This window comes from Pelodiscus sinensis, chromosome 3 (assembly GCF_049634645.1).
Source record: "Pelodiscus sinensis isolate JC-2024 chromosome 3, ASM4963464v1, whole genome shotgun sequence".
Taxonomy (NCBI): Eukaryota; Metazoa; Chordata; order Testudines; family Trionychidae; genus Pelodiscus; species Pelodiscus sinensis.
Window position 1 is genome coordinate 75,411,833 of NC_134713.1, and position 270,309 is coordinate 75,682,141.

At 41.9% G+C, this 270,309-nt stretch overlaps 1 protein-coding gene across 6 annotated transcripts; it reads left to right on the forward strand.

The window, feature by feature from the left end:
* Nucleotides 1-82,617: 82,617 nt before the first annotated feature.
* PRDM1 (PR/SET domain 1) lies at nt 82,618-223,918 on the forward strand. Of its 6 annotated transcripts, none has more exons than XM_075923947.1 (9): nt 82,618-83,095; nt 83,545-83,637; nt 84,311-84,352; nt 193,939-194,187; nt 201,453-201,572; nt 207,048-207,297; nt 217,234-218,339; nt 218,991-219,119; nt 219,357-223,917. In XM_075923947.1, the coding sequence occupies exons 4-9, from the start codon at nt 194,005-194,007 to the stop codon at nt 219,930-219,932; spliced, it is 2,364 nt and encodes a 787-aa protein (XP_075780062.1). In that variant the 5' UTR covers nt 82,618-83,095; nt 83,545-83,637; nt 84,311-84,352; nt 193,939-194,004; the 3' UTR covers nt 219,933-223,917. The 6 variants fall into 6 exon arrangements, with proteins under 6 accessions (XP_075780062.1, XP_006118532.1, XP_006118522.1 ...); XM_006118460.4 differs by lacking the exon at nt 82,618-83,095 and adding an exon at nt 83,149-83,443; XM_006118470.4 differs by lacking the exons at nt 82,618-83,095; nt 201,453-201,572 and adding an exon at nt 83,148-83,443 and having other exon boundaries at nt 219,357-223,918.
* Nucleotides 223,919-270,309: the final 46,391 nt, after the last annotated feature.

The following is a 270,309-nucleotide window of genomic DNA, read 5'->3' on the forward strand; positions in this document are numbered from 1 at the left end:
CCTTTCTCTCACATAAATTGTGGAGCACACAACATGCTGCCACCACGGGTCATGCCAGGTCCAGACGGGTGAGGAGGCATCGAAAGCAGGCTTTCAGTCGCCCGAAGGCCCCCTCCACTATGATGCAGGCCCTGGTCAGCCTGGCATTGAAGGCCTGGCGGGAGGGATTGAGGTGCCCCGTGTAGGGCTTCATCAGCCACGGCTGCAGTGGGTAGGCAGCATCCCCCAACAGGCACACGGGCATGACCACGTCCCCGACCCTGATGTGGCGGTCGGGGAAGAAGGTCCCGTCCTGCAGCCGCTGGCACACAGAGGAGTTGTGGTACACCCGGGCGTCATGTGCTTTGCCGGACCAGCCCACATTAATGTCCGTGGACTGTCCCCGGTGGTCACACATGGCCTGCAGGAGGATGGAGAAGTACCCCTTGCGGTTCACGTAATGGGACGCCTGGTGTTCCGGGGCACGGATGGGGATGTGCGTCCCGTCGATGGCCCCCCCCGCAGTTGGGGAAGCCGAGGGCGCCGAATCCCCGGATGACGGCGTCCGGGTCGGCGAGGCGGACCACCCTGCGGAGCAGTACCCGGTTGATGGCCTTGACCACTTGCGGAGAGAGACACAGCAAAGCGCAAATCAGTGGGGTGCCCGGGTGGCTGGGAGCATTCGTGCCCTGGCAGTGCCCCGCGCCCCACTCCCGGAAGCAACCCCCCTGGCAGCATGTAGTACGGCCGGGACAGACCGACCCCTCTGGTGCGGGGCGCTTTCGCCTCCTCCCACCCCCCCTTTGTCTCTGGGGCAGCCCATCCCCTCCTTGCAGCCCCCCTACCCCCCGGTGCAGTGGCCAATGAGTGCCATACCTGCATGAGCACCGCTCCGACGGTGGATCTCCCCACGCCGAACTGGTTCCCGACGGATCGGTAGCTGTCCGGCGTGGAGAGCTTCCAGAGGGCGATGGCCACCCACTTCTGGAGGGGGGTGGCAGGCCTCATGCGAGTGTCCCTTCTGTGCAGAGCAGGGGCAAGCCACTCGCAGAGCTCCAGGAAGGTGTCCCTCCTCATCCTGAAGTTCTGGGTCCACTGTCGGTCTTCCCAGCACTCCAGGACGATGCGGTCCTACCAGTCGCTGCTGGTGTCCAGACGCCAGATGCGGCGGGGTACGCCGGTGCCGGGGCACTGCCGCGGCTCCTCCACAGCCCCCAGGGTGGCCAGGCGGAGAGGCAGGGGGCTGACGTGCACCAGGTGGTGCCAGGCAGCCTCGAGCCATTGCTGGCAGGCTTGCAGCAGCAAGTCCAGAAAGTGCACCAGAATGTGCAGGGCGAGCTCTGGCTCCATGTTGCCACCTGCGGCGGCCCCCCCGAAGGGAAGCACCGACACAGACGGGCACAGAGACCAACGCTTTGCTGTCCCTCAGCGAGGTTGGCAAGCAAGCAGGAAAAGCTGAGAACCGGCTGTCTGGGGGGGGTCCCTTTAAGCACGAGCCTCAGATAGCCTCAGACAGCAGCCACACAACGTAACTACTGACCTGATGCCCTGCCAGAACTGGTTTCAGCCACCCTTAAATGCGCCCCTGCGTCCAATCAGTGTGGACGCGCTAGTTCGAATTAGCAAAACGCTAATTCGAACTAGTTTTTAGTTCTAGATGCGTTAATTCGAATTAGCTTAGTTCGAATTAACTAATTCGAACTAAGTTAGTTCGAATTAGCGCTGTAGTGTAGACATACCCTGAGAGAGATGAGTACATATAAGAGGGAGTATATTGTGCAAACCAGAAGTTTGCAAGTATTTAGTTTACAAGTATTTTCCTCACAAACCGATTCTTCTCCCCAATCCCTTTGCCCCGTAACCTAACCATCAAACTCTCTTTCCCATCTTATTCCCAGTACCACCCTCCTTTTCCTTTCTTCCTTAAAGCTCTCAAACAGTTTCAGTCTCTTTCTACTTCCTTATCATTCACTCATTTCTTTCCTCTACTCTTATTCCACTAACTTTCTACCACTTCCCCATCCCCACAGCCTTCCTTCACTTACTTATTCATTCTCCCCATAGTTCCTCACTTCTCCTTTCCTATCCCAGTCACTCATTCCTCCTGCCTCATTATTTGCTCACCATTCCCTGTCTTCCAGACACTTGAATCTTTAAAGCCTGATCAAGACCAGGCCCTATCAAAGCTGTCCTACCTTAAGCCAAATAATGTTAGCTCTCAAATAGGGCTATGTCTACACTGCAGAGTTTTTGTACAAAAACACCTGTTTTTGCGCAAAAACTCACAGTGTCCACACTACAAGCACATTTTTGCACAAGTAAATTTACAGTAAATCAGAAGAGAGGGTTTTTTGCGCAAGAGGAATAAGCCTTTTACACAAGAGCTCTCGTACCACAAGGTGTGTGTGGGTGACAAACAGGGGTTTCTTGCGCAAAAACAGCCTGCAGTGCTGCTCTGGTAGCCATTCTGTTAATGGCAATCAGAGCTTTTGTGCACAAGAGCATCCATGCAATGTGGACGCTCTCTTGTGCAAAAGCACATTGCTTTTGTGATGCATTTTTGTAATGTGGACACACTCTTGTGCAAGAAGTTTTTGCAGAAGATCTCTTACATACATAAATCCTTCCGCAAAAAGCTTCTTGTGCAAGAAGCCTGCAGCGTAGACATAGCCAAGGTGTTTTGCAGGCCAGGATCACTGAGGCACATACCAATTTCACTCTGCCTCCTCCTGCCTCCATCCCACTCAGGCATATCCTTTATACTAGTAAGGGATATGATGCATAGGAATCTTCAGTTGCTGCTTTAAGAGAGCTGTGTGAAAGAGGACTTGCCTGGGGCTGGGAATTTGGCCCATCATTTGCCGGGTGGGTAGAGAAATCGTGTTTTCCAACTCAAGGAGAAACCATTGATGGTGTCATTCATGGGAGGGATGCCTTGCAAAAAACTTCTCCTGCCCCACTCATTGAATGTGTGGTGAACAATGACATGAGTTGATAGAAAGTAAATGACTCTGGAAACTCCAGGAAGAGACCCCCATTGTTCTTAGAACCAGCATTGTCTTGTGGAACAGGAGATGTGCCATTCCATAAAAGGCAAGCGACAACAGCAGCTAGTGGGGGAAGTGGAGAAAGCAGTAACATTTACATACATAGAAACACATCCTGGGTCTAATATAGCACTGATTCCTGGCACTTCTTAGGGCACCAAGGATTCAAACTGTTACTTTATAGGCCCTTGTAAATGGACAATATTCAAGAGTCTATGCTTCCATATAGTTACTTGTATGTAAGAAAAAGCTTCAAGGAAATAGATAGTAATTTCATGGAAAGATAAAACAAAAGTACTTGCTTTCTTAAAATAAACAGAAAAAAAATTCCTTCTTCATAAATCACCAGATTTTCCCATCTACAGAAAGAATTAGTTGGAAGTTGACCACATTGCAAAAGAACTTGTAGAAGTCAAATGTCAATGAGTTAGTCTTTTATATATTCCTAAGCACATCAAGTAAATCACTGATGGGTGCACGCACGCTTGTATGTGCATATGTATTTCCTCTTGTAAACACTCTTCCCGAAGAAACTGGTGTCTTGTGCATATAGAGGTGTGTGCTGACTCATCTTCAGTTTCTGAGATACTGAAAATAGTTTCTCTGTGGTAGATTAGGAAAGTGTCTAAATCCCTTATCCCAGTTTTCCCATTCTGACCGGTAACTGAAACACATATCACATATCATTTGGTAAACAAGTAAATTTCAAATATATCAGTGAAGTGTAGTATTGCACTGCCAAGAGGTAAGGTTGAAGGCCAGGGGAATCTTCACTAAAAAGCTCAGCCTGAGTGTGCTATAGACTTTTTCCATTATGATTTCCCATGAGCTCAGCTCTTCTGGTAATAATGTAACCCACTGATCAGTGTATAGTAGGTATCCCCCTATGGGCCTGATCCACACAGCATGTGACACAGCTATTTCAGCTCTTAGGTATGGAGTATGATTTTTTTTAATTTGAGCTTTTCATTCTGGAGATCTTTGGTTCAACCCCTGATGTCAGCCAAGATTGCAGCTGTTATAGGAGTCCTTGTAAGTGTCAGGAACAGAAAAGCCAGGCAGCAGAGAAAAGGAGAGGGTTTGAAAGCTGAGGTGATGTCTAGACTGCAGCGTAATATTGGGAAAAGATACACAAATTGTGAACCGCAATTTGCATATCTTTTTCTGGGGTTTCTTTCTTTTTTCTTTTTTTTTTTTTTTTTTTTGGAAGAGACTTTTCTGAAATTTGGCCTGTCTGCACAGGGCCAAATTTTGGAAAAGCCTCCTCTTTTGGAACATTCCTTATTCCTCACACAATGAGGAATACAGGGATACCAAAAGAATACATCCGCTTTTTCGGAAACTGTTCCAAAAAAGTGGACACATTCCTTGGACACGGCAGAGCTTTTCTGGGATAACTCTGGTATCCTGGAAAAGCTCTGCAGTGTAGACATAGCCTGAGTGACGGGAAAATCTTAACAATAAAAAGACCTCTAGAAGCAGAAAGTGGATCCATGAAAAATGTAGCATTCTGGTTAAGGCCCTGATTCAGTGAAAGCACTTAAGCATGTGTTATCTTTTCCCTACTCAGGAAAGCACTTAATCATCTGCTGAAAGTTAAGCATGTGCTTAAGTATCTGCTGAATTGGGGGTTACGTGTGTCATATCTCCCTCTCATGACAAGTCTCCAGAGAGGATAAATGCAAACTAGCTTTAGCTCTCATGGTCGAGGACTCTAATCCTGGAAAGGAAGATCTAAGGGTCTTTTCCTGTAATTAACCCATGTTAGTTTGTTACACAAGCTGGGAAAATTAAAGACTTTTGAAGGGGTTTTTTGTTTTTTGGTTTTTTGTTTTGCTTTGTTTCCGTTTTTCATGCCATAACACAATTTAATCTACAAACTTATCTTCAAATATGTTTGGAATAATTGGATGTTTGCCAAATAACTCTACACTTCATTAGCAAAAAAAATTATTTCTTTAGGTGCTACCCCTTCTACAGCTAAGTCACTGTTTTACAATAGGTTTAAAACTATGAGAAACATTCTGTATTGACTTCAGAGATATAATTTATAAGAAACATAATGAGTCACTGTCACAGGCTGCACGTCTTTGTTCTCTTCTACTTCCCTCTTTTCTAAAGGGAATTTTCTTAGAAAAAAATGTTCATTTTTATTGATAATTTTGTGACTGTTTCTGGAAAACGATATGAGTCAAAGGACAGTTATAGTAAAGAATAAGAGTTTAATTGCATATGGCCCTGTTGTTAATGTACTAACTAAGATTGTTATAAAAGGGAACTATTCGTTTTTAAAAATCACAGCCCTCCGCCCACATCTACACAAATACCCATTGCCTAACAATAGCTTGTTTATTCCAGCAGTGAAAGTAACAAAATACTACAGCTCACAGAAACCTTTGTACTTTGCAATCCTTGGAGTTTGGCTATTAAATTCATTTTGAAGAATAATTCAGTTAATGATTTCATCTGTTTAAAAAGGATTGTTTTTCTCTAATGCATTTCTAACTTTGCTTCCAAACATACAAATCATTGAGGGAAAACTGGATAGTTAGATTTGTTTTGGATCCCTTTGAAAAAATAAAGCAAGGCAACATATAGGCAACCAGCTCCAATGGCAGTAACCTAGTAATTATTTGGATCATTTACAGCCCCTACAGTGATATGCGAACCCATAGCCATGCAAGAAATATGCTATTTTTCTTTCTAATTTCACCAGGTGACAAATATTTGTACTTCTTTCTTTTCTGTCCTTTCCCTCAGGTGCTTTATGAGAGAAACCAAAGTAATAAGTTGGGGTATGAACCTGGAAACCCTTCTTAATGCAAGTCTTACTCATACTAGCAGTGGGACTACTCAAATGCTGGCCGGTGGGACCATAGGCCAACACTGCAATTCACATGTTGTTCTGGTGCTTAGCCCCCTTGAAGTCAACTGCAATGAAACTACGTCTGTGCTTCAGGTTAGGAACACGTGGAGAAACATTTCTGAGTAAGGAGTTGGGACTGAACCAATGCCCACTGATGTCAGGGGGAAACTTTCCACTGAATTCTATAGATCACACCATTACGCCTGAATGCAGAAAAGCACACAATAACATTTCATTGCTCTAGCAAGATTTAAGAAAATACTTAGTTAACACAAGTTAAGTATTTTCCTGAATCACAACCTTTCAAAATAACTTGTGTCTGTGCACAAAACCTCCCACATTGTTCCCTAATTCCCAGGACTGATTTTATATATGTGTGTGTGTGTGTGTGTGTGTGTGCGCGCGCGTGTATATTTTTAATATGATCATGGGTTTACAGTTAGCTGTTGCTGACTATGAGACTAAAGATGACAGAAGAGTGAATCACTACCAGAGCATAAGCTGCTCAAGGTCAGACTTGTTTTCTGTTGTAATTATATTTTTGTCCAAAGTTACCCACTGAAAATAGGAAGAAGCACAAATAGTTTGGAAAATCACACAAGTGCTTAATTAGCATAAATGGAAAAGAAAACTTTTTTGGCTAAGAAGAATTAATCTATATTTTTTATTTGGAGGCAATTTTATCTCTTCTTGTTTCATTCTATTCTTAAGATACACAACTTGCTCATATGATACAAAAAATTCTACAACAGACACCACTTTTAAATTGTCAACTTTCTTATTTAAGATAAATGACATGTCAGAGCCACACTATATGATTTACATGTCATACTAACTAGAAACCTGAACTAAACAGCATGCTAGAGATGGCAGAATAAATCACTATAATAGTGATTATTATCTCATTTTGCTGGCATAAATCAGAAAGGGTATGTCTACACTACAGTGTTATTTCAAAATAGTTTATTTCGAAATAACGCGTCTACACACAAAATGCATTTCAAAATATCATTTTGCTATTTTGAAATAGTGTGTCCACACTGAGTGGACTCTGAATCGTATTTAAGGCTGGCCGGAACCACTTCCGGCAGAGCACCAGGTCAGGACTTACTGTGTGGGACTGCTGCCTGAGGCTATCTGAGGTCTGTGCTTAAAGGGATCCTCCCCCCCCCCCCCCCAGACAGCCAGTTCTCAGGTTTCCCTGCTTGCTTGTCTACTGATGAGGAACAGCAAAGCATTTTGTCTCTGTGTGCTCTGGTTGCCCTTACTCGGGACACCACAGCACTCTGCAACATGGAGCCAGAGCTGCCCCTGGGCACTCTGGTGCTTCTCTTGGACTCGTTGCTGCGAGCCTGGCTGCACTTTCTGCAGGCTGCCATCCAGGAGGTCCATCCCTCCCTGGTCTGCCCCACTGGGGGCTTGTGCCTCATTCCTCCCTCACATCCTTCCACTTACCCCTCCCCCTCTTCCTGATGTCAAATAAAATACATGTATTTTCATGAACACAAACTCTCTTTATTTAACAAAACTGGGGGGAAGGGCATGAAACTGAGACTGGGGAAAGGAGATGGGAGAGGGGAGAGGGAAACCTGGGAGATGGGTACTGGAAGGGGGGAGCAAGGGGAAGAAGGGGGAGGGGAAGCTCAGGGCTCAGGGTTGGGGGTCTTGCCGGACTAACTTGATGTTCATGCAAACCTGCTCCTGGGTTCACATGTGGCCTTTGGTGGCCAGGCTGGCAGCTATCCTGCCATAGATGGCCGCATTCCTCTGTGTAGTGCGGAGATCATGGATGTTCGGGGCATCCCCCAAACCTGAATAAGGTCCATGATCTCTACCCTGGACCAGGAAGGCACCCACCTTCTTTGGACTGGCAGGCTCCTAGGAGCTGGCAGACTGCTCCTGGGAAGTGGTGGAGGACTGGCTGCCAGTGGCTTGCTGGCTCATGTTTTGGAGCCACTGAGTCAGGGGCAGTGACTGCTGGCTTTGGTTTGACAGGCTTGGAGCTGGCACAGGCACTATGGCCAGAGTCTACCCCTTTAAAGGCTCCAGGGACGGGGGGGGGGGGAGAGGAGTGTTCTTGGTTGAGGCTGGAGTGGCCACCAGTGCACCCTGGGAAGGCTGGAGGCCCCCTATTTAGAAATAAGTGTCTACATAGCACTTATTTCGAAATAGCTATTTCGAATTTGGTGTTATTCCTCATAGAATGAGGTTTACCAAATTTGAAATAAGTGCTCCGCTATTTTGAATTTATTCCAAAATAGCGGTTTGGCTGTGTAGATGCTAGGAAAGTTATTTCAAAATAAGGGCTGTTATTTCGAAATAACTTTGCTGTGTAGACATACCCAAAGAGCTCTGTAGAAGTCAATTTGAACTGGCATATAAATGCTATGTAGGTAAAACCAGAATCAGGCTTCATATGTTCAATAGCAATTATTTTCTGAAGTACTTCAGACGTAATGTGTGGGGGTACTGATTTTTTTAAAACTGCAAGCATAAATACAATCTTCACCACTAAGATAGGGCAAGAGAGGTTGTTTAAAGGCGGAACATCCACAGAAGCCAAGAGTTACATCAGTACCTCAGAAACCCAGAGAATATGGTCTTACAAGAACACCATGTAGATGTTCTGCAGATAGCTGATACGTTTACAAATATATCTCCAATGGTTTCCTTAAAGAAATTACATCCATAATCACTCACATAAAAGCACTTAATGCCTAGAAGTTAGACTAGACCTACATCTCCAGCTGAAACTGGTGAGGCTATTTGAAAAAACAAAACAAAACAAAACAGAATGTTTGGCTTACCAAATTAAAAGGGCCTAATTGTGACATTTAGTCACTTGCTTCACTGAAGATTGTGCACTCTCTTCAGACATCTTGATGTTAGTATAGGGCTTTTCTACACAGGGAAATTAATTCTGATTAAAGTAGTATTTGAATTGAAAGTGAAATAGCTATTCTTGGTACTCTCCCTATATGGATGCTCTTATTTTGGAATAAGAATACCTAATTCTGAATTAGTTTAAACCACAGTCCTGGTCTACTCTAGAACAGGAGGATCCGATTAAGGTACACCATTCAGCTATGCAAAATGAGTAGCTGGATTAAATTTACTTTAAGCCAGTAGTTCCCAACCTGAGGTCCATTGACCATAATATACGGGGTCTGTGGAAAGTTTAAAAGTAAGGATCGGGGCCACCGTGGGACTGGGACTTTCTGCCAGGTGATTTTCTGATTAAAGAAAATTACATGGGGCTCACCATTCGCGATCATTTGTCCTCCAGCTGCCAGCCATGCTGCCCTTTACACTCCAGCCCTCTCCCTCCTCCTTTTTCTTACTTTTCTTTTCCTTTTCTTTTTTCTCCCCCAGGACCCCGTGCCCACCCAAGGAGCTGCCTTTGGCCATGAGAGCTCCCCCCCCCCGCCCCCGTACCGTATCCTCCGTGGATAGGCAGGGGACAGGGAAGCAGCATGGGCAAAGGGATATGCTGGTCACCGCTTCCCGCTACTCCCCTTGACCCTGAACAGCAAAAGGCAGGGACTGGAAGCTGACAACTTTTGAGCCTGCAGCTGCTCCACATGGATAAAATGTCCCAGCGCGCCAGCGGCTTGCCCCACTGGGCTGGAAAGTAAGCCTGGGAAGTGCTGCGGACTCTGCTGTATTCTGCTGGGACATTTGTTCGCTTGCAGAGTCTGAGTTTGTTTGCTTGAAGACACAAAGTCTCTCCGCTCCCATTGGCTGTGAACAGTGAACAGCAACCAATGGGAGCTGAGAAGCATGATAAGCTATGACTGTACTCTGGAGTTGGCTTATAAATGGGTCAGTCACTTTTTACCATTTTTTTCTCTTTTTTGAAATGATCGTGTTACATGAATATGTCATCCCACTATAACCATTCAAAAGTTATTAGAGTGGCGAGAAGGGTTGAGTTGGGCCGCTAACAAAAATGGATCAATGGATCCAATACAAATTTTTTCAATAAAAATATATGGCACCTCAAAATTGTTACATTTCAATGTGGACACCCCTTATTATCTCTCAATAGTACTATATTTGTTTAGATAACATGAACTATTACACATTTCAAATGATTATCAAGTAATGGAATGTTTGAAAATAGCTATATTGTTTGGAGGTCCGTAAAATTTTAATAGATTGAAAAGGGGCCCATTTGCTTGAAAAGGTTGGGAACCACTGCCTTAAGCCAAGCTATCATGGCATCTATATTGTGGGACACAGACGGGAGCACATGCTCCCATCAGCGTCCAATACTCCTCATAGAAGAAGTACACAACACGCTAGACCCTCTAAATCAAACACTAGGGCTACGTCTAAACTGGAATGATTTTCCGGAAATGCTTTTAATGGAAAAGTTTTCCGTTGAAAGCATTTTCGGAAAAGAGCGTCTAGATTGGCACGGATGCTTTTCCACAAAATCACTTTTTGCGGAAAAGCATCCGTGGCCAATCTAGATGCACTTTTGCGCAAAACAAATCTCAGCTGTCTACACTGGCCCTTTTGCGCACAAGTTTTGCGCAAAAGGGACTTTTGTTTGAACGGGAGCAGCATAGTATTTCCGCAAAAAGCACTGATTTCTTACAGTAGGAAGTCAGTGTTCTTGCGGAAATCAAAGCGGCCAGCGTAGACAGCTGGCAAGTTTTTCCAGAAAAGCGGCTGATTTTCTGGAAAAACTGGCCAGTCTAGACACAGCCTAGAAGATTGACCTCTGGAAGTTTGATCTTCTATGTAGTATAGACAAGCCCACAATGAGTTAAGCTAATTCAAAATAAGGCCCTCATTTCTGAACAGGAGTGTCCACATATGGTGTTAAACAGAAATAATTAATCAGGAATGGGTATTCTGAAATAATTCCCTATGTAGACAACCCCAAGAAGCAGATACAAGTTAAACCTATAGGATCTGAGTGCAATAGCCCACTAATAGTATAACTGGTATATTGCTGTTGTGACAACAAGTCTGATTCTCATCTCAGTTAATGATGGTTTTACATTGGTGTAACTACATTTACTTCAGCTGAACTCTTCATTTAAACCTGTTCAAGTGAAATCAGAGGCAAAGTACATCTAGACAAGATAAAAATAAGCAATAAGGCCCTATCTAGGTTCAGTTGTCTAAAACTATTTATAACTGTCACTGTGACAGAGCTGAAAGGGAAATGTGGGAGAAGAGGGCTGACCAACGCTGTGTAGGTGCAAGGCCTTTTCAAACCTATTGTGCAACCAGCAAAAGGAAGTGAATGTCACAAATTTTCACATGGGGCTGAAGAACAAACCCCCCCATGGGGAGCAGCCTGGCTCCCCACTCCAGGTGCTGTGGCATGGCACACTGGCCTGCATGACACTAGAACCCTAAGCACCATGCTGCAATGCCACTAACTCAGAATTGGCCCAGCCAACCGCCTCCATCATAATGGAGGGGCATCTGGACCTAACCTGAATGGCACTGAGATCCTATGCACCAGGTCATAGCACTTGGGGCAGGGAATCAAGCCCAGTCCCATGAGATGGGAGCAGCAGCTAAACAGTGGGTGGTAAAGGAGGCAGTTGCACCAGGGCCCAGTGATTTAAAAGGGTCTGAGGTTCTGGGCCTTTTAAATCACCATCAGAGCCCTGCACAGCACAGTCCAGATGGCACTAAGGGCTGTCTGATCCTAGCCCTGCCCCTTTTGCCCGAGGCTCTGCCCCTTCCAGGTAGTTCAGCACATTGCCCATGGCCCAGCAAAGTCTGTTGCCAGCCCTGCAGGTGAGTGCAGTCCAGGCTGTCTCTCCAGCCTCTCACCAATAAACTATAGACCCTCCGAGTCGCAAAAGTTGTTTCCACCACCAATCACTGCTCAAACAGCCTCCTCTTAATATTTTCACTGGGTTTGATTTAAATGGGTTAGTTATACCTACAGAAGCTATTTTTAATCTGGTTACAGAATCCATCCTGCAAGGTGCCTCCAATCCAACAAAACCTAAAGCATGTACTTAAACTTTAAGGCTACGTCTACACTGGCCCCTTTTCCGGAAGGGGCATGTAAATTTCAGCAGTCGTCGTAGGGAAATCCGCGGGGGATTTAAATATCCCCCGCGGCATTTAAATAAAAATGTCCAAAGTAAGAATAAGAGCCTCCGGAAAAGGGCACTTTTTCCGGAGGATCGGGGCCAGTCTAGACGCTCTTTTCCGGCTTTTTTAAAAGCCGGAAAAAAGCGGCGGACATTTTTATTTAAATGCCGCGGGGGATATTTAAATCCCCCGCGGATTTCCCTACGACGACTGCTGAAATTTACATGCCCCTTCTGGAAAAGGGGCCAGTGTAGACGTAGCCTAACAGAAATATTCATGCACTTGAGCTTGTGCTTCAGTGCTTTGTTGAATTTGGCTTAAAGTGCTCAGAACCATGCCAATTCAAGCTATATTGTTATCTTTCCTCATGGTATTATATACATTTATAGCTTTTAAAGGGCAGAGCTGCAACAGTTTGCCATAAATTGAATTGTTCAATCCAAATGACAGTAGCTGTACCCTGGATCTAAAGAGAAGAATTGCTTTCAGACAAATTTCAACTCAAATGCTCCTGTCTTTGTTGAATTTTCTCTAAGTTCTTTAATGCAATATGACAAACCTATCAACAGAATAAAATAGTTAAACAAACCATAACTTTTGATGTCAAAGGGAATTAACTAAAAACGTACAGGCACTTTTGGTGTTCTGTCTCCAAAAAAACAAAAAAAAAGATCTTTCCATTCCAATTTTTAATTAAAATTGTTATGACCACAAGAAACCAAACAGTCATTGTTGACAGATTTGTTAAAACTGCTTTCGTTCCAACATTTCATTTAAATCAAGTGAATCTGTTAAGAATTGTATTCTATTAAAGACTCAGGAGACCAATCAAAACCCACTCACACATATGATGGAGAAGTTAAAAATGAGATGTTTAATTCAGATTAAAATAAACATGAATTTTATCAGTTATATTTATAATATACTTATATGTCTTGCAAAAACTTATGCAGATGAGTAACTTTACACAGATGAGTAGTCCCATTGAAATTATTTTATCACCTATACCTTGTGATACAATCCAATAGTACTAACTCAGTACCACCTCCCTGGCCTCTGGAGCAACAGAGGGGGGAGGATGCATGGCTTCAGCCTGCCCGGCCCCCAGAGCACTAGGGAGGGAGGAGAGCACACTAGAGAGGGAGGAGAGCATGTTGAAAAGCTTAATATAAGCATCAGAACCCACCCAAACAAGGTCAGGATATGGCAGGAATCTTTCTCTGTGAAACAAGAGAAAGCTACTTTCTCCATAGATGTTTCTTTTTGAGAAATGGGTTCGGTCTGTTTTTAATTCGGAATGACTTTAAATCACTTAATTGCTGTTTGGGACCTACATTTGAATTTTAAAATTTGATCTAATTTATTCTGCCTTGGATAAATGTTATTTTAAATTATATTGATTAAAATAAGGGAAATATTAATAGAACTGGCTTAATTTAAGAATAATTCCAGTAGGAATTTAAGCCCTGATACTGCAGAGACTGATGCCAGTGGGAGTTTTGCCAGAACTGGTATAAGATCGAGCCTTTAGTAAGCTTTCAGTAACTATTCTGCTAGTGCTTCTAACTTGCAATACCATTGCAATTCCAGTCCTAGATTTAATCACACACAACACATAATATGACAAACACATGACATGGAAAAATGAAACTATTAAAAGATATTTTCTTGTTCTGCATATGAACCAAGAACTCAACACATTGCACCATAACCAAAGCCACAAATGATAGCGTTATACTTCTGGTGATGGCTTACATGGGATCAGGGGTCCTCCTATGAGCAGTGTTATTCCATATCTAGCATGTTCTACAATCACTGGTCACATTTTAATCCTTAGTCTTTTTCTGACGAGTCTGAATCTTACAATTTTTCAGTGAGCTTTGGTGAATGTATGTGACACAACATTATGCAATGGTGAACGAACAACAGTTCACAATACCTAGAACGCAAAATCAAACCACTAGAGCGACCATGTGGGACAGATGGCACAAAAAAAAGCATTACAAAGAAACCAGAAAAGCACATTCCACTAAGACACTTTCTTGTTCCTCCAGACCTGCTCATGAAGATTGTATCTCCCAAGAACAATAAAGTGAAATTGAAAGAGAGAGAACAAAGTCAGCTGTCAAATGTTTTTTTAAATCCTTTCCCACCAACATACATATACAGGCAGTCCCCGGGTTACGTACAAGATAGGGACTGTAGGTTTGTTCTTAAGTTGAATCTGTATGTAAGTCGGAACTGGCGTCCAGATTCAACCGCTGCTGAAACTGACCACCAGTTCTGACTTACATACAGAATCAACTTAAGAACCCCAAGCGTCCCCAAGTCAGCTGCTGCTGAAACTGATCAGCAGCTGATTCCAGGAAGCCCGGAGAAGAGCAACTCTGCCTCGGGCTTCCTGTAGTCAGCGCTGGTCAGTTTCAGCAGCGTCTAAATCAGGACGCCTGGGGCAGAGCAGCTGGGGTGCTGCTGGGTTGCTCCAGTAGCGCCGCTCCTCGGCACTACTGGACCAACCCAGCAGCACCCCATCTGCTCTGCCCCAGGCGTCCTGATTCAGCCGCTGCTGAAACTGACCAGCAGCGGCTGAATCAGGACCAGAGCAGCTGGGGTGCTGCTGGGTTGGACCAGTAGCGCCCAGAGCGGCGCTGCGGGACCAACCGGCAGCACCCCAGCTGCTCTGCCACAGGCGTCTGGAGAAAAGCCTAGTCTGCTGGGGGGGGGAGCGTACTAGCTGCGCCCCCCCCCACCCCAGCAGACCAGGAAGACACGGGTGGCGGACCGAGACGCACCGCGGTCCCACCGCCTGGGTCCTCCGCGGCTTTGCTCCCCGTCTCCCTGGTCTGCTGGAGACCAGCAGACCAGGGAGACGGGGAGCAAAGCCTCTGAGGACGCCGGCAGTGGGACAGCCGCGGGGCGTCTGGGCTGTCCCACTGCCGGCTTCCCCCGCGGCTTTGCAAAGCCTCGGGGAAGCTGGCAGCGGAGCAGCCCAGGCGCGCCTGGGGTGCCCCGCTGCCCGAGCCCCCCCCCCCCTCGGCTTTGCAAAGCCTCGAGGAAGCCGGCAGCAGAGCAGTCCAGGCGCGCCTGGGCTGCCTCGCTGCCTGAGCCCCCCCGCAGCTTTGCAAAGCCGCGGGGAAGCCGGCAGCGGAGCAGTCCAGGCGCGCCTGGGCTGCCTCGCTGCCCGAGCCCCCCCGCGGCTTTGCAAAGCCGCGGGGGGGCTCGGGCAGCGAGGCAGCCCAGGCGCGCCTGGACTGCTCTGCTGCCGGCTTCCCCGCAGCTTTGCAAAGCCGCGGGGGGGGGGGGGGGGGCTCGGGCAGCGGGGGGGTGGCGCGCCTGGGCTGCTCCGCTGCCGGCTTCCCCGCGGCTTTGTAAAGCCGCGCGGGGGGGGGGGGGGGGGCTCGGGCAGCCCCTCCGCGGCTTTGCTCTGCGTCTTCCTGGTCTTCAGACCAAGGAGACGCAGAGAAAGCCCCAGAGTACACAGGCGGCAGGACCGCGAGGTCCCGCAGTCCGTGTACTCCGGGGCAGCCTCGTTCGTAACTGCGGATCCGACCTAAGTCAGATCCGCGTAAGTCGGGGACTGCCTGTACTTAATTTGTGCATGTGTCAACTCTTTGCCACCATTGATTCAATTAGAAAATCTACTTTGCACAAAGATACCGAAATCCAAAACAGTTATTTTCACACTCACCTTTTATTTAGCAAATTTTAACTTTTACAAATCCTAATTCCTCACATTTCTAAGGAGCATCATCTCAACCATTAAACTAGCACCCAAGTATGGGTGGGATTGAGTGAAGTTATTTATTCTTCGTTGGGTGGCATTCAAGTATTGGGTGGCGAGTATTGAGCGTGCAATTTCTCTTTGCATATATAAATGCAAATTTTTGCCGATATGAAATAAGTGCTTGTGCTAAACAACAGATGGAAATTTAGAGAAGGCTCGGAATATGGATTTAAACAGTTGTAAGATGGTAGTCCAGAGTGTGCAAGATATGCAATATGGGATATTGCATTCATTTTATTCAGATCCAATAGAGCACCGATTGCTCAGTACTGTAGTTTAAATCTAGAATAAGATCCAAACTTCTTCAAAGTCTGATCAAGTCTGATACACGGCCTGATGCTTCCCTCATTTATGCCAGCTCTATATTGGTGCAACCCCACTGAAATCAATCAAGTAATTCCTGATTTATACTGGAGAGAGGGAAGGATTAAGTCCACAGAATTCCAAACAGACTCAGAAAAGAAAAGTTTTAAATAAATACAATTATAATCTAAATTATAAATACAATTATAATACAATTATAAACTAAAACCTAGAATCAATCAGCCAAATATGGCTATGACATTTAAGAAAGATTTTGAAGGTATGCAAGCTGGAAATAAGGCCATGCTCCTTCTTTCACCAAGTTTATGAAAAGTGACCATTTCCAGCTTCCTGATTTTCTGCCCAGCCCTCAGAGCACTTTAAGCAGCCTTGGGACTATTTTAACCTGGGCCAACTGGCAGCAGCCTCTTTTGTAGGCTTTCCACCAGCAGAGCATAGCTGGAGTACACTGCACTGGTCCACTCATCCTCCATCCCCTAAAGACACGCCTCCCTGTGGCAACGTGCCTTCTGCAGCAGGGCTTCTGCCCCTATATTTTTAAGTTTAAATAATATCACACTATATGAGAACCCTTTCACTGGAGTGTGTTAGTATGAACATCGTTAGTATTTGATTAATATGCATGGTTTATTCATAAATAAGCCCCAAACACACAGCATACAGAAAGGGCATTCCAATATATGCAGATGAGTTCTATATAAGGAATGTGCGGCTGGAAACAATACATGACTAAAAATGAATGCAAATAACCTTTGGAAATCAAAGTATAGACTTAGTGCAAAATGAATTTACAATCACAAACAAAACAAATCTGCAAATGGTTGCCATTTTCTTCAAAATTAATTGCATGACGATGGCTTACAAAACAGAGCAATTTTTCCCATGCACTAATAGGCATGCATATCACAAACACAACCTGGAAAAAAATGAATTGTGCACCAACCTTTTTTAAATGTGTTTTTTTTTTTTACATTAATCGGTTTCAGATGTGTGTTATCCATTCTCTGCATGAGGAAAATGTGCCTGAACTAAGATCCAAAAATATACTTTCAAGTTCCCTTTAGTACTTCTGCATTTTTCAGATGCTGTGCTTTACTATTACTACCAAATGGAAAACTTCCTTGAAGAAAAACATTTTTGGTCTCCTAATACTGATTTACTATTATAATGTCTTAATTTGTATTGTTCTTAGATAGAAACTCAACTTAGAAACTTAGATGTAGTCTTATATATGAAGCAGATACAAGATCCTTCTTTAGGAGAGCATCTCACATTTCCTTCTTCAGGTTTAAATAAAATTAAATTATTAGTACTAAAAGGGAACTTTTAATCAGGTTAAAATTCCTATAATTATAATAAATACATTTCTTTATCTGTGTTACTAGCGTAAGTTATTTTTAATCTAAATTTAATTTTCACCCTTTATGTTACTTGTTTACTATTTGCCATTCAATCAACTTAGATAATTATTATTAATAATTATTCTCCATAATTCCTACTCTGTGCTCTCCTAATATTAAAAAATAATGATCTTTATCTTAAGAAGCTCACTAGTTTTTCCATACCTCATTCAGTAAATGGGCACTTATTCACTATTTCCTTTTATCCTTCTCATTTATTGTGTGGTCCCAAGCCTTACTTACCACACACCACTCATATCCTGTACTGATACAAAATTATTAATCTCCTCCTTAGGATTTCTGTGATTTCTCTAGCATACATGGGTGTTTTACAAACTTTAATACATTCATCTTCAAAACACCTCTGTAACATATGAGAGTGATATTATCCCCATTTTATAGATGGAGATCTCAGTTACAGAGAAATTAAAACTAAAATAGTCTTAAGTGTCCACTAATTTTGGGTGCCCAACTTGAGAGACATGGGATAAGAGGGAAGGTCCTTTCGTGGATTGATAACTGGTTAAAAGAAGGAAGCAAAGGGTTGGAATAAATGGTCAGTTTTCAGAATGGAAAAGTAATGCTCACTGGAAAAATAATAAGAACATAAGAGCATAAGAATGATCATACTGAGTCAGACCAAAGGTCCATCTAATTGTTCAAGATTGTTAAGACCAAAGCAGATTGTGAAGAGTTTCAAAAAGATGTCACCAAACTTAGTGATTGGGCAACAAAATGGCAAATGAAATGTAATGTTTATAAATGTAAAGTAATGCACATTGGAAAACATTGTCTCTGTATAAAACCATGGTCTGCCAACATCTTGAATACTACATCTCAAAGAAGATATATTGGCATTGGAAAAGGTTCAGAAAAGGGCAACAAAAATGATTAGGGGTTTGAAATGGGTCCCATATGAAGGGAGATTAAAAAAGACTTGGACTTTTCAGCTTAGAAAAGAGAAGACTAAGGGGGGATATAATAGAGGTCATAATATAAAATAATATAATAGAGGTCATAATATAAAATCATGACTGGTATGGAAAAAGTGAATAAGGAAATGTTATTTCACATAACATAAGAACTAGGGGTCACCAAATGAAATTAAAAGGTAGCAGGTTTAAAACAAAAAAAGAAAGTTTTTCTTCACATAGCGCACAGTCGACCTGTGGAACTCCTTGCTAGAGGAGGTTGTGAAGACCAGGACTTTAACAGGGTTCAAGAAAGAACTAGATAAATTCATGGATGGGTAGGAATGGATAGCAAGGATGGGTAGGAATTGTTTCCCTAGCCTCTGTCAGAGGCTGGGAATGGGTGATGGGAGAGGGATTGCTTGAATATTCCCTGTTCTGTTTACTCCCTCTGGGGAATCTGGCATTGGCCACTGTCGGAAGACAGAATACTGAGCTAGATGGACCTTTGGTCTCACCCAGTATGGCCATTCTTATGTTTTTATGACATAGGCCCTGATTTTTCAAAGTAATTAGCATTGTGTGTTCAAAGCACAACTTCCATCAACTTCAGTTGCACTGAAGAATGCTCAACACTTCTGTTAATCTGGCACCAGGTGTCTCAAGTTAGGCATCCAGAAAATGAGGAACACACAATTGGAGGCAATCTATAAACATTTTGATGTAAGTCACTTGTTCAGCATTACATAGGAACTCTGAAGCAGAGATAGTCTGATAGCAGCACTGAGGTGGGCCTTTCTTTTCCTTCTGTGCCTCATTCATTACCACCTCCATTGCTATCACTGCACCTTCCAACTTCTGCAACAGGCAAGGGAGGAGTTGTACAGACTCCTATATAACCCTGCTGATCTGAGGAAGTGAATTTTGCCCATGAAAGCTCAGAAAAAATAGTATGAGCCTCAGATCATGTAATTCAAGACTATATAATAATACAGATATATAAGGGTGGATGAATTAATGTTATATAAACAACCCGAGTGCATTGTTTGGCAACTTTAACATTATTTTAATGTACTGTCCTAATTTTTAAAACAAATTAACTAACTAAATAAATATTCCATCACAAGGAACTTAATTGACCTGCCCTCCCATCTTGGGTCAACAGAATGGTTTGGACCTGTAGATCCAGAACACAACCCAGCATGACTTGAGCTAATGCAGTTAATGTTATCAGTAGGATGCTGAATATGCAGATCAGGCACCAGAGAGGAGAGAGTCGCATTCTTTGCCAGTGGGTCTCACAAATGTTTGCTGGCAGCAGAGGAATACAGAGATTCTGGACTCCAGGGCTGTGTCCAGACTGAGGGGTTTTTTCAGGAAAAGTAGCCTTTTCCCGAAAAAACTTCCCCTGTGTCCAGACTCAAGCCGCGTTCTTTTGAAATTATTTCGAAAGAACGCGGCTTTTCTTTCGATGGTGGTAAACCTCAATTTACGAGGAAGAACGCCTTCTTTCGAAAGTTCCTCTTTCAAAAGAAGGCGTTCTTCAATGTAAAGAGGCCGTCTTCATAGAATCATAGAATCATAGAATCATAGAATAATAGGACTGGAAGGGACCTCGAGAGGTCATCGAGTCCAGCCCCCCGCCCTCAAGGCAGGATCAAGCTCCGTCTACACCATCCCTGACAGATGTCTATCTAACCTGTTCTTAAATATCTCCAGAGAGGGAGATTCCACCACCTCCCTTGGCAATTTATTCCAATATTTGACCACCCTGACAGTTAGGAATTTTTTCCTAATGTCCAATCTAAACCTCCCCTGCTGCACTTTAAGCCCATTACTCCTTGTCCTGTCCTCGCTGGGTGCTCTCTTTCGAAAAAGCGGATTTCTCTTTCGAAAGATCCGCCTGCAGTCTAGACGCGATCTTTTGAAAGAGGCTCTTTCGAAAGATGCTTTCGAAAGAGCCTCTTTCGAAAGAAGCCTGCAGTCTAGACATAGCCCAGGGTTTTATCCTAGTTCTGGAAAATACTGTGTTCAATTGATTATAGGCCATTCTGCCCCTTGACTCCACTCTGCCCCCACCGCAGCCTATATTTGTCCCACTCTCTTCCTATTCTCCTTGCACTCCTCTCTCATATACAATTTCCTGATCCTGCCCTATCCCATTCTGCTCTTATCCTTCCCCCTTCTGCACCCATAAACCACTAGAATTCCTTTTCTGTTTCATCCAACCTCCATCTCCCCCTTTATTCCCGCCCCCTTCTGCTGCCCCCATAGCAGCTCCTGTATCTGAGGACTTTTCTGCCACTTCTACTGTCCCCTTTCATCCTCTGGCTCTCCAAGTACTCTGGTTCCTTTAACCCCGCATTCCATTTTCACATCCACATTTCTCAACCTTCTACATTTTATGTCAAGCTTCTTTCTCCTTCTTTCTGCCTGGGTGCCTGCAGCAGGAGCACAGAGAGAACAGGAATGACAGTCTCCATGCCACCATTTGGCATGGAGCAACAATTACAGGGAAAGCCCTGCTCAGTTCCTGTAGCCCAGGCATATTCAGTTCTTCTGTGTAGATGTCACACCTGGTCTCAGTAGGAGCTGTGAGGGATTGGAATGTGCTTCTTGCAGACAGAATCTCTAGAGAACTCAGCCACCAAATTCTGAGGAATCTCAACCAAACTAGTGCAAACAGAAATTTTTCAGAGGCTCATGATCTGGCCAAACTTCAGTAACTTTTTACAAAAAAAAAAAACCACATTCCTAACACAAGAGTGACACACACACATCTCCACACACACACCACACTCAAATTTTAAGACCCTTCTCCAAAGCCTGGAAGCCTTAACTCTTCTAAAAGAATTTATAGCCAGTTTATTTTTCCCTAATTTCATTCTTGGAAAGGACTGAACAATTTTTTTTGGAACTTTCAAATCTTAGAGAAAAACTTAAATGTGGCCACTATAATCCAAGGTCCATACAAGTGCTGGAGGGACAGAAGCTGTATGCCCGACCTGGATAGTAAACCACAGTCAGAGTCAGAAGGCATAGCCAAGAGCCAGCTACTCCATACATGCACCATGGAAATAGAGATCAGATTTTGTCTCTCCCAGGGGAAGCCGCAAATAACCCATTAATATTATTAATGCTTAGGAGTGTGGTAGCTTTATAATAGCTTACAGCTTTAGTCTTGCTGAGAAGCTGGATACATTCCAGAGTGCAAAGGCAGACTATTAGAAGAGATAAGTGAAATGAACCTAATAAAATGAAAGGTGGTTTGATCCTTATTTATTCCCGAGGTTCAAAAAGATTTGTTATATGCTTTTATCCCCCTAGTTTTGCCCAGCTCTTATAGTGAAAATACAAAAACCCTGAGAGAAGCAATTTTCTCATTGAATCTCCAGTCAAACACAAAACATATTAGAAACCTTCTAAGAGACTTTGATCTCAAGAGATTTCCACACCAATGAGATATAGGTAGATTCAGATAAACTTCAGAAAAGCATCTCAGCTTTTTCATAGACTAATTCTTATAGATTGGTGAAGCACAAATTTCCTTGATAGGAGATGTCCTGCCTTTCCCCTATCATGCATAGCATGATAATGTAGGTGTCATATAACTCTACTTTTAATTACTGATTCAACCAATGTGACATGCTGCAGGGTAGGGGTGAAATTCACCCTTGGCAGAGGCCAGAGCTAGAGACCTACATACCACTTTAGCCCACTAAAGCCCTCAAGATAAGGCTTAACTGGTGCAAAAGATTTCTACAAGGCTTAGATTTCATTCTAAAAAACAAAGTATTTGCTCAAGGGTGGTTATTTGTTGCATTAAGATGTGTTCAGTCATGGGCTAATATTGGGATATTAGTGGCAAAACACTGGACTAGAGGAAATAGCATCATCCCATGAACAATAAATGGAGTACTTCTAAGATATTTAAGCAGGCAGAAGCAATAATGATTTGAAAATACTTATAACAACCTGTCTGCCAATTTGACAGGTTTTTGTTTGTTTGTTTTTGCAATTATGGTACAGTTATTTCAATCCACTTTTGTTTTACAAAATATCGAGTTGTTGCTCGGCTGAAAACCTGTGTATTTATAAATAAGGGATCAAAGATAAAAGTTCAAAAATCACATTATGTAACTAAGGCTGCTGTCTGAAAACAAAACCAAATCATGTTGCAACACTGGAAGGTCAGCACTAGCTGAAGGTGAGTAATGGGCAACAGGCACTGACGTTGACACAAATGTCTGACCATCGGGGGGGGGGGGGGGGAGAGACTCTCTGCTGGTAATTAATAATTTTGATGCAGCTTTGGTAAAATGTGGAGCTGGTGAAAGAAAAAGGAATTGAAAGCAGTACTAAATCAAATGAAAGGGGTCACAAGTCTATGGCCAAAAGTGTGACAATAACCATGTAAACCCTTGGGCAATCAGCCACAGTGTTTCATTTTCCCCCCACTCCCACCCCCACCCACCTCCTCTTGACTGCTTTCCGCTTGGTGACAGTTGCTGGACTGTGGGAACAGATTGTTTCTGGAATCCCAGTTGTGTTTCTGAGCACTGAGACATTGTCAGTCTGCAAGCTAGGCAAAGTCATTGTCCCTCTGACACATATTTATTGTTTATTATACAGAAACGCTGCTCTGACGTGCTTATCCTACACTTATGCAAAAAGAAAAGTTGTCAGGACCAGACCAGCTAAGATCAGCTGCTGGCCTGATCCCTTGATTAACTTTGCTGCTAGGGAACCACTAAGCCCAGCAGTACTTCTTTGGAGCTAACAGAGCAGCTACAGCACCTGACTGGATCAGCAGTTCTGTTGATAAGCCTGGCACTACACCAAAAGAGAGGCTGCCCAAAGTGTACCACACTCATCCTGCTCCTAGTTCCAGCCTGCTTCCAGTCCTGCCCCTGCTACTAGGCCAGCCTGTACCTGTTCATGTCCCAGCTCCCAGCTCTGTCTCAGCTTTGGACTAGGATAATCAGATCGCAACAGTGAAGAATTAGAATGGTGGTGGTAGGTAATAGGTGCCTATATAAGACAAAGCTCTGAATATCTAAACTGTACCTATGAAATCAGGACATCTGGTCACCCTTTTGGATTCTAATCCTCAGCTTTATCTTCTGACTGTGACTTCAGTTAACCCTTTGGCTTCTGTCTCCTGGATCCTGACTGCAGCTCTTGACTGCGCCTTCTTACTCTGACTCTGGTTTACCCACCAGTTCTGGCATTCAGCGTCTGTCCCTCCCGCACTGATCTCCTGTTTGTTCCTGGACTCTCCCCTGCTAAATCCAGCTCATCACAAAAAGCCAAACTCTTGTTTTAAGCACGAGGCATGATTACCCATGGCCTAGCAGTCCCTTATCATTTGAGCAGATGTGGTACCAGCCCCTGAGAACTGATGATCCCAATCTCAACCAAGTTTAACAGTCACTGAGGTTAGTTCCGAGGCTTCCTAAACCAATGCCAGCTCTTATTCTTGCCATACCTCTGATTGTCCCCCACAGACCAGGTCTAAGTAGGGGTCACCATTAGTCCCACTCTTAGAAGAGTTCAGGTCCTCCTGGGCCAGTTGGAGCAATTCATTCAGGCCATGTTGGTTTTTTTCAATGATGCCATACACACACCTTGAAACCTCTGGAGTTGCCCTACTAATTCTATGCGAGCAATGTCAATCAGATGCTCAATACACCACCAACTTCCATCATCTCTTCACTGACACCAGGTGGAATGCAGCCATGCAGAGCCATCGGTTCTAACTTGGGCTGAATAATTATTTAAAAGATGAACTGGCATGGTTCAAACCGCACCACTTCGAAGATCCAATCAACCTATGTATTAGAATTGACAGCTACCTTACTAACGAGCACCATGGAGTGGCCCGGTCCTGAGAGCTTTGAGGAGGACCCAATCTCTGACCCTTAAACTGCACACCCACTCCAGGCCCTCTCATGCTTGTCTGAGGCTGACAAATACCAATACTGAATTTCATGGCTGTTTCTATGTGTGGGGATGTAAAGAGGGACACTCTGATTCTAAACCAGTCTACACAGCAATTCCGTTATTTCAAAATCAATTTGAAATAACAGACAACTTATTTCAAAATCTGTAAACCTCATTGCATGAGGAATAATGCCTCTTTCGAAATAGCTATTTTGGAATAGCGGTAGTATGGACGCACCAGTGCTGCTATTTCAAATAGCTCCTCCCCAGGGCCATTGAAAGTAATTACTCCCCAGTGCCTCCTGGGGCTCTAAATCGAGATAGTGCATCCACATTAGGGGAGCCTGCCTCTAACTAATTTTGATACTTCCTTATAGTGTGGACATGTTAGTTTGAAATGAACGATTTCGAAAAAAAATCAAAATAGCTTATTTCTAAATCAGCGTGCTGTGTAGACATTATAGAGAGGAGGCTAATGAGTTCTTTTGGACTCAGCCAGTACCAACCAGGTACACTTCTAAGGCTTGCTATGCCTAGAACAGGGGAACTTAAAATGGAGACACCTGACAGGGGAAGGGGCAGTGAACAGGAACAAGACAGATTAGCCTAGAGGGAGACAGTTGCAGACCTCTTTGCCCCTGAGACAGCATAGCTCAGGTACCACATGGAACACCCCAAGAAGAGGGGCAAGAGGCAGACCCTACCTGAAGGTACTCTATGCTACGCCGCATAGGAATAACCCCAAAAGATTGCTTACTCATAGAATCACAGCACACTAGAACTGGAAGGGACTTCATGAGGTCATTTAGTCCAGTCCCTTGCCCTTAAGGGGAAGACTATCTTTCCTTTCTTTTTGTTTACTCCAATTTGCCTCTCTCGCAAAGAAAAGTGAGAAAAGGGCCTTTCTTTGTTTGGCTTGGTGAACTCCTTGTGTGCTACAAACAAGGACTTTGTAAATAATTTAAATTGTGCTCTGTTAGGGAATCAGGGGAACACTTAACCCACCCACCCACTTCCACTAGGGTGATGGATATGCCAACGTCAGGCTAGTTTTGGGATGGGAAATGCTAAGTGTATACCCAATTCACCTACAACAACCTACAAGGCCCTGTTCTTCACAAATTCCTCCCTTGGTATCATCTGAAAATCCCCATCACCATGGCTGACATTGCTGCACACATCCACTAACTACAAACAAAAATGACAGTTATGTGAAGCTAAAACAGCATGCAAGCTCCAGGCTGGCCAATGCCATCAGTCATCTGCCAACTTCATGGTAGGGGAAAGTCTGTCTGTCCATCCAAAACTTGTGATTTATTTTTCCATCCACAAATTAGACCACAATTACTTAGTGTCATTTTCAATCATGGAACAAATTACCTGAATGACTTCTTCATTGTAGCTGCCACATTCCCTTAAAATCCATCTAATGTTCCACATCTCCCATTAAAATCTTTTGATAAGAACCCTTTTCCACACTATACTCCTCCTCCTCCTCTCCTGATAACCAGGCAGAGCCAACATGAATACATGGTCCAGCAGATTCTGGAGTCTAGCCTAGTCCAAGGAAGACGCCAATATCTGATTGATTGGGAGGGATGCTGTCCAGGGGAGCAGTGGGAACCTGTGGAACATATTCATGCCCCAATCCTCCTGAGCCTGCATCAGGTCTATCCTGAGAAACACAACCCAAGGGCTCTGAGAAGGGGACATCAAAAAACAAACAAGCAACCAAACAAAAAAGGGGGTGTTTTCAGGGGATCAGTGAGTTAGGACTTGTTGCTGGCCTGCTCTTCTGATTAATTTTCCTGCTAAGCAATCAACAAGCCCAGCTGCATGGTTTAGAACTGACAAAGTAGCCACAGCACCTGATTGGCTGTTGGATTAGCAGTCCTTTTTATATGCTTGGCTCTTACAGCAGAATAGCAGTTGCCCAATACGTACTATACAAACAACTGCACTTTTCTGCTCCTGGTTTGACTGCAACTTCTGACTTCCTGTTTCAACTCTTGGCTATGTCTTCTGATTGCTATTCCAATTTACTTTTCAACTCTGGCATTTGGCTTGTGCTGACCCCCATCTTGTCCCTGGACTCTGCCCTCCTGGACACAGCTCTAGCCAGTAGGTCAACCTGTTGTCTAAAACCACTAGGCCTGACAACCTACTGCCCAGTATCTTACAAAAAGGGTTAAAATCTGCAATAGACAAAAAGCAGCCACTGAAACCAAACTCTGGCCTAAGTGTTGTAAAAGGCATACAGGGTTTTTCTAGAGTGCTGATCATATTAGTATGGTTATGGTCCTGATATGTTTCCACTTCACTTTTCTTCTAAAAGCTATGGACCTGGCTTTCAGAGTGACTGAGTAGACAAAACTCTAATTAAATTCAGCGGGAGCCCCAGGTACTATGTCTGAAAAAGATGCTTTTAATCATTCCCTCTGCACCAATGAAACACTGTGGACTAGCAACACAGTCCATTTGTTAGAATTTTGTTAAAAATCTGTGAAAACTGACTTTTTGCTTTCTCTTACTCATTCAGATGAATGCTGCTACGAACTATATGCAAATATCTATTCCCACAGGAGTGGGGAAAGCCATCCTCAAATCAACTGGAAAACATACAAACTGAAAATAAGACATTTCAAATGTATGATGAAATGGGGTCTTAATTTTAAATCACCCATTAGGGTTTAAATGAGGAATATTATCAACTGAGGGACCAAATCCTAGAACATGTGCAACCAAGTTCTACGTTACACATAATCCTCAGTGGAGTTACTCGGGTGAGTGAAACCTAGGTAAGAGCAAAGCAAGAAATTGCTTTAAGAAATCAGTGGTCAGCAGGTTAACGAAAGGTGAAATTGGAAAGATATTTCTAACTGATCAGGAAAAGACCAGAAAACTGAGACTGTTCTAATAGCAGATGTTTTAAAAGACACACTTTCACTAGTAAAAGGTACAGTAACCCCTCTGTTGAGGCTGAAGCTCCTGCCATATTACCATTGTAATTATTTGTATTGTGGGAAAATCTAGAGGCTGCAGTCAAGGGTAAGATCCCTATTGTACTAGGCAGTATGCACACATGTAACAAAGAAGCAGTTCTATTCCCAATTCCAAAGTCCTTGCAGGGTGAGACTCCATCTATGCTCCAATGAGAAGTGTGACTGCAGCTCATGCACATGTACTTTCGTTACTATTAATCTAGGTTGCTCAGTTAAATGTACCTGTGAAGATGCAGCAGTATGTGCACCATTGCGGACAGAAAAAACCTATGTGGAGTGAATCCTGAGTACCTATTTGCATTGTTAGCCCATGCCGGTATCTATGCCAGGCCTTCTTTCCTGCTATTTTTAATTATTCTAGCTAGATTAAAGCTATCGTGGGTATGCCCTCCTGAGCTGCTGTCCCACCTCTGATTGCAGCATAGATGTGCCTTTAATAGAAAATGATACAACGGTTGAATATAACTAATAATTGAAAGGAATCACTGAAATCATAAATATTAACATAATAAACAAAAATGTCAGAAAACCAGCTGTCTAGCCAATGTCAAGTGTTTTCAGAGTATCACATCATAGGTAAATTGTAAGAAGAGCTCTTTGAAGCCAGAGAGCCTACTCAGAAGTGCAAAGTTAAGCATGTGTCTTTGTTGTTTGGGGCCTCCTTAAGTTATGTTTTACCATTGATCCTTTTGATTAGTGTGGCTATTAGTGAGGATTCTAGCTGTTTTAATTATTAATGTATTTAATAATTATTAATACTACTATTAGAGAATTCATTATACGTATGAAAGGAAACAAATTTTCTTTTAAAGATGTTCTTGGTTTTTTTCTTTAGTCCCAAGCCAAATCTTAATCACTTCATTTTTACTACAGCTAATGATGCATCAGGCAAAAAGTAAGCAATCACAGAGTCCATTCTTTAAATGGAGAATAAAAATCCACATTTTTGCAACTGATTGCTTGTCAGTTGAAAAAATGGTTTCATATTGTGGATTGTTTTAAAAGGAAAATAAGATTGTGCTCAACTGTAAAATGAGGAACTTTCACAAACAGTGAAAACCAAAAGTGCTGACACAAGAGAGGAAGAATGTCACCACAGTGAGATACAAGGAAAAGAATAAAACAAAAAACAACAAAAAATACACTTTCAACCCTATACACACACGCAAACCCTACTCTCTCTGTCTCGCTCTCTTTCTCTTTCTGATGTGACTCAGATTTTGCAAGAACAAACAAGACATCTCTTCCTGCCCAGTTGGAATGAACTGTTTCACACAGTCCTTATTTTATATGTGCAAACATGCAAAAATCCACTCTCTGGCTCATACTATTTCTGATCTGCATATTTGTTTCCATTAACAAATCATACACCAATCCTGTACCTACAAACTATGCACACAGTGTTTGCAGAAACATTCTTATTACTTCAGAGGGGTAGTCAAGTTAGTCTGTACAGATAAACTTAAAAAATAACAAATAGTCTGGTACCACTTTAAAGACTAACAAAACATGTAGATGGTATCTTGAGCTTTCATGGGCACAGCCCATTATTATTGTTATTACTGTCTCCCTTTTTTTCCTTCCTACTTCCTTTGTTTCACTCACCATTTGTATTTTTCTAAAACTGAGGATGGACACTCTTTGGGGGCAGGTATTGTATTTTCCTATGTCTGTATAGCACCTAGAAACTGACTTGCTTGGGGACTTTAAGTGATCCAGTAATTCAAATGAATAATCATAAAAAAAATATTTATAATGACAAGAGGAAAAGACTTTTTCCAAAAATTCAATCCCCTCACCTACTTAAAGGAAGTAACCTTTCAAAAAAAAGATGGACATTTAAAATAACTCCATGATATTCTTGAATAGGTCCTGTGTAGAAAAGAAATATTCCGGCATGGTTCTGAAAATCCTCAGAAAAGAAGCCAATGCACATGGTCCAAATGAAGATTTTGTGCAAGGTGAAAACATTCCTCATTACTCGAGGTAATGGGTGAAAATGAAACAGTATGAAATGGATTCTGTAATGTGAGACTTTTTTATTTACCAATTTAAAGATGACCAGCTGTATTCTCTGCTTTCCTGTTCACTAGAATGTTTTTGTAGGATGTCTTTAAACACAGTCAGGGTATGTCTACACTACCCCGCTAGTTCGCACTAGCGGGGTAATGTATGCATACCGAACGTGCAAATGAAGCCCGGGATTTGAATTTTCCAGGCTTCATTTGCATAAGCCGGCCGGCGCCATTTTGAAATGCCGGCTTGTTCGAACCTCGTGCCGCGCGGCTACACATGGCACGGGCTAGATAGTTCGAACTAGCAAGCCATTCCGAACTATCTGTACACCTCGTGGAACGCCTTGTTCGTGGAACGAGGTGTACAGATAGTTCGGAATGGCTTGCTAGTTTGAACTATCTAGCCCGTGCCGCGTGTAGCCGCGCGGCACGGGGTTCGAACAAGCCGGCATTTAAAAATGGCGCCGGCCAGCTTATGCAAATGAAGCCCGGCTTCATTTGCACGTTCGGTATGCATACATTACCCCGCTAGTGCAAACTAGCGGGGTAGTGTAGACATACCCTCACTGATTTGCCTGGCTCTTTTTTCAATATACTGACACTTTCTTTGTTCTTCTTGCCTTCCTTTCTCAGAATGGTGTTCTGTTAAATTTGGCTTTATTTCTGCATTTATGGCCCAATTGTGCTCCCACTGAAGTCAATGAGAGTTTTTCAATTAACTTCAACAGAAGCAAGATGACCCATCAATGCCTTGTGGTGACTTCCTCTGTAAAATTTCAGTTCTGTTTGCATGTCTCCTTCCAGCAAAAAGAACAGACATTCATATTATCATGCCATCCATTGTACTGGGAATGTCCCAATCACAAGTAGGATGTCTGACCACGGATGGTTAGATCATACTAATAATCTGTCTCAGAGTAAACAATAGCAATCACCCTAAAATTTGCAAAAACCCTTGAAAGAAATCTCAAACATTTTCACTCAAAAAATGTCCCTGTTTTTGCATAGCTGTGCTTATCACACTTCATATGTGTTACGTTGCCATATTAGGTGCTCTATCCATAGTAGAGGCCTGAGGAAATGTCAGTGCTGCAAAATTTGGGTCATGGGTCTAAAGCTGTGGCACTTGGCACACAGTATCTGGGCACCTGGCAAAGAGGAGATTAATGTAGGCCTCTTTATATAGTTAACTGTGGTAAATGAATGAAACAACATTGTTCATTTGTGTATATGAGATACATCTGTTTGGTCATCAGTAAGGCTGGCTAGAAAACAAGAATTCTTTTTCGCGGGGAGGGAACAATAAGATTTAGCATTTGGCTTTGTTCTGCATCATGACAAAGCCAAGACCTGTTGCAATTTTTGAGGAGGAAAAAAAGAAACTCTTCCCAGAATAGTCTATAGCCATGGTCACCAACCAGTAGATCGCGAGCTACCGGTAGATCTCAGGGGCTCTAAGGCTATGTCTAGACTGCAAGCCTCTTTCGAAAGAAGCTCTTTCGAAAGATACTTTCGAAAGAGCCTCTTTCGAAAGAGAGCATCTAGACGGCATGCGGAACTTTTGAAAGAGCAAGCCGCTTTTTCGAAAGAAAGCACCCAGTGAGTCTGGATGCTCTCTTTCGAAGAAGCCCTATTTACATTCAAGAACGCCTTCTTTCGAAAGAAGCACTTTCGAAAGAAGGCGTTCTTCCTCGTGAAATGAGGTTTACCGCCATCGAAAGAAAAGCCGCGTTCTTTCTATTTAATTTCGAAAGAATGCGGCTGCAGTCTAGACGCAGGTGAAGTTTTTTCGGAAAAAGGCTACTTTTCCCGAAAAAACCCCTGAGTCTGGACACAGCCTAAGAGTAGTTCTTGAGCCCTCTCTGAACTGCGCACCTGCGCAGTACAGGCAGTCCCCGAGTTACGCGGATCCGACTTACGTCGGATCCGCAGTTACGAACGGGGCACTTCCTCTCCCTGGTCTCGAGCAGACCAGGGAGAGGAAGCAAAGCGGCGGCGGAACGCGCGGCCAGCTGACAGCCCAGACGCGTCTGGGCTGTCAGCTGGCCGCGCGCTCCGCTCTGCTCCCCCCCCCCTGCAGACCAGGGGGAGGGGGAGCAGAGCGGAGCAGAGCAGAGCGGCGGAACGCGCGGCCAGCTGACAGCCCAGACGCGTCTGGGCTGTCAGCTGGCCGCGCGTTCTGCCGCTCTGCTCTGCTCCGCTCTGCTCCCCCTCCCCCTGGTCTGCAAACCATGGGGGGGGGAGGGGGGAAGCAGAGCGGATCACGCGGCCAGCTGACAGCCCAGACGCGTCTGGGCTGTCAGCTGGCCGCGCGTTCCGCCGCTCTGCTCTACTCTGCTCCCCCTCCCCCTGGTCTGCAGACCTGGGGGACGGGGAGCAGAGCAGAGCAAAGCCGCGGAGCCCGAGGGCAGCAGGATAGCCACGGCGCGTCTGGGCTGTCCCGCTGCCCGCGTGTTCCGCCGCTTTGCTCCGGACGCCTGTGGTACAGCAGCTGGGGCGCTGCCGGTTGGTCCCGTAGCGCCGCTCTGGGTGCCACTGGACCAACCCAGCAGCACCCCAGCTGCTCTGCCCCAGGTGTCCCCTAGTCAGCAGCTGCTGAAAATGACCAGTGGCTGACTACAGGAAGCCCCTGCCCCGGGCTTCCTGGAATCAGCCGCTGATCAGTTTCAGCAGCAGCTGACTTGGGGATGCCTGGCGTTCTTAAGTTGAATCTGTATGTAAGTCAGAACTGGCGTCCAGATTCAGCCACTGTTGAAACTGATCAGTTTCAGCAGCGGCTGAATCTGGACGCCAGTTCCGACTTACATACAGATTCAACTTAAGAACAAACCTACAGTCCCTATCTTGTACGTAACCCGGGGACTGCCTGTACATTTACATTAGATTTCCTCAGGTAATGTAGGCGGGGCTTCAAGGAAGGGGCGGGGCAGTAGATCTTCGCCTGTTCTGAGACTTAAAAAGTGATCTTGGGTGTAAAAAGGTTGACCACTGGTCTATAGTGTGGTACCGTAAGATCTCTCCTGTTGAAGCTGTTCCACTTTGTATTACTAACTTAAATATTCATTAGGCCAAAGAGATATTCACTGTCTCTCATTCTGAATCAATCAGACCCTTGAGATTTGAACCTGGGTTCACCACAGCTTAACCACCAGGTTATTGGCTGTTCTCACATGTCATTTGGGGTATGTCTACACTACCCTCCTAGTTCGAACTAGGAGGGTAATGTATGCATACCGCACTTGCTAATGAAGCCCGGGATTTGAATTTCCCGGGCTTCATTAGCATAAGCGGGGAGCCGCCATTTTTAAATCCCCGCTGCTTCGAACCCCGTGTAGCGCGGCTACACGGGGCTCGAACTAGGTAGTTCGGACTAGGGTGCCTATTCCGAACTACCGGTACACCTCGTTTCACGAGGAGTACCGGTAGTTCGGAATAGGACCCTAGTCCGAACTACCTAGTTCGAGCCCCGTGTAGCCGCGCTACACGGGGTTCGAAGCAGCGGGGATTTAAAAATGGCGGCTCCCCGCTTATGCTAATGAAGCCCGGGAAATTCAAATCCCGGGCTTCATTAGCAAGTGCGGTATGCATACATTACCCCGCTAGTTCGAACTAGCGGGGTAGTGTAGACATACCCTTGGAGATTTTGACCAGAATTTCCTGGATCTGAGAAACCTTCTCAGTAAAAAGTATTGTCTGACTGGCAACCTTCTACAAAAGGTTTTGGTTTTAACTAACTGGCTTTTTCTGAAATTTCAATGATAGTAAGAATGGGAATCTGACCACTGACTTCTTTAGGTGTTATTTCAAGCTTTTATATAAACATCACATAGAGACATTGGACAAACTCATCCTACAACTATGTTTAAAGAGTAGCATCAATAATTATTTATATGATGGTACCACCCGAAGGAGGCATTGGTTTCAGTGGGAGTTAGGCTCCTACATTTCTTTGAGGATCTGGCCTTTGGGTGCCTAACATTAGGTATTTAATGTATTGCATGGTTCCTTAGTGAAATCTGCATTGAATATGAGAATAAGGTTAACAATATCAAATATTTTCTATCTCCTTCTTAAGACATTCTTGTTTGCCTCTTTGTTTTGAATATCAAAAAAATGGGAGCACATGCAGAGAAGAGACATAAAACTGATTTGAGGGTGGAGAAAATGCCTTTGAGTGACAGACTTAGAGTGACAGACCAATTCATGTAGTTTATGCAAAGGAAGATTGAAAGTTGCATTTATTATAGCAGAGCTACTCAACACGTGACCCACAGGCCACATGCGGCCCGCAACCCATTTGTTTGCAGCTCACGTTGCAGTTTGGGTTTACGCGGGGCTCAACATGCAGCCCATAGGTGGGACCCAAAACAAAATGTAGTCAATAGAATGGTCCTCTGTCAATATGCATTTTAGTAGTTAAATTCCTGGACTGTCCTTGCTCATTAAAAGTGATGTCATATGGGTGGAAATCAGGTAAATATTGCATTTTATTAATATCAGCAGAACTGACTTAAATAAGGTCTGCATGTTGTGTAGTCTTGCCTTAATTTTTGTATTCATGCCTGTCAGTGTGAAAGAAGCTATTTGCATATATATTTGCATTTATATGCAACCACACTTAAGTTGCGGCCCTCAGCATGTGCTGTGAGTATCATTGTGGCCCCCAGAGCTTCCAAAGTTGAGTAGTCCTGGATTATATTGTATAAATACCTTCATAGGGAGAAAATATTAGGTACTAGCAGGACATGGCATCTCATGGAAAGAGGCACCACTAGACCCAATGGCTAAATATAAGACAAATAAGTTCAAATTAGAAAGAAGATTTTAAAAATGTAATTGTGAAGGCTATTAACCACTGGAGTAAATTACTGAGGAAAGCGGTGGAGTCTTCATTGCTTGATGACTGCAAAGCACGCTTGAATGTCTTTCTGGAAGATATGCTTTAGTCACACACATGTTATTGGGCTCAATACAAGAGTAGCTGAGAGAAAATTTATGACCCGGGTTAAACAGGTCAGACTAGATGATCTTTCTAAATTTAAAATCTATTAATCTGTGACTGATCTCTCTCTGCTCATCTTGTGTGACTTAACTGGCCAATGTCCCTTCTACAAACCATACAACCATAAAAGCAGAGTCAGAGGTGGTCTCTTAGGGTATGTCTACACCGCAGGACTAAAGTCGAATTAAGCGATGCAACTTCATCTACATCAATTGGGTATCTTAAGTTGAAATAGCTTAATTCAGCTTCTGGCACTGTGTACACAGCAGGAAGTCGAAGGAAGAACACTCTTCTTATGACTTCCCTTAGGGTATGTCTATACTTGCTCCCTAGTCTGAACTAGGAATGCAAATGTAGCATATCGAAGTTGCTAATGAAGTGTGGGATTTAAAAATCCCGCACTTGATTAGCATATTCGCGTGCAGTCACCGTTTTAAAAATCCACTAGTCCGAATTAACTCACCGTGTGTAGACGCAGTATTCCAAAAGAAACCCCTTCCCTCGGATTAACTGTTACTCCTCATGCAACATGAGGAGTAATGGTTAATCCGAGGGAAGGGGTTTCTTTTGGAATACCGCGTCTACACGCGGCGAGTTAATTCAGACTATGGATTTTTAAAATGGTGACCGGACGCGAATACACTAAAATGGCTTGCAGCCCCAGAAGCTAAATCACTAGTGTCCCCAAGAGGAACACCCAAAATAGAAGATGATTAGTAGTAGCAATGGCAGTAATTTCAGAAGCTTAAGGGGTCTGCAAATAGTCATGAGTGAGATTATTCTTTTGCAAGACTGTGTGTTATTAGACATTACACATTTTCTCCTCTCTATCCATGTGAATATGCAGTCTCCTTAATTTGAAATTACCATATGACTGTACAAAACATTCACATCCCAGTGAAGAATGATAGGCTTATGGCAATTTCAGCCTATTTTGAGGGGATAAGTGGAACTCAAGTAATACATATTTCTTGTATATAGAAGTGAACTTCACCCGTGTGAATGCAATGTAAGTGCGCTTGCAGATGACAACATCGCAAAGCTATTATACTCATCTACAAGCATTAAAAAACTACAAGGAGAATTAATTATAGTTACATACATTTAAAATGTTAGAAAACCAATCTAAATGGCTACACCTGTCTTGCAAAACAAATCATAACCGCAGACAAGAATTACATTGGAACAGAGGCTTGGATGAATAGAACATATTACAAAAATAATTAAGCTTCCCGAAAACTTACATAATTCGTAACAGATTTTACTTTGACAGGAAACCACTTCTAAAATACACCAGATTGCAATATTTTCCATGTCAGCTATTTAAAGTGTTCCCAAGAGAGCATACCCTTTGCCAAGCCTCCAACCTTTCTTCTTTCCATTGAGCGTGAAATGCCATGATAACTAAGCAAATCCAATTTTTGCTTAAACAACGTTCACCACCAGCAGTCGATCTCCAGTGATGAAGCCTCACATGAAATGATTTTGCAAAGCTGACCAAAATGGAATTTGATCTCCCAAGAAGGTCCATACTTTCCTAACACATTCTGGTAAAGCATAAAGGAGGTTGCATTATATTTAAAGCCTGAAGCCAATTCAAATAACGTTTTTCATCTCTACATTAGATTTTGTGAGGAAGCATACAGTAAGTTCATACACTGTACTGACCAATGTGACTCCAACAGTCCTGTTTCTTTTATCATCACAGGGTGGAATTAAAATCACTTGACCAAATGAGGCCGATAGACAGCTGCTTGCAATTAGATGAAGCATTACATCCATTCTCTTAACTAACTTCCCAACTGAATAACTATAGTATGAGAAACATACCATCACAACATGCCAGCATGTTTAACTTATCTCCACTTCTAGTGGTTTCTGTATCTTCTCTGTCTGCCCAACATCAACTGACTCTCAGCGTTCCCTTCCTGTTACAATATAGCTACGATTAATCCTACTTTGAGCCAAGTTGTTGCCACTCTTTACACAGGGGTGCAACTCTGGCATATGGCTGTTTGCAAATATGATGCAGTTAATCACTGCAAAAATAGCAGGACCCTCTTAACAGTGGTATTTTTAAACACTGCAATTCCATTTCCATTAAACTGAAGCCAAATCCTACTAGTCTTCTTCACACAAATAGTCTACTTGACAAGGCCTTTGGCTGAAAATGAGAAACCATATTCTCATGGTTTATTCCCAATTCAGAAAAGGTGGAAGGAAGGAGGGAGTAATATCATTTAAAGGGGCAGTAGAGGTAATACTAAATAGTTATGAAAGATTTCACCAAGTAAAATAGCATTTACTAACACATTTGATCCACATTAAAACTAAGGCAATGGAAAATGTACCAGAGTTTATAAAAGTATGTGTGTTTTTTATTCATGTTAAGTAGTCCCTCACTACAGGAGAGAAAATCAGACTTCAAAACAGAGTTTATAGAATACCAAATCTATATAGTTTCATTCTTATTTGCCTTTCTTGTTCTTACTGGGGTATGGAAAAAAAGATGCACTCCACATCCTGAAGATTTTATAATAAAAAAATATGTAGGCAAGTGGTCAAGATGAAGGTTGGCCCATCTATTATTCATTCCATGCATCTGGGTGAAGCATTTTGGTCCTGGTGTATCATGGAACATGTTACCCAACAATGAAGTAGAGAGAGCCCAGCTTATACAGGGGAATGAGGCACAACAGAAGCATTTCAAATATTTTAGTTTGGGGACACCCCCAAAGCAAATCCGTTGAGTGGAAAGTTTTGTTTTACTGGAAACTTACATTTCTATTGAAAAAGAAGCTTTGTAGTCACTTTTGATACAATATTCTCTGTACCAGGCATCAGTGTTTTACCACAAAATGTGTGATGTCTGCCAGTGACAAGAAAGCTTTAATCTTCTCATGTGGTGTGACATAAGTGTAGGCCTCAGATTCCAAATATATCACGTCAACACTTTCACCTTCCACTTTCTAAAATATTGCTGATGAGACCAAGTTTCATTTCACTGCAGAAGCCACTTTCCTTGAGAGTGGGGTTGAACAGAGAACAACTCAAGAGGATCTAACTTTGAAATGTCAGTATAGGCTGAGGTTGCATCTTTGGCACATTTGAGCTGAAAACTTCCCTAAATCAAACAAGCCACAAGATAACATGTAAAGCAACAATGCAGACAACTCTCCACTTCAAAACTTGCCCTTGATGTTCAGATATCAGTTGTACTGCCATGATTAAATACTTTTTACCCTCTCATTTTCCTAGTTTAGACCCATTTTATCAAAAAAAAAGTACTCGTGAAAGGATTTTTAATCCTTTTGATGAAATAAACACTGAATTTCAATATGCAACGTTCATATTTCATGAATGTTTACATGAATAATATCCTGCAAACACATTTTTGGCCAATATTGAAAACTGATTTCTGTCATGCTGGTTGGCAGTGCTAGACCCTCTTTTAGTCTGTCTGTTTGCCAAATACCAGCTCCTAAGTACTGTCCTTACTATCGTATCAAAAGTATTTATATGGCCGCCATCATCATAATTCAGACAGTCTCATTCTCTCCGCACACATAAATACCCTGTCCACTTATCAGCTAAGTGAAGTCAAAAAGTCTCCAGGACAAACCATCTCTGCTCCTCCGTGTTCTATTTTTTCTTGTTTTGATTCTTATGTGCCTCCTTCTCTTTCTTCAGGGTTCCTTGACACTGTACTAGCATTGTCTTATTTTTTCTCTCTCAGAAGAAAATCCATCTATCCATTCATGATCATTTCTGCTCACACAGAAACATCACGCCAAATCTTTCACGAGTGTATATAGACACGACTCCATTCACTTCACCTGCAACTACACCATCCTCTAACTCAGAGCTGGGCAGGATGCGGCCCAGGGGCCAGATCCGGCCCACATAACACTTTGATCCTGCCTGCAGATGGCATCTGGCCACTTTCTATTTATATCCTGCTGCCCCAGCCACTGAATTTCCAGGTGGTAGCTCAAGCAACAGGATCCTATTTAAATGGCTCTGGATCACAGTGCTACCCCAGCAGGGGCTAGAGCCATGAACCTTTTATGCAGCTGCAGCAATCCCCAGGCAGCTGCCAGGCAACATGGTAGCAGAGGAGTCGTGAGCCCATTGATGAATTTTTAATTCAAAGCCTCCAGCCCTGGACAACTCTAGGGGGGTAAGCTAGTCCCCAGCACTGCCCCTTCCTCCCCAAGCCTCACGCCTCCAAGGGGGTGGAGCCAACCTGTGACCACATAGCAAAATACATTAAGTGGCCCCCCTGAGAAAATTATTGTCCACCCCTGCTCTAACTAAACATCATCCTGCACCTTATTCTACCTGCTCTCTCCCATTTCTTGACTACAGGTAGTCCCCGAGTTACGCGGATCCGACTTATGTCGGATCCGCAGTTATGAACGGGGCCCGTCTCCCTGGTCTCCAGCAGACCAGGGAGAGGAAGCAAAGCGGCGGAGCACGCGTCTGGGCTGTCCGCTGCCCGCATGCTCCTTGGCTTTGCTCTGCTTTGCTCCCCGTCCCCCTGGTCTGTAGACCAGGGGGACGGGGAGCAAAGCCGCGGAACATGCGGGCAGCGGACAGCCCAGACGCGTCCCAGCAGCACCCCAGCAGCACCCCAATCCAGCAGCACCCCAGCTGCTCTGCCCCAGGCGTCCCCAAGTCAGCCGCTGCTGAAACTGACCAGTGGCTGACTACAGGAAGCCCCTGCCCCAGGCTTCCTGGAATCAGCCGCTGATCAGTTTCAGCAGCAGCTGACTTGGGGATGCCTGGGGTTCTTAAGTTGAATCTGTATGTAAGTCAGAACTGGCGTCCAGATTCAGCAGCTGTTGAAACTGATCAGTTTCAGCAGCGGCTGAATCTGGACGCCAGTTCCGACTTACATACAGATTCAATTTAAGAACAAACCTACAGTCCCTATCTTGTACATAACCCGGGGACTGCCTGTACTGTTTTTTCTAGTCAGAGTGTGCAAAATAAACACAGGTATTTCTGCCTGGCTCAACACTGCGAGTTGCTGTTGGCAGAAGAGGTAAGCTGCTAACAACGACTACACTGGGCTATCTGTCATTAGTATAGGTACACTGGTGCAAACCCATAGTGAAAGTACCATTTATAGTTGTGTACACTGACTTGCCTTAGTGAGATCTGAGTAAGCTGTATCAGTAAGCATGCTGCACTGGTATGAATCATGTCTACACTGATGGTGTGCACCAGTACAGATGTACTACTGCCAGTGTAGTTAAGGCCTAAAATATGATGGTGTAGCCCATGAAAGGACTGTCCCTAGTACCTGCAATGGGCCACAGGAGAGGACATAGAAGCAGAGCCATCCCATCCATAGGACAGTTCAGGGTAGCCATCTCAGGCCCTACAATTTGGCGGCCCTGGCAGTGGCCACCACAAGTCCTATGGATGGAGCCCAGGACATCCCAAGAAGTAAACGGGATCCTGGCATGGGGCGGCAGCAAAGGTCCCGTCCTCCCCGTCCTCCCCCCGTCACTCATGGCAATGGTGGCAGCTGGAGCAATCCAGCAATCTGCTCTGCTCCACCCCACTGCCTTCTTCCTCTTTATCAAGGGAGCAGAACACTCTGGCCTAGGGTTGCCAGATGGTCTCCCAAAAAATACTGGACACGCAGTATTTTTTGGTTGAGCAAAACAAAAAACGAAAAAAAGGAACACGGGATAAGCGGTGATCGCAACCCCACCTCTCAGCTGGGACTCACAGGGTGGGAGGCTGGGCCATGATCAGCTGGGAGCCTGTGATTGCGCAGGAGCCTTGCAGAGGTGGACTCCCAGCCACAAGCCCCCATCAGGCTTCTGTGCAATCACAGGCTCCCAGTGCCGATAGGGGCCCCGCCTGCCAGCCTAGGAGTCCCCAGCTGGTAGGCGGGGCCGCGATCACTGCTCTGGGCGCTTCAGAAGCCTAGCCGGGGTGTGAGGAGTGCTGGGACTTCTGAAGTGCCCAGAGCGGTGATCGCAGCCCTGCCTCCCAGCTGGGACTCCCAGGCTGGGTGGCGGGGCCGCCATTGTTGCTAGGAGACTATGACTGTGCAGAAGCCTGGCAGGGGTGGGGGGGAGTGGCTGGGAGTCCACCCCCACAAAGCTTCTGTGCAATCACAGGGGCTCCAAGCGCCGATTGTGGCCCCGCCTTCCAGCCGCTCCCCCTGCCCACGCCAGGCTTCCATCCGGTGCGCAACCGGAAAAAGCAGAGAATACCGGACATTGCACATGTCCAGTACTCTCTGATTTTTTTTACCAAACAAAAAGTGCAAATTCCAGACTGTTTGGTAGAATACCGGACACCTGGCAACCCTACTCTGGCCCCAGAATGCTCTGTTTCTCAATGCCCCAGTGAAGCTAAGCTAGAAGAGGGCATAAGAGTGGAGGGGAACAGGCTGCTGAGTCACTCCAGCTCCCACCCCTGTGGTGAGTGTGGGACAAGGCAACGACCCCCGCGGCTGCCCTGTGCCCAGGCCCCCAGGAAACACGCCATGGTACACAGCAGGAAGGAGGTGGAGCAGGGGCTGGGTGGGGCCTGGGGAAGTGGGGTACTCTAGGGCCAATGGCTGGGAAACTAGGGGGGTTACCCCAGGGCCTGTGCCCCCATAGGGAAAGCCTTGCAAATGAGAATGGAAGTTGTTCTCTGCTCATGGTCACAGGCTCAATGTCTTTTCTATGAGATTTAAAGTTCCAGAGGGGTAGCCATATTAGTCTGGAACTGAAAAAACTTAGTTGGCACCCTGGGCAGCTGCCCGGCTAGCCCTCCCCTTAATCCAGCCCTGGTGCTAACACTGGCATAAAGGTTACCCCAAAGCACTGAATATTCCTCTCCAAAAATGTGGCCAAGTAGGCCTTTTCTAAGCAAAAACCTAACCATACAATCTTCCCTAAGGACAGGGGAGGGAAGGTTTTCTTTGAAAAGGGGCAGCGAGGTGAAACTTAGAGTGAACAGAAAATAAAACTAACTCTAATTAAGGTCTAATGGCACCTTGCTGGCCCTCGGAGAATTGTTTCAATTATAGTGTGACCAGTGTCCCTGCATATCAATGGCTGGAGCCTCTAATGACTCCAATAAACCATTTTCTTTGTTTCCTTTGTTAAATTGTTTGGTTTGAAGATATAAACCAACACCAGGATTGGCACCATCAGTTGGCATCCTCACTTTCTGAGACCATTATCAGAGAAACATAGTTTAGGGTTTTCAAAGTCCATTTCCACTACCACATTTTTAATTCCTTTTAATTCTACTGTTTTTTTCTGTTGTTTCAAAGGTTCACACTCTAAGAATTAAAAGATCAACAACTTCACATTTAAGTTGAACACAACCCTCAGTCATGTGAGTGGTTCTGACTTTAAATCCAGAGTCTAAACATTAAACAGACATTTTCTGTTGACTTAATTTTTTCAGTGACTAATTTTTGAAAAATGTCGCTGATCACAAATATTGAAACTTTAAATCACTTGGGTTATCCAGTGGCACTGGAACAAATTTTAGTATGGAAGTGCTGAGCTGCGCACCACTGTTCTCCCTCCCATACCCTTGTCCATGCCTCTCGCTGTCCCTCTGTGATTGTATGGTTAGCATTTTGCCTTTAGCTGCAGGCAGCAGAGCAGGAACAGAGGTCCAGGACCTATAGCCTCAATCCTGGGTAGCAGTGGGGACTCCAGGTGGCAGCAGAGATCCCTAGCAGGTGGCCAATGATGGAGATATTTGGTGCAAAAGCTGGGGGTGCTGCAGCCCCCTGCACTCCTACTGCCCATGCAGACGGGGTTTACTAAAAATATACTGATACTCTTTTCCAAAGGGGAAAAAATGCTGATCGCTTATTCAGAAAGCTTAACCTCCAAAGCCAGTCTAGCTAGTTAGGGCTTTAGGACCTAATCCTTGCAAACTCTATCTGGAGAATATCCCAATTCTATTGCTACCTTTTCATGCATATCCCTCTGTCTCTCTTTTCCCCTTGTGTCCATTTACTGCTCTCGTTTGCTTTCTCAGGACTTTCTAAAGCGAAATCAGCTTGATTTCTCTCGCAGTTGAGCTTTCCTGCATTATATCAACATTAACTACTATATGCCATAGGCACAAAGAGGGTCACCACAAGAAAAGTTTGGTCATAGTAAGTACACCCTCAACCCTGGGAGAAGTAAGATAGATTTAGGGGGTTTCAGGGAGTTTTTTTAATTATTATTTTAGTTTTGTAATGAGTCACTTCTCTTCTCACCTATAAAAGGGAAATTATTTGAAAAGTTATGGCCCTGGTGCTATCTGCTAATGGTTTTTGTATGGAGTTTTTCATTTGTTTTTGTATTAATGCAACTTCCTATAACGTTTGTCAGTTGTCTGAACCTTGTTCTTAGTAAGTCATGGGCTACTAATACATCATCTGTGGGCTAATCAAACATTTCTGGACCAAGTGACACACCTCAGCAGGATGGTTTTAAATGCTTCTCATTAGCAATGTTGATTTACAAATAATTAAAGTCTTGTGAAACACTTTTTCTTTCCATAGTAATTATTGGTCAACTACCAGAATGAATAAGGACTTACATACACTAGTAGTGCAGAGTTCACTTGGGTCTGACAATAACAATCTTTTCTGGTATTAGTTGAATTGTTACACAAACAATAAGGGTAAAGGAATTAGCACCTGTAGGTAGCATGGAAACAATATAATTTTACCTATATCAGGATCTAATTTAAGCCTGCAGGGGAATGAAAATATTGCATCACTACAAACATTTTAGTATTAAATGTATATGAAACTGAAGCAAATGAGCCAAATTTTGCTACACGAGAGCTTTACAGAAGAGCCTCTTGTTAGATCTTCTCTGTTTTCAAGAGTGAAATCATTTAGTCAGTCATTAGCTATTACAGCCTGTTGAAGAAGCCTTGTACTTATATTTATTCTCTTATGTCATGGCACATTGCCCTGAGATTCTAAATGCTCTTTATATTATCAAGGTTGTTGCTAATACAGGTTGAACCTACCTGATTCAGCACCCTTGGGACCAGACTGGTCCTGAATGAGGAAATTTGCTAGACCAGGGGAGGTAAATTCCAGCCCCCTGACTGGCTCGGCTCCTGGCCCCAGCTGACCACCTCCTCTCCCCACAGCTGCCGGCCTCCCAGACTGGCTGCTGCCACCCACCCCACTCAGAGCTCCCAGCCATCAGCCCTGCTGGGGCTGTCATCCCTGGCCAGGCTGCTGTCTCCAGACAGATTCCTGGTCCTGGTGCCACCACCACAGCATGGCTACTGCTCCTGGCTGGACTGCTGCTGCTTGCAGCCGGAATCCAGCCCCACTATAGGTGCCATCCTCACCCAGACTCACAACCCTGATGGGGCTGCCATCAGTTCCACTGGGGTTGTCACCCCCCTCCGGATTCCCAGCTCTGCTGGGATTACTGCCAGCCCGCTGGGGCTATTATCCCTGACTAGCTAGACTCCTGGCCTTGCTGCCACCACCCACAGGGCTCCTGGCCACAGGCCTCCCCATGCCCTGCTCTTGGCCACCAGCGCTCTCTGGTCCAGGAACATCTAAGCTACATCTACGCTGTGGAGCTATTTCGGGATACCTCTGGAAATAGCTATTCTTCATCTTAAGAGCAAGCCCATTATATGAAAATACAACAGGCTTGCTAGTCCAACATCCCTGTAAACCTCATTGCACCAGGGTTAAGAGATGTTTTGGAATAACGCTTTACTTAGAAATGTAAGGGTGATGTGTAGATGTACCCCCATAGTTCTGCTGGACCACAGAAGTTGCCAGATCAGAGAGTGATCAGAAAATGGCATAGATTGAATGTTTATAATCAGGGTTGGTGACAGACTTTGCCAGGTCCTTGGATAGAAGGGGTGGAGCTATAGGCAGCCAGTCCTCAGTATGGCCCAGACCACACCACACTTCCCGCAGTGAGCCCTTAGCACTTCAGGGGGCTCCAGTAGTAATTTAAAGGACCTGAGGCCCATTTTATAACTGTACCATTATTTAAGAACATATTTGCACTTCTAATGTTCCTTACTACGAACATTATTTCATTAATTAATCTTCACAACATGCTTGTGAGGTACCATTATATCCATTTTACAGAAGTGTAAACTGAGATTCCCCTTGACCAAGTAACTTTTTTTTAAAAAAAAAGATGTATGTGCATCCTTACTTTGCCCTTGGCTGTGTCAAGATTCCCTACCACTGCCAGAGCCTGTTATGAGGTGTGGCCTCCTATGGCAATTTGCCAGGTCACTGGACAAGAGAGGGGCAAGAGAACAACTGTTTTTCATGGGATGTATACTCCCCTTCACCCTACTAATTTATTATTGAAAATTTGATCAGGCATGAAGCTACAGTGCAGTAATGGGGTTGTTAGCCAAAGGTAGCCTGACACATGCTGCTGACTGAGGAGTTGTCAGCTATGGAGAGGCACCGGGTCTTCCAAGGAGATCTTTTTGCCTATTCAGGTTACACAGGTGCCTTAGAAATACCACAATCAGTTTGGGAGGGACTGAACTGCTGCCCTATGCAATTGGTGGGTAAACTCTCTATCCCCTCAATGAACAGATAAGCAGAAATCTTTATTACTAGGAGGGACAAATCCCTGCTTCAAGGTTAAAGTCCCAAAGTTAAGAAACATATAAGACTACTGCAGAGTAAAGTATTAGTCAGTGTGAGTAAAGATGGCAGAGACAGGCTCATATTTCTATCAGTTCTATATTTCTGACCCCTTTGTATGGAAATGTAAATCACTGCAACATTACATTATCCATTACTCCGTATACTAGACTAGCAACAGCACTACACAATCTGTTTGAATGGAGTATCTTGACTACAAAGATGTCATAAAATGTCTTCCAGTTTACTACAGACCATAAGTGCATTTTACAAGTCCTAGGAACAAGCAGAACATGTGTGCAGTGTCTTAATTTGGAAATGCCTGCCCTCCCCCAAAACTTCACCCCTTGTGTGCACCCTAGATCCAAGGAGAGGTTTTGATCTGATCTGGAGAAGTCAAGGACATAGTATCACGGAAGTGCTGGTCCCCCTCTTCATTTCTGGAAGAAAAATGGAAATTCAACCGGTGAAAGATGCCATCTGTAAACATGCCTCTGGTAAAGACCATCTGGATCATTAGCACTAATTGTGAGGTTCATTCAAGTCAAATAGAACCTGGTTCAGTTGAATTAGTGTGGTCAATGACTGACTTCACAGGAGTGAGTGTAGCACTGAGTCCCCTGTCCAAGAGTTGTTTCTGATCTGAATCATTCAAACAAGATGTTTTTAGAATGGATTGTGCAAACAAGCATTCACTTCCTCCACAAAGATTCTCAACAGTTAAAATTCAGTTGAAGAAGGAGTTATTAAAATATTAAAAGTGACTTCATTTTGCCAAAAAAACTTTGAACCAAGGTTGGAAATTTTTCATGTTCTTTACAGAAACTAAAGCCACGTATGCACTTGGATTGGGAGGCCATCAAATTTGAAATTACATGTCCCTGTATATAAATGTAATTTAAATAATGAGAACTAAAGATCTGCTCCAAGACATGTTTATAATTACACAAAGTCATGTAAAACTGTTAGTAGGTCTCCCAAATTTTCTCTTATCCTATCAATGTGAGAAGTTTCTTCCCTGAAATTACAAACATAGTTCCCATTATTATTAAGGTTAATAGGAAGTTGTGTATGTGTATTGAGCAGAGACTCCAAGTATATCTTCATAAAAACAAATATAAAGCACTCACATTCCATTTTGGGTTCCCTTCTCCTTTCTTTCTCAGTCTCACAGGTGATTTGAAGAGGGAAAAAATCACTCATGGTCTGTATCTAGACTGCAGGGTTTTTTCAAAAAAAGTAGCCTTTTTTCGTAAAAATTTCACCTGCGTCTAGAATACAGCCGCGTTCTTTCGAAATTAAATCGAAAGAACGCAGCTTTTCTTTCGATGGTGGTAATCCTCATTTCACGAGGAATAAGGCCTTTTTTTGAAAGTGTTCTTTCGAAAAAAGGCGTTCTTAAATGCAAACAGGGCTTTTTCGAAACAGAGCATCCAGACTGCCTGGGTGCTCTCTTTCGAAAAAGTGGCTCACTTTTTTGAAAGAAGAGGTTGCAGTCTAGATGCTCTCTTTCGAAAGAGGCTTATAGTCTAGACATACCCAAGAAAGAAAGAAAGAAAGAACTCATGCCATTGAGGCGCAAAGTAGTGCACTAAAAATAGCAGTGGTCCTGTGACAGCGTAGAGACTAACAAAAAACATACAGGCAGTCCCCAGGTTACGTACAAGATAGGGATTGTAGGTTTGTTCTTAAGTTGAATCTGTATGTAAGTCGGAACTGGCGTCAGCCGCTGCTGAAACTGATCAGTTTCAACCGCGGCTGAATCTGGACACCAGTTCTGACTTACATACAGATTCAACTTAAGAAACCCAGGCGTCCCCAAGTCAGCTGCTGCTGAAACTGATCAGCGGCTGATTCTAGGAAGCCTGGGGCAGAGCATCTCTGCCTCGGGCTTCCTGTAGTCAGCCACTGGTCAGTTTCAGCAGCGGCTGACTTGGGGATGCCTGGGGCAGAGCAGCTGGGGTGCTGCTGGGTTGCTCCAGTAGCGCGGCTCCTCGGCGCTACTGGAGCAACCCAGCAGCACCCCAGCTGCTCTGCCCCAGGTGTCCTGATTCAGCCGCTGCTGAAACTGACCAGCAGCGGCTGACTTGGGGACGCCTGGGGCAGAGCAGCTGGGGTGCTGCCGGGTTGGTCCGGAGCGGCGCTGCGGGACCAACCTGGCAGCCCCCAGCTGCTCTACCCCAGTGGTAGGCAAGAAAAGCCTGGTCTGCTGGGGGGGGGCACTAGCTGCACCCCCCCCCCCAGCAGACCAGGGAGACGGGGGTGGCAGGACCGCCCAAGTCCTCCACGGCTTTGCTCCGTCTCCCTGGTCTGCTGACCTGGGAGACATGGAGCAAAGCCGCAGAGCACGCGGGCAGCGGGACAGTCCAGGCGCACCGCGGCTGTCCCACTGCTGGCGTGCTCCGAGGCTTTGCTCCCCATCTCCCTGGTCTGCTGGTCGGGAGATGGGAAGCAAAGCCGCGGAGCACGCCCGCAGGGGGACAGCTCAAGTGCGCCCGGGCTGTCCCGCCGTGGGCATGCTCCAAGGCTTTGCTCCCGTTCTCCCTGCAGATCAGGGAGACGGGGAGCAGCTTTTCTCGCCCCGGAGGACGGGGGTGGCGGACCACGGCGCATCTGGGCGTCCCGCCGCTCCCGTCCTCCGGGGCGAGAAAAGCCCTGTTCGTAACTGCGGATCCGACATAAGTCGGATCCGCGTAACTCCGGGACTGCCTGTACATGTTTCATGAGCTTTCATGGGCACAACCCATTTCACAAAAGCTCATGATACCATACATACATATATTTTGTTAGTCTTTAAGGTGCTAGAGGATCACTAATTTTTTTAATTTTTTTAAAGTTACAGATTAAGGGTATGTCTACATTACCCTCCTAGTTCGAACTAGGAGGGTAATGTAGGCATACCGCACTTGCAAATGAAGCCCGGGATTTGAATTTCCCGGGCTTCATTTGCATAAGCGGGGAGCCGCCATTTTTAAAACCCCGCTGGTTCGAACCCCGTGCAGCGCGGCTACACGGGGCACGAACTAGGTAGTTCGAACTAGGAAGCCTAGTTCGAACTACCTAGTTCGTGCCCCGTGTAGCCGCGCTGCACGGGGTTCGAACCAGCGGGGTTTTAAAAATGGCGGCTCCCCGCTTATGCAAATGAAGCCCGGGAAATTCAAATCCCGGGCTTCATTTGCAAGTGCGGTATGCCTACATTACCCCGCTAGTTCGAACTAGCGGGGTAGTGTAGACATACCCTAACATGGCTCAGAGACTTTTAAACATGTCAGAATGAATGTTGAGGCTTGGGCTTCCACCCACAGGGGGATGGATGTGCTTGAATCTGAGCCATAGTGATCACAATAATATTTTTAACGTGCTACTTCAAACTTTTTTAGAGCGAGTCTGTTTACCTCGGCTGCTCCTAGCTGCCATATAGACATACCCCAGGGTTCTATATAGTCACCTTTGTATCTGAGGGTATGTCTACACTACAAAGTTAATTCGAACTAACAGACATTAGTTCGAATTAACTTTGATAGGCGCTACACTAGCAAACCGCTAGTTCGAACTTAATTCGAACTAGGGGAGCGCTTAATTCGAAATAGGTAAACCTCATTCTACGAGGACTAACGCCTAGTTCGAATTAAGTAGTTTGAATTAAGAGCTGTGTAGCCACTTAATTCGAACTAGTGGGAGGCTAGCCCTTCCCAGCTTTCCCTGGTGGCCACTCTGGGCACAACCAGGGAAACTCGTCTGCCCCCCTCCCGGCCCCGGAGCCCTTAAAGGGGCACGGTCTGGCTACGGTGCCCGTGCCAGGTGCAAGCCTGCCAGCACCCAGCCATCAGACCCTGCACCTGGCACAGCACAAACCAGCCACCCACTGCCATCCAGCCCTCCGCTTCTTCCCGGGACCAGGCTGGCAGCTCCCGGGAGCCTGCCCTGGTCCGCAAGAGGCGGGCGCCCACCTGGTCTAGTATGGAGATTGAGGACCTCATCCACGACCTCCACACTAGGCACAGGAAAGTGGCCATCTAGGGCAGGATAGCTGCCCGCCTGGCCACCCAGAAGCAGGTTTGCATGAAAATCAGGGTGGTGTCCTCTAGTCCTTCTATTATGGGAACTAATGAAGAACTTTTCTTTATGCACCCTCGCCACACCACTCGTGCTTTTAGAGACCTCTAACATATCCCCCCTCAGTCTCCTCTTTTCTAAGCTGAGAAGTCCCAGTCTCTTTAGCCTCTCTTCATATGGGACCTGTTCCAAACCCCTGATCATTTGAGTTGCCCTCCCCTCTCCCACCCTCCCTCTTCCCCTCTCCCACCTCCTTTTCCCAGTCTCCCCCAGTTTTGTTCAATAAAGAGAGTTTCTATTTTTGAACACACGTGTCCTTTATTTTGTACATCAGGAAGGGGGGGCTAGGGAGGGATAAGTGGAAGGAGGTGAGGGAGGAATGGGGTACGAGCCCCGGATGGGGAGGACTGGGCTGGCTCTGCGGGCTCCTCAGGGTGGAAGCTCTCCTGCAGCCCCCCGATTGACCCCCCCCCCCAGATGGCAGCCTGCGGCAAGTGCAGCCGGGCTGATGGCCGAGTGCTGTGATGTGCCCAGTGTGGGCACTCAGGGCACTCCAAGCCAGGACTGCTTTGCAAGCGGGGAACCCCTGAGAACTGTCTGTCCAGGGTGGGGGTCGGGTCCCTTTAAACACAGCCCTCGGCTAGCCTGAGGCAGCAGCTCCACGCTCTAAGTCCTAACCTGATGCCCTGCCGGCACTGCTTCTGGCCATCCTTAACCTCGGTTCAGGGTCCACTCAATGTGGACATGCTAGTTCGAATTAGCAAAATGCTAATTCAAACTAGTTTTTAGGTCTAGATGCGTTAGTTCGAATTAGCTTAGTTCGAATTAACTAATTCGAACTAAGTTAGTTCGAATTAGTGCTGTAGTGTAGACATACCCTGAGTGCTTTCAACTTAAAACTATCCATAATACTGAAGTCACCAATGGACTCCATCGAGCCTTTGGCACATCTCCATTTTCAGAGTCAAAACTCTGCTTGAGAGGAGACTTTTTTTCTTTTTTTTTTCTTGCTTAACTGAGGTGAAGGGAGTCAACAAGGTGTCATATTGGGAGTCAGCACAGGTGGGTTAATATCTTTTATTGGAATAACTTCTGTTGGAGTGTTGTGTAGAAGCCATATGCTAGATCTGGTGGTGCTATGGTTTCTCTTGGAGATAATGCTTCGTGGGTTGTGAAGTTGTAGTTGGCTCCACTTTTTGTTTCTGTGCTGTGTGACTGTTATCAGAAGAAGGAGAGTGGTAATTGTTTGAGGTTTCTTTTCATGATTTCTCGGTATATTTCCTAATATTTTTTTCCAACATGTGGGAGGACATGGTGATTTCTTGTTTGAGATAGTCCTCACTGGAGCACGTGAGTTGCAGGAAGTAGTTCTTCATTTTTTCTGGCCTTCTGCAAAAAAGTTAGCATACTTAGAATTCCATGTAGTGGTCAGAGAGGGTTGTAGATGGTGAGACCTCCGCACTGCTTAGGAAGCAGATATCTCTGTTAAGTTTTGTTTTCGTTTTCTTCAAATTATGGAGTTTTCATCTCACATAGCATAATGCAATGTCTTCCATTGCTGTATACACTGTTGTTGCAGTCATGTTGGTCCCAGGGTATAAAAAAGACAAGATGGGTGAGGTAACATCATTTATTCAACCAACTTCTGCATAGCATTGTGAGCGACATTCTGATGGTGGGAACCCTTTTTTAAAGAGTAGGGTTTTGCAGCATTTTCCAACAATTACTCAAACTCTGGATTCTCCTGCTCTCCCCTACAAGTTTTCTGCTCATCTCTCCTTTGAGGGGATAAGGAATTTAATACACCAGGGGCATAGGCAGCTGTTCAGTCCCGCCCAAACTGATTGTGGTATTTCTAAGGCACCTATAACCAGAGTATACAGAAACTCTCTCCACGGATGAGTTCTCCTCCCTCTGAAACACATACTCTTCAGGAGCTAGACTACTTCTGTGGCTGAAAACCCTATGGCTCCACAGTAGCTTCATGCCTGATCAGATTTCCAAAAATATATCAGTAGAGTTAGGCGGATAATAACATCTCATGGAAAGTAGCTGTTCCACTGTCCCTCTCTTACACAAACTGACCCACCAAATTGTCATACTGGCCAAACCTCCTAATAAGTTCTTGCAGCCAGAGGGAAGCATGCAGCTGAGCCAGAGCTTCTCCCCAGACATGAGGGCCAGGGGACCTATTTTCAAACCAATCAACTAACATATGTAAATACTCATATAAGAACATAAGAACATAAGAACGTCCGTACTGGGTCAGAGCAAAGGTTCATCTAGCCCAGTAACCCATCTGTCGACAGTGGCCAGCGCCAGGTACCCCAGAGGGGGTGGACCGAAGACAATGATCAAGTGATTTGTATCAAGCCATCCATCTCCAGCCTCTGACAAACAGAGGCCAAATATAAATATAAAAGACAAAGTACATTAAAAATAAAGAAGTGTGTGGGTGTCCTTACTGCCAGTCTCTGACTCAGCAATAACACACGCACATTTCTCACTGCACAGGATTCTTTCCAGGAACTTGGTGTTCAGAATGAGCTTATCTTTATACATTCACTTGAGGGAAAAAAATTAAATTTGCTAGTCTCTGCACTTGTTCAGTTCCCAGCTCAAGCACTGTTCATTACAATGACCACTCATTCCACTGAACTATTTATTGCCTGGTAACCATGGAGAAAATTGTGTTCAGACAGGCAATATCTCTTGAACAAACATTGTGAACTTATGAAAACCTAAATGCTACGATGGAGTGAATTAAAAGCTACGACTTTGCAAGGGTCCCAAAACAGAAGTTCCTGGGACATCATATGGAAAACATGACATACGAAGAAAAATCCAGGCCCTACTGAAGACAGTGGAAGCTATATCCTCATATTACCTTCCTCCTCCCCCCCACCCACTTCACACACATCTGGGTTTGACTTTTTTGTGTCTCCTCCACTGAAGTAAGAGAGGAAAGACTATTGTCCTTTGGCTACACTGTTTCTGTTGGAAGATGAAGTACTGTTGTGAACTGCACCAGAAATGCAGGTGCTTTCCCAGCTCATCCCTTACAGCAAGAGTCTCCAACCTTTTTAAGTACGAGATCACTTTTTGAATTTAAGTTCAATCCAAGATCTACCGCAAACCCAAATCCCCTTGCCCTGCTTCCTTTGCACCCCTTCTCTGAGGCCCTGCGCCTGCTCATTCCATCCTCCCTCCCTCCCCAATTCTCTCTCACTTTCCCCAGGCTGGGGCAACAGGTTGGGGTGCAGGTTCTGGTCTTGGATTAAGGGATTTGGCATGTGAAAAGGGCTCTGAGCTGAGTTTGGGGCAGGCAGCTGGGGTGTCGCAGGGGTTCTAGGTGCAGATTCTGGGAGGGTGTTTGGATGCAGGGGTGCAGGAGGGGGTTCATGACTGGGGTAGGATTTCAGGATGGGCACTGCTTACCTCAGGTGGTTCCTGGGTAGTGGTGCAGTGGGGCTAAGGCAGGCTCACCCCTGTCCTGGCCCTGCATCACTCCCAAAAGCAGCCAGCAAACTCCATCCCAAGTCCTGCTCTGTGGAAGGGTGGGAAAGGGGAGCATCTTGACATCAACACCCTCCTCTCCCTCCCGTGCACAGCAAGCAGGAGGTTCCTGAGAGGACAGCTCCAAGGCAAAGGGCAGGAGATGTGCCACTGCCGGAGGAGGGGCAGCTAAAGATCCAGCACTTGATAGTCTCTTGGCCAAACCAGTCAGGATCACCTGTCAGAGGCTCCAAGATCTACCAGTCGATCCTGATCAACTGGTTGGTAACCACTGCCTTACAGTGATGCAAATCTTCTCTGAATGCAACGCTGCAGAAGATTAGGGCCATGAGCCCTGGTCTACACTGGGACCTTATTTTGAACTAACCACCCCCCACCTCAGGTCAAATTTATAAGCAGAGCATCCACACTACCAAGCTTGTTATTTCATAATAATGGGCTACGGAATTCAAACTTTGTACTCCTGCTTTTCATTAGAAGTAATGCTAATTCTGAAATAGTTATTTTGAAATAATGGTAGTATGGATGCTTCATTGCTGCTATTTCAAAAAAATTACTCCCCAGTGCTTCTTGGGCTTCTATGTCTAAGGTAGTGAGTTCACATTAACAGAGCCTACCTTGGACTAATTATGAGGCTGTAGTGTGGACACACTAGTTCAAATTTGTTAAATCAGGAGTTATTAAGTCAAATTTACTAATTTTGAAATAGTTTCCTAGTGTAGACATGGATTAACAGTCCTACCAAGTGAGCTGCATCATTGGCAGCCTCTAAGTTTTCAAGGCTTTCTGGGTTACCTTGACTATGCCTATAATACTATGAATCCATCCCTTAGTCCTAAAAGCTAGTAGATAATCACTTTTTTTAATAATGATTAAAAATCTCTTCTCTTCTCATATATATTTAAGGGTATAAAGATTTGCATCAAGTATTTCATAACTTGTCTACATAATGATAGTCCTGATTTGGTGTTCATATACCATTTGGTGTTCTAAAGTATAATTTTGAGAAACACATTTTTGAGGAAGGTGGTTACTTTCATCTGCATTTTACTTGCCCCACTGTGAGTGTTTTAATCACCCTGATCTGTAAGTTTGAACTGACTGATATATAAAGTAACCACCTACCTCAAAAATAGTTCCTCAAAATTATACTTGTTTAATAATGCATTTTGGATTATATGATACAATCACTCCAGAGTAGATCAATGTGTAAGAGGGCTATGTATGGCAAACCTTATACTGAATTATCAAAACCTGCTTCAGAGGCTCATAAAAAGAGAATAGTACATATCATTGAGAAAGCACTGGGCCTGGTTTTGTAAAGCAATGGAGGTACCCCTCAAAGCAGAATAAAGGTTATCAGGAACACAGACTGTCCGTAAACTAGCAGTCAGTTCCTGCCAATTTCCTTGCATGCTCATATTTCTTGTTACCTCATGACTCAGGATTGGGTTTTCTTCTGGTGAGTAAATGAAAAATGAAAGAGAATGAGTGAGCAGCAATGAAGTCTGGTAAGATCCAACAGAAATGAAGGCATCTCGGGTAAAATGAGGACCTTATTGAAGTCAGTAGGAGTTTAACAATTCACTTCTAATGGCCAGGATTTCATCCTTTATCGGTACAAGCTGGTAAAGAATATGACGCTTGTATTAATCTATGAAATTTTCTACTGTTTGTTGTTCATAAATTTTTCAGTTAATTTTAAGTACAACAAAAAGTTGGTGGGTTTAAACCACAGAAAACCCTATATAGCAATGGACACTCAAAAACCCTGTAATAATGTCATGAATCTACAATTTCCCTATGTAATTATGCGATTCAAAGTCTACATAACCATCAAGGTACAGCTGCAATGAATGAATTGTGTGAAGCAGCCACTGGGATTTGCGAAGCAATCAAGAGACAAAGGAAGCACAGACCAGTCATAAGCAAGATTTACTGGTCAAGCAACCAATTTGTCATTGCACTACCCCTCATCACATACACTCCTATCATATCATATCAAAAGACAGGATTGCTTGCTGCAGCATCAATTTGCATTTTCTCCTCTGTTTTAACATGGATTTAGGAGGTAGTTCAACTATTTTCCACCTCACTATGACCACCTTTCATTCTTTCTTTCTTTCTTTCTTTCTTTCTTTCTTTCTTGCTATGCTATTTATACTGCACCATTTCCATAGTACATATTAGAGACACTGTTTTTAAGGAGACTTAGAGATGTGATATGCTGTTACCTTACTGCATCATAAATATTTATGGCAGCATTGTCACTTGGACATATTTCCCATGCAGCCTCTTTGGGCAGTAATTTATAATGTCTTTCTTCATTCTTGTCTGTGTAGGTAACATTTCTTTCTGTGTAAGAGTTTAAAGAATTAAATCAGGTATTTCCCAACATGTAGAACATTGTCTACATAATGATAGCCCTGATATGGGGATCTAATTCTTCAAGCATTCCACTCCTGCCGTTCCCATTGTCTTGCCTACTCTGAGTTCTGTAGATAGAACACTTGGAAGAGAAGACCCATACCATTGTTTAGCCTACTTTAAATACAGTTCCTCCCTCTCCTATCTCTACATAGGTGCCGAAATCACCCCATCCTACTTCCATTCAGCTCAATGGCAAAGATCCTATTGACTTCAATGGCAGCAATAGCAGTCCCAAAACCAGAACTTCCAAAATAGCTCCCTCTCCAAAAAAAATCATTTAGAAGATTTTTTTTTAAGTATTCCTTATGTGCCAATGTTTTTGGTGAGTGCCTCTATATTTGTTAAATTACCAAAAACAACTAACAAAAATATTTATAAATTGAAATATAAAGAAACTAAAGTGGGAATGTCAGAGATTGATGTGCAATTCCAGGCAACCAGGGAATCCACGTATTAATTTTGTCAACTTGGAAACAACAGGTTAACCCTTTTCAAAATAGCTGAACAATATAAACAAACATTTGCTTTGACTGAGCTGAGACCCTCCATTGATTGCCCTGAGATCAGCTTCAGGATATTTTCAGAAAGGCTTTCTTTATCTTCTGCCAGTGTGAAAAACTTTACCTGCAAATTGACTTGTGTGTGTAAAAGGAAGCCATCATTCATGCTAATGGACCCCATCAGCTTGCTTTCACTGTACCATGATACCCTGGAGCAGAAATGTGAAGCCTGTTAAGCCCATGGCTTAGCGAAAGGATTTAACAACTCTAAAATGCCTACCTTTCCCTGCTCACGTGTTCTCCTACACATTTCTGTCTATTTCTGTCACAGCTGGTCAGTGTAAACCAGCTCTTAAAGGATTTCGTGTTGATTTTTATGCCTTGTGAGTTGTTTGTATAAAATAATTCTTAAAACCAAAAAGCAAAAGCACAAGAAAGCAATAAAGAGTGTGAGAGGAGAATTGTCCTACAGGTATTTCTGCCTAGTAGCTCTTTTCTTGATGAAAGTTACTCCTAATCAGAGCAAAAAACAAAATGTGACTCTGTAAACCATTTTCTAGTCTCTTCATTATGCAATAACTCCTGGGTAATTACATTCTGAAAGAATTAGAGATAGTCCTCTGAGGAAATGTATAGAATTTAGGGAATTTGAAGGCAGGGAAAGGGTTACACTAAGCCCAAGAACAGACAACAAGTGGAGAAGCAGGACCAACTGCAGCTAGTAGAAGGACTTTGCTAAGACCACTCAGATGAATAAAGTCACAGTGCACAAAAGAGGGTGGTGAGATGTGATTGTATTAAAGATAACTTACCAGCTGGGACTGCCAGTTTCCCAGTGCCAGCAAACGGCAAGGCAGACACTACTCAGCCATGTCTCCTGAAGTCTGGATCTAAGATCTCACACACCCCACCTCATACAAAAGAATGAGGGTGAAGACTAGGGCTCCTTGATATGCACTGAATCCCCATCCACCCACAAGCACTGACTAAAAACCTCTGGGTCCCCTACTCAGATTTAGCCCGGAGCTGGCTCCCTTGTCATCTCTCTAACCCTCAGCGGACACAGAACAAAGCTAGGACAGTACTAGCTTTCCCCAGCTGAGTCAAGTTTGCACAGATCTCCAAGCACTCTCCCGTCAGTGCTGGTACTCCACCAGGATGAGAAGAGTAGCTGGATTTGAAAGGAGAGCAGCCCCTACCAACCTTATCATTCATAAGACACCATGGTAAGAATGTTGACTTCATCTCTACACTATTTTCATAGCTAAAGTCACATAGATTAGATCATGGGGAGGGGTTAGTGGAGACAAGGCAAGGCCTCAGTTCAGCTGATGCCCCAAAGTCTTCGGCACCAGTATGCAGTTCCTCATAAACATTCACTCCTTCTTCTATTCTCCACAATGCAGTCTTGCTCCAGGCCTCACTTCTTGCTCCATGTGTTTTTTGATGCATACGGCACCAGAGGACCATGACATTCGATCAGCATTTAAAGGGGGGAATATAAGTGTTTGATGAGAGATACAAAGTTCTTACCAAGAAAGAAAAATAAGCCTTTTAAAAATGCAATTCTTTGCATTCTATTGTACCATACAATTACACTGCAGACTATAGATTGTCTGGACTTACAAATGATTTCCCAATGTTTAATCCCTCTGAATTTCTTTCTTGTGGTTTCTTACATCATTGGAACCCTTCACTAAACATTTTTCAGCCATTAGCTCACGACTGTATATTTTTCATGATTAAACTGCCTCTGTGTTTCCATTATATCTGCCTGTCACGTTTTACCTAGTGATATATCAGTAGGATCAACTCTCTCGCATTACCGCATTTGAATTCTTCTTCAAAGAAAAATACAGATATTTTAAATGAAATAAAATGGCACCTTAAAGCAAAACTATCATTTGGGGGCACATTCTGTTATCTCTCGTGACTTAAATGAAAAGCATCACAGGTTCATTTGGCTCCAATGCTATGGCTGTCCAGAGAGTGCACTGGCAAATATTCAATTATTTTCTTTTAGTATTAATCTTTATACACTGTATTATTAATTATGATTATGATTTACTGTATTGCAGTAATGCCGAGGGGCCCCAACCAATATGTCCCCTTAGCAGTAGATGCTATACATACCTATAGGAATAGAGAGTTCCTACACAGAAGAGGTGCAATTTCGAAAGATAAAGCAAACAAAAGCTGGAAGAAAGCAGAAAGGAAATGTTATTGCCCCACCTTACAGATGGCAGCATGTAGAGTACAGATGCTACATGCCCAAGGAGCAGGGTATAAATAGCAGCATAGATAGTGTGGTTTAGCTTACATGAGTATCCTGAACCCCAAAGGGTGGCCTAAATCCCAGAGAAATCACATATTTTTTGAAGGTTTGTCATGGCACAAATAGCAAATTTCACAGATGTGTTCAGTATATAGAAAAGTATTGTCCTGTACTACCGCTATGTCTGTAAGCAGCCCTGGATATATTTCAGGCAGAAGCCAGGATGGCATCATAGAGGAGGGTCGTCACTTTTGGGGGGAGTCATCACAGTCTGAAATATTTTCAAAGGGGGTCTCAGAAAAAAATGGGAACCCCGGAGTTTAGGATACTCTTCCCTACTTGCCGAAGCAGAGCTTCGCTCTCTATGCTGCTGCTTATACCCATGCTGGTTGAGTGTGTAGTGTCTGTACTCTACATACCAATGTGATTGTCGATGTACAGACAGATGCTATGTCTACACTCGAGGCTTCTTGCACGAGTGATATGCAAATGATGCTAAGGGTGGAATATCACCGTGCTTCATTTGCATACCTAATGAGACACTATTTTTTTCAGAAGAGGCTCTTGCCCAAGAAGGAGCGTCCACACTGCCCCTTCTTGAGCAAGAAAAACCCTCTTGCGCAACGCCGTTCTTCCTGAAAAGTAATAGGTGTAACGGCGTTGCGCAAGAGGGTTTTTCTTGCGCAAGAAGGGGCAGCGTAGATGCTCCTTCTTGCGCAAGAGCCTCTTCTGAAGAAAATGGTGGTTCGTTAGGTATGCAAATGAAGCTCGGCGATAGTCCACGCTTAGCCTCATTTGCATATTACTCGTGCAAAAAGCCATGAGTGTAGACATAACCAGAGTGATTAAGTGACTTTCCCATGGTAGCACAATAAATGTGTGTCAGGGCTGAGAATTAAACTCAGATTTCCTTGATTTATCATGCGGTGCTTTAACCACAAAGTCCCTCTTCTTGTCTTTTCCAGTGCTGAGCTTCTGCAGGTCATCAACTTACATCCTAAAGCATGATACTTGATTTCTGTTACCATGATGTCACCCTTGTTTTTTACTCCTTTCATTGCAAGCGTATACATCTTTAATTTACAAGGCAATATCTCCTCCCTTTTTTCCCCTGCCCGTCCTTTTCGAGCAAGCTGTATCCTTCTGTACCAGAGGTGGGCAATAATTTTCAATGTGGGGCCAGTCCAAGATTTTGGCAAGTGATCAAGGGCCACACTTCTGTGGAGGGGCTGCAGGGCCTGGTATGGAGATTGGGTGCAGAAGGGAGCTTGGGGTAGGGGTCTGTGATAGGAGGGGCTGTGGGGTATGAGATAAAGTTTGAATGAAGTTGGGGGTTGTGACCTGGGGCAGGGACTAGGGGTGTGGGTGCAGGAGAGGATTCTGATCTGGGGAGGGGCTTTAGGAGCGGGTGTAGGGTCCAGGAGGGAGTTGTAACCTGGGAGAAGGGGGAAAAGGAGTATAGAGGTTTGTGAGGTGGCTTGGGGCAGGTAGTTAGAGAGGAGAGAAGTGGTGGGGTGCCAGAGGTAGGTTCTGGCTGGGAGGCACTTACCTAGGTGGCTCCCAACCAGCAGCCCTGCAGGAAACTGAGACAGGCTGCCTGCTGCAATCCAAGATTGGGGGCTGGCTGTACCATATCACTCTGCTCTGGGCATGCAGGAGGAAGGAGTGGGAGGCTTCATATGCTGACCCTGACCCCAGAAAAATTTCTCAGCTCCTATTGGCTGGAAACTGGCCAATGAGAGCTGAGAGATTTTGCTGGGGGGCAAGGCAGCATATAAAGCCTCCCTCCTTCCTCTCCAATGTCCAGAGCAGAGCATGAGCTGCTCTCTGCGTCAGGCTTCCAGGAAGGAGGCCATGGGCTGGATCTGGTGGCTTGGCGAGCCAGATCTGGCCTGCTGGCTGCCTCTTGCCCACCGCTGTTCTAGATCAATATTTCAGTCATGTGTATTATCCCACTAAGTTTCTGTGATGCCAACTGTGTAATAGTTGTGATTATTCATTGGTATTTCCATTTCTTCCTGCTTTGTCCCCATACTTCTTGCATTAGTATGAAGACATCTAAGATAATTATTTGACCTCCTCTCTATGTTCTCTCTTGCACCCTCTGATTTTGACCCTTTGCCCAACTCTCTGGCTGACTGCATCCCTTTTCCGTAAAAGGGATGCAAATTAGACATATCGCAATTGCAAATGAAGCGGGGATTTAAATCCCCCCCGCTTCATTAGCATAAAAATGATTGCCGCTTTTTTCCGGCTCAGAGCTTTGCCGGAAAAAAGCGCCAGTCTAGACGTGGATCTTTCAGAAAATAAAGCCTTTTCTGAAAGATCCCTTTTTCCTGCGGGCCATAGGGACATGCTGGTTGCCACTTTCCACAGCCCCCATTGGCCAGGAACAGTGAACTGCAGCCACTGAGAGCTGCAGGGGCCATGCCTGTGGATGGTTAATGTCACCAAAATGTCTCGCTTCCCCCCAGAGGATTACCACAGGTTGCCCACCATTAGGTTAGACCAGTGTTTACCAATTTTATTTGGCCACGGAACCCTTTTAAATTTGAAAGAATTTTTGTGGAACCCCTAATAACAGTCTCATATGTGGGATATATATGTGATCGCACCACTGACTGGCTACACGTGCAGCGCTGAGTAGTGACATCATCGTTCCCACTCTCTGGCTAAGCTGGCATTACACAGGGACACTTATCATGGCAAACACAAATGAAAATTGTTTTCAATAAAATTCTTAAATTCTTAAATATTAATTATGTTTTAAAATCATAAAATGTTATTGTAATGGAATTTTCTCGCAGAACCCTTATTTTCCCTTCGCAGAACCCCAGGGTTCCATGGAATATCATTTGGGAAACACTAGGTTAGACAAACACATGTCAGGAATGGTCTAATTATTACCTAGTCCTGCCCTGAGTTCAGGTGAATGGACTAGATGACCTATTGAGATCTCTTCCATTCCTCTGACTCTATTATTCAATGATTATATTAAATTTGGCAGCCATAAAGCTTGAGAGCCTGCATTTCCTTTCTCTCTTTAGCTCAGAGTTCACCAAACTGTGGGGCAATCCCTCACAGGGAGCATTGAGGAACATTTGGGAGGGCGCAGCTGAGGCCGAACCAGTCCACATAAGATGGCAAGGAGAGAATGACATTCATCTCCACTCTTGGCCTCAGCCTCCACTGCTGATCTTGTCCCTGGCTCTGGTTGATGGCGGGGGGAGAGGGGGCAGTGGTGTGGACAGGAGTAAGGGAAGAAGGGTGCAAGGTAAAAAGTTTGGAGATCACTGCTTAAACCCATAATTCTACTCTTAGTTTAATTCTTCTCCCATCCAGTTTGCTCCTTGTTTTCCATCATGGTTATTTCTCCTTATGTAGAGCTCCTCTTGGCTTTTTTTACTGCTGCTGTTTCATGCAGTCTGCCTCACATCTCTGAGTTCAAATTCCTGAATTTGTGCTGCAGCTGCTTTCTTTATTAGTAGTGGTATGAATATTTGTGTCTACATAAGGAGAAATCAAAGACTTCGGAGCCTCACCAACATGAAATGGAGGGAACAGGTTATAAGCAGGAAGCAACTAAGGAGAAGAGGAGCCATAAAGAGTCTGAATAGGACCCCTCCTTACCATCTTGCTTTTTGATAGGCACCTGAAAAACTTTAGGGCTGGCCCTATAATACATACTGGAAATCTAGGAGGCACCAGATTTAGGGTGTGTCTAGACTACAGGGTTTTGTCAACAAAAGTTGGCTTTTGTCGACAAAACTATACCTGCGTCCACCCTACCGCCGTGTTCTGTCTACAGTAAGTCGACAGAACGCGGCAGTTTTGTCGACAGCGGTAAACCTCATTTTATGAGGAATAACGTCTTTTTTCAAAAGTACTCTTTCGAAATAAGGCGCTATTGCATGGAAACTGTGCATTTTCGAAAGAGAGCGTCTAGACTCTCTTTTGAAAAAGTGGCTTGCTTTTTCGACAATACTGATCGTAGTCTAGACACTCTTTTTCAGCAGAGGCTTTGTCGACAGTATCTGTCGACAAAGCCTCTGTCAAGAAAGGTGTGCAATCTAGATATAGCCTTAGAGAGAGAGAGAGAGAGAGAGAGAGAGAGAGAAGTGAGCATAGAGTAGGTGAGAGCCAGGAATGTCTTTGTTTTTTCACTAATAGGGGAGGAAAAGACAGAAAAGACAGTTTTTTCCTGATGAAGGGGTGCCAACTATAAAGACATCAACCAACAGGGGGACCAGGGCTTGGATCTGTAACTAGATAAACAGCAACTCCTCTGAAGACTATGTTTTTAGAAGTCAGGACATAAGGCAAAATTAATAAGATATGCTATGTAAGTGAAAGCAGACACTATTTACGTGATTGCAAGAGACAAAGCAACCAGAAACCACCACAAATATATATTTAGAAAGCACAATAATTATCTGCTCTTGCAGACCTCCATAATTTGCTGAAGAAGAACAGTCAGAACCACCAATAAGAAAGAATATAGCTCCTTACTTAAAGGTCTGTACAGAGATCTAAGGCCGCTTTTTCAACTGAGAAAATGTATGTAGATTAATAAAGATCAGATTTTGATGGACAGCTTTTCCTATAGAAGAGGCTGCAAACTCATTTTCAAATTTAAAAAAAAACAGGGACATATGGTTGGCTGGTAATGCTGGGCTGAACCTTATTTAATATCAGCTTTAACACTATAGAAGCTGTTGCTATTGTAGTGACATCTGGAAGAAACCTTCACATAGATTATTCTATAACCTGGGTGAAGGCTTTTGCCAGCATATTGACAAAGAAAGCCTTCAGCATAAAACAACAAAGATGTTGTTACTTGAATTTAGGAGTTTGTGTCTAACAGACAAGGTAACATTAGAAATACATAATTAGAAAAGAAGAAAAGAGAGAGGGAAACCAGGAGTTGTAAATAACCAACAAACAGGATGACACTGACGAATCTAGAAGCACAAGGAGAAACTCAGACTTTCGCTGAACTAGTTCAGTAACATCACACCTTAGGCCTAACAGTTCCCTCTCTTTTCATGGGTTGCAGTCAGAAAGCAATTGCAGTGCCAATAGATAGTATTATAACTAAAGATGATATCTGTGTGCACACTATACTGCCAATTTCCAGGGTACCATTGGAAGTGATGTCCCACCTTTGCTTAATGTTGGTTTCAATATTTGTTTATCTTTGTCAGAGTCAGAAGATTTCTCTTGCCTAACTAAAAATAGCCTACTAAGTAGAGTCAGTCACCCAATTCTTGCTTGTGCCTAGGATCGCTGTCTGACTAAAATGTTTTGTTGCCAATTTCACTAGAAAGAAAGTTGTTAAACTGTACCTGCAATGATAACTTATTTGTGAACATAGTTTTTTAACTGTCCCCGTCAATAGGAACCTGAGCCCTTGTCACTACATAGACAGTTTGTTAGCCAAACCCACTTTGGACTTGAATTTTCCTCACTTACATTGATGTAAACCAAAAGTAGATCCACTCAAGCAGATGGGTCTGTTGCTCACCATTTGTTATCAGCAAATACCAATGATAACCAGCTGTCATGAAGTCTGTTTGTTTGTTTTTTGGTGAGCAAAGCTAAGCAAAGTTTACTGTATACATATTAACAAAGATTGACTTCAGCTCTCATTGAAGACTGCAGGGGTGGGAATTTTACCATTGACTTTGAGAGACCACACCCAAGTAGAGTTTCTCAAATGTTTCAAACACTCCATTTGAAGATGTTTCAACAAAAAATAAGCATTATATTTTTAACAATTTCTGGCCGGTTTGCAGACACAGCTCTTTTGGGGCACATATATGAGTTGGATACTCTCTTCATATCCATCACATCTAATACCAATTCTGCATTGACTTGAATATCAGGTTAATCTGAATGTCCAACAACTCTCAAGCAAGATGCAACTCTTGTTCTTATCTTATTATTCATCAAGAAGAGAAGAAAAAAGCCTGGCAAAAATGTACCAAAGACAAAAATAAAGACAATCCCTGCTCTAAGAATGTGTGGTCTTTTAGCTTGTATATCTGTTTGATGTAACTATGGATAATTAGAGAAATATGTACAAGGAAGGTAGTGTTTGTTTCTGAGAAACTCATATAATCTGTTAGTGCACAGGTCATAAAGATGGAGTACAGAGTAGATAGAGTAAGAAAAAAAATTGGGGAGTCTATTTCCAGTTCAGAGAGAGGCTAAGAATCCCAGCCATGCTTACTCCTGAAGTCCTTGCTCTGGCAAAACTCCCATTGACTTTAATTGGAGTTCATACTGCAGGACTGGACTCTTAATCAACTAAGCACTTTTCATTTCAAGGTAATAAGTAGGTGTGCTGAAAATGCCATCATATCGCGAGTCATCTTCAAAGCATAGGATGCCTTCACACCGTTTCATGGGTTTCCCCTTTCCAGTACTAAAAAAGGATGCTATAAAAGTCATGATTTAAATGATATATTGCAATTTTATGGACTTGGGAGCTAATTTTGCTTAGAAGCATTTTTATGGACTTTGGAAGCCAAGAGTGGGGGGAAGCCAGGCTCATAAGATCAAATACTTTCCTTTTGTGGAGAGAGGGTTAAGAAGTTTTTCCCGCCATCTCTTCATCAGCCTCTTGAGTCCTCAACAATGAAAGGCATTAGCTGAAATATACATGTAATGAAGGAAGTCATTTTACCAGTCTCCCAAATGAAAGAGATTATTTTCAGTTTCTGTTTACAAGGGAAGCATGTGAGGAGTTCTTTCCCTTGCAAAGCAGTAAGATGTTTTACCTAATTAGTTTCATTACAAAATGTACTAAGACTATTAGGTGAACATTAGGCTGCTTCCAGCTTTGAAATAGATGTTAGCAGGATTAAATCACAATACTTTACCCTTTTTTATACTCAAGGAATTCAACACTTTTTTTTTACTTTCTTTTTAAGATTACATAGTACATAATATAATTATGACTTCTTTTTCTTTCCTTTTTAGGTACAAGTGCTGCTCACCTTAACATTGCTAATAGACTCCACTACTCTAATTATTAAAGCCAGAAAAATTTTATTTCTGGAGTCTGATTATTTCTTTTTATTCAGTCATTCCTCCTGCTAAATTATTATCAGATTCTAATCATAGCCAAATTATGGCTATTGGCTAAATACTGGAGTGGCGTATTTGATGAATTTTAGGGAGGGAAAGCAGAAAACCAGGAATCATATAAAATAACGAGGGCTTGTTTCAATATTTTTTGAGAGAGGTGAAAATGACAATGATGGCGCGGGGGGGCGGGGGGGGGGAAGGGGAAGGAAGAATCCTAGAAACCGAACAGATGAAAGTAGAGGTTATCAACTGCAGGGTTTAAGATAAATTTGTGTTTCTGTGGCAGGTTTTTAAGTTCTTTGTGACTCCATCTATTACAATATTTATACCTTACCAATACTTTCTAACCATAATAATTACCTTAGTACAGCTTCCCCAAATATTTACACTGCAAATCTCATCACTTATATTATGATGCATCAAAAGAGTGTGTAATGGCAGAAACAGGATTGTAAAAGATTCAAATCCCCCAAATAAAATAAATAGAAGCTAATGGTCAATAAAATACTAGATACAAAATACATTATGCATTCTGGAGTATTGATAGCTATAGGCAATATTATTGTAAATCTATCCCTGCATAAAAAGTAAATGTGTATTGAGATCTGAAAGCAATTAAGCAAGTGTGATGGGAAAGAACAAAGAGCTAACCAAGTATTTATTTTCTGTATGCATATTCACAATACTTTATTTAAGCCACTGAAAAAACACCAATGACCATTACCCTTTTCAGGCACAAGAACGCACATTATCACTGTACCATTGTGTTGTCTCAGTCAAAATTGAGTGTCTAGACACAAATCCATTTAAGAGCATTAAATGTCATCAACACAGAATTAAAATAGTAGTCTAAAAAATAACAAAAAAGCAATGAACTTTTTTTTCTCAGAAAAAGAGGCAACTTGTATTGCAATTTGTAGCAGCCTATATATTTACCATGCACTTTTTAATCTCTAAAATCTACTTCTAAGAACCACACCAAAGATTGCCTCCCACATACCCCTCCAAGACACACACACAAAGTCAGATGAAAGGCTGCAAAACATTCTTGCATACTAATAGAAGTCATTTTCCAAAGTTCTTCAGAACTGTGTATTTTACTGAATTACCCCCTGCCTACCCCCAATAAGCTGAAAGTGCAGATGGTTTTCTGAAAATTTGGTTTTCAAAAGAAGTTTTGGTCCTGTGGTTCCATTGGCAGCTTCTTGCCTTCAGGCCTGTTCTAAGAGTGTAAGTGTAATTACGCACCAGTTCAAATTATTTTCTCTCAACCTACCTCCATGAACATCTGCTGAGTAAACAATAACAACAAAACCCAATACACAGACTGATTAAGAATTCTGAAAATCATGAGCAAAAACCATCTATGCTATGGAAAAGCAGCAAAGTTGTCATCATTTTACAGTGTATTAGTCTAATACATTTAATACTGGAAAAAATATGTTTTATATGTACATTTCATGTGTGTGCAGACAAATGATCCAACACCCACTTTCAAGCTTTCTTAAGGAAATATTGGATAAAAGAATATCCTTGAAAGACATTCCTCCTATGGGCAAAAATTGTTCTGCTCTTGTTACTTTTGCTGAAACTTTACAGCTAAAAAATAACTAAAGAAACTGAATGCTAGATAAAACTGCTCTAGAAATTATTCTGGTGAAGTTCTCTGTCCTGTGTTATACAGAAAATCAGACTAGACCAGTGGTTTGCAAGCAAGCGTATGCAAAGGTCTTCCTAGGAGTACATCAACTCATTTAGATATTTGTCTCATTATAAAGCACTAGCAAAGTCAGTACAAACTAAAATTTTATACAGACAATGAAGTCAATTTGTTTTATAATTGTATAATACAATAAGAAAGTAAGCAATTTTTCAGTACTAGTGTGCTTTGACTTTTGCACTTTTATGCCCAATTTTGTAAGCAAGTAGTTTTTAAGTCAGGTGAAACTTGGGGATACACAAGCCAAAACAGACTCCTGAAAGGGGTACAGAAACCTGGAACAGTTGAGAACTACTAGACTAGATGATCACAATAGTCGCTTCTGGCCTTGAATCTATGAATCTATTGCCTAGTTTACAGTATAATGCAATGACCATCAGATTCTGTTAAATGATTAAATCTATTAAATGATTAAATCTTTGGGAGTACCAATTCATGCCAAGTGTAAACATACAGTGAAACACTTTTAAATCAATTACCTGATGATAAAGGAATAATCTTCTTACTTAAATGAAAGCTGTTACTGCATGTCAAGGCTATTCATTTAAGAGGTTTCTAGGATCAGAAACATCTCTTTTGTGGTGTCTGAGCTCACACTTTCAGTAGAGAGTAAGTATTATTTGTGTAGGTATTAGGGCAAGTTTTATGCAGTGCCTGAACACCGGGAAGTGGAAAATTGCAAAATAATAATAAAATCGTTATTTTTATGTATTAATTTTCAACATCACATTTAATCCCATAGGATCCTGTAGCCCTCTAAGCATTGCATACTTATTGCAGCCACCTTCCTACAGCCTGCTTTTCTTGGTATTAACAATGTGGGTGACACAAGCAGAGCGGGAATGTGATTTAAGAGCAGAAGTGGTGCTTCTGGATCTTTTGGCGGTGGAGGTACAGAGACATGCTTAAATTTGACACTTTACGCCTAGGTCTAAACAAAGACATGAATTACCTTACCCATTACAAAGATAACTTCCCCAATTATCACATCTAATATCATTAGCTCACATACATTAACCTTCCCCTCTCATCCCCCTTCTGTTCTGAGATTTGATTTGTCCTTTTCATACGTGTTCATTTTTTTATTGTATCCTTTGGTATATATGGTTGTGCCAATTTTCTTCCACTATTTGATCTGAGGAAGTGGGTCTGGCCCATGAAAGCTCATCACCTAATAAACCATCTTGTTAGTATTTTAAGTGCTACATAGTCCTGTTTTTTGTTCAGGCATTACCAGTGGTGGGTGACTAGTATGACAAGTAGAAGGAAGAGGAGTGAGTGTGTCAGAGAGCATGCCACCACTCCCCTCTTCACCCACCCACGGAGGTGACAATAAAATGGAACTGGGAGAGTGCTAGACTGGCTATCTAATCTGTGTGCTTTGAAGCTCATTGTCCTTAATAAATGTGAGGATTTGCAGTGGCCATACTCCACACAGAGCTGTCAAGTGATACACAGTATGTTCCTAGCAAAACCAAGAGACTGTGTACACAGAGACCTGGCCTAGTATTAACACTCAGTTCTTAGTATTTGCCACTCCCCTGTTCCTCAATTCTAGGAGTGACTAGCTGCTATTGCTGATTTTTGTTTGCATTCCCTGACCTGCTCTCAGTATAAGGTTTACTGAACAACAGCTGGAATTACCTTCCTGATTCATTTTCCTTGCAAAGGAAAACATCAGTATTTTATGGAAGCTGACAGTCCACATACTCTACATACTCTTTTCTTTTAGCCTTCTCATTCCCCTTCCTATAGTATAGACAACATTGTTTTCCCTCAGCCCAGGTTTCCTGCAATATTGTAGCATTTCACAGAATGCACTAGTGATGAGACATGGGTCATTATCCCTTCAGACCTCCATATTTGCCCCTTCCATTTTTATCTTCTGCTCATGGGAATAAATAATAGCAGGAATGCCAGTGGCATGAGGAGAGAGTGGGTGATGGTAGAAGCACTGGTTCTTAAGTGTTACTAACGGGAAGAGTGGTATTAGCTCGTGATGCCAGTACTCTTAAAAAATTAAAGATTATTCTAAGGTAAAGCACTCTAATTGTCTCCTCAGCCATCCTGAATATATGCTGCTGTCCTGCAACTTCTGTATTGAAGAGAGAGCTGAGGAAACTGAAGACTAAGACTTCCTTATGGATTCTGTGGACAGAAATTTACCCCCAGGAGAGCTACCGTTACCCTCACAACCTCCTCCTCCCACCCTCCCACTAGTACCATGCCAATTCTCTTCCTGGGATGCTAGGGGTACGGCTAGACTACATGCCTCTGGCGACAGAGGCATGTAGATTAGGCTACCGGACATAGTAAAATGAAGCGGCGATCAGCTGATCAGCTGTTTGTCGGCTCAGCGCGATAGTCTGGACGCTCCCCTGCCGACATCAAAGGTATTTGTCGACCACCCAGGTATGCCTCCTGGGATGAGGTTTACCTGGGTGGTCGACAAATACCTTTGATGTCAGCAGGGGAGCGTCCAGTCTATCGCGCTGAGCCGACAAACAGCTGATCAGCTGTTTGACGGCTCAGCGCGGCAGCCATGTAAATTTAAATGAAGCGGCGATTATTTAAATCGCCGCTTCATTTTACTATGTCCGGTAGCCTAATCTACATGCCTCTGGCAACAGAGGCATGTAGTCTAGACGTACCCTAGATCTTCTATGGACTTGGGGAAAGGAGAAATTCCAGGATCAAGGGCATCCCAACTCAGAAACTTAAAGCTGTCAGGAGCAGCTATAGAAGCAGTTACAAAACCCACTTCCAAATGGAGACAATGTTATTAGACTATGCCATCTTCAGTACTTTACTGTCTGTGGACATTCTTTCCCCTTTGCTGAGTGGCTGGGGACTTCAGAGCCCTCCCACAAGCTCTTTCATTGTCTCTTCACCTCAGTCCTGTTCTATCTGCTGCCCATTTAAATAATGGAGATATACCTATCTCCTAGAACTGGAAGGGACCTTGAAAGGTCATCAAGTCCAGTCCCCTGCCTTCACAGCCAGGACAAGTACCATCCCTGACACATTTGCCCCAGATCCCTAAATGGCCCCCCTCGAGGATTGAGCTCACAATCCTGGGCAAGCAGGCCAGTGCTTAAACCACCGAGCTGTCCCTCCCTGCCATGTGCATGTGCCCACGTGTGCTCTCGCTCTCGATGTCCCTTCTCAACACCCCTATTCTATATTTCTGCTAATGCCTTCCTGCATGCCCTCCTCCATGTAATGTTTATATCTATATCTATAAGAAATTAAATAATGTCTGTCCATTTGTCTGTCTGTCTATCTGTTTGTGCAAGAACTCCTAAACGGTAAAGCAAGGATCACCAAATTTGGCATGCGGCTTCCTCTTACCCTAACTTAAATCAAGGTCATGATTTGGTTGTGCTAGGAACATGGGAAGTGGTAGGAATGGGGCTTTTCCCCAGCCCCCAACATGGAAAGAAGGGGCAGAGAGAGGAGGGATGTGATCCTCACATTCGCCTGGCAGCAGTGAGTGAGTACAGGATACTGCAGAGTGAATACCAGGGACAACATGAGACTGACTGGCTAGGAACAGGGCTTTGCATGTTTCCAGTCAGGCCACCTTAGAATCATAGAATACTAGGACTGGAAGGAACCTCGAGAGGTCATCGAGTCCAGTCCTTTGCCCTCATGGCAGGATCAAATACTGTCTAGACCATCCCTGATAGACATTTATCTAACCTATTCTTAAATATCTCCAAAGACGGAGATTCCACAACCTCCCTGAGCAATTTATTCCAGAATCTTCTACTGGCAAGGTTCCCTCCTCCTTCCCTCTCCCTCCCCCCCCCCCCCCCCAGCTACAGGGCCTGGGTATTACCCCTTCCCACTATGTTACCGGGCTTGGCAATCCCTCCCCTCCCCACCTATGAGAGTCTGCATATTCTCCCTCCCCTGCCATTCCACATAGGTGTGTGGAGATTCCCCACTGTGTGGTAAGGCTCCTACAGGGCCTAGCAACTTTCCCATCCTCCCCCACTTTACCCAGAGTGTAGAGATTCCCTTCACTCCCCCACCCATACCTCCTCATGAGGCCTGGGGAAACTCCCTCCCTCTGCATGCTCCTCACAGGGCCGCACACTCAAGCAACACCAGGTAAATCTACTATATAATAAAGCAAGAGGGAAACACACAACATTACTTTTTTTTACAAGCAAATGAAAAATAATCATGGCACTAATTCACTCTGTCTTTGTGATACATCCCTCTCTCCAACCCCATATCAGTGCTGACTATTTATATCCAGAACAGCAACCATGCAGAGCCTGTTGTAGGATCAGGGCCTGACACTGTAAACTCCTTGGAGTATGAGATTGTTTCTTATTCTAGGGCCTTTAGCACACTTTTAAAAGCATTCTCAGTACAGATGTGAAGGGTCCTTAAGTCTGTATAATGACTATACAAATAGGGCCCTCATCTTGGCTGGGGCCTATAACACAACTGAAATAATACAGAATAACAAAATTCGTTTCCTACCCCCAAACTATTATATAACATTGTTGTATACTATTGGTTACACTATCCTCCAAGGAGGAAGGATTCCAAGGTATACAGGTAAAAGCATTTTGGGTCCTTATGTAATAAACATTATGTAATATGTAACTTGTTAGAGCTTTGGTCCTCATATAAAATTCTCAGTCTTTCTGTCTTTTTGCCCACAAACTCACATTGGTTTCAGATAAAATCACAAATATGGCTTATTCACAATATATGGCCTGCACAGAAAAGTGAAGTTCTGTGTCAGTTCCCCTAGAATGTAATGGTTCAGGACCAGGCCCTATAATATTTTCCTGTGCAGTTACTCATCTGTGAAACCAAATAATCAAGGGGTTGGAGCTTTTTAATATCTTAAAGTGGAACATTTTAAAGTTTTTATGGCAGGAAAATATATATTAAAACAAACTTCTTCTGTTTCCTTTAAGCTCTTACAAATCCAAATAATTGGCTGAATTATTTAATTTTGAAATCTTTCTGGGGGAAGAGTGTCCTAGCTGAGACTTTGCCTGCCAAGTTTAAGCCACAAATATATTTTTACTATCATATAAAATGGTAAAATCTGTGGTGTATAATGGAAATAATGATGAATCTTAATACTGGAAGCACAGTTATACAGTTTGGAAAAAGGTGAGTATCTAATGATGAACACAGTTTTGATGTTTATATTTATTACCTTTTACTGACATATTCTTCAAAGTCATAACACTCAACAAGCCAGAATAATTTTTATTGTAGAATCAGAGTTTATGATTTACATTTCTACCAAAAGATTAAATACTAGTAAAACTGGGTATATGTGTCTTTTGATATATATAATCCACAAACACATCCACCTGTCTGTCTAGTTTTAGTTATCTTTTTGGTAGAAATAAAACTTGGAAGCACTAATTCTGAAATAAAAACTATTCTGGCTTAGTAAGTGCTATGACTTTGTGAAATATGGCAGTAAAAGTTGACAAAAATGTTCAATGTGTTTTCCTGTTATTATTTATATAGGGCTTAGAGGCCCCAAACAGGGTTTAATTTTCAAACTGAATATGCCAAACCCCATATCAAACAATGCTTTCTGTATTTCATGTGTTTCTGATCTTCAGTTATTTCTTGGTTAAGTCACAAATTTTCCTATGGAAAACCATCCTGGGGAATCAGAACTGTTTAAAAGCCAATACGAAATCGGGGGCATCAGTTTAATAGATGAGTCTCTCTGTTTGGAATTCTGTTTATTAATAGATCAGTTCTCTTCAATAAAGCTGGAACAGAAAACTCCTTTTTTTAAAGCGATGAAATGAAGAGATTCGCAAGTGCTGAAACCCCCTGATCTGCCCCGTTCTCTCATCACCTGATCCAGGCTTAAAGTTTCGCGGTTTGTAAAATTCAATGGGAATTTTTCCAGCGCCAATTACACGCAGCCCGGGCCGATTTAATAAATACCTGCAAAAAGAAGCGGCTGGTCAAGGGGCCAGTAACCTTTCACCTGCACGGCCTCTCTGGCCTGTCCAGCGAGCAAGGTGAGCGCCCCTCGCTGATCTGGGGAGGGGAGGGGGACACAGGACCACATTGTATTCGTCGCACAGCTGGGTCTGCAGCGCGGAGGCCGCTCAGCTGAGCAATGTCGCTGCACTTCCCTAGCTCTGACAGTAAATCAGAGTGGAGCCTGGAAGGAGGTGGCGAACCTCGCAGCCACCAAACGTGGGGGAGAAGTTCCAGCGCCAGTTACTGGAAGCGGATTTCTCCTTGTGACACTTTCTGGCGGGGAAAGCCTGGGATAAGAGTCTCGGGGCTTAGGGGGGGAAATCCAGCCAGGAGCTGGGCTACTTCTGCGTTAAACTCACCCCTCACAGGGCTCTGCCTGGTGACCTAAAAGCCTTCGCCTGCCTTCCCCCCGCCCCTTCAGGTCCCGTGTTCAAGCCTGTGGGCACGTCGATCCCGTTGCCTCTGGACCGGGAGGCGCTCTGCCAGCGAGCCCTGGCAAGAGAGCGCCGGTTGGGCTCTGATTGTCTGGGGGGACGCTCTTCCCCGGCCAGCTCTCCGCACCAATCGGGACTTCTGCGCCTGCAACCTCCCCCAGGTGAAGCCCCCTCCCCACACATTCAGGGCTTCAGACCAGTCCACAGGCAGCAGCTTCCCCCCCCCCCCCCCCCAAAAAAAACAGCTGCCAGCCCGCGCTGAGCACAATGACTCTTGCACACAGCTGGCTTAACTCCCCTCCTTTCCTCCCCACGGCCACTCCCAGCCCGAACTTTTTCCAAGGGGTCTGTGCGCAGAGAAGGGGCCAGGGGAGGGGCTGGCCCGGCTACCCCTTTACAGGTCCTCGGGCTCCCACTATAACAAGAACATTGTAACCCCCGCCACCTAATATGATTCGGATTGATCTTCCCCGGGGGGGTTCCCTTCCGAGACACAAATGCTGCCTCTGGGTCAGATGTTCCCGCGGGAGCGATTTTAATTCAGTCCATTTCTTTTTAACCGGCTTGGGCTGTCAGCGGAGCAGGGCTGGAAGGGGATCGCCAGATGTGTAGTAATAACACCCCGGTGTACGTGCCTTCGCTCCCCCCACTCTCTCACTCCCGGCGCTCGGGGGCCAGGGAGAAGGTGGGGAAAGGGGAAATTTATCTTCTCCCTCTTCAGTTTCTCCCGATCTTCAGCAATACGTGGTCAGAGCTCAGCCGTACATAAAAAAGCTTAGTCAGCGTCTCGTTAAAATAAAAACAGATTCAACGTGCTGTTGCTTAAATTTCGGCCAGGGGACATCAGTCTATAGGAAAACCCTAGGGTGCAAAACCTGCCCTTAGCAAAAAGGCTCGGTCGCTTCACCCCACCGCTCCCATATTAGCGGCCGCATTTTGTCTTGTCACTTTGTGAGGCTGAACTGCGCTTGTCCCCTTGTGTCGCCGCCGGATCCAGTGAACATTTTCGCCTCCTGCTTCATCTTTGCGGAATTAGTTCTCCTGGATGAAGAAATTCTGAGCTATTGGTGATCGGATGTTTCGATTTGCTTCGATAGTCATTAAAATGTTTATTACACGCTGGCGTTCGTTGCTTTTAATTAGCAACGCTGTGGTTTGTTTCTAAAGATGCAGGAAATCCAATCCCACTATCCATCAGAGGCAAAAAATACCCCTATTTTACAATAAAGAATCGCATCCTCCTTATTGTATTGATATGGCACGGGGGAGAGGAAATCCTGGGCGATAACATTATTTATCCCCCCCCCCTCCTCCCCGAGAATATATTTATTTCATTATCAAGCCTGTGGACTGGTTTCCTTCTTTCCTGACAACCATATAATGAAATATTGAGGCAGACAGTAACAAAGGAGCCAAGAACGACTACTTTTTTCACGTTAAAAGGAATGTGGTTGAAATATAGCGCTAGAACCATTACAGGGTTTACATCTGAATCATACTATTAGTATTAGTGCTCTGTGTGTGTATGCAAAAAGGTGAGGGAAAGTCGTACAGTGAGATTACACACGGTTTGCAATACACCACTCTGAATTGCTGCGAATGCACGAAAGCCTGCAGCTCGTTTTTCACGCTGTGTTGTTCGTAGCATCGGTCCCTGTGGCTTCCCCAGGTAGCATTCCGGTACCTGACTTTTCGCACATACATCCTGTGAACGCTTGTGTGTGCTTGAGGGCAGGTACGGCTCAAACTTCCAGCTGCAGGATGGATCAGAGCGGCACCGCTGTTAATCTTTTCATAGAAATCAAAGGCAAAACGTCACCTTCGAATTGCTGCTGCCTGGTCCCCTCGGAGGGTTGTGAAAGGGTTAGTTCTGAAAGTTAGTCGGGGAGAGTGGGGAGAAGGAAGGAGACTGGGAAGGAGGTAGAGGAGCAGGTGTGTAGGGAGCCCACGAAGGGAAATAAGGCCAGGAGACAGCAAAGGTGGAAAACAAATAAACATACAAGATCGCAGTATGTACTGTTAACCACGTATCATGTCAGCGTCTGCATACAACTACTCGTGAATAATTAAGGATCTTTCCTATGAGTCGGACCCGGGAAAGATGAATTATGCAAAAGCAGGAGTTCTCTGCGCGTTGTTTATTCTTTCATCTGGCTGCCTCCCAGCCCCACCATCTTCTGTCTGACCCTGAGAGGAACAGTCCTCTGCAAATGACACCAGGTCAGCACCGCAACTTCACCAGCCAACAGATGGGGAAGCCTGATGGCAGGGGCATGAGATACAAACTGTTATTAAACATCCGTAGTAGCCTAGAAAAGAAAAACCTCCTGGGGGCAAATGTAAAATAGGCAAGGATGATATGAGGGGGCTAGGCACGGATGATATGAGGGGAGGGGATAGGGTGAGAGATTTATCCTGCAGGGAGGTGCATTGTTCCATGGAGGGCTTCGCCACCTGACTCCCTTGATGGAAGTGAGAGCCTTGCTCTGTACAGAGGAGGGCTCCCGCGTTTCTCTAGCTAACGATGTGCGAGGTGGTTAGATCCCTACACAGATGAAGGCAAGGATCTTACTTTCCCCAGACATTAGGGTCCTTTCCGCTGGAGAGACTAGCTGGGAAAGCGTCGCTTCTATAGCCTCTGAATCGGCTGCCGCTCCAGTGAAAAACGTTCACAGTGGTTGTAAAAGATAAACTTAAACTGGCGCCGATTCCCCATCATAAAGCCTGCCATGGGCTCCTCCTTCGCCCCCCCCCCCAAATTACTGGTGGAATAACGCAGCTAACCAGGAAAGTTTTATGCTTTTATGGCTCTGAAAAGGCATACTACAAAGGCACTTCTTCGTGGCTTTTCTCCTGGTTGGTGAATCAGTCGCGATACCGGGCAACTTCTATAGCTAATGAAATACATCACGGCCGGTTTCGGGAAGAAAAGTATGGTAGGGATTTCCCTCCCCCCCTCCCCCCCCCACCCAGTTGTGCATGAAAAAAAACCTTTTAAAGTTCTTGTTCGGATTTGAACATGTGTCTGTTCTGTATTTTAGAACAGAAAGCCCCTCCGTAAACGAGTGAGGGTCAGTTGTCCGAGATTTGTCGCCTTAGCCCGCTTCGGTTTTGCGGGAGGCAGACGGGACAGCAGTGGAATCGAGCGAAATGGGAGTAAGGAGAAGTGCCCGGCATTTGGAATCATCCCCACAAGTTGCTTGCAATGCTTTGCTTCCTAAATGGTTCTCAAAAACCATCCCCGACTCCGGCTAATGATTACAACCCCACGGGAATATTGCTGCGGGTTCAGCGGAGAAGCCGCCCCTCCACTCTCGCACCCCGGGAGTTTTGGAGTGCGAATTCTCTTCCGCAGAATGCTCCAACGACTTCCCTTCCCTTCTACAGACTTTAAAAAAAACCCTTTCACAAATTGGTGGGGTGGGGGAGGGCTTGCTAGCCAAGCCTAAAACAAGAAAGAAATCTCTACCACCCACTCACATGGCTAAGGCAGCTTCCCGCAGCCTACCCAGTTTAAAAAGTGAATGTTTTTACTTCGAGAACAATAGAAAAGACCTAATTCATTCAATCCTCCAGACACAAACCGGTAACAGGTAAAGCCAGCACACACCACTTCATAACCTATTGTCTTCTTTCCAGGTTATACTACGGCCTGACTTTTCTCTATTGAGGGGAAAGCTATAGGTGCTCAGTAGCACTGTAAATCAGGACATTCATGTGCCTTTCCCTTGGATTATATAGATCAAGGCCTCCTTGTCACTCCTGTAAATACAGTCATCATGGCAATAAATCCGAAGGGAAGTGTGAAAAAAGCGAGTGTTTTCTCCTAAAGTTCAAGCCCGGGCCTTTCAGTTACAGACATAAAAAATGCTAGTATGTTAAAGCTTTGTTTGTAATTAGCTGGTCAATAGATACATGTCAATAGATACATAGCCACCTCCTCAGAGAAGGGAAGAGTGAATTAGCAAAGGTTCATTCCTCAGAGCTAATGCAGTGAGCTTAAGGGAGGGGTACATGTTTACTTGCCATTCGTTTAAAGGAAGGCAACCAACCCTTTTTTTCTAACAAGTTAGTCAATACAACAGTGTCCTTATATCTAGCCGATTTTGTCAGATTCACATTGCTTTCCAGGCTATCACAATGTAGCTGTTGGGATCTTCCAAAGCAGAGTTCCTCTGGAAATTACCAAGGCTCCCTAAAGATAGGCGCTGGTCTTGGGAGAGTCAGGTTAGGAGGGAAGGTAAAATGTCTGTCTTCTTTTATGCCACCAGATGGGAAACCTGCAGCAGAGATTTTGAGAGAAACATTTCCTGTTTTCTTTACAAAATATATACATATATATATTACGACCCTTTTGTTGCGCAGACTCTCCCTCTCTGGACATTGAGCGTGGTAACGCAGAACCTTCAAGCTGTGGAGCAGATATCTCCATTAGCTTTGGTTTCTTTATCGCAAACTATTTCTCAACTCTCCTTGCTGTTTCAGCGAGACCTTGCCTTTTACAAGCTGCCAAACATAACACTAATAGCTGAGCATTCCGCGAGGGGGAAAACATCTTTACTTAAAAATCACTTAGCATTTATGCCTCGTTGATTTTTTATTAGCCTTTTAACAATGTCTCTCACTTTAACACTAATCCAGAGGGAAGACGGACTCTTATGTCTGTATCAGAAATCCAAATGGGGGAAAGGAAGATAATTTCGCCAGCTAAAATTCCCAATATGACATCCCCCCGCCCCTTCCAAAGTCGTGTAGACTAAATAAATAACCCACCACGACGTGCCCCCAGCTAACACTGCGGGGCGGGGTGACAATTAAATTTAGTTACCGAACAGCATGTACTATCCAGTAATAAACAGGATTAAAACAATGGAAGAGTGAGCATAAAAACAGGCTGAGAATTCGCAGGTACCAGCGCAGATGGGGTTTTCCACTGTGGAAATTCCACAGCCGCGGAACTCCAGTTTCCTCACCGGGGACTACAAACACTGGGGAAAGATGGGATTGTGGGGAAGACTGCTCGGATGGCTGACCAGACCCGGTGCAGCGACCGAAACACTAACTTCTCAAAAACTGAGAGGTTTCACTTTTTGCCTATACACCGGCAATAGACTTCTCTGCACCTCGACTTTTCCCTCCTGCCCCAAAACTCTCCTTTGCCAAACCCAGAGTCCCAGCAGGTCCCTTCACCATGCAGCTGCAGAAAGCAATGTTACAAAGTAGCATCATTTATAAGTGGCACTTTATTTATGTAAGATTAGGGAGGCTCGGAGAAACTTTCAGAGAAGTGTAATTAAGCAAGGCGAATGGGGCAACGGGATGGCAAATGCAAAACGCTGCACACAGGAAGGAATCATTTGAACGGCACATTCAACCATCTGGGTTCTCAAGTGTTAGTGACGGGGGGAAACACGGGCATGATCGCGGCCAGCTCAGTGGAAAACTCTGCTCAGTGTGCAGAAACAGAGAAGCCAACTAAAAGTCAGAATGCATAAGGAATGGGATGGAGACAAATTCTGGAGGTATGATAATGTCATTACACAAATCAATGATAATACCCTCACCTGCATGTTCTGCCCCATTCTGGTCATTCTACAATGGAAATCTTAGAAATGGGGGGGGGGGGGAAGGAGGCAGAGATAAGGAACGTGAATAATCAGAGGCCTGGAAATACTCTTATATGAAGAGAGATTGAAAAGTCTATGCCTTTGAGTAGGCAACTGTTCCTGCTCTTATTGAAGTCAATGGCAACACTGCCTTTGATATCAGCTGGGTAGCAAGATGAACAAGAGTGGGTACAAGAAAGACTTTAAAAACAAACCAATGGTAGAGAAAAGGTTTACAAAAAATAACAAGAGGACATTGGATGAAACTAAATCTAAATGGTGGCAAATTGGAAACTGATGAAAGGAATTTTTCACACAATGAGCAGCTAACCTGTGGAACTCATTGAGGTAAAATAACATCGAGGCCAAGATCTTTGTAAATACAAAACAGTGTATATTTATTTGAATAACAAGAATGAATACCTGGAGATATAACAAGAAGAATTTAAAATATAATTAATAGCTTTAGAATAATTTAAAATATCATTAATAACGTTAGCAGGAATACAAACAAACCACTTCTTTATAACTGCTTATTCAGGGGCGTTCTTGCACCTTCCTCTGAAGCAGCACATATTGGACACAGTTTGAGACAGGCTACTGGACCAGATAGGTCTCTGGTGTGAACCATTAGGACAATTCCTAAGTTCCCAATTCCTGGAGGTATTTTAGTCTGTCTTTATGGCTTTGGAGCCTGGAATTGGACCCATAATAACTAAGAGTCAAGTATTACCCTGAAATATAAATGGAGAAAAACCCTACTCCCTTCTAGTAACAGCACCAAAGTGCTTTAGCAGCCTAAGTCCCATTTTGAAAGGTGACTTTGGTATTATAAATACAAGTTCCATTGTCTGTCAGTGAGTCTTAGTTTTCTAAAGTGCTTAGGCCATTTTTGAAAATGAGTCAGATGCTTTTGAAAATTTTACTCATTACCCCAAAAGTAGCACATATTAACACAAACCTGTATAAACACAAACTACCCACCTCATCAAACTGTTCTAAGTAGGCAATCTCACTGAGTCTTCACTGATGGGGGGGGGGTCATTTTAACCTTCTCTTCCGACTCACATAAGGGCTACAGTAATATAATTGCTACAGTCTTAGAATCTTCTAATGATTAGGGGTTTAATAATTTTAAATGAAAGTACAAAGATTACAACCATGAAGCATCAGGTAAAATTGCCTTGAAATTTCAGTCATACATATACTGAAAGGGGAAAGAAATCAATGCTTTTCTTGATTTTATTCAAGAAATCAATGCTTTTCTTCATTTAATAATGATTCATTGGATTTGTCTATTTTTATGTGGATGTTTACAAACTGTAAAAGAATAACTATTCAGTACTCTGAGTGCCCTTCACAAACTTTAAAAAATATCCTAAATACATAAATGGACACTCAGTTCAATGTCCCCTGACTGAGAAATTTTGGTGTGTCTAGATTATAGGGTTTTTTAGAAAAAAGTGGCCTTTTTTCAAAAAAAACTTCCCCTGTATCTAGACTGCTGCCACATTCTTTTGAAGGTAAATCGAAAGAACGTGGCATTTTTTTCGACTGCGGAAAACCTCGTTTTACGAGGAATAACGCCTTTTTCAAAAGTGTTCCTTCGAAAAAAGGCGCTATGTAATGTAAACTGTGCTTTTTTGAAAGAGAGCATCGAGACTGCCTACGTGCTCTCTTTCAATAAAGCGGCTTTCTTTTTTGAAAGTACTGGTTGTAGTCTAGACACTCTTTTTCGAAAGAGGCTTTTTTTAAAGTATCTTTCGAAAAAGCCTCTTTCGAAATAGGCTTGCAGTCTAGACGTAGTAGGCATAACATTGATATAATACACATTAATAATCTCACACACAATCTCCAGAGTCCCACACCTTTACTACCTAGCTCTATCCAAGACCCACATGTTCATGGGCAAGGGAGAAAGGAGCTTGCAGCATGCCCTCAAGGCTTATAAACTCAAGCTGTTATGGACCTAGGAGGATGAGGATTAAAAATGCCCAAGATTCTAACACAGAGCAACCTTCCAGTCAGTTCCCCACTTATAGGAATAGTGCTTCAGCTGACTGCAACTGTATCACTATGTCACAGGGAGAGAAGTAAATGTTAGATGCAGTGAAACAAGAAATACATATTTATGAACAAGTTTCATTTTCAGTTACAGTAATTAAGACATAAATGATAAAATGTATCATATGTTATGGCTCCTTCCAGGAATAAAGTAGGTCAGAGAAAAAATCTTCTTTAATAAATGTGAGATTCTACACAGTTTTTGCATGCTGGTGTCATTGGCTACTGTTGCAAACAGGAATCTGTTGTATAGCCTTTTATTTTTTCACTGGTATTAGTGTACTCAAAACGATGATCCCATTTTGCCTATTCATGGAACCTACAACTTGTCAGAAATTGATCTTTTTCTATTCATCTTATGCAAAATGGAGCAAAATTGTAGTGTACCTGAGTGTTTTACAGCATACATGTGGCACTTCCCATAAACTTTACATCTATGTGACCCTTGCCAGGGGAAATGAGGCTGAGGGCTACTTTATTAAAAGCCATGAAAGTGGGATGTTCCATGTTTGGCAACCACTGATAGAATGCCAGAAAGCAAGAACTTACATTAATTAATAAGCTGATATCAATTGACTCAAAGGAGGCATCACGTTCTCTCTGAATGTTGCATGTGAGATAATAATTAACAAAATAATTGCTACCACATCTTTGTGTAATTGTTGAGAATTATTCACTTTGTTAAATGGTTACTGGCCTGCCCACCTTCCCTTATCAATGTAAGTGTAGAGCAGGAAATCATAATTTCAGATAAAATGCAAGAACTGTTGAATGGAAGAGAGATACTATGCTCTCCAATATATCTCCCCTCCCAGTTGGCTCCTACCACTTGAATTGTGCCATAATCCCTCCTCCCCCTTAATAGTTGATAAATTCAACCAGAAAGTGAGGTTGCTTGCAGTGAAAAGAGGGGGAATCTAATCATTCCTTTTCTCGTTTAAACAAAGTCACTATACTGGAAATGTTTACACATAACTCTCAAAATGTGTACTGGGCCAGGTTATCCCTAGTATAAACATGGATCACAGGAGTGTCAGAGTAGCACCTTGTTGGATCTGAGCAATCTTGGGTGTGCAGAGCGTTTCAAATGGAGAGGGGGAGGGGGAAGGGGAAGCGAAGGGGAGGTGGGAAAGACCTTGAAAGGGAACCTACGTTACTCTTGTAGGGGAAACTTTTTGGGAATGCCTGGTGCGATTTGCTATTCAGAAGGCGCAGAGCACTTGCTCTGGAGCTGGATTGTTATCAGCCCGTAAAATAAACTCTCGCCGGCGAGGTGATTAAGTGATTTTCAGAGTGCGGGCGAGTTCCCTCCGAAAGCAAGGAAATCATTTCAACCCAACCTTCAATTTGGTCCTGGAATATTAACGAAGCTTTCCTCCCCCGCGGCCTCAAATCCCCTCCAGGGTATCACTGGGAAGCGTCCCACCAGCAGGCTCCTATAAATCTCTCCGCCCCGTCCACCCATCTTCCCTTTTTTCCACGATGTAATGTGCTTTGCTGCAAGAGCGCTCAGCCTCAGGGCTGGAACCTCTGCGGGGGCAGCGCAACTCAGTCAGGGCCACTGGCAAAAGCTGCCCTTTGGCCTGTCCTGGCAGCGGGGAGCGGGTCTCAAGGGCGCGCGCCCTGCGCTGTCCGGACAGTGGGGAGCCTGCTGGGGAGTGCGGGGAGTTTGCAGGGCTCATGCTCCCCTGCACCCCTAGGATCTTTGGGGGGGGGGAAATCACCCCTCCCCCCTCACCCGTCCTCTTGCCCCTCTTCGGGACACGTTGTCACTCTCTCAGACACCGCCCCACCCCCCACAAAAGCTGTCACGCACCCCCTCCTCTTTCCAACCCCCCTCCCCCGGGATCCCTGGCTGGCCGTGGGACCGAAGTGAAAGTGAAGCAGCTCGGGAGAGAGAGAGAGGAGAGGAGGGAGGGGGGCAAGTGTCACGTGACAGATGGGAAGCTGCCCAATCACAGGGTGCGGGGCAGGCTGGAGGGGGAGATTTGGGGAACTGGCTACCCCCTTCCCCCCCCACACACCGCCCCCCAGGCCCAGGAGGGAGCCGGGGCAGGAGCGCGGCGTGTGACTGAGGCGGCGGCTGCTGCTGGGTGCAGCCAGGGCTACTCCCGCGTACTGCCCCATCCCTCCCCGCTCCCCCCGCGGCAGGGCAGCCCCCTCCGCCTGCGCGTCTCCCCCCTGGAGGCCAGGCGGGGTCCGGCCGCCAGGAGAGCATGAGAGCGCGCGGCCCCCCGGGCAGCAGCCCCCTGCTGTGAGGCGGTGGCGGAGCAGGGGCGGGGCGGAGCGCGGGGCTTGATAGGTTTTCTGGGGGCCGGGCCGGGTCCCTTCTGGGGTGGCGCCTGCTCCCCCCCCCCCCGGCTTCCTTTCGCCATGAGGCAAGGGGCTCCCTGCTCCCGGCAGCCGCAGCCTCCGCCTGCCCCCGGCGCCCGGCAGGTAAGTTCGACTGGCAGTGGCCAAGCAAGAGGGCGGGTGGGGCTGGGTGGCCCCGGAGCCCTGCCCCCAATCACAGCCCCCTCCCCCTCGCTGGGGGAAAGTCTCTCTCTCTCTCTCTCCCTCACGAGCTCTTTAAAACTTTCTGGAGCATCCCGGCTTGTTCCTATTGTTTTAATTATTGTTTGAATACCTCCTCCCCCCTGCTCCTCCTAGTCCCAGCATTAAAGCTGTCTGGGGCATGCTACCCTGGGGGTGTCTTTGCCCTCTCCAGAGTCCTGCCCCCCAAACAGCGCCAGCCTTTGCACTGATTTCTGCTTTCGAAGGGATTTCTCTCCAACCTGTCTGTAGGTATGTTTGTGTAACCAGACACGGAGAGTAGCTGTCTGCTGGAGAATTAACTCAGTCCCCCAAAGCTTCGTTTGCATTCAATAGACGTGTTTGTTTTTCAGGTTTGAACCTCCAGACGGGTTGAAGCAATCGCCCGAAAGGAACCACTTGGAAGATTTTGTTTCCTCCTGTGAAATTCCACTAGTTTTGAGCAGGTGGGGGATCTGTGGGGTGTGTTTTTGTGGGGAGGGGGGTTGTGGGGGGGCGGCAGGGGAAAGGATCTGAAAGTGAACAGATTCTGGGATAGTTTTCCTCCTCGCTTCTGCACGTAGGGAAGAAAGACCTTACGGTTGTTGTAAAAAAATAAAATAATACAGATCCTGGCAGATCTGTTAGTTTTAGAGAAGCGGATTATCTCCAGGATTAACGTAAAATGTTGATGTTTGAGGAACTGTTGTTGCTCAACCCGTAAATAAAGTGGAGATGTTGACAGATTGTCTAGCCTCTGGTAAAAGAGAACAAAAACATTTCATTTCTTAAAGGACATGAACACTTGGGAGGGTGGAGAGGAGAGGAAAGGAGTTTAACTATTAACTTTTATCTGGATTTATAAAGTAGCTGAAACTCTTGTCACTGAAGCTTTTTATGTATTTGTCTTTCCATTTCCCCCCTCACACAAAATGGTGAAAGGCACATGAAAACGCTGATGCCCACATTAATTGGACAACGGGGTGATTTTATTGCTCACTAGTAAAAAAATAAATGTCACGGGAAAGTTGCTGTTTGTAGTTCAAACGGTGAGAAACTAGTCTGGACAAAAACTAGAAAGTGGATGGTTGGCTTCAAACTCTGCGCTGTTACATTTGGAATTTGTTTTTATTTTTCTAGATCATTCACTTGAAGACACTGGAGGACGATTTGTAAAAAAAGGTAAGACATTTTCACTAAAATTAAAGGCCATAACATGTATTTAAAACTTAAATTTAAAGGCCATAACGTGTATTTGTCATGCAGCTGAGGCCCATTGTCTCAGGAAAACTCATATATTTTTTCAACTGAACTGATGAATGAGATAATACTGACCCATTACTAGACGCTATTTGAACAAATGGGGTAATATAAAGTATTTGGCAAACATGTTTGTGTTATACATATGCCCAGGATGTTAGAGCTCAGGAATTCTTTCTGTCTGAAGATAATACAGGGACTCAAGAAGATGATGAAAACAGTTTCCATTGTTTTCACATACTCTATGAAGAGGAGGTCTCAAATATAAACTTAATCTGAGTTTTGGTATAAATTGAAAGGAAATGGTTGTGCATAAAATAATTTCATACCAGCTTTACTTTACAATAGGTCAAGAAAACACTTTCTATAACTTGTACATTGGGTGGTAACATCAGTCTTGCCTTGATTTAACATTTTTTTAAAAAGTATTTTATTTCTTTTGGGGCAGTTTAATATACATTTAATGATTTAAAGTAATAAACTGAAACAAAATCATTGTATTTATAAGTTCTGCTTTTCATAGTGAAAATCAAGTGAAAGCAAGAAGGTTTTTTTTCTTTTGGGGAGAAGGGAGGGTCTGGTCAATTAGACAAAGTAACTGTTTGTTTATAATTGCAACATTAACATAAGCAAAAATTAGGACTACTATGTATACATAAATTCCACAAAGAGAGACCTAACATCTTTATGCTTTCCTATTTTTGACTATTTAGGAAGATAGTGTCTTTTATATGACTGTGGTCTTTCTCCTCTAAATCAAAAGGGAAACATAAGGAGTGAGCGGGACAGTTCATCCTAATCATTTATTTAGAAAGAGAAGTTTGTATGGTATTTTCAGATCTGAGGGAGTTCCTCTCTTTCTTTGCCAGCAACAAGTGTGTTGCTATACTGAGCTGTAGAACTTGGGCACAAAGCCAACTCAAGCAATTTAAACGGCATGGTTATTACTAGTATCTATCCTGTCCTTATCGCACAGTAGTTGTCTTCAATAAACCGAATGTTCTTCCAAGTGATAATCATGGCTGACAAATTAGTTCAAGCCTTAACTCTCTTTTCCAAGTTAATTCTATTTTGCCTTCAGTTGATAAATACTAAATCTTTATTCCACCTGAGCTATAAAACTTTGCAAAATACAGAGAGGATTTCAAGGTGATTTTCCTTACAAATAAGATCAAATTGCGTTGATTGTAAACTTTCTTTTTTAATTATACCATATTTACAGTACAATGCTTTTGCCTATAAACAATGCATATTGTTGCATTTGCAAGAGATAGTTGTTGTTGAATCCCACAAATTAATACTTAATACAAAGAAAAAATTAAAAGAGCAAATAATTTTGTTCGGAAAAAATATTTAAGCAAGTGTGATACCCAAAATCACGTAACAAATTCTATAACTTTTGTAAAATGTTTAGCTGGAAGTGATGGTGAATATAATCTATCATAATGGCTTCACTTTGAAAAGCTACTTATACAATCCATATTTAAAATAAATAAACGGGATTTATTTTCCTAATCAATCAGCTAGAAATGTCTTGTTTAAGAAAGTATTACATTTTCCAAGTGAAATAATAGCAAATTTATTTCTTGAAAACAACAACATTTCAGATAAATATATATTTTTTCTTTGTATGAGCCTAACCAATAATAAGCATTTCTAAAAAAAAAAAAAAAAAAAAAACTTTATGTAGGCTGTAATTTGTCATTACTCTTCATGTTCACATGTAATTTTTCCTTGTAGAATTATTAGGTAACTTTACAATCCAATGTAAAAGTATGTGGAAGCAGCTTTATTAATAAAATTAACTGTACAATACAGAAATAGTAACTCAGCATATCCTTAGGATATGAACATTTATGGAGAGATTGATTAAAAAAAAAAAAGACTCTCTCTCAATTTGCTGATTCATGAACCTACTAAATCTTGCCAAACACTTCAAGATCACTCATATTTTTCAGCAAACTCTTTATAGCAGAGTTTTGTAGAGAGGTCTCATGTTTCTAAGTCTTCCTTACTTTATAAATAGAAAGCCAATATTAATGAAGAAAACTACATTTCTGTAATGTTGTATATTTTATTTCATATTTTATTAATTTGCAAAATTCACTCCAATGGCTAGAAGAAAAATGCAATTTAAGATTCGATGCTATGTCTGAAAAGCAGTAGTGATCAATTTAAAGATTCATTGATTACTTCTCTACAAACTCTGCATTGAAAAACGATTTACTATATCTTTACATTTTATATTAAGCTGATCAATCATACATAGTCACAACAAATGGGTGCCATTCTAAATATTAACATTTCAAACGTTTTTAAAGGCAAAACAATAAATAATTGGTTTTGAAATACTACACCTGAAAATCAGGAGCCCAGGATATAGCACAGAAAAAAAAGAGTTAACTGGCATGTAAAACTGATATATTTATTTGTTTCTGTCATTAATGCTACTGATTAAGTTGACCCATATGATTTTTAGGAATAAAATGGAAAATATTTAGACACTGCATTTCCAGCTACAACTTTGGATATAATAAGTTGCTACTATTTTTTTCAGTAGAAGTATTAATATTATGCCAATTTTTTTCTAGTCTTTTGGGGCTTAGTAAATATTTCAGTAAATAACTGTTACTGATACTTGGCTTATTTTTTTGTAAACCTCTTATGTGCTGGCAGGAGCTAATTTAGTTTCATAGTTGGCATCCTTTTCCATTCTCTTTTCAGTGCATGGGAAGTAAGCATGAAACCATGTGGGAGCTGCTATTTATAATTTTGGCCACTATTCTTAATTACTTCACTTTATTCACTCTTCACATCTTCACTAAATGTGTTGTATTAGAATCAATATTCCATTCATGTTTACAGTAATCTAGAATCTAACAAGATAAAAATGTGCAAAAACAAGGTTTTAAAGATCTTATTCTGCAACATCGTGTGTGAAAGTAATCATATTACCATATCTCCATACTTTTTTCTGTTTTGGTCTCCTCCCTTGTTTGCCAAATCCATCACTTGCTATAGCTTACGCTGGGCCTAATTCTTGCTACTGTGAGAACTCCACTCTTGCACTCCACTGAAGTCACTGGGATTATTTTTAGTAATAAACAATATACTTAGTAGGGTTATAGAGTGATAGTTCTTATACTGGAAGAGCAGAAAACTGTTTTGATTGTATTTTCTGTAAAGCACCTGGCGCTCTTGAAGAAGCTAAGAAATAATAAACATTGACAATGGGCTTAGGTTTGTATCTTGTATTAAGGCATTTGCCCACAAAGCTATTTAAAGAAAAAAGAAAAATACTGTGGCAAAGTGGCTTTTAGCTGGGGCAAGACGAGCTTTAATTGCTATGGAAGCCTTGATTCTAAATGAATCACAGCATTAATGGACAGTATCTTCTGTAAAGCCAATGGGCCAGATCTTCAGATGGTGTAAGATACATTGAAGTCATAGATACATGGAATTCAATATAACTATGCCAGCTAACTCCAGATCATGTTAGTGTCCTCCTTGGCTTTAACAGGTTTCCATTAATCTTCTTGCCACCTACAATTTTGTGATGATCTTCCCACATTCCAGAAACGTGGAAGAATAAAGACAGGGCAATATTTTCTTTATTTCCCTCCTCCATTCAGGCTTTGGTGGCTTTTTTCTTATAATAGGCTTTATGTTTTGTTAATCATGTATTTTGTAATCCATTTCAGACTCCTTAAAAGTACTTGTCCTTAAAAGCAGACATTTTTAATCACACTTGAATGGAAGTGTCATTATATTTCAAAATGTTCCAATCTTGTCTGATGACAAGATGTAGGTGTGTTATATATAGCTTCCTGTTGATACGGCGTTTGTGATTAAAGGTTCCTAAACGCTGTTGTTGCCAGCCCTCTTATTAACAGCTTGTTTGATGTAAAAGATTTTAGAAAGGGTGCCCCACACCCACTTCCCCCGAAGAAGGACTTTACTGTGTTTACCAAATTCTCGACAGTTCCCTTAAACAGGTTGCAGCATCAATAGTAATAAATTACAGATTTGTATCCATACATCTTATGCATTAAGAATAACAAGCACTACTTGGTCAGTAGAGTGGAGAAATAATTTATTCTGTTTATCCATCAGCTGGCTACTGAGCATTTGTGAGGGCCCTGTTAATAAAATAGTTTATTTGCAACAAATCAGGTTACAGTTTTCTTTACCATTGAAAGTAAAATATAATTTGGCAGATTACCACCTACATTCTTTTAACAGTTCTGTAAATAAAATGTTATTTTTTTTAGCAAAATGAAGAATTACAAATGAAATGGGTATTGTCTTTTATATGACTGTCAGAATTCATGGGTTTAGAAAACAAGAGTGGGTTTTAAGATTTTTTTTAATGTGTGTGTGTTCAAACTTTAAAAAGGGATGGGAATCTTAAAAAAAAAACCCTTTCCCTTTTGAACATTTTTCCACCTACAGCAGTCAAAGAAGGGGCACTTATAAATATCTATTTTTAATCAGCCTCCAGTTATTCCTGGGTCTATAAACAATAATAACTTCACTGAAAAAAGTTTAACAAGATTAAGATACAGTGGCCCAGATACTATGGTGATGAAGGGTTATATAAGTATTGTATAGCTAGATAAAGAATATGCATAAAAACCCTGTAAGATAAGAAGCTCCAAGTAGATATGAGGGTACTCAGTAAGTTTCATTTTGTAATTGATTAGCAATTTATTTTACCCTTTCTGGCTTTCATGTTCCTTCTGAATTATATAATATTATAGTAAATAGTTTTAATTAATTAGTTTTAGCAAAACAATTTAATAATTTTGCCACTAATATTTATTAAACCAGGAAATGTATGGCACTACAAAATATCAAGGGTTGCATAAGGACACAGAGATAACCAGTAGTGTGTGCAATATTTTTTTTCTCACTCAAGTGTGACATGATACAGGCACAAGTACAGATTTCTCTTCATTCGTTAGTAAATAAAACTCTGTGGGTAGCTAGGAACTGTGCTGCAAAAGGCCACACTTTGATGCTTTTAATTTTTTTAAAACTTTTCAATGCAAGTCTAGATTCAATTTTTCTTCTAGTGATGTGGTTTGCTAGTGAGATAAAATGCTCTGACTAAGTTATAAATGTAAGGCTGTTTCTGTCAAATTGAGCATGAGTGGGACAGGCTCAGAAATCTCTGTCTTTTCAATTCAGTTTACTTAATATCTGCTTGTGGGGATGAGGTGAATAGAAGCTTTCAATCTTGCATTTTTTTACTGTCAAAAACATTTTGGGTTTCTTTTTAATCTGCTTACTCATAAGAGGGAGTTGGCTTCAATAAAACTATGACAATTAACACCAACTGAGGATCTCCCCCAAAATGTGGTGCTTGATGCCTAGGGGCCCAATGCAACTAGTGTTCATTTCCAATGAAATGATGCATGGGTGAGGAACATTTTATTGTAGGCAGAATTGGGCCCTTAGATTTTAGTCCAACAAAATTTCCAGAAATCACAAAGGCATAGGAAATTTGATATCCAAGTGAAAGTCTTATTTCATTATGTTCATGATTCTCTTAAACTTCTGTATGTCATTTGGCATCCTCTAGCTAAAGGAGACCATGCTTATTAGATTATAAATTAGGGAAGATTAACTTGCATCACAAGTTTCTGTTCTGACAATGTGTCTTTTGGCTGAAAAAGGTTGCCTTGAGATTTAATTTGTAAACTGATAAGTTAAACCACTTCTCTGTTCAGTCCTTTAAGAACATAACTGTAAAAAAACAGTAGTTGATGTAATGGAGAATAATTTCTATAATAATGTTATTTTGAATGCAACTTTTTTTTCTTTTTTGTAGTTTATGAAACTGCATGAATCTAGAGAGATAAAGACAATTTGTGATTAATAGTGATTTTTTGAAGCTACAAAAAAGAAATTTCAAAACCAAAACAGAATTTTGTCAGAAAAATATAATTTATTAAAATTAAAAATAATTAGGCATTTATGTGAATTTTGCTGACAGTTAAGCAGAATACTTTATAAAGGGCTTTTAAGAAGACAGAAGAAATTAAACACATAATCTTAGATTGCTCTTTTCTGAAATTATTTATTTATGGATTGATCTTGTAGGTCTATATCAATTTACAAGGTAAAGGTATGGTTCTTACATAGTGAATCTGTGCTATGCCCACTTACTTGCCTTAGTCTTGTAAATACTCAGAATGAAATCCTGGCCCCATTGTAAGTTAATAGCAAAGCACTCATTAACATCGGTGAGGTCAGAATTTCACTTTTAGTGCTTCATTCTGTAATCAGAGCTGCATAAGGGCAATGGTACAGTCACATGGATCCATCCATGTCTATACTACCAGTTACGTTGGCATAACATATGTCATTCAGGGGTGTGAATACCCCCCAGTTTCCCCGAATACATAACTTACATCAAGATCAGTGCTGGTGTGGACAGTGCTATGACAGTAAGAGAGCTTTTCCCGCTGACATAGTGTGTCCTTGGGGGTGGATTAATTATGTTGATGGGACCATTAGCATTGAGCAGCTATACTAGAGTGTTTACAGTGCTGCCGTTGCATGGGTACAGCTACACTGCTGTAAGCTCACAGGTGTAGACATAGCCAAAGCATTCTCTTCTCAGAAAACAGCTCTCTCCCTGGCTTGTCTTTGCTGCATCCTCATTTCAGCCAATGTCTGAGAAGCTTTTTCAGTCTGATTATACAGTTCTATCAGTGTGTTATTTAGCTGTGACTCTTCTTCTGCCTTGACCTCCTGCACTGGACTGGTGGTGCATGGCTTGTGGCTGGCTAGGCAAAAACAGCAGATGAACTTGATGTTTTCCTGGCAATAGAACTCTAGGAGCTTGTTGTGCTCCTGACTTTTCCCCTTGTGAAGGTCCATCATGGTCAGATGCAGCTGGTGATCCCCTGAAATCCAGGCTCTCTTAGTGAAGCTTCAGGTACTTTAGACAGAATGAGGCCGTGCAGGTGAGCTTGGTCTTGGCAGCCGCTGTCTCTGAATAGCTATCATAGGCTCAAGTCTCAGCCTTTCTTCTCCTCCATCTGATGGCCTACTCCACCACTTGGTCAGAGTGGATCCAGTTGTAGGACAAGGGCCTACCTTTTGTGATTTGAACCTAGGGACTATGCATTAACATAAAACTATTTGGGTGTGTGTTTGCAGGATCAGAGCCTTACCTTTTAGTCCTTTTCACAATTTCCAAGTTTAAGCATGTCAGCTTCTGAAAATCAGTTTTTTAAAGGTACCGTTAGATTAATCTGCCATGTTTTTGGCAGAATCTTAAAACATGCATCTTGCGTGTTTCTCTGCAGTTACTTGCATGTTTTAATATGGCTCCTATGGAATTTATTAATGCAATAAAAGGAATGACTAGGATATTTCACCAGTTGCTAAAAATAACATTGTTTTATAAGATCACATAATTTAAAAAAATGAATTGGTATTTTACTGAGGTAAAAAAACAGGTAATAGCTTTCTTCTCCCCTTTTATTATTCAAGGTGGGAAAAAAGAACAATAGGTGCCATTTAGAATCAGGAGCTGCCCTTCTAACCTCTGCAGCTCTTAAAATGTCTGCAGGGTTTTAGATGATGGCTTCTATACTTTTAATTCACCTTTTTTTTTTTTTTTTAAAGACAAGAGTAATAGCAAAAGTATAATACAAAACTACTGATACACATGGAATAGAATTGTTGGAGAGGAAAGTTGGCTATTGACTCCTCTTAGCGGTTTCTCTCTTTCCTCTCTTTTCCTGAATTGACATGTATTATTTATGAGGTTTTTAAAAGAGAGGGAAAGTACTGCCTCTACTATAAAGTACTCAAACAAATGATTGACCTTTAAAAGGTAGGCACACTCTCTACGGTTTTGTTTTGTTTTTAAACATCCACCACTCAAAAGAGCAGTAGTTTCTACATGAGTCTTGGAAAATATGTTGCATGCTGTTTCTAAATGGCTCTTTAAAAAAAAAAAAAGGACTGTGGAAGTAATATTTTCTTCCCATGTCATTTTTTAGAGAAGGGAATCTGAGTATACATTTCCAAAATCCTTTCCAGTCAAAGGAGATGGGGACATCATTTGTACAGCTGGGCTAGCTTGAGGTAGTTGCTTTTTAATTACTCTTTGAAATATTCCTTTCAAATATATTGTGACTGAGTATAAGAAATGGAGGCATTTCAGAAGGAAGTATAGAGCACTTTTTGACATAGCACAAATAACAATTTTCTTCTCTGTGTGTTATACTCCTGATACTTATAGGCTACGTCTACACTGGCCCCTTCTCCGGAAGAGGCATGCTAATTTCGAACTTTGGAATAGGGAAATTCGCGGGGGATTTAAATATCCCCCGCGGGATTTAAATAAACATGGCCGCCGCTTTTTTTCCGGCTTGGGGAAAAGCCGGAAAAGAGCGTCTAGACTGGCGCGATCCTCTGGAATAAAGCCCTTTTCTGGAGGATCTCTTATTCCTCCTTGAAAGTAGGAATGGATATGAATATCCATAACACTCACACAGTATATTCAGATATTTTTAAAAGGTTGGGGAGGAAAATAATTTTTTTTATCCTACTGTCTACACTGTTGTTGGAAACTAGGAACTGTGGTGTCTAAAAGATATTTTCACATATGTTTAAGACCTCATCTTACATTTCTGAAGACTAACAATGCTATTTCCAACTCTTCCTGAACAGACACAGGCATGTTAAGCTAGGCTTGAGTGCACATCTCCTCAACCCATACAATACAGGAGCAGATGCTTTTATCATGCTTTTTAGTATCTTACTCTGTGAGTGGATTAGCTGGAAAGTAAGCTACTACTCAATGTGATTAAAAGTAGCAAAACAGACTGGTCCTATCCTTCTTCATACAGTTTTCATGTCAGGCTGGTTGTGTCTACTTAGAATACCATACATATACCTTTGTATAACCTGAGGAGAGAAGGGATAGCTTTTTTTAAAGTACTGATTTTCAGTGCAGATGAAGGTAGTGGAATGTAACAGTTTTAGGAATGTACACCTGTGAGTATAATAGGAAAGTATCTGTTTGTGTATTTTACCACTGACATTTAGATCAAAGGTCTTCAAGGTGTTGCTGTAGTGGGAAAAGGGAAAGGGGCCATGCAGCTTACCCACCCTGACCTTTCAACTTGCTCATTGTTAGCAAGTTTTCACTAGAAAACCAGTCACAGTTCTTCTTGGTTTGGGATGACTTTCTTTCAGAGATTTGCTTATTATATATGTGTATTCAATTCAGGATGTAGCAGATTGAGGGCTGGTAAGTAATTAAAAGGAAAAAAAACCTAGCAACAAAAACATCTAGTCAAATATTGAAACTGATGCCTAATCTTTCAGTAGAGAGCATTGACCTATTGTCAGAAGAACTTAAAACCATTTTGTTCAAAGGCAATGAACATTACCTCAGGACTAATGATAGTACAAAGGCTGGTGAGTAACTTTTCATAAATATGTGCAAGTTAAAACAAAATAGATAAGGAAGAAACTAGCTTCTTGTATTCCAGTTTACTGACAACTAAAAAGAACCTATTCCAAAAAGGAGGGTGATTTCTTAGTTCCTTGCAGTTGTTTAATTAATCACACATTTCAAAACTGGTCATTGCATAGCTTCCTATTTTATTTTAATTTAATTTAATTTAATTTAATTTAATTTAATTTTATTTTATTTTTCTTGGATTGTGGACAAAGATGACCATGTAAAAACTTCTTTCCATTCTGCGTGTCATTGTACAGTACAGTAAAAAAAATCAAAATAGATTAGGAACAATATTATTATAATCCTTTTTAGTTTTGTTTGTTTTTATATCTAAGGTATATTGGATTTGTGCTATTTAAATCTTTAATTGTTTAAACAGTACTTCTCTGTCCTATTCTAATTTACTCATTTAAAGCAGAGGCTTTACATATATGTATTATTAATTATTATTATTATTATTATTTAGACAGAGCTAACCTTTTACACTTCATTGTCAAATGTTTGCTAACTGTGATGGTATGTCTGAGGACATGAGAATTGAGGTTGCTCTTGTCACAGTCATGAGTGATTTTCTATTGGCATTACATCACAGTCATTTGGCCATTTTGATCATGATGGACTTCTTGAGAGCTTTCAATATAGTTGATCAGTGTTTGTTGCGTCAGCACAAGGGTCTTGTCAACATTATGACATTTTAGGAAAAAATTCCCACCAAGTTCAACTGAACTAGTGGCAACATTGTAAATCTTAGAAAATAAATTCTAGGTAGACATGGCCTAGAGCAAGGGTCAGCAACCGGCCTGCGAGCTGATTTTCATTGGCATGAGGAGTCCACGGCGGGAACTCAGGCCCTCCCTCCTCTGGAGCCCATACAGCTGTGAGGCTTGGAACATCAGCTCTGGCTTCCAGGCTTACAGGAGTGGGGGAGGTGAAGAAAGTCCTGACTCGCATACACCTCCAGTGTCTCTGGCTCCTCACCCACCTCCACCAGGCAGCACAGGGACCCCACGCAGAGCCAGGAAGGCCCTCCCCACTTGGGATTGAAGTCCTGCCCCCGCATGCACAGGGAGGCTGGGTAAGAAGGAAATAATGAGGTGGGGGAGTCCGCCCCGGTCTTGCCTTCCACTGGGCAGCACAGGGACCCTGCACAGAACCGGGACTCTCTCTCCCCTCCCTCCCTCCCGCCCATCCCATGAGAGGAGTAAGGGAGTAGGGGCCAGAGGCAGGGAAAGCAGGGGCCAGGATGAAGAAGTAATGGAGGAATTGGACTGGAGTGTGATGGGGTCAGACTCAGAGGGTTGGGGGTTTTTGGAGTAGTTTTTTTGCTTCTCACTTGTGTGGTCTCCCAACTTGATAGTTCCCCACCTCTGCCATATATAAGGAAAACATTGAAAACTTTTGTGTTGGACATAAATGAATATTTTACTTTAATTAAAATGAAATGTGATAAACTAACATGAGAAAGTTAAAACAACCTGTTTAATAATTTAAATTAAACCATTTCCCCTAGCGGCAGCACTAGCAAAATGGCTCAGGTTTAATTATTTAATTAACAGTGAGTTTGCATTAGCAACTGGTGTTCTGCGGAAAGGTTTGCATTGAGCCAGGTGGTCCATGGACCAGAAAGTTAGAGAACCACTGCACGAGAGGGTTCTGCTGCCCAGGCTGTGGCTCCAGGGCTGGGCAGCTAAGGAGAGAGGAAAATGTGTGGGGGGAGGGGAGTGCCTTTGCCCCAAAGCTGTGTTGGCCCCTGGGCACCTGGGTCCCTGTCAGGAAGGAGAGGGCGCCTTGGACCAGACCCCCACAGGATCCCACCCCCAGGAGAGCTGGATACCTGTGTTCACCCATCCACCCTACCCCCACCTTGCCCACTTTCCTGAAACTTCCACCCCTCTTCGAGCCATCCTGATCCCAGTCCATATTGGTCATCCAGCATTGTGCCCCCCAGAAGACTGGAGCCAGCACCAGCTTTCTAGGGGGAGAGGGGAAGCCACGTCACATCCAACTTCTGCGCACAGCTCCTCCCCTCCCCACAGGGAAAGCTGGAGCCCAGGGCAGGAGACCAAGTGGGGCATGCAGTGGAGAGAGCCCCTTCCCTCCTCCCGGAAGAACAATGCAGCCCAGGGCAGGAAGGTTAAATCTCGGCACTCCACTTCAGAAAGGTTGCCAATCCCTGGCCTAGAGGAAGCAGCTTGTGTGGGTGTCTGGAATTGTCCTCAAATGGTTCAAGAAACACCTGGAAAGAAGGAGTCAAATAGTGGTGCTAGCCAGCTATGTCTGTCATCACTCAGGCATGTGAATTGCTGTTCTTATCAATTATCTTTTCTACTTTCCATATTCAATATATCTGAGATCTTTTAACAACTTTTCTAAACTTTTCCATAGACTGAGGATACACAACTGTGTCTTTCTTTCCCTGTGGACTCTGTAAATTTGGTCTCTGCTTTGATGTATTCCTGGACAATATTGCCCGCTAGATGCATTAAAACCCAGGAAATCTGGAGTTTTGCTGGTGGATAGGGGCCACTGCTAGGATGCTTTTATTGAAGAGACTTTTTCAGAGATTGTGAACCAGATTAATCTCATTTTTGCTCACAGCCTTACCATGAAAAAAACTTGTGTTGTACATGATTAGCAACTGTTGTTGCAGCTACTCAGTGTGCATAGTGTATGCTCCTAGCTCATGACCACCTTGAAACAGCAACACGTGCTGGTATGATCACGACGCTGGATTATTGTAAGCTTAGTAGAGCTTTCAGCAGGGTTTCTCCATTGCTTGCCACTTGTTCAGAAAACAACAGCAGATATGGTCTCTGGCCTGAGCTACTATAATCTTATTATGCCAACACTGGCTGCCTATGAAGTGGTGGGTCAACTATAGGCTAGCAGTTCTGGAGTGGGTGGTGGTGGTGGTGTTGATTCATTTTTGTTTGGTTGTTTGAAGCCCTGGCTACAGTATATTCAACAGCAGCTTCGTGAGACTGGCTCTGATGTCTGTGTGTGTGTCAGATACCACCTTGTTTAGTGTATCCAATGAGGATAGGTGATCGACCTTTGCTGTGCTGGGCTCTAAGGTGCACATTACATGTTTTTTCCCATTACTCAGAACCTTACTCTGAAGTTGAATTCTACTTTAATCACTTCTGGCGCTAATATTCCTTTTCCTCTCCCATTTGACCTTTACTTTTAGAACTTCTCTCCCACCTTTACTGTTTCTACCTACATTTTTAGAGGGTGGTGTTTTAATGTTTTATTATGTGTCTGTAATAAAACACGCACTTTGTAAATTACTCTCAAGCAAACAAAGTCCTTTGAAAACTCTTCTGTAAAAACAAGACAACTCTTGGCTTTTCAAATGTTTTCCTAAAATACCTTATGGTTGCTGGTGACTCAGGCCTTTTATCACTAAAATTGTGTTGTTTAGGGGGGAGATTTTTTTAACCAGAATGGTTATACTAGAACATTCCTGTTTGTTGACACAGTTACACGAGTATAAAGGTGTCTCACATACCTTATGCTTCTTTCCTTACAGACTAACTTGATACGGGTATAATTGCATCCACATTAGGTGGCTTTTGCCACTATGGTTAATAGAGTTTAATTTTGTGTTAGGGAAGTCCAAAGAACAGGCTTTTAGTTAGCTATTCCCAGTTACTATGAAAGACTTGGCAATACCAGGGACTGACGTTGTGGCAGCAACGCTACTATACCAGAGCAGGCATTTTAGATAAAGCAAGACGTCTATATGCACAGTGACATTTTTCTTCCAGAAGAGTTTGACACTTACGATATTTCATTCTTAAGTTAATCAGCAAAAGGAAAAAAAAAACTTGTGGCTGTCCCTTACAGCTGGTTTCTGAGTAAAGAAGATCTAAAGGTTTCTGCTTGTGTTTTCCTTTTAAATAAAAAAACTCATCAAGTTTTGTCTTCCCCGATGTTGCTGAAGTGTCAGTAGAGGACCAGAGAATTAGCATTCTTAGTCTGTAACTGCAGGGTGGGAATTTTGAATCTTCAATAATGAGATTTTATTATTTTGATCAGGTGTTTGAGTTAAATGAGTGACAAAAAACCAGACAAATAAAAAACAGAGTTTGAAACAGTTTGATTATAAGTCTCATTCTCTCTCCATTGCTCAGGTTTCACTTCCTTAGTACCTGTGATGTCTAAAAGAACAAAATAACCATTTATTCAGAGAGTCTTTGAAGGAGAAAAAAAAAGATAAGGCAATCCTGAATTTTTAATATAAAAATAAACAGAAGAAAATACTTTTAAAAAGTTTTGTATCATCTTTATAAAAGATAATTATGCTAAAAAGTTCACAAATCCATTGTATCCCTTTAATGGACTATACTCTAAAGGAGTGAACAATAAAAGCAATTTTTAGACTTAAATATAGTTTGGTTTCTCTCATTATACAACCAGAGTAGAGTGACACACATTCAAGAAATCTCTGTCTCATTTAAACACCCTACCTTATCAAAACTCCATTTCCATGAATGATGGATCCTGGCTCTTGATGGGAGAGTGAAGTTTTCAATTACCTTATTTTCATGTGCTAATGAAGCAGAATGTGGCTTTAGGGGGTTTCTTTTCAGTGAGGTAGCCTGTTTGGTTATGCACATGTCACCTTCTTATGTTTCCTTCCATGTCTCTGTCTACACTCAAATGGTGGTCTTAATGGGTAACAGTGGCTAATCAGTCTGCTTGATAACAAGCCTTGGCCCTCTTCAGCTCAGCAGGAGCAGCACTGGCCTGTAATTAGTGGAGTCATCAAACCAACTGCTTGTCTCCAAGTGATTTCTTCTGGCACCTCTTAGCTTAGAGCAACTTTATATGCAGAAAATCAGGAAGGTTTTGCTTAATTTTTTTTTACGTGCCATAAAGGTAATGTAGACTGATACAACCTTAGCATAAGTGGCAGGATTAATATACAGTACATCTGAAGAGCTGCAGTATATGATGTGAAAATATAACACTTAAGTGCTGGCAACCATTGCCCACTGAGATTGAAAGTGCATGTGTATTTATGACTGATTCTCAAATGATAAAGTCAATAATTTAAAAATCATGTAACAATGATGTCAATCCAGATCAGGTATGTACTATGTTCCTGGTCAGTAATAAGACTTGGATCCTGCAAAAACTTAAGGCACCTATCTAATTTTACTCCTATAAGTAATTACTCATTTTTTGAGGAGTAAAAGTTTGAACCAAGGGGTTTGATTCGAACTAACGCGTCCCAGAACACACTTCCTGGTTCGAATCAGCTGTTGAGCAGAATAATGCGTGGATGAGATTATGCTAATGAAGCACGGGATATTTAAATCCCCGCTTCATTAGCAATTTCGGTCGGCTACATTTGCATCCCTAGCTCAAACTAGGGAGCAAGTGTAGACATACCCCAAGTGAAGACATCCCCTGAGTGCAGCACTTTACAGGACTATGTCCTAAACACAGAACAAGTTCTGGTAATAATCTGTAATGAAGGTTAACGTAGTTACTGAAGGAAACAGTGGGGCTTTTTTAGCATCTGAATGACAGGAACTATAATATCATTCTTTACCACAATGGATGATGGAAAATAACTACTCTGGAATTACTCATTGTCAGTTATGAGGGTGAAGAATTGGCAGAAAGTGATGAATTTCCCTTTCTTCCCTCACAAGAAAAAAGAAATAAAAGGAACAGGGAAAACTTTAGAAAGTACATGGTAACCAATATCCAAGTCTGGATTTTACTCATTTGAGTTCTAAAGAAAGTAAGGAACTAGATAGCTGAGCTACTGACAAAATAGGTAACATAATTAATAACAGATCTCAGAGGGGTAGCTTTGTTAGGATACGTCTGCACTACAGGACAAAGTCAAATTAAGATACGCAACTTCAACTACGTTAATTGCGTAGCTCAAGTCAAAAGTAGCTTAGCTCGGCTTTTGGCACTGTCTACACTGTAAGAAGTCGAAGGGAGAACACTCTCCCTTTAACTTCCCTTAATCCTTGTGAAAGGACTACTAGCATCAACCGGAGTGCCCTTTTCAGTTCAAATTAGCTATCTTAACTTGACTCACTAATTTGAACAGCGGAAGATCGACAGCGACAGCTTCAATCTTCTCTGTAGTGCAGACTTACCCTTAGACTGTAACTTAACTTTAAAAGCAATGAGCTTCGAGACTAACAAATATACCATAAGATTTCATGGGTAAAACCCACTTTTCATGATGAAGTGGATTTACCCATGAAAGCTCGTGATATAATACATATGTTAGTCTCAAAGGTGCCATAGGACTGCTCATTATAATTAGTAACAGAGGACCAAAGGTTTGATAGCATGGTATACAGAAGAATCTCAGAGTTATGAAGACTTTAGGAAGGGAGGTTGTTTGTAACTCTGAAATGTTCATAACCCTGAATTAAGCATTATGGTTCTTTAAAAAGTTTACAACTGAAGACTGATTTAATACAGCTTTGAAACTTTACTATACAGAATAAAAATGCTGCTTTTAGCCACCTTAATTTAAATGAAACAATCACAGAAACAGTTTCCTTGTCAAATCTTTTTTAAACTTTCTCTCTTTATTTTTTTAGTAGTTTACATTTAACACAGTAACACAGTAAGGGTATGTCTACACTACAAAGTTAATTCGAACTAACAGACGTTAGTTCGAATTAACTTTGATAGGCGCTACACATGCAAACCGCTAGTTCGAACTTAATTCGAACTAGCGGAGCGCTTAATTTGAACTAGGTAAACCTCATTCCATGAGGACTGACGCCTAGTTCGAATTAACTAGTTCGAATTAAGGGCTGTGTAGCCACTTAATTCAAACTAGTGGGAGGCTAGCCCTCCCCAGCTTTCCCTGGTGGCCACTCGGGGCACCACCAGAGAAACTCTTCTGCCTCCCTCCCAGCCCCGGAGCCCTTAAAGGGGCACGGGCTGGCTACGGTGCCCGTGCCAGGTGCAAGCCTGCCAGCACCCAGCCAGCAGACCCTGCACCTGGCACGGCTCGAGCCAGCCACCTGCTGCCACCCAGCCCTCCGCCTCTTCCCGAGACCAAGCTGGTGGCTCCCGGGAGCCTACACAGGTCTGCAAGAGGTGGGCGCCCGCCTGATCTAGTGCAGACATCGTGGACCTCATCCACGACCTCCGCACTAGGCACAGGAAAGTGGCCGTCTACGGCAGGATAGCTGCCAGCCTGGCCACCCAGGAGCATGAAAATCATGGTGGTCCAGTGAGACCCCCCGACCCAGAGCCCTGAGCTTAGAATGGCCGTACTGGATCAGACCAAAGGTTCATCTAGCCCAATAGCCTGTCTGCCGACAGTGGCCAACACTAGGGACCCTGGAGGGGATGGACTGAATCAATGACCAAGCCATTTGTCTCGTGCCATCTGTCTCCAGCCTTCCACAAACAGAGGCCAGGGACACCATTTCTACCCCCTGGCTAATACCACTCCATGGACCCAACCTCCGTGACTTGATCTCACTTCCCTTTAAACTCTGTTCTAGTTCTAGCCTTCACAGCCTCCTGCAGCAAGGAGTTCCACAGGTTGACTATTTGCTTTGTGAAGAAGAACTTTCTGTTGTTATTTTGAAGCCTGCTACCCATTCATTTCATTTGGTGTCCTCTAGTCCTTCTATTATGGGAACTAATGAAGAACTTTTCTTTATGCACCCTCTCCACATCACTTTTATAGACCTCTATCCTATCCCCCCTCAGTCTCCTCTTTTCTAAGCTGAAAAGTCCCAGTCTCTTTAGCCTCTCTTCATATGGGACCTGTTCCAAACCCCTGATCATTTGAGTTGCCCTCCCCTCTCCCACCCTCTCTCTTCCCCTCTCCCACCTCCTTTTCCCAGTCTCCCCGAGTTTTGTTCAATAAAGAGAGTTTCTATTTTTGAACACACGTGTCCTTTATTTTGTACATCAGGAAGGGGGGGTTAGGGAGGGATAAGTGGAAGGAGGTGAGGGAGGAATGGGGTACGAGCCCCCGATGGGGAGGACTGGGCTGGCTCTGCGGGCTCCTCAGGGTGGAAGCTCTCCTGCAGCCCCCCCATTGACCTCCCCACCCTGGATGGCAGCCTGCGGCAAGTGCATCCGGGCTGATGGCCAAGTGCTGTGATGTGCCGAGTGTGAGCACTCAGGGCACTCCAAGCCAGGACTGCTTTGCAAGCGGGGAACCCCTGAGAACTGTCTGTCTGGGGTGGGAGTCGGGTACCTTTAAGCACAGCCCTCGGCTAGCCTGAGACAGCAGCTCCATGCTCTAAGTCGTACCCTGATGCCCTGCCGGCACTGATTCCGGCCATCCTTAACCTCGGTTCAGGGTCCACTCGGTGTGGACATGCTAGTTCGAATTAGCAAAACGCTAATTCGAACTAGTTTTTAAGTCTGGATGCGCTAATTCGAATTAGCTTAGTTTGAATTAACTTATTCGAACTAAGTTAGTTCGAATCAGTGCTGTAGTGTAGACATACCCTAACGTATTTGCTTTTTTGTTATGTTATGTTTTGTTTTGTTTTTGTTTTTGTTTTTGTTTTGTCTCTGCTGCTGTATGATTGCATACTTCTGGTTCCTAATGAGTGGTTTGTTTCACTGGTCAGTTCATAACATTGGTGTTCATAATTCTGGGTTCTACTGTACACCTTCTGAAGATTTGCTAAGGATTATACTGTAACTGGGTGGGTCTCCAGTAGCAATCATTAAAGATTGGGATGAGGTAGAAAGCATGTAATAGTATGAGACACATAAGAGTTTATTTAAGAGCAAATCATTCTCCTAATTTCTTAGGATTCTTTTAAAAAGACAAAAAGAAAAAGAGATCAAATTAATATAATTTGAAGCTTTCAGTCTGACAGTCCTTCATAACAGACTATTAAGTAAGTATAGTAACCATAGAATTAGAGGTAAAGTCCTGTAATAGGTTAAAAAGAGGTTAAGAGATAGGAAGCTATGCTAATAGTTATCCTATTCTCAGCATTGAAGGAAATGAATGTAGGTACTGTGTGGATCTGACTAAAAATGGTGATCAGTATGTAGAAGCAGATGTGATCAGTGAGGCGCACCTGATAACTGCATGCTCTAGGGAACCATTTACATTGTTTCTTACCCTTTAAACAAACAGAACAAATTTTGTGTTACACTGTGGCTCCTTTCTAACACTTTCAAGTGCAAAAGGCCACAAAACCAGGAGAGTAGCCCTCAGTAAAAATTCCTCTGGTGTAGGGGAGATTCCCGCCTTCCTCACATTCTCCTCTACAGGGGGATTTCCCCAGTGGTATCTGTGTATCAGCTCTGTGCTAATCCAGTCCCAGTATAAGAGCGCTGCTAGTAAAATGGGATGTGTAGAGGATTGCTGAACTCTGGCTGTCAGAATGGCCTAGTTGGGTCAGAAGCAGCTGGGCACACTAGCTGGAGTAAACCCTACCATTGCCTGCATTGCTCCTTTTGCCCATTCTTTCCTTCATGGAGCGGAACTCAGCCAGAGAAGGGGTATGTCTACACTACAAAGTTAATTCGAACTAGCAGACGTTAGTTCGAATTAACTTTGATAGGCGCTACACTAGCGCTCCGCTAGTTCGAACTTAATTCGAACTAGCGGAGCGCTTAGTTCGAACTAGCTAAACCTCATTCCATGAGGACTAAGCCTAGTTCGAACTTACTAGTTCGAATTAAGGTGTGTGTAGCCCTTTAATTCGAATTAGTGGGAGGCTAGCCCTCCCCAGCTTTCCCTGGTGGCCATTCTGGCCAACACCAGGGAAACTTTATTGCCCCCCTCCCGGCCACAGACCCCTTAAAGGGGCACAGGCTGGCTACGGTGCCCGTGCCAGGTGCAAGCCTGCCAGCACCCAGCCAGCAGACCCTGCACCTGGCACGGCTCGAGCCAGCCACCCGCTGCCACCCAGCCCTCCCCCTCTTCCCGGGACCAGGCTGGCGGCTCCCGGGAGCTTGCCCAGGACCGCAAGAGGCGGGCACCCGCCTGGTCCAGTGCAGACATCGTGGACCTTGTCCACGACCTCCGCACTAGGCACAGGAAAGTGGCCGTCTAGGGCAGGCGAGCTGCCAGCCTGGCCACCCAGGAGCAGGTCTGCATGAAAATCAAGGTGGTCCACTGAGACCCCCCGACCCTGAGTCCTGAGCTTAGAATAGCCGTACTGGGTCAGACCAAAGGTCCATCGAACCCAGTAGTCTGTCTGCCAACAGCAGCCAACCCTAGGGACCCTGGAGGGGATGGACTGATGACAATGACCAAGCCATTTGTCTCGTGCCATCCCTCTCCAGCCTTCCACAAACTTTGGGCAGGGACACCACTCCTACCCCCTGGCTAATACCACTCCATGGACCCAACCTCCATGACTTTATCTCACTTCTCTTTAAACTCTGTTCTGGTTCTAGCCTTCACAGCCTCCTGCAGCAAGGAGTTCCACAGGTTGACTCTTTGCTTTGTGAAGAACAACTTTCTGTTACTAGTTTGAAGCCTGCTACCCATTCCTTTCCTTTGGTGTCCTCTAGTCCTTCTATTATGGGAACTAATGAAGAACTTTTCTTGATGCACTCTCTCCACCCCACTCATGCTTTTATAGACCTCTATCCTATCCCCCCTCAATCTCCTCTTTTCTAAACTGAAAAGTCCCAGTCTCTTTAGCCTCCCTTCATATGGGACCTGTTCCAAACCTCTGATCATTTTAGTTGCCCTCCCCTCTCCTACCCTCTCTCTTGCCCTCTCCCACCTCCTTTTCCCAGTGTCCCCGAGTTTTGTTCAATAAAGAGAGATTCTATTTTTGACCACACGTTTTCTTTATTTTGTACATCAGGAAGGGGGGCTAGGGAAGGGTAAGTGGAAGGAGGTGAGGGAGGATTGGGGTACGAGCCTCCGATGGGGAGGACTGGGCTTCTGGGGGTGGAAGCTCTCCTGCAGCCCCCCCAATTGCCCCCTCTCCCCAGATGGCAGCCTGCGGCAAGTGCAGCCGGTCTGATGGCTGAGTGCTGTGATGTGCCCAGTGTGGGCACTCAGGGCACTCCAAGCCAGGACTGCTTTGCAAGTGGGGCACCCCTGAGAACTGTCTGTCCGGGGTGGGGGTCGGGTCCCTTTAAGCACAGCCCTCGGCTAGCCTGAGGCAGCAGCTCCACACTCTAAGTCCTCATCTGATGCCCTGCCGGCACTGCTTCCGGCCATCCTTAACCCCGGTTCAGGGTCCACTTAATGTGGACATGCTAGTTCGAATTAGCAAAACGCTAATTCAAACTAGTTTTTAGTTCTAGATGCGTTAGTTCAAATTAGCTTAGTTCGAATTAACTAATTCGAACTAAGTTAGTTCGAATTAGCGCTGTAGTGTAGACATACCCAAGGGTATCTGATCTAATATCCTAGCATAGACTTAGACTGTTTCATATCAAACTGCTTGAGAAAACTTGTGATACACTCAGGGGAGAGTGAGCAGAACAAATGTCTTAGTGGAATATCTCCTGACTTGGAGAAAACTATTCCTGGACAGTGGTTGGTTCTGATTAATTATAATGACTCAAGAGAGAGATTTATCACTAAGAACAGCTTACTGAAACCATATGCAACAAGATCTTGAATTAGATTAAAAGGATACTGGGGATTATAAAATCCATATCCTTAACTTTTATGCACTTACCTGTTTTTCAAATAACACCCTATTTTACAAAAACTGATATTTAAAAAATTGAATTTACTGCTGATGCTCAGGATGTTAATTTACTTTTTGCATTCCTCTCAATTTGAATAATGTAGCTGAAGTATACATTTTCATTCCTGTCAGTTTCACTTTCTGTCCTCAGACATTTGGCACAATGCTTCAATATTTGGGTTGCAAACACTTCATGTTTACTTTACAAATGGTTCTGATGGAAAGTACAAAAACATTTGAATCCATTTCTTGTTTTGTAAAAGTTTTAACACAAAATCTAAATTTTCCACCAGTTATCACTGCAACATTCCTTTTAAAAGGGGAGTTAGGCCCATATTCACAAAGATACTTAGGTGCCTAACCCCGGGTATGTCTACACTACTATCCTAGTTCGAACTAGGAGGGTAATGTAGGCATACTGCACTTGCAAATGAAGCCCGGGATTTGAATTTCCCGGGCTTCATTTGCATAAGCGGGGAGCCGCCATTTTTAAAACCCCGCTGGTTCGAACCCCGTGCAGCGTGGCTACATGGGGCACGAACTAGGTAGGTCGAACTAGGCTTCCTAGTTCGAACTACCGTTACTCCTCATTTCACGAGGAGTAACGGTAGTTTGAACTAGGAAGCGTAGTTCGAACTACCTAGTTCGTGCCCCGTGTAGCCGCGCTGCACGGGGTTCGAACCAGTGGGGTTTTAAAAATGGCGGCTCCCCGCTTATGCAAATGAAGCCCGGGAAATTCAAATCCCGGGCTTCATTTGCAAGTGCGGTATGCCTACATTACCCTCCTAGTTCGAACTAGCGGGGTAGTGTAGACATACCCCCTCAGACTTATGTATCTTTGTAGATCTGGGCCTATCTTCCTTTTTTTAAACAAGTCCCAGTTTTGGCTTCACTGTGATCTATAGAACTGCTGAACCCTATAGATGCCTAGACTCACCAGTTTTCAAAAGTCTCAGAAGGGTAGCTGTAAGTAGAAGGTCTCTAGGAGTGTGTCTAGATTACATGGCTCCATCGACAGAGCCAAGTAAAGTAGTTTACTCAACATAGTCAATGAAGCGGGGATTTAAATAATCCCCGCTTCATTAAAATAAAAATGGCCACCGCACTGTGCCGACAATCAGCTGATCCGGCACAGCACGGTGGCCATTTTTATTTTAATGAAGCGGGGATTATTTAAATCCCCGCTTCATTGACTATGTTGAATAAACTATTTTACATGGCTCCGTCAATGGAGCCATGTAGTCTAGACACACCCTTGGACTACGTCTAGATTGCATCCCTTTTTCGTAAAAGGGATGCAAATTAGATGTATTGCAATTGCTAACGAAGCGGGGATTTAAATCTCCCCCGCTTCATTAGCATAAAAATGGCTGCCGCTTTTTTTCAGCATGGAGCTTTGCCGGAAAAAAGCGCCAGTTTAGACGTGGATCTTTCGGAAAATAAAGCCTTTTCCGAAAGATCCCTTATCCCTCTTAAAATGTACTATGTATCTGCCTCTGAGCATGCACACTGTTGCCTTCCTCTAGGCCAGGGTGGGGCAAAAGGCAAGTGGGCTGATATGGCCTGCTGAGGCCCTGCTGCTCCCCAGTCCCCAATCCAATTAGGGCCTGTGGATGGGGGTAAGAGCACAAATTTTCTTCCACCCTGCCAGGAGCACGTGGAGCTTAAAAGCGCCATGGGTTCCTGGCAGGGTGGGAGGAGACTTTGTCCGCTCCCCCACCTCTAAGCCCTGATTGGCCTGCGGATGGGGGGAGCATGCAAAGTTTCCTCCATTCTGCCCCCACCCTACGAGGAGCACGTGGGCAGGGTGGGAGGAGACTTCACGTGCTCGCCCAGGCCTGATTGGCCTAGGGGTAGGGGAGTTCAGGAAGTCTCCCGCCACCAGGGGCATGGACACTAAGGGTCACCTGGGGGGGGGGAGGCACTGCCCCACTCCCAGACCAATCATGGTCTGTGGGTGGGGAAGCCTGGAAGTATCCTGGCCCCGCCCCTTTCATTTGAGTCCCTGCTCCTTCCAGTGCGCCCTGGGGCCACTTAAAAAATTTCTGACGTGGCCCTTGGCAAACAATTATTGCCCACCCTTGCTCTAAGCATCCAGACACCTCTGTCTTGCCTGAGCCTCAGAGTGATTTACAAACTGGGAAAGATAGGCAATCAGTCATGTAAGGGACCTGATAGCAGGTGTGCTCAGAAGCCACCTAAGTGGTTAGACCCCATTCAAAATCTGACCAGAGGTGGCAGTGGTGCCCATTCATTTTTCAGTGAAGTAGTTGTTAGAGTATTTCCTGAGATGTGGGAGATTCAGGTTCAATTTCCTGTTCTCTGCCAGAGTGGGAGAAAAGATATATGAAGATATATGCTCTAATTAGTGGGCTAAACATTACACAGTGGGCACTTCTTCTCCAGACATTTAGTGTGAAGCCAGACAGGTGCCTAAGCTGTCTGACTGTAGGCAGCAGGTGCCCATTTGTGAATGATTATGGGAGCTAAGCCACATCCCTACAGCATGGACTGAGGTTCCTATCATGAGAGGGGGAGGGGCTAAACACACACCCATCAGGCTGGCCTTTCCCATTGGCTAGCTTAGGGTACATCTACACTGCAGGGCTTAAGTTGAAATAAGCTATGCAAAATGAGCTACGGCAATTGTGTAGCTTATTTTGAAACTGGAAGCATCTACACAACACTTATTTTGAAATAGAGCACTCTCCTTCTGACTTCCCTTACTCTTTGTACAATGAGGGTTTCAGGAGTTCGAGTAAGAAGTCTTCCCACTTGACAGTATTTCGACATTATTTCGAAATAACTTAGTCTGCGTCTACACAGCAGGATGTTATTTCGAAATACAGCCACTCGCCGAGTTACGACCACCTCCACTTATGACCATCCGCACTTACGACCAAAGCGGTCGTAAATGCAGATCCGAGTTATGAACGGCGATCCGCGCTTACGAACAGCGCGGTCGCCATGTAACTCTGTGGGATCCAGGTTACGAACACTTTGAGTTATGGACCAAGTGTTGGTCCAGAACTTGTTTGTAACTCAGGGTATGTCTACACTACCCCGCTAGTTCGAACTAGCGGGGTAATGTATGCATACCGAACTTGCTAATGAAGCCCGGGATTTGAATTTCCCGGGCTTCATTAGCATAAAGCCGGCTCCGCCATTTTTAAAAGCCGGCTAGTGCGAACCCCGTGCCGCGCGGCTACACGCGGCACGGGCTAGATAGTTCGAACTACGTAGTTGTTCCGAACTATCTGTACACCTCATTCATTAGCACGTTCGGTATGCATACATTACCCCGCTAGTTCGAACTAGCGGGGTAGTGTAGACATACCCTCAGAGAGCAGCTGTAACACCAGTTATTTCAAAATAATGTTGCTGTGTAGACATACCCTTAAAAAGCTCCCCCCACAATTTGTTGGCTTTTGTGGGTCACATGCTTAAGCACCTGTCTCTTCTGATCAGAGCCATCCTGTACCCCAGGCATGTCAAACTGGCATTTGGAGGGCCACATGCGGCAATCAAAATTTTTTGCGGCCCGTCAGTCCATTTTAATAAAAGAATGAAGAGCAGCCTGCTGGCCACTCAGAGCATGTGGCTGAGTGCCTGCTCATGGCTGGCTGGCTGCTCTGCATCACAGCAACTGCTCACAGTGGGTTGGGCTGCTCTGCGCACGTGCTCACAGCCAGCTAGGCGCTCTGCACTGGGCTCTGTAGTAGCCACTCATAGCCAACTGGGCCACTCTACGAATGTGCTCATGCCCGGCTGGGCACCCGCAGCTGACCGCTGTGCTCTCTCCACCCCAGTGGTAACGTCGACTCCGGGACCCGGTATTAGGTTGGAGCTGGGGGGAGTACCTGGCTCTGGGCCATGGGAGAGGCATTAAGTTAGGGGGGCTGGGAGAGACTGGCTCTGGGGCAGGGGAGAGGCATTAGGTTGGGGGGGCCTGGCTCTGGGGGAGCAGAGGGGGATTAGGTTAGAACAGGGATATGGTAGTACCTGGCTCTGGGGGAGTGGAAGGGTTTATTTTGTTAATATTTTGCTTTTTATTTATTTATTTCCAAATAAAATCACAAAATGTATATTAATTTTTTATCAATAAATATGTCAATTTTTTCCATTTTCATGAATAATTATATTTTTATGCAAAATCTCAAACTTACAAGGTATCTGACATTTTCACAGAAGCTCGTTCTATTTGATTAACCATGGTCTATACTTGGTTTTATTTCAACAAAACAAGTTATGTATCATATACAACATTTAAAAGTACTTTCAATTTATATTTAAATTAAAAATTATGTAAAATTAATTTTAAAATTGTTTAATATGAGCAAATAACAGTTTTACACATCAAATTATTGTAATATTATAAAATATACCTAAAGAATAATCTATAATAATAAATAACTATGACTTAATGACAAAGAACATTTTCTTTGGTGGCCCTAGGGTTGCCAGGTGTCCGGTACTGGTACCTTCAGCCTAAAATGCTTTTATTTTTGTTTTGTTTTGCCTGACAAATGTTTTTGTTTTTGGTCAAACCATCTGGAAACCCTAGGTGGCCCTGTGGCCCTGAAAGCTATCAGTTTTCATTTGTGCCGCCCTCAGTAGTCTTCAAGTTTGACATGCCTGCTGTACATAACCATCCTATGGGAAATGACTGGGGGGAGGAGGGAGGGTTGGTGCTGACAGCAGGAGATGGAGCTACCTCCTGCCCCATATTCACAGGTAGTAGTGGGAGCCGTGGGAAGCAGAGCAGCCCAAACCAGGCTGGTTAGCTTTGCTTCACCATGGTAGCAGAAAGTGGAACCAACAAGTAATGCAGCTGGGAGCAGGGCTCGAGGGAGCAGAGCAGGCTGGGTCTGGGTTGCTCCGGTTTCTGCCACCACAGTGAGTGCAGAGGGGGAGGTGACCTTTGCTGCTGGTGCAAGCCTCCCCTCCCCCACTCCGCCTCCCGATAATCTCCTGAGCCGCATTGGTTAGGGAAGGGAGATTGGGGGAAAGGATGCAATGGTGATAGGTGGGACGGAGCAGCAATGGGGAGAGGCAGGATGGAGGCAGGGCCTGGGGTCGAGTGGGATGGTACTTCTCCCCATTCTTAGGTGCCTAACTTGGCTTTGTGGATCACATTGGTATTCCTATGATTTTTCTAGGCACCTAAAAATTAAGAGCTGTGATGCTCAGCATTGTAACATTTAAGTCCCTGTGTGGATCTCATCTATAAAACATAAGGTGAAAAATTCTATTCACCTTGATTCCTGAGTTAAGTACTCTATTGCATTAACTTATTTGAAGGAATGGAGTTACGTTCATTTTACAGTGGAGTGTACGATTTTTGCTAAGACTTATCCTTGTATATTTGAATTAACTACATATATTAGTGGACTTTCCGTTTGGAAGCCGTTGTTGCTGCATCTACAGAAAACTAGTAAAATACAAATTGTATCTTTCTACAATACTTACCATTTTATATGTATTTGCTTGCAAAGTTCAGCATCTGTTCTTTAACTTTTTATTCATGCCTTGTGTGTATTTTTACTTCTTTGTTAAATAGATAAGCAGGCAGCTTGTCATCTGCCTGGGTATGTTTCCAGTAAAACTATTCCCTGTTAAAACATTAAAAATACAAAACAGATATTTCTCACAGCCAAACCAGAAATAGAAACAATACAGAGAAAAGCATTAAAAATAATTAGAGGAATATTGAGATAGAAGAGCTTCCCCAGGTGACATGATTATCAAGATATGGTTAAGGTCCTGATCACTCCATATTTACATATATAAATAACTTTATGCAGATGTGTAGTACCATTGAATTATTTCTGGCAATATGACACTGAGAAATAGTCTCCCGTACCCCAGACAGTGTGAAACTTTACAGATCAATATCACTTCCTTGATTTCTACTTGGAAGCACTTAGACAATGTAAGCATAGAGCTCCATATAATAAGAAGGCTATCACATTTTAGATTTTGCTTCAATTTCTGAATGGTCTTAAGGTGTACTGTAGCCCAAGTGAATCACATGCAGCGTTCTAATCCTGAGGTGTCAACAGTATGGATAAGTGTATGAAATCCACATTGCAAAACAAGGTCACACTCACTTTACCAAGCACAGAGAGAAAAAAACTATTTCTTTGAAGCAGCTACTATCTGGGTATTGAGTAGTTTCAGGCCTAACAAGAATCCTACAGTTGAATCTGAATTTGTATATAATGGTTGCATCATCAGCCAATAGTGCTGATATAATACTAGCCTAACCTTGCTTTTGTCCAAAGCAGTAGTATGGTCTCTATCCTGAGTGGCTGAAGTCTCAGACAGCTAGCCATCACTCAAGCCCCCGTCACCATAGGACACTGGAAAATACCATTATAGTGACCTAGCCACAAAAGCCGCAGCAGCAGCAGGGTGATAAACAGCTGGGTAGCATCCATATTTTTTGTTAAATCTCCTAATGGCCTCACATACACTTTGAACAAGAGTGGAGATGCAGCAGAACAATGCACTATGACACATGAAAGCTCTTTGGGTGAATAAACAATAGTTGACAATCACCCTGGTTCCAGTGTGCTTTAAAATTAAAAGCAAAGCCACTTCAAAGTAGTTCCTTTTATTCCTTCTCCCTCAAGCTTCACCCCCATACAAACATCAACACTTTCCCCTCCTATAACAGAAGGGAGCACTTTCCTTACTGCTCAGAATGAGCTCCCACAATCAGCACCTCCTCAATAGGGATGTAAAAACCTCCCAGAATAGTTAATTGGTTAAATAATTGGTTTAACAAGTTAACCCCAGCTGGGGGGAGTAGGGGCTGCTCCCTCCCTGCTGTGACTATAGGTGGTGAGGCCTGCTCCTGTTGGCTGGACTGCTGTGGGGCAGGGAGGGGCCTCCAGTTAACTGGTTAGTCGGTAAGTGTGCCAATAAGGCTTATGCTTACCAGTTAGCCGGTTAACCTTTACCATCCCTACTTCTCACCTTTGCAGAAAATTCTGCCCTTACATAGCCACAGAGCTGTCCCCTAGCAGTTTCCGTTCTTCCTGCACTGTCTGCATACTAGGATCTGAGAGTCCCTCTTTATACCTTTCCCAATATAGAACACTGCTTTCCCCAAAGTCCTCTCCTATTCTCTACTCCTCAAAAACTTTCTCTGAGGGAAATGACTGTTTTTCGGCCTATGTCACTTCACAACATATGACTTCACCATTTTTATTGTAAAACTTTTTCAATAAATTGTTGTAATTAAAGAGTTTTAATATACATTACAATAAAGCTTGGCATGAAAGCTTAAGTGCAATTTTTTTATAGGCAGTTTGTTATATGGTGAAAGTGATGAGGAGATTCACTTAGAGGCTTTAGCATGGGCAACTCCCTTCAAAACAAGATCTGTGGCCTGTCTGCAGTTTTCTGTCTCCTTTTCATTACTCTTTAACTTTTGCCCTACACTTCTTCCACACTCTTCTCCAGGTAGTTGTGTCACTTAGGACCTGTATTTTCAACTTTTTTCTTTCTGATCCTCTTCCCCCCTTCCACTCATGTACTATAAACACTCCATGGCCCAGCTGTGCCACAACAACTGTTTTCTGCATATACAAGCTAGAACCGGTATTAGCAGGTAGCAAGGAGGGTACCATGCCACAGGGGTTATTGCAAAGCTAAGTTGCTCAGCCTTTGGCTTTAATCCCAGATAGTGGAGTTTTGAGACCCCAAGCTGCAGTGCTGCATGGAGGGCTTTTGCTTTCAGCTCTGGGTCCTAGCAAGTTTGACACCAGCCATGCTTGCAGCCACCCAAGGGGCTCCAGATTCCTGGTTGAGAACCATTGACTTAGGAAACTAGTTCGCTTGCCTCTAAAAGCAGGTGAGCTATTTATATGACTAACAACTATCCTTGCAGTTTTGCTAACTAGATTAAACAGTTACATAGGCTTATCAGTCCTTACAGTTCGGGCAAGAAGCAGAGTACCAGCCGGTGTTGAAATGGAGCAAGCCATTCATAGACATCACTGTGCAACTTGCCAAGGGCAGTCTGAGCTTCCCATTTGCCTCTAAATGAAGGGCTCAACCACACTGTAGAGACAAATTTGGTTTTGTACACAAAAACATGGTCACCTTAACTAATTACAAATAGCATGGTCCTCTGTGGTCCATACAGCAGCTTTCTGCCATGTTTGCCATACTTTGCCATTGTGTTTTATCAGTAACAACTGGAAAGCTATCCCATAGTACCTCAGCTGAAGACAGAGTACCCACACTGAGCATGGAAGAAACACATGGGGCAGTGTATTCTGAGATGGCCTAATGGGCAGAGAGCTGAAAAGAAGGACAGTGAGTCAGAGTGGTTATACTCTTTCTTTAGAAATCAATTGTAAGAAATTATTCAACATAACAGACTTCTAGCCTGTAACACAGTGACACTTCAGAAGACAAAGTCATCTGACTCTATTAAGGTATCAAACTGTAACATTTGGGCCTCAAAAGTGGAAGTAAACTTATAACTGCTAGCTCTTGCACCCTGTGGGGAGTGACATGCTGAAAGAGGAACAGCGAAGAGGAGTGTTTTTGGCCCTCTCCTCCCTCATCCCCAGGCAGAGCAATATGCAGATGCTGTACTGAGGTCTCATGATATTAATATTATTTTATTTTTCAAAATGTACCATATATTATGTATGAGAATATAAAATACAGTCTAAAGAATTATAAATAATTACAACCACAGTTTTCACAATGAATAAAGCCTGATTTATGAGGCTTTTAGCAAGGTATATTCCTTTTTTATTCTATAATCATTGACTTCTAATTCACAAAACTCAATAATTTTCAATGGGTCTCCCACTCATTAGTATGAATTAGGGATGTTAAGAAGTGGGTGATTTGCTAATTGTGTAGTAGACAGAATTTTAATACCCCCTTTTTTATTTGTAGATCCCCTGCTGCGGCTCTGCGTTTAAAAGAGTATGGTCGATAGCATTAACCAATAAGCTTTTGCTTATCAGTTAATGGGCTAATCGACTATACTATTGCATCCCTAGTGTGAATTAGTGAAGCTTTTCTTGTGTTTTTGTTTGTCTTTATTAAGTGTGAATTTAAAGATGTTGATGCTACCTAGTACCAAAGAGCTCTGTTTCAACTTCTCTCTCCCTCTAGACCTGTTCTTGACAGTGAGAGCAAAATAACTGTCAAATGGTAACATGCCTGACTTCTGATCTTGGCTGGTATGTTGTCAACAGGTGTGCTTTGACTTTTAGTCACTTTTCACAGCTGAGGCTGTAAACTATATAACAACCCAAATAGGAAAAAAGTTCAAGGAGTCCAAAAGACAGCCTTTTGATCTATGTGCAGTGGATTCCTCCTATCCCGTAATGAGGTCTGCATTAAGCAAATCAGAACTCTGTTATAGTCTTATATGTCACTTGTCTATCAGTTGTTTTCCCAAGTCTTCCTCTCACTGCAACAGATAACCCAAGTGGAAGGAGGTGTAATTTTTTTTCTTTCTTTTACAAGGTTAATCATTGTGTAGCTGCTGATGGAAAAGAGATTCACATATTGTTGCACTAATCCATAAACTTGTCATCTTTTCTTTTTGGTGGTTTTTAAACATTTTTGTGTATACAGTGGAATGTTAGTCCTGTAGTATATTCATTAAAATCCCATCTAGCTAAAACAATTTAATTCCTTCTAGATTAGCTGCACAGACACCTCAGTTTATAGTTCATATTAAAGATACACACACACACACACACACACAAACACACACACAATCACACACATGGAGTCTATACACAAACACACACACACAATCACACACATGGAGTCTATATCCACAACAGTCTAAAACTGATGTGAAGTAGTGATGAGTGGATCTGGGTTTTGTCTCTTATCTCTTTAAAGGACATATGAGAAGCTGAGGAACTGGTTCAGCTCTGTCAGCTTTGAAGCAACACTGACCTTGTTTGTTTATAACTAGTTTTCAGATTAAGAAAGTATCAACATTTCTTTCCTCTCTTTTTAGATTGATGGGTCTGTGTTGTTCCTGGGATTTGGCTATTTTCAAAACAAAATATCTGAGCTGAAAGGCTATATTTATGGCTGCCAGTTAATAGAAAACACTCCTGCCCTCTCAGTGTGTGTGTGTGTGTGCATGTGTGTGTGCACACATCCAAGCGCCTATGTATATTTGAGCACACACTAGCTCCCTTCTGGGTTTGACCTGTAATCATTGTGACTTCACCGACTTCACCTTTTATCCTTTCTCCACCAAAATGAATCATTTCAAGAAAGCAGTTAAGTTTAGCAGAAGGGGAAGCTGAGTGCAAGGAAGTTCATGGCAGGCCCTTACCATTTTGACCCTGGGCAAATGTCCTCATTCCACTGTGATGGATGATGCAGCCGTTCAGCTCATGTCAATTTGAACTCTGAAGGTCACCCACTGAAACTTATTCTGTCTTTAGAGAGAGATCCCAAAGGGAATGTTGATTTAGTGACATCTAGCAAGCACTGACCCTGTCAATCAGTGTGATAATGTAGCAAGGGATAACATTAGCATTGGGTCACCAGAGCTAAAGCAGGAGAAAACAGTGGTCAGGCTCCAGAAAAACCACTTCTCCTGGGGATGCTGATTGGGCCTAGCAGGTGGGAAGGGGTTATTTTGGATCAGACATATGGTAGAAGAAAGCAACTGCAATCTCCTTCACACCTCCATGTGTTGCAGTAGCAAGTGAGGCAGCTAAGTCAGAGTGTCCAAATTTGGTTCCAAATGGGTTCACTGACTTTTTTCTTGGGAATAAGTATTGGTGTCCCTAGAAATGCCTAACATGGCTAGCCAGTTAGCTAGAAATAGTTTGCATGCATCTTCAGAACTTGACCTTCAAAGGGGTTCAGGTTTGAACACATCCTATTTTTCAGTGTTTGAATTTCATTATAAATCTATAGATGTGGGTTGGTTTATACATTTTCAGGACTCAGAAGTGAGACTGGTGAACTTATTGGATTTTAGGGTGGAGACAGAAGCAGTGTTTTAGAGAAGAACGCTTTATAAAGACATTCTCATACTATTAAAAATAAATGAGGAAAGAGCAGGAGAATTGTAGATGACGCAGAATGAAATCCACGACAGCAGTTGCTTCTGGAGGGAGGTGAACAATACAGGCTAAAACAAAGACAATTCTGATTTCTTTCTACATTCTTCAAAATTGGGATGAGAGGTCTTGCATGAAATAGTCCTCACCTGAGAAAACAGGTGCTGTGGTTTCTGGTAGCCATAGATTTAGGCTCCTTAAATATGGAAGTGTCTGACATTTTCCCAGACAAAATTGTAAATGTATCAAGGAACAGAGGCCTCAAAATGATCAGATACCCCAACACAGAAACAAATAGCATTTTACAAACATTTCATGGTGTTAATGAAGGTCAGGTGAACCATCACTACTACCTCACAGATGCAAGTCAAAGGCAATGTCTACACTGGGAAGGTTTGGTGACAAAAGTGCTGTTGACATGCAGACGTTGTCAAAAATGAAAACCGGTGAAACCAGTTTTTCTGCCTCTCGTTGTTGACATTTCATGGCCGCATTGATAGCACCCTGTTGACAGAGCAAAATAATGTGTGTAAGCATCCCACAATGCAGTGTTGTGGGAAGGCAGAGCTGATCTCTGCACTTCTTGGGATTCCCTCATAGTATCTCTGTGAGCTCTCTGTGCTGAGGAATGTCAAAGCAGCACGGCAGTCTTCCCAGCCCTTCCCCTGCAGCAGCAGTCTGCTTGCTGCTGTGTTCCTAGCAGGGCAAAACAGGAACATTCCAATGTTTTGTTCTTTGTTCCCCAAAGGGGGCAGCTCACTCAGTCACCAGATACTTCCTGGAGATTTGAAAGAGGAGGGGGGCATGCCTGCAGGATAGCAGAGATCACAAAACACTGAGCACAGCCATTTGGTTAGGCATTGTGAGATACTGGTGGAAGCCAGTTCTCTCCAAAAAACAAACAGCAAAGTCTACCCTGCCTCTTTGTCAACAATAAAGGAGGGGGGGGGGGGGGGGACAAAAGTCTATTGCAGTTGTGGACATTTTTGTTTCCAAAACTTTGTTTTTCCTGTAAAAGTCACATTGCAGTGGTGTAAATGCTCACACTGTTTTGTTGCCAAAAGGAAGTTTTTGGCAACAAAACATGCCAGTGTAGACAAGAAAGTCTACAGAAAGTTAAGTTTAAATTGAATGAGCACTAAAGCTCTATTTAGACTGGCAGTGATTGTCCTTTATTGCAGAAACTGCAGACTTGTTTATCAGAAGGTTATTTTCATTAAATATGAACTCTCTTGGAATAGTGAGGACAATTATAAACAGAAATTTCATTTATTGGCTTTTCTGACAAATTTATGGATTCATAGTAATATTTTAAGAAATCTGCTGAAGAAATCAAGAGTTTCTGCATACTTAAGAATCAATCTTTTGTGTTTGTTGTGTTTTTTAATTCAGTATCAAAACTGAAATAAATGCTACTCCTTTATCTGTTCCTGTCAAGGATATAATTGACATGAAGATTTATTCTCTCCTTTATCTCTTCACCAGTGGATTGTTATAATCTCTGCTCTTCCTTGTTACTCTCCTTTTCTGCAAAGAATGTACAATAAAACATAGACATTTGACTTACTAACTAAATGTACTGACATGAACTTTGTCTTAATTGAATTGAATTTTTTTCACTTCTTCCTTTACCTCCTTCCATCTCAATTTTTCTTTCTCATTTCCTTTTCCTTCTTACTATCTAAAGTCTGCTCTTATCTGTCTCCTGTTCCTCTTGAAAATTATTCTCAGTTTTTTCTTTTCTCATTCTCTATGTGCTGTTTCAACACCTTGTTCTTTCTTTTGTGTTTCCTCCATGTTCTAACATGTGTCTTTCCTTCCTCTGCTCTACTTTCCAACTTTTCTCTGACCATATCCTGTTCTTCCCCCTTAATTCCTTACCTATTTAGTCTTCATGTTTTCTCAGCCTTCTCTCTTCATCTTAAAAGTATTTTGGTGTATAGTCAAGCTACCTCTAATAGATCCAGGGCTATTGGAGTGCTGTCTTTAGGCTGCCAAAACAACTTCACTCTCTCATCCTTTTCTTGGGACCAAGCCAAGCACTAATTCATTGCTTTCCTCTTCCTTTTTCAATTTGACTTGCATGTTGTTATGTTCATTATTGGACATCCCAGACTAACTCCCATGGAACAGCAGGGGAAGAATCAGGGGATTTCGCTAAGAAATAGGAGATGGAAGGAGTGGACAGAAACAGTTTCACTGTCTTTATGCAAATACCTGGATTGTCCTGCACGGTGAAAGAACAGGCTTCCAAAGAAGTGCACGCCATGTGACTAGGAGATGGGAGGAATAAATCACAGAATGCTTTACTGATACATAGTGAATCAGTTTGAGCCCTTATGCAATTGTGCCTAAAACTTTCCAAGTTTGTAGTAGGAATGTTAAAAAGTGTTTAATATAGTAACCATGTTGCCCCTAAAAATCTTTGCGGTTACACATTTAAACATGCTGTGGGCACTGCAGTATAAGCTTTATAGTACAAAGCCCACAGTGGATATGTCTAGACCAGTAGTCTCCAACCTTTTTAAGCATGAGATCACTTTTTGAATTTAAGTGCAATCCAAGATCTACCTCAAATATAGGTCCACCCTTTCTCCAAAGCTCCGTCCCTGCTCACTCCATCCTCCCTCTTTTGCCCATCTGCATTCACTTTCATCAGGCTGGGGCAGCGGGTTGAGGTGCAGGCTCTGGTCTTGGATTAAGGGATCTGGCGTGCGAGAGGGGCTCTGAGCTACTCTTAGGGCAGGTGGTTGGGATGTAGGAGGAGGTTCTGGGTGCAGGCTCTAGGATGGTGTTTTGATGCTGGGGTGCTTGGAGCTTGGGCAGGGGCTTAAGGTGCAGGAGAGGGATCATAACTGGGTAGGGTTTCGAGATGTGGACTCCAGCTGGGCACTGCTTATCGCAGGTGGCTCCTGGGTGGTGGTGCAGTGGGTTTAAGGCAGGCTCACCCCTGCCCTGGCCCTGGACCACTCCAAAAAAGCAGCCAGGGTATGTCTACACTACCCCGCTAGTTCGAACTAGCGGGGTAATGTATGCATACCGCACTTGCTAATGAAGCCCGGGATTTGAATTTCCCGGGCTTCATTAGCATAAGCGGGGAGCCGCCATTTTTAAATCCCCGCTGCTTCGAACCCCGTGTAGCGCGGCTACACGGGGCTCGAACTAGGTAGTTCGGACTAGGGTGCCTATTCCGAACTACCGGTACTCCTCGTGAAACGAGGAGTACCGGTAGTTCGGAATAGGCACCCTAGTCCGAACTACCTAGTTCGAGCCCCGTGTAGCCGCGCTACACGGGGTTCGAAGCAGCGGGGATTTAAAAATGGCGGCTCCCCGCTTATGCTAATGAAGCCCGGGAAATTCAAATCCCGGGCTTCATTAGCAAGTGCGGTATGCATACATTAACCTCCTAGTTCGAACTAGGAGGGTAGTGTAGACATACCCCCAGCAAACTCCATTCCAAGTCCTGTTATGTCCCCTTCTCTGCTCTGTGGAGAAAGGATACAGAATGGGAGAGGGGGCACCCTGACGCCCTCCTTTCCCTCCCCTGCCCAGAAAGTAGGAGGCTCCCCAGGGGGAGGGGCAGATCCAAAACAAAGGGCAGGAGATGAGCAACAATGGGGGGAGGAGCAGCTGAAGTGCCGGCACTTGATAGTCTCTTGGCCAAGCAGTCAGGATCACCTGTCAGGTTCCAAGATCAACCAGTAGATCCCGATCTACTAGTTGGTGATGACTGATCTAGACTGCAAGGCTATTTTAGCTATCCTGCGTCCAAGGAATGCATCGGCTATTTCGAAATAATTTTCGAAATAACGAATGCGCTACTTCAGCATCCCTATAAACCTCATTCCACAAGGAATATGAGATGTCTGAAAATAGTGCTTTATTTTGAAATTTGGTGCCATGTAGATGTGCCAAATTTCAAAATAACCTATTGCAAAATAAAATTGAAATAAGATACACAGTTTGCATAGGACAAATTGCATATCTTTTTCGATTTTAGAGTGCAGTCTAGATGTAGCCAGTGAAGCCTTCCCAGGAACGGGGCTACTAAGCCCCCCTGCCAGCTGGTTCTTGGGGAGGAGGATTTGCTGTGACAACTAAGCCATTTCCCCATGATCTGAGCAGGGAGCTCTTGCCCATCTAGCTCTCAGGAGGAGTCTTTGTTGTCCTACCACACGAAACCATCTCTCCAGGAGCGGGCTGAGTTTAACCAAAACTATTAACCAATAAGCATAAGCTTATCAGTTAAATGGTTAGTTGGTTGAACTCTGACATCCCTAGTTTGCAGATGGTGAATGAGGGATCTGTGCTGTGGTGAAGGGCTATGTACATTTAAGGATATTAGTGGTGCTGGTTGTGTGGTGAAATACATGTTTATTTGTGGAAGCTGAAACTGGGTGCAGTCTCGCTCATATAACTAATAAAATTTACATGCAGTTTAGGTGTAAAGAGTGGTTGATATCACAGTGGCCTAGGACTTTTGGCATGGCTTAGATAGATGCCTTATTGTAGCTGTGCATTATTCAGGTATAATTCATAGAGGTAAAATGTCTGATAATGTACATATTGGATAGTATAGACTGTGAAATTTAGCAAAAATTTTGCCACAGCAAATGCAAGTGCCAGTTTGTCAGCAGGAACATTCTCTTGCCCACAAAGCAAAAGTTGCTTGTGGCATGTAGATGTATTTTCAGGGCTCAACAAATGGCTGATTCTACTCGCCTATGGCAAGTAGATTTCAGCCGGTCGCTCTGTGCACCCCATTCACTGGAGCTGTGTGCATGTGCAGTGCCATTGTGGCACATGTGCAGTGTGGGGCTGGTGAGTAGCTCTCACCACGGTTTGTCAAGCCCTGTGTATTTTGTCAGCAAAATTTCAAACAAACAGCATTCACCTCTGCTGACTTTTAGCATGAGGACTGAGTAGACCCAGCCTTGTTGTTAAAAGTTGCAAAGTGTAGACATAGCTTTAGGAACAGATAGATGAAAGTCCCACTTCACACTGCAGATATAGTGGAGAGTGGCACTCCTTGATATAAGTAAAATTAGGAGGGGTCCTGCTCTATATTATTGTGGGATTTGCTCAGACTTCTAGATACACTGGCTGGTATTCACCCCAAGCCTTTAAAGGTTCTGGATCCACATTGTTTATTGAAAGAAATGTGAGTAGGTATTAGGGATGTGAAAGAAATTTGAGTGGGTATTAGGGACGTGACTGCTTAACTTGATACAATTATTGAATATTATGCAAAATGAAGCTGTTTCTTTCCCTTAGTTGTAACAGCCAGGGCACAAGGAGCCAATCAACTACCATATGCTGGGCTCCATCGAAGGCAAGAGTCAGAACTAGTTATCAAGTCAAGTCAGGCTGGCCAGAGTCAAAGGTAGGAGTCAGGAGTGGAACAGGTGAAGTCTAGCAATAGCAATCTAGAACCTGCGTTGTTGCTCATGTAGCTCCGCAGATGAAATTTCTGGTTTTAAATAATTGGTGTGGACTATGCAAGTGTTTTCAGGATTCTGTTGTTCTGGCCTCTTTGGGTACTTCCTGAGGTTCTGTAATTGTTGGGTGCTACTCTATGAGGAAGCAATAACCATTGGATTACTTCTCCACCTTGGATTCTAGATTGACAGCTCCTTACATCAGTGAGGGTAATAACAGTATTTGTATGAACAATGCTGTATGGTTAATTCATTGAATAGGTGGGTGTATATTAGAGCAACACAGTGTTCTTTTATCCAGACTAAAATGTTGTTTTTTTCTAGACATAAGCTAGGCCCCAATCCTGCAAACAGTTAATGCAGTTATTTTTGGTAGCAAAGTTAAGAATGTTCTATTTGCAGGACTGGGGCACTACAGTATTAGGTGGCATCATTCATAACTTTTTATTTTTTGCTCCCCAAAAGGGTGTATTTTTTACTTTCTGGCTCTGTGTTGGACAGACATGGATGCCACTAACCTATGAAATCAGAACAGTTTGGTTACACTTGGGAAACATGGCCTGGATTATGTTTTTGGCTTGAAATTATTAATTGGCCAAATGATATTTGGTATTTGGTCTAACTTGTTTTGGTATTTACATTGTGATCAATAATGTATTAATTTCAGCAAGCACATAGGTGTTTGTCTTTGACTTGGTTATTAAATTTGGGATGATTTCCTTTTTTGTATGTAAATATCCATAAAAACTCATGTTAACATCATCTAATTATTCGCTTTTGTTGCAGTTTTTGCTATATTTATGACACTCATCCTGAAAACACATACACACATGCTTAGCTTCACTACCAATTTTGGCCTTGATCAAATCAATGGAGTGCTCACAGTAGCAAAGTTAAGAAAGTATACAGTAAAACTCTAGTGGTCTGTCATCCAATGGTCCGGCACTCCTGATGGTCTGGCACCATCTGGAACCCGGAAGTGCTCCGGGCAGCCGGACAATTGGAACTGCTCTGCCCCCGGCTTCCCCGATTCAGCTGCTGCTGAAACTGACCAGCGGCTGACTTGGGGAAGTCTGGGGAAGAGCAGCTGGGGTGCTCTTCCCCGGGTTTCCCGGAGTCAGACACTGATCAGTTTCAGCAGCGGCTGACTTGGGGAAGTCTGAGGCAGAGCAGCTGGGGTTCTAAAGGTGCCGGATTATCGGAAGTTTACAGTATAAGTATCACCATGATTGAGGCCTAACATGAGAAACCTTTATTCTAGAGTTTGTTGTTTGGTTACTCTTGCAGTAGTTTAGAATGCCTCAACGTTCTGCTTGTCAGCACGCATTTTACAAATAAAGTACTTTCCATGTTTCCTCTTATTTTAATATTCCTGTCAGAGAACTATAGAAATTAGGGATGGAAAAAAGCTATAAGATCATTTAGTATGTCCCTTCCTTGTGCAAATTGTTTTCTTTATTCCTGATTTTCCCTGATACAATTATTCTATTAGTTACATTTGAATATGTTATGGTATTTGATAGTGTATATTTTATAGTTTTATAGTTTATCAGTTATCTGCCATCAAATAGATAATTAGAAATATGAGTTTATTTGGGAAGAATAGAGTCACAAAAATTCTTCAGTTCCTTTAATCTCAAGCTGTTAGCAATGTGACTACAGTTCACAAGTTCTTTTTTTCCTATAGAAAGGGACTGTTAGCTATGCTGTTTTATAAACTACCAAGAAGGCGTAAAACCCCATACAGTTCTGACTGTTCCTCCGTACATGGAAAGTACAAAATAATTTAAGAACTGCATTTCTCTTTTTTACTCAGTTGATCTTCCAAATATGATTTCAGCTTTACTCTTGTGACACATCAAAAATTAACTGAGGACTCTGCTTTTTTTCTTCTTCACACAAGCATTGGAGTTACTAAATTAGCCTCTGTAAATTCTACATTTTTTTAAAGATGTTTGTCTGAGTAGTAGCTCACAGGGAAAGTAGTGAGCTTTCTGGACATACAGTGCAAATTAGATCTTTAAAAAATAAAGTGTCTGTGGCCGTACCTTTGACAAAAGAAGGAAAACACAAGTGTGCCTACTAAATCAAGTAGTTGAATGTGTGTAATCTGATGCCAAGTGTAAACATGTTTGGACTTTACAGACTTGCTGACATTAGATACTCTGATTTCTTTATTTTAAAAATGTGCTTTGACTTCACAGAAGTGGTTACAAGGTGTAGTCAGAATCCAGAAATGAAGGAGAGAAGATTTATACAATCTGCTCCTCTTGAACCTAGGTAATTGTTCTTAAAGTGCTCACTAGCTTAAACTTGATGGTGGGACAAATCAAGCTTGAGTCTGATGTGTTTTTTCCCCTTTGACTTCTTAGAAAAGAGTTGCTTAGATAAACGTAGTAGTGTAAAAAGTTACTAAAAAGCAAAACTATATTAAATTAATAGAATGAAAGGCATATTTCTTGTTCGCTACATAAAAACTAGACTGTAGAAGTTAAAAATGTAACAAATATAGCTATCTTGTCTTCACTGGTATAGTAGTAGATTACTATACCAAATCATAGAATTAATGCATCTGGGCAAAAGTACTTCTGAAAAACTATATATTCTCAGACTGTGTAACATTTGGACTAACTTGGTTGAACTATATAGACTATGTATCTGTAATAGCCATGAATTGAATTTTGATAGATCACAGAGGTTTATAAAGGAATTCTTGACACACCTGGGCTGTGTCTATACTGGCATCCCTTCCGGAAAAGGGATTCTAATGTAGCACTTTGGAATAGGCAAAAAAAAGAGGTAGGAATAAGAGATCCTCCGGAAAAGGCTTTATTTTCCAGAGAATCACGTCTAGACTGGCGCTTTTCTCCGGCTTATCTCCAAGCCGGAAAAAAGCGGCAGCCATGTTAATGCAAATTCCGCGGGGGATATTTAAATCCCCCGTGGATTTGCCTATTCCAAAGTGCTACATTAGCATCCCTTTTCCGGAAGGGATGCCAATGTAGACACAGCCCTGTAGTATCATCTCTGTATCTAGAAACTTACTTTACCCACGTCACTGTGGTAACTAAGTGCTGAGGGTATGTCTACACTAGCTCGTTAGTTTGAGCTAGGTAGGGTAATTAGGGCAAGCAGAGCTGCAAATGAAGCCCAGGATTTAAATATCCCAGGCTTCATTTGAATGTTCCCAGGCACTGCCATTTTTAAATTCCCCTTAGTCTGAACTCTGTACTTACAGCTACATGAGGCATGGAGTAGGTAGTTCGAATTAAAGATCCTAATTCGAACTACCGTTACTCTTCATTCCACGAATTCCAGGAACATGCAAATGAAGCCCGGGATATTTAAATCCCAGGCTTAATTTGCAACTCCACTTGCCCTAATTACCCTACCTAGCTTGAACTAACGAGCTAGTGTATACATACCCTAAAAGAATTATGCTCAAAGTTCAGGGAGAGGGACTTATTCTTCAATCCTCCCTCTAATTATGCCACATGAATGTAAAAGGACAGATGTTTCAATTTTGCTTTCTCTCTTTAGAAGAGAATTACCAGATCATTCTGATATTATTATTTTATGGAGACAAGTACACTGAGATTAACATAAACTTTATACAGCAGCTTATAGTACTTGATGCACCTTTCCAGAGATCAATCTGGGTGGCACTTAGTTTGCAAGGAGACCTTTAGTATTGCCATGATCATGATAAAATGCAATGAGATGTCTTAAATTTTCCCTGAAGGTGATGAGACATGGGATTGTCTTTCTTTCCAGGTCAATGGTATATAACCAAAATGCAACAACATAGTACTAGTTTTTCCATGCAAGTATACAAAATGTTTCACAACGGATCCTCTGGTGCTCCTGAGCTCCTACGGATGCCCTAGACAAAGATAGGATTGCCAGGTGTCCGGTATTCACCTGGACAGTCTGGTATTTTCGGATCCTGCCTGGTAAAAAAATTCAGAGAATACCGAACACCTAAAATATCCGGTATTTTCTGAATTTTTCCCCAGCCAGGAGGTGAAAATGCTGGGCACCTGGCAACCCTACAAACACTCAGCGCCCAGGTTACCCCCCTCCGGCTCCCAACACCCCCAGCCCTCCAACTCCAGCCCCCATGCTTACCTGGTTCCCCAATGCTGCTGGTACAAAACAGCTGCCGGCCAAAAGACCTAGGGGAAGCAATGCTTTCCCCCGGGTCTTAGTGCTCAACTGTTCCCCTGTTCCTATCCCTGCACTCACTCTTAAAAGAGACTTACTGTTTTAATGCTGTTTTATTTTAATCTTTTTTTTTTTTTGGCTTGGAGTTCTTTTTTTGCTCAACAACTTTGGTCTCCCCCCACCCCTTTTCTTTTCCCTTCAACAGAATGTTTTCCTGTTTTTTTGGGGGAGGTGGGGTGGGGAGTGTTTGGTATTTTTGTTTCAACCATCTGGCAAACCTAGAGGTAGAGGAAGGCAGAAGTGATATTACCCAGAGTACAGCTAGACTGCAGGGGTTCCAGGATACCAGAGGTATCCTGGAAAAACTCCGCCACATCCAGCAAACATGTTTGCTCTTCTGCTTTTTTTTGCAGAAGACCAAACGTGCTCTTTTGGAAGCCCTTGTATTAATTCCATGAGGAAGAATGGGGCTTTTGAAAGAGGGTTTTTTTCTGAAATTTGGCTCAGTCTAGACAGGCCAAATTTTGAAAAAGCCTCTTCCGACAAATGTATTGGAAAAAGATACACAAAATACAGAGTGCATTTTGCATATCTTTTTCAAATAGATCCTCGCAGTCTAGCCATACCCAGTCTTTACAGTTGTCAGGCTGAGAACTAGGTAAGCCCTCTGTGCAAGTTAGAGCAGCTACAGGATTGTTCAAAAGTATACCAATTGGAACAGCCCTTTTAAATTTAATTTTCAGAAATGCTGAGTATCCACAACTTCAAAGGACATCAATAGGAGCTGCAGGCATGCATCAGCTATGAAAATCAGGTCCCTGTGGGACAGTTCCCATGGTATAGGATTTTCAGAATGCAGCCTGCTCTGGCTACACTCCTGAAATACCCGTTAGGTGGGAGCAAGTAGAAAAGGAAGTTTCTACTTTTGTGCCATGAAGGAAATTTTGTGCCATGAAGGAAATTTCTCTAGGGCACAGGAATTCCCACTGTCACTTTGGGGTAACTGTGCCACCAGAGTGGTGCAAAATAGGCTTAAATCTGGGCTGCAGTTCTGGGCCTCTGTGTGACTGAGGATAGGAAGATCTATTAGTATCTTCTGACTCAAAGTTTGTGTGTATGTACACACACATACAAAGTCATGCACAATGGGTTAGTAGGTCAGTAGGCTTTCTCAAGAAAATGACAACCAACTGAGAGGAGCTCGGACTTATTCATAAGAGGGGTTGTTGGCTGTTATGTTGCTGACTCTTCTTGCTTATTTCCTCTGAGTTGGGGAGGGAAAAGGTCATGCCAAAATCTGAAAGATCAGAAAAAATTCCTTGGAGAATCTCAGGGAATTTCCTCTTCCCTCCTTTAGCTCTTTCCATGTGAAAAGGGAAGAGCTAGCTACTAAAGGTCACATGCACACCTGACAGGGTCACTTATCCCCAGGAATCCCATTTTATTTGGAAAACCATTCCTTGAAAAAAGTACAAACATTTTGCCTGATACAGAGTGTCACGTTACTGGATTTTGAGGGGAGCAGCCAGATCACTGCTGCACCCATGGGGGGCTGCTGGCCCCAAAAATGGTATAAAAGGGGGCCATGTAAGGTGTTGAATAGAAGCTTACTGTCTGCTAATCCTATGTACACTGTTCATGTGATTGTATAATGCCTGTGTGTGAAATTATAAGCATGTACTTTGTATGGATACTGAATATTTCCCTGCATGTGGTTGAGCATTGGGCAGAGCCCTGTCTATGGACATACTAATTAGCGAGGCGCTGTGGGACAATGGCACTCAATGGGCCAAGGACACACCTAAAGAATGAGGGCTGACACCTGAGGGCTGTCAGCAGGGAACACAGGGATAGGCCGCTGGCCAGGTGACCTGCTGCAGCCAAGAAGAGACCAGGAAGGATGTATAAAGAGTTCATGTGGTCGACTCCATCTTGGTACTCAGCTCAGCACTTCATCCCAGAGGCAGCAGTACAGGGATCGAAGAGCCAGAAAGAACTGTGGACCCATCCTGATCCAAGGATGCACAACAAGGACTTTTAAGCCAGCAGCTATAACATCTCTGCTAGAGCCTGCATCGAGAACTGGGAGATTCGATGCATGTAATGTACTATCCTTTAGCAACCTTACTCTCATGCTTTTCTTTATTGTAGTAATAAACCTTTAGATGTTAGATGCATAAGGATTGGCTCAGTGTGATTTGTGGGTAAGATCCAGAGGGTAAATTGACTGGGGATCTGTGGCTGGTTTCTTGAAACTGGACAGAACTTGTTCAGGGTAGGTGGGATTGGGTTCTAAGACCCCGCACCTGTGGCCTGGGGCCATCTGGGGCACGGATATTGCTGGGATGTCGGAGGGGCTTTGCTCATGAGGCTGGCTGCTGAAGTGCTCTGTGGGACTGGTTTGTGGCCTCTTTGGGAAGGTCACCAGTCTGGGGGCTGTAAGGAGCCCCGAATTTGAGCAATTCGCCCTGAGCGGACGCCCTCAGCTGTGCCCAGACCAACTCGGTCTGTCACAAGAGGCAGTTGAGAGAATTTCCTTGACTTTTGTGAGCGTTGAACCACGCCCACTAATGCTGCATAACAAAATGCTGGTGCTGGCACAACAAACTTTTTTCTGTCACAAATATTGTAGATATTTTTCAACACATAGAATGAGAGGAGAGAGGGGCTATGCCAAAGATTTCTGATGCTTTTTATTTTCTTCTTTGATTATCTCAGGGTACGTCTAGACTACATGCCTCTGGCGACAGAGACATGTAGATTAGGCTACCTGGCATAGGAAAATGAAGCGGCGATTTAAATAAACACCGCTTCATTTAAATTTAAATGGCTGCCGCGCCGAACCGATCAGCTGTTTGTCGGCTCAGCACGGTAGTCTAGACGCTCCGCGGTCGACATCAAAGACATTTGTCAACCTCGCAGGTATGTCTCCTGGGATGAGGTTTACCTGGGAGGTCGACAAATGCCTTTGATCTTGACCGTGGAGTGTCCAAACAGCTGATCGGCTCAGTGCAGCAGCCATTTAAATTTAAATGAAGCGGCTATTATTTAAATTGCCGCTTCATTTTCCTATGCTGTCGCCAGAGGCATGTAGTCTAGACGTACCCTCAGTTAGTCCAGCAAATATGATCCTCTTAAGGTCTTCACAGGCAGTGTAAAAACTTATTGAATTCAAGGAAAGCAAGGAGAGAATGTATATGAAGCGTGAAGCTTGCCTAATGGCATTGTTAATGAACTCATGCCCAGTCCCAGATGCTGCACTTCTGCTTTTAAAATACATTAAAAGCCTGCCGGTTATTAATACATTTGAAAGACAGACCCACAGGCTCCCAGGGCTGGGCACTAACCCCACTGCGGCTCCCCCGCTTATCAACTAATTGATTAAAATGGCCATCGGAGCTTTCTTGCACAAGAGAGCATCTACACTGGCACGGATGCTCTTGCGGCAAAAGCATATCTCTTGTGCAAAGGCACATGATGGTGTAGTTGCTCTCTTGCGCAAATACTTTAACACAAGAACTCTTGCGTTAAAGAGTATTTGCGCAAGATCATGCCAATGTAGACGTAGCCTCTGTGTCCTAGTGGCGCTTCCCCCTCGCCACAGTCTGGCACCCGAGGCAGCCGCCTCAGTTCGCCTCATGGTAAGGCCAGCTCTGCTCACACCCCATCTTCCTGGAGATTCTGCTGCTCTAGAAGGGTATATCTACACTACATGAAATATCTTATTTCAAAATAGTTATTTCGAAATAGCTTATTTCAAAATAACACGTCTACACACAAAATGCATTTCAAAATAGCATTTTGCTATTTTGAAATAGTGCACCCACACTGAGTGGACTCTGAATTGTATTTAAGGCTGGCCAGAACCAGCTCCAGCAGGGCACCAGGTCAGGACTTACTGTGTGGGGCTGCTGCCTGAGACTGAGTTCTGTGCTTAAAGGGACCCCCCTGGACAGCCAGTTCTCAGGTTTCCCTGCTTGCTTGGCTACTTTGATCAAGGACAGTAAAGCATTTTGTCTCTGCGTGCTCTGGTTGCCCTCACTCGGGACACCAAAGCACTCTGCAACATGGAGTCAGAGCTGCCCCTGGGCACTCTGGTGCTTCTTGTGGATGAGTTGCTGCGAACCTGGCTGCACTTGCTGCAGGCTGCCATCTGGGAGGTCCATTGGGGATGGATGTTGGAGACATCCCCCCCAAACCTGAATAAGGTCCATGATTTCCACCCTGGACCAGGAAGGCACCTGCCTTCTCCTGGCCCTGGCCGGCTCCTGGCAGCTGGCAGACTGCTCCTGGGGAGAGGTGGAGGGCTGGCTGCCAGTGGCTTGCTGGCTCATATTTTGGGGCCACTGGGCCAGGGGCAGTGACTGCTGGCTCTCGGCTGGCAGGCTTGGAGCTGGCACAGGCACTGTGGCCAGAGTCAACCCCTTTAAGGGCTCCGGGGATGGGGGAGGGAAAGGAGCATTCTTGGTTGAGGCTGGAGTGGCCACCAGGGCGCCCTGGGAAGGCTGGAGGCCCCCTATTTCGATATATGTGTCTACACAGCACTTATTTCGATATAGCTATTTCAAATTTGGCATTATTCCTCGTGGAATGAGGTTTACCAAATTCAAAATAAGCCCTCCGCTATTTTGAATTAATTTCAAAATAGCGGTTTGGCTATGCAGACGCTAGGAAAGTTATTTCAAAATAAGGGCTGTTATTTTGAAATAACTTTACTGTGTAGACATACCCAAAGAGAAATGGGTCACTGTCTAGTGGCCCATTCTGACCCTAACTCTGAAAAGAGTGTCTGAGTCTGATTGGGAATGAGGGGAATGAAGGGGAGAGAATTACAATGTGGGGGTGGAACCATATGCATGAAGCTGTTATTAAGGTTGTACCTCAAGCACCAGATTGTCTTAATGCAACCCTAGGAATTGTTCTTTGGGAGCTCCTTGTAAATATGCTTCCCGATCTAAAGGAATGTGTGTGTGTGTGTACACATATATAAAATTTTACTGTGCTCTTATCACCATGGCCAACTAAGCATGACATCATCTGGGATGATTTCCCTGTCTTTTGCAATGATTGTGAATACATTCCTGATTAATGGCAAATGTGTTTTTAAAAGAGTTTTTTTCTTCTAGATGTCTAATAATAGCTTGTTATATTATAGTAATATTAATATCAACTCCTTAAAACTTCAGTTTCCTCCAGAGGATTATCCCCTGCCCCCATTGTTTCAATAAATCAAGAGTTTGTATTTATGTGTAGTTATTAATAATAAATGTAGTACCAGTGGAAGCCTAAGAAGGATAAATGAAGATCAAGATAATCATGTAAGAGATAAGTGGGTAAGAAGGGGTAAATAGAACACTCTCCACTTTTGTGGGAAAATATGGGAGACCAAACCCACAAACAGGAAAGAAAATGGTGAATCTAAACAATGACACCGCAGCAGTGAGTTGCAGTGCATGTGATTAGAACAGTGAAAGAACAGTGTTCACAGCAGACATGCATCACAGCTGAACATCAAATACACTAACATTGATTCTCCATTTCCCCACACCTCATCTCTTCTTCCAAAGCTCAACTTCTGTTCTCCAGTATATTTGTTCAGCCGTGGACTCCATGCAATTGATTCAGTTCTCATTAAACTGATTTACTGGGCTCGCTGGCTCTGCTCAGCTTCAGTTTATTCCTACTTTGTTTAAAATTTGGGAAGTGCTGGGGGAGGGGACAGGACACTAATGGCTGCACTTGTGCAAACCGAGTGGCAGCTGATTTATTGCAAAGGTTATAAAGGAAAAGTATTAAGTGTGTTCCATTCTGCTTGGCAAAGTCATTCTGCACAATGTCCAACAAAACCCTGAGAGCACTGTTTTGCAAAAAAGGGGGGGGGGAATAGAAAGCTCCACCAAAGATGTGCTCTTCTTCTTTTGAGCATTAATTAAGACTGTAAATCACAGGCAACATGAAACAACTGTATCCGACAGAACATGGACAGTTGTGGAGTTCTGCTGGGTTTGTGTGATCAGCTTGAATACCTACAGTGAAGCACTAATGGGAGGGCAAACTTCAAAGAGAAATTTTGGCATGAGGAAGATGTCTGCAGGATCATTACATGGATAAAGTTGTAAAATAGACTGCTCCATGCAAATTGGCAGGGAGAGGGAAAAGGAAAGGTTTATAGGAACTTGGACTTTTTTTTCTTTAAAGCACAAAATAAAAGTCCTATTTTGATGTATCATTATACAATCTTTAAATAGATGTATTTATAATGTTTTGATTATACAGTTGGAAAAAAGATAATTAGATATGGTAATTAGACACTGTATTAATAGTTTCTAAAAATAAGATGCTTTTCCACTTACATAATTACATCTGTGATTTTGATTGTTTTGGCACATTGTGGGCACAGTGATTCAAAGCCTTTTTTCTTTCATAGATTTATAGAATTTAAGGCCAGAAGGAATCATTAGGCTCATCTAGTATGATCTCCTACATAACCCAGGCTATATAATTTCCTCCATAATTCCTGCAACAAGATTATGTCTATGTCTACACTACAGAGAGGGGTTTTTTTTCCCAGAAAAAGGTCTGTTTTTCCAAAAAAAATTCTCTTATGTCCACACTGCAATCGCGTTCTTTCGGAAAAAAATTGAAAGAACAGAGGGGTTTTTCCGACATTGATAAACCTCTTTCTATGAGGAAAAAGCCTTTTTCTGAAAGAGCACTATTGGAAAAAGGCGTGTGTGGATGGGGAAAAGGGAGTTCTTTTGAAAGAAGAGGAAAGAGGAAAAACACACAGGTGCCCTGGTGGCCACTCCATCCATAGTAATCACAGCTGAAATACGAGATAGCATCCACACTGAATGGATGCTATCTGTCGAAAAAGCACATTGTTTTTTCGATGCACTTTGGCAGTGTGAACACTCTCTTTTGGAAGAAGTCATAGCCCATATCTTGTGATCGAGCCAGAGCTTATCTTTTAGAAAAACATCCAGTCTTGGTTTAAAGTCTTCAAGGAATACAGAACTCACATACCCTTTAGCAAGGTGTTCCCATGGCTAATTACCAATTTGATTAAAAAATTTGTCCCTTATTTCTAGTCTGAGTTTATCTGCCTTCAGTCTTCTAGTCTAGTCTTCAGCAGAATTTTCCAGCGGAACAGTGGGCCATCCCATCATTTACTATTCATTTTACTATAAAGTATAGTAGTTTGTTATATGTAGTGTGTTGATGATTAATAGCAATCCTTAATAGTTAAGTCACAAGTAACATATTTACCAGCACAACATATTTTCATCATTATAAGTAAACTGTTGTCCAACTTCCTGGTGTCCTTAATTCCCCAGAGCATACTTGGTTCGCTAAATGTGGTTTTCTAGACATAATTAGCAATGCTGGGGATTCCAGATTAGCTGGTGAGGTTAAGTTTTCCATGGTAACAGAGATGGTCTCTTTAATTATCAGGATAGATATTAAAAATTGTAAAAACAACTAACCGTGGAGGGGAAAAATGGGAATGAGTGATGGTTAGTGTATGGCATTCAGGAGATTCTTATTGATTGTCCATTTGTTGGCAGTGTAGCTGTCGCTCTCATTGAGTTTGTAGTTTTATACCACTCATGGGACAAAAATCTGTCATCACAGCAATACTCCAGGAATATACATTTGAAAATGTATAATTTTTACAATGGTTTATGTGTAATGAAGAAGAACAAAGATGTTTTCCTAATGTAGGAATGTCTGTGCTAGAGGGTTTAAGGAGTGGGAATGAAAATAAGACAGCCTCAGATCAAAAGTAAAAAGTTCATAGTAATTGGATTTGTTGTAATTTGCTGAAAAAAAGGCCAATCTACTAGTGTACTACTTGTGTTGTTACAAAAAGTATTCCTTGAGACAGAAAGTACCACATGTCCTTTCCTTCAGCACTCTGGTGGTACTGCACAGCAAAATCCTCATGGTGTATCTCAGTCCTTAATGGTAAAAAGGACACTACTTACCGTTTTACATTTTAAGCAGCATCCTCATTATTTGGGAACCAGAACATTAGTATTATGCCTTCATAGGAGGTATCTGAATATTAATGGTCCAGTTTCCAGACAAGAGCAATAATATTCTTCTGTGTGTTAAAGAGCAGAATCTTCTTCTACTAATGAGTTCAAAAAGGCTTGTGCTTTGATGGCCAGCGTAAATATTTTAAAGGGCACTCATGTTTTGTATTTCACCCAGACTGGAGAAAACTTGGTCTAGCAGACTAGAACAATTTATGAGTTTTGCTCTTTTCCTTCTTTCTTGCCTCAAAGTTTTCAGAAAAGTGGCATACCATATCCTCAACTGTGTTTAATTTGTGCTGTATTCAGAAAAAAAGTGTTAACACCCATGTGAAATTTATGCAACAATAATATCCCAATAGATCTGAAAACACTTCACAAGTGAGCTCAATATCAATCTCTCTATTTTATAGAGTATCAGAGGGGTAGCCGTGTTAGTCTGAATCTGCAAAAGTGGCGAGGAGTCCTGTGGCACCTTATAGACTAACTGAAGTGTTGGAGCATAAGCTTTCATCGGCAAAGACCCACTTTGTCAGATGCAAGCTCTGAGCATGTCACATACATCTGACGAAGTGGGTCTTTGCCCACGAAAGCTTATGCTCCCAACACTTCAGTTAGTCTATAAAGTGCCACAGGACTCCTCGCTGTCTATTTTATAGAGAGGTGCACTTACATATGAAGAAGCAAAGTGACTTGCTACAGGGTCACCTAGTTGCAGAACTAGGTATAGAAAGTCAGGTTTTCTGCATCCCCATTTAAATGCTCTAGCCATTAGACCATCCTACAGAGGGCCTGAAACCAGTGTAAGATTGCAAGGTGTCTGGTTTTCACTAGAATGTCTAGTTGAAGAAAGAACTTGACAGTGTGTGCTGCCTGGACACTAAGGGTATGACTGGACTACAAGTTTTTGTTGGAAGAAGGTATGCAAAATGCACTCCGCATTTTGCATACCTATTTCCGATTCTTTTTATAGAGTATAGAAGAGGCTTTTCCGACATTTGGCCTTTCTAGACTGGGCTAAATGTCGGGAAAAAAACCCTCCTTTGGAAGCCCCCTTTTTCCTCATAGAACAAGGTATATAGGGGTTTCCGAAAGAGCGCATTTGCTGTTCCACAAAAAAAAGTGGAAGAGCAAACACGTTCCCTGGTATCCCGAAAAAAACTCGCAGTCTAGCCATACCCTTAAAGTCTGGATAACTCGTATAACAATGATTGACTTCCTTGCCAAGAGGGTATGAAGACCAACAGGAACTACAGGAGACCTCTTGCAGCCCAGAAAGGGGGCTCTAGCTAAGGAGGGGCCAGCCTGGAGCTGGGAAAGGGGAGTACCACAAGTTCAAACCAGAGTTGTGAGCAGACCAGACAAAGAGAGGGCAAGCTCTGAGCATGTCAGAGAGGCTACGGGAAGGAAGGGAGCACCTTGCTATATGTGGGGCGCAGGTGTCAGAAGAGGAGCTTTTTGGGCTCCAGGTGCTGCCTGGCCACTACCCTTGGAAGGCAAGACTGGGCTGGGAAGCCCTGTCAAACCATATGTCAATATGCTCCCAAATACTGATGTTCTCAGGTCATGATTTCTCTTTACTACAAAGGCAAGCACTGAACAGGGGAAAGTGTGATCTTTGCCAAGCAACGGCAACATATTTTCATTGCTATTTTGTTTGGTTTGGTTTATGTTTTCAAGATTCTCTTCCCAGGAAACAGACTTAGAAAACTGATGAGTATTTTACAAAGAAAAACAGCAAGTCATCCTTATGTATTCCCCAAAGCAGGGAAGGGATTGGCAGACCTCAATGGCTACTTCTGGGGTTTGTCTTGCATAATTGCTACTTGAGACTAAATATAGACTTGAATAGGCTTCTTGAAAATGTAGGTGTTTCCAAACAGACCGTTAACAAAATATAAAGTGGACAGCTTGAAAATGCCACAGCCAATCAAAGATTGATTGAGTATTTCACAACAGTGGCCTCAGTAAGCCTTGGAACAAAAGATCTCCCTAAAATCCCCAGGCTGTGCTCACTCAGATAATGATCCTAGTGATGCCCAAAGAAGTTTTGCAAGATGCAGGATTACAGGATAGGGCCCTACCTTTGTAACTCATGCTGACAGCAATTATTTTGTAGCTTTCTGTATCTCTCTTAAGACTGTGTACATTCCAAGTGGGATTTTCAACTGGGCTAGCTGTGCCCCCACTGCATTCAAAGAGAGTTTTATCGTTAACTTCACTGGTGACAAAGTTGGGTGAATGGTGAATGCTTTTGAAAAAGCTCTCTAGATTTAGAAAAGAAAAGTGCCACCCCAAAAGTTGCTTGTGAATGATAACATTGGAGATATCTTTAACTTATAAAACAGAAGCAGCAAAGGCAATCAAGTTTTCCATACATACACACTGTCCTGTGACTGTGAGGCAACCAGTGCTTAATTTTAGCCATGGCTGAGTCCCAGAACCTGTAGGCTTGGGAGGCCATATCTCCACCATCTCTGGACATGCTGTATCAGTTATGAATGTAAAAACAATTGCTTGAACCCTAGCACATATTTGTTTATATGTACGTCTCAGTCTCCATGCCCATAACTTCCTGGTGCAGTTCCCCGACTGCAGTTGTTTACTATATTGAACACTTGGCTCTACTTCTTGGCGTGCCAAGATAGGATAGATCACATCACTCATTTCTATGATTCTGTGATTACTCATGATTATTTGTATTACCAAAACAGGTCCGATGTTACAATATCTGCCTTCTAAAACACACCCTTCTTGGTACAACCCACGGGTTGTATTTTCTTGCGTAAGAATTCAGGCTCTTGGACCAGTGATTTGGCTTCATTTCATCACCTGGAAGTTGACTGGTTAAAATCTAACCAGTAACTTCACACCTGATATATTTAGTAACACATGACAAGAACTGTGAGTTAAATCAGTTTCTAAAGGCTGTAAGAAGATAAAAATTCCCTGCTCTGTCATAGAATGGAAATGAGTATGCTTTAACCGCCATCCCTCCTAATCTGTGAGCCAGTCTTTAGCAGCTTACCAAGCCTGTATTTAACCTATTTCCTTAATGGCAATTAAGAAATGTTTTCATTTCACAGAGAGAGGATTGCCAATGAAATCCCCTTGTCCCCCCCTCCTCACTCTCTAGTGCGCTTGCTCTCTCCCTCCCTCTACCCCTTCATCCTTAGCCCAGAGCATCCAAAGCATTCCCTATATGTTTGGGCAGCATGCAGTGAGGAAGAAATGATTAAGCAGCTGAATGTTTGAAATCCAGCTAAATGCACTGATTATTATCTGCTTAGGGCTTTCTTATCTTGAACTGTGTAGTGCTTAATGGCAGGCCCATTGTTTTCAGCTCAAAGGTATTAATGAAGGAATCAGGGCAGCAGGCTGATGTCATAGGTGGCTGAAAGGTGACCTGTTGGACTGATTTCTCTGAGTCCACCCCTTTCTAAGACCTTTCCCACAAGTTCAGTAGAAGGGTTAGTATTTTTAGAGATTTAAAAAAAAGTCAGGTTGCATTTGTGTGTCTGGTAAAAGGATTGAAGGAGCTCATAAATATCCTGCTTAAAAGATGTACTCATAGCTTCTGTTCTACTTTCTCACTTGATAAAGACTCTCACAGGGCTTGCATGGGGCTCACTGTGAAAGCGGTCTGCCCCTATTCATACCTGTTGTAGAAACTGGCCAGAAAATTGGAGCCTGTGTCCTGTCCTGAGCTATGTTGAAGGTGAGGTTTACAGTTTGTTTTCACTTTGAAGAAAAAGCAGCAATAAAGTAGATGTTACCAAGACTTTGTGACTATGCTTTACTTTTAGACAGTCTCTCTCACTCCAGTAAATGATAGGATTAAAAAATTATGTTTATGTAACCAAGTGTCAATATTATTTTTTACAACATCTAAAAGGGTAAAACTGCATTTGTTTCAAAGTGTTGCACAGTTTATTAAAACAAATTTCAGTATATTTTGGATGACCAGATACCTCAATTTATATTTGAGGTTGTTATGTTTTAGCACTACAACATTTACTATTACATAACACGATCAGGGAGAGCAAGAAAGATTTGAAGTATCTTACGATTCATCCTGGATAGCTCTATTTGTATTTTTACACTCCCTTTGATCATTATAACTGCATGTGACATCTCATAACAAATCTTACCCCCTTCCATTTTCTTCTGTAGCCCCACAGAACACTTCTGCTTTTTTTGTTTTGAACCAAAGTAATCCATGTTGCTTATTCTTATCTTTTAAACTTTGCACAGTAGCGCCTTCTTAATACGTGATAAATGTGAATAAGTCTTCATTAGATCAAATATGTTTCCATTTACTCAGTTAAGAATTTTTTTAATGTATTACCAAAAGTAGGTATCTGAGTTCTTGTGGTTTGGAATTGGAACAAAGAACAAATTGTTTTTAAGTTCTGGTGTCATAAGATAGCAGATCAAGAGTGTGCATGTATGTGTCTAAGTGAGTCTCAGACCAAAATGAAAAAAAAATTGTTGTCTTACTGAGACTGTCTTTTTCATAATTTAATCTGTATCTTTGTAATGACACTTTAAATTGGTGTCTGTGCTGGTGTGTGATTACTAAATTAGGGGTTTGGTTTTATATAAATGAGTGAAGAGTCTACCCCTTTTTAGTTCTTCTATTTCAGTTCAATTTCAGCCTGTTGAGGTTTGATCACTGTTTGCAAAACTAGTGCTCAGTTGAAGAACTCCTCTGAGTAGCTCATTAGCAAACATTAAATAGAAGAGAAAGTGGAGGCAGGAAAAGAGAGTGGCAATGAATATTAGTAGGTGTGTAAAAGCAGGCCAGATTAATACGATATGTTTTGCAAAATAGTCCAGTGGAGTTATTTGGTTTTTTTATTTCAAGGAAAGTAAGGAACAAGATTATACTAGATTTAACTCATCTTGTTTATAAACATTTCTTGCATTTGCTAGCAGTGTGTCTAAAAAAGAATCTTCCATCTCTTAACACTTTAAGTTAGACAAATGCAAAGAGGGAGGATGTTAAAAATGAATTATTGTGGATTACAGGCAGTCCCTGGGTTATGTACAAGATAGGGACTGTAGGTTTGTTCTTAAGTTGAATTTGTATGTAAGTTGGAACTAGTACATATTTTGGGGGGGACGGGGAGCTGGAGTTAGGTGGAAAAGACCCTGATGCTCATACAACTTCCTTATTCTAAGAAAAACACGTACTGTTTTGATATGAAGGCTTTTTTGGTTGATATTTTAATTAAAAATTGATCATAAGTTTCAGTGTTTCATGCTATATCCAAATCTTCCTTTTGGGGTACCTGAAAGATCCCAGTTATTCATTTAATAGTCAGAATCTTTGTTTTTTATAACTAAAAAAAGTTTATTCAATGCATATTACTGTTCCAAATAGAATTTGCTACAGATGGTTCAGTGAAATGGGTATTAAGTGTAATCAATAGTCATTGGAGAGCACAGTGAAATATTGATACAATCAAAGCTGTTGTTGTATTCTGCTGAGCAGAAAATGGAAATCCCTTCCTGTGAAGTGTGTGTGTGAATTTATCCACAGGATTAATTTTAAAGAAAAATTCTGTGTTGGGAACAGGAGTTTAGTCACAGGTGGGTCCTCATTGTCCACTCGCCCACTTTGCAACCAGACCCATCCCCTCGGGGCTTACCCTGCTCCGCTCCAGCCAGGGTGTGGGGTTGGGGCTTATCCCCTCTTCCCTTCTGTCCTGCTCCTCCCCATTCTTGCCCACCCACCTCACTGGGTAATTTTTCAGCTTCACCTCTGCCAGGCTGGAAGGGACTTGTTAATTTCACGTGACACTAACAAGATACTTGCAGCTCTAGTGCTAAAGAGGAAAAGAGCTGTTGCTCCCAAGGTGGGGACTGTAACACAATGGGTCTCACTGCCTGCTGCTCCTGCTGTTCCCTAGGAAATTAATTTTTCCGCTCTGGGGTGCCCCCTTTTGGCTGTTGTCTTGTTCTCCCCAGTAGACCCGCGTCCTCCGTGGCGAGAAAAGCCGCTCCGCGTCTCCCTGGTTGCTGGGGGGAAGCGCCCCCCACGCCGCCAGAGGCGGCGACAGTGGGGGAGGCACCCCGCACTAGCTGCACCCCCACCCCCCATTTGTAACTAGGGCTCCGACATAAGTCGTATTGATGTAACCCGGGGACTGCCTGTACAATCTATTAAAAACATTATTTTTTATCAAATTAATAACTGATTAAAATCTGCGATATACCCTGTGGCTCTCATTTAATCCTATAGTTTCTTAAGAATCAGCAATAAAAAGCAACTGAAATGTAAGATTACCAAACTGAAGCAATCAGTCTGAAGTAATTAAAGAAAACGACCAATCTTTTTTCTGAGATAACCAAAAGTCATTTTAGTCAGAGTGTCTTATCTTGAAACAGTTTCAGAGGGTAGCCATGTTAGTAGTAGTAACAGGAAAAACTTAAACAACAACTAATAGTCTAGTAGCACTTTAAAGACTAACAAAACACATGGATTGTATCATGAGCTTTCGTGGGCAAAACCCATTTCTGCAGATGACCGGAGTAACATGATACTCCGGTCATCTGCAGAAGTGGGTTTTGCCCACAAAAGCTCATGATACTATTCACGTGTTTTGTTAGTCTTTAAGGTGCTACTAGACTATTAGTTGTTTTAAGTTCATCTTGAAACAGTTATTTCACAACTGGGTTTTAAAATACTACAATCGAAACCCTGTTTTCCTTGTTAGTTAAAATCTGAAAAAAAGCATACTTTACAGCAGATTTACTGTTACCTTCACATTGAAAATATTGAATCAATTTTCACAAAATTGCATTGGGAATTTATCTTAAACCTAAAAAGGTCAGAATGTTTCAAGATTTGAATTCCATTAAATGTTTACTTTTCCCCTGCACTCTACCCAAATTCTGAGACTTAGAAGCTTTTAAAATATTTTACATTCTATCTAGTTTGGATTAAAATACTTCAAATGATCAAATGTAAAATCTCAGATTAATTAAATATCAAGTACATTTCACAGTATCCTAGGCCGTGTCCAGACTCAGGGGTTTTTTCGGGAAAAGTAGCCTTTTCCCGAAAAAACTTCCCCTGCGTCCAGACTCAAGCCGCGTTCTTTCGAAATTATTTCGAAAGAACGCGACTTTTCTTTCGATGGCGGTAAACCTCAATTTACGAGGAAGAACGCCTTCTTTCGAAAGTTCCTCTTTCGAAAGAAGGCGTTCTTCAATGTAAAGAGGCCGTCTTCGAAAGAGAGCATCCAGACTCGCTGGGTGCTCTCTTTCGAAAAAGCGGATTTCTCTTTCGAAAGATCCGCCTGCAGTCTAGACGCGATCTTTCGAAAGAGGCTCTTTCGAAAGATGCTTTCGAAAGAGCCTCTTTCGAAAGAAGCCTGCAGTCTAGCCATAGCCCTAGGTACAAAAAAAGCACACTGGGCAGACATACAGCATTTGAGGTGGAGGGAAATTTGAGATGGCAAAATTTAGTAAAGGTATCTTAATGATAATTAATGTATATCATGTCAGACATGGTTGGAAGTTTCTTTTATAGATAGTGAAGACCTGTTTCTGCTTCAAAGACTGATAGCAGAATCAGTCCAAGGCTCTGATTCTGCAGGCATTTATACATGTCACTAGTCCCATCAAATTCAGTGAGACTACTGCTGTGTGTAAAGCTACTCACATGCATAAGCGTATGCAAATCTTGCCCTTAAGGAATGTTCATGAACACTATGCAACTTCAACTACATGAATTTTTATTTTCTTTAATTGAGATTCATTAATCCATAATTCAAGATTTATGATTTTGAGCTTGAAATTAAAAGAGTAATTCCTTTTCCTAAAGCCAGTTGAGGACTGTGTGATGCTTTTAAGCTTGACATGGTACAAGCAGAGTAGTTCTGGAGATTTCCCTTTGTGTCTGAAATAACCGCCAAACTGATTTAGCTTATCTGAAGTTACATTTATTTGCTTATCATTCAACCTGAGAAGAAAATGGTGATGATCAAATTATGTGATAATGTGAAGGGAAAAGTGTTATACCCTCCCTCATTTGTCATGATGCTGATCTTGGGTTACATTAAAAGCCTTGCCACTGAAATTACTTTCAAGTCTGGAAAATTTAATCAGCAAAGGCCTTGGTAGCTATAAATTTGTGGCAGCAGCCCCTAATTCATCTTGTAATTCAATGACAGGCTCCGAATTGCCAGTATTTGGACAGAGATCAGCTCAGTGAACAGTTAATGAAAGAGTAGAGGGAACATGAAGGTCAATCATAGTGAATTCTTCTTCCTAGCCCTCAATTTTTATTGTAACAATTATTGATGTAATATTATTTAACAGAGCTCTTTTTGTTTCACACACACTAAAAGGTAATTGCTCTTGGTTTTCTTTTGTCCAGTACATACAAAACATTATAGACTAGAAGCTTTCCCATAGTCAAAATATGTCCCTACAAGCAGTAAACCAAAATCACACTTTTAGCTTCTCAATTTTAAACTTCTGTATTTATTTAGGTATAAAAATAAAACTTTCACTGACTGCATTGGCTGTTGCATATGTTCATGTGTCTGACAGCAGAGTTTGGCCTAAAATGCAGGCATTTGAAAACCAGCTACACAAAATCAGCTGCACAAATCCCAAAACTTCAAAAAATACTTTATAGTCCCTTGTATAACTTAACTATGGTAAAAATTCTAAGTGATGTCTCCTGCATTTGAATAAAAGTAAATCAGGAGATCCTGCTTAGACTAACAGCATAAAATGACATTAGGAAATCCTATTGGTCAATAGCTGGGTCAACTTTTGTTTATGAGCCACATCACAAGTGACCTCCAGAACTAATGGCTGCTGACCAGACAAAATGCAGGATTTTTTAGTGACCTTTATAACATGGTGATTCAATTTAATAGTGGGTTATTAAGAACAGTTGGGTAAATAATAATGTCGGTTGACCTCGTCTCTTTCCTGCAATATATCACCTTCCTCTTTCCTAGTTTGGGTGTTTAAAAAATGTGATTTTGTTAACTCTACTTTCTCTTTTTCAGGATCTCTTGTTGCTCTGAAAGGCAACAAACAGCCTTACCTCTTCCTTTCCCTCATTAGCTCTCCTTCTTAATTCTTCTTTACTTGATTTTTTTGATCTCCTCTTTCCTTCCCTCACTCCTTGCTTTTTTTTTTCAGCCTCCTCTTGTTGCTCCTTCTTTTCTTCCATGTGGCTTACACTTCTTCCTAGAAGGCTCTTTAGCTTGATGTTTTTGGTTAGAAGTACACTACCTTATCACCTCTGATTCACTCTGTATATGCCCATGCGCACAGCCATGCTTGGGCAGTGGGTGATCCCATGGCTTGGGGAGGCAAGCGCCCCCAGCTCTGCCCCTTCTGGATGAGGCCCTTCCCCTTCTTATCCACCAGAGCCCAGCCCCGCTGTCCAGCCACTACTGGCCCCTGCCCTGGTTCCTCCTTATCCCTTACACCAAAGATAGTGCCCCCAGCCCCAAGATAGTGTAGAAAGAGAAATGTTGAAAAAGGAGAACCAGGGGTTTTTCAGTAAGGACGAAACTCCCAGTGTCATGTCAGTTGCAGCAGGAAGCCCTGCTGCTTCTGATGAAGCTAGGTCACAGCTTCAAGGTGGGCTCTCTTCCGATCAAATTAAAGCTAAAAGCTATTTTGCAGGAGAAAGATGGGAGAAATGGGGGGGAAAGACCACTTCTTTGAGATGCAAAGAAAGCTGGGAAGAGAGGTTAGAGGTGAGTTTACTTTTCAAGGTAAATGTGTATTTAGAAAGCAAGGTTGGCTAATTAAAAAAAATGCACTATTTTGGGTAATGGATAATTTAGGAAAAAATCGATGCATTGTCTCCTAGTAGGAGAGATGTATGGTCACTTGCTAGTTAAATAACATGCTGCAATTGATTGGGTGTGGCATAATTGATATTATAGATTGCACCTCTATAAACTGGGACTCTCTGGTCTGGCAACATCTGTGGTCTGGAGGTGGGAGGACCGGGAGCCTGTTGCAATGCAGGGGATGGGAGGTAGGAGCCAGCGTACAGCTCAGCCGGGCTGAGGGGGAGAGCTGGGAGGGTGGAAGCCCAGTGTGAGCTACCTAGCTGGGCTGCCTGGGGTAGCAGAGAGGCCAGCGCCCGGCTCAGCTGGGGTAAGGAGGGGGGAGCTAAGAAGGCCAGCACGCAGCCCCAATTGCCAGGCTTCCTGTCCTCTCTCTGATCCCCTCCCAGCCCAGCTGGGTCACACAATGGGCTTCCTGCCTCACCTCTGACCCTTCCCGGCATGTAAACCATCTGGGCTGCCAATGGGAGGGCAGGTGGTGGGGCTGGCAGCAAGGGGACCAGAAATTACCTCCCCTGGTTTAACAAAATCCCTCATCTGGGACCAGTCAGGTCCTGAGGGTGCCAGACCAGGGAGATTCAACCTGTATTACTTCAGCCTCATTCTAATAACCCACCTAAGTTATCCTGCTGTTGTAACCCACACTCCTTCTGGGTGTGGTTCACTGTCCCATGTAGTGGCACTTAAACCACTTACAGAGAGAAAGAATGAGTTTGCTCTACACAGCCTTAGCTGAGAGCCAGTTGGCTTTTAGCTCAAGTTGTAGAGGCTTATGCACTGAGTTCCAGTGGTCCCAGGTTTGATTCTGCCTGTCAGAGTTATACTATCCCACACAAGATGTCTTTTTTTGTGTCCTATTGGTTATGTAAAGATTCAGATTTATTCTCCAAGGGTACATCTTCACAGCAGTGTTATTTCAGAATAATTGCTGTTATTCTGAAATAATACAGTGTGCATCTACACTACAAGCCTTTATTTTGAAATAATGTCAATCTGGAGGACTTCTTGCTCTGACTCATGATAACTTTCATTTCATGAGGAACAAGGGAAGTCAAAGGAAGAGTGTTCTTCCTTCGACATCCTGCTCTATAGGCAGCACCAAAAGCCAGATTAAGCTATTTAGACTTAAGCTACGCAATTGATATTGCTGAAGTTGCGTAGCTTAAGTCGACTTTAGCCCCGCTGTGTAGCTGTACCCCAAGGAATCTCTCTTGAACAATCTGCAATAGGGATACAAGGACAGATGGGTGAAATAATTAATTACTAGCATTGTCTATTTTTAAAATCACTGTAGTTAGTGAATACATAAGGGTTGCCTTCATGTAAACGCTTTCAAAATAGTTGTTCCCAACAGGCTCACATTTACAATTTCATTTAGTCTTTTAAATAGGCTTTGAATCAAACACAAATTTACCAGCAATCATCATGCAAAGGTCTACTGTCACCAACAGTTACCATACCACAGTGCCTTAGAAAATGAGCTGTGCAGGAACCAGAATTTGTTTTTTTGTGAAATTATGTGATTTTAAATTTAGTTTAGTTCTAAATTGACAAAAAGCAAAGAATTTCAAAATTTCCTTACCAAAAAAAAACTTGTAAATATTTTAGTTTTGGTTAGTCTAAACAATTCCCTTCCATTTTTACATTTAAGAAATGTAAATGTAAACATAAAATACATTTCTAATTAAAGACATTTTAAACTAAAAAGTGAAATATTCAATTCTAAAAAATGTCAGAAAAATGTTTTGGCGTTATCAAAATGCATTTTACGAAAATGTCCAAAATGAAATTTTGTTGAAATTGATACATCCCATGGGACATTCTTGTTTACAGCAAACAGAATTTTCCAGTGGAAAAACTCAGTGAGTGACCATCTCATACTTTGGGCACCTCTTGTGTATATTAGCACATTTATAATACAACAGTACTATAAAGTTTGCTAAAGTTCTGCTCATCCCACCATAAAATAGAAGTGAATAAATATCTACCACCAAATGCAATAATAAAATGACTTTGTAGACCACATAATAAATCCACTGACCCTCAGCCTGATCCTTCCCTAAAAGGAAGAAAGATGGGTTTTTTGGAGAAGAAAGATAGGTTTTGTAGTTGAGATCATAAGAGTGACAATTCTAAGCTCTAGCAGGCCAAGGGGACAATCAATTCCTAAGTTGATGATCCCTCAGAGAGAACTCTCAACCAGCATTTGCCACCATTTATATACAGAGAAAACCAGCTCAAGCACTTTTGTGGATCACAGATGACAAACTGTGTAGCATAGGAAGAAAGGTGGTCTCTTGGCACCAATCCTCCAATTGAATCTGCATTGCTCATGCTTTGTGCGTGCATAGAGCCCTTTAGAAGTCAATAGTTCTCTGCACTGGCCTTAAATAGTAAGGATACATTGCCCTTAGTTCACACGTGTAACTTGCAACAACTGCACAGACTTAGGCTTGTCTACGGCACAAATCCTTGTTGATCACAAATTATTTTTGCTCTGCTTCAGATGAATGAGAGGAAAGTGAAATGTTATTGCCAGCTCACCTTCTTATAGCATTAAAACATAGCTTTATTCATTGATAACATGTATCTTCAATGATGAATTTCCTGGATTCTCACAAGAAGCCAATCTGAGAAAGCTGGGAAAACTGACGGGAAGTGACCAGAATCTGTGCATCTTTTCTTCATATTTTTGTGTGCACATCCTAGATCATTCGATCTTTATGTAAAGTTAATATGAAGCAAGTAATTTCAAAGTGGAAAAATTGCTTACAAAAAAACTCATTTGTGTTTGTTTGTCTTGGCACTCATTAACTATGATAGCCTTAAATAAACAATCCTGTACCTACATACCAGTCATTTATAAAATAATGATTTGTAATAAAAAATAACAATAAATATTCCTTATTGCGAGAAGAGGAACAAAGTATTAGTGCTGATTCTGCTGGCAGGGGACTTTTTTTAAAACGAATTCCTCTGTGGAATGCTAATCAAGTCCATTCAGAAAATACTTAATTAATTTAATTAAAAGCTGTCAGATCAAACTGATTAGTCTGACATCTAGGCCTGGGTGGAGGAAGTAGGCTTCTGGATGGTGCTTCTGTTGCTGCTGCTGTTGAAGTGGGTTTGCTTTCAGCAGTTAAAGATGGATTGTCACTAAAGTGATCAAAGCTTTCTATCTTTCCTTACCATTGGAATAAATGTTATGGTTTCCCCAGGCCAGTGATTCAGTTTCTTTTTGTTAGAGACTATTCTCTAATTCAACAGGACCAACAATTCAGGTAGTGGCAGGTACCCAGCTCTGATTATGACTGAAGGAAGAGAGGGGTGACTTTTCTTACCCCTTTGACAGCTGGAATACAGAGTAAACATTTTTCATCCCTTTGCGATCCCCTGTCTTAATCATTGGCCATGACCACTGCCACACTTGCAGGAAAGAGACAAAGGCCATGTCATGTGATCTTCCAGCTATTGCTATTGATACAGAAGACTTTGAGATCTACATTTTAGAGTGGTAGAGCAGTGAATGGCCTCTGCTGTGAAGAGGGAAAGCATTACTCAAGTGCAACACTCTCTTGAAAGCTCTGGGGATCAAGTACTATTAGAAGCTTCTTGAGGGGGAAAGTGAGTAGGCAATGTTCTTTCTCCATCAATGACAAAAGACAAGTGGGAAAGAGGAGGGGGGTAAAATGAATTTTCTGTTTATTGAAAGGGGTAATCCAGACTAACAACTCTGATGTATCCTGACTGATTTATGTAATCTTCTTTTGTAGTGAAACATTTTATACTCCTACCAATGATAAAAAACAAAAACAAAACAAGCACTACCGAATCAGTACACGTGAGCTTGCAAATTTTCTTTGCTTTCTTGTAGATCAGAAATTCTCTTTGAAGTTTGAACAAGTAGGGAACACACAAGATAAATGCTTGGAAAAAAACTGGGTTTTTTTTCTAAGAATACAGGCTTCCATATAACAGTGTGGCTGAACGAGATGGCTACATTTATTAAAAAAACATAATGCTGAAATGTTAAGATATCTAGCGCATAAACAAAATATTCATTAGGATGTATTTGTGAATATTGCTAGACTGTTCTGCTTTGAAGACATTACAAGATTTAATCTGGTTAGATAGATCTACTCTTCTTATTTAAAGTATACCAGGGAAAGTTTAATTATAAACTGTTATTTCTTTCTTTGACTTCCTGCTTTGTAGACAGGGTCAAGAGTATAATTAAGCTATTTTGACTTCAGCTACATAATTGATGTAGCTGAAGTTGGGTATCTTAATTCGACTTTTGCCCTGCTGTGTATATGTACCCGCAGTTATTGGCTAGATTCATCGGAAGGATAATGGCTAGTAGCTGTTCAGATTTTGGGCCCTGATTTTACCAAGACTTGCACTCATGTTTTAACTTTATGTATTCTTAAGTAATTCTATCAGTTTCAAAGGAATTACTCATAAAATTAGGCAGATGTGTTAACCTTTGAAGGATGGGAGTTGTAGTGACTATTATTCCTATTTAGTTAAAAAAAATCAAAAGGTAAATGAAATCATTTATTGAGTACCAATTTACTCTATAGAAAACCAGCATTTCTGATAAAGGAAAGAAAGGTAGAAGTTGATACGTAGGAAGTGACAGTAATCTATAGATGTTCAGCGATTTTTTTGTTGGAATAATTCATCTACTTTTAGAACTTTAGAACATTAATGACCAGAAATTCCATTTTTGTGAAAGTGGAAGCCATCCAGTCCAAAACATCCAAGTTATATAGTATAGTGAAAGGATGCTCAAGTGTTTGATAGAAACATTCAGGGCTTGACAAAACTCAGTGAAATCTACTCACTAGCCCCGTACTGCGCATGCGCCAGATCCGCATTGCGCATGTGCACGCCACCGGTGAACAGGGCGACAGGCAAGTAGATTCACTGATTTGTCAAGCCCTGAAAACATGAATAACTTTACTACTTGGGTTTAAACAAGTTTCTTGTCAATATAATTCTATAGCTGCATTGTTGGCAAAAGTGGAAACATGTCTACGTTTCACCTTCAGCTACAGTCCCTGAACAGTGAACCCTGCACTAAAAAGAGTATGTTTGGTCAGTGTAAGGACTTATCACTGGAGAAACATGCTTTTATTGAATATATGAGGGTCAAAAGGGTAGGACAAACACATGTCTCAAAGAAAATGGCAAATGTATTTATTCTTCAAATATTGTATTATTTTCTCTTCTCATCTATATGATATTGTCTTTCTGACACGCTGGGAAACCTGGAGTCTCTCTGAGGGTTTTTTAGGCCCTGCTCGAGCAATGAGCTCTATGCAAGGAACTCATTGCACCACAAGGAATTTAGATTTAGTGGACAGCAACTTCCATGACGTCTCCTGATGATGGCTGTGCTGTGGCATGAGGAGCTTGCTGTGATTGGACTCCCTTTGCATCTGCTATTGCAAGTGCATTGCCAAAGTCCTAATGTATGGTAGTCTCACTGCATGCTCATTTTTTACTATATATTTTCTTTCCTGAAAGTCTCCCCACTTTTCCATTAATTTTTATCTTAAGATGATGTACAATTCAAGTATAATTTAGTTTACTTATCAAGTATTTTCTTTTCTATTGCCAAATTTAATCTTTTGAGTGCCTAGCATGAGGGAACTAAAAGCTTCCCCAGTGTCTGGAAAATATCACTTAGAGAATGAATTGTTGACCCCCAACAGTGGTACAAGTATTACACAGGTTTCTAGGGATAAATGTGCTGGGAGAAGAGACTTTTAAAAATATTATTGATACCTTTTTGTATTTGTTCTATTCCAAAAAATGATTGGACATTATAAATTAAAACAGTGTTATCTTTTTCCTTTTTGTGTCTTAACCTAAAATCTGTAGGGAAACTGCACTGGATATAGTATAGCTCTTAACTTTTTTTTCCTCCTTGGTCCCAGATTCCAGTTAAGACACCAGTTCAGCAAAGGGTTTAATTTTAAACACGTGATTGTGTCTCATTTAATTAAATAAAAATTAAGCATATAATTAAGTACTCTGCTGAACAACAGGAATAGACTTAAATATGTGTTGTAGGTTAAGCACATGCTTAAGTGCTTTGCTGAATCTGGGCCCTAAAATGAAGAAATAATCTTATTTGTTAGGCTAGGTCTACACAAGGGGACAAGTTTGAATTAAGATACACAACTACAGCTATGTTAATTACGTAGTTGGAGTCGGAAATATCTTAAATCGCATTTTGGTGCTGTCTCCACAATGGGCGGTCAACAGGAGCATGCTTTTCCTTCAATTTCCCTTACTCCTCGCGGGAGCAGGACTACTGGCACCAACAAAAGCACCCCGTCAATTCAAAATTAGCGTGTCTTCACTAGGCCCACTAATTTGAATCCTGGAAGTTCGACTGTGGCAGCTTCGATTTTCTCTGTGGTGTAGACAAGCCCTTAGAAAGATGCAAAAAAGGAAGAGTCTGATTTTGATTTTACAGTGCAATAAATCATGTGTATAATAATTCTACTGACATGAATTGAGGCTACAGGGATGAAAAAATGGTTTAAATGGAAGCAGAGACTTGTAGTAAAGGGACTAGAGGTGATTTGGTCTCAGTTCCTGGCTCTGTTTGAGACTTAATGATAACTTTTGACAAATCACCTATGTTCCAATAATGAAACCATCTCTGTACAAATGAACACTGGCAGCTTACAGAAAGTCTCGATGAAGTTAAAAACTTGTTTTGTTAAATCCAAAATTGCAGTGTTGGAGAACATGCCTATGCCTCTTTTCTCCATCTTGTGTCAAACAGACACAATAACATTTTCATACTTTCACCCTTTGTCTTCTCTTTGTAAACTGTAAACTCCATGGTTATGTCTACACTTGTGGTTTCTTGCGCAAGAACTTCTTGCACAAGGGTTCTTGTGCAAGAAGTCTTGCACAAGAAAACGTCTATACTGCCATGCGCGAGCTGTGCTTTTGCGCAAGAGCGCCCATGGCAGTGTGGACGCTCTCTTGCGCAAGAAAGCTCTGATGGCCATTTTAGCCATAGGCCTTTCTTGCACAAGAAATCCTTGTCGAGCGTCCACACTGCCCGCTTGCGCAAGACTTCCTGTGCAAGAGGGCTTAAACCTGTTAAAAAAGAGTGTAGCTCTTGCGCAAGAAGACCTCTCTTACCACGCCGTACTGTAAATTTCCTTGCACAAGAGCGGGCGGGCAGTGTGGATGCTCTGCAGTCTTGCACAAGAAGCCGCGAGTGTAGACATAGCCCATGAGTCAGACACTCCTACAATGTGTTTGTACATTGCTTACCACCATTGAGTCCCTGTATTGCTTGGAGTCTGTAGATGCTACAGTAATACAAATAAATAATAATATAAGATCAAAATCAGGTCTGAAATGCATAACATGTCAGGTTCCTGACCCCAAAAAGGGTTGTGGTTGTTAAATATTGTGTTTTAGTTTAATTGAAAAGCCTTTTTGCTAGCATTCAGTCCGTGGTTGGCTGGAAGTTTGGAAGTAGCAAAATAATTTTGTGATATGATTACAAATCACATACAACTAAAGACTCATTCATATTTTGGATTGAAACAAAATAATGGCAGCATCAAATACTTTTATTTGTTGTGAAAATGTTCAGTTCAGAGTAATTGTTATAAAACTACAAAAAGTTGCAAAAATGTAAAACTTGTAGAAATGTAATGTAAGCTTAGAGTTTATAAGTTGATTACTGCTCCATCAAAATATAAAAAGTAGACTTTCCAAAGTATCAATATGTTCTTCAGTAAATTTATCAGAGGACACAGAAACACTATACTGACTGCTTATAGTGTATTTGTTAAATAAGCAAATCTCTAGATCAGTGTTTCCCAATTTTATTTGGCCACAGAACCCTTTTAAACTCGAAAGAATTTTGTGGAATCCCTAACAACAGTCTAATATATGGAGCTGAAAGAGTAACCATAAATAAGTAAGGATAATCATAAACAAATACTAAACAAGGTCTTGAGATCAACATTTTAGTTTAATTGCACATATTTAAAAAGAAAAATCACATAATTTAAAAAAATATCATAAAACGTTATTGTAATGGAATTTTCTCGTGGAACCCTTATTTTCACTACGCGGAACAGCGGGGTTCTGAGGAACACCATTTAGGAAACACTGCTCTAGATTGAATTTTTAATGTTTATCTATGTCATTCTGATCAGTTTTCAATATATGTCAGATAGACACGATGGGTGATATAATATCTTTAGTTGGACCAACTTCTTTTGGTGAAAGAGACAGGTCTTGGAGTGTACACAGAGGTCTTCTTCAGTATTTAGGTTTAACCAACCACTACATGCATAAATAAGAAGCTGGTGTCCAAGTTTAGTAGGTGTTTGCAATGTCGTTGTTTGTGATTTTTCACATATAGGCACTGTGAGTAAAAATAGCACACAAATATGTTAACAAGCACCCATGGCAAGTGTAATTTGTTTTTGTTAATGGTTAGCTGTCCCTGCTGAACCTCTGCTCCTTAAACAAACACTGCACATGTGGGATGAGCAACTTCCCCTTCTGCTCCCCCACATCCCAGACAGGGGCTTAGCAAGGCTGGGAGACTGGGGCTTTCCTCTTAAGCCAGTAGGAGAAGACAGCAGGAGGGCTTTCACTGTCTCTTCAAACAGAAAAGGAAGGCATGGTGTTTGGAATGGCTATTTTCAAATAAAGACTGGAGGAATGAGTGTTCCGGGGTCTTCTGTATGCTCTGAAATTCACAAAGTAGGTGACCTCACTCAGCTGTTATTTTGCTTGTTTAACTGACTGATGTCTGAACAGGTGCCCGATGCAGTGTAGGGATATCTGGCATAATTTTGCTTTCACACACTTCAAGAAAAGGAGAAAGAAAACAAAGCAAAAACATGCTTTGCACGGGAATTGACTCTGTGGAGATTTACTGTATTCTGCACAGTGATGGAAGGGGCAAGATAGTGATGACACTGTGCACTGTCTATACATATAGGTCAGGTAAGTGGCAGGTCGGTGGAACTTAAAAGCTGTACTCTACTGTGAAATTGAGGCTTTGTACTGATCATAACATAACAATCATGTTTTTGAACTTACTGTGTATGATGGCAAAACTTTAGCCCTTGGCTACAAGAGAAGCTTCTCACAAGAATACATTTTTGAACAGCAATAGTATTGCACTATTAGCTTGCTCAGCATAAGAGGCTTAGATAAAGTATCGAGTATCAGAGAGGTAGCCATGTTAGTCTGAATCTGCAAAAGCGGCGAGGAGTCCTGTGGCACCTTATAGACTAACCGAAGTATTGGAGCATAAGCTTTCGTGGGCAAAGACCCACTTCGTCAGATCTAACCGAAGTGTTGGAGCATAAGCTTTCGTGGGCAAAGACCCACTTCATCAGATCAAACGATACATCTGACGAAGTGGGTCTTTGCCCACGAAAGCTTATGCTCCAAAACTTCGGTTAGTCTATAAGGCGCCACAGGACTCCTCCCCGCTTTTTTAGATAAGGTATGAGTCTGTACCAAAACACCAATCTGAACATCCCTCAAACTTTAGGGGAATTTTGGATCTGGATCTTTTATTTAAACTTATTTTAAAATACAGTAATAAATGAATTTTATGTAATTGAAATAAATAATTATGGTTCTTGCTTAATGTTTCCAACCTCTTACTTTCTACACATAGATGGCTGAAATTCAATGTGGAATATCATTGTTGGTGTTAAAAGATAGAACCAGTATATTTGTCTTTTTTTTTTCTTTTTTTTCTTTTTTTTTTAAATAGTAGCCACGTGGTATTCCAGCTTTGTGACCTTGGGTAGTGGCACAGCATAGAGATTGGCTAACCTGCAAACTATACCCACTTTGCTTATGACTTCCTGACTTTAGGCAGTATTGCTCTTTTTTCTTTCATGACATCTGCAAATATTTTCCCTACAAAATAATGAAATTGCTTATCTCTGAGTAAAATAATAAAATTATAACTATGTAGCCTCCACAACTGGCAACAGAAGCAGCTGTTTAGAAGAAAACTTTAAACTGAAAGTCATTTTTACTATCAAGATAAAAATTCCATGTCTGTTAGTATGCTATCATCTGCGGTCCTGATTCTTTTCTCATTTAGACTGCTGATATAACTATATTTAATTCAATGGAGTTGCTCCTGATTCTTGTTAGTGAGAAATTGACCAAGTCTTAAGAAAATAATAAAACTATCTTAACTTCCTTTTGACAATTCATGCTGATTTTTTTAACAGTATACTTCATTTCATTCAGGTCCATTCAGAAACTACAGTGATTGGCAGTGTCCCCTCTAATTTTTTCCACTCCTGAGTGGAATGAATTTTGTTATGTGAATCAGTGTGGAGGTGATGTGTAACACATCACTTCCATGTTGCTGCACATAAAAAAAATTAATGTGGTGGGGGTGGAGCCAAGGAGTTCGGGGATGGAGGGATGGGATTCAGGGGTGCAGGCGCTCCAGCTGGGAGTGCAGGCTCTGGGGTGGGTTTGGGAATTAGGGGCACAGGGCTGGCAAAGAAGGTTGGGATGCAAGCGCTCTGGCTGTGGGTGGGGGCTCTGGGGTGTAGCTGGGGATGAGGGGCTCAGGGCTGGGACAAAGGGTAGGGTGCAGGGATGAGGGCTCCAGCTGGTGGTGAAGGTTTTAGTGTGGAGCTGGGTTGAGGGGCTTGGAGTGAAAGAGGGTACTGTAAGGCTACTGTGAGGAGAGAGGACTCCCCTAACTCTTTCTCCTCACAGCAGCACCTTGTTTGGGGGAAAAGGCACCTCTCCCAGCTGTGCCAGCTCCAGGGTTGGGGCAGCAGAATAGGCACCCAACCCCCAGCTCTAGCAGCTTCCAACCAGATGGATGGAGCTTGGGGAGGGCCACTCCAGCTATAACAGGGAGGCTGTGGGGCCGAACCACTTGGGCCACAGTAGCAGTTACGGCCAGGGGAGAGGCACCAGGTTCAGGCTGTACCTCCCTAGCCACCGCAGGCATGTTATCTTGATAGACTGTTCTTAAGTGACTATTATTTAATCGGATGACTAAAACCATTGAATTGATGTAAAATAGAGAATGAAATATGTGGCTTTGCAATGGATCAAATAAATATTTTGCCAGTCCTAAAAAAAAAAAAGACTGATGATTGATTTGTAAATTCCAAGTGATTTTTACTTAATTTAGGAGGAAGACTAATTACATTCTGGAAATATAGTCACACATTGATTAGTCTGGTGTATTATTTTGAGTTTCAAATTTAATTTACGTGAATTTGTACAGAAAGGGGTGAGGCATAAAATCAAACTATCTAAAATGAGTCTGAGATTAAGAATATGAAATAAGAGAGTGTGTCTTTGGACTAAATATTTATTTCTTCTATTTGTTTATTAAACAAAAATCTACTCTGAATCCTGGTTTTTGCTGTTTAGCTTGGAAATCCATTTTATTGAGCATAGCTATCTTCACTGCTGTTCTGTGTGAGGCCATCTTACTTTGATTAAAAAGAATATAGTAAGACTTTTATGGAAAAATACTTTTTGAATACAAGAGTCCTTACTAATATTTGTTTTATGGCAATTTTATCAGTTGTAGTGGACCTGCCAAATATTTATAATGCTTTCCCTGGGTGGAAAGTCCATCTGAAATCTCTAACCTTCAACAGAACAGAGGGCCCTAAAGACTGTCTGGAGTACAAAGGTTATGCTTGTAAAATATCTCCAGAACAAAAGCCCATTTGAACCATCATAACAAGAGAACATCACTACTGGATTTGGGCTTTCCCCCGCACCTCATCCCAAATATGATTGCTTGGGTTGAATGAAGTACTTTGCTAGATGTAAAAGAGCATGAAAAATGGTTGATATTGGTCTGTAATAGAGCATCCTTTTGCAGTATTTTCTTTATTGGGCTTAATGCTAAGAAAAATATGCATTCTGGATACTGTATATATAGGCCTCATCCAGTGCCCATCAGTCAGTGGAAAGATTTCCACTGATACCAGTGGAATTTAGATGAGGTATGAGGCCCAGATTTTTGAAACCGTTGAGGCAATGCTCTGTTCACCTTTCAAGACCTGGGATTTTGATACTTGCCTAAGCACTTTTCCACTACAAGGGATTTAGACAGCTACATCCCACTTTTAAAGGTGCCTTGTACACCATTGATTTCAATAGGAATTAGGCCCATAAGTACCTTTGAGGATCTTGCTCCTAGGCATTTTTGAACATCCCAATAGACACTTATCTGCATCCTTAGGTGACTAAACATGTTTTTAAAACTATAGGTGTAAGTGTACATCCGTTTGGAAGGCCTTCTTTCAAAGGAGTGTTCTGACCTAGAGAGAGCAATCATTTTCCACAGAACAGTATAAACAATTTTATGAGTGTGTTTGCTGCATTCCAACTTCTGTAGCACGTCCTTTTCTGCTCCCATTGTTCGATGCTACAGAAAATAAACTTACATCTGGTAAAATGTTATAAAGAAAACCTGAGTTGAGGAACAGCATGTCTTTTCAGTTTACAGCATAATACATGTTATTCATCTCCCTTTTCTATTTTGTTGGGATGGGGAGAGTAGGGAAGTTAACTGAAATTACTTTAATATAAAGTTCTAAAACAATCTACTTGACAAGAGCACTATCTATACACTAGCTAATACTTTTTTAACATTCAGTACCGTATATTCCGGCGTACAAGACGACCTCTGAAGTTAAAAAACATCCCCCAAAAATCGGGGGTCGTCTTGTACGCCGGATGCCCCGCCGCCGGAGCCCCTCCGCAGCTTTGAAAGCCTCGGGGGAAGCCGGCGGCGGGGCATCCCAGGCGCGCATGGGCTGCCCGCCCGCCGGAGCCCCTCCGCGGCTTTGAAAGCCTCGGGGGAAGCCGGCCGGGGGGGGCATCCCAGGCGCGCATGGGCTGCCCCCCCGCCGGAGCCTCTCCGCGGCTTTGAAAGCCTTGGGGGAAGCCGGCGGTGGGGCATCCCAGGCGCGCATGGGCTGCCCCCCCTCCGGAGCCCCTCCGCGGCGGCGGAGAGGGGCTCCGGAGGGGGGGCAGCCCATGCGCGCCTGGGATGCCCCGCCGCCGGCTTCCCCCGAGGCTTTCAAAGCCGCGGGGGGGGGGAGGAAGCCCAGGCGCTCCTGGCGGCTTTGCTCCCGGTGCCTCTGGTCTGCTGGGGACCATCTTCAGCAGACCAGGGACACCGGGAGCAAAGGAGGCGGAGGGGCGCTGGGGTATAAGATGAAACCCTATCTTTTAATTAAAAAGATAGGGGGTTGTCTTATACGCCCAGTCGCCCTATACGCCGGAAAATACGGTAGTTAATCATATGGGCTATGTCTATACTGCTTCCTTCTTGCGCAAAAGCCTATGCAAATGAGCATGGATTAGCATATTGCCATGCTTCATTTTCATAATCAATTAGGAGCTGTTTTTGCGCAAGAGGCTTTTGCGCAAAAAGGAGCTGTATAGACAGCTCCTTTTTGCACTAAAACCCCCTCTTGCGCAAGAGCCATTTTCCTGAAACAATTAGGAAGAACGGCTCTTGCGCAAGAGGGGGGTTTTGTGCAAAAAGGAGCCATCTACACAGCTCCTTTTTGTGCAAAAGCCTCTTGTGCAAAACTGGCCCCTATACTAATCCATGCTTCATTTGCATAGGCTTTTGCGCAAGAAGGAAGCAGTATAGACATAGCCATGGTGTTTGTAACAGAGTTTGGTCCTGATCCAAAGCCCACTGAAGTATTGACTTCAACAGGCTTTGGAACAAGGCTGTGATTGACTAACTAGTAAATCTGTCAATTAGTACTACATGATAATTGATGATTCCCCTCTGTGATCATACATCTCAATTCCTGAAGGTTCTGAGAACACTCACCAGAGTGATGCAGAATTCTGGGTGCTAATCACCTTACAGGATTGGGCCCATTGGTTTTAAATTTGTGGCACATGCAATCACCACATATATCTGCTGAGCATTATCAATTAGAATACGTGGGACTTCTTCTTGCATGTAAATCTAGTTTTGTTGTAGTTGGGGAGGATAATTTGCAACATATCTTAACCAAACATGGAAAATTGCATTAGAAGGAGGTATTTGATAATAGTTAGCTCTCATTATTTTAACACAATTTTGCAAAACAAACACTGATGAATGATTAGCTCTTACAGAGGTTCTTAAGTATCAGTTTCTTGCAAACATCTAAGCTAAAGCTTTTCATTCAATTCTGTGAATATGAGTCCCGCAGAAAGCAAGCAGAATGGCACATCAGCACTACTAAATTTTAAAGGACCTTGTGTCCACCAGTGCTTGCTAATATCTGTTTGTTGAGTGACGCAACAGTTTGCTAACTAAACAGCTCACAGTGGTGTTTGGAGCAGAACTTGTGGACATTTAACCAATTGAACAATTTATTGCTGTAATTGAAGGGGTTAGTTGGTGTTTATTAACTAGCCTTCCTGTCATGTTTACTGATGAATCATGGGAATAACCCTTGGCCCCTGACTTTTGTTTTTAAATGTTCCATAGGTATTATTGACATTTCAGTTGTCAGAAATCAAAGTTGTTTCTCCAAGGTCAGCACTTTACTTAATCACATTTTGCAAATTCAGCAGTTATTGGCTTGTTTTTGCTAGAGTGTAGGTATTGTATTATAGATGGGCAACTATCCCTTGCAACACAAAAAGGAGATTTTATTTAGAAAATCAGTGACAACCCCTTTTGCTGATCTGTAGATTGGTGGGGTTCCTTTTAGACAAAGATGAAACTGCTAATTGTTGTAAAATAATTAGTTTTAGTCCAGGTAGTCTTCAAGTAGCAGTTTATTTTTCTTATTCAGACCCTGTTGCTTCTGCTCTCTCCATCATCATTAAAGAAGACTGGTAGCAAGGAGAATGGCATTATTACTGTGGCAAACAGCAGGGATTCCAATGAAATGTCTGAGGCACGTGCAGTTTTGAACACAGATCTGTTCAGTGGAACAATGAGTCCTGACGATGACAACAGGCTGCTTCTCCCTCTTCCAAATGAAAGCTGTTTAACTAGAACTAATTGGCCGTTCCTAACATGCAATTAGCAAGGATATTAATCCAACCCTGACAGGTGTGAAAATTAGTTTCTTCTAGCCCACTCAATAGACACCCTCTCTGATCAGCCATAGGGAAGCCTGAAGCAATTGTGATTATAAACTTGCAAAGGATTTAATGTGTCAGAACTGAATAGCCCATTTTTATCAATCACATTTGACCCTACAATATAACACAAGAGAAGCTGATGGGAAGGAAGTAGACTTAATACATCCAGAATACTTGTTGTCAGTTTCATAGCCAGTAAAGGAAACATTTGCTTTCTTCCTTGGGGGTTTTTTTTTTTAATTAGAAGGGTGAGGGTCAGAACTATTCTGAATTGAATTACAGCTTGAAAGTTAATGTAAATAATTTTCTATTCATTCTATAGTGAACACTCCCTAGATTCCATTGCTTGTTTGGTTTTACATTTAATTTGTTTTCATCCCACCACATGCTGCTGCTGCTGATAATTACGACCAGATTCCTGATGGGCCTTCTTGGCTCAACCATACAATTAATACAATGATGAAGTATTGTGACAGGTTGGATCACAGAAGTCCCCTTGGGGTTGTCCCCCAGTGCACTGTTCAAGCTACTGATGTCTGCTTTCCTACCTCTGTGGCTCCCCACCACGTGGTCCTGCTGGACCAGAAGCTCTGTTCTCCCCTCCCCGAAACAAGGCACAGAGTTGGGGTTACTGCTCCCCTGCAGAGCAACATAGCCACCAAACTAGCTCAGTTCTGGGAGAGTTTAGCTATAGGGCCATTTGCAGCACCCAGAATGCAACCTCTAAAGGGACCAAAACCCCAAATAAAACTGTCTTTCTCTGTGTAAAACTTTTACACAGAGAAAGCTCATAAGGTCAGCCTACTGTACCAATAAAAGACAGATATGCACAGTGATTGCCCACACCTTCAGTAACAATTATTTATACTGGGCTTGGTAATAAACAAAAGTGGTTTTTTTAAGTACAAAAAGTAGGGATTGAAAATGAAAACAGGCAGATCAAAATAAGTTACTATAAAATAAACAAAAGACACCAGCTAAGTCTAATACACGAAGGCTGGGTCTACATTGGTGCGATCTTGCACAAAAGCGGCCGCTTTTCCGCAAAAACTTGCTGTCTGTCTACACTGGCCGCGTGTTCTTGCGCAAGTATACTGACATAATAATGTATGAAATCAGTGCTTCTTGCACAAGAACTCTGATGCTCCCACTCAGGAATAAGCCCTCTTGTGCAACTGTTCTTGCGCAAGGGGCCAGTGTAGACGGGCAACATGAATTTCTTGCACAAGAAAGCCCTATGGTTAAAATAGCCATCAGAGCTTTCTTGCGCAAGCGTCTACACTGGCACGGATGCTCTTGTGCAAATGCACATGCCAGTGTAGACACTCTCTTCTGGAAGAGTTTTTGCACAAGAACTCCTCTGCAAAAGAGTTCTTGCACAAGATCATGCCAGTGTAGACGTAGCCTGAGAAACTTGTTACATGCAAATTCTTACCCAAAACAGCTGATCTTATCTCAGGCCAGAGTTGATTTTTTTCTGACCAGGCCCAGCAGCTTTGCCTTCACCCCTACAGTTCTTTGTTTCAGGTTTCTTCGGGTATGTCTAGACTACATGGCTCCGTCGACGGAGCCATGTAAAATAGTTTATTCGACATAGTCAATGAAGCGGGAATTTAAATAATCCCCGCTTCATTAAAATAAAAATGGCCGCCCCACTGTGCCAACAATCAGCTGATCCAGCACAGAGCAGCAGTCTAGATATGGCGCAGTCGACAAGGGAAGCCTTTGTCAACCGCTCCTGTAAATGAGGCTTACAGGAGTGGACAACAAAGGCTTTCCTTGTCGACTGCGCCCCGTCTAGACTGCCACGCTGTGCTGGATCAGCTGATTGTCAGCACAGCGCGGTGGCCATTTTTATTTAAATGAACCGGGGAATATTTAAATCCCCGCTTCATTGACTATGTCGAATAAACTACTTTACATGGCTCCGTCAACGGAGCCATGTAGTCTAGACACACCCTTCATGTATATTCTCATAGGGTAAGGAGACAGTTTCAAAAGCCAGCTGAAGACCAAGACCTAATTGCTTTCCATTGCTTAAGTAGGCTTTCCCCTTAGGGTAGCACCCGTTTGTTCAGTTTCCCTATCCCAATGGAAAAGTAACAGATTCAAGATGTACCAGGTGGCATGGTGACATGTCTTTCTAGCACCAACCACAATTTGGGCTTACAGGAAAAATAAAGCCATTCACAGGTCATTGGTTTGAGCACTGAGCCATTAAGTTCCTAAGATATCACTAATGGCCCTCATTAGCATATTTAGAATTAAAAACAGATTCACATTTCATAGTCCTAACTTCACATACAAAATGATACATGCCCAAAAATAGGATATACAGATTCAACAGATTTTTAACTTTAAAAATAATGTTATATGATGTTTTTCATAAAGCATCTTCAATGAGTTATGTATAGTCATAAGCCAATGAGTTCTGTATAGTCATAAGCCAATTTTCATAAAGCATGGAGGCCATGACAATTAGTAGTAGGCTTCTGATACTTGGATTCAAGAAGTGCCTGAGAAACACTGACCATATCCACATTTGCTGTAACTTGGAATATAGCATATGTAGCTCAATGGATCTGGGCCCTTGAGTTCAGCAAAACATTCATTATGAATTGCTAAAAGAGTTCCATCTGAATCTGCAGACAGCTGTGCTAAGTGAGCTTTATCTTAGAACTAGATAAGGAAATTTGTATTTCCTGTTTTAATTAGAAAGGACTTTCACAGAACAAGAATAAAAGTCAAAACCTACCCCCAAGGACATGCATCTGTTTTACATAAAAAGAATGCAGTATAAGTGTGAGAAATTGTTTGAAAATGGCCTTGATATTGAAAATATGCAGTGAACGTACTTCATAGTCAGCTGCAGCCTTCTTCGCCAATGAGTTTGGGAACCTCTATTTTTATTCTACTCTGAGAAGCATGTTAATGATACTTCCAGAAGGATAAAAAAAATCTAGACTTATGCAATATTTCTTACAAATATGGGAAGGTGAGAGAGTAAAGGAAAAAGAACTGCTCCCCTTTTTAGGTGCAGGGTACGTCCAAGCCTGTCCAGTCTGTCTACATGAGTGTACTCTACAGCTGTTTGTTGTCCATTTTAGAAGGCAGGAGCCAGACATGAACATTTGCCGAGGCCCTGGTGATGGGTTAATCCGGCCCTGGTTGTGGGAACAAGATGGGTCAACTTGATGTCAAAACTCAGCAAAAGTTATTCAGTTTCACAAGTTGGTCACTTAATTTATCTGAATGAAAAGCCTGTTGAAGCTGAAAAGTGAACTGTGTGTGACTGACATTGGTAGGAATTTTATATTAAGTTTTCACCTTAGCACTCTTTTATATACAAAAAATGGAGTACAATGAAGAATTTTGTTCCCTGTTTAACCTCAAAGAGTTTACGTATTTTTTTTAATCATAACTTGACAGTTTTTGCATTCCTATTCCAAACTTCGGTATTTGCAAGTTATTTTAGAACCTACATTTCAAAATTGCATAAATATATTTTTCACTTATAACTTTAGAAAATAATAATGATGGAACCCCCTCCCCATCCTTTCCAGCTCTTACTTACTAATAGTATGCTCTGGCTTCTGCCATCTGAGCAGAACATCAGTGATCAAAATGAAGTGTTACTGAAATAGGCAGTAACATAGCGGTGATGGAAAGCTGCAGCTACTTGCAGTGCAACTGCAAAGAAGCAAGAGAATGAATAATAGCCACCACTGTCCTTAGTTTGAAAAGTCAGAGGAAATGGCAACAAGGAAAAGTAAATGAAGATGGATGAAACTCCAAAAGGCTGAAGGAGATGTCCTCCACAGCGGACAAGGATGGACGACTGACTCCGGAGGCACCTTAGCTGTTGCATGTTTTGAAAGGGCAGTGTTTCAGAGGAATGCTTCCTGACTGTGACCGCTGGACAGTACTTGCAAATTCTGTGTGTCGGTCAGTGAGAGGTCACCGCAAGTTGACTCAACACCTCACATGGAGAGAAAGCTCTAGGGAATAAACCGTTTAATATCACTGTCTCAAAAGCACTCTGATAGTCCAGGTACAGTTATTTGAATGCTCATCTAAATAAAAGGGTTTTTAACACTAGGGGCCTGTGGTAAAGTGCTTTTTGGTTTTCCTTCTGCCAAAAAGGCTTATCCAAAAATGATTTGGTTTACCCCAACTTCATGTTTTGTTTTTCTCTTTTTAAAGCTTGTTGAATAGTTTTCTTTTCTTTAGCTTGTTCCATTGAAACTCTGGGGCCAGTTTTGGCCTCCATTGCAGTTCTTAGGGACTTCTGTGATCGTACCTGAGAAGAGAGCCCTCCTCAAAATTTTTTAACTTTGCTCCCACTCTGCTCCCACATTGTTTCTTGTTTTTTATCCCATCTGCAAAAACCTTAGATCCTGTGTCCGAATTTTATATATAGACACACTTTTTAGCACTAAAAAAACCTCTAATCTTGCTTAAACATACATGAACTCCTGTTTTAGTAGACATGAAATCTCTTTTTATACTTTGCTTAAATTTAAGTATTTAAACCTTTATTTTTAAAAAAAAGAAAAACTTGCTTTACATTGCTGATGACAAACTGATGTCATGCGCAATCACACAGAATACCAAAACAAGTTTCACCACAATTTTGCCTTGCAAGGTACAGATTTTTTAATGGTTTTAAAAAGTAAGTTGCTTTGATAAACCTAGAATTTTTTTCAAACTGCTTACACACCATTTTTAGAACTTTGCAACATACCATTCATGTTATTTTTATGTCAGGATTATTATTGTTTTTTAAAAACATTTAACAGAAAAACAAACTGCTCACAGCACTAGGTTCTTGATAGATGAAAAATGTAAAAGAGGCTCAAACTGTGACTGGTTATAAGGTGAATGATAATAAGGTCAACTTAAACAGCAGGTGTAGCAAAACTTCCAGTTTTCCCTCACAAATTACTGAAGTCTGGGATTTTTTTTTTAACCCAGCCAATCCTACTTGCAACATTTTACTAGCTCCTGTTATTGTGTCACGGGATCACAGTCCTGCTATAGAGCTCTATCTGGGGGCTTAGTAAAGCAGCACAAGGCTAGGGGAGAGGCAGGTGAAGACTACCCTGCACGCTTGTAACCCAGACTAGGCAGCACGCTGGGCCAGAGTGTATCAATGGCAGCATATAGTTGAAGAGGTTGCCCTAACCTCTGCAGCTGCCCAGAATGCAGTGTGTATAAGAAGTGCATTACATGCTACATTTTATGTTGTCAGCAGAAAATATAGACAGTTAAAATGTAGAATGTAAAACTGTGAAAACAAGAATAGAAATTACTTGTGGTGTACCATGATGTTTGTGTGTGTAATGAAAGTCCCATCTATGTATTCAGTGGCAATTCCCAGACCTGGATTTTGTAACTCTCTTTATTTTACAAGCTGCAAATAGAGTAGCTTCAATAAAATAAAATAAAATAAAGTATAAAAATCATTGATAGAAACAGTACTGTATTCCAATATTTTCTATATAGATTTCAATATACTTTACACTGCTCCCTCATTTTTGCTTTTCAACAAATGCCCCTGCCCAAATGGGGCTGAAGGCGGATATTTCTGCTTGGTTTGCTCTTGGATCACATGCTAAAAGACTAATTTGTTACAATATAAACTTGGATTCTAAACAAAAGAATTGGAAAAAAATAGATTCTGAAGCACAAGGTTTGAAGTTTACAGCAAATGCTGCTGTTCATAGACTACTCTGTCCCGGTAAGTAACACTTTTTTGCATGTGTATGTATAATAGTCTATATATGGTTAGATCAGTGTTTCTCAAATTGGGCTGTAGACCCGCTTTGGGAAAGCCGCTAGCATGCCTGTGCTACTTTGTTTACCTAAAGAGTCCATAGCAAGCGTAAAAAAAAAGAAAAACTTGCTTTACATTGCTGATGACAAACTGATGTCATGTGTAATCACACAGAATACCAAAACAAGTTTCACCACAATTTTGCCTTGCAAGGTACAGATTTTTTAATGGTTTTAAAAAGTAAGTTGCTTTGATAAACCTAGAATTTTTTTCAAACTGCTTACACACCATTTTTAGAACTTTGCAACATACCATTCATGTTATTTTTATGTCAGGATTATTATTGTTTTTTAAAAACATTTAACAGAAAAACAAACTGCTCACAGCACTAGGTTCTTGATAGATGAAAAATGTAAAAGAGGCTCAAACTGTGACTGGTTATAAGGTGAATGATAATAAGGTCAACTTAAACAGCAGGTGTAGCAAAACTTCCAGTTTTCCCTTGGCTCCTATTGGCTCCGGTTCACTGTTTCTAGCCAAGAGGAGCCCTGGAAAGCAGTAGTCATGGCTAACTCACTTCTCGCGGCTCCCTCCCATTGATTGGAAATGATGAACTAGAGCCAATGGGAGCTGCATGGCTACAGACTCTTTAGGTAAACCAAGTGGCGTGGTTCTACTAGTGGCTTTCCCAAAGTAGGACCGTGGACCACTTTGAGAAACAGTGGGCTAGATCAATAGATGCTTTCAAAAAGAATTTGGTGTTTTCAATAAAAAATATTTAATTAAATAAACTTCTTGAGATAAAAGCTTACAAAATCACAGACTTCATATTTCCTTAGCAAAGTATTTATGGGGCAAATAAGAGGCCCTGACAAGGTTACGGTGTTGATTCTGTACATTTCCTTTATTCCTGTGGTTGAAAGGAAATTATAACATGTTGTTAAGTCAAAGCGTAGCCTGTGGAGTTGAACTAAAAAGAAGCTTTAAATGGACTAAAATTCCGCATTTGGTAAAAAGAGAAAAATACACAATGAAGACACAGGATTTCTTTAATTTAAAAAGCTGGTTTAGGTATATTAATTTGAGTTCAAAGCATCTTTCAAAGGATATGATGCCCACATTTTTAATTTTACCTAATATTGAGCATCTGGTGTGGACTGGTTTGTGGTACTGAGAAAAGGAAACACATTACTCAAAGATGAAAGGAGTCAGGGAGAATCACTGCCCCAACTAAAAATAGACTTTTTCCAGCAGTTAATATCAGCTGGAGGTTTGATTAAACAGCAATTGTCTAAAAAGATTCAATAATTAAGTGTGACTGTTTCCTCTCGGAGGCCAGACCCAGTGGTGAAAGTTAAGTATTGTCCTTCAGATAAGGTCCTGAAAGCAGTTTTCCTGGATGTCCACTCAGCACTTCTGTAAAATGTCCTCTCTGGGTGCTGAGCTGCAGACAGACATAATCCAGACCTATTCACAGGGCCACAACAGCATTTGGGGATGTAGCACTGGAGGATTTTATGGCTGTATATCGGATACCAGCTGCCTCAGCTTTTCAGCTAAAACTCTAACCCAGCAACTCAGAGATTCCACAAGACAAATGGATTTAAATTAAGAAATGGAGCTGACAGCTATAAAAGTCTGTACATGTCTAGTAGGCAACATGGTGTACTAAGACTATAATGCTATAGTCTCTAATGGGGATATTGAAACACTCTGTAGCAGTCCAGCTTCAGGTGTGGAACTGAAGAATTAAAACTAAGGGAAAGAGAAATTAGTTAAACAAGCTTCTCCCATTTTCTAGTTCAGACTCTTACAATATTTTTAAATATTTCAGCACACATACCTGTGTTTCCTTGTATGCCTCCCAATATTCCAGCACACAGGTAACTGGCACAGATTTTTTTATATATAGTGGTTATACTACTTAAAATTTCTGTCGCGCTTTCTCTCTGAGCCCTGGTCTACACTAGGGAGTGATTTCAAAATAATTCCCCTTATTTTGAAATGACAAATAGTGCATCCACACTACTAAGCATATTATTTCAAAATAAAGGGCTGATTATTTCAAAATAATAACTCCTGCTTTTCTGGGGAAATAAGCTTATTTCAAAAAAGTTATTTTGGGACTTATTATTTCAAATTTAGTTATTTTGAAATAATTTCCTAGTGTAGACATGGCCTAAATAACATCCGGGTGCTTTATAAACATTAATTTGTAGCATTTGCAAAGCACTTTTCATATTGTAGGTATTTAAATATTGCCTTATTAATCTGTGCAGTCACTCTTTGAACCATGGAAATATAAATACTCTGATTTTACATATGGGAACTCTGGATCATAGAGAGGTTAAGTAACTTGCTAAAAAGCAACAGGAAAAAAAACAGTGTTGGTACTCAAAATTTAGGATTCCTAATTTTCTGGTTTTAAACCACTAGACAACACTGCTCCCACACCAAGTTTTTGTTTGTTTGTGTGTTCGGGTTTTTTTTGGATGGAGTAAAATTATTCCCATTTCTTGTATGAAGAAACTGAGGCACGAAGAGGTTAAGTGACACAACAACCTAGTGCTAATTTTTTCAAAACTTTCATCTGAAGAAGTAGCATGATACCATCTATATTTTTTGTTAGCCTCTAAGGTGCTACAGGACTATTAACTGTTTTTTAAGTTTTTTCAGTTATGGTACATCAACACTGCGCAGCTATTTCGGGATTCCGAAATAGCTACTCCGCGTCTTAACAAGCCACTCATTATTTCAAAATATTTTTCAAAATAATGTGTGTGCTATTTTGGCATCCCTGTAGCCCTCATTCCATGAGGGTTACAGGATGTCTTGAAATAATGTGTTATTTCGAAATTCGACACTGTGTAGATGCGCCAAATTTCAAAATAAGCTATTGGAAGGATTGGAAGCTATTTCAAAATAGAATCTAAATAAGATATGCAATTTGCGTAGTGCAAATTACGTATCTTATTTCTAGTTTAGGGTGCTGTATAGATGCACACTTAGGATACATCTATACTGCATAGCTTAACTCGAAATACGCTATGCAAATTGAGCTACATCAATTGCGTAGCTTATTTTGAAATAGCTTGTTTCGAAATAGGGAGCATCCACACAGCACTTATTTTGAAATAGAGCACTCGTTCTCCGACTTCCCTTACTCCTCATACAATGAAAATTACAGGAGTCAGAGTAAAAAATCCTCCATCTTGGCAGTATTTTGACACTGTTAGCCTGCCAGACTAAGTTATTTCAGAATAACGCTAGTTATTTCAAAATAGTGTTGCAGTGTAGACATACCCTTATAGACTAGCACGACTTCCCCTCTGAAATTTTTCAAAACAGTTGGGGTATGAATACCGGTTTGGCACCTACCTCTGCTGGGAAATTGCTAGCCTTCTGCTACCCATGGATTGGAAGGATAAAATCTGAGAGTGCGCACTGAGAATATAATCCATGACTGCAGGGGGTCCAGAGTTTTCCTCACTTCCAGGAGGCTACTGGGTCTTTGGAACCTGGGACTCTCAACTTAGATTTGGCAGAGTATGCTAAATTAGCAAGTACTGACTGCTTTTAAAAGGGGGACGGGAAGCAGGAGACTATTAGCTAACAGTGGAAAGGTGATTAGTTTGTCAGTTTCTTTCATGTTTGTCATCCAATTATATATCATAAGGTCCTATTAGATTTTGAAACAAATACATCTCTTTTAAATTACTCATGACAAACAAATATTTTACTGGGCTTCTCACCCAATAATCTCTCAGAAAATTATTTCATCTATTTGAATAAAAACTAGGTCAATAAGCCCTCGGATAAGAGGTTAAAATAAAGGAAGATTGAGAATCAATTGCTTCCATATTTTGAGCGAATGACTTCCAAAATCAAAGGCCTGCCCTAGTAATCCTAATGGATTGACTTCCAAAATTCCTTGGATTTGTACTGCTGGACTTGCCTCTCTCCAGGGCTTAGCTGGATCCCTGCAGATAGATTTTCAGGTTTATATGCTGTAATACCACTTAGTCCAGCTGTAAATTGGTGGTGGCTAAATTAATACATTATAGGAAAGACCGCGTTATACCTACGAAAGTCCTAGCTTGTATTTCAAATGGGAGGAGGGGGATGGAGAACAGGTTTTTCAATCAGTTGGTTGTGTGGCCTGATTGAAGAACAGCCCCATGTCTAACAAAGCTTTTTCTATAGTATCAGCTTGCTCCTCGGCCTACAGGACAAATAGTGATTCTGTGGTTGGTCATTAATGGGCTAGCCATCGAGTGGGGGTTTTGTTCTTAAATGGGGACTTTGTCTTATCCCTGCTGTTTAAGCTCCCTCCAAGCACTCCTCACCTGTCATATCTGTCATACATTTAATTCATCACGCTCTCTGGTCAAAAGCTACACTGATAGTATCAAAAGGAGAGGAGGGGGCTTCTTATAACTTTAGTGATCAAAGGAGATTACCAAGCAAATAAGATTTTAATGAAGAAGGCAGGTTTGTGAAAGAGAATTTAATGCATTGTGATTCACTGACATATAAAGGTTCATTTTATCCCCTGACATTACAGAATGGTGCACCAAACTACAACAAACTAGGGGTATCTGGATTTTGTTTGTGATTTTTAACTGAAACCTGGGTTGGACAAAACTCCCTTTTTTCTGTAAAAGTGTAAACGAACTTTAAAAATAACAAGTGTGTTACAATGACAACAAGTGCCCCAAGCAATCATTTACCATCAGAACTGCACACATCAGCATGCTCTAGAACTCTCTTTGCTCTTCGGCTTAGATTTCTAAAATATTAGTCATGGCTTCTATGTAAAGTGACAACATCACTTCAGCGACAAAACAAAAGGGCAATTTCCAGTTCCAGATTTGGGGACCAAGATATTAATTTGATGAGTACAGAAACACCACCAAAGATGAATAAATGTATCTTCTATGTTCACCAATATTTTGTCAGGAAAGTAATCAGGAGTCAGTGACGGGGGGAGAGGGGGAGAGAAGGGGGGAAGGGAGAGGGGGGTTTGCTAACATGTTTACAGTTAGAAATACCAACAGCATTCTTGCTATTTTATGTGTTCTTTAGTAAGCTTTAAATATGAGATAATCACCATATAATGCATTGACTCAGGCTTCATTTCAACTGAAATTTTAGTCATTCCATTGTGTACCTACCTAAGTCTAAACTAGCACTTCCAGAACAGTTAACTCCATATTCTAAACATTTAAAAGCAGCCATTGGTGGGTTACCTATCACAGATGCTGCTGCTACCTGAGGGCAGTAGTAAAGTACTGAGTGATCAATCATTCAAAACGTCAATTAACTGCAAGGATATTACATTGAAAATGTATATTGCCAAACGTGCATGTAAACAGCAGAATTACTCAATTTATTTTTAAGTTTTACTTAGTGGTAACAAAATTCTCTAAATGCCAAGTGTAAATGAAGGAAAGAACAGTTAGTTGAATTACCACAAAGTTTACCTTCTTCTACGGAAAGATGAGAAAACTTACCAAATAGTCTCTATAGAGAAATAAAAATATACAGTTCAGATGATCAGATCCTGAAACAAAGCTATGCCAGTTTACACCAGTTGAAGATCTGGCCTATGTATTTTTTTAATGTAGTATTGTCCGAGTTTAGTTAAATGTATGAAGAATGTAGAGGAGGCGATAACGAAAGCCTTGTCAAGCTTGTCATTGCAGGGGTGGAAACTTTGATTCTCACTTTCCATCCAAAGACTCACAGAAACCACACCTTGCAGTCTTTTAACCTGAATGTAGATTACACTATTTATTTAAGCATTTAAACATTGTGGACCAAAGGCTAGACTTTTAAAGGTTAGGTGCCTAATAAATACTTCTAAAAATCTGGCTTTGTGTCTTCAGATCATGTAAACTGGAGCAGCTTCAATAAAATCAACAGAATAGTGTTGATTTACCCTACTTGACAATCTGTACATAACTTACCTTGCTAGATTTGATGCAGACTTTGTATGACTTTCCTGAAGCTGAAACCTAACTGGAGTAAACTGCTATGTTAATTTTCAGTCAGCCCTGGTAAGGCTCTTTTACACTATCAATGAAACCAAGAGTACGTCTAAACAGCAGCATTATTTTGGAATAATGTCTGTTATTCTGAAATAACTGTGAATGTCTACACAATTAGCCCATTATTTTGAAATAATTTCAAAATAACGCAGCTTATTTTAGTGTTTGTATACCTCATTCCACAAAGAATAATGCCTCTTCTGAAATAGCTATTTCGGAATAGCAGTAGTGTGGACACTCCACTGCTGCTTTTTCGAAATAGTTCCTCGCCCAGGCCATTCAAAGTAATTACTACCCAGTGCTTACTGGGGCTGTAAATTGAGGTAGTCTGTCCACATTAGGGGATCATGCTTTGGACTAATTTTGAGGCTTCCCTGCAGTGTAGACACGCTATTTTGAAATAAACTATTTCAGAATATTTCTTTCGGAATAGCTTATTCCAAAATAATCATGCAGTGTAAACATAGCTCAAGTCTCATGGTAGCTGCTGTGAGAAATCTGGAAACCTGTATTGGAGCCAAAGTAGTAAGCCTTTGCCTGCACTAGGGAATTTTATCCATAGGTGGCAACAGGCACAGAACCAGAATTGAAAGGAGTTTTATGTATGCGTTTCCAGGATCAAACCATGTTCAATATCATTTCAGAAATGATGGTTGAGCCTTAGGTCTTGTGTGTACTACCCATGCTGTCAATCTAATCTACATTATTTCAGCTATTGTGTAGCTGAAGTCAATGTATTTACCGTGGCACTTTACGTGCAGCAAGGTTGGTGGGGGTTGCTATCCTATGACACCGACTACTCTTGTTGTCCTAGTAGAGTACCAGCACCGACAGGAGAGTGCTCGGAGATCAAATTATCACTTCTCAGTGTTAAATCAATAGCTGGTGGATTGATCACTGTAGCGTCGATCCCCAAAGTAGTGGAGACAAGCCCTTACTTGGAGTCAGGTATACTGGGTCTTTCCTGCAATGTCACTCAGCTGTCGCAAGCTTATGGCTGGCTAAGCGGAATTACAGTTGAGAGCCAGGCATGTTTTGTCATGCCTACCTTGCAGCTAACCTGTTTCCAGAGATGATTCAGCTAAATCCATTGTTACTAACAAAGTTGGGACTGGAGGGCTTGGGGATATTTACCACTATGACAACTAGACCTGCTTAGTAGGGTTGCCAGATGGTTTCAGAAACCCCCCCCCCCCCCCCAAAAAAAGACCCCGAGAGTTGTTAGAGAAAAAAAAGAAAAAACTACCCACACCACCTTTGCTCCTTTAAAAACCATATGGTGAGGCTTTTTGGCCCTAACAGGCCCACCATCTTGCTTCCCTGTGCAGGGCCGGACAGCTCCCCTGTGGAACCCAGTAAGCACTAGGGTTGCCAGGCTGCCACACATACACACATGCATACATTCACATTTAATTATATTATATATAAAAGTGGTTGTAAGGATTCTTCAGCTTTAATTCACAAGGAAACTGTTGTGTTTTTCTAAATATGTGCAATGATACCAGTGGTTAAATGGTAACATACTCCCCTTGTCTCAAATAAGGAGTGCAATTGGGTTACATGGAACTTCATTTGTAAAGTAACAAGTCTTAAACTCTTTTGTTCCAGTTGTTATTCCTTACAGATATAGGCAGGGCTGAACTATTTACTTTAGGAAGTGCCTTTTAAAGTAATGAAAATCCACGTCAACATACAGAAATCAAATGGCAGAATGATCTACTTTGTTTATATCTACAAAGCTAATCTTTTTTCATTAAGTTCCCTAACGTCTGGTGAGTGGAGATTTTTAAATCACTTTCTCCAGTGTCCACAGAAAACTTACCTTGTGAGTTTTGAATAACAAAAATTAAAAACAGATTAATCATATACCCATTCAGAAGGATAATTTCAAACTGTTTCACCCTCTTCCTAGCTGGGGAGAGGGGACTGGAGGGGAAATCATCTGAAATTAGGCACAATTTTTCTCCTTCAGCAGAACAAAGTCACTGTGCCAACACTTAGTAATGCAACCCATCAACTGTTCTTATAGGTCATACTTTATTCTCTGTAGCAAAGCTTTGATGGAGAGGGGAAAGAAAAGCAGAGAGACAAGCTCTTCAGAGCCTTTAATGACGCGTGCCAAACACGTGGAAGGTAAATCCCTTAATTCAGTCTATTCTTCCAGCATTCCCTGGCAGGCAGCCAAGCTAAATATTTCTGCTGGATAAAAAAATACACTCTTGTATGCAGCACTCTCTTAACAGGGTGGCTGTCTACTGTAGCAGAAGGGGCTTCTCCCACGAGTAAGGCACTATGAGAGCCAACATGTGTGTTCTCTCATCTATTTATTTATTTTATTAAAAAGGATCTTTAGGGGCTGTGATTGGATTAACTTAGTGAACTCTGGAGGAAAAGAAAAAAAACAAACTGGGAAACTGGTTTTGCGCCCCCACCTTTTTGTCATCTTCTTTTGGGATTTCCTGGCTGGCTGCCACCTTGAGTCTGTTGAATGTTCTTTAGATAAATCAATTAAAAAGGCTTTAATATTTGGATGATTGGAACACAACATATGGACTGCTGATGCTGGTGTCATGTGGTGTTTGCAGTTAATTGAAATGATTAATAGAGGTGTTAGTTTCTTTAAGACTTAACTGAAGAAAAAAATATAATTGGAAGCATGGACTTAATACCATTGTTGCTGAAGCATTTTTAACAAATGTGCCCCTTGAAGCTATTATGCTTTTGTAAAAAGTTACTAGATTCAGTAATTTGCAAAATATTCTGTGCTGTAAATTGGGTGGAAAGTACACAGGTTTTATGTGACTTCATCTGAAAAATTACTGTTTGGGAATGGGGGAGAGAATTGAATTTCAGCCACCAGCATATACTTTGGGTATGATATTCAATTGTCTTTAGATCCTTGTGCAGTGATTGGACTTAATGATGATTGGCAAACCAGTTCACTTTACAAAGCACATCCCTGGGAACTGAACTCCAGGACCTAATCTGGATTCTCTTACTTCACCTATGGCAGGAGCCTCATGTAGTGCCTCTGAAAGCCAATGGAGCTGGCCCTTTTACCCCAGCCACGGCTTTAACTTAGAGTGTCTGAGCACACCTCAAAGATAGCAAGTATAGACATTTAAAAGACAATGCTAACTAGGCTGCATTAATGCACACATAGTCAGCTTGTCAATGGTTTCATTGATAACCACTACTGTTGCCATCTTTTCTAGAAGGAGCCAATTGTCTGTACTTCTGGCTAGCAAAGTAGTACATTTTACTGCCAGAAACACACATGATAGGGGAGAAATTCAGAGGATTAGCATGAAAGTATGTCCTCACTTAGTTTTGATTTACACACAGATTTTGTACTGATTTAGCAATCTTGGTTAGGGGTATAATTTTTATAGAACTGATTTGCAGCATGCTGTAAAAGCAATTAGCATTGGGTTTGTCTAGTTTTCTCTATGGCCTCATCTATAGAGTCTACACTACAGAGTTTTGTCAGAAAAACGGCCATTTTTCAAACAAAACTTGAGAAATGTCCACACTGCGATTGCATTCTTCTGCAAAAAAATCGAAAAAACAGAGGGGGTTTTCCAGCATTGGTAATCCTCATTCTACAAGGAAGGAGCCTTTTTGTGAAAGAGCACTTTCGCAAAAAGGCGTGTGTGGACGGGGAAGAGAGAGTTCTTTCAGAAGAAGAGGAAAGAGGAAAAAGCACAGGTGCCCTGGTGGCCATACCGTCCATAGTAATCACAGCTTACATGCGAGAGAGCATCCATTCAGTCTGCATGCTCTCTTTTGAAAAAAGCAGATCACTTTTTCAATGCACTTTTGCTGTGTGGACGTTGTCTAGATTTGGAAGGTGTTAATTAGCACATAAACACTCTATGACCAGTTTAACAAACAGTTCACTTGTCTGCACTAGATTGTTATCATGTGTGTGAGCTAATAGCTTCCAAATCCTAACCTAAGACTTGACAGCCCATTTACTTAACTGAAGCCAGGTCTACATAACATGAGAAAGTCAATTTAAGATATGTAACGTCAGCCACGAGAATAGTGTAGCTGGAGTTGATATACCTCAAGTCAAATTTCTTCAGCATCCCCTTGTGGGATTCTGAGGGGAAAAACTCTCCCATTGACTTTCCTGACTCCTCGTGACCCCGTGGAGTACTGGGTCAATGAGGGCATCAGCAGTTGATTTAGTGTATCTTTACTAGACTCACTAAATCGAACCTTGGAAGATCAATCCCTGGAGCATTGATCTCAGAGTAAGTGTACACCTGGCCTGAGAGTGCTGAATTTTGAGATCTCACATGATTTGCCCTTAATGCTGCTACATGCCTTGTCCAAAAAGACAGAAGCTTGTTGGTTAACCAAGGATGGAGAGCCATCCTCTAACATTGCTGGTTTGTGATAAGTTGATGGCTTTTCATTGGCATCAGAAAGCAACAGACAGCTAATGGAGGGTACAAAGTAGTGGTGCTCTATGACTAACCTAGAGGAGGTGGGTGAGCATGGCTCTAACTAGAGAAGGTTAGAGTGTGTGACACTCATGTGGGAGTGTAAAGGCAAGAACCAACAAATACTGATTTGACGTAAGAGGAGGCACATTTATTGTAGTGATAGGCAGTATAATATAGGAAATATTTAGCTATAGATTAATTAAAGAGTAAATTATGACTTGATTAAAGGGGCGTGTGCCTGTTTGAGGTTGGATAGGTAAGAAAGAAAGATTAAGTGAGAGGTGGGTCTTCAGCCAAAGAAAACCAAAGAATTCAGATTTGGGAAAACACCTAGGCTGTGTCTAGACTGGTAAGTTTTTCTGCAAAATGATCTGCTTTTGCGGAAAATCTTGCCAGCTGTTTACACTAGCCGTTTGAATTTCCGCAAGAACACTGACGATCTCATGTAAGATCGTCAGTGTTCTTGCAGAAATACCGTGCTGCTCCAGTTCAGGCAAAAGCCCTCTTGCGCAAATCATTTGCGCAAGAGGTCCAGTGTAAACAGCACAGTAGTGTTTTCCGCAAAAGAGCCCCGATCGCGAAAATGGTGATCAGGGCTTTTTTGCGGAAAACCACGTCTAGATTGGCCACGGACGCTTTTCCGCAAAAAATGCTTTTGCGGAAAAGCATCCTACCAATCTAGACGTGCTTTTCTGAAAATGCTTTTAATGGAAAACTTTTCCGTTAAAAGCATTTTCGGAAAATCATGCCAGTGTAGACGTAGCCCTACAGTTTGAGCTTTATTATGCTAAGACTTAATGCCTTGTTTTCACCTTTGCCCTCCCTGTCTGCAATTGCTAAAATAGGAGAAGCATATTCATTAAAAAAAATAATCACCGAGTTGGGTCAGAACTTTCCTCTTGGGAGGCACTTGCAGATCATCTTACTGTTTTTGTTTGCATTTGTGGTGCTGCTTACATATCTATACATCTACTTCAAGAGTCAAACAAGTTATGTTAATACAAAATAAATGAGAACAGAGATGTGTTGGGGGCCAATTTAATATTTTCCCACACAGATTTCTAGTAATGCTTTGAAGGGAACTTTCTGCATGTAAAGACTTGTCTACCTGGAATATACGGCCTGTTTTGTGTACAGATTAGACTGAAATGTATTGTAGAAAGGAAGTGGACATCTTGGCTCCATCTACACGGCATCATTTTTGCGGAAGAGGAAATGTAGATGAAGTGCTCATTAGTATTTTTCGCACTCTCATTTGCATATTCTCTTCCAATCCTCCTTGCAGAAGAGGTTTTTGCAGAAAAAAATGCAGAGTAGATGGGGCCATTTTGCGCAAAAAAACCCTTTTATGCAAGGATATTGCATAAAATCTAGGATATTGAAGTGGAACTATAGAAAGAACAGCAGCCTGACTAAACTAGATTTGTGTATATCTGAGTCTTTATATCTGATCTGTATATTAAGCTCATAATATCATTCACATAAAAAAGAAAATTATGTGTGGTGGTAGGAAAATAATCTGAATCATTCTATCTTGTAGATAGAAATTTTAGCATCACCTATTATTAAGACTGCCCAGAACGTCCCATTGTAAGACTCTGCTTTCAGCTGTTTATAACTTTGTTCATTTTTAACCATGTGCTTGGAAAGTTTCCATGCTGGGAGTCTGCCTCATGGTGATGGGATTGTGGAGGGAATATTTCAGCCAAATCAACTCGGTCATATCTGAGAGCAAAGCTAAAGATAAGCACAATGTATTCATGCTTTGGAGGAGGTAGTTGACAGGTGGCCTTTGTGTTCAGGATGTGCCCTTTGACATCTTCCTGAAAATCCACCCAAATTTGGCCAAGTGATAAGCCTTTGGGAAACTGCAGATCGCTCATGCCCACTGCCAACTTCTTAAATTTTCGCAGCTAAATTCCTCAAAGTCTGTCTACACCAGATATGTTCCAGTGCAGATCTGACCAGGACTTTCCCTGAAATTGCAGCATGTTGAGTCTGGATCTGGGCACCTGAACAGAGAGCCAGGTGACTGTCTTGTCCGGTCAGTGACCCCCCACTAGGCTCTGGCCATGTAGAGAAGGAGAAAGCTGCCTAATTCAAATGAAGAAGGGAATAGAGCCAGATCTGAATATGGGGAACTAGGAAGAATACATTGGGACAAGGAGCCAGGGAGTTGGAGAGGTGGAAGTGGATCTAGAGACTGACAAGCTCAGAGAGTGACCTAGGAGCTGGGAAGAGACACGAGTTTGGGTGGGAAAGGAAACTAAGACTGGGATCCAGGAGGGAGAATGGCAATTGGCTGGGCAAGGAGACTGAATCTAGAAGCTGGGGAGGGAGCACTGAAAGCCAGTTATTTTGGGGAGAGAGAGTGAGACAGTGTGAGGCGCCAGGAGAAACATGGACTGGTTGGGCAAGGAGACTGAAAACCAATGCAGCAGGGGAAAGGAGCTGAGGGAGACAAAACTGACAAGGGCTAGGAGGTGAGGGGAAGGAACCACTACAACTGTAGAGGAAGGTTGAGATTGGGAGTTCAGAGGATGCTGAAAATGAATGGGAAGGTCAGCTGGAGGTCAGCATGGGGTAGAGAAACATACTAGATGAGGAGCCTGGGGGAGGAGAGGGGAGGACTTGGGAGTGACTGAGCAAGGAGACAGGGGACAAGGGGACAAGGAGCTTTTAGGTGAGGAAGAGGAAACTGGGAATGGGGTCTGATTTGCAGAAGTGCAAAGCGCTCACAGCTGCTAATGAAGACTGTGGGGGTTGTTCACTGAATATATGGAGTGTTAGAAATATGTAAGTACTCTTACAAAATCAAGTTTCTGCCATCTCCATTTGGGCACCCAAAGTTAATACTTTTGACCTTAATCTCTGTGTCACTGCTCAGTTATTAGTTAATAATATTCTCTCATTTTACAGGGTTATTGTGAAAATAAATTCCTTGATGTTTGTGATGCATTCAACCACTGTATAGTGATAGATGTTATAGAAAAGCCCAGAATTAAACTTATAATTCTGTCTTCATAGCATGGTTAAAATAGTGTACAGTAAATAAGGCCTAGTGCAGCACATTGAACAACACAGAGAATACAAAATACTGAAGAGCTGCTGACTAACTGAGCACTCTCATATACATATATGCATAGAATTAAGGGTACACATGCAGCTGTATATATGGCATTTCCTAACTTCAGAGTGCCTAGCAACCATAATAATGTCCTTTTAATTCAGCTTTGTATGTGATCTTATACAGGCAGTCCCCGGGTTACGTGGTTCTGACTTACGTCAGATCCCTACTTAAGAACAGGGTGAGGGAACCCCAAACTAGCTGCGCCCACCCCCCCCCGCCCAGCAGACCGCCAAGATGCGCCGTGGCGGTCCCGCCACCCGTGTCCTCCGCGGTGAGAAAAGCTGCTCCACGTCTCCCAGGTCTGCTGGGGGGAGGGTCCCCCAGCAGACCAGGGAGACGCGGAGCAAAGCCACAGAGGACGCGGGCAGCTGTCCCGCGGCGCGTCTGGGCGGTCTCGCCGCCCCGTCCTCCGCGGCAAGAAAAGCCTGGTCTGCTGGGGGGGGGAGGGGCCAGCTAGTGCGCTCCCCCCCAGCAGACCAGGCTTTTCTCACCGCTGGTCAGTTTCAGCAGCGGCTGAATCAGGACGCCTGGGTTAGAGCAGCTGGGGGGCTGCCGGGTTGGTCCCACAGCGCCGAGGTACAGCGCTGTGGGGACCTACCTGGCAGCGCCCCAGCTGCTCTGTCCCAGGTGTCTAGATTCAGCCGCTGTTGAAACTGATCAGCGGCTGATTCCAGGAAGCCCGGGGAAGAGCAGCTCTGCCTCAGGCTTCCTGTAGTCAGCCGCTGGTCAGTTTCAGCAGCGGCTGACTTGGGGACACCTGGGACAGAGCAGCTGGGGTGCTGCCGGGTTGGTCCAGTAGCGCCAAGGAGCGGCGCTGCGGGACCAACCCAGCAGCACTCCAGCTGCTCTGCCCCAGGCGTGTCCGATTCAGCTGCTGCTGGTCAGTTTCAACAGCGGCTGAATCTGGACGCCTGGGACGGAGCAGCTGGGGCGCTGCTGGGTTGGTCCCCACAGTGCCGCATCTCGGCGCTGCGGGGACCAACCTGGCAGCACCCCAGCTGCTCTACCCCAGGTGTCCCCAAGTCAGCTGCTGCTGAAACTGATCAGCGGCTGATTACAGGAAGCCCGGGGCAAAGCAGGTCTGCCTCGGGCTTCCTGTAGTCAGCCGCTGGTCAGTTTCAGCAGCGGCTGAATCGGGGACACCTGGCGTAAAATATGTACCAGTTCCGACTTACATACAAATTCGACTTAAGAACAAACCTACAGTCCCTATCTTGTACGTAACCCGGGGACTGCCTGTATAACATGGATTTTTATATTTGGCTGTTGTTTTAAAAATCTGATGGCTCGTTACAATTCTTTATATAACATTGACTCTAGGAAAGAAGACGGAAGCAGCAGCACTGCTGGAAGTTGAAACTCCTCTCTGTGTTTGTGCAATGGCCTGTGTTTTGAAACCTTTTGAAATCACACTTGTTGATGACTTTCTGCTCAGAAAAAAATACCTTTGTGCGAATATTGTTATTTCCAAATGGAAATGAAATCAGTGAATTAGAGAAATATGCCTATCTTATAAGCTGTATGGTTTCAGCAGAAAGAAGGGTAATACATCCATTAAGAAAGGACTTTAGCTTTCCATCTGATTAATGTTTTTATCTCTGTTGTTGCTATAATTTAAATAATTGGTGATATGGTTTCTCAAAAGATAGCTACTTCATTCAGTTTATATATATTTGGAGTCTACAACATTCATTCTCTTTATATAAATTTGAAGTTGAGAAAATGTTAGACAAACCACTTACTCAATTCTGGTTTTTCTCTCTCATGAAAGCTCCTTGAGCAGATTACAGTTTTCATAAATTTATTCAAGAAGTTTGACTAAATAACTTTAACAGCAATTCTTTTGGTGTGGTGGGTATATTTGTGAGCAGTATGTTGCATGCATTAAAAATCTGAATTGTGTTGGTTAGTTTTGGTTGGTCACATAGATATGTTGTTTTTGAGCATCACTTCTAGAATTTTGTTTTTAATTCAAATACACATGTTTATCAATTCAAGTTTTGCTCTGGACAAATATTCTCAATGGGCCTGATCCAGAACCCAGAGAAATTAAATGAGGGTTTTTTTCATCAATTTCACTGCGCATTAGGCCAGTCCATATTTGATTTTTTGTGTGACATTCCTTATAGTCAACTCATTCAACTAAGTATTGGTAGAAAGTGAATGGAAAACAGGTGCAAACCCAGCAGAACAATTTTTGAGGCATTAGCTGTCAATGCTGTGCTGTAGTTCAGCAGGTAAGGAAAAGGACAGCTACTCAAACTGGAACCCACATTTTACACCTCCCAATACATTCTTTGGGTTACTGGATAGTCCAATATAGAAAAAAAAAGAGATGTAGCATATGTTTATTAGTGTACATATTAGCCAAACAAATGTACACTAATACATTAGAGCAAACAATAGCATGAGACAGTTGAGCCAACAAAGGCATTTTTGAACTTTATGTTCAGAGAAGATATTTCTGATTAAAGGTGTTATAGAATAAGACCTATTGCTTATATAAAACAATGGGGATAATTAGGTGCCAAAAAGGGTATTATGTAATGTTTTAATTTACCTTCATTTAAACCTTCTTGAATATCTTAAAACATTCATGACAATCAGAATTATGAGGCCACTGGGATGAGAGGAGTTTGTTTTGTTAATTGCTCTTGCTAAGCCTAATTACTGCATGGGGTGATGTGAAGGGGAGGGGAAATCTGCTAGCAAGAGGAAATTCTAAAGTCCTAGGAGCTGTTTCAGGGAGGGCTAGATGAGAATGCATGTGTGAGAGTGAGAGCACGGGTGTGGTGTGTATGTAGGTGTGCATGTGAGTGAGTGACAGACATTCCATAGGGACTAAAATCCAGGGATGCATGAACTGAAGGCTGGGAACCGGTTCCAGGTAGATATGGAGGTACAGCTGAACAAGGAAATGTGCTGTAGTATCTATGCATTAACTAATATCATGTAGCATTATGACTACCTATTTTAATGTTAGTTTCTTAGTTTCATGATTAGTTTCGTGTTCAAAAGGCCTGTTAAATGATGTGCTGTAATATTAACTCTTGGTATTACTGAGTTGTTGGGGTTAGTTTGATTTATAGGCAGCTTATTGATCTATATTTCCTTTTACCATTTTTCCATACCACTCTTATTGTAGCAAAGAAATACTTCACTAAATAACTGTAATAGTTTAGAATGATTTATAACAAAAAGCTGATAGCGTTTGGCATTGTATTGATTAGTTTAAATGTCATGTATGTTAGAGGAGTTCTGAAGTATGCTTGAGTAGTATTGTGGGACTACTTCTTCTCCCAGGACCTTCTGGGTAAAAGCAATGCATCTGACAAGGCAATCCCAATAAGTAAAACTATAAGTAAACTATTATATAACAATTATATGTTCTTCTTAGGATATGTTTACCATACTTGTTTGCTGCCGGGCGGCATTATTGGGTGGAGGGAGGAGACTAGAATAGCAGAGGAGTCACACTCTTGTTTTGTTTAATTATAATGTATGCCTTTAATAATCTTTTTTAGTGACATGAATTAAATAGTATTATAAGAATACAGGAGGAGAAAATGCTACTGTCGTAGCTATGACAGTTGAGTGGTTGGGTGCCTATGATAGGTTTAGAACTCAGAGGGTTTTCTTTGCTTGCTGGAGATACAGCTGGGCAAATGTGTTTACTTTTTCCTTAGTATTTATACTAGTTAATGTGTTGCATCAGATAAATCTATTTCCAGACTCCATCTTTCAGCTGGCTCCCTTCCCTCCCTGGTTGACAAATGGCTTGTGTTTGACACAGTTTTATCAGTTGAGCCCCTGCTGGGTGCCGCATGCCTGCCTGTTTATACTTTATCATGAAAAGTGAATTATCTGCAATATTTTTTTACCACTCTAACTAGCAGTTAGCCGGCCCCTAGTGTAAGTACTGATTTAGACTTCATAAGAAGAATCGGTCTTTCTTGGCAAAACCCAACTGTGATTGCATATGGCAACAAAAGATTGAAAGCTTTCTGGATTGCAATCTGCTTGTCCCACTTTTTGGGGCGGGGGAAGGGAAGTATTTTGTTTTTGGTTACAGCTTCATATGCTACAATGAAAAACTGAGAGGACATGTGCAATAATCTAAACTGCAATCTCAAAGGCTTTGTGTTTGTTTAGGATTACATAAATTACGTTGTGGGGGCCTCTGGTATGTTTTGAACTAGGTATAAGATTACAAGCAAAAGGGAAAGCATCAGAATCTTAAAAGCAGAAGTTGCCTAGGAAGAGCTGCCAGGAGAGGGACTCTCCTGACTTTTTTCAAGTGGGCTCCAAATGCTTTAGGAATGAATGAATGAATATTAATCGAGTAGCTGTTTCCTGCAATCAGCTGATGCAGTCCACACACTCTAGTTATTATTTTAAAAGACAACCTGGACTCCAGTTTTAACACTTATGAATACAAGGACGATAAGCTAATGTAAAACAGACAGAGACCTCTGAGGTGGGGAGGAGGGCAGCTTCTAAGAGTTCTGGAATTTAGTGTTATATTTTTACATACAGAGTGTGGAAATCTCTCGCATGAGGCAATTTGTGAAGAGAAAGGATCTGCTAAACATACTTTTACCAGAAGAAATTGTCGTGGGACAGAAACCAGCTCTGTGTGGGTGGGTGAAAGGTCATTATCAAAATGATTTTTAAGGGACGCTAACTTCAGCATTCTAAAGACAGAATATCACCAACCCCGAGTGTTCATTAACCATGTCAGGGCCTAAAAGAACTCATGATATTGGCTGACAACTTACAAGAATTGATTTTGTTCTGTTTTGTTTTTATGTGGGGTCTTTCAGCATGCCTCTTTGAGTCATTAGCGTTCACCTTTTTAAATGTTTCTCTGACACAGGAGGGTCTGAGTCTCATGTAATAACATAACATGGCACTTTTAAGAAAAACACCAAATATCACAAGAAGCATGGTTAAATTGTGAAAGCTGGCAACACTCCATTCTGATCACGTAGTTTGACCTCCTGCTGAATGCAGGCCATAGAGTTTACCAGTCATTCCTGCATCTAGCCCAACAAGAGCATCTTTTCTTTTCTTTTCTTTTCTTTTCTTTTCTTTTCTTTTTAACTTGGACAAGGGTTGTGCTATTTATTATTTTGGAAGAAAAGAGTAATTTAGGCAAGCTATTGAGTCTGATCATGACAAAAAATAAGCCACATAGTAGATACAAAGAGCATCTCTGAAGCCCGTATAAGTACCTACAAGTTTGGCAGCTAGGCTTGATATGAATTGTCAGTGTGCGTCTGCTCCGCTTGTTGAGCCTAATGAAAAGTACAGTTTAATCACGGGTGTGCCAAATTGAGCATGATTAGCTGTTATTGCAGATTAGTGCATTGTCTGAATCACCAGAATTATTGATCTAGGTGCTGTGTTCTGATGAATTCCTTGCCCTCTACACTAACCTCCTCAGTGTTTAGAGGAGGGGAAGCAGAGGAGGAGGAGAAGGAAAGAGGACCAGATGGGAAGAAAACAGGTCCTGAAAAGACCACATAGGAACTAGGTCAGGTACTGTGGAGATTAAAGAAGCATGCTTCATCCCTGTGCACAGGAGGCAGGGACAAGTAGCATACAATTACGGGGAATTAGAACAGCAACAAGTAGTGCAGATTTATCGGCTTTAATTGTCTATTGTCAGGACAGAGCCCTTCTTGTGGATCAGGCCACAGCCAATGCCTTAATACCTCTAATGGACTATCTATTGTGGGATTATCTCTCCTAAGGACAATGGTTTTCTTTAAAACTAGTTGTTGTTTTAAAAAAATAGGTACAGCCCTTGGTTTTTCTCTTTGATTTGTTGCATTCTGCAGGAAGTAGCTGTGTTGCTGTTCTGACAGCAGCAGTATTCCTTAGGGGAACTGAGAGATACCTATTGAACATTAACCCCATTGCTCCACCTACTCTGAAGAGTCCCATCAGGAAACAATAGCCTGTTGATAAAGAGCAGATAAGCAAGGACACATGGCTTAAGAGTCTCTCTGCTCTCTCTATTCTAAAAGCTTTCCTGGGTTTTGCAAAGTAAACATTACAACATTTAAAGAAGGATAAGGTGTCAACTATTTAATGGGGTTGTGTTTAACAGCAGACACATTCTTCTTCCCTTCCCACCCTGCACATGTCAAGTACACAAGAATGAAAAGACTGTCACTGTTGGATATGAAGAGGTAACAGTGAATAGCAAGTGTTTTTTCAGAGCCATTGTTGCCCTTCTATTTTAAGCATATAGTTGCAACTCAGACCCCTTTGGTCATAAAAAGCTTTACCATTTATTTCTAATTTACTGTCTTTATGGTGTGTATCTTTTGTTTAGTTAGTCTGTTGTGAAACACCCTCTGTGGACACGATCCTCAGCTGGTATAAATTAGCATAATCCCATGTACTGTAAAAATGGATATGAGTTTTTCTCTAATGTGCTAGTGCCTAAGCACTAGCTTAGATAAAAGCAAAAAATGGCCAGGAAGAAAAGTAGGGTCTACCACATTGTGGTTCACAAGTCACTGTTACTTACGTAGTGGGAGCCTGAAAAAAATCATAAAATTAGGAAAAAATCCTTGCAGGGTTCTGCACATGCCTTATACTTACTTTCCCATGACAGTCATCCCCACGATATGTGCTCTGTCTGAGTAGATCCCATATGTATGCTGCCTCTTCTAGATAAATCTTCCCTCTCTTTTCTTCCTCTTCCTCCTATTTCCCTCTCCTTACTCTAAAAGAGAAGTAACATGGCAAGGTCTCTCCTGAGATTTCTTCCTAATTTGCACAAAGGAAAACCAGAGAGATAGCCTCTTCCAACCCATCCTTTTGCCCATCCACTTCACCCATACCAAATAGACCAGTGATGCAACCTGTGACCCACAAAACATTTTGTTTACCACTGCCGACATGCAGGGTTGCCAGATTCCACTAAAACAAGGGCACACGAAGTGAGGTGCATGCTGATTGCTCACGATGCCAACTGTGAGAGCCATGCACTCATTCTGCATCCAATCAAAGGCCTGCTACAGTTCAGTCAGCACACCCCACAAATTCTAAGTATGCAAGTGCAGGTAGCAAAACTACCATGTCCCAGAAAGGTAGCTTGATTACAACAATCTTTCAGCCCACTGAAATAAAGGGCAGTCACTATACATGTCCACTAACTAGCTTAGGTTGCCCATCACTCAGACTCAAAATGGGGGAGAGATGCCTTTCACAGCTAATTCTTTTGCTGTCCACAAGAAAGGAGATGTACAAAGTTAGCCCCATTCAGTGTGATCTCTTTCCCCCATTGAAGGTCTCTGAGGCATTGATTCTAGATTCTTTCTACTTCAGGAGAGGGACCTTTTCCCATTAGTGACTGATGTGGGTTGTTTTGACTTGATCCTAAGTCATCAGAACAATAAGGGTACGTCTACACTACAGCGCTAGTTCGAACTAACTTAGTTCGAATTAGTTAATTCGAACTAAGCTAGTTCGAACTAACGCATCTAGAACTAAAAACTAGTTCGAACTAGCGTTTTGCTAGTTCGAACTAGTAAGTCCACATTGAGTGGACTCTGAACAGGGCTTAAGGATGGCCGGAAGCAGTGCCGGCAGGGCATAAAAGGAGGACTTAGAGCGTGGAGATGCTGTCTCAGGCTAGCCGAGGGCTGCGCTTAAAGGGTCCCGACCCCCACCCCGGACACACAGTTCTAAGGGGTGCCCCGCTTGCAAAGAAGTTCTGGCTTGGAGTGCCCTGAGTGCCCACACTGGGCACATCACACCACTCGGCCATCAGCCCGGCTGCACTTGCCGCAGGCTGCCATCTGGGGAGAGGGAGTAATTGGGGGGCTGCAGGAGAGCTTCCACCCCCAGAAGCCCGCAGAGCCAGCCCAGTCCTCCCCATCGGGGGCTCGTACCCCATTCCTCCCTCACCTCCTTCCACTTGCCCTTCCCTAGCCCCCCTTCTTCTTGATGTACAAAATAAAGCTAATGTTTCTTCCAACATTGACTCTGTCTTTATTGAAAAAAACTGGGGGAGACTGGGAAAAGGAGGTGGGAGAGGGGAAGAGAAAGGCTGGGAGAGGGGAGGGCAACTAACATGATCAGGGGTTGGGAACAGGTCCCAGATGAAGAGAGGCTACAGAGACTGGGACTGTTCAGCTTAGAAAAGAGGAGACGGAGGGGGGACAGGATAGAGGTCTCTAAAAGCAGGGGTTGGGTGGAGAGGGTGCATTCAGAAAAGTTCTTCCTGAGTTCCCATAAAGAAGGACTAGAGGACACCAAAGGAAAGGAATGGGTAGCAGGCTTGAAACTAGTAAGAGAAAGTTGTTCTTCTTCCCAAAGCAAATAGTTAACCTGTGGAACTCCTTGCTGCAGGAGGCTGTGAAGGCTAGAACTAGAACAGAGTTTAAAGGGAAGTGAGATCAAGTGATGGAGGTTGGGTCCATGGAGTCCTATTAGCCAGAGGGTAGGAGTGGTGTCCCTGCCCAAAGTTTGTGGAAGGCTGGAGAGGGATGGCACGAGACAAATGGCTTGGTCATTGTCTTCTGTCCATCCCCTCCAGGGTCCCTAGGGTTGGCCGCTGTTGGCAGAGAGGCTACTGGGCTAGATGGACCCTTGGTCTGACCCAGGACGGCCATTGTAAGCTCAGGGCTCAGGGTCGGGGGTCTCAGTGGACCCCCTTGATTTTCATGCACACCTGCTCCTGGGTGGCCAGGCTGGCAGCTCTCCTGCCCTAGACGGCCACTTTCCTGTGCCTAGTGCGGAGATCGTGGACGAGGTCCACGATGTCCGCACTAGCCCAGGAAGGTGCCCGCCTCTTGCGGTCCAGGGCAAGCTCCCGGGAGCCGCCAGCCTGGTCCCGGCAAGAGGGGGTGGGCTGGGAGGCATCGGGTGGGTGGCTCTGTGCCGTGCCAGGTGCAGGGTCTGCTAGCTGGGTGCTGGCAGGCTTGCACCTGGCACGGGCACCGTAGCCAGCCCGTGCCCCTTTAAGGGGTCCGGGGCCGGGAGGGGGGCATAGAGTTTCCCTGGTGTTGGCCAGAGTGGCCACCAGGGAAACCTGGGGAGGGCTAGCCTCCCACTAGTTCGAACTAAAGGGCTACACAGCCCTTAGTTCGAACTAGCTAGTTCGAACTAGGCGTTAGTCCTCGTAAAATGAGGTTTTCCTAGTTCGAACTAAGCGCTCCGCTAGTTCGATTCAAATTCGAACTAGCGGAGCGCTAGTGTAGCGCATAGGAAAGTTAGTTCGAACTAACGTCCGTTAGTTCGAACTAACTTTCTAGTGTAGACATACCCCAATTGATTTTAATAAAGCCCAAGTGAGAACAAAAATAATAAAATATTTTAATTTGATTTTAAAGGTTTAAAAAAAAAACAGGTGGCAGAACATAAAGAGAATGATTCAGTCTTGCACTAAGCTATTAGTGACTGCATACCCAGTGGTGCTATTCTTGCTATTGCACAGGAGAGTCAGAAATAAAGGAAAGGAATTTGGAAGCTTTACAAGGTAATGATCAAGGTGCTCTGTAATTAAAGGCCATCCCTGAAAGCTGTATATATTAATTCAAAAGCCTCCCAGCTACAATACACACCACCCTAAACTTCCTTGCAAAAACACTCCGGCTACGTCTACACTGGCCCCTTTTCCGGAAGGGGCGTGTAAATTTCACCAGTCGTCGTAGGGAAATCCGCGGGGGATTTAAATATCCCCCGCGGCATTTAAATAAAAATGTCCGCCGCTTTTTTCCGGCTTTTTTAAAAGCCGGAAAAAAGCGGCGGACATTTTTATTTAAATGCCGCGGGGGATATTTAAATCCCCCGCGGATTTCCCTACGACGACTGGTGAAATTTACACGCCCCTTCCGGAAAAGGGGCCAGTGTAGACGTAGCCTCCATGTAGATTAATTTCTCTCCTTCTAAGCAACATCACTCTGAAATAGTCCAGGATCATATCTGAAGCCTGCAAGAGCACGTCTGCACAGTAGGGCTAAAGCCAAAATAAGCTACACAACTTGAGCTATGTCAATTGCATCGAAATAGCTTATTCAGCTTTTGGCACTGTCTACACAGCAGGAAGTCAGAGAAAGGGCACTCTTCCTCAGACTTTCCTTACTCGTAAAATGAGTGTTACAGGAGTCTGAGTAAGAAGTCCTCCAGCTCAACATTATTTTGACATGTCGAAATAATTGCTTGTAGTGTAGATATGGACTATGTTATTTCGGAATAATGTCATTTATTCCAAAATAACACTGCTATGTACACATATCCTAAGTGTGCTTCTGCAAGGTCGTGAAAGCATGCAGTGAGCACAAGCTTTTAATATTAACAATTTCACATTTCACTTATCACTCTTTTCTTTGAATCACCTTCTGATGAGGTTTTTCAGAAATGCAGGCAAAACTGAGTGGACCTGAGGGGAACAGCAACTTGAAAACAGGAAAAGTCCTTCTTTGGGCCTGACTTCTAAAGCAATTTATAGGAAAGAAATATGTAGTGATCCAAAGACCCCAATTATTTTAATCAGGGTCATGACCACAGTTGGTCCCCAAATGTGTACGGGTGTGAAGATGTCTACATACAGGAAGTGGGTCTGGTTGTTACTACTGATGTGGTCAATCTGCCCCTGAGCTTGTTTGAGTAAGGAAGGGGGAAGATGTAAAAATGAGACTGTGCTTTATTTAATCTCTTGTGGGCATTTTTATCTCCCCTACAACTTTCTAGAGAAGTTACTCTATTGCAGCCAGTGTCTCAAGACTCATTCTCCCCACCCTACTTCTTTCCTCTACACTAACTCAGACTCACAGGCATAGAGAAAATAATGCAGCAGCTGAAGCTGAGTATCATCAGTTTGTTGTTGAGCTGAAGTGGTGATAGCATCAAAGGAAATGGATGGGGATTTCTGAGATCAGAGCTGTTAGGGCCATTCATGATTTGTTGCCAGGCTGAGAGCTGCTGCAAGATATATCTGCCTGAGAAATGCTGATTAATAAGGTAATTGAGGTTTTCTATGAGCGAGAAGGAAAAAATGAAAATATGACTAAAAATGTTCTTTTTGAAATGAACAACATTTTGAGATTGCAAATTCCAGACAATAGCAGCAGCTACTGCTATGAACGATTTCTATACAAAAGCAGCAAACTGCCAGTCGAGTAAGACGTCTTTTATGTGTCTCTGTAGGGAGGAAGGTCAGAAGGTCAGTGTCTATTTTCTTTTCATGGTAAAGTTTCTTCATGCTTGTTACTTTAATACAGAATATTTACTGTTCGTCTTAATGTCCATCTCTGCTTTCCTTAACATGAGAATCTTATTTAGTTTATTCTCGATCATTAGAACAAGACCTACATGAAAGTGAAATCCCATATCCTAAACTACTGTAGTTCTGCTCTCAGGCTCTGCTAAAACACCTGGAGCTAATTTCAGGGTTGCCTTGCTGAGTGTCACAAAACTATTTGAAGTGTGTATGCTCTATAAATTCCAGCCTACTCCATCATCTCTGAAGAAGGATTAAAACTGAATTGGATTGGTGGCATCCTCCTATCAGCCAAATAAATATTTGATTTGATTCAGTCTCTCTTCTTCCTCACAGAAAAAGTACCTCATTTCCATGAGTTAGACTTACCTGTCCCCACTTTTCTTTTACTTTACTTTGATCTGCCATTGAATTGTGTGTTGGTTACCTCAGAATACACAAGGTGGTTTTTTTATTCAGATAAGGAAGTGAAAACACTGAAACATCTGCATCTCAGAGTGAGACTATTTTGTGTGCATGTGTGTGCATGTGTGTGCAAAAGAACCACTTCAGTATGACTACATTGTTTTTCAGCCCTGTGTGGTGTGACTCAGCACTAGTTAATTAACCCAATCAAATAGGCCAGATTTCTCTTCTTCCTATTTCAGAGCTGTTCTAGACCTCATTTTGGATGTGCCTTGGTTTTACCCTGTATAGCCAATTACATTTATACCCATCAACATCAGTGCCCTTGCCACTTCTCTTGTGGAATTACACACTGGGAGCAGTTAAGCCAGGACACTCACACGCGGCAACTGCCCTACTTACATCCAGTGGCATGAGCCTTTCTGCATTAGAACATGCGGAAGGTCTTTACACAGATATACTATTCTCAGCATTGCAAAACCTAGAGAGGCAAATAATCCTTTCCACCCTTATTTTTATCAGCAGAAGTGGGGGCTAGTGGGGTGGGGTGAGAGGGAGGTGTGAACACCTTTGAAGAGTGCTAGTCATCTGATTTCACAACATTGTATTTTTCTGAAAAGAAATATGAAACATCTGCCTAGGCCAAAACATATAAACATGTGTTGGGAGGAGGGAGTAATGCTTGCTGCATCCTTAGTAAGAGGAAAGAAATTATAAATATGTCTGCAGAAGTGAGGCAAGAAGGAAAAGTAGGAGACTTGCCCTTCAGCCAGCCAAGTTGTGTTTGTAAGAGGATGGCTGTCTATAAATGGAATTGTGCATCATTGTTTCTCCATTCTGGAGGATTCCTCACTGAAGAGACAGGACCACTTGAAGGAAGTAAGGCATCTGGTTGTTTTGTAATGAGAAACAGGAATGCTCTTAATAATAAACAAACAGGACATTGTATGCCATCATCACAGGATGTCCTTCCTTCTGCCACACACTGACTTGGAGAGAAGGAAAAAATTGACAAGGGCTCTCCGGGCCCACTAATTACAATACCAATCCTTCTTCCACTAGCAGCACATTCTAAAGTGATCAGTTGAATATTGTCTAATACGAATTTAGGTCTGAGGGCTTTTTTTAGTATGTTGTACTTAAAAGTTGGTGAATGCCTTTTTAATATGTCTTGTTTTGCATGTATGTAGGTATGTAATAATCTTCCCCATTTATTATTTAAAATTATGTGTTTTTTCTAACTTCCTTACTAAATATCAATGTAAAGAGGTTTAAACATGGAATTAACTTATAGCCCTTGATTTTTGCAAGAAATAATTTAAATTCTGAGGCTCCTGAATTGTTTTCAAATAGAATACCACAGTTGTTTAGATGTATTTGTTAGAAGCTTTAAATTATATGTTTATATTCTATAACCTGGAATGGACTTTTCAATTGCTGGTTTAATGATATCTCTTTTAAATTAAGCTAGAGGGGGAAATGAGCTGTGTCTTTTAGACCTCACAATTCAAAATAATGGAATAATGAATGGATTTCTAGTAGAAATTAGATGACAGAGGCAAAGCCATAGTAATATTGAAGTCATATGTCTCCTTCATGTAGAAGTAAGGCTGGCTCTAAGGGACTGCTAATATCCCTATGCAGAAAGAGGAAAAACCTCAGTGAAATGTCAGAAAGAAAAAAAATTCCCCTTGGTTGGATCAGAGTTTCATTGGTTCTTCTCCGTATGAGTTACAGGTATAGCCCCACCCCCTGCTTTTGGCAGCCGTGACTGTGAGTAAATCAAATGAGTGGCTAATAGGAAATCTGAAACAGGGAGGGGAAAGGAACAGGCTGTTTAGTTTACACACAGACTGAAAGTATTGTAACACTCAGCCCTCCAGTGTTTCTGAGAGGCAAAAGCAGTAAGTGCAGCAGCACCTGTTTGACAGAAAAAGAGAGAGAGGCACAAGCAAAAGGAGTTAACTCTCTAGGTGTGAGTCAGTCTTACTCTAACATACCAAGTGGAAGGAAGAAGAAATGTTTACTGGGTAGATATGAGCGAGACTTATCTTAAACGTGGAGCTTCTGTTTGGAAACATTTGTGGACTCTACCTTGGTAAGGAACTTGATTCCTTTTTTCTCCCCTGAATCTGTTACGGTCTTTTTAGTGCTGTGTTAATATAATATTAAGCTAAATAATTAGACTAAATAGCAAATGTTTCTTGTTAAAACTGTTCTGTGTTCAGATTTGGAAGACCTCAGCATTAACCCTTTCACTTCTAGACGTCAGTTCACTGGAGTTTCAGTATTAGTCTTTATTTTCATCTTGATAGTCAGTCAGTAAATATTTAGCTGATGATTTGATTTGACTTTAAATTAAACCAAAATTTAAAGAAATGGTTTCTTCAAAGCTATTAGGAGGCTGTTGTGATGAAAAATAAATGGGATAAATTTTATGTAGAACATTTTATGAAGTGTATCTACATTGTCCAGAAAGTCTTGGTGTGGTTACTGGCTGTTTGATTTTAACTAGGAGTCAGAGACTGACGGGTACATTTTTTATCCTTGCCCTCCCGCAAAATGGGTCTTTTAATTTTGTAGTCTATTTTTAATGTTTTGGTTGGGAGAAGGAGATGGAGGAAATTCCACAATGGTTGGATATTTCTAAAGGGAAAATGAGTTTTCGATTCTTTATTTGAAACCATTTACAACTACCAGCTTGAACAGGGACATTCTTTAGTTCTCCATATCATTCAGAAAGATGATATTGTAATGCCTGACAATTTGATACTCTTTCTGTCCTAAATAGACATAGGCAATCAAGGATTTGATGGAATTGTTTCATGACGATTCTTTTTAGTACCATTAGCTGTTTAATTCTGTGAGATGTCATCAAGACAAAGAAACAGAAGGACTTTTTTGTTGTTTTTGTTTTTGGTCCAAGCGAATGTGTTCCAGTGACTTGTGAAAAGCTGTTGCCGCAACGCTGTTGGCAGGATGTTGGCTTTTTCAGCCTTCCATGTCAAAGGATATCAGGACGTCAGAAGGGGGCCAGGTTGTTTTGAGAGTTGTTTGTGTGTTGGAAGCCGGTGGGAAAGTTCAGGCTTCCCCATTTGGGAAAGGCAAGGCAGGGTTCCGCTCTTCCAACATGCGCTTTCCTTTTTTAGCTTCACTCAGACGCAGACAGCAGCTCCTTCCTCTTCCTCTCCTTGTTTGTGACACTTTTTCCAAGGCAGCTTTTCCACAGCCACTGAGTGGTCTCACAGCCATGACCCCAGATTTTCTTGGGCACAGTATTGGCGTTGCAGAACTTCTGCTGTGAGGTATTAAGAAAAGGATCTGTGAAAAGCGATGCAGATAGCTATCTTAGGGATTTTCCTCTATTCTTTTGATCTCATTATTAATTATTATTATTATTATTATTATTATTATTACGAATGTTGGCATTTTAAGACATTGCTTCAGTAAAGGCAACTTCGTTTTATACTGATTTGTTTTTTGGCTATTACTCAACTGTACCAACTATCCTACATAGGCTTTTAAAGTGCCACAGACAGCTGTATTAGTCACACTGTCTCAAAGGAAACCACAGGAACTGAAGGACAATGAGGATTAAAGGGGTTTTTTTTCTTCTTTTCCAGGCTGCCACACAGTGTAGCTCAAACGTTGTGACTTTCTAAACGCCGGTGAAAGGGACAGAGTGGGCAATGAAAATGGACATGGAGGATGCTGACATGACTCTGTGGACAGAGACTGATTTTGAAGAGAAGTGCACGTACATTGTCAACGATCACCCCTGGGACTCCAACGCTGATGGAGGCACCACAACTCAGGCAGAGGCATCCTTGCCAAGGAACTTGACTTTCAAATATGCATCCAACTGCAAAGAGGTAAGCAGGCTTCTGCCAAGGAAGGTTAGAATCTGACAGCCAAATCACAGTGCTCTGGAGAGTGACTCCCTCCTTACACTTCCACTCTAACACCTTAAAAAATGCCACTGGCATATTAGACAAATCTTTTTAATTCTTTAAGGGATCGTACACACATAATCGATCACTTAACACTTCCATGGCTAAGTCACACGTCCCTAAAATTAGTTCTGTACCAATTAGCAAACAGTTAAATCTTTAGGCAACTGCATAAGCATGTTTAAAGTGGAGGTCGTCCCGGGTGCCAGTTTCTAGACTGCTGTTAGTCAGACTATTCCCTGCCTCTGGCCCAGAGATTAAAGTGCCTGAGTTGTACAATAGCTTTGAAAAGAAAAAAATATATAATTCCTGGAAATTTGTTTAATCGTTTTTTTTTTCTTTTGTATGAAATTACTTTATTCTTTTAATGATCTTGCTTTATTTGCAACTTCCTAAATTCTCAAAACTCTGCCCTGCCTATTAATGAAGAGATGGGAGCACTATTGCAAGAGTCACAAAGAAGTGCTTCCCATATCAATATTCCTTAAACTATTGTTTATCTGGGGCAATACCTTTACTTGTAGATAGACATGCAAGTATCCTTATCTCTGGAGTGGGTACATTCTTTGTTGTTGTTTCAGAAGGACAGGGGGGAAGGGGGAGAAGATCCCAGGTGAGCAATTGGTCATGTGTTTACTCCATATACACTAGCTATTATAGCTAGGTGTGATGTTCAACAGGGTAATAATCCTAGGGACAGCCCTTAATTTCTCCTTGTCCTGCAACTTGTGGTAGAGCAGCTAATACCTGTGTTGCTACTATGGCTAAATATACTGACCACGGAACTGAAAAGGGATATGAATTCATTCTTGCCTGACTATCAAAAGTGTCCTACCAAAACAAGTACCATGGAAATCCATTCGCTGGTTTAATCCTGTGTACAGAAATAGGGCCAGATCTTCAGCTGAAGTAAACTGATGCAGCAGAATTCGGCCTTACAGTTCTGACTAGAATGCATTGTTGTTTGGGAGCTGGTCAAGGATAATCATCAAGAGAGAGGGAGAAAGATTATCCTTTAGAAATCTGAGGGGGGAAATGAAGCTTAAAAAAACTTGAAAGGCAAAAAACTAAAATTGCTCCTTGTTTGTGGGATTTTTTAAATATTACTGTGGTTTGGGAGCTGATGCTATAACTCTGTGATGAACGCATTTCCATATTCACTCTGTGTTGCTGACATGAATATGCAGTAAGACAGCTTCTAATATACTAGACAACTAAATAATAACTGTTTGGCCACTCAAATTCTTTATTCTCCTCCCTCAACTTAGTGTGACTGCCACAACACAAGAAGTCTGAGAAATGTTTTCAATTCCTTGTGATATGTAAGAGAAAACCAACATGTAGGAGTCAAGAGTAATTTTCTTACAGCATAGTTCAGCTTATTTAATCAGTCTGAGATCATTATGATTTTTAATATTTTTAAAAGTTGTTGAAAATTTTTTCCAATACCTTCTTCTAAAATGTCCATTTGGGATCCTTTACTAAAAGGAGTCTCAATACAGAACTTTTTTTTTTAAATAAAAAGTTTCCCATTCTGCTTGGCTTCTGCAGAGCAGCACTTACAGAGTAAGAAACAAAAGGAACTTTTGATTTCTCTCACTATATTCCGCGGTTGTGAGCGAAAGAGTCAATCTGATTAGCCCCATATATTAAAGCTACAGCACTACATTTTTAGGCTTGTGATCCACTAGTCACTTGTCAACATAGTTGAAAATTGCTTTGGTCACTTTCCTCACAGTACAGTGTACCTTTATAAATGTGGCTCTAGATATTCCAAATTTATTAAGCAGGGAGATAAAATTGGACTCTCTGTGTGTACGTGTGTGTGCATGTGAACATGGAGCTATGGCTTTTGCAACTGAGTTGTCTTCGCTGTTAATTTTGGGAAATGATTGGATCTTTATTTTAAGGAATGATGTGAGCACTAAGCCAATTTATAGACAAAAACAGAGTTTATGAAATACTGAAACTCACATGATTAAATCTGTATTTTTGTAACCCATGTCCAAAGGGACTAGGCATACTACTGCATTGTATGTGCAGACTTGGGAGGACTGTTGCTTGTTTATTTGGGTTGTTTGGTTAGTTTGTTTGATAGGAAGGTGTTTGTGTTTTGCGAGTTATTTTTTTCTTTTCATGCATCTTATAGCTCTGCTAATTCAGTAACTCCTCCTTAAAGACTTTTATTGAAATGGCGAGAAATTCTATGACACAACATGCTTTTGTTTATTCTTGGACCTTCCCCAGGGATTTTTTTAAGGGCACATTTTTCACTATGAAAGATATGTCAGTATCTTTTAAAAATGAATTGCTTCTGCTCTTAATATTTGGAATTATTAGACATGGAGAGGGCTGTATATTTTCACGTGGCGGCTGTTTTCTCCACTTTCGCAATTAATGAAAAATGTATGAAGGACAAAATGATAATATCATACTTTGCAATATTACATCTTTTTTAAGATGACAAGTTTAAAAAAATCAGGAAATTTCCTTCTGCCTCAATCCTCCTAACCCTACATCGCCGAGCTATTCTTAGTATAAAATATCAGATGTTTGGGACCATCAACATAACATTTATCCTGCTGTTTTTACTGAATCTGGGAAAAGATATATTATGAGGTGTTCTCAGAATTCTTTACCTGTAGCATAAGATCCTCAATGCAGTACTTTCTATAATAAGGGTTACTCTTCAAAGGGATTAGTACTTGATTTTGAGCTGTTTTGACTATGTCCATTATCAACAGCTTTAAATATATTCCTCGCTAACCTCATAAACTTTCCTTTTTCCAACTAATTCACCGAAGCAGTGTTTTATTTCTGTGTTAGATAATTAAGGAAGATATAAGGTGAAAGCATTTCTTCTGACTTCACAACTTAAAAAAAAAAATAGCAAACTGCAGGTCTTGGTTCAGCTGTAGTTTTCTTCCCCTTAAATTAATAAAAAATGTGTGCTCATTTCAAAACAAAACAAAATGCACTGAACCACTATTCTGGATTTACACTGAGAAATATTATGAAAATATACTGTCATAAATTAAATCTGGGGTGAAGAAACCATATAGTTTATCAGATTTAGTAAAGAGCATCCCCTTTTCTCACAACTAATATGTGTTATTGATTAGCTCACTGTTACCACCTCAAATAAAGGAATGTACATGCACCTCAATTTTTGTAAAATATCAAACTGGGAATCTAAGGACTACTGTTTTTTGTCTGGGAGCCATAACTTGTCAGGATGTGCTCTGTGACCCAGTCCGCTGACAAAGATGGATATGCTGAAATGGCAGGGAGGTCGGTGTTGTCCATAAAGTATCTAGTGGAATGGCTTCTGTGGGGATAGATGAAGCATGAAAGTGTTGAAGCTTTTCAACTTCTCACTGATGTGTTTATAGAAGGCATACAGCAGCCTGCCCCAGCAGTAATTCATTAGGACCCTGGTCAGTTCCAAGGGTGTTTCCTTCCTGGGTTAGGTGAACACTGTCATTTAAATGGCTTTTGGAACAAATGTGAGTTCAAGCAGAGTATAAAAAAGCAATGCTTTAACATTTACATATAAAGTACCAATCAAAATACAGCAGAGCTTTCTTTGCAGATAATATTGGACAGGACCATCAAAGATGCGGTAGCTTCTTGTTTGCAAGGAGGCAGCTGTTGTCTCTTCTAAATGTTGGCACCTGGTTATCTTAGCACACAAGCATTGTATTCATCCTTTCGCACCCAAAGTGGAGAGAAAGTGTCTTAATTCACTTTCATATTGAAGGAGCATGGCCTATAGCGATCACATAGAAGTAATTTCAAATCATGAGTCTAACATGATAAACTTTTTATTGTAGAAGTATTGTTTTTCTGATAATGGAATTAATGATAAGTGTTGTGGTAGTAATAAGAGATTTGAAGTGGCTATAGCTTTAAAAGAGAGGAAAAAATATGCCAAAAGCTTATTTTGGAAACAGATTTTTGTTCTGTTGCAAAGTTCTAAATTTTAGACCCATAAATTTTTTTTAAAAGTAACATTTTTATTAGTAGTTTATTTGGGAGAGGAGAGCTCATCAGACTGATGTTCCAGAATCCTCACAGTGTCAAAGGAGCACACTTAAGGACACCTTGTGGACGGAAGTTTGAAATGTTTTGCTCTGTCTCTGCTTTTCACAACTAAGGCTCAACTTCCTTTCTACTTGTGATCTAAAGCATTTTTTCTGATTTGTTTACAGTCCTTGGCAACCTTGATTAACAACAAAGTACAGTAACTAAATCCCACCACACTTGGGCTTGGCAAGAGTCTTTTTGATCTTGATTATGGCACAGGACCAGCCTCCTGTCTGGCATAAGATCTTGCTTGTGATTCTGAGTTGACTGTTATGAACATGTAGCATTTGAGCCCTTTGGAGACAGAGTTTACACTATGCATTCTGATCAGAAACAATAGCAATCAAAAACCAGGTGAACAGCTTTAGTCTGAGAGTTTAAAAAAAATGTGTGTATGTGGAATTATCTGATGATAAACCAAATTAATATTTTATATATTAGGACAGAGTCAAACTCTAGATAGTACAGATCAAAAAAGTATCTGCTGTGTCAGAGAAGCCAGTATAGAGAATGTTTCAAGTTGACTAGTTCAAGGAGTAGCGATTTCTAGACATTCTGAGAATGTCATTAGATATTTTAATTAAGATCAAGACATTTTAAAACTGTGGAAGAGCTAAAATGTACTCTACAGTTAAACTGCTAGGATGCTTTACACATTAGCTTTGAACTTTTCTTGAAAGGGCAGATGGATGTAAATGAAGGTAGATGGGGACGATGAGAAAAGAACATCTGCCTTTTTCATCTCTCTATGAGAAATGTATAAGCAGGATAAAAATAAAACTGAGCCACTGAACATGTTTCAACTTGTGGTAAGTGTAGGAAAATTTCTGGAAGTCCCTTTTTCTCTCTTTCTCTGTGTTCAGATGCACAAATCAATGCTGGTGTGTGTGTGTGTGTGTGTGAGCACGCGTGCACGCAAGAAATTTTTAAGACAGTATTTCCATTCTCTGCATAGACACTAATTTACTTCCCATTAGACTATGTGCTTGATTCCTCAGTATTTCTTGTTCATTTCTGTTTCCCATTTCAAATAAAACTTTGCTAAGAGTCAGTTATTTGTCTGCATTTCCAGTCAAATGAATGGTCTTTGGAATTTTTATCCATAGACAATGTGCAACAAAATCTTACTAATTCTCATTGCACTAATATGCAAACCAATAATGCTCTGTCTCTGACACACACACAGACACAAATAAAATAATCATAGCTCCATTTTCCAACAAAGATTTAAGAGCAGAACCTGTGGTTGAGTCTCATGTTACAAGGCATAGTTACTTTTACAAAATACCATGTACAATGTAGAATATTTGCTAGAGCACTATGAAGTACTCCAAGTAACCCTAAATGCTTACTCATATGAATAAAGTACATAATTGTGATAATCCTTAATTTATTTAGTTAATTATGCTCGTTTATTTATGAATCTGCAGAATTCAGGAATCCACAATGGGATTCCAGTTATTAGTGCAAAATCAGCAAGGCTCTGCTGTAGTTCTATGGTTTCATAGTTCAGTTGGCATACAGAGAAGTATCACCTTACTAAGGTGTATAAGAGGAATGGCTGTGTCTAGACTGGCAAGTTTTTCCGCAAAAGCAAGTGCTTTTGCGGAAAAACTTGCCAGTTGTCTACACTGGCCGCTTGAATTTCCGCAAGAACACTGACGATCTCATGTAAGAAATCAGTGCTTCTTGCGGAAATACTATGCTGCTCCCATTCAGGCAAAAGTCCTTTTGCACAAAAGCTTTTGCGCAAAAGGCCGGTATAGACAGCTCAGATTTGTTTTGCGCAAAAAAGCCTCGATCGCGAAAATGGCGATCGGGGCTTTTTTGCGCAAAAGTGCGTCTAGATTGGCACGGACGCATTTACGCAAAAAGTGCTTTTGCAGAAAAGCGTCCGTGCCAATCTAGACACTCTTTTCTGCAAATGCTTTTAACACAGAACTTTTCCGTTAAAAGCATTTGCAGAAAATCATGCCAGTCTAGATGTAGCCGAATATGTTTAATTGGCTTAACTGTGAAAATTTTGTGAGGTTATCAAACCAACAGCCTGCTTATTTCCCCTCCCTGCTTCTTAAGCAGTCTTGCAAAGTCCTGATTTTTGGTTTACAGAATTACTCTGCCTATAGCACATTGTTTAAACATACAAAAATTCAGTGGTATGGCAGAGAACAGAGCAGGACAGAATGAAGAACTCAGCTGCATGTTGTAAAGGGTTACTCAAAGGCACGTTCTTCTGAATAATGATGAATTGCTTCCTGATTTGTGGTCAGTGACTTTTTTAGCATAATTACTGTCAAAGAGGAAGCTGAAAAGCTAGTGTGTATGTATCTTAAACTTGGTACAGCAGAGCATTTTCACCAAAACCCTACACTTCCTTGACCAGACCCACGTAACACATATTACAGGAACCTCTGTCTCTTTTAAAGACAGTAATCTGTGAGTACACTTTCCCATAGTCAGTTTGTATTGTTTGTTGCTTTTCATTGTATGGTAATGGAAGAGTTGTATGTTTTGGATGTTCTCTTTTCAGTCATTCAGCAAGGTACAAGAGCAACAAAAGGGTTTCATTTTTATCTAAAAACATAGAGACTGCACTGGATCCATTTTACTAGAAAACTACGAGAGGTGGCTTCAGAACATTCAAGCGCTTATTACTGAATATTATTAATTTCTGAGACTAGAATTTTGACATTCACCTTTGTTGAGAAAAGCTACATCTCTGAGTGATTGGTTATCAGTAGGTTAGAACTCTTTGACTGGCTGATCGTTTGTTCACTCTGAAACACCTGACCCTCTTGTTTAAGAGAAAAAAAAATTCAGTGATTCTTGCTGTTTCTGCTCACAAATACAAATTTCCATAAGGCTGTTTTTCATGTATTTATGCACATAAAAGCTTTATTCACACCTGAACTCCATATTTTTCAGCAAGATACTGTAAGCTGACAGAGTTTTTCATATCAGCTGTCAATGTAGCTGTTAAGTTTATTTCTGCTTTGCTGATCTCGCATGAAAATATGTTGGGCTTGGGGTTTTTAGTAAGAACAAGAGTGATTTTTGTTTTCTATTGAAGATGGGCTGATCCTGTGCTCTCCTCCTTGCAGGTTATTGGAGTTGTAAGTAAAGAGTACATCCCAAAAGGAACACGTTTTGGACCCCTGGTAGGAGAGCTCTACACCAACGATACAGTTCCCAAGAATGCAAACAGAAAATACTTTTGGCGGGTAAGCAGGAAAAAAAAAACCAGCTCCATGCTGATGCAGTAATCAGATCACTAAATGAGTACAGCTGTAAAGCTGGGTCACTTCCTGTTTCAGACCTATGTGAGTACAGGGGGCAACTTCTTTATACGGCCATATATGAACAGAATTCGGAGTGAGCAGTGGTGAACAAAGTTGAGTAAACGTCTGGCCCTCTTGGAAACGGGGACAGTGTGGGTGGAGAGTGAGGGAGATGCACGACAGCTCTTGGCTCTGTCTTCTGCAACACATCAGTGCTTGATCATATAAAGAAATAGCTCTACTGCTTGCTTCCAGGGTAGGTTGATTCGCATTTCTACAAAAGGAAATAGTCACAAGTCATTCTTTAAGATTAAGCTCCAGCCTGGCGGGGGGGGGGGGGGGGGAGGAAGGGGAGAGGGTTCACTGTGGATAGGGGCTGCTCTCGTCCATGGCAGGCCTGGGTTCCCTGCAGACAGAGGCTTCTCCGGCATCTAGAGTTGCCTCGGTCCATGGGGAGCCCGACAACCCACCGCAGACAGGGGCTGCTCTACTGGAGGCTGGCAGCTGGGAGCTAACAGCCAGCCCCAACGTGGGGCTGGGAGTGGAGCCTCATGAGCTAAAGGCTGCTCCAGCCTCCATGTTGGAGCGGTCTCCCACCCAGATCCCAGTTAACTAGTTAACTGTTAGATCAACCTAACATTTAACCAGTGAATTGATTAACCAGGATTTTACATCCCTAATTTCTACCTGATACATACTTGAGTGTGTGGGAAAGCATAGGACGTATCACGTAATCTTTTAATCTGGAATTATTAAAATCTCAATTTTTAAGCATGGTTCAAATTCAACTATTGTAAAAGAGTGATTATCGCATCTGAAAAAGTAGGTTTTGCCCACGAAAGCTCATGATACCATCTACATGTTTTGTTAGTCTTTAAGGTGCTACTAGACTATTGTTTTTTTAAATTTTTCCTGTTACAGATTAACTCAGCTACCTCTCTGAAGCTTTATCCCATCAGTATGTCTATTTTAAATTAACAAATATTTCTAGGTCCAGTTGAGAAAATGTTGTCAATCTGGCTACCTCAGCGTGTCCATATACCCCACTAATGGCAGGCAGAAATGTTAATGTGAGGTTTACTGCTCATGTAGTAGGGCGGCTTGGTATGGCGTAGGAGTCTGTGTGCGCTGAGTGCTCTGTGTTGGCAACTTTGGCATCTTGGGGAAGTAAGAATAGTCTCCTTCCTTTCCCTCCTCCATTCATCTCCCACCATCCTTTTCATGCAGCCCTAACTCAGTGTTTTGAACATTCCTCCTTTTCCTATGTTAATCAGGAAGCCTCAGTAATCCCACAAACTTCCTTCACAAACACTTCACCAGTTCTGAACACATCATCCATTCTGCTCCCTCCCCTGCCACTGAACTTGTTGCCCCACATCACTAAGCAAGTGTGTCATAGGGTTTGATGAAATTGTGGGTGAGAGGGAAGAGCCACAGGTTCTCTCTAATTGCCATGCAAGTGCCAGGCCATTCTTTATATGGAAAGACGACTGCTACATTGTGCCTGTGTAAAAGCAGCACTTTACTTTTAGACCTTGTCAACACTGATGGTGGTGTATAGGGTGTGTGTAGCTACAAGCTTAAGGAGAAAGTGGGCTGCCTCCACACTGTGGAATTGTAGCTACACACAACAATGAAAAGCTCTAGCCAGGCAAAGGCAGTGGGGAAAGCTTCTGGCAGTGTAAACATGGGAGGCACAACTCGGGCATATAGGGAGCCAGATGCAGCATATACCCTAATGTTCTGGTGTTTCGTTGCTCATGTAAGCAATGCCTGGGCAACTACGTTGCTGTTTATACCTGTGCTAGGGGGGAGAGGGGATGCTGCCACCATAAGTGTAGACAGAGCCTTAGTGATCTTTTCTATTGCTTTTCTTGAGGCCTCATAGGAAAAATTAAGTTAATTACCCCATTTGGGTTTTCATATACATTCTCCCACACAATTTTACTCACTGGCAAATGAGTAATAATTAACATGAATGTTCACACACGGTGCATAAGTGTTTTTACACTTTTGTGACCAAGATTTTGTACTTAATAACCAGAGCATAGGTCCAGGACAGGACTAAGGTGTGGCAATGCCGAGCGTGTTGCATCACTTAATTTTTAGATGCCCTGCCACCCACTTTTAGATACACTCAACCCTGCATGAAATAGCCAGGCTTCATGTGTAATGCATGGGCAGAATTAGGTGCAAAAACAAGGGTTTCAGAGATGCCAACAAGCTAAATGAGGAAGTGCTTAAACCAGCCAATAGGAAATTCTGAGAAGAGGGATGTTACCCAAGTCCTGCTCCTCAAAGGTATTGTGAATGCCTGTTTCTAATCAGGCTTTTTCTGGGGTTAGATACCTAAGCCAGGTCAGCCCTTTCTCATGAAAAAATAAAGACAGTCACCCACCTTATCTCGTTATATGCAGTAGTCCAGTGGTAAGAGCACTGACTTGGGCCATGGGAGACCTGTTTGCAGATAACTGCTGTACCTGGTTTGGAGCAGGGACTTGAATTTGTGTTGCCTGTTTCCCTGGTGAGTGTCCTGGTGTCATGGAATTAAGTATTTTGAGGAGGGGCTTTTCTAGTCTCTCCTCTTTAAACTGTTCCACTTTGTATAAATAAAATATTTATAAGAGCAGGGACATGAATTTAGGCATCCCAGAAGAGTTCTCATAACCACCAGCCTATGGAGTAGATTTGCTCTTCTTCTGAATTGAATAGTTAATTATTTTATACAAAATGGAACAGCTCCATGAGAAGAGACATGGAGCGCTCCTTAGTCCAGAGAAGCTGAGCCTTTGGTAGTCAAGATACTGACATGGGATGTGGGAGACCTTGAGTCAAGTCTTTGCTCAAATTGGGTAGCATGAGGAGTTGAAAATAGGTCTCCTGCATCCCCTAACTACTAAACTATTGGGCATTCTAGTATATCCACACCCTATCCAGCCACAAAAATTCCCCATTCTGCAGCTGGATGTCTTTTGTTCAAGGCACAGTTCAATAGGCATGCTCTGAAAATGCCTGTGAGATCTGGCCCTATCAGTAGGGAAATGTCTGGGTTTTGACTTAGGCATGAGGTAGGATGCCAAGTAGTTCAGCAGCATCAGGCTTTCTGCAATTTTGCACATGCCCAGAAGCAGGAACTTTGGTGCCATGAAACTTTGCTAGCAGGAAATCAGGCATGTGGGGATTTGGGTGCCTATTAGTTTATATGGCACCTAACTGGGTATTTTAAGGATCTCAGTGGAGCCTAAATGTTGTTGCCTTTGTGGGGTTCAGGCCATAAGAAGAAAGAAAGAAAGGAATAGCAACTTGCATAACAATACCCATGGGGAATATTTCAGCAAATATTTAGAGAGATTTTTAACTATCTTCCAGGGCTTTAGTAATATACTGCTGTAAGAAAGATGACCTCATTTTTGTGATGTTACTATGTATTAATGTAATGCTTCTTGGAAATAATATAGGAGCCTTCTAAGGATCATTAAACTTACTATTATAATCCCTTGATTCAATACAGACACACTGCTGTAACTCAAATGAATTCCTTCCTCAGGGACTGAAACAGTCTTGCACATGCAAAGGAAGCTGTGGGAGATAACTTCCCACATGTTATAAAAGGCATCCTGATTTTGCTGGCAGGAACAGGAACAGGAACAGGAACATCTGCTCTGTGTGAACATAAATGTTCCATGCAAATTACACACAGAGATAGGAGAAGGGGGACATGAGGGCTTTGCAAACCGCAGAGTGACATCATTTCTTGTAACTGTACTATGAGTCAGCACATTTTTAATCTTCTTGATAGTATATGGAAATCTGGTGAGATGGCAGAATAAGGTTTTGTGGGGGTGTGTATGTGTGACCTCACAACACTGATATTTTCTTTTTTTAAGAGAAGTACAGTAAATTGTACAATCTATGGAAGGGTAACTGGAAGCCCTTCAGTGCAGCTTTAGAAAGCAGCTTCCGTCTGTAGTAGAAGTGCATAGCAATGGAACCCCAAGTTCCTGGAAGTTTGCAAATCGGAGTAAACAAAGAAACTTGAAAACTCCTCTTGATAGCAGAATTCACCCGGCTCTGTTCCATTTTCTCATAACAAACACACCGCAAAATCTCTCACTAGCTTCTTTGATGAAGCCACATGTATTTCCCCCTTCTTAATTTACAGGAAGTTACTCTTAAAAGAAAGTGATTCTGGTGTTTACTGCCTGCATTAAAGGGCCAGGCGCCTTTTTCCTCTCCCTTCCTCCCCACCCCAGTTAACTATTGCAGTTACTGTTCAAATGAAAAAGAAAGTAGTATGAGCATAGAGATGGGGAGATATGTTTCATCGAAGAGATTAAATATATTAGGTCTATTCTTCAGAAAGAGAGAGTTCCTGCCTCAAAGAGATTCCAATCTAAAATTCAAATTGCTTACAGTCTAAGCCTGAATTTTACCCAATAACTTATTGTGAAACTCCGGTGTTCTTAAATGGCTTATACCATCAAGTAGCTGCTGAACTAATTCTTTCCACAAATAAGTAATCTTAAATCTAAAGGATAAATTTGAGTTCATTAGATTTTCATTAATTTTAATATTCTTATAACTTGGACAAATGACATCTTTACTTACTGCATTGGGGGGGTTGGGGGGGGAGTTGTTTTGTTTGTTTGATTTGGGTTTTTTTTGTTTGCTTTGTGCCTTGCACATGGTACCAACCAGTTTTAGATGCAATTTTTAAAAGAGTACATGCCTAACCATGTCTTTGAGAGGAAAAGTGACTTTCATTGACTGTCAGATGCTGGCCCCTTGCCAGGTTTTCAGTTATGGCAGGTGAAGTTCACCTTTGCCCCACCCAGTTTTTCCACAAAAGGACTACATTCCAAGTGTGAGCAAGTGTTACTTTAGGACTGTTGGAGGGTGGGGAGGGAGGATGTTTGCATAGTTTAAACCTTTGGGCGGAGGTGGTAGGAAACTGCAAGTACAGAGGCCAAAGAAAAAGCCGAGAAAAAAGACTGTTTGACGTAGCTTAACTAGTCAGTCTAACACAGGTGACTCAAAGCATTAATGCAAGCACACACTCAGAACTGAAGTCAACAGGATCCTGCACTTGTTGGATCATAGCAGCAGAAAAAGAACTCTGAGGTAGACTTACTTCAGAGAACTCTTCATGTTCTGTGGCTGTCATGTGTGCATATTAATAGAGTAACACATTGACTAAACAAACGGAAAAGGTAAGTAGGAGAGCGCATCTTATCTAGAGTGAGCTTTATTACTCTTATTGCTGAGAGTGCCTTACCTGGAAAGGGGACATCCATTTATGTCTTTATTTTGTTGGTGTCTGGTTGAATGTGGTTTTTTTTTAAATCTTATTTATAGTCTGTACTCTGTATGTACACAGGTGCACACTGTACTTACTCATGGCATTCTGTTCTCATCTAGATCTATTCCAGTGGTGAGCTTCACCACTTCATTGACGGATTTAATGAGGACAAGAGCAACTGGATGCGCTATGTGAACCCAGCCCATTCTGTTCAGGAACAGAATTTGGCAGCTTGTCAGAACAGAATGAACATTTATTTTTACACTATCAAGCCCATCCCTGCCAACCAAGAACTACTTGTGTGGTATTGTCGGGATTTTGCAGAGAGACTGCACTATCCTTCCTCCAGAGAGCTGATGATGAATCTCAGTAAGTAGATTACAGTACAAACAAAGAATGCTAGTAATGTCACTTCTGCCTATGGGATCTAATAATATGTTTTATAATTATATAGCTGAATTATCTGTTGTGTCACAGTATGTGGTCTGGAATAGAGAGAAGGAATTAGAAAAAGAGTTGCCTGTGCTGTTTAAATGCAAACAGATTATTTAAAATTTAAAGTTATTTGTTCATAATCTGAGAATTATCTGATTAAATCCTATACAGACAATTCCTCCCTTAAAAGTAATTCACATTGCTGTATGCTGAGACTTTAGAGATTCCAGGTTTCATGGGTCTATTTAAAAAAAAATCTGCTTTGAAAGAGGATTTTTATTTAGGTTCCAAATGTACTGTCCTTAGTGTGCAAGGTGCTGGACTCAGGCCATATGCATGTCTTACAAACTGCATGTTGAACCAGGGGCACCAAAGGAGAAGGGCAAAGGGGGGGGGGGGCAGTTGCCTCAGAGCCAGTTGATTTAAAAGGGCCAGGGGCTTCCAGACACGGCTGCCACTAGAGTTGAAATGGCATCAGCCAGAGCTCTGGGCCTTTTATACTGCTGTCGGAGCACCGGATGGGACAGACGGGGCAGTGCTGAAAAGCTAGCTGGTGGAGTAAGACCCAGCTGTCCTAAAGCTTCATTCCTAAGCCACACATACGGACACCTTGCCCAGGGCCCAGCAAAGTCTGTCAGCCACCCTGTGTTGAACTGATAGACATAAAGATTAGAAAAACTAAATTTCTGTGAACAAAACTCAGATCTTTCTCTAATTGGTTGTAGTGTAGTTGCTTAATACTAGAATGGATTTTTAAAATGTTCTTTTCTATATATTTACATTTTCACTCTGTGTGTCAAAACTGCTAATGGTAAGAACATACATTTCCTTGTATTAGTTATGTGTTCTGCCAGAATTTCTGACCATCTCTAACTTTAGGCCAGTACTACACTAGGGGAGAAAAAATAAAACTAAGATATGCAACTGCAGCTATGAGAATGGCATAGCTGGAGTCGACATACTTCAGTCTGAATTTCTGCTGTGTCCCCACAGTGGGAGATGATGGGAAAGTTTCTCCCGTTGACTTCTCTTATTCCTCGTGGAGTACCAGAGTCACTGGGGCTGTGATTACAAAGTATGTTTCCTCTTCTAAAACCACAGAAGTGCTTTTATAGGTACCTAAGAATCTGAAATTCCTATGTTCTTTATTTAAACATTGATTTGTTGACTCTAACCTTATCTCAAATATCATTTCATTATTCGCCATGCATTTTGGTTTCCTTGTATGCTAAACTGTGCAGGTCTATTCCTGTGACGTAAGTGGGACATGTCAACAGCCTTAGAGATTCACTGGCTTACATGTACAAGTAGTTTGTAAATATATAATCAATCACATTTCAAAATTTCTGTGCATACCTCTATTTTCTCCATCTCTGCTGGATTTTTGTTACCTATCCTCCCCACTGATACAGTAAACTACTTATTGCCAAGATCAGTGTGTGTGTGTGTGTGTGTGTGTGTGTGTGTGTCTAGAAGCATGCAGCCTGTGTGTCTTTATGAAACTATTCAGTAAAAGTAAATTTCAGACTCAGATTGGAAAGCAAGAACAGTCCTGTATTGACCACATGGATGGATATTGAGACTAATAAGTCTCCTTCATTTCTGATTTTTGACATTCCTTTTAAACTCTGATATAATTTTTATTAATTCCTCGCCCTGCACATCTACAGTTCAGCAATGCAGAAAAAATAATGCAAGTTCGTTCGTTTCTTAAAATTGGCTTCCTTCCACTATTGGCACTGGCTCTCCCCTGTTGAATCAATTTTTTTCATGCTCTTTTCTATTCTTTTTCTCCATATTCCCTTGGTTCCTCTGACAAATATGTTGGGACATGGAGATCTACAATTAGGCAAGAAATCTTTCACACTGAGCTGACCTTGGATGCTTCAACAACTTTTCTCCCAGACTCTTAGAAAAATTCCATTGGGTCATCAGTGATAGAGGGTTTAGTTGTGGTTTGTTAATTGAAGAGCTAATGTAGCACTGTGAATGAACCAATGGAGCTGGAACATAGACAACATGTATTTGGGTGATAATTACTACTTCAAACCAGCAGGTAGAGCAGCATCATTAGTTCCAGCACCTATTCAATTATATTTGTTCAGATTTAATATTAGAGCTAGATGAATATTAAGATACTACTACACCAGCACTAATTCTAACAGATGCTTTAGTTTTCCTCTTCCCTTTCCTCAGCTGCTAGATCTGTCAAGATAAAATTAACAGAGACCTGCCAATCTCTCCAGCCTTCCAGAGACAGCTCAACAGGGAACTCTCACCTCAGTGGCAGTCTCTGAGCTACAGAAAAAAAAAATCCAGAAGGCCTTGTCCTCGCCTGTTAAGACTCTGTGCAAGCTGTAGACTTACACTTTCAGCATCTCCAGTGATAAAATAACCAAAGAATTTTCTCTAGCTTAACTAAAGCTCTTAACTGAAGGAAGTTATCAGACCCACCACATTAAAACACACACATAGACACACCCATGTATAAACACCCACTTGTCTCCATGAGGAAAAAAATTAATTTAAAATAGAACCTGTCAAGTTAGTTCAATTAGGCTCCAATTCAGGAAAGCATTTGTATTCAGGACAGCATTTAAGTATGGGCTAAATTATGTGCTTTATTACTTTCCTGAATCAAGCCCAAGGCCTGTTCTGCAAACATTTATGCACAGTGGGACTACTCATTGTAGTAAACTTGATTGTATGCATGAGTGTTTGCAAGAAGATATGAGATGTTTGTAAAATCAGGGCCTTGATTTGTCTTAGGTAGAGGAACTATAATCTTATCAATTAAGTTTTCCAGTCTTCCTCTTTTCTTAATCTATTGCCATTGTTTTGAATCAAGATTTGAATGATAACAACAAAGAAAATCACCTTCAAACAGTGCCTTTATTACCTATTGAGTAATACATGTTTTAAGTGTTGTGATACATGATTTCTACTTTCTGTGGATCAAGAAAAAAATTTCCTCTATTCCATCAAACCTGCTGCTAAATCTCTCCAGCATTACTTACTAAATAATTATTCCAAATGAATCCCCACAGTCCCTAGTGTATTAAAGCATAGTAAGGTTAAGACTAAACGGTATAGATTCAGGAGGCTTTGTTTTGGTCCCTCATGTTCTATGGGGCATTTCAATTTCTGAGTTGTGTTGTGGTTTAGTGAGGTTGTTTTTTGTTTGTTGTTTTTCTTACCTTCTCCCAAAATAGAATCAAACTGTGACATAGTTACGTCCTGATTCAGTGTCCTACATTGCATCATAAGATGATGCAATAGCTTGTTGTCCTGACAAGTTTGTCCCATAAGACAAACACAGGAAGCGGACACTCTGTTTTGATAAATCTGTATGAAAGATTTGGGGATATAATTTGCAGATCTTTAAAAAAAACACTTTATAACAGAGGAAGAAATGTTAAAGGGACACTGGGTTAAAAAGCAATTCATACCTGTGCTATCTGTGCTATCCATGTTAACTTTTGAACAATATATATATATATATATAATTTTAAATCTAAAATCTCTTTACCAGCACAATGCTACAACATTTGGACTGGCAGGAAACAATTAAAAAAAAGGAATCTTAAAATTTAATGAAAAGATTTTATACTGGTTTTAAGTTTTATAAAAGCTTGATTTTACAAAACATAAATTTTGGGCTAAATTTGACTTTATATTACCTCTTCAAAATGTTGACAATTAAGTTAAGGTTTCTTTCAAAGACCTTCCCTATGCAAAACATTTTTTAAAAAAAAAATCATGTCACACAGTCTTGAACCCATTTAGAAAACAGATGATCAAATTATATACTTGTAAATGTTGGTCTTCATTCTCGGTTTGAGTGGAAACGTTCTTTGTTTTGCCTACTTCAGAACTTCTAGGTTCTCTTTCTACTAGCAAAGGAGGTTCTTAATTTAGATCGAAAATGTGAATCGGCATAATTAAACTTTACCACTCGAAGTGCTCGGTAGTTTTTTACTCTTGAAATGACTCTATCCGCCTACAACGGTTTTTCAAGTTTTTAGAAAAAACAGATCTTTTGTTTTTATTAAATCTATATGAAGCTACAGCTAGGAGAGGCATAAATGAGAACAAAGGGGAAAAAAACATGACAGTAATTCAGCTAAATGTGAAAATAGGCCTCAAAACACAGACTGGAGGGGGATGAGGGGCTTCAGACCTATCCTTTCTTAAACATAGTATTAACATTTTTAAGGGACAATAATCTGTCTCTTACTGTTGTAAAGCCAGATCCAGTATCCATTGAAATTAGGTTGAGTCTTTCCACGGACTTCAGTAGGAGCTAGCTCAGGCCTCTGTGAAAGGAGCATCTTTTTGTCAGTTCAGTAACTTAATGATGCAGTCCTATGGTTCCTGTTTATCACAAACTTATCAACTATTTTGTCTCAGACCAAAGAATCTGAATAGATGTGTACAATAGGTTTTACCACCAATACTTAAATAAAAATTACTTCCTTCGATAAGGAATAATTCAGATCTTCAAATCAACTTCAACCTAGGTTTCTATCCTCTTTCTGTAGGGGTATATTAGCAACCATGGTGACAAAGATGGCGAATAGTGACTATGAATTGCTCAGGGAATTTAGAGAGGCTATAAAAATAAAAAACTCAATAATAACAATCAGGAATTCTAATTATCCCCTTATTAACTGGATACATGTCACTTCAGGATGGTCTGCAGAGATAAAAGTTTCTTGACACCGTAAATGATTGTTCATGGAGCAAATAGGCATGGAATTCATAAGGGGAGAGGCAATCCTTGATTTAGTCTGGATGCACAGGAGCAGGCCCAAGAGGTGAATGTAGCTGAACTGCTTGGTAAATAGTAAGCAAAACAGAATAAAATGTAACATCCCTGAGGTGAGGGGGAGGGATGGAGACACTAAAGCAGCCCACCATGCTAGCATTTAATTTCAGAAAAGGGGTCTAGACAAAAATGAGGATGTTAAACAGAAATTATAAGTTATAGTGCCAAAAGTGAAATCCCGCAAGCTGCATGGAAATGTTATAAAGGCACCATAATAGAGGGCCATTTTAAATATAAACCCAACATTAAGAGGACCATAAAATACCACCATAGCTAAACAACATCGGTAGCACTTAGAGGCATAAACACATCTTTGAAAAGTGGAAGTTAAATCCTATTGAGGAAAATAAACTCTGGCACATAAACTCCGGCAAGTGAAGTGTAAAAATATAATTAGGAAGGTCAAAAAAGAATGTGAAGAACAGCTAGCCAAAAACTAAAAAAATAACAGCAAAAGAATCTTTAAGTACACCAGAAGCAGGAAGCCTGCTAAACAACCAGTGGGGCCACTGGAGAATTGAGACACTGAAGGGACACACAAGGAAGATCAGATCATTGTAGAGAAACTAAATGAATTGTTTGCATTGGTCTTCATGACTGAGGATATAAGGGAGTTTCTTAAACCTGAGCCGTTCTTTTTAAGTGACAAATCTGAGGAACAGTTCCAGACTGAGGTGTCATTAGAGAAACAAACTGATAAACTGAAGAGTAATAAGTCACATGCATCCGATGGTATTCTGAAGAAATTTAAATGTAAAATTGTAGCACTACTAACTGTGGTCTGTAACCTATCACTTAAATCGGCTTCTGTAACAGATGACAGGAGGATAGCAAATATGATGTCTTAAAAAAAAAAAAAAAAAAAAAAAAAAAAAGGTTCCAAAGATGATCTTTCCAATTACAAGCAAGCTATTGGTAAGCAATATTGGGCAAAGTGGTTGAAACCGTAGAAAAGAACAGAATTATCATACACATAGATGAACACAATTTGTTAGGGAAGAATCAACAAGGTTTTTCTAAAGGAAAATCATGCCTCGGTTTACTAGAATTCTTTGAGGGGGTGAAAAAGCACGTGGACAAGGATGATCCAGTGGATATGGTGTACTTAGGATATTCAGAAAGGCTTTGGCAAGGCATATCAGCAATGACTGACCATTTATTCCTATCCTTTGTTTCCTAACTTTTAACCCAGTGGTACTCAAACTTTTGCACTGGTGACCCCTTTCACACAGTGAATCCCTCCTTATAAATAAAAAAAACACCACTTGTTTATATATTTAACATATTATAAATGCTGGAGGTGAAGCAGAGCTTGAGTGTGGAGGCTGACAGCTCAGGACCTCTCATGTAATAACATCATGACCCCCCCACCCATATTGAGAATCCTTGTTTTAATCAGTTACTGATCCATGAGAGGACCTTCCCTTCATGACAGCTTCATTTAAGAGCCTTTGGTGAGGGCTTTGGGAGTCACTGTTGATGGTTCCTGAAAACATCCACTCACTATGCAGCAGCACCCAAAAAAGACCAAAACCAAATGAGACTTTTGGGGTTCATTAGGAAAGGAATAGATTATGAAAACAGAAAATATTATATTGCCTCAATATTAATCCATTGTACAACCACATCCTCAGTATAGCTTGCAGATCTGATTGTCCCAGCCTAAAAAAGCTATATTGGAATTGGAAAAGGTTCAGAAAAAAGCAACAAAAATGATTAGGGATATGGAACAGTTTCCATATAAGGAGAGAGTAATAGAACTGGGACTTTTCAGGTTGGAAAAGAGGCAACTAGATAGGCCAGAGGTCTGTAAATTCATGACTGGCATAGAAAAATAAATAAGGACGTGCTATTTACTCCTTCTCATAACACAAGAACTAGGGGTAACCAAAATGAAATTAACAGGAAGCAGGTCTAAAACAAACAAAAGGAAGTATTTCTTCACACAATTCACAGTCAACCTCTGGAACTCCTTGTTTGAGGGTATTGTGAAGGCAAACACTCTACAGGATTCAAAAAAGAGCTAGATACATTCATGGAGGATACATCCATCAATGGCTATTAGCCAAGATGGGCAGAGATGCAAAACAATGCTCTGAAGTGTCTCTAGCCTTGATTTGCCAGAAGCTGTGAATTACTTGTTCTGTTCATTCCCTCTGAAGCCTTTGGCATTGGCCACAGTCAGAAGACAGGATAGTAGGCTCCATGGACCATTGGTCTGATCCAATATGACCATTCTTATATAGTTCCCCACATTATATTTTTTCAATATATTGATGTACTGTGTTTCATCTGTCAAATATCTCTGTAGTGATGTGCTCAGGTGAGATAAGGAGAAAAGGAAAATAAGGATTCAGGAAGATAACATGCAAATTAAAGAGATCTGGCATGATTATACTTAAAAATAGTCAAGGCTTCTGTCTACACACTGAAATTAGTAGGAAGGAAAGTATTATTGAGATTTCTGAAGGGAAATGGCAATTAAGTTCAGTCTGTCAAGTGATAATATTGGAGTATTGTGCAAAAAAAATTACATTCCCTGAATAGTCTTTCTTGTGCTCTCTCCTACACATAACAAACATACCTTACACACCCTAATTGTTTAATCTCGTCACATAGGAAGATTCATTCCTTCAACGGAGACAGTCTTGGTTCCTATGTCATTTTTCCAGCAGAGCTGTCTCCTCTTCTTCCTCTACCTTTTTTCTTTAAAAAACAGAAGTGACAATTTGAACTTCCTGCTTGACAGGCCTTACTGATATGGGGCTGATAAGCTGATATTTATTTTTTGTCTAGTGGCTTCACAAGCCCTTCTCCTCTACTAGCTTTCAATAACTCCTGATCAGTATCTTTTCTGATAGTGTCACTCTGAATGTTTGCTCTGTGCTGCTGGCTCAATGAGGAGCAACTGATAATAAGACAGAGATAACATTCACCTAATACTCCACCAGGGAGACATGGGAGCTCTTGAACCCAGCAAACTTAGTATATCAAGACTTAAAATTGGCAAGGGGAAACTATATAATTGATTACTAGTTCACAAAGACCAACAAATTTCAAGTACAACAGATTTTGTGACTTTAAAAAAATAAGCTCTCTCTATGTGATTTTTTTCTTCTTGTATTTGAATAAGATGACTGATATTTTATAGGGATAAGCTAGGTTGTGCCTGAGGCATCTCCAAGAAATGTTAGCCAAGGCAAAAATAGATGAGGCTTCAATTTTTAAGGGTCTCAATAAAGATCCACTAACTCTTACACAACTGCAAGTTATTTACCTTACATCTTTAAAGAGTGAAGTGTTGAGAATTCCTGGGGTTTTTTTTAGTAGTAATAGTAGTTAAGGAAACTGGCTGATGGTAAAGTACTCTCCATACTTCTGTTTGTGTTTTCTAGATGGCATTCCAATTTAAAGCATTTGATGCTTAGCATATGGACATCTCTAAACTTTCAGTAATTTTAAGGTATAAAAGCTTATCTTATTTTTTGGAATTGTCATTGAAAACCCCAAGGACATCTTATGCTAGTCTCTTGCTTCTCAATGAAGATTCAACTTTGAGAGATAATTTTTCTAAGTGGAATAATACTTTGAAAGGTCCTTTTTTAAAACCCTAATATTTAAAAGTAAAGGTTCAATTTTTGACTCACAGTGTAATATTGCAAATTATAGATTAATTGAACGATGCTCAGTGTTCAGACAACAAACCTGTGACAAAAGGTGCAATGCTTACTGGTTCTTAATATAGTGCCTACTGGTTTTAGCTGATCCGCCAAAAATAAAGGTTTTTTTTTTTTACTGACCTACTTCGTTAAAAAAAAAAGTAGAAACTCTGCAATACTATCAAATACCATTGCTTCCAGCATCAACTGATAGCATTTTACCATTGAAGATGCAAAAATGTAGACACAAACAGTTGTGAATATATTATCATTATTATTTTCATAGCCATAGTACATAGTAGCCCTAATCATGATTGTATAAAGCTTCTCTTGTGGATTGTCCTGTAATAAAACATCCTACAAGCAATTACTGCACGGTTATAGGACTACTACCATTAGGTGACTAGCCAAAGCAAAAGTCTTCCTACTAAAGATAACTTTTGTAGCAATGTTTGTATCACCTATTTCTGGAGAAGTATTAAGAGATTCTGACAGTAAATAACCTAAAATGGCTGTTCTGAATGGATTTAAATGAACACTAGCAAGTATTTTGTTTCAAAATGCAGATTTCTGAAGGGAAAAAATTGACTTAAGCTGGAACCATGAATCTTGCTTTTCTTTGCTCTACTTTGGTGTAGTCTTTATAAAGTACAGCTGGAAGTAAAGGAGTTTTGCACACACTGCATACTCTAGAAAATCTGCAGTAAATAGCCTGCTTTGTTGTAGATATTACTAGGCAGTATATTGAATGACTAATGATCTGTTTACTGATGTAGAATACCTTCTTTTTGAAGAAAGCTTTCATCCTAGTTAGTCCCATATTTTTTGGTACTGTAAGTAATTGAACTGGCTGGTGAAGTGCCTGTTGTGGTTTGGCAAAGGTTGATTTGTCATGCTTTTGCTGTTCCAAGGAGAAGCGTTTCTGAGAGTTCAAGCTCTCCAAAGGCTTTCTGTTAAATCTGTATTATTAACAAATGCTTATTTATCCCAGTTATTAGAAATCTATTGTATGTATGGAATTTATAGTAGAGCTACTCAGATTCGTGGGAGGAGAGGGGAGATACAAATCAGTTGAACATTGATGACTGTCACTCTCCACGAATCATCATCAGACAGCTGATGTTTATTTGTTGTGTATTTTTGTTGATATCTCTTATATTAACCATGAATATATGACCTGCTTTTTGTTGACTCATTCCATCCCAAAGTAGTCCTTACACATAAGCTAACTTTTTTGGATGATTTAAAAGACTGTACTTGACAAGAGTCACCTAGTCTTCTGACGTTCTGGTTAAGCTTGCAGACATAGATTGCACTTTAAAACGAGGTACGTTGTTTCATATTGACTTGTTAAATACTCATTGCCTTGTCTTTGTTTTTCAGCACAAAGCCATGTTAATCCAAAGCAGCAAAGCACTGATAAAGATGAGCTTTATCAGAAAAGTAACCCAAAGAGAGAGCACAGTGTGAAAGAAATCCTGAAAACTGAACCCACCCGTTCTAAAGGAAAGGACTTATTCCAGACTAACATTTCACCAGTTACTCCAGAAAAACATATGGATGACTTGAGGAAAAACTGTAGCCCAGAAAGATCTTTCTTTCCTCGTGTTGTCTATCCAATTCGACCTCACATCCCAGAAGAATATTTAAAAGCTTCCCTAGTTTATGGGATGGAAAGACCAAGCTACATTACTCACTCACCCATCCAGTCTTCTACCACACCTAGTCCTTCAGCAAGGAGCAGCCCAGACCAAAGCTTAAAAAGCCCAAGCCCTCACAGCAGTCCAGGGGTTACAGTTTCACCTCTGGCACCCACTTCTCAAGAACACAGAGAATCTTATCCATACTTGAATGGACCCTATGGCTCAGAAGGATTGGGGTCTTATCCTGGATATGCACCCTCCAGCCATCTCTCACCAGCCTTTTTATCTTCTTATAATTCCCACTATTCAAAGTTCTTGTTACCTCCATACAGTATGAGCTGTAATAACCTCAGCGCTTTGAACAGTATCAATGGCATCAACAATTTCAATCTGTTTCCGAGGATGTATCCTCTCTATAGCAACCTGCTCAATGTAGGAAGCCTTCCCCATCATGTGCTGAGCCCAGCTGCTCTTCCAAGTTCATTGCCACCTGAAGGAGGCCGTAGATTGCTACAACCTGATCATCCAAGAGACTTTCTCATACCAGCACCTAACAGTGCCTTTTCCATCACAAGTGCTGCTGCCAGCATGAAAGACAAACCATGCAGCCCCACCAGTGGGTCCCCCACCGCTGGCACAGCAGCCACTTCAGAACACATCATGCAACCTAAACCTACCTCAGCAGTGTTGGCTGCCACCAGTGAAGAAGCCATGAATCTCATTAAAAGTAAGAGGAATGTGACTGGTTACAAAACCCTTCCATACCCCCTGAAGAAACAGAATGGGAAGATTAAGTATGAATGCAATGTTTGCTCCAAGACCTTTGGCCAGCTCTCCAATCTGAAGGTAGGTATTAAGGCAATAGCCTATTTATAAGGAAAATATTCCCATTAAATTAAATTTCCAACATGATTGAAAGGCTTATATTTTTCCTGTAACTCAGGGAGGTTTACACTACTAGGACCGGTCAAGCTAAGCTATGCAATTTGAGTTGCATAAGTAGTGTAACTCAAATCAACCTAGCTTATATTGACTTACCACAGGGTCCACACTGTGGAGGGTCAACAGAAAAAACTCTCCTGTCAGCTCCCCTTAATCATCTTGTTCTGCTGGAGTATTGGTGTCAACAGGAGACTGATCGGCAGTCAATTTAGTGGGTTCTTTACTAGACTCATTGAACCGCTGGATCAATTGCTGCAGTGTCCAATCCACTCCATAGTGGAGACATGCATCTCCCTAGGAACCATGCTTGCTTTCTTTTAAGAGTTAATCAAGTCACCATAGTATCATGGTAGTAAATGTAATGGTTTTATTTTTTTAAATGTATTTTTTTTAAATGTTAAAAGTGGCCTAAATAAAAAAGTAACTTGATTTCCATGTCATGTTTTCTGCCTGTGGGATGCCTCTAGTAACTTTGCAAATGTCTGATGGTTTGTTTTTAAGGTACTATTCTTTGTAGTTATTGGAAACAACAGTAAATGTTTTGTTTCTCATTAGGTCCACCTCAGAGTACATAGTGGAGAGAGACCATTCAAATGTCAGACTTGCAATAAAGGGTTCACTCAACTGGCTCATCTCCAGAAGCACTATCTGGTACACACGGGAGAAAAGCCTCATGAGTGTCAGGTGTGTAGTGTTCCATGCACAGCAAGATCCTCTGCTTCCCTTTTGGCCTGCTATGACATCTGCCAGACAATGCTACTCAACAAGATTAGTATGTTAATTTGGGGCTGTTTGTTTTAAATGTGCAAGTCCAAAGGTGGCAGGTGGCTTTTTCAATGTGCCAGTCTTTCTTATTTATCTGTAATTAAAAACAAACCCTCCCACTAACTCACATTTTTTCTCTGTTGCCTCCAAAATTAGGTCTGCCATAAACGATTCAGCAGCACTAGCAATCTAAAGACCCACCTGCGACTTCACTCTGGAGAAAAGCCTTATCAGTGCAAGCTGTGCCCTGCTAAATTCACCCAGTTTGTGCACCTGAAGCTGCACAAGCGTCTCCATACCAGGGAACGGCCACACAAGTGTGTCCACTGCCACAAGAGCTACATTCACCTTTGCAGCCTCAAAGTCCATCTGAAAGGCAACTGCCCCGTAGCCCCTGCTTCTGGCCTCTCAATGGAGGACCTGAATCGTATCAATGAAGAGATTGAGAAGTTTGACATCAGTGACAGTGCTGACAGGTTGGAAGACGTGGAGGACAATATTGATATGGCATCTGTTGTCGAAAAAGAAATACTGACCGTCCTCAGAAGAGAGATAGAAGGAGCTAGTCTTAAAGTATCTTTGCAGAGAAACATGGGAAACGGACTTATCTCCTCAGGATGTAATCTTTATGAATCTTCAGACATGTCAATTATGAAGTTGCCTCATGGTCATCCACTACCTCTGTTACCTATAAAGGTCAAGCAAGAAACAGTTGAACCAATGGACCCTTAAGACTTTTTTTTCCCAAAGAAGTGATTTTTATTTATGACTTGGCAAGTCAGGGTGCCTGTAGCAATTGCTTGTACATAGTTTCTATGCTGCAAAGCAATCTTGACTTATAGTAGTTTCCCTCATCCTCCAGTTGAAAGAAGGAATTCCAAAGTTACTGTATTCTCAGGGCATGAAAAGAGGCAAGGACTTTATATTGCCTCCCTGCTTACTAAAAGACAATCATCAATCCATAATTGCTTTTTCAATGACAATACTTCATAATTTATTATGCAATTTACCATTCTAAAAGCAATAATTAGCAAAGGTTTACAATGACCAGAAAATTCATTGTAATTTTGCATATAAATCTTTATATTTTTGTCTGTGGCCATTCCTTGTAGATAATTTTTCTCTCTGCACATCTGTTTTAAAAACCTAAGATGAGGGGTGGGGGAAGAAGGAGGAAGAAACATAACGTCAGTAAATGTGTCTATATACCAGTGTTTTTTAAAATGAGATTTTTGGATTGCCAACTGTGGGTATTTGACAGGTTGAATACTAGTTTAATTGGTTTTAAAAGTGCTGTATACTTTCATGGAACAGGTAGATGTGCAAAATCATATTCCTTTCCACCCCTGCAAAGAAAAAAAAGAGAGAAAAACCAAAAACCTTCCTTGACTAGCAGTAAACGGAAAAGAAAACTATACCTGCCTATCTGTGGGTTGTAGAGAGAGTCTTCTACCTGCAGCACTTCCCATAACAGATGTGAAATAACAAATACCCAGCCTCACATAAATAATACAACAGACAGGCTTTTAGAAAACAATAGTAGCCACATGTTACATTCTGCGACTTTGTAACCCAAAGCAATGCATCAACGAAAATGTGAAAAAGTGGCTGTTTTAAAAAAAGGCTATTAAACTTTTTGCTAAAGTAGTTTAAAAGTCAAATATATAGACATCCCAAATGTGCTGCCTACAAGTAGTATTTGGCTGAGATTTTATTGACAGATTCTTCTGGGGATCAAAAGATGGTCAGATGCCTTGAGAAATAAGGTTTTGTGTTTTTATTTTCAGTTTTATTTTTTTCCTGCTTTCCTTAGGCAGAAAGGGATAATGAAGTCCTTTCCTGGCACATTTTTTTTTCTTCTTGTACGATTCAGAGTTTCCTCAATATTTGTATTTGTACATTTTGTGGTTAATTTAAATTAAAGATGAAAAGGGCATTGGCAAAGTTGTCGAACAACAATTACCTCATTGCATGTGTCCAGTGTTGCAGAAAATGCTGTTTTATCTAATGCTTTGCTACTTTAGAGAAGAAACCAAATGTTAACAGAAAAGATAGAATGCACATTCTTTTATCTTTTTCTTTTGCTAAGCCCAAAGATATCATGTTGGCATTGGAGGTGTAGCAAAGAACACATGTATATTTATAGATATATTTATACCACTATACCATATATGTATATAGATTATATATTTATACCACTTAAGTTGTGAGCCAAACCATGCAATAAAACTTATTTTTCATCTAAGTGTGAAGATCAAATGTTATCCAACTTTGCATATCATCTGATGACACAATGTCAGAATGTTGTGTTAAGGTATTTATCACTTGTTAGTATACATGCACAGTTGCTTATTTGGGGCCTGATCTTGCAAATATTTGAAAGAATAATTTTACTGATGTGTAGTCTCACAGAATTCAGTGTGATTGCACACTTGATAATATTTGCAAGAATGGGTCTTGGATCTCTTCATATCTTTGCTGGTTTTTTTTTGTTTGTTTTTGAATAACCAAACAATCAGAAAACTTAACTGAAAATAAAAACTGAAAAATAAACTAAAAGAAATCAACCTCATCCATGTATGGTATAAATATAATACACAATGGTGACAAGTGAAATGGACTATTTAAAGTAATTTGGGATGACCCTAATGTCTCATTTTTCCTTGCCCCTTACAAGTTATGTGGTCACAGGTTATTTGCAGAAACCTAAATAGCATTATTACACCCTTTACTGCTGTATATATTCTGTCTTTCTATTTATATTCTTATACATTATAGATTTAAATAGACCATAAAGGCAGGGTTTGGGGATTTTTTTAAAATGTCATTTGAATGCCTTCTACAAATGAATAACTAAACCCCCAACCTAAGAAAATCCAAGGAAGTCTCCAAATACAGCTTTTGAAGGACTACAGTTGTATGTTCATTACATTTCTATTCCTATAAATTGTGAGGCTGACATCTTTTAATGTAGCAATGGTTCACAAAACTAGTACTTAACTGTAGGATAAACCAAAGTATCACTACTGTCACTGGGCACACACTTCTCTTTTAATTTTCCTATAGTGCTTTCTTTGTATTTGTTACAAGTTTTACAAAGATTTATATGCATCAGCTTTAAGAATTGTTTCTCTTCCGTACTGTTTTCCCCACTTCCCTTAGAACTTTTACATGTGAATGTAGCAGCAATCAACAGTGTTTTTTCTCTTTTAAGAAAGACTCCGACCAAAGTTAACAGGCTTTTTACTTTGCTAGAACAAACAAACTATCTTATGTTTACGTACTGGTTTACATCGTTATTTATGTGCGAATTGTCAAAATGTAAATTAAATATAAATGTTCATTGCTTTATTAACGCTTCACTTGTCTTCGATGTCTTACGCTGTCTGCACACGCAATTGATTTTCAGGCTACATTCCCACTCTTAGCCACAAACACATTGCATATTGACAACATTCATGTTGTGAATAATGCTGACTTTTGCTTTTGTGAGGAGTTGTTTCTTTCTATAGTTCAAATGCAACATATAACAATGCCAGGGTTGAGTATAGCATTTTCTTAACTAAATCATGATCTCTCAATTTTTAGCCTATAGCATTTTCTTTCTTTTCTTTAGCATTTCAAAGGTTATGATGAAAGCATTTTTACAGTATCTGCCTTTCAGAGACATGACCCAGGTTTTAATATTACATTTTTTTCCAAATGCTTATCATTTCTGGCCTGAAACTGTAACCACTGGGACCACAATGAGACAATCACAATATTAGCGTGAGACCACTTAATACTGTATTAACACGGTGGTAACTACATTCAAAACAAATGTGGATCTCACAAAATAGATGTGCTTATGAACTAATCCTAGAAAAAAAGTTTGAGCTCCCTCAGCCAAAACTAAATACTACCTGGGGATCCTTCTCAAAGTTAAAGCCATGCTTGCTACTTCCATCATCCACTACTAGATCTAAAACAGAATAGGCCATGTGGCCTTTTTTTCTTACCTGAATGTTAAAGAAATAATGTTCCTTACACTCAGCACTGTGTGATGTTTTAAAAGTATTTCACTGTCCTCTTTAAATTCATTTAAACATCTGTCTCAAGAACTTGAAATATTGCCAACAGCGAACTGTGGAGTTAAGAAAACCAGAGCACTGTTGTCATAAATGTGCCAAATGGTGCATGTTATACTCTTTTATTCTACAGAGCAATTGCTGCAATATTTTTTTTTTTTTAAAAAGGATAACCGTTACCACTATAAATCATAGTTCATTACTTGGCAAAGCATTGCTTTGTGCGGGAGACTTATGTCCTGGGGACACTGGTAAGCTTTAGAAGATGTTTAATAAACCACATTACATAAAAAGACAATGCACATTATACCTCACAGCCTCATTAGCTTGAAGTCAGCAGCTGTTGCATTTGGTTTTGGTGAAACTGAAGCTAGTTAGCAGGCATTAAAGACAGCATATTGTGACCAGAAATACAGTGGGTTAAAAAAAGATAGGGTTATTAACTGTGTAAGAAGTAAACTACAGGTTGGACCTCCCTGGTCCAGCATCCTTGGGACCTGACTGGTCCCAGATGAGGGATTTTTCCAGACTAGGTGAGGTCATTTCAGGCCCCCTTGCTATGCCCTCCCCCCCCACTGGACTTCCTGGCTCCCCCCACAGCTGAGCTGAGCACCAGCTCGCAGCCCCTCCTCAGCCCAGCAGAACCACACACCGGCTCCCTATCTCACCACCACCACGGCACAGCATATGAGCCCCTTGCCAGCTCCTGGGCCCCCACCTCCACAGCACAGCAGGACTCTCTGATCCTGGAAACATCCATGGTCATGCTGGACCAAGGATGTTGCTCGACTGCTTCATAGGGACCCACTCTTAACAAGGTAATGAGTACTTACAGCTTACACTGAAGAAGTGGGGTGCTTATTTACTGGACCTTCTCAGTTAAGGTCTTTACAGAAGGCTTATTGTTAAATTCAATTTTAAGTATTAGGGGGGAAAACTTCTGATTTCCAATAGTTTTGCTACTGACCTTGGACTACCACCACAAAAGTCCATTGCAACCAAGGAGAAAAGAAGATTCATGTTCAAATCCCTGCACCACATCAGACAGGAATTAAGCCAGGGTCTCCCACATCTGATTTAAGGGCCCTAACTATTGGGCTAAAAGGTATAAGGGAGGAAGCTATCTTCTCCTCCTCTGTATGGAGTTGAACTTGCTCTGAGCACACCTACTAACCCATGCCCTACCTCGCTTTCAGTTGGGGCAATGCTAAGTTTGAGGGGTTGCTGGAGCTTACCAGTGAGGCAGGCTTTGCTCAGAGCCAGGACTGAGGCAGCTGTGCACATATTCAACCACCAAAACATAGGGTGTGTAGGGACCCCTGATAGCAAAAATGTTGATGCCGAGATGCTTCAGGTGCCTACAGTTAGGCAGCAGTGGAGCAGCAGTTTTAAAGCTCCCATGACATGCCTAAATGTTGGATTTAGGCATCTAATGCCATGATGCTGGAGACATGAGCAAGCTATAGTCAAGATCAATCCCAATAAAGCCTTAAAAAGTATTTTCCATCACTAGTAAAATGTAGCGCCCTGTAGCTCATAGCTAGACTCTAGGACAAGACTGAAATAATCTGTTACTGTAGGTTCTGCTGAACTAGCCAAATGAAAAAGGAGAGAGCGCCACTATGAGCTTTCACTCAGGCTATGTCTAGACTGCAGGCTTCTTTCGGAAGAAGCTTTTCCGGAAGACATCTTCCAGAAAAACAACTTCTGAAAGAGCCCGTCCACACTGCCAAAGCACATTGAAAAAGCATCTGCTTTTTCGACAGATAACATCCACAGTGAATGGATGCTCTCTCACTTGTAAGCTGTGATTATTATGGGCAGAATGGCCACCAGGGCACCTGTGCTTTTTCCTCTTTCTTCTTCTTGTAAAAGAACTCCCTCTTTCCCCTCCACACACAATTTTTTCTGAAAGAGCTCTTTTGCAAAAAGGCTTCTTCCTCGTAGAAAGAGGTTTACCAATGTCAGAAAAACCTCTCTGTTCTTTTGATTTTTTTTTTTTTTGAAAGAACACCATTACAGTGTGGACGTAAATGAAGTTTTTTCGGAAAAAACATGGTTTTTCCAAAGAACGCTGTAATGTAGATATACCCTCAAGAGATGAAGCCTTTCAGGTGTAACTCACTAGTTTAAAAACTTCGGATTTCCAATAGTTTTGCTACAGACCATACAACAATGCTCATTCCAGGATTGGGGCCGAAGACTTGTTAAGAGGTATGAAAATGGTTATGTAAACAGTCTGCCATGAAACACTCAGTTCAGTACTGCCTATGATAAACTAAAATGGAGCCTGTAAAGGTAAATTGTATCCCTATAACTTGCCAGAATTCTTAAAAAGAAAAAGAAAAACAATCCTGGCACAAGGATAATTAGCATTATTTATTTACAATCGCAAAAGGATTTTAATAATTATAACACAAGGCATGAGAATGAAGGAAATATAACTACTATGATAAGGTCTAGTAATAGCTCTTAAAATAATGAAATGGGGAAAATATAAAAAACAATTGGTTTATCCTTAATGTAGAAAGATGTGGACTCAATATTTTACAACTTTCAAGAGGAAGTGAATTGTGAAGTAGCAAAATTCAGTGACAATGACAACACATCTCTTACTGAAGACTGAGAGAAACTCCAGGAGGATCTAAATACCCAGGAAACTGAGTAACCCAAAAGTAGGTGAAGATATTCTTTAGAAGGAGGAAAGAGTCAAAGATGGCCGCTCTTGCACCATGCTGGCGACCACTTGCTTTCTGTAAGCCGTCCTTCACTGCCATGCTTGATTTGAAACCCAGTAGATGATAGCTGAGAGCAGTAGCAGTTGTAGAGTGGAGACTGAGGCTACGTCTACATTGGCGTGAGCTTGCGCAGAAGTGGCTGCTTTTGCACAAAAACTTGCTGCCTGTCTACACTGGCCGCGAGTTCTTACACAAGAACACTGACGTTCTAATATATGAAATCAGGGCTTCTTGCGCAAGAACTATGATGCTCCCGCTCAAGAATAAGCCCTCTTGTGCAACTGTTCTTGCGCAAGAGGCCAGTGTAGACAGGCAACATGAATTTCTTGCACAAGAAAGCCCGATGGTTAAAATGGCCATCAGAGCTTTCTTGCACAAGAGAGCATCTACACTGGCAAGGATGCTCTTGTGCAAAAGTACATGCCAGTGTAGACGCTCTCTTCTGGAAGAGTTTTTGCACAAGAATTCTTCCGCAAAAGAGTTCTTGCGCAAGATCATGCCAGCGTAGACATAGCTTAAATGTGCTCCTTGCTGAAGAAACGCTACTCTAAACACTTGCCTACACAGAGACTGAGGATGAAGAGAACCATTTTGGTAGCCATAGTGGGGCCTTGGAAGGAGCTAGCTGAAAGAGTGATTGAAGCCATTTTAAAGAGGGAAGCAATTGTGCAGCTGTGTGCTACAATTTTGCCTGCAATTTTATGCAAATGCCATTTCCCTTCACTATTGTTGGACATCTATAAGGGCCAGAGCATTGAGGAACTAGGAATTAAGCAGAAGTATTACCTGCTTCAAAAGAACCTGGCCTGTAAATCAGTACAAGTACTGTGTGTCCTCCAGGCTAAGGGAAAAGTTCTTCAAAAGAGAATACTGGATGTTGTTAGCAGTTCCATTGGTATAGCTGATTAGTGTCATTATATTCATTTCTCAGACGGGAAAATGAAGCCCTGAGCAGTGAAATAACTTGCCTATGGGTAACTGCAAATCAGAGGCAGAACAGAAGGAAAGCCCAGGGTTCAGACACTTTCTAACCACTCAACCATGCCTCATGTTCCAGCTACTCAGAAGGCTGCTAGTTCAAACTGGTGACTCCATAAAAGGCAACTTTACCAACCAAATGGGAGGAAAAGACTGGATCTGCTGCTGGGCCACAAGAGCCATTAGAAAATCATTAGAGCTAGGCAGGATAATAAGTTGGTGCTTTTGACAGATGAACAAGTTGGAGCCAAGCCAGCCTTAGGAAGAACTGCTGCCACCTAATATCTCCCTCTTTGCAAGGAGCTACCCTTTCCCTCTCTGCATGTCATTAGAGCACCTCACACATCTAAAAAAGCCAGAGATCCAGCAGGGAGAGTGGAAAGAGAGAAGGAAAGTATCCCTCAGGCCATCAGCCAAGTGAGAAAAATCCCTGAAATGCCTGTAGCTGGGGGCAGGGAGGTGAGAAGTGATACCCAGAAGCACTGGGAAGCCCAAGAGATAGAGCAAAACAGAGCTCCTGCTAGGATTGAAGCCCAGCAAATAGGGCATCACTTAGATAAAGGGAGCTTGTTTTCATTGGAGAGATGAGGGAGCTGATGTTTTCATTTTAGGGTTGTTTTCCCTTCCCCCAAGGCAAACTTAGAAGTGGGAAGGATGAGGTATGGGACAGAAGTTTTTTCCTCTTAAAAGAAAGTAGATGGTCCATGAGAAACTACAACAAAAGGACTCAACAAAACAGTAAGGCAGAGAGGAAGTGGTCCTGTGTGTGCCTCTCTTTTCACCCTTTCATGGGATATACCCACTTTTAATTCTAAAGGGGGCAGAATGGCCTTTGGGGTGACTGTGATGATGACGATGACGACATTTTCCTTCTGTCACTTTTTATTAGAACAACATATATAGCAGCTAGGTTAAAAGAATGTTAAGGTGGCCAAGTCAAACACTGCAGTTAAGAAATGCCAGTATTCTGGTTGCCTGTGTGACCTTAATTCATCTCACTTATGAATATGGATTATGATGCAGTGTTTATTTAAATGATCACGTACCATATTTTCCACAGGACTGCTGCCTCATACAATGAAATACCACCCACCCATCCTGCCCCTACCGCATCCCCTGCTGCAGCTGTTCTCTGCACCTAGCATTTCCCTCGCCCACCTCTGCTCCTCACTCCTCTGCACTCCAATCAGACGGTTTTTTTCCATCTGCTCCTTGCTGGCAGACACCTGTAGTAAGACTATTGAGAGCTCGGGAGAGTCGTGTTCCTGCCACAGCAGCCCCTGTCTACCAGAAGGAGCAATCACAGGAAAAGTCCTGTGTGCCACATACTCAGTGCAAATGGACTCGTCATAGAATTTAGCTGTTGACCTCTAACAAGTCTCTAGTGAGCTTGTACAAACTGAGATTTTTCAAAGGCATCTGAAAAGGCACATGCCTGACTCTAGGAGAACCCCCTGCCCAATTTCAAGGCTCTGCTTTAATAGCACAAAGGCGCTACAACATCATTCCCAGAACTATTTTAGCTGAAATATCTTGGGCTTAATTTTTTCCATAAAAATTCGGCTTGAGATACCCAGCATGGAAAATATGATTCCAATTGGTTAAATCGAGAACAGGGTGTTTGCTATAGGTGTTGCTGCCCATTCCACTATAATGAGGAAAAGATTATCCTAATACTCTACCTCTTTCCATTTAGCTGTAACACTTCTCCCTGGAACCTTACCTTCTCCTCCCTCCTGCCTTCCTGTGACAGAATTAAAGAAATAAAACATGTATCTTCACTGAGAGAGAGCAGAATTAAGGAAAGGGCACCTTGAAAATGTGTGCTATAAGGATGGGAAGGTGGCCACCTTCAAGTTTGCTTACAGGAGGCCATCCACAAGTTGTTATACCTGAGGTCAGCAGAGAGACAAGTGATCTAAGTGGCACCAAACAAACTGCCCCATTGCCTAAAGTTCAAATGGGGGTAAGAACCTTGCATTATTGCTGTCCCTGGATTAGGAGACGATTCCATTTTCCAGGATTGTCTATCTGCTTTCAATAGTTCAACACCATTAAAGTCTCCTAAAAATAAGAGGGAAAATAAATCAATAAAATATCATTTGTTATGGTTATAGAAGGGTGTCAGTGCCTGTGGTGCATAGGACAAAGTCATTAGCGCCTTTCCAATTGTATTTGTCAAGAATATGGAATGAGGAAATCATAAACTGGATTAAAAAATACCATGAAAGCATAATGACTCAACAGTTATGGAATCAAGTGACTGGAAAACACAATGGAAGACCTATTCTATGGCTTTCTGATAAACCTTTATCAGGTGAGTTTTAAGAGGAAGTAGGAAAAAATGGAAACTTTCTGCATGTTCGTTGCTCCAAAGACAATAAGGCTGTGTCTACACTAGCACTTTTACCGGCAAAACTTTTATCGCTCAGGGGTGTGAAAAGACCACCTCTTGAGTGACATATGTTTGGTCAGCATTAGCACACATGTGCAATGCTATGTCTGTGGGAGACCCTCTCCTGCCAACATAGCTACACCACTCATTGAGCTGGTTTTGTTATGTTAACAGGCGGCATACAGCAGCTACATCAGTGCTCTTGCAATGGTGCAACTGTAAGCTTGTAAATGTAGCCACAGCCTTGGTAATGCCACTTGGGCCTACCACTTGTGATTATAACCGAGTCCTGTGGCTCTTCCTTCAAGATTCAAGCTGTTACTCCCAGGTTCTGGCCAAATTCCAGCGTCTGTAATTCTGTCTCTGTAAATACCTGCCTGTAATTTCAATTGGGTACACCACTCTGCTTCACTTCATTTCCTAAACTGTTTTGATTTGAGGATGAAGATAATTATGGCCTTCTTTAAAAGGAAGCTGGGTATTGCACCTTCACACTTGTGATAGGAGTCTCTGCTCCTAGGGCACGAGGCAGGAATACCTCATGCTAGGAGCTGTCTCTCTTTCCCTCATTCTTTAGTGGGACTTGGAAAGATAGTTGGGATTCCAGGACACCTAGCTAGGTGTGACCAAAGCTAAGGAAGCCAAACCCATATGACTTCCTCATTGTGTAATGACTAGAAGAGGCATCCTGCTCTGGAACCTGTACCCAGGCCTGGGTTTTTTTCCATTAATTGTGAATAGCCAGGTACTTACTTCATTTCCTCATACGATTACTGAGTGAGATTCCTTACAGCATTCCAGCCCATTAGTGGCTACAGGGCAGGGAATTAGCTGTGGCAATGAGATACAAGGGTTAGAAATAGTTAGAACACAAAATGTAGCTAGGAAAGGTTATGCCCTTAATCTTTGCAGCATGCAGCCCATTTGCCAGATATGATGATGTATTTAAGTATACCGAAACCTGGCTTAAATGAGCATGCGAAGGACTAACAGAAAGCAGTTTCTTAGCAGAGAGAAGGTGGTGGTTAAGGCTGTGCACCGGACTCTAGAGAGCTGGGTTCAGTTTCCAACTTCACCACAGACTTTCTATATGATTTTAGCCAAAGCATTCTGTGCCTCAATCCCTCGGCTTTAAAAGTAGCGATAATACTTGTCATCTTCCACTTTAGTTTGCCTCGTGAACTTGTCTTAGACTATATGCTTTTTGGGACAGATTCTCTCTCACACCGTGTGTGTTCACATGGCTTCACACAAAGGTGCCCTGATCTCAGTAGGGGCCTTCCAGCCCCAATCCTAATGCAATTAATAATCATTACTAGGGAGGTGCCATTAGTAAAAGATAAGGTTTCTGTTAATTGTGTTCTGGGTATGTTGGGGGGAGTCACTTAAGGCAGGGGCTTACTAATGATGATGCTGTTTTTCACTTTATTTGCATCTGATAATTAGAAAAAAACCAAAAGTTAAACATTTTGTGGAAATTGTAACCAGGTGTGAAAGGGGCACAAGATGCATGAAAAGTGAAAATTCATCTTTTAACTAAGCTGTTAAAAATTAGTTGAGTGTTCAAGAGGGAAAAAGCGCATGAGCTTCAAGTCATTTAGAGAAATCTTTTTTTTCTTCGTGGGACCCAAGAGCAGCAGAACGAGACTCCTCATCTAACCTATATTGCAACAATTAGTGCACGTCTGTAGCTGTGGGTGTTATGCATTTTCTACTTTACTGGTAAGTTTCAATTTGATTCTTTTTCAGAAAGATGTGGGGGCATTTTGCACTTCTCTTATCACTTCAGAACACAAATAGCATGACTTTATAACGTACCCTCCCTATTGACACTGCAAAACAGATACAACTCTCTTTAAACTTAATTAACTCAAGTAGCAACCCAATTGTTTCTCTTCCCTACTCTTCACAGGGGATCAGAAATTGTAACTTACACGTATCAATACTTCCTTCCAATTTCTTTGCTAAGTACCTGGGACATCCTGCTGCCTTCACAAATGACATTTCAGTGCTACTTTACATCTCCACAGGAAGGCTCACAATGCTCTGTGTGTATATCTGAGGGGAAGAGCCACCTAAACATAAAAAATAGGTCACCAATGCTGTACTGGGAGGGAAGAGCTCCAGGAAGAGCAGAGAAGAATCATCATCAAGGGAGGGCAGGGCAGCTGTGGCCTAAATTTTAATACCCCACTGCCATTCTCCAGAAGCCAGAATGATCATTTCTCTCTTCAGAGAAAGGAATTAGAAAAGTGTTATTGCTGCTTCTAACTGGGATTCTCCTGGGCTTGTATTGTGTGTCATGATGAGGTGAGATCTGAGACAATACCATTCACAGCCAACTGTTTACTGCAGTTTGGGTGACAGCAGGCCTAGTGTAGACATACAGTACCCTGTGTTTGGCATGCTGCCTATCAATTCTTTGCTGCAGTTTGGATGTGAATAGAGTACAGTGTCTCAGATCCCACCTCGTGATGCAAAACACAGTAGTTTGCTAAATTCAAACACAAGCGGGGGAAAAGGACACGCTCCTGCCCTCTCCCCCAGCAATTTTTTCCAGCAGTGGGGGCTGTGGTGGGATCTGTGGTCTGCTGAGCATTTTAGACCCTGCCAGTTAAGACCCATAAAGAAATAAGACCTTTGTTTAGACTGCCACTGTTATGAGCCTTCCCAGAAATCTCCCTGCAATGGACACTTCAAGCCTATAGCAAGGGAAACCCAAACCAGGAACTTTCCTGTCATGAATCACCAGAGTAACAAGAGATAAATTGTGGCTTTAAGACGTGCCTTTGCATGGGTGCAACAGGATCTCCAGAAGATATTAAACCTGAGGTGCTCAGGTGCCATGCCATTTGCAAGGAGAGGAAACCTTATAGACCAGAACAAGCAAAAGAAGGCTCATGCATCTCCTCATTCTGTTGTGAGAGGGTCACTCCACCTTGGGGCGCTAGTCTGGAGAAGTCCTGGCATTTGGCAGATGACAGGAACTGAACTAATATCTGGCTTTGTGTGGGGAATATCAGAGGAGGGGGAGAAGGGCTTTTGCACATACTTCCACTCTCTTCAGGGCATAGAACATCTGTTTCCAAGGGGGGTTATTATCTCACACGTTAACACCCTGCTTGTACATTTGGCTTCCAAAATAAATCACATTTTAAAAATATAGCACCAGTATAGGGTTGTCAGATGGCTGAAACAAAAATACCAAACACCCCCCCCCCCAAAAAAAAACACCAGGAAAAAATTCTGTTGAAGAGAAAAAAAGGGGAGACCACCAAAACTGAGAGGAAAAAAAAGGACACCAAGACTTATTAAGCAAAAAAAAAAAAAAAAAAAAAAGCATGTCCCCTTTAAGAGTGAGTGCAGGGATAGGAGCAGGGGAGTAGTTGAGCACTAAGACCCAGGGGAGTCATTGCTTCCCCTTGACATTTTTGCCGGCAGCCTCGAGGAACCAGGTAAGCATGGGTCCTGAGGTCAGGGGGTTGGAGGTGTTGAGGTTGGTGAGGACTCAGGGGAGAGGGGGAGAGAAGAGGCTGGGCACTGAATGTTTGTAGGATTGCTAGGTACCTGGTATTTTCTCCTCCTGGCTGGGGAGAAAAAAAAATCAGAAAATATCGGACATCTTAGGTGTCTGGTATTTTCTGAATTTTTTACTGGACAGGAGGCAAAAATATCGGACTGTCCAGGTGAATACCAGACACCTGGCAACCCTACACCAGTATGCCTGGTGCTTTACAGAAATGTTAATGTCTTCTATGGAAACACCACCCTCATCACCATAAGCACACCATAGCAATGCATTATGTGTCATGACTAGCATCTGTCAAAAGCAGTTAATTCACTCACATGCTCCCTGGGGGCAGAGTTGTGTGTGTAGTGAAGTGTTTGGCTTGTGGTTTAAGTGTACTTGCTTCTCTCTCTTTAGGTTACAGAAGGCATAGAGGAAAAGACACATCTTGCACTTGGAACAGAATGGCCGTGTCCAGACTCAGGGGGTTTTTCGGGAAAAGTAGCCTTTTCCCGAAAAAACTTCCCCTGCATCCAGACTCAAGCCGCGTTCTTTCGAAATAATTTCGAAAGAACGCGGCTTTTCTTTCGATGGCGGTAAACCTCGTTTCACGAGGAAGAACGCCTTCTTTCGAAAGTTCCTCTTTCGAAAGAAGGCGTTCTTCAATGTAAAGAGGCCGTCTTCGAAAGAGAGCATCCAGACTCGCTGGGTGCTCTCTTTCGAAAAAGAGAATTTCTCTTTCGAAAGATCCGCCTGCAGTCTAGATGCGATCTTTTGAAAGAGGCTCTTTCGAAAGATGCTTTCGAAAGAGCCTCTTTCGAAAGAAGCCTGCAGTCTAGACATAGCCAATGTGATTAAGTTTGGAAGGGTCCTTTGCTCCTGTGGGACTTGGTTCTAGTCACCCTTGAGAAAGCTCTGTCGCCTGCATATATGAGTTTGACTCTTGAAATGAAAAGGTCCCTACCCTGAAGTATTTACAGTAAAAGAACTTGAGACTGGACACTGTTATTCCCATCTATAAACCCATTGACTTCAATGGGATTTAAGTGCCACTTTAAAGGAGAGCCTAGAGCAGTATGTAAGGATGATAGAAATCTGCAGGGAATTTCCTTGCAATATGCAGTAGACTGAGGGCATTTAACCAAAAACTATGGGGATTTTCCCCATCATATTCTACCTGACTTTAGGCCTTTAAGGCCAGATATCATAATACATAAGGAGGCTCACTAATCAAATGTCCCCCCAATCCTGCTGCTAAAAATAATAAAAAGCAATTATATGAGTTGCTGAACTTTTCTGCTTGTGCTTCCTGGAGAATTGAATCGAGCATTCACTGACCATCTAGAGCCCTTCCCTCCCAACAAACACACAGTCTCCATGGCTATGTCTACACTGGTGCATTCTCATGCAAAAACTCTTTTGAGGAAGAGTTCTTCTGCAAAAACTCTTCCAGAAAAGAGCATCTACTCTGGCATGTGCTTTTGCGCAAGAGATGTGCTTTTGCACAAGAGCAACTATGCCAGTGCAGACGCTCTCTTGTGCAAGAAATCTCTGATGGCCATTTTAACCATACGGCTTTCTTGCACAAGAAATTCATGTAGCCTGTCTACACTGGCCTCTTCTGGAAGAACTCTTGCACAAGAGGGCTTATTCCTGAGCGGGAGCGTCAGAGGTCTGGTGCAAGAAGCCCTGATTTTATACAGACAGACATATGAGCATTCCACCTGGATGGTTTGCTCTGGGTGCTGGACCAAATCAGCACAGCACGCAGGCCATCTGAAATAACTTTGAAAGGGGATATGCACATGCCTGCCTGGCAGACAGCTGAGCTGAGCTCCATGCAAAGAGCAGAAGGGATTTGAGGGATTATGGGCCATTTCTGGAGGCCAGTCAGGACACAGCATCAATTCAGCAATCAGATGGGAATAACTGGCCCCTCAGCACTGTATCTAGAGCACAGCAAGTTCTACATTTGTCATTGAGGTGGTTTACCTAGAACCCAGCAACTAAGGAATTAGTGCACACCTCTGGAGTTATAGTGCTGAGAGCTGATTTACTGCACAGTAACTTGCCAATGTGAACTTGGCCTGAAAAAAATCCATAGAGTTGGATGCCCAAAACGTATTCAAATTCACTGATACCCAGGCACCAAAAACCTTCAGGCTCCTTTGAAAGTATCAACCTAAATCACTTGCCTGAATTCACACAGGAAGGCTGTGGTAAAGCCTCCTATTAAATACAGCTCTCCCAAAGTCCTACTTTGGTACTTGGTTAACAGGAGCAACCTCTCTTCCACTCACTCACACTTTATAAAAGGTTCTAAACTCTAAAAAGGGAACACCTCAAACATATAAGAACTTTAAATCCATAGACACTGCTAGGTGTAGCCCCAAGCCACAGAGTTAAGATCCAGATGTGAATTTCCCCAAAGCTTAAAGTTCAGATCTGGGATTTTCAGTCAGCGCTAGCTCTAGTTCATATCTATCTCCACTGAACATTTATATGGTAATTTACTGAGTGAACATGTAGCCCAAATATGTACAATTGGAAATTTCAATAATTAGAGATTATGAAAGGGGTCAGGAGGAAACTATCATAATTGCTAGATTCTGTCATCGTCGCCACTGTTACCTTGGGCTGTGTCTAGACTGGCATGATTTTCCACAAATGCTTTTAACGGAAAAGTTTTTCCGTTAAAAGCATTTGCGGAAAAGAGCGTCTAGATTGGCACTTTTTGCAGAAAAGCGTCTGTGCCAATCTAGTCGTGGTTTTGCGCAAGAAAGCCCCGATCGCCATTTTCGCCATCAGGGCTTTTTTGCGCAAAACAGTCCTTCCCTATCTACACTGGCCCTCTTGCACAAATACATTTGCGCAAGAGGGCTTATCCCTGAGCGGAAGCATAATAGAATTTGTGCAAGAACACTGACAATCTTACATTAGATGAATTTGCGCAAGAACACTGACGATCTAATGTAAGATTGTCAGTGTTCTTGCACAAATTCAAGCGGCCAGTGTAGACAGCTTGCCAGTCTAGACGCAGCCTTGCTGTGTAGGCTTGAACAAATCAGTTGCTTTACTGAGCTCCTCTAAAGCATGGATACAAAGACAGCTGCAAGTTCTAGCATGAGACTAAACCAACCAAGCTTTGAGATCCTCTGATGTAATATGCTACATAATGGCAAATATTTTTACTGTTCCTAGCAAAAACAAAACACACGTGTTGCTGGGGTGAATAGCTTAAATATCAAATTTCTCTCCTCACAGTCCCAAAAATAATTATACATGAAAACACTTCTAGTTGCAAAGAATATTCAGGTCTACCATGATTAATTAATTGTTCTCACCTGCAGTTTTGAAACATAGGAGGGACATAAGCCCAGTTCCTGGAGAGTAAATTAAATTTCAAACAAGTACTTACAGGACTGGTGTGTGCGCGCGCATAATATTTGCCCATATCTACGTAGGACTCAGGTTGGTGGTATGGAAAGCAAATAAATATCTTTGCTTTTGCAGAAACTAATGAGTTGTAGAGATCTATTTCCCTTTTAGCAGCTCAGACAACATTTACCATTTAGGCGGCATGCAAATAACTTCTGCAGGAGCTTAACTAATCTTCCACTTACATACCAATAGGGTAGAAATGGCAGTTTAGTTTTATCTTTTTATATGCCAATGAAAACTCAGTGCTGAACAGCTTCAGACAGAATTTTTGAACCTTTTAAAGACACTTTGCTGTTAGAGGACAAGTGTAACAAACATTACAAGAGATTTATAGATTTATGGGACTAGACTGATAGTACAGCGTGCATCTTCTTTGGTTCGAACTACATGTGGATTCCAGGCAAAAACTGACATTTAACAAAAAGCATTGGATATCTTTTTCATATAAACTACAGCTGGTCAACAACTAATCCCAGCTTTAAATATATATTATCTCTCATCCACTGCCAGAAATATTATACACAATGGAGAGGCTGAGGCCTTGGAAAATGTACTAAAACCAAATGGGACATTACTTGGTTTAGAAGCAAACTAGCACTGGAAAAGATGTTCCTCTCTAGATAACTAGTACAGAGAGCAAAAATTACTACACGAGCACGTGCGTGCACATGCACACACACAGGAACATACAGTTGAAAGTAGCCAATAATCCGAAAATGCCAGAGTTAAGGTTGCCTGTGGATATGAATTATGATATAATCTTTAATTATATATTCAAATATTATTGTTTTCCCAGGATACCTTCTTTCAGCATACAAGGAGCTCATTTAATGAACAGCTATTTAATATTTGTTTTGTCCCCATAGTTCAGTCCTTGTGCTCAAGCCTTATTTACAGTACACTATTCAAATCTTTTGTGTAGACAAAATTATTAATTTCCTTATGAGCTTTTCTATGGCTCATTCAAACAGTATCTCAATATAGGATGGATGAATGTAGATAAAAGAACACTAGATTTTTTTTTAAACAAAATATTTATATCAGATTTTTTTCTACATTGAACTTTTAAATGAAATATAGGTCTATTTTTAAAAATAAATTTTGAAATGACAACCTACATTAAGGCCTGAATGTATTATCTATTAAAATCATTTGGCTTAAATGAAAAAAAGTATTAAGCACTACATGTTTGCTGCCAACTTTTGATGAAATAACTGATAAGTACCTGGAACCAGAGTTTGTTGAAATGCTAAATCAACTTTAGACAGCAATAGCTTCTTCTGCAGCTGCAGAGATATTTTCTTGATTTGATTTTATTCTGTTTGATGACTAGTTCATTCAAAGTTAAAAAGCCAGTGGGAGCTGAAAAAGAAGAAAAGCTTGCTTTTCCTTTTCCAATAGCAAAATAAAAATTAGGTGTCAGAGTGAGATCTATTAGACCTAACATCTAAGATTGCCAGATGGTTTAACCAAAAATACCAAACGCGCCTCCCCCACCCCAAAAAAAAAAACACCATGAAAAAAAATTCTGTTGAAGAAAAAAGGGGGAGACCAAAGTTGAGGAAAAATGGGGGGACCCCAACAGCAGTAAAACAAAAACAAAAAACAAAACACAAAAATCAGCATGGCCCCTTTAAGAATAGACTTTTTTTTTTTGCCAGTGGCCATATTGTTTGTTTCAGCCATAAGACAAGCCCCTCCGGAACCAGGTAAGTAGGGTGGGGTGGGGTGGGGTGGGGTGGGATAGTGTCAGGGGAGCCCAGTGGGGGACCCGAGGGCTGGGGCCTGTTGCTGAGAGTGTCGTAGGGTTACCAGGTGTCTGGTATTTTTGCCTCCTAGCAGGGGGGAAAAAAACAGATATTTTAGGTGTCCGGTATTTTCTGAATTTTTTTACTGGACAGGAGGCGAAAATACCAGACTGTCCAGGTCAATACTGGACACCTGGCAACCCTAATAACATCTTAAAGGATATGGTAATGAGAAACCGTTAGTTCAATTCATTAACTACAGATAATACTTCCACTGTTTAATAAATTTGAGAGTTTTTAAACAAAAATCATTGTGATAAATTGTCTGATAATTTTTCTCTTATGTAGCAAGCACAATTAAGATTCTTAACTAAAACGTGATAAAAATATTTTAATGTGATGGTTTTGTGCATTTTAACCACATTTGAAAATCCATCGAAACAGATCTTCACACAAATCAGAAGTAAATAAATAAAATAAATAAATAGTAAATAAAGAAATGCATCATTCATTTTCTAACAACATATAAAGATTAAAAATCTGAATGAAAATTAAAGTATATAATAATTGCTAAAATAAATGTGCGTACATTTTGCATATCCTCCTGGTTAGTAAAAAGGTTAACCAAACAGTGTAAAAATTATGTTGGTTTACAACTAAATATATTTTAATGGTCACTCACCAACAACAGTCAACCTTTTTTTAGGAAAAGAACTAAAAAGTATAAACACAAAACAAGATAAGACTCAATCATTTCAATCAAGGCTTCCTGCTTGCCAATTTAAATCATGATTAAAATTGGTGATTAAAGTCAATCCACTTTGTCTGAATGTTTCACAGACATGAATTAATTTATCATCATAACCCCCCTGTGAGAGGAAGCGGTGGTATGATCCATACATTTGGTGAAACAAAGCCCAGAGATTAAGGCCAAAGTATCCAATAATTTTGGGTGCCCAATTTTAGTCATCTAGGATCTGATTTTTAAAATATTATATATCACTTTAGATACTCAAATCACAGTTCCCATTTGCATTATATGTGCTTAGCTGGTGAAAATCAGACCGCCCAGATCTTAATTGGGGCACCCAGAAAATTAGCAAACACCCATGGGTTTAAGTGACTTACAGAACATCTACCAGAAATGCTACCAGAAGCAGGGATACAATATAATCCACCAGGGCAGCACTCAACTGCCTTAACCACGATACTCTCTATTTTTTTTTAAATTATTCTTACTGTTCCCTTCCCACCTGTGATTTTATCATCAGGACTTCTTGGTGCTCCTAACTATCCACTCACCTTTGTCCTGCTAGACTACCTGCCTCCACCCACCTCTCTGGGGATTGCAGCTGCATTCTACCACAGCACGTGGATGCATGTGCCTCCTTGGGCTTTCCTTGCTCTTCCTGAGTTTGCATTGGACTGGTAGACCTCTTTCTCTTGATTTCCAACCTCTCTTGCAATTTGTTGCCTCTCACAGCTTTCCATGGTCCACCCTCTCCCTTATCCGCTTCTAACTCTCTCCCCTCAGTCTTGCATTGTCCTCTTTTACAATTGACTGCTTCCTCTATGTCATGTTATCTTCCTCTTCTGTGCAGGTTATTGCCCTTCCCTTATTTTGTGTGGTGCCCTCATTATCTTCATATTGACACTTTGTCACCTCAACTTTTGTTACTTGCCTTCTCTGCCTTTCCCCCAAGGTTCCTTCCTTTGGATTTGTTACCTGCCCCCACTCCCTCATTCTTTGTTAACTGAATCTCCTGCCCAGCCAGGCCTCTCCTCCCACCCCCTTCAGCGCTTGTTGCTCGCCTCCTCTGCTCTGACTAGCCCCACTTGCCCCATGTATCTAAGTACTCCCTGCACTTTTGAGCCCACCATTTTATCTAATCTAATTCACTGCATCTCCCCTCCATGCACACACTTACCTGTCCCTCAATCCCAGTGCAGGTGAAGGAGGTGGTTACCCCAAAAAACTGCCTCCTGTGACTCCCACTTTCTTTTATTTGCTCCATTAATCCCCCTCATTTTCTTTTTGTACCCTCTTTCCCCAACACACAGCCCCTAAAATTAGAATACTTAGCCTCTGTTAGAATACTTAGCCTCACCCTTCTATCATTTCTCTCCTCTCCCCCTGACTCCTCTGGTGGCTGTTTCCATTACAGCACTCATTAGCAGACTCCCAACCCAGAGACTTGCTCCACTTCTTCTCCAGCAATTTTTCCCATGAGGAAGAGACTCCAAAGGAGGGGGATCCCCAGCTACTGTCATCACCCCACCCCAGCTTTCTCCCTCATTTGTCCCCATAGCTACCAAAACTTCTGTCAGCACCTCAGAACCCCCACTAGGGCAATAGCAAAAGGCACACACAGGGATTCTGCTGCCAAGTCATCCCTCCCACCCACTGCTAAGGTAGCCCCATCAGTCAGCAAAAAGGGCCCAGGTAGGGAAAGAGCCCTACCCACAAGGCTCCTTCTGCTATCCCTTCCACATGGGGGATGCCTGTGTATGCCCAAGTGGCCACAGCTCTACCTGTTTCCCCTTCATCTACTGTGGCTCCTCCAGCCACTGCAGCCTCCTTGTTCAATATCAACAGCAGCTGGGGCTACTTCCCAATCAGAGGCACAGAGTCTGTTGCCTCCTGGTAGCCACTTCACATCATGTTGAAATCTACATGCAGGTGCTGGTGCAGGTGGCAGGGCCTCCAAGATGTATGAGAAGTTTGTCATCTTCCTGGCATTGGAGACCACTGCTCAGGAGGAAGTGGAGAAGGGCACATCAATAGGACAAGAGCTCTTCCTCAAGTTCCTGGAAGACCTGGGCATACAGGTGGTATTCATTTCTGTCTTGTGCTTCCTCCCTAACAATGCTCTGGTGTTTCTCCTGTCCAGGTTGGAGAGACTGGTCTCCACAATCAGCTGTAAAGACCCCTACATCATGTCCTCATATTCCCCCAGCAAATCGCCATCCAGCTGCCACCATCAGTGTCCATTGGAAGGATTATCAAGAGTTGTCTATCAGGGCTCCCTCAACTCATCAGTGGAGGATGCTCGGTCATACCACTCCCAGGCTAGGTCTACACTCGCGGCTTCCTGCACAAGTAATATGCAAATGAGGCTAAGCGCTGAGGCTCATTTGCATACCTAATGAGCCACCATTTTTTTCAGAAGAGGCTCTTCCGCAAGTAGGAGCATCTACACTGCCCCTTCTTGCGCAAGCAAAACCATCTTGCGCAATGCTGTTATTCCTGAAAAGCAATAGGTGTAACGGCATTGCGCAAGAGGGTTTTTCTTGCGCAAGGAGGGGCAGTGTAGACACTCCTTTTTGTGCAAGAGCCTCTTCTGAAAAAAAATGGTGGCTCATTAGGTATGCAAACGAGGCTCAGCGATATTCCACGCTTAGCCTCATTTGCATATTACTCGCGCAAGAAGCCGCAAGTGTAGACATAGCCCTCGTGTTTCTCGTGCAAGAAGCCGCAAGTGTAGACATAGCCCTCGTGTTTCTCAATTTAGCTTCTCATACCGTTCCTCCAACATCTGCCTATAACCATTCTCTAACCACCACAAGTGTCTCATAGATGCCTAAGCAGCCAGGGTTGATCTACTGCAAGGGTAGGCAATAATTTTTGCCCAGGGGGGCCACTTCAAAATTTTTTGAAGTAGCACTGAGCCAACCTGGAAGGGGTGTGGCTTAAATGGGAAGGGGCAGGGCTACCCACCCCCAGACCATAATTGTTCTGGGGCTGGGGGAGCCCCTTTGCCCCATGTCCCACTAGGAATCCATGCCCTGGAAGAGGCTTGGTATGCTCCCCCAAGCCTCTGGCTGTCTGCCCAGAGTGTCCTTCTGGTTCTCTGATTTTCAACCTTTGACCTTTAGCTCCATTCCTATTTATTTCATGTATTGTCTCAAGACTTGATTTGTGGCTGGGCTCAGTTGTTCCCTAACCCTTGGTTGAGAAGGTGCGCTTAGGTACCTTCAAACTCGTGTAACAAATGAGTCAGGGTCTTACAGACAAGTCTCCATCACTACACAACCCTGATTCATCCCCAGAACAGCACCATCCTATTCACTGAATGAGGCAGGGACATGTGGCAAAAATATTATGTGAACAAACTGGACAGAGTCCAGAGGAGAACCACCCAAAAAAAAGAGGGAGGAAGGGGGTTAGAAAATCTGACCAATGAGGAAAGGTTAATAAAACTGGCATGTTTAATCTTGAGGAAAGATGACTAAATGGGAGTGAGCTGCAGGGTTGGAACCTTTAGCTCCACCATGCAGACCTCTGCCACTTGAGCTAACCAAGTAATTGATAGCAGTAGGTTTTCATCTTTTATGTGGAACTTTGTGTGCTATTAGCGAGGATGGGGTAGGAATGGTGTCCCTAGCCTCTGTCAAAGGCTGGGAATGGGTGACAAGAGGGATTGCTTGAAGATTCCTTGTTCCGTTCATTACCTCAGACATCTGGTTTTGGCCATTGTTGGCAGACAGAATACTGGGCTAGATGGACCTTTGGTCTGACTGTTCTTATCACTAGTGGGGGAATAAGGGACTCTTTGCCAGTGGGTCATACAGATATTTGCTGGAAGCAGACTCAGGAATCTTTGGCTCCATTCCACAGACTCTTCTGTTCATTTCCCCTAAGCTTGACCCTTTCTTCCCTATACCTCCTACTAGTCTCTGTTACTGTCGTGTCTCTTATCTCAGTACCAATCTCAGTATTTTCCTGCAGCTTCTCCCTTCCACTCTAGACTCCCAGTCTCAGTCTCCTTGCCCAGCCCAACTCAGTTTTAATCCTCATTTTCAGTCCCACTCTAATCAGACTCCTTGCCCCAATCTAAGGCATGAAGAGGGCCTCTCCAGCCCCAGAGCAACTGAGAATCAGGTAGGTATAAAAGTAGCTTAAAATTCCTTAGTTTTCGCCCCACAAGTTCCATGTTTTGTGCTTCCTTAATGTCCAGATAGGACAGGGAAGCCTAGGATTGTCCTGGAAATTTACTTCCCTGCCTGATTCAGAAAGAACCTAGAAAATTTAGTGAGATAGAGAGCAATGTTTGTGTGTGTTGCAGGGAGGGGGAGGGCTGGTTCCACTTTCCTGTCACATAGTTCAAGTTTCCCAGTCTCCAGAGAACTCCATGCATTCTAGGGTGCAAAGCCTAAAAGATCCAAAAACATTAAGATAGGCTCAGGCCAACCCTTGTGAAAGAAAAGCTTGTATGCAATTTGGATATGTGAGCTGGAACCTGTATATACCAATATATTTAACCCTCTTACATTTAAAAGTCTGGGATTTCTAGGAACAGACTTCTGTTCCAACTTACCCCCAGAATGAAAGGTTGTCTATAACTTAAACTATCACGTTTATGACATTTTCTGACTCTTCAAAAATCCAGGTTAACCAATTGGAGCTCACCTTCAATGACACAATTAAGCAGATGCTGTCAGACACATTACATTTTTGTTTGTTTGTTAAAAATACCATTTGTTTGCCTGCCTTTTTTATCCTTTCCCATTTTGCCAAGATTTCCCCCCTTATGTTTCAATAATGCTTTGAAGTCCCATTTTGAGTTCATGTTCTTGATGGTGCACTAAGCAGCAACAGTATACCTCTGGGGAAACCAGCATTATGTAGTAGGGGAGAAGGTCTTGTTTACACTAGGAACCTTACTCATTATTGACAATGATTGTTATAAGTGGACCAATGATACTAACCGTCATTGTCTGCTAGCATGTGAGAGGCAGACTTGTTTGCAACATCCTACTTGCAAGTAGGAATAAGAGATCCTCAGGAAAAGGGCTTTATTCCGGAGGATCGCACCAGTCTAGACGCTCTTTTCCAGCTTTTCCCCAAGCCGGAAAAAAAGCGGCAGCCATGTTTATTTAAATCCCCCGCAGATTTCCCTATTCTGACTTGCCTGCTTTGCATGCCTCTTCTGGAGAAGGGGCCAGTCTAGACGTAGCCACAGTGTGTTAGGGCCTGGTGGAATATAACACTTTTTATAACTGTGCTAAGGGTTTAGGCCCCTCACTTCACTTTCATCACTAGTGAGGGCAAGGCAGCCCATTGTTAACTGTTGTCAGTAAAGGCTCGTATTGTTAGTATAGACAGACCATAAACATACTACCATTGAGACAGTCTGGGGCAGCCTAGCATGGCAGGGATGTATGAAGCAGCTTAGCACATAATGAGATGCATGGGCTATACTTGTTATAGACAAACAAGGCAGCTGCCTAGGGCAGCAGGGGTGGCCAAACCAAATTCAAGCGAGTGGAGATGCAACTTAGTTCTTAGCCTTTCCTTCCCCACCCTCTGAAAACATCATAAGCCCCCCAGTAGAGAACCTCTGTTCTAGGGCATGGGTGAGGGAAGGGCACAATAGTTTGGCTAGGGCAGTAGATTGTCTGACAATCACAATGGTCACTGTTCTAATAATTTTGATTCTTCTTGTAAGGTGCTGGCTTGTCCCCAAACATTGAAGGACTCACTGCTGCAACCAGACTTTTTCCAGGAACGCTTTTATTTTCCAAACATGGGCAGACACCCGCCAACCCCACTAACAGCTCCAGAGGCCATCCTGAGCTACAGCTTCTTTACTGACAGCCTGCTTCTTTTTAGGGAACACCCACCCCCTCCTCAGCTGTAACTTTAATAAATAGGGTGGACTGGCCCTTCAAATATTCATACCTAATATTATTAGAGTGTAGAGTTAATCTTAAAGTAATTAACATTTTATTTGATCTTTCTCATTTATTCACCACACCTTCCCTCTCCATCTTTTTTGTATACAAAATTTTGATAAATTGTAACATTGATATTATGGTACATGATGTCCCCACTAGAAGTCACCCTGGTAAACATCCGCTCTGCACTGATGTCGTTGATGTTTGTAGGAACTGATGCGTCATAAGTCCTCCCCATTCCCCACTCTTATGGAGCAAAAATATTGTGCAAATGGAAGTCAGCTGTGGGAAGCAAATTGCCCGTTTTAAGTTGTTTCGCTCTAAGTCCACGTTTTTTGGAACATATCTTGGACTTATAACGAGGACGGCCTGTACGTAGTACCGTGTTGACTTTGAATCTTGTTTTCAAAATTCTGATTGATATATTGCCATGCAACTGATTAAAACAGCGCAGGTGGGGGAAAATCTCCACTGTTGACAAGACCTTTAGTCCTAGTACATCTGGCAATTAAACCTTCCCTTTGGTCTTCTCCTCAAGTCACAAAAGGTGGAATTAATATTGGGAGTGAATCTTATAGTTGGTTCTCTTTCTGCTTTTAAATCATGGTGAGTAAATGACAAACCTGCTTTTCATCTTCTTTTGGAACCTCAGTTAAAATTCTATTTGGTAATAAGTGAAATTAAACTGGTTGTTGTAATTTAGCTTCTCTGTGCCATTTCCACATATGAATTAATCATGACCAAATGTGTTCCATACTAGCAATACTTAAAAGACAGATGAGTAGGAAGGGTGAGTACTCTCACCCAACCAGTCCAATAAATGTGTCATACCCCTAAAATAGAGCTGTCCCTCCAGTTCTGCCTGTTCCTTGGCATAACTCTGACAGTTTAAACAATGTTGGCAATATTTGAGCAACTCCAGGGGGAGAGGTCAATGTATATTAACCTTAAACTCATGATGTTTGATTATTACACAATAATCATGAGTTCTGGAATTTCTTCTCTCAATTAGAACATGATGTGTTGTGTTTCAGTTTAGTAAAGGACATGGACATTGTTACATCTCATGATGAGGCTGAGTCTTCAAATGGAACCTCTCATGACAGTAGATTACAATAAGAGAATCTTCTGCAATTGTTACTTTCATAAATATTAAGGGATTTTTCCTGCCTTTGGGCTTGCTGCTGACTATGCAGGGAAAAGGTGGTGTCAAACTCTAAACTGAGTGCAAGCAGGAGGGGTGCCTGAAAAATAGATATATTTTTCACGAAGAATTTGTCCTTTTTTTTATTCAAAATTTGTGACTAGTTCTGCAAATTGAGTGGTCCATCATAATCTAGCCAGGAGGCTCAAGACACCAATAGACTCAGCTAAAAAATACACCTGGTTAACATACATCTTGAACTAAGGGATTGTGATTGACAAAGAGAGGGGCAAAGCTATCTCCAAAGCCAGAATGCACCATAGATGATGCCCTCAAAACCAAGTTGTTTGCTGAGAGCTGAGAGCAACTGAAGCCCGCTAAAAGCTACTGCTAAAGAGTGCCTTGATAAAGCAATGAGTCAGGCCGCTGTGTGAAATACTACCCTGCAGCAGCAGGATTTCTTGGAAGGCGGATGCACTAAGCAGCACGTCTGCTCCCCTACATAGTTCTGATGCTTGGTTGCATAAACAGGAGTTGGCTCTACCTCAGCAGAAATATTAAAAGGAAAAAGGGAGGGATATACTGTATGTAAGCGGGGGAATGATCCCGCTATTGTGGGGAACTTTCCTGGCTTCTATACACCCCGGTGAAATGAACCAGTGAAAGGATCTGAGTCCCCGCTCCCACTTTCTTTACCCCACGGCTCCCTGATCCTGAGGGCTCCCCCTCCACTCTCCTGAGTAGCAGAGCCCTTGAAACCCCAACAAGGCTGGGCCCAGGTTTCCTGGGGCTTAATCCCTGACCTTGTAGTCAGTAGGGGCAGGAGTTAGGGTGTCCCCACTCCGAGGTGCTCTCTTTACACTGCAGGCCTTCTTGGCCCAGTGATTTCTTCATAACGTTCAAAGCAAATACAATTTATTAAACATCAACAGATTAAAGAGAAAAGAATAAGAAAAAAATGAGAATGGTTAAATGAGAACACACAGCCCTGCTCTGTAGCACAGGGACATCAAAACAGCAGTCTGCAGAGTGTAAGGACAGTCCACAGTCTCTTTCTTAGAGGCCCTGGATATGCTGCGGGGGGGCTACAGGCTGGACACGCTAGCTCTGGTAGTGACCACAGTCTCAAGCTCAAAGTGGCCAGACCCCTCTCCCAGTCCAGAGCCTTTCCCCACACTTTGCTGGTCCCAGGTGCTCACCACATCCAGCTGCAGGCTGTGCTGCTTGGCCAGTTCCAGCTCCTTGTGTTGCTTCTCTGTTCCTTTTGGTTCTCTGAGCACTGCCAGTCTGATGCTCAACACAGGGTCTGCACTCCTTGAGCTCTGTATGCCTGGCTCTGCTGCTGCAAAAACTGCCCTTCAGCACAGCTTGCACTCCTCTTAGCAGTGTCTCAGCTCTCTGTTCCTTTTGCAGGACTTCTGCACACAGCTTGCACTGCTCGGGCTGTCTGTGTCTGGTTCTGTCGCTGCAGGACTTCTTCACAGAGCTTGCACTACTCTTTCAGCTCTCTGTTTGCTCAGAGAGAGCCAGAACAATCCCCGCTTACAACCGGTCAGTCAGGCTGAGCTGGAGTGTTGACTGCTTTCCATTGTCTCTGGGGTCTGTCAGTCTCATGAACCCTTCCCCTTCTGAAGCTGGGAGCTGGCAAACCAAAAAACTCCCACAGAGTTTTAGTAAGGGGTAACAGTCCCCTTACATGTACATTGTGCTTAAAGGAGATGCTTGCTGGGTTTTGTTTGATTATTTTTGTTTTTTTCACAAAAGGACATGCTCAGAGTTGAAAGACAAGACTTTAAGTTCAAGTTGTCCAACTTTCCCACAGACATCATTGGACAAATCACCTACCACCAACTTCATAAGTGTCCAGTCCATAGGAGCCCCAACGTGAAACATTTAGGCCAAGATCCACAAAGATATTTGAAATGAATGGAAGTTAAGCGCTCAATACCTCTGAGCCTTTGTGCCGGATTTCAGAGGTGCTGAACATTCATAATTCCCACTGACTTCAATTAGAGTGGTGTGCAAGTCTCAGAACTTCTGAAATCAGTCTTTAGGGGTTTCATGGTGAGCACCAAGAAAAGGTAGGAGTTTATGAAAATTTGGGCCTAAACTTCTCCCCTTCAGTGAAATAGGGATAACATTTCCTCTCTCTCTAGGGTGTAATGATGCTTTAGTTATTGACATGATATTCATTACATTTTTTGAGATCCTTTAGTGGGAAGCACTATGTAAGTACTAGATTATTAGTAGTATAAACAGAATTGCCATTGAAAAAGCATTCACAAATTCTAGTGTGTACATTTAGATACATATGCAGCGTAATATCAGCTCTGATCTCCAAAGTGATCTGATCCAGAAAAAGTAGATAATGAAATTAAGCTTCAGAGGGGTAGCCAAGTAAGTCTGTAACTGGAAAAGCTTAAAAAACAACAAATGGTTTAGCAGCACCTTAAAGACTAATAAAACATGTAGATGGTATCATGAGCTTTCATGGGTACAACTTAGTGACATGGGACTGATAAGTCACTACATCTTCATAACCATCGACTGAGTTTCACTATATATTTTACACTATGTAATGTACATTTCGCTATGTACCACAAGCATTTCAATATGTAATATTCAGAAAGTGGCAGTTTACACTAAGTTTCAGTATGTGGTGGGATATTTCAATACTACACACAAAATGTCTCCTTTCAAATGTTATATATTGTATAGGTTAGTTAGAAATGCTTTACCATACGCAGCCTTTTTCCGAATATGATTTAATGCTTCATTATTCTATTAGTATATTTATTTTACTATACATATTAATGTGGCACACATCTGAAGTAAACACTTTGGCTACGTCTACACTGGCCCCTTCTTCGGAAGGGGCATGCTAATTTTGAAAGTGGGAATAGGGAAATCCGCGGGGGATTTAAATATCCCTCGCGGGATTTAAATAAACATGGCCGCCGCTTTTTTTCCAGCTTTGGGAAAAGCCAGAAAAAAGCGTCTAGACTGGCCCGATCCTCCGGAATAAAGCCCTATTCTGGAGGATCTCTTATTCCTACTTCAAAGGATCAGCCAGTCACAATGTACTTTTTATATTAGCATGTTCTAACAGTCCTCATTCTGACAAAAACTTCCCTGTGTATTGACAAAAGGGTATTTCACCGCAATGCCACTATACAGAAAACAGGAGATGTGTTCATAAATTAAAGTCAGTGGGTCAATCCAGTTTTTCACATGGGAATCTCCAACTCTAGATCACATGAGATTCTCCAGCTACACAGAATACATTTTAAAAATATTCATCAAAAAGCAAATGTACCTCAAAAGTGGTCAAATGACCAACTAGGGCAAGTGAGTAGAGCAGGCAAATGTGCAGCCTTCCACTTTATACCTGTGGCTATACAGATGTGGCTAGCCACAGGCCAAGTTTGCAGATCTCAGAGTGGATGCAGATACAAATTGTGTATTCGTGCTCTACAAGTGAGTCCTCACTGAAAGCACCAACTCCAGTGATTTCTGTCAGAGCTGCTATGCTATCACTTCTGCACAGATGTAGCACTCTACCAGCCACACTGCCCATTGTATATGGTGATAATTGGGGGGGGAAATAGTGGGATAATGAAGGTTTGACTTTACTTCCTCTCTCTCTATACATGCCCGAATGAAATTGAGGCTTTTTAAATGTATCCACTTTATTCAGAGTGGTCTGAGAGGAGGCTGTTGGGAAATAGCACACTCCAACCCTATAACACTGTCCATTTAAAAGTTTCATACACATAGGCACTCCTATAACACCCACCAAAGAGAATTTCAAAGTGTTGTACAAGGCTATTAAGATAACCTTTACTTCTCATGAGGTTGGCAAAGTATTATCACCCTTTAGAAGTAGCATTAGCAGAATGAATCTGTATGCCTATGAGCAAGCCACCTCTAGTTACTGAGTGAACTGAGTTTAGATACAACCTAGGACTTCAGATCTGACTCGTCTCATGCTCTGACCAGCAGAGCTCACTGGCTCTTCGCCAAATAGTTTAAGCACCTATTAACCAAGAAAAAAAATAAAGAGCTTGGAATTCACTGTCAGATGTATCCATGACAATATTAAGTCTACTAGCTTGCACTAGTACTTATCTTAATTCTGGGCCCCAAGACATTGATTTTCCACTGACGTAGCAGGAGGATTCTTTAGTAGCACAAGAATAGATTTATTAATTGAAGTGAATAACTTAGATGTTAATATATTGAACCAGTCATCAGATAATGCCACAGTGGTTACACTGAGCTAGCTTTCAGTTCTCTTGTAAACACACAACTTAGTTCTTAAGCAAGCTCTTGTTTTTAAAAATGTTGATTTTGGATAGTGTAGCACATAACCATGAGTGTTTCTGCCATTAAAAGGGAACTGAAGGCAGGAGGCCTTTCCCTTCTGAAGTAAGGATTTCAGTTGCTAACCCTCAGTCAACTGGAGTCTCCATATTGTCGCCCACCCTTTTACTCCGGATTACTGTTATTCCCTAAAAAACAATGAGGAGTCCTGTGGTACTTTAAAGACTAATAGATTTGTTTGGGTATAAGCTTTCATGGGTAAAAACCATTTTGCATCTTCAAGGTAATGAATTTGATGAAGTGGTTTTTACTCACAAAGGCATATGCCCAAACAAATCTGTTAAGTCTTTAAGGTGCCACAGGACTCCAAGTTATTTCTACATATACAGACTAACATGACAACCCTCTTGAGATTTGTTTTTCCTTATTTACAGATATAGTGATATAGAAAAGATTCCTTGATCTAAGGACACTTTAAAAGAAAAGCCTATGAGCTGTCAGATGTTGTTCATTGACATAATTGAAACCAACAGGCTAGATTATGCCCAGTTGCTGTGTAGATGCATAACAAAGGTACATGACTGTCATTAAACTCAAACACTCCCTCAAAACTCTTGTAGAGCTGATCAGGCATCAGTGTGTAGTGAGGTTTCTCCCTCTTCAAGATAGCAAAGTGGCCACCCTACTCTGTAGTCCTTAGGAGCATCCGAAACTCCCTAACAAGGAGCTATAGCATGCTACAGTCCTATCTATCACCCAATTGTTGCATTTAAGTGGCGTTTACTAAAGACTTCATAATTTTGCTTAATCCCTGCTTAAATATCTTATTCATTTCCCCCACTCATATCCCCCTTTCCAAAATGGCCTCGGATTTTTTGAAGAAACACAGAACAAGGGAAAATAGAACTTGAATCACTGTTTTTTTTCCCTGCTAGTTAACATTTAAGGGGAAGGGGGAGGCGTAATTTATTTTGTCATCAACTGAGTGGCTGACATCTTGCTTTTTGCTTTGATTTGAAGAAAACTTCATGACCACCTTATTAAATGGAGTGAGGTAATAGTCCTATTGTCTGTCAGGGAGACCCTGCTTTCACATTAGTAAAATATGGTCATCTACTGATTTGCATTCAAGGTATTTTTAAAACATTTTTAAAGTGCATATTTGGCTTTTAAGGGTGCTGGACTGGCAGAACTGGAAATGAAGATCCCGTTTCTTGACAAAAAAGCAGCACTGACAACAATCTAAACCGGGGTGGGCAAGATATGGCCCGCGGGGTGGATCCACCCCACCAAGCCTTTTGGTCTGGCCCACACCTGCATTGCAGCAGGGATCAGTGCCACTGTTTCCTGTGGCTCTGTGGTGCAGGGAGGAAGGGAGAGGCTTCTGCACACTTCCCCCAACCCCAGCAAAATCTCTCAACTCCTATTGGCTGGAAACTGGCCAATAAGAGCTCAGACATTTTGCTTGGGTTGGGAACAGCACAGAAAGCCTCTCCCTCCTTCCTACTCCTCGCTGTGCAGAGGGCCACATGCACAGCCAGCCAACAGTCTGGGGCTGCTGGCGGTGAAGCCTGCCTGAGAGTGCTGCTGGCCAGGAGCTGCTAAGATGAGCTCTTCTCAGCCTCTGGCACCCCATCCATTCTTTATCTTCTTCCCAGACCCTGCACCCCCCTCCTAAATCTTTCCCAGGGCCAGAATTCTCTCCTGCACCATATCCCCTCCTGGACTCTAATCCCCTGGCCCAGGTCCTGAACACCTCCTAAGCCCCTACCTCAGGCCAGAACCCTCTCCTGCTCCATACCCCCTACTAGACCCTGTCCCCCAATCCCCTGCTCCAAGTCATAACCTCCTCCTTTACCCAAACTCCAACACCCCAGTTTTCTACCCTGACTTCCCTTCTGCACCCAACCTCCATCCCAGACCCTGCAGTCCCTCCATAGATAAGTGCGGCCCTTGACCACTTACCAAAATCTTGGAATGGACCCCATACAAATTATTGCCCACCCTAGGTCTAAACTTTCTCAAATGTGTGTTTCAACTCAGATGTAGAGGGACTAATTCTATGTGTAAAAAGTTAAAATGATGTCTCTCTCAATCTTGGTTTCATTGCTGATACAGCCAATAAAGGTGCGAGTTACAATGATGCCTTTTGTGATTAGGTTGTTAGCCCTAACTATGGATTGAAGAGATCAATTTACTACACGTATCACCTAGATTCCCCTTCCCAAACAGCTGTCAGAATGTAACTTTAAGCACTATTCTTACTATTAACTCAGTTGAACAGGTGCCCCCGGAATTTCCACTACATGCATCTGACGGAGTGGGTCTTTGCCCACAAAAGCTTATGCTCCAATAAATCTGTTAGTTTATAAGGTGCCACAGGCCTCCTCATCACTTTTGCAGATCCAGACTAACACGGCTACCCCTCTGATACTAGTGAAGAACCATCACCCTTTAACCATCCACTCTCCTAGTAAAAATATATTAAATAAATTAACTGCATGATTGACTTTGGCCATGTCTCCTCCAGGATACTTCCGTTCCCCCTCCCCCTCCAAAAAAAAAACAGCAACAACAACCCATGATCATAATTCAATTAAAGCCTGCTCATCTTGGTCTTGGTTTGGATTACATTATCTCCATCTCTCCAAGGTTGTGAGTGAAGCATTGCTTCAAAGGCTACTTTCTAATTCCATAGGAAAATCTTAGAATATTTAGGAATACAGAATACCTGCATGTCAGAAAGTGTTAGGGACATTTCTTATTTCTTCAAACTCAATTTTAACAAGTCCCAAATTACAATATCTTATCTTCCTCTGATTTAGCATTAAGGTACTGAAGTTCACATTCAGGATTCAAATATCCTTTCAAAATGATACTTTTCAGAGATAGGAAATGTGGCAAAAAGGATATCTTGCCATATTTTTTAAAGTTTGTGCTCATTTCATAAGTAAGTTTGTACATTTTTTCATTGATTTCTCTAAAGATGACCTTGCAACCCCATAACCACCAAATCATATGGAATACAAAAAAAAAAAAAAAAAAAACCCACAATCTGAAGGCACAGTTTATCTGCAAAAAGGAAAGTTTCCTTCCCAGCTGCAAATATGGAATCAAATCTTATTCTCTGACTTCAATGGCTTAGTCCAGGGGTTCTCAAACTTTGTGATACCGCGACCTCCTTCTAAGTTGCTCATGACCCCCCCAGGGGGTCGGGACCCACAGTTTGAGAAATGCGGGCTTAGTCTATAGTAATGAATGTTATACCATGACCATAAACCATGATAATTCTTTAGCAACTGCTGAAGCGAGGATACCAACAATTTAAAACTGCTAGTAAGTACGTACCAACAACAAATTTTTGTCCCTTAATCAAGATAACCTGTGTCTGCTTCATGATCTTCTATACCTGCACATAGAACATAGAAGTTAATCTAACAGACTGGCAGCATGTAAATAGCCAGTCACCAGGCCACAATGTGTGAACTATGGGAAGCAGTCATTCAACAGTACATCAAGTCATGTGCCATAGTGCCATACACTATTTCTAAGTCATAGTAAATTACCTTTGAAAATATAGGTGGCAGAAGCCTAGGCAAACAATGCCATAATATTTCAAAGCACTTGCTAAAATACATAAGAAAACAGATACATTGGCAACAGTTCTCATTGTCAGAAATAATTAACATATTTAAATATTCTCAGTTAACATGAGGTAACATTTTGGTCTGGTCATGTTTAAATTATTTTAATACTATATTTTACTAGTCCTAGGCTTACATTCATGTATATGACAAAGTGTGCAGTAACAGTATATGGTTCCATGATGAAGTCCACTGTAATCATTATGCTTCGGAGAGCTGTTATTTCTGTTTTGATGTTGTAATCTCAGACTGTGCAATATTCATCCTCCCCTTTTATTTACTGAAAGCTGCACTCTCTAGCCACAACATTTTGCCAGCATTGTACGTGGGAGAATTAGATTCGCAATCCAATCCAGCTAACATTCTGACAATTATGTCCTTCCCCACTGGCCCTCAGCTGGCTTTATTGGATCTGAATCTGATAATCTGAAAATGTTGGGTTATACTGTTTCAAATTCAAATCGTCTTTAAAAAGCCTTTTGAAATATATTTCATTTATGAAATGTGAAAAAGTTGTCTCAGGCACTGCTTCATTATTCATTAAAATGTGTGCATGCTTTTAGTTGACTAACTTCACTTAGGTTTCTAACGAACGCAGAGCTGGCATGGAATTTTTTGTTTCAAACAAAGCCAAAAACCAGGTTACTTTGAAAATAACCAGTTTAGAGAAAGCTGCATGCACAATTAAAATGGTTTACCCTTCCTCAATCTTTGGAGTATCATGCCCACTTGTGCTATATCTAAATAATCCATAAACCACAATAATAGCTTCCACAAAAACTTATTTGGAGATTGTGGGAAGCAAATAGTCTGTGTTTCCTATTAATAAATAATTATTTTCAGCTGTTTTGGCAAGTGATTAAAACAAATTCTCTGTCTTTAAAGTTACAACAAAAAAATTCTCTTTAACATCTTAAGAAACAAGTGGAAATTGTCTCATTTGTAAAAAGGTATCTCTTGACTAGACAGTATTTTTGTAAACAATTGAACAAATACAATAGTTTGGATTGATAACTATAAAATTCCCATTAAAATGATTAATTGATAATAAGACTTGAGATAGGAACATAACATGAGCTAATTAAAACTATATTTAAAGTCTTAATGGGGCATGCATACTCTTCAGTCTTCTTTATATTGTAATCTGTACATTAGCTACACTACAGCAACATTATGTTTCTCTATTAAATTAATCTGATGAAACTTTAACTATAAACATCATCATTTATTATAGCACTTTATTATAGCACTCCAAGCCACTTTATAAACTAATGCTTAAAGCATAAGGTGCTACTCACTCACCTACATGACACAGTAGGAGCAGATGGCCCAGAACTACAGTTGCTTCAATCATGCATTTCCTGCAGAAATCAGAACAGTGAAGGGTAATTGCTTCTCCTGATCGAAAGGCCCTCACCTGTGAGGTTACATACATATACTCACTCACTGTCCCTGCTTCTCTTGGATACCTACATGAGACAACAGTGAAAGAAAGCGCCACACTATGGATTCAGTTATTAGTATTATATCAATGACATTGGGGTGAGAGAGAGAGAGAGAGAGAGAGAGTGCAAGTGTGAGTGTATAAAATTATCAACAGATGCAAACACTGCCACTACTAAAATGTCAGGATGCTGCCTATGGGAAATTAGATCGTGTATGAAGATCATCTGGCTCAAATAACCCAGGCAAGACTAAAGTGATACCAAATACTTAGCTAATATGTTGTCTCCAACTTCTATTGAACATATTCAACCCCCCATTCATCAAAGTGATATGAAGCTGTGAGATACCGTTTGAGTCCTCATTATTCTTAGATGACCAGTTACCATTAATTTCCTAAAATGCTGTCTTTCACTTCCATCTTGCTAGCAAACATCATCCACCCCAGATGAGACCAGAGTAGTCCAGGGCCACAGCAATTTGGCATTTGTCACTTCCAGTCTGAATTACTGTAATTCACTACATCTGAAGTTCAATATGAGGATGGTGCACAGATTCCAGCTGGTATAGAATGTGGCTGCTCACCTTTTTTGTAGGTCTAACCACTATAATATCAGACCTGTGCTCAAATCCTTCCACTCACTCCCAGTCAATTTGCAATACCCATTTAAGGACCTAGCTTCATCCAAGCCCAAATTTTGATCTATGAACTTCCATGACATTTGTGCTCCTCTGCGATAATGCACATCACAAAGCTCAGGCCAAAGTGTTTGCAAACTGTGAATAAAAACATTCTGTTGAGGGGATCCAACTATGAAACAAGACTTCCAGAGGTGGTCAGATGAATTCACAGTCTATAGGAAATGCTATTTTTTAAAAGGGAAGAATTACATCCTTTCCAGCACAAGCAATACTCACAATTCCACTACCTTTTTACTCTCAAACCTCTACCAATCCTCCCACAAAAACACCTAAAAGCAAACACTATTTATCCAAGAAAAGCTTTGACTCCAAAAGATAAATACCAGAGTCCATGAAGTTCATTAGGAATTTTGCTATTAATATTGATTTTCCTTGGAAGGCTCTCAGATACTAGTGATGGGTAGCAGTATAAAACTCTAAGGGTATGTCTACATGACAGTGTTATTTTGACATATCTTATAATTTCAAAATAACACGTATAGACACAAAATGCATTTCGAAATAGCGTTTTGCTATTTCGAAATAGTGCATCCATACTGATAAGATGCTGAATTGCATTTAAGTCCAGCCAGAACCAGTTCTGGCAGGGCATCATGTCAGGAGTTAGCCTCAGGCAGTAGCCACACAGGGTATCTGAGACGTGTGCTTAAATGGACCCCTCGGACAGCCGGTGCTAAGGTTTCCCTCCTTGCTTGCCTACCTCGCTGAGGGACAGCAAAGCATTTTTTTCTCTCGTGATCTGGCTGCCCTCACTCAGGACACCACAGTACTCTGCAGCATCAGGGCTGGCTCGAGCCATTCCTGTGCCCCGTGCAGTGGGCATGCAACACATGCGTGGCTCTGCCCCAGGGCACACGGCGCATGCATGGTCCTGCCCCCCTCCCCCCGGCACGCTTCACACCGTGCATCTGCAATTGGGCGCATAGCATATGACTGCAGCTCTAAGAGGCGTCGTGCAGCCCCCAGCCCCGGGCGTGCAGCGCCCCTTACAGATGCCATCAGGCCCCCCCCCATAGGTTGGCGCCTCGGGCAGCTGCCCGGCTAGCCCCCCATCATCTGGCCCTGTGCAGCATGAAGCCGGAGCCACCCTTGGGCACTCTGGTGCTTCTCCTGGACATGTTGCTGCGAGCCTGGCAGCATGTTCTGCAGGCAGTAACAGTCTCCATGGTGTGCCCCACTGGGGGCTTGAGCCTCATTCCTCCCTCACGTCCTTCCACTTACCCCTCCCTAACTCCCCTTCCTGCTGTACAATAAAATACACATGTTCATTACAAGAAAGCCTCTTTATTGAACAAAACTGGGGTGGGGAGGGGGGAATGAAACTGAGGTGAGACTGGAGAAAGAAGGTGGGAGAGGGGAGCAGGGAGGGTGAGAGAGGGGAAGGGGAAACCTGGGAGGAGGGAGCTGACAGGGGGAGGCAAGGGGAGGAAGGGGGAGAAGAAACTCAGGGCTCCGGGTTGGGGGTGTCACCGGCCCAACTGTCTCCCAGCACCGCGGGTGTGGGGGCCTTGGTGTCCCTGGGAGTGTGGGGAGGAAGAAGCGGGAGGGGGAGAAGGAAAGGGGTGAGGAGGAGCGGTAGCTGGGGAGGCAGCAGGGGCTGGAGCAGCAGGAGGCAGCAAGCTATGTCCCAGGGTCAATGACCACCTGGGGGGCACAGACTGTCCTGCCCCCCAGGATGCAGTCTATGGCATCAAAATAGGGGCAGGAGTCTGGGTCTGCCCCTGATTGGGAGTTGCCCCGTGTCCCTGGCATATGCCTGCTGCAGCTCCTTTATTTTCATACAAACCTGCTCCTGAGTTTGCATGTGGCCTTTGGTGGCCAGGCTGGCAGCCCTCCGCCTGTAGACGGCTGCATTCCTCCATTTAGTGCGGAAATCATGGATGTCGGAGGCATCCCCCCAAACCTGAATTAGGTCCCTGATCTCTGTACTGGACCAGGCTGGCGCCCACCTTTTCCAACCCCTGTCAGGCTCCTGGGAGCTGGCAGACTGGTCCTGGGAAGCGGTGGAGGGCTGGCTGGCACTGGCTGCCTGGCTCATGTTTTGGGGCCACTGGGTCAGGTGTAGTGACTGCTGGCTCTGGGCTGGCAGGCTTGGAGCTGGCACAGGCACTGTGGCCAGAGTCTACCCCTTTAAGGGCTTCGGGAGGAAGGGGAGGGACCAAGGGTGTGGGGGAGAGAGAGGAGTTTTCTTGGTTGTGGCCACCAGGGCACCCTGGGAAGGGCTGGAGGCCCTCTATTTCGAAATAAGCGTCTACACAGCTCTTATTTCAAAATAGCAATTTCGAAATTGGCGCTATTCCTCATGGAATCAGGTTTACCAATTTCGAAATAAGCGCGCCGCTATTTCAAATTAATTTCAAAATAGTGGTTTGGGTGTGTAGATGCTGATAAAGTTATTTCGAAATAATGGCTGTTATGTCAAAATAACTTTGCTGTGTAGGCATACCCTAAGAGAACACAGACATATATATACCAATACAGACACATGACCCAATTGCACCTTCAAACATTAATACAACACCATGGTTGAGAAATTTCTATGCTCCATCTGCTATCCTAAGAATCTTCTTAACCTGGGAACAAGACCTGGATTTTTCTTCTGGTATGTATTGGAGATTTGTTGGAAGCTTTCTCAAGCTAGAGTCCTGACTTTTTTCTTAAGGTTGGATGCTCTAGAAGCATTGGAAGAAGAGAAACTGTAGTCTCTGAAGTTAGTGCATACTGACCTCTGAATGCAGACAGGGCCATGGCCAGAAATACTAGCCAAGCATGAATGTTGCCATAGAAGATAAATGATCTTCACACAGGAAGTCTATAATAAAGAGAAAATAAAAAGGAAAAACCAGGTAAAATTCCTGAATGTGCTTGGGACAAGTTAGACACCGATCTATTTGAACATATTGTGTCTTATTAGTAAAACTACACAACATGTGTGTAAGTGGAGATATTCTACACAAACATTACTGCAATAAAATATCGCACATCGCAGTTTGTTTGATATGGTTTTCTAGATGACTGATTTACAAAATGTCCCACAATTCATGAATGGCTTATTTTGACCATTTAAAATATATCTGTTCAAACACTCCACATCACACAGTGAAATGAGACAGAAGTAAAATCAGTTGATGAAATTTTTAAAAGCATCTCAACTGACTTGGGAGCACTCACCTCAGAAAAGTCTAAATTTCTGTCACTCAAGTGGTTTTGAAGCACCTACTGAATGTAAACAACTAAGTAGTTAGGGGAAACTTAGGTGTCAACAATAATCTTCTCTTCCTTCTATTGATAGGTCCCTAGTCCATTTTAGTTTAATACTTCACATCTCCTAGGTCCCTATATTCAAAACAGAACACTTAAATCACATTAGTTGACCATTTGATAAAGGAGATTAAATTTTGTATTGATTCAAAACATGTGGAAAATACTAAATTTGAGTTTATGAAGGGGTTTATATTCCAGAGAGACAAAACTTTATGGACACTACTTTTCTGATAGTGGTTTTAGCTATTAGTGCTTTAAACTGGAGGTCATTGACAAGAGCCAAATTTAATTTTAAAAAGGCAGTACAAGTTTATCATAAAAAAGTATCAAATTCGTGCAATTCCAGATATCATTAAATGACATATTGAAGAACATTGATGCTTTCTTGAAGTAAATTACTTACCATAACCAAAAACAGAGATTGAATGGAAGGTGGGAGTGTAATGTAGCAGTATGGATCACCTCTCCAAGCTACAAAATTTAAGCTTAAAAAAAATAAGAGCAGTCTACTTCAAATAACTAGCAGTGAAATAAGAGTGTGAATTAAAACCAGTACAATCCTGTATGTGTACGTCAGTGTTTCTTAAACTGTGTTCCACGGCACACCGGTGTGCCACGAGGCAGTCGGAGGTATGCCAAGGAGAACAGAATTCAAAATGGCCACCCTTAAAGGGGCAGGCAACCTTTCTTTTCCTCAATAACTTCCCCCAACCCCCTTTTTTCCCTCTGGCCTTCCAGCCCCTTCCCCATAAAAAAATTGATTGGTGTTCCCTGGTCTTAAAAAGTTTACGAAACACGGGTGTACATTTATAGGCTTGCACTGAAATAACTAAATAGATTCTAGTTCATCCCTCTTGCAATATCCGTGCAAGCTTGTGTGAAGAATCTCTGTTGTGTTGTGAAGAAAAGCTCAAAAATGTAACTGAATAAAATCAAATTCTGAATCTGCAGAAAGCTTGTAGCTCAGAGTTTGGGGTTAACTCAGATGACCAACAGTAATACACTAAATATCACCTATTTTACTTTTCAAAACATGTAAGAGAGAGAGAATTCTGTTATAAAGATCTGCACATGTTGAGAGGCTACATCTAGACTGAAAGCATCGTTCGAAAGAAAGGTTTTTTCCGAAAGAGATCTTCCGAAAGAACTTTTTTCAAAAGAGCGCGTCCACACACGAAAGCACATTGAAAAAGCTTGCGGGTCCATCTTGATCCTGTCAGCTGGTGCCAGGTAGTGATGAGTTGGTGCCAACGGGGTTGCTGGTGCTGAGGTGGTCGCTGGTTCTGGCATTCATGTTATGGCAATAACAATTTTCTGAGGTAGGTCTCGGCTTTTAGCTCGAGCACTCAGTGCCTTGTGTGCTGGGGTGGTCCAGGATACTAAATTGGGAGGCCTGTCCTGCTAATAAAGATCTTAGCCAGGACCATTTCTCAGTACACAGATCCTTAGTGGGAGAGGATAAGGCCTACTCCTCTTCTTATGAGAAGGTTGAGCAGTACTCCTGGTCAGTTCTGAGTATTTAGAAGGTTTAGGATCATCCATTTCTGTGGCAGGTTGGAGAGATTTCTCCATCAGTATTGTTTTTAGGCATAGGTCTCAATCATTGTGAGCCCTGGTTTTGAGGCTATCAAGTGGACACATTAGCAGGAATGTGTATCTCACCACGGCATTTAACACAGAGGGAGTTTCGTTGGACAGTGGCATGGGCTATTTATAAGAGTTACACTTTTTAAATCTGGGGGAGACTAGCATGGTGTAGAACCCGTTCATGTGGTCACTCTCAGAGGAGGATGATAAGGGGGAAAGAAATTCAACTGAGTTTCATCTTCAGCCAAGGATGGTTTAAGAGGAACTAAGGAGACCGGCAAATGTGCATGCCAAACAGATTGGTAAATCTCTGTGAGACACCAACTATGCACACACTTTCCGTCCAAGTACCACTACAGAAGATCTCTGATCAACAGAACTGGGACGCACCGTCACTTAAAGTGGAGCACCCATAGGGACAGCATACAAAGAAGAACCAATGACTTCCATGATATAGAAGATTCCAGTATGTTAATCCATAACTTCCTAGATACAATATATGGAGGAAAGAAACAAAAAAATGGTTCTGCAAAAATCACACTTAGGTTTCACCGCAAGGAAAAAAAAGAGGTACTGCCCCTTTTAATCAAGAATATGAAAGGATAAAGAATGTAGTCAGACACCACACTTCTGAAGCATTAAAGATTCAGTATCATTCTGATGTGAAATAAGAAAAGTAAAACACTTAATGGAAGCTTGAGGATTGAGTAAACAGGAAAGCATAGCGAGATAAAAAAGTGGTATCTTTCATTTTACTGCCCACTACTTAACTTTTCTCTCATAACCCATCTCCACTGTTTGTTCTTGTTTATCTGTCTCCTCCTCCACATCTGTTTCTTTCATTGTTTTCCTATTAGGTTGCTCAGTTTGTGGTAACAGCAGAAAGAAACTAATTTATGTCTCAAACACTGAAGAAATAGCATAGAACAGAGTCATGAAGGTACTTTAGCAATCAGGATTTTAGTCACTTCATTCTACAGTAACTGATACTATTAAGTGTACGAAATTAAACAAATTAACAAAAAGCAGAGGGAGGATTCAAATTGGTTGAGGGAACGAAGTAAAAGAAAAAATTAGAGTTATGAGAGGAAGCAAGAAATGCAATATTACTTTCATTGAATGTCTAGTAATAAACTACGAAAGAAATCCATATCATGAGCACACCAAATGCATAATGCAGTGATCTTCAACCTTTTTACATCCAAGATCACTTTTTAAATGTCAGGACAAGCCAATATCTACCCCATGCTGTCCCCAAGACCTCACTCCTTCCTTGAGGCCCTGCCCTCTCTGTTCCCCTTCTCTCCATCACTTGCTATCCCCGGCCCTTACACACTCTCAGGGTACAGCTACGCTGCCGCTTTTTTCCAATCCTTCTATTGGAAGAGATTTTTCCAACATTTGGCCTGTCTAGACTGGGCCAAATGTCGGAAAAAAACCCCTCTTTTGGAACGAGTAACACAGGGGCTGCTAAAAGAGCATGTTTATCGGAAAAACTCCTGTAGTCTAGCCGTACCCTCATTGGGTTGAGACAGGAGGTGTGGGCTCTAGGGTGGGAATGAGGGATTTGGGTGTGGGAAAGAGTGAGAGGTGCAAGCTCTGGGAGGGAATTTGGATGCAGAAGGAGATGGAGGAGGGGATGCTGGCTCAGGGAGGGGGCTCCAGGCTGGGGAGTGTTGGGGTCAGCTGGAGGGTTGGGGTGCTGAGCAAGCCACAGGCTTGTGGATGTGAGGGTGCAAGAGTTTGGGTTGGGGTGTGGGAGGGGCTCAGGGCAGGGAGGCTGGGAGTATGATGGGCTCAGGACACAGATTTGCAGTGTGTGAATGATGAAGAGTATTGTGACAGAAGACTGAGGATGTGGGGGTGCAGGTGTTTGGGAATGAGAGAAGGTCAGGACAGGGGGTTCCAGTGTATGATAGGCTCATATTTGGGTTCGGAGTGGGGGGGCACAGGACTGTTATGATGCTGTGGCCAGATGAGGGCTTGGCCCCAGTTGGGGGCTTGTTGGCCAGGCTTCATTTTAAAATAAAATTTATGTCAAACACAAAAGGTTTCAGTGTTGTCTTTATTTATGAGAGGGACAAAGAACCTTTTATGAGTCAGTGGTCACTGACCCACAGAAAAGTCAGTTGGGGCCACACAAGTGAGATACAAAAACACAACCCCTCAAGCCTCACTAATGTAGCCCTAACTGTGCTGGTGCGGGCAGGGGACAGGGTGTCAGTAGGTGCTGGGGCAGAGGACAGGATGCACTGAGTGATGGTGGATGCTGGGGCTGGGGACAGGAACTGGTACCTGGGGATCCTGCAGCTGTGCTCCAAGGCCCAGGAAGTGCATGGGCTGCTCTTCCCCTTAAACAGCCAGCACAGTGCCTGAAATGCCAGTCCATTGCATGCTGGGGACTTTCTTCCCCTGCTGCCTTCCTGTGCAGGGAGAGTGGGGAAATGAGAGTTTCAGACCGCGCCAGCTCCAACTGCTCAGGCAGCGCACACCTTGCTCCTCTGCTCCCCATGGCAGCGCACGCTGCCTGAGCAGTTGAAACTGGCGCAGACCTGGACTCCCACTCCCTCCCTCCCCTGCGCACAGGAAGGCAGCAGGGAAGAAAGTTCCCAGTGTGCAATGGACCGGTGTTTTAGGTAGTGCACCGGCTGTTGGGGTGGGGGGGGGGGAGGTGGCGCAGAGAAAAGCAGCCCGTGTACTTCCAGGGCTTGGCACGCAACTGGAGAACTCTACTCCCCACCCCCACAAGAAGCCCGTGCTACCTCCGTTGTCACTAGAGGTAGCGTCAGTGCAGGGTTCATCTTGGGGTTGGGGAGGGCCACAAGGGGAGCGCCCCGAAAGTCTCACAATTGACTGGTTGAGCCCCCAGGACCGACAGGTTGGTGACCATCCACAAAATGCATGGATTTCTGGGGCTACTCCCACTACCTGATCCCTGATCCTGATTTGTATCAGACACTTCTTCAGAACATGTAAGCTTTTGAAACACTTCCTATTTATTATTTAATTTGTATTTCTGAAAATTCTTAAAAGAGTGCACCTATCCATATGTCCTAATGCACATCTTGACTAGAATTGGCAATATGGAATTGCTATAAAAGACCTGAGTTTCAATCCTGCTTTACTAGTTGAATAGTCAAAAATTAGATAGTTTGAACAGTTTTCCTTCTGAACCATTATTAAAGCAAGGTGAATTTCTTGTTTCTATTTGGTTCCCATGCTGAAAGGTTTATCCTTACTATTAAGGTAAGCATGTCAATGTGTAGATGACTACATGATTAACCAGTAAGCCTGGGTTTATCGGTTAATCATGTTAACTACACGCATCCCTCCCCCCCCATGCTGCCTCAGTATCAGAGACAGCAGGGGGGAAAGAGTGAGAGCTGGTACCTGTGAGGAGCTGGTTTAAAAGCACCGGATCTGCCTGCCCTTCCTCCCTGTGCTGCTGCCTCTGATAGCAGCAGCACTGAGGGTGAGGGGGGCAGGAGGGAGCAGATAGAAACTGGATCCCAGTGTGTAAGCAGGCTCCCTGCATATGATAGCTCCACAGACCCACCTCCCCACCCCCCCTTGCTGTCTTCTACAAAAACAATGGGGGGGGGAAGGAAGGGGGAGGCAGGGCTGGGGGGAGCGGGCTTAAAAGATGGTTCCCCCCCAGCACTAGCTCCATGGTGCCACCTGCCCCCCATGCTGTTGCCTCAATCAGCAGAGGCTGCCGCGAAGCAGACCTCTGGGGCAGTCTAGGCTTTCTGCAGACAGAGGCTACTCCATAGCAGCAGCTCCTGCCCCCAGGCAGTCCACGCTCCCTGCAGACAGAAGTTGCTACAGCATTCCATGGAGCAGCCTCTGTCTACCTAGAAGCCTACGCTTGCCACAGACAGATGCTGCTCCCTGCAGCAGTAGTCCCTGTCTCTGGGGGGGGGGTCCGAGTGCCCAGTGGACAGTGGCTACTCCATGCCAGATCAGACTCTGTCTAGGGGGAGCTCAGACTGCCTCATCCCGACAGAAGCTGTTGCCACAGAGCAGCCTCTGTTCACAGGGAGCTCAGAACCAACGTGGACAGTGGCTGCATACAGCCTGCACCACTGCCTGTGATACAGGGGCATCAGGCGGAACCAGGCTGCGCAGGGAACTGTTTTTTAAACTGATACAGAGGCAGCAGTGCAGTGTAGCAGGGGGCTCCCCAGAAGTGGAGCAGGGAGGACTGCTGGCCCCACTCCTGGGGATGATCAAAAGTAGTCCCGTAACTGCTAAAATGTGATGCAGTTACACAACTATTCAATTACACCCTATTTAACATCTCTACTTTATAGTATTTTGGACATTACCATCACTGTATCAGAAGTGAGTAAGACGTGTGCCAGACATAGCCTGCCAAACCTTTGGTTCCATTCCACAGCCCACACTGATGGACTCTGCTGCAAAATGAGGATTCTCAAAATGGCTGGTGGCTCCCTCTAGGTGCCATATGCCCCTGGCAGAGGGGAAGGGAGAGACTTTGCGTGCTGCCCAATCACGGCCTCTATAGAAAAGTGAGGATGCACCCTGACAACATATCAAAATCTTGAAGGGACCCTTCCATCAAAAATCATTGCCCATCACATGGTAGTTTTCATCTGTTTTATAATATATATCATTCAAAATGAAACAAAGGACAAAAAAACTAAATAAAATGAGGAAATTTAAACACATTTCACCTCTGAATTATTTTAAATCAAACAAGTCATAGCCCCTCAAAATATTTAGCATTTGATGAAGAATTTCCAAAAGAAATTATAAATTTTCAACCCAGTTCTAGTTTTAAGGTTCCATATTTTTCTTTCATAAAATATAAAATGTGTGTGGAATGTGCCAAACTTATAATTAAAGAAACCTCAGAATCAGTCAAAATATGTTAAGGATGTCCAAAACATATAGTTACAATACAGAATTTGATTGTTAGCTTCACTCTTCTCACTGCTGGCAACAGATATTACAGGGTATGAGAAAATGTTTATTAAACACTAACTCATACATTCACCCCCAAAATGACTTATTTACTTGATTATACTCACCTGTTTTATAGAGATAATCTGAGGATGAATTAAGTGATTACAAAATACTTTTGTAATACTATTATATATTACTTTAGTAGAATCAAACAAATTGCAATCAAGATTTCCCTAGTCAAACTTCCTTTTCTAACACATTGCTTCCCTCTTCTATTCTCTTCATCTTATCTCGATTGCCATTACCAAATATATGTTACCCAAGCAATCTGAATACTGTATTAAATAAATATATTATTTAAATGCATTAAACTGGTCATGTTACTAACTCAAAAAAGTCACTATTTTACTGTCTTTGTTGATCTTTTATCAAAGTGAGTCTTGAGGTTTTCAAAGTGGATAGAAAACTTTTCAAAGAGAAAATATAAGGGAATAATACATACGCTTATCATATGATAGTTTTGAAATCCTCTTGCTTTTCCATAGATTGTAATGCGACATTCACGCATAGCGATGGAAATTCAAAAATCACTTATGAGCATTTGACTCTTCATATCCTTGTGCATCTCTCTAAAAATGTTTAGTCCATAATTTTAAAATATGTCAGTAGCATTATTTCAAAACCAAAACTCTTCACTCACTAAAGGGCACCTAACTTATACGCCTTCATTTAGAAATCTGTTCATGACAAACACAATGTTTTAAAATCTTTTTCATATACTTTTTCTGGACTTGAGATAACGTCATGATGAATTTTTGAATATCTTTCCTGCCCTAAATATCCAGGAGTTGGTAACTCAATGGCTGGAAGAAGTTGAGAGGACTTTCCAAAATGTTCATTTCTATCCTTCAAATATCATGAGATATTTTGAAACAAAAGATATTTGAGAAAGTTGTATAGTTAAAAAGAAATTTGAAACAAATGTGTTATTACATCTTGAACTCCAAATTGGCTACTTAAAGATACATATTCACCTTGATATAGACATTTAATACTATTACATTTTCAATAAAGGAGACTGAAAACAAAGGTGGCACACTACAATGTTCCACTTACAACTCACATTTCAACCACATTTAACATGAAAACAAATTGTCATTCATTGTGGACTGCACAATTGTCATAATATAATTGTCCTTTCTTACATCCTTTGATCACTACTAACAGTTATGAATGCTAAAATTTAACTATGAAAACCTGATGATGACAAATAATCCATTGAGAGGAACAGGAGCAACTTATATTTCAGTTATTTTCTAAGTTTCCTGTTTTCGTAGAGGCACAGAGAAATGTGGAAGTCAACAACAAAATTCTATTGGACTTCAACGGAGCCCGTATTTAATTTAAAAAAAACATGAAAGCTTAGTTTCTGGAGCACATGGTCAGTCAGTGACTGCGGAAGAGTCATTTATGAAGCTACCACAAAAAGACCTCCTTTTAAGCAATGGTAGAAGCCCAATTTTCTCTCCCCCCCATATTGGAGAAATAAAATGGTATGCATGGAAAAGTCAAAACTGATATGTAAACAACTGCAGTATTTCTCCATATTTATAAGTAGAAAATCATTTTGATCTCTTGGACACCTCAGTCTAATAATTACTTATAAATGAAACTTTTAGTATCACAAATAGTGTAAACTAGTCTGTCTTCATCTCAAACTTTGTAACAAATAAATCAATTAATTTTAGGTTCTGATCCCGCAAATACCTAAAAACAAGTAATCCCACTTAATTCAGTAAGATTTGTGGGATATATCAGTAAGGCTACATCTACACTGCAGTCTTTTTGCGCAAGTGTTCTTGTGCAAAAATTTGCAGAGCGTTTACACTGCACGCGTGTTCTTGCGCAAATAAATTTACAGTAAAGCGTCAGAAAACAGAGCTTCTTGTGCATGAGTTATTCCTCTCCCCATGAGGAATAAGCCCTCTTGCACAAGAGCTCTTCCACAAGAAGGCAGTGTGGACGGGTAAAAAGGGTTTCTTGCGCAAGAAACCCCTATGTCTAAAATGGCCATCAGAGCTTTCCTGCAGAAGAGAGCGTCCACACTGCCATGGACGCTCTTGCGCAAAAGCATATCTCTTCCACAAAAGCACATGGCAGTGTGGACATGCTCTTGAGCAAGAATTTTTGCACAAGAACTCTTGCACAAAACAGTTCTTGTGTAAGAAGCCTGCAGCGTAGATGTAGCCCAAGTGTTTACAGGATCAGGGCCTTAATTTGTACTCAGATAGGGAGAGGTAGGTAATACTGATATTTAAAAAAACCCTGAACCCAATATTCAAGTCAGCTGTCAAATGTCATCCTTTTTACTGTTAAATTTCAACCTTTTTACTGCTAATTCTGTATGAATTTCAATAGTCGTAATTGCATAATGTTCGACGTGCTTAAATAATTATTGCATGTTATTTTGAAAAGTATCTGTGATAATATTCACAATCATTTTTTTTAGTCTTTTTATTATCAGTCCTCAAATTCAGTTTGTATATTCATTGACACCCAGGTTGTTTTACACCAAATGCTATTTTTTGTGGGAAGAATTTGTTTTATGACTCAGGGTTCAATTTTTAGCGTTAGCAGGTGTCCATAAATGAGTGTCAAACAGATTTACACTTACAAAACTTGGTTTATTTTGCTAATTATGAAAATGACAGGCCTGCAGCATGAAAATTAGTTTCATGGCTGTCACACCAAAAGATGTGAACAGAAGAAAGTTAAGACTGTATCCATCATACAGTTTATAAAACACCACAGTGAGTTGTGATCAAGTGTATTTACTATTAAACTGTCAACTAAAGTGAAACACACTGTGTCTAGTACTTAGTGGATGGGCATCCATATTACAATTAGTACCCTGGTGGTGGTCACCACAGAAAAAGACAAATACAGCTCATGAATAAAGCAGTGTCCAGTACAATTTAACATGCTTTACCTGTGCTGCAGATACACTGCCGGCTAAATCGGCACCACTGCCATAGATGTAGCAGTGTTGATTTAGTGGGTCTTGTGAAGGCATGATAAGTTAATGGGAGGGCTCTCCTGTCCACATTTATACTCCATATCCAGTATTGTAACTGGACTAGCGTAACTATTTGTCTTAGATTAGTGTAAACCAGCCCTCAAGTTTCTAAGGGTACCTGTGGAAATGGCACTTTTCACAAGCCCTAAGAATTCATTTTGTGAATAGACTACATACATTATGGGAAGAATAGAAATACTACTTGTGATTTTAACTAGTTTAGAGTGAGTTTGTTTTCTGAAGAGTTATAAAAGCAACACTTAAATTAGACCTAGGGATGTTAAAATGTGTTTATTTTTGTAAACATATAATTGCTGAATTTTACAGCAGCTACATGTTTACACCCGGGGACCAGCCAGGAGGCAGTGTGGGGAGAGAAGCAGGTGGCTCTATGGGAACAGGCTTAAAAGCCAGCACTCCATATGCACCAGCTCCCACTTCCCTCCCTCCCTCCCTTCTGATACAGAGGCAGCTGGGGGCGGGGGGGAGGAAGGGGCATTGCATGTAACCATTAGGATTAATCGATGAGCCCAGGATCATTGGTTAATCATGTAAACAGGTACACGTTCACATCCCTAATTAGACTTCAATACATTTTTCTGTTCATATCAGATCTGACAATATTCAGATACAAATACAATGGACATAAAAATCTTTCAGAAACACTCCCGTATTTAGACGAAGATAAAATATCTCTTTCATTCTTGTGATGTAAATCTTTTGTTTCATATATGACTTCACCAGTACTATATGTAATAAGACAACTAAACCACATGTGCTACACTTGCAAATGTCTTTCCCCTTTTATCCTATAATCTCAAACCTTTTTAAATACAATTAACTTTACTGAAAAATAAAGAGACTCAAACTTTATTTTAATTTTTAATAAACTGTAAAGTTGAAATAGTTAAAATGAAAAGAAACAACATATCAAAGACAAACAAATTATTTTGTATTCCATAACAGCTTTTAGAGGCCTGACTTACTAGTGAATAAGAAGAGAGCGAGATATTTAAAATGTTGGTGTCATATAAACAAAACATGTGTAAACTAGGGATGTAAAAAAAAAACACTAAAATAGTTAAGAGGTTAAACAATGTTTAACTGGTTAACCACAGCATCACGGATGGGCAGATGCTCCAGCTTGGCTGGCTGTTACTGGAAGCCTGCTCTGGCTCACCTCCACTACAGGTGGGGGACTGCTGTGGCCCTGCCCATTGCGGACATGGGGTTGCTCCCGCCTTCTGGGGCCGTGGGTGGAGTCCAGATAGTCAGGCCTGCCACAGCTGTCGGGCTGCTTCCACCCAGCCTGCCATAGTTGTGGGCAGGGGCCTGCTCCAGCCAGGCCAGTTAACTGGTTACTGGGGAAACCAGGCAGATAAGCCTATTGCTTGCCAGGTAACCGGTTAACCTATTATATGCCTAGTATAACCATCGGTAGTGA

Excerpts from the sequence above, each read along its gene's own strand:
- PRDM1 (XM_075923947.1), top strand. The coding sequence starts at position 194,005 with ATGAAAATGGACATGGAGGATGCTGACATGACTCTGTGGACAGAGACT. Across the intron at positions 194,188-201,452 it reads ATGCATCCAACTGCAAAGAG|GTTATTGGAGTTGTAAGTAA; the intron begins GTAAGCAGGCTT and ends TCCTCCTTGCAG. Across the intron at positions 207,298-217,233 it reads AGAGCTGATGATGAATCTCA|CACAAAGCCATGTTAATCCA; the intron begins GTAAGTAGATTA and ends TTTGTTTTTCAG.